The sequence below is a fragment of the Scomber japonicus genome, chromosome 11, assembly GCF_027409825.1.
Source record: "Scomber japonicus isolate fScoJap1 chromosome 11, fScoJap1.pri, whole genome shotgun sequence".
Classification (NCBI taxonomy): Eukaryota; Metazoa; Chordata; class Actinopteri; order Scombriformes; family Scombridae; genus Scomber; species Scomber japonicus.
The window spans coordinates 7,715,337-8,003,694 of record NC_070588.1 but is presented as its reverse complement, the minus strand read 5'-3'; the positions used below and the strand labels follow the sequence as shown (position 1 = coordinate 8,003,694).

General features: G+C 38.8%; 5 protein-coding genes and 2 non-coding genes across 8 annotated transcripts; all 7 read left to right on the top strand.

The window, feature by feature from the left end:
- Positions 1-84,338: 84,338 nt before the first annotated feature.
- On the top strand, positions 84,339-203,314 carry tmeff2a (transmembrane protein with EGF-like and two follistatin-like domains 2a). Of its 2 annotated transcripts, XM_053329213.1 has the most exons (10): positions 84,339-85,109; positions 96,168-96,277; positions 132,486-132,615; positions 147,380-147,406; positions 178,567-178,663; positions 189,027-189,175; positions 193,067-193,129; positions 194,181-194,307; positions 200,497-200,655; positions 202,959-203,314. In XM_053329213.1, the coding sequence occupies exons 1-10, from the start codon at positions 84,920-84,922 to the stop codon at positions 203,053-203,055; spliced, it is 1,149 nt and encodes a 382-aa protein (XP_053185188.1). In that variant the 5' UTR covers positions 84,339-84,919; the 3' UTR covers positions 203,056-203,314. The 2 variants fall into 2 exon arrangements, with proteins under 2 accessions (XP_053185188.1, XP_053185189.1); XM_053329214.1 differs by lacking the exon at positions 193,067-193,129 and having other exon boundaries at positions 84,341-85,109.
- Positions 203,315-205,558: 2,244 nt separating this feature from the next.
- On the top strand, positions 205,559-205,640 carry trnas-aga (transfer RNA serine (anticodon AGA)). Its single transcript has one exon. It is a non-coding gene; the product is annotated as a tRNA-Ser (tRNA).
- A 10,265-nt stretch (positions 205,641-215,905) lies between these two features.
- On the top strand, positions 215,906-234,945 carry cavin2a (caveolae associated protein 2a). The gene is made up of 2 exons (XM_053329210.1): positions 215,906-216,552; positions 231,159-234,945. Exons 1-2 carry the CDS (start codon positions 216,010-216,012, stop codon positions 232,035-232,037), a joined length of 1,422 nt encoding a protein of 473 aa, XP_053185185.1. The 5' UTR covers positions 215,906-216,009; the 3' UTR covers positions 232,038-234,945.
- Positions 234,946-236,320: 1,375 nt separating this feature from the next.
- On the top strand, positions 236,321-236,402 carry trnas-cga (transfer RNA serine (anticodon CGA)). Its single transcript has one exon. It is a non-coding gene; the product is annotated as a tRNA-Ser (tRNA).
- A 624-nt stretch (positions 236,403-237,026) lies between these two features.
- nabp1a (nucleic acid binding protein 1a) lies at positions 237,027-241,610 on the top strand. The gene is made up of 6 exons (XM_053329216.1): positions 237,027-237,996; positions 238,948-239,086; positions 239,285-239,356; positions 239,736-239,820; positions 240,061-240,130; positions 240,602-241,610. The coding sequence occupies exons 1-6, from the start codon at positions 237,903-237,905 to the stop codon at positions 240,805-240,807; spliced, it is 666 nt and encodes a 221-aa protein (XP_053185191.1). The 5' UTR covers positions 237,027-237,902; the 3' UTR covers positions 240,808-241,610.
- Positions 241,611-244,491: 2,881 nt separating this feature from the next.
- LOC128368323 (C-X-C chemokine receptor type 2-like) lies at positions 244,492-246,005 on the top strand. Its single transcript, XM_053329112.1, has 2 exons — positions 244,492-244,498; positions 244,916-246,005. Exons 1-2 carry the CDS (start codon positions 244,492-244,494, stop codon positions 245,983-245,985), a joined length of 1,077 nt encoding a protein of 358 aa, XP_053185087.1. The 3' UTR covers positions 245,986-246,005.
- Positions 246,006-251,212: 5,207 nt separating this feature from the next.
- spegb (striated muscle enriched protein kinase b) lies at positions 251,213-285,363 on the top strand. Its single transcript, XM_053329207.1, has 41 exons — positions 251,213-251,630; positions 262,849-262,935; positions 263,266-263,332; positions 263,492-265,044; positions 265,206-265,349; positions 265,459-265,641; positions 266,602-266,768; positions 267,050-267,138; positions 268,134-268,309; positions 268,516-268,776; positions 268,929-269,087; positions 269,249-269,438; positions 269,554-269,783; positions 270,124-270,243; positions 270,364-270,468; positions 270,943-271,149; positions 271,242-271,365; positions 272,005-272,177; positions 272,264-272,376; positions 272,589-272,757; positions 272,854-272,950; positions 273,161-273,361; positions 273,540-273,597; positions 273,731-273,808; positions 274,054-274,226; positions 274,330-274,356; positions 274,439-274,591; positions 275,325-275,367; positions 275,493-275,561; positions 275,671-278,425; positions 278,552-278,701; positions 279,363-279,479; positions 279,611-279,778; positions 279,887-280,009; positions 281,137-281,301; positions 281,619-282,399; positions 282,696-282,935; positions 283,099-283,322; positions 284,478-284,553; positions 284,844-284,993; positions 285,126-285,363. The coding sequence occupies exons 1-41, from the start codon at positions 251,213-251,215 to the stop codon at positions 285,361-285,363; spliced, it is 10,821 nt and encodes a 3,606-aa protein (XP_053185182.1).
- The last annotated feature ends 2,995 nt before the right edge of the window (positions 285,364-288,358 follow it).

Genomic DNA, 288,358 nt, shown 5'->3' with positions numbered 1-288,358 from the left:
AGCACAAATGCCCTAAATCCTCTTCCAGCTCTCCTGGTGGGTAAAAAGGCTTCTGGCATTCCACAATCTCTGTGAGATATTTTGAATAATAGCAACACCCTCCACCATCCTGTGGCCATCTGTTCACACAACCAAAGAAACAGGTTTCTCTCTGTCCGGGGGGTAAATGCCATTCAATATCAGTTATGATCAAAGAGTGGCAGGCTGATTCTGGGCCTCCTGGGTGACCATGTGCTGGTAATTACATGGAAAGTCCTGCCTAAGGGCTTATGGCAGGGTTATGAGGATCAGAGAGCAGAAAACAGACACACAAGACCCTCTGAAATTATGTGTCTGTCTCCAAAACTCATGTTATTATTAAAAAAACTGTCATGTTTATGTAACCTTGGTGCTTTTTGAGTTATGCAACATCACTTCAGGTATTGTAAATGTTATAATTTTTGAGTTGTAAGTTCAGTGATGGTTAAATGTTCCCTGCTGAGTTTTTGACCTCTAGTGTTTGTATGAATAATCCACTGTAGACTTGATGATTAGGACAAAAGTGCATGTGTGAGTGCACCTGAATGACACAACATACTGTCCTGCCAATGGTTTCATTTTACTCCAATGATCTGCAGGTGCAGGTGCAGGGGATCTGCATATCTACAGGTGGCTGCATTGTGCCAAGATACACATCAATGCACCAACAAAGTCAAGGAAGAAGACTGCAAGCTAGCAAATATAGAAACATCAATGCAGGGTTTTAATTCGTGTATGTAATTAAATATAATTTGCAATTACATCATTTGTTAAATTGTTCTATCAACACTGTAAAACCTCGAGGGGAGGGGTGGGCAGTGCTCTAACACATGTCACTGCTTTTTGCTAATGGCTGAGTGGGCGTTTCCATTTGAGCAACCCTGAAAAAAATGCAGATGAAGTCGTTCTTTAAGATGAACGTAATTAATTTATCATTCAGTTATGTCCTATGCATGAGTGTATCTAATCTAATAAAGTGTATCTAATCAGTTTATTACAGCTTTATTTATTAAACTGAGTACGCTTTTCGATTTTCTATTCATTCCTGCTGTTCATACTGACCCTTATGAGATCCCCTCACGATGGACTTTCAATGTAAGTGATGGGGCATAAAATCCTCAATCCTCATTCAGTGAAAACATTTATTTGAGGGTTTATGTGAAGCTAATATGTGGCGTCAGACACCCATATTAGTCAATTCAAGTTAGTATCTTTCAATGTTACAGTCTTTTCCGTGCCTGACTCCCACTTTTTATTCTGATCTTTCATTTCGATCCTTCCACTGCACCTGAAAAGGGAAAACACTGTCCATTGAGACACAAAGACGGAGTTTTTTAATAAAAAGAAAACAACTGCGGGGGATTTCCACTTTATTTGACTAACTCAGACAGCTGCCACCTCATGTTATCCTCAGATAAACTTTTATTTAAATACATTTTGACTGTGGATTTTGTTCCCAATCACTTACACTGTAAGCACATAAGAACACGAGCAATTATGACAGCAAGCATTGTTTATAGTGGTGCTTAACTATTGTTTTAAAAAACTTGTAGTGAATCTTAAACTTATATCTTTTAAGGCGACCCTTACATTTTATTTAGCTGAAAGTTTGCAGGCAAGCCAGAAATGATCCAAGCCATTTCCAATTTGAATTGAAATTATATTCAACTGGCACAGCCTTACAGCCTTCATCTGGTCTATGTTTCTCCATGCCGATAGAATATTCAGTTTCTCCACTTTTTAAAAGGCAAGTGATTTTCTCAACTGAATATGTCAGTCAGCAAAAGCATACAAATGTTAGACATCTGGTACCCATGTGAGGAGATGATAGGTAATTTGAATATTTTCTCTTGCACATCTCCCACTCAGAGCTCATAGTTTTGTCTTTTTCTTGGTTGGGAGAAGTAAACACAAGACTGGCAATTAGATGGACACCAGTATCACACTGTAACCCTCATGTTCCCCAATAGGACGCTGAGAAAAATATCCCTCTAACTCTCCACATGCATTAGGAGGTTCAGGAATATGAGTGCATAAGAGGACAAACATCTGATAAGATGCCGCTGAAGAGGACTCTTGTACAGTGGATCATTGATCCATTTCTTGGTTCCAGACCTGCATAATAAAACTAAGAGAGCAAGACAAGACTGATCTAGTTTTTGATAATATGATGTTGGTTTTGAATGAATATTCTGATATGTAAAGATAGAAACAGCAATGTATTACAGCAGTAACTAAAATCAGTTAAACAAGTGACAAGTGGATGAAGCAAAAATAATTGCTTACTATACAAATGGTATTGATGGGAGATTTTGAATCAAGGTACATCAGTCCTGAACAGCAGCAAGATATATCCCCCCCCATGGAGTACAGACACTGCTGGTGGTGGCGGCTGACTTCTGCTGTGACTGGTTGGACTGATGATGTTGATGAAGTGATGCACTGATGAATCTGTGAAGACTGGGCAGTGATGGGGAGATAGTGGGTCACATAAAAGAGCATCACAAAACCACTAAAGCAGAAATGAATGGAGAAAACATATTAATGAAGGTGTTTAACCGTGCTATTGGTTAGATGTGACCAGGTGATGTGAACAGCTGATGTCTTAATTGATGCCCCAGAATTGACAGCAAGGAAATTATGAGTGAGGTGAATGAGGGATAAGCGTGACAGAGGGTTTACGACAGACAGGTTGACTATAAAACTACAGATATGAGCATGCAAAGAGATGAACTATCGCTAAGCTTCATTAACAGCTGTAGTGCCAGTGTAACATCTGCTTCCATTGTGCTTCACATGGCATGTTTATCATCAATAACAGAAATCATAACATATTTTCCATCATAATTCACATGATATTTTATGTTTAAGTCATTGATCACTTCCCTGTACTTGATCTCCATCATTTGTATTAATCATTGCTCTTAAAGTGGTAATATTCAACTATGTTTTATAATCTCATTCTTTACTCTTAGACGTCTTTTTCCATAGCCAGAGAGAGGAGAAACACAAGAATAGCAACACAAGAATTGAGCAGACAAAGTGTTAAAACAAGTATTTAAAAGGAATAAACCCCAACCTGCAATCTTCCAGTGCAGATTAAGTGAATGAGTTGCTGAGGAAATGTTATGCCTCTGTTCAGCTGTTGAAACTGCTGGGAAAGAGTACAGCCTGGCAAGTCAAACAAGCTTGAGGGCAGGCATCATCGGGTACCTAACTGCCTTGATAATAATTACCAACACCAGGTTCCGCTCACCAAACTCAGTTTTTAAATCAGTTTTAAATAATTAAACACTACAGAAAAATCTCCTGTGTCAAATAGCGACCTCACAATTATTACAAATTCACCTGCGCTGTGGTGTAGTTTGGTTTGTTTGGCCTGGAGAGGTAGAGACAAAGAGTATTGGTAGAGATGGAAACAGAGAGCTGTTCCTTTCTTAATAATAAAAAAGTTGGCCCAAACCAAACAGCATCACTTCTGAAATTATTGTGTGGTGTTTTGCATGGCAACAGCATGCCTAAAGAATATGAATTTTATGTGAATGTTATTATCTTAACTGCAAAGCAAGATTAATATAGTGTTCTATAAATAACACTGTTCTGTTTTTAATTCTATAACATGTCCAATACATAATCTCGTATCTGACAATGCCAAATTGGAGTGTAAATATTATAAATAAATCAGCATTTACAACATATTGGTGTTGAGGTATGTCTTTTAATATCAGAATCCCTGAAGATCCAAAGAAAAGTAGCACCATGTCTTTATGAAAAATGATTCAGCCCTACTTGGTTGCATCACTTAAATTATGCAACGCCCGTGCTAAAAATCACCCTCACATTACAGTTTCAGTCATGTTTGGTCTGCACCAGTCTCTGTTGATAGATAGTGGGATTTTCAAACTTTTACATTGTAAGCGCTAATGCAGCCATGTTTTAGTCAGAAACTCATTCCAACACATTACACAGGACCAAGTGCTTCCAAAAGTTGTGTGCCTGTACTGTAAATGCCACATTGGTCACCTTTGTTCTATCATTGTGGTTACAGTGCACACAGTTTGTTTTTTTCATGATAAACCCTCAAAGTAATTAAACCCAAATTACCATGCATAATCACCCCTGAATCTCCCAAATGAATCATAGTAATCAGATTCTCCTCTTCTGTGATGCAAGCTTTTCTTTTCACTCATTGTGCCCTATGTAATTCATTTTGCCATGGTGTTTGTTTGTTAAATTCTCTTGGACATACCCTATTTCACTTGCAAATAATCATCTGAGTGCGAGACTGTGCTTGTAGTTTTCAAGAGAGGAAATACTGTCCTTTATTCCTCTCCAAAAAACATTCTTGCTTTGTGTGAGGATACTTTATGACCAAAATGGAGATGCGGCCTGCAACTTGCTTTGATGTATGTACCAAACTAAAATTGCTAGACCAGGCTCTTTCAGCATGGAACAAAACAAGTATGCCCAACTGGAGTGTTAACAATGGCCTGTTTTGGGCTTATGTTGTTACTCACTTGGCAAATGGACTCAAACTAATGAGCGGCCAAGTCATTACGATGGCTACTGGCACACTAATACTAATGATAGTCTAGAGAGAAACGCCATTTCTTGGTGATACTGTCAAGGCCAGAGCAGAAAAGTGTTATAGAAGGACGTAAAAGAGACAGGCAGATGTTGAGAAAAGTAATAATCTTCAGTATTTCACCACCTGAAAGAAATGTCATGTGGTGTACTATGACAGGTTTTTTTACTCAGAGATTAGTGCATCACCCCAGGGCAGGATACGTCCTCTCTGTCAGTCTGCTGGATGAGTTATGATATTGGAATCCACCCTGCATAGAAAATAACACAACTGAACGTGCTTGACACAGAGGTCAAAAATATTATGCATTTCACACAAAGGATGGCCAGCTAATGTTCTCACCTAAAGGGCTATTCATTGTAATGTGGACATTAGAAAAAACAATGTGACTTGAAGGATGATAGATTATGCCTCACTGAGCCATATGCTGTGTAATGTCGGTATAAAATGCAATTTCTGTTAATCACTTTTTATAAACCTATTAATACATTTAGAAATGAATTAAATTACACACTGACATCTGCTGCAGGTGTTCTCAGTTTACTCCTTTTTAACCACAAAATTCAGTGTGATTTCCAGTGCTTCATTTAATAGAGTTTCCTTTTTAAAATATCCTGTCACTATTTCCCAACAAAAAAGAAAACAAAATAGCACTATAAATGTCACTTCTATTCAGACTTTGATTAGATTTTTCACATTGCTGTATAACCCTGAACTCGGTCGCTCTGGGCTCAAACAGTGATGAGCTAAGGATGCATTCACCATTTACACTGTCGCTTTCCCAAACACCTTTAACTACTTTACACCCATTTATCTCCGAGCAACAAAAAACAGCTGAGAGTATTCATCTTCCAATTGGGTAATGCACTCTCCAAAAAGTGTCTCTCTTGTCCACCATTGAATTAATTTGCCAGTATCTCAAGACTGAAGGACCATTTAACAAATCCTCTTTTGATTCTAAGTAACTCCTTAATGCATTGGTCCCTTCTTGGTGCAGCCATTTCAATTAATCCTTTTGCATTATGCATGATTACATTAAACAATCCAATAAATTGATATGCAGTCTGTAGCTACGGAAGGACACTGTTAATGGATATAAAATAGAGTTACATCACTCCAGGATGAATTCATTATTTCACTTATTGTTCCAAAAGGTAATATACTAGGTCTGGGTGACGCTTTTCATCTTAGTTGAGCATTTCACGACACGCCTCTGCGTTTAGCCCATGTTTGTGTCCATTAAAACTCAATAGTGGAAATATATTACAGCATGGCTTAGTGCTGGATGAATTATATTAACACGCTCCATATTGATCAAGTCAAGTAGTTGTCCCCGTGTATGTACTTGCATTAAAAACAAATTAAACTGTGACATGACTGATATTTGTATTTCATTTTTCTATTCACAGTATTCTTTTCTCTACTGAGAGATAACAACTCGTCTAGATTGCTGATTCATCCATTTCACATTATCTGCACAAAGTCACATCACAGTTGCTAGGGCACAGCCAGGCACTGTATGAAGAATGGGAGGATGTACAATAGAGGACTGTGGCAGAATCTGATCCGAGAACAGCATGGGGCTTCTGATCCCATTGATGGAGGCTTAGACATTTCCCTATTACTGGACACTCTACAGCTATAATCAGTAGAGCTCAGTGGGGGCATGTCAGCTCAACCTTGGTGTACAGTTTTTGATGGACAAATGCTTTGTGAATACCTCCACAGTGCATTTTGTATTTCATTCAAAGTTAAAGGAATAGTTTGACATTTTGGGAAATCCATTTATTCTTGCTGAGAATGAAGTAACTTAATTGATAACAGTCACATATTTGTATATTAAATAGTCTAACATTGTAGTACATGATGGAGACAGCTGATTAGCTTCACTTAAAGTACACATAAAGTTTATTAACAGGCCCAAACAGCTACTGTGGTTTTGTCTAAAGGTAAAACAAACAGCACCTCTAAAATTCACCAGTTAACACACTTATATTTTGTTTGTTTGATCCCTAAAAAAACTAAGACAGTGTCTCAGCTGGTTGCCTGGCAACGATAATTCAGAAAGTCACTATTCCTGTCCAAGACAGAGTATGGCACATAAACCTGCTTAAAACCACAAACTGTCATTTTTATACTTCAGCTTTCTACAGATTAAATAAACAAGATAAAATGTGTTAATTAGCTTAAGAGATACCAGTTGGTGGATTTTGTAACTATTGAACAGACCCAGACTAGCTGCTTCCCACAGCATGTGTGCTAGGCTAATTAGTTTACTAACTGGTTGTAAGTTCATATTAAACAGATATATCAGATATATATAGATGATATCAATCATTTCATCTTACATTTGGCAAGAAAGTGAATTAGTGTTTTTCCCAAGATGATAAACTTCCATCAGAACTTTCAAGGTTATGGCAAGTATCTGTATTCTTCTTATTGCTAACAAAGCCAAACCAACAATGAATTGATCTTACTTCCAATTGTTTTGTGTGCATCTAAAGCATGATATATCTTATTCCTTGGTACTGTATACCTGTGTTGTCATCCAAACATGATTAAAACACATCAATGAGCCACACTGTTGCACTTGGAGACATCTTTCTTTGCCCTGTAGAGTTTGGGTTTGTTAGTTTGTTTAGATATCACATCTTTCATGCATACAATGAGTGAGTATATCAGGAAGATGCTGTCAGTGAACAATTGACTGTGTTTAAATATGGATGACGCATCTCCACTTCCTACCTCTATCAAAAGTGAAGACAACGTATGTAATCTCTGAGAGCTGCCATCTTGCTTGTGGGATGCCATTTGGAGCCAGAGTCTGAGCAGTAGAGTTGGGAAGCAGGTTGTCAGCCTGCAGGACACACAGCCTCAGGCCTCCCACCAGCTGACAGACGTGTGAGAGCAGCTGTCACACCTGTCAATCATTATGTCACACCCCTTTTTATATACATCATGAAATAACTAATTAAAACAGAACTTGTGAGAATGTGTGTTAAGGATTCTGAACCAATATTCCCATTGCGTACTCTGAAAAGAGAAAATTAGACAGCGAAAACACAGCTTTTAATCAAGAATGGACAGACTCTTAGGCTACTTCCTGCAGGCAGTTCAAAACCAGCATGTCTCATACAAACAGAAATCTTTTGAGCAAACATACTCAAACTCACTCAAATGATCCAAACTGAAGCCAGAGAAAATAAACAATCTAAGAGCCCAATATGATCGATCCACTTTATTTTAGGATGCACATTTTTTTCAAAAGCTCATTGTTATGTATTTATTTTTAAATGCAGCCCTAATTGTTCTATGCATTGAAGCAGCAATAACGAAGGCCAAGCAACAAGCACGTTCCCAACAGGCATGTTTTGAACAGCTGCTCCACCAGTTCTTACAATTCTTGTAATCATCTGATTTATTACTTCATGTCTTCTCTCCAACTGGTGACAGTACACATAGCATTTTTGTGTACAGTCACTATCATGATGTCAACAGCAAGATGCTGAGAAGGAAGGTAAAATACATAAAGCACGATGCAACAACTCTGCAGTGACTTGACTTCCACTTAGTGTCTCTTCTTGGGAGTCATCATGAGGACCCCTGCTGTCTCTCCTCTCATTATACTGCCCCTGTCTCTTGTCATAGCATTGTCGTTCCTCCTCCTTTGTTACTCATGGACTATTAGGGCTTCCAAACTGTCAAAAAACCTGTGGCTTGCCTAGAGCCATATACACAGCGGTACCCCTCATGGTGAATCTAACTCAGTTCCAGCTGCTCTGAAAATATACTGCAGGCTAAAATATTGAGGCAAAGTAAGTCAGATGATGCATAAATATGATGCAAGTGAAACTCAGCAGAAATGGAAAATTGCATTTTGCAAACTTGGGGGAGGGGGGTGGGGTTGTGAACTGTGAAAAACTTGAAAAATACATGAAAAGCAAAACATGAGAATCATTTGATTGATTTGGTCTCGCAAGTTATGTTGTTAGTCTCCAGGGTTATTTAAGTATCTTGGCGCATCAAGTGCACCACAGTGAGATGGTATGAACCCATGCCAGGATCATGATTGGTGGATACTGCATAGTCTGAATACAATTTAAATAATAATAAGTCCAAATTAAACTTTGGAGTCGCTGATTAAGAAGAACATGAAATATTCTCAGATGATAGTCTCTGATTTAAAGGTGCTCTACATCAGGAAAAACATACAGTTATAGAAAATGTCATAACTAGATGCTTTCAGAAGTTCTACATCCACTTCACATACTGACTTTTCTCCTTTTATTCACACCTCTCTTTTATGTCAAGCTAAACGGCTGTAGCTCATTTTTCTTTCTCTTGGTTTGCTTTATTATTCAATTAGCCAGCTGATCTTTGGTTTGAATCATCAATCAGTGAGCCTAATTAATCTCTATAATTTCTCTCATCCAACCATTGACCTGTGCACTCTATAAAGCAAAGCTGGTCTGTTTACTTGCAGTCATAACTACATGCCTCATATATAGTGGCACAGAGCATCACAATATATATATATATATATATATATATATATATATATAATTATATAATACATTTTATATATATATATTTTTTTGCAAAAGGTTAAAACCACAGCTGAAATGGCACTTTAGACTTTATAATATGTCATCAAAAACACAACTAGTTGGATGCTCTATAAATAATAATTGTCCAACAACCCACTCCTGGAGAGTAATTCACAGTTACAGGAGGTGAACAAATCAGAAATGTGCTTGTTGTAAAACAGAAGGTTGGATGGCTGCATACTTAATTAAGATTTTCAATTGTTCATACATGAAAATACACATTTGGGGTTGGCAGGGTTAAAATAAAGTGTCACCACTTAGTTTTAATGAAGTTCAGTTCAATGCAATTATTCAAAAAACACATTCTCAAGAGTACTCCAACCTTTAATAGTACTGAATATGTGCTCACTGTATGCACACATGTATAGTCAAGAGAGTATGTTTAAATTAAACTAACTCCAAACAAGCTGTTAACATTGCACAACTGAGACTCTGTAGCAGTTTGAGCTCAACTGTGGTTTACACCAGACAGGTAATTACAATGTTTTGGCATTAATGACATCCCTACTCCAAATTTGGAGTTCAAAATGATGATTGATTGTCTAGCTTTAACTGTAGAGGGCCCATTGTACAATATTCAAAATTTAACAGTACAGGTCTAAATTTCAGCTGGCAAAAACAACCAGGGGATCATTTAGAATTATTGTAGATGTCTTCTTTCTTGTGAGGGCGGGCTGAGCTGAGACAAGATCCTTGTAACCAATCTGCCCCATGTGAAATAACAAAGAAAAAAGAATTAAGATTTAAACATCTAGCAGTCTAGAAACCCTGAAATGTTTCTCAGGAGTAAGTGGACCAAACTCAGACTGAGAAGTGAGTAAATACTGAGTTCATGTTCTTCAGGTGGCGAGACAAGGAAGTCCAGAGATGTTGTGCTGTATCTATTTAATATCAAAGTTAATCATTTTGACTGCATTTTAACAATAAAAAATTGACAACAGCAACAGGGCATCCAAGTTATTTTTCTATAGTATAATTCAACCAGACACACAAACATGCAGACATGTATGTTTCACTTCTCCCTCTTAGTCTTGTTGCCCCTTAGTTTCTCTCGCCTTTTTCAATAAGCCATAAATAAATGAAAGAGTTGCAGTTGAACGAACAGAGTCTGGCTTTTACTGATATTCAAGTGTCACAGCTCAGCACAAGGTTCATGAGCTGGTCAACCACGGCAGGCCTGTCCTCTTGTTTTCATCATTTCACAGCATCTGCAGCTTCATCAAGAAATCATATCAATTGCATCAGTGCACATATGAAAAAGAGACTGTGCCAGATTTGCATTTAAGAAATGCAGGAAAGAACTCTGACTGACCTGGTTGTATATATCCAGTCTTTCTGTGAGATAATCAGAGAGATTCATTCAGATGTACAAAGTGAAGGTTTAATTTTGTTTATCTTGTCTGTCTTTATATCCAGTGATCTATCCATCTATCTATGGCTTTAATTGCCTGTCTGTGAATATTTAGTTAACCATCCATCTGGCAATGACACACCGTGACTCACGCATATTTGGTCTGATGCATAGCCATGAATATGAAAGAGCCTGTCCACGTCACTACTAGATTTCTGGTGATGGAGAAGCATCAGCAGCAGAGAAAATGAAACAAAGACTATTTTCAGATGTACATGTTTAAAGATAGAAAGTCAGATAGCCAGATAAGGTGAGAGAGAGAGAGAGAGCGAGAGCGCGAGAGAGAGAAAGAGAGCGCGCGCGAGAGAGAGAGAGAGAGAGAGAGAGAGAGAGAGAGAGAGAGAGAGAGAGAGAGAGAGAGAGAGAGAGAGAGAGAGAGAGAGAGAGAGAGAGAGCATCAGTTACTGCTATCTTCTGTCCCAAACTGTTTCAGGCTCATTTGGGAGTTTTGTGCATTGTGTATTTTGAATAAATAATGCCCAATCTTAGTGATGTAACACTTAAAAAAAGTGTTTTAGCCTTTTTTGTATCAGGTATGTTGAGGGCCTGCAGCCTGACAGCCTGTCTGAACATTTTTTCCTCATTAATTTTACACTAAGAGGTCACATGCCATAATTAAAAATGGTAGATGTTAGCCCCATGTGGTGCAACACTTAAGATACTTACATGACATATGCCCTCATGGGAGTAATCCTCACAAGATGACTTTATTACACTACTAATTATTAAGTCTAACAGGGACTATTTCCACTTAATTTCTGTGAATACTGTTTATTTCTTGTTGTATTCATTCAAATTCTAAGAAGCCCCACACTCTCTCCCTTTAGTTTTGCTTTCTCCACCTGTCCACCAGATGGCTCCAGACTTTCTTGCCTGGTTCCCAAACCTGTCTGCTCACCTGCTGCCACTCCCCAGTTATCTTTGGCTCCTGCTCATTGGCTGAATCTAAATGTCCTCCCTCCAGACTTGAGGACCGAGCTCTGGCAGACTTCAATTGTACATATGATTTTATTTTACATCATCACATTATAGCCAACTGCTATAGCCTTGATGAATTTTGGATTTGGGCAGCCCACTGTACTTGCAGACTTTACGGGAACGTGTCCACAAAGTCCGCAGGTCTGCAGGTGTGGTGAAGTCAGGACATTTGGATTCAAACATTATGTCATTAGCCCCAGTATATACTGGTCCTCTGCTATTTCCTGTCAGTTCATCAATGTTACCTGGTTTAGATCTGTTTGTGACCTGTCTGCCTTGACCCCTTGGACTTGTGTGCTTGTTACTTATAGATTACCTTTTTATTGCCATAGTTGCCGACCTGTAAACCTGATTTTTAACATCTGTTTAATAAAACCCTTTTCTTTCACATGCCCTGCCATAGCGACTGTGTTTGGATGCTCATCATACCCACACCCGTGACTCAACCCAACCCTGCCTCCCTGTTTATAGACTTCTAATTTTCAACAGCAAATATGTTTTATGGAAAATATAATGCTTGCCTTAATTAGAATGCTTTTAATTTGTGTATTTCCAAAGTTGCCAAATGCTGCATGTATTTCCAGAACACTCACTGTTGTATTTCATTTGTTTATCCTGTAATATCCTTACCTTGTAAAGGCAGCTGGATTTGTGAGATCACGACATCACAAGATCACGTGACAATCCATCTTGTCAGGCTTCAAATTCAAATGTGCTTGTGTGACATATTGGTGTCCTAAGAGGATTTTCTAGTCTGTGATCTCGCAAATCCAGCTGTAAGGTAAGATGAGTGATAGACAGTGATAGACAGATGGTTCATCCAATCACCTGCCAAGCATTGTTTGAAAGTGCCTGCCCTTTTCCAAACACTTTCCAAGGACGACTTCTCAGATGGTTCTGTGTAACAAACCATCTGGTGTGTCAGGTCAGCAAAGCAATTTCCATTCATACTAACTAAAGCCTGATCTTTCATTATTATTATAATTTTTTATGTTTTTTTTAGGCTGTCACAGCACTTGGATGGGGTTGGGGAAATATCGTTGTCTTGGTTACACACTGAAAAAGTCAACACTGACTTGAAGCATGAGACAAGACATGTTTATTAACTTTACCAAAGCGCTTTTCTACCTAAACCTAACCACAGGAGAGACGTGAACATCTCTCTCCTGTGTCAAAGTCCTGCAATTTGCAGCCAAATGTTTCAATCCATATACCCACCATCTGTCCTAACCGCCGCTTACATCTATAGTTTAAAAAAAAACAACATTTCCTTTCTTGGTTAATATAAAATGCAACTGAATAAAATCCAAACAGCAAAAATATTTCCTTCAAAATACATTTTATAAAACTAATTAGAAGTATGTAAATTCCTTAGAGATGGGGTTGACGAATCAGATCCTACAAAACTCCTGAATGTTAAATGTTGGTGGTAGTCAAACAAATGGTAACTGAAACATTCTCAGGTTAGTATGTTAGCATAATAACATCTGTGAGTTTTGCATACATCTTTGTACATTGTGCCTGTCTCCAAGGTTTCCTAGAGTTTCAGACAGAATTCTCTACGTCATCAAAACTCATCAGACTGGTTTCCATGTTGATGTTTGCATTGCATTGGGTCACTGCTCAGTGTGATAATGGTTGTGCTTTGATTATTTAATCAGATTAAGTTTGTCTTCTTAAGACTCAGAGACACAAAATCTGCATCCTATTTCACAAAAACATATTTTGTGCACACTGCAGATTTGGTGTATTTTTTCACAAAATATAGTTGCTCTCAAACTGTAGATATGTTTGCAATCCTGCAGGAAGCTTGCATGCTAATGTACTGTATGGGTTTCCACTGTTTATTTTCACAGGTCAAATGTTTCAAAATGAGTGAAAGGAAATGATAGCTGCAGCTTGCATGTTGCGGTTTTAGGGAAATGGGTCCATAGTTGCTATAAAATCACTGTGTACATCTATATGATGCTACTATATGCTGCTTAGATTACTGCATTAGCCGACAGTAATCAGGTTGCTGAAGTGGAAAAGCAGCATTGCCTGCAAAATGTGCATTGCAAACAAATTCCTCTTGGTGTAATGTTATTTATTAGCATGAAGATACTTTTGTCTTTTTGACAACATACTCTTCATTATGAGGATGGACGGGCTGTTTAATGTAATTGATACATTTTAAGAACATGTGGCTATAACTGGAATACAAACCAGTCATTTAAACTATATACTTGGGAGAATGGTTGGCAATGCAATGTGAATTGTTGGAAATGTGATTAAAAAACAAAACAAAAAAAAAACACTGTTGAGGTCTTTAAAGGTCATATTAATTACAAGAACAACCTAAGGGGAAAGATCCAGTGTCAGACATGCACACAAATTAACACACTCGCACACTGTCAAATCTGGCCAGTTGAGAAGTATTTCTGCATCATTAACCAGCTTCACTGTACTGTCAGGGGGTTAAACCATGTGCGATGTTCATATTTTTGTCACTCACCCAATATTCATGGGTCTGGTGAACCCAAAACATTATTGAGATTTTTAAAACCACTCAGCCATAAAAGTTTAAAATGTAAAAATACTTAACAGATGTTGACTTAATCTCAATTACAAGCAATATAGACAGCATATATGGTTAATATTAGCTTCTTACCTCTGCTGGATCACATTTATTAATACAAGTCCTATTTGTTTGTTGTGATAGCCTATTTGACAGTATTTATGGAAACTATAAATGTGCCCCACTGAACACATAGTAATACCAGTCTACAGTACACAGGAGGGACAGAGTTTTACTGTCTCTGTTGTGCAAACGTATTTCATAACCTAAAATTGCAAGATGAAAAAACTTGGTTCAGAAATATTACTAAAACCCATCTCTCTCTCTCTTTCTTTATATTATAGCAGGTCAACGTAGGAGACAAATACAGACATAGATTGGAGTCGTTGGGACATGTTACCTCAACCAGCTCCTCCAGAAACAGCCACTCCATGTTAGTGAATGAGTTATGATGACTACAACAAAAAAAGTAATTTTTATATATTTTTTTCTCCCAAAGATGTTTTTAAGTAGTATGTCATGACCCGCCCCCTGACTGACTCTGGCTCCAAAGTGCGTCCAAAGTGCGTCACTTCCGGAAAGGCTTCACGTTTGCGTAGTGGTAACAGGTGGAGACGCGTTGTCTCTACCGTCAATGGAAACAACCGGGAGAAACAAACAAGATGACCAACAGCCACACACGGACGTTATGACATGAATACTTCCTCTAAATGAAAGAAAAAAAAACGTCAGATAACGTGAGTCAGATACACCTCCCTCCTTCTGTCTCTTTGGTTGCTAATTTCTTGTCTGATGCAAAGCTCATATAATGTGCTGTTGGTAGTTTGTCTGGAAGCTGTTAAAGAGTCACATTGAGCTGCCTGGACTCACATGGAAAGAGTCTGATTCACTTGGCATTGATCCAGTTTTTAATTGAGTGGTTGCTCAGTAACCTGTTGATGTTGTGTGGTTTGTGAAGCAGGTCTGGCTGCTAGCTTGGGAGAATTTCTTCATTTTTTTCTCCCATTTTACTAAAATACAGACTATTTTTTGTAGGTCTTACATATAGATCAGAGTGTGTAAGTGATGTTTGATACATGCATTAATACTTTTTGATGTGAACCTTCACTTTTAGATCTGAATGTTTTTAGTGTTCAGTCTTTATAGTAGTCCACTTGTATCAGATTACAAGCTTTGTGGTATTTTATACATTTCTATACACCAAGAAAACACATAGCAACATGTGTAAGTCATGTGATATGTTGTCTGTTGTTGATGTTGGTTAAATGACACATAATTTGTTTAGACTGTAACATTGGGCTCAGGGTTTTAAAACAGGGGAAGGCTGTCCCCCCACTTGCCCCACATTGCCCTCACTCTTCATCTCCATCTTCCAAAGCTTCTTTCTCTTCTAAACTCATTCCTACGGCCCTCTGAACACAGAGAGTTTGATTGATTGTAATCAGGAGCCACACAGGCAAAGCTATTTATTTGTTGTGTCCTGGCCCCAATTTGCAGCTGTGATGGAGTGAAAGGAAATATAGAACGTTTTGAGCGCTTTGAAATAACATTGTGCAGGTTCCCACAAGACATTATGTGGTTTCACACACTACAGAGGGGAACGTGTGTGGAAATGTGTGGGAGCAGACAGGTTCTTGGTGCTTGAAATATCACAATGTTGCAACCTTGACTGTGTGTATGTGTGTGTGTGTATAGTTTCACACGCTATAGAGTGTAAAGAGTGCGGGATTGGAAAAGTTCCTGGTGCTATGTTGAAACTTGTATATTTGTGTGTGTGTGATTGGGCTTATTGATGGAAAGGGGGTAGGAGTCAGGGGTGGTGATGGGATTAAACTACTAAACTTGGGACATTTGGCAATATGCCTAAAGAATGGTGGTGTTCAATCAATGAAACATGTTGCAAAGGAACACACACACACACACACACACACACACACACACACACACACACACACACACACACACACACACACACACACACACACACACACAGACACACACAGACACAGAGGTGGATCTAGGAGTTGACAAGATCTGGGGTTAATACGAGAGCACCCAGAGCCAGGGCCAGTTTTTTTTTTGGATGGTTCACATGCATGCAATTTAATTTTACAGCATTGTTTGAGTAATAAACACATTTTGGTCTTTATTAACTATTTCCCAAAAAGAATGCACATAAAAATAACAAGGCATTAGATCAAAAGGAAAACCAAAAAATATTACACTAGAAAAAATACACTACACACTTTTACAAGTACTTTCACAATTCCTGCCTCGGTCCTGTTTATAAGACTATTTTTCACTCCATTCCTGTGAATACTGTTATTTATTTCTTGTTGTATTCATCCACATTCTAAGAAACATCTTCAACTTTTTATATTTGCTACCAATCCAGTCACAATTTCTGCCTCTATCCTTCTTTTTTTTAATCATTTCCTTTGCCCATTTCACTTATGTCCTTGCCTTCACCCTCCTAACTCTCTTTCCTTTGGTTTTGCCATTATCTGGCAGTCCACTAGATGCCCCTGTACTTTCTAGCCTGGTTTCCATATCCACCTGCTCACCAATTATCTCCACCTGCTGCTCATTACCTCATCAGTCCCTGTTGCTTATATAGGCCGACCGGCTCTCTGCTAACCATTCCCTGCTAGTTCATTAATGTTGCTTTTTGGTGTACATGCATTCCAGCCACCTGTTTTCTGTTCCTCTCTTAACCTGTGCTTTACACCTGCTGCTGGTTAGACCTGCCTGGTGTGTGCATTTAGGTCCTCCTCCTGTTTGCCCTGACACCTTGTACCCACACCCATGGTGGTAACAAAGTGCATTCACTTTATATTACGTGTAATACAGTTACAATATGTATTTTCCTTGAATACTATGCAATTATATTCTTCTACTCTATTCTTCATTGCCTTCTGTTCCAGAGAAAAACATTATATTTACTATTTTACTACACTGATATATCAGTGTGTTACCAGAAACTTTATATAGTCGATGTATTTTCTCCTCTTGTTATGTGTGGGATAGATTTAGCCTGGAGTTTAAGTTGGTATACTATGTGTGGTGGGTGGGTCTGTGTGAGCAGTTTACTCACTGATTTGTTTTGTGAAAAATCCAATAAAATACATGAATAACAGATAAAATATGATGCATTATATTAGATTCAATCATCCAGCAGTTGGCAGTTAAAATGAATTCTTCCTTGGAGGGTGCAGGACTTCATGAAAGACAACAGTGTGGTTTTAATTTGAATGTAGTTTAAAAAAAAATCTGAGTATGTCTTTGACCAATGCCAGAGAAAGGGTGGAAAAAACAGAGAAAGGCTCCCTAATTACTAAATCTCCCTATCCAAGAAGTCTAGTATGAGATACTCGCCATCTTTGAAAGGTCATGTCTTTTTTTAAGCACCTTTCCAAAAGCACAAGACCAATCTGTAGGGAATGGATTCAGTAGTGCATTTTTCTGTTGTAACAGAAGTTGTTAGTAAAGTGTTAGCATACCTGACTGACAAGCCTTATATAGTAGCATTACATTCGGAGACAAGAAGCATAATATTGGCTAACTACAGTTTTTCATTACACTGTGATACAAGAGCAATGTGGCTCCTTCTGTGAGGATTCTTGCTTGTCGAATTTAGCTTTGCCTCAATCTTATAGCATGGTATGATGTTTGTAGTCAATTTGGGCTCAGTCGAGTTTGCAGCTAAAGGTAGTAAGCAGTAAATAAACATGAGATACTTCCTGCCGCTGTTATCATTATGGCCCAACTGATAGTGGATTTTTAGGGCAGATACTGACATTCGCAATGATCCAAATGTGGTTGTGAAACACTTCTGACAAAGATATGTAGTAGAGGTATGATATTTTACAGTTTAGCAGTAAACTTTATTATATAATATGGCATCAGTGCAATGAAACAGCAAACTTAACGGGGAATTTAAGGATTATAAATGATTAAAAACAGAACAGAAAACACGTGTGTGTGTATATATGTTAAACTTGAATTAATAAAAAAGGTCAAATATACATAAAATACTGCCTGTATAACTGTTACATATTGAGGTCGAAAGTATACATTTTGTTTGTGCATATACACAGATGTCATTGTGTTATGGCAAGAAAGTTCACCAAAATAAATGTGTTGTGTTCTATCTTAAAATGTCTAAACTATGGCTAGAGCATCAGTCCACTCAGGGAGCTCTGGTGAGAAAATAACACATGCCAAAAGGGTGAATTAACATTTAAATTCAATGACACACAACATCACAGCAGCCTTCTACTTTAAGCATATTAATATTAGTGGTAATGTTGATAATGAAGTGAATTAAATGGGCCCTAAGGATCTGATTTTGATTGCATGTAATGAATTCTGTGGCGTTGAGGCTATTGTTCTGCTTAATGAAAAGAGAAATGACTGTGGATGGCCAGAAGTACAGCATAGATTAATAGATCACACAGAATTGAACTCAATTTTGAAAGTCATAATGAGCTGTCAGATTTCTGTCCAGCACCGTGTGATACGTGTTTCAACTTTTGCATGCGGCTGGAGTCGCGGTGGGTGAGAGAGAGATAGCAGGAAAAAAAACACAGTGACGGGAAAAGACAGAAAATGTCCATCTGGAGGTCAAGATCATTTAATGAGCACTATTGATGCAATAGTTAGAGCAGCAGCAGGCTAATGAAGTAATTAATCGGTGAATGTATTTTCACTTTGCCATTTAGAAGACATCTGTTAAGTTGCTTACTTAGTGATGGGGCTATTATCACAAACGATTTGTTGAAACCCAGAAAACAAAAGGCTTTAATTGTATGCAAGGGGCCCAAAATTAACAAGTGAAGTTGCAGTAAACTAATAGCTAAGCTTTTTATTGCTTTCACGCTGCCTTCTTTCTTATTTGTATATAAGGCATATGTGTGTGAGTGTGTGATTTTCCAGTATATATGGCTGCTATTGGGGGAACTATAATGCATCTTTATTTTTTCTATGCCTCGATATCAATAACAACAGTGATCAATAAAGTGGTTAAGGAGACTGATCAACTTCCAGGCTGGATACCGTTTCAGTAGTTCAGTTCATCCATCTCTGCGACCACAGTCTTCTTTAGCATAAGCACTGAGTGAAATAAAAAGCCACCCTCAGACAATGCCACTGGGCTAAGTACATCATTTATGTAATGTAATTTATCCCCGTCACATTCTAGGCTTGGCTAATTAAACCACATACCTTCCCTGCTGTTAGAAAAAAAAAAAAAAAAAAGGTCAAGGAGAACTATCAAGCCGCCCCAGAGGTGACGATTCAATATCACCATCTTCAATAAGCACAGCACCTCAATTCAACACATATCTCACTTATCCAATGCAATATACTTAACGCCTGTAGATCTACTAATTGATCATTCATGACACCTGCTGTGATAAAGTAGAAATAAGATGTTCACAGATGTCCTTTATGTTATTTTTTCATTGCTTATAAAACATTGGTTATTTTGATTATGTGATTATCTTTGTTAAATCATATATAATCATATGTTGGTGAATTCAGGTGTGTTCTTTAAGTGTATTTCTGATTGATTACATCATCCTGTGCAATGTTCCTGTTGTAAAGTCCCAGCTAATGCAAGACTTTGCTAGACTAAACTTTAAATAAGTAAATAAAGATAAAAACATGACTAAAAATAACACCTCATCTACATTGGCTGCATTGCAAAATCAGTACATTAGCAATGTGGCAGCAGCAGCAGTGTTAGTTCTGTGTCAGTTTTGGCAGCATTACAGCCAAATATCAAATCAGTGTAGTTAGACATGAAAGGAAATAGACTTGAAGCCCAAAGAGATGCTTCAAGTCACAGCTGGATGAATGAAGTGCGTGGCGAAACTTAAGCAGCATATCTGTTCTGTCATACCAACCACGTTTCTGTACAACTAACTTGTTTTCCAAGTTGTGTTGTGGTATTAAACATAGTCCATGGCTGGATTATGTTCACAGGCACTGATTTTGGAAAGGATAAAGCGCTACTTTTATGTACTGCACAGAATGGGGAGGTTGTCTGGGTGGTTGTTTGGCCTACTTAGTGCAGGAAACAGAATCTGGGGATCTCATTCCGAGTCCTGTGTAGGGTTCATTTTAGACAACAAACTGAACGTTGGTTAAGATTTATGACAGATTGAGGTTTTGGTGAAATGGTGATTGGTAATATTGTGCATTGTGGCTTTGTCTCTATTAAAATAAGACCACTATTTGTCCCTAACCATAAGCAAGTCTTGTGATTGCCTGAACATAACCATATTAATCTGCTGTCGCTACAAGCAGATATTTGTATGGGATATTTTGGTGAAAACCAGAGAAATACTGTATTGATACATCCAGCATGAGACTTCATATTGTTGACTATTGTTTTCCTCATTATTTTAATAGCAAAGGTAATCTGGACATAATTATTTCTCCCAAAACGTATTAGCTGGTACAGATTTGTTGTATATTGGTGAAACCACTGAAAAACATGTCTGATGGTTGTGTTAGATAAGTCACGGACAATACTTGAGAAGCTGTACATTTCATGCTCCTGGAGAGCTAGTGCCCTGCATGTTTTAAGTATCTCCCCACACTAACACACCTGATTCTAATAATTAACTAATTATCAAGCCCTTTGACAAGCTTCAGCTGCTGGATAACGAGTTAATAATTACTATAATAATCAGTTGTTTAAAAATGGGGAGATAACTAAAACATGCAGGGCAGTTGGCTGTCCCTCAGAATCAGAGGCTAGCAGGCTAGCAGCCTAGCTAACATTTTTAAGTATTATTGTTCCTCTTCCAATTGTTTATTTTTGGGTAGATTCATACAAATATATGCCACATTTTAAACATATTTCCCATGGTTCTTAGTGAATAGCATTTAATTATTTTATTGGTTACATAAATAATCTTAGCTCCAGGCTATTGAGCTAGGCCTCCCTCTTGCTGGCTTTACCTCAAGTTTAATACTAGTGAATTCATTTAGAGTGTCCAGTTATACTGTGCAGTTACAAAAAGTTAATCCACACATGTCAGCCAGTCAGATTCATAAATAAAATAAAATAACAGTTTAAACATAGCCCAAATATTGTAATTTTTTGCAAATATGAGATTATAAGTGTAGAGACATCACACATTATATAATGTATAATTGTATTTGTTTATGATGAGTGTGGTCGCTTCACATTGTCAAGGGGGCTTTACAGCCACATACAAGTAAATATTTATTAGAATATTTATTTATTCATGCATTTAATTTGTTTGTTTGTGAGATCTGGCCATGGTAGCAGCTGCAATCACAGCATAGTAAAATGAAACATATACAACACAATATAAAACAGTTCCCAATAAAAAAAGAAGCACAGCTGTTAAAACACTGTGACCTCTCAAGAAGAACGACTACATGCCTCCAACAACACATTCTTTATAACGCTCTTATATTCATCAGTGGATATGAATGTTTCTTTTTTTAGATCTTTTTGCAGATCTTTTTATGCCCATGGTGTATAGTAGGAAAATGCAGTATACCCAAATCTGTCATAACCTGAGTACATTAAAAAGCAACCACTTGGAGGAGCTGACACAGAGAAGGGTAAGCTTTAAGTTTCTCCAGTATCACTTTACAGATAAAAATATACCACTGCTGATGTCTGCAAGTGGTAAATGATGTCCAACCCACCAAATATAAAGGACGCACTGGCGAGTAAGGGACTTTACATTTTTAATGAAGCATAATAATGGAGATGCTTGAAAAAAAAAAGTCCCTAGCCAAAAGACTGTCTCAATAGTGGAGAAAAAGAAGTGTGTGGATGCTTTCCCTCTAATTATACATCTCAGCTGTAACTCCTCTGACAAGCCTACATTTGGGGGAACAGTGACTTTTAAATGTCCCACACTGTCAAAATGCTACAAATATGCAATATATGTTACTCACTCTGAATGATTTTTTGCTTTGGTAGACATTAAACCAGCTTGCAAACTAGATCTTGAGTTAATTAATGAAGGAATGAAACACAGTTCCTTCTCATTTTTCATTTGCAGCACTTTACTACAGTAATTAGTAACTCTTACATCCAGAACATTAGTGTACCAGCTGCTCTTTGCCATTCTGACAGCCTAATTGGAACTCACACCTCAAAGCATATTGTTCACAGACGCCCTGTAAAGAAATACACCTCTCCTGCTTGATGATTTTAGATTTTAATATCAAAATTTACATGTTGAAGGGAGTCGCTCTTAGAATTTGGACAGATAAAACTTTGAGTTTTATTTTTTATCTTGTTGAAAGCTGCTGTCTTAGCTTTATTTAGAATGCATTTTCAGAAATAATGGATGTTTAGCAATCCTAGGCTTTTTGCATTGATCTTTCTCTCAAGACATCTGTGGGTGGGTGTAAACTGTGCTCAGCGAGAGAACGGTGCTCTTTTGTGTTTACCGAGATCTGTAACCAAATGGACAATTAACAGGTTTTGGGGAGCAGATTAGTGTTTTTTTTTTGCAGGGGATTACTCGAGCTGATTTTTTTTTTTTTTTTTTGCTATTTGGCAGCTATTTAGGTTGTGGGGAAGGGCTTGTTCTTGTGAGCTTTTTGGATAATCCACTGGAAAATCTTGAAGGGTTGCCAAGGAACAAATTGAGCTATATGTCTTTTTTTTTCTTTCATTAGTCATGGGAGTTGGCAGTTTAGTGTTTTAATATTTCACTTTTAGCCTAAAATGGTAATATTATGCTTTATGTGACTTAAAATTCCCTTAATGCTGCTGTGTTTCTTGTTAATGTAACAGCAGCACTATCATATTATTTATTATACAGCTTTCAAGTATATATCTTTTGAAATTCAAGATAGTCATTGTCATAATTGAAGATAATGTGTATTAAGATATAATGTGTGTGACAAATTATGCCTGTATTATAATCATTTTTGATATTTAAATGATCCACTCACCGGGGTTCGTGTGATACATGTTCCTACATGACACATAGATGGTATTTTTCAGTGTATATGTAACAAGTGCATCACATTCCCACGGGCTTCTGAGTATGACTCAAAAGTTAGTGAGTGTCAAAGTCAAGCTTGAGCTGTCAGTGTTGCTGTGGGCATGGGCAAATCGCTGGCACAGCATCCCCCACACTGTCTCACTCTCTGTTTAATGTCCTCACTCAGACTCTTTTCCTTTAGCTTTACAGTAATTTTTTTTTTTTTTTTTACATCTGCGAAATTGTACTGAGAGTAAGCTTCTTTTTTGCAGGATCATCCTTATCACATTCACACAATTACACACATTCACACCTGGAAGCTGCCCAGTACAAAAGCAGACTCATCTGCTCGCCACTGACAGCAACAACAGTTGGGGTTAAGGGCCTTGCTCAAATGCAACTCAGCGGTGGTAATAAAGGCATTGCTTTTCTGCTCCCCCTTCCCAGACTTATCCTGGCGGTCGAGACCTGCTGACCTTCCAGTCACACACTCGCTTCTCTAACCTTTAAGCCACCACTGACAGTACAGTGCAGCTGTACAATAGAGTTCATCAAACATAACATGGAATATTTCCAAAGGCTGGGCACAGCTTCTATAAAGTATAAAGTGAAGTAAAGTAAAAATTGTAGGAAACGAGAGTGAGAAATATTTGCTGGAGTAGGTAGAAGTGTTAGGAAACAACAGCAAATAAGTACCAGTTGTGTCAGCTGATTGCCCCTGTTGTAGATCATCAGTTCTCAATATTGACAGCGTGACGCAAAAAACAGTTGCTTGGAAGTTTTAAACCAATGTTCAAAGAAGGTTTAAATCCATACAGCTGGATGTCCTTTTTTATTTTGACTAGTACAAGTTTTTGTATGCTGTCCATAAATAATCTGCAAAGTTGGAGACTATCCATAAAAAAGACAATCAATTCTGGTCTCTTGGTTATTTTCTTTCTTTGGGGCGACTGTGGCTCAGGAGGTAGAACGTGTTGGAAAATGAGTGATTCAATCCCTGGCTGCTCCAGTACACATCTAGTATTGAAGGCATGTGTGAATGAGTGAATGTTGACATGCTGTGTAAAGCACTTTGAGTTAGTGGATGACTAAAAAGGTGCTATTGAAATGCAGTCCACGTTTACCATTTACCATTCCCTAAACTTCAGGCCTCCCAAGTCAGGCCCCAGGGGGCAGAGATGACCAGGACATGTTAGGACAGTTGGGTAAAGGTCTGTTTGTTTGGAACTGAGGAAGAACTTTCTACTTAAGGGGGGACTTTGATGAGAGATTTAAAGTAAGACCAAAGTTTGAAACACCAAAATCAGCCTTTAGTAACTCTTACCCATAAATCTCCTCAAGGGTAAAAAAAAAAGTTTGTAGGAGTAAGAGCAGAGAACTCATGAACTGACTGCTATTAGGAAATGTGAATTGGTGTCATTTTAGGGGGGATTCTGACCACTATATTGAAAATGTCATTATTATATTGTATTTTATAAGTATTGATTAATAACTTATAGCAACTATAAATCATTGTAACAACTACATACACTGAGAAAGTATTGTTCAGAAAATAACTTTCTCCTGCACATGCATCAGGACAACATCATCTGCACCATACAACAGACTCAAACAAACACAATTGGGAACTCAATCATTTTTCCAAAGGGAAGTCTATGTTAGGGGCAGTGGTGTAGTAGTGCATAAAAAGCAAAGCAGAGGATAATCTTCCCAACCAGGCCTTTCAATCATTTTCTTACTTGCCTTTTTGAGAAATTAGAAAAGCTATAGTCTTGTTGGGCTACATATTAATAACCAATGATTAGCAAGTATGCTACTAGTCCCCATGTCATTATTTGTTTATGATACAATGAAAAAAATAAACAAGGTAGTGATTTATGGATGTAAAAATGTTCCATGCAACACTATCGACCAAGTTTTCATGTGATATGAGGGATTACGCAACGTCTTTCTACTTGTGTTCCCTTGCTTTCAATGTACTAAACCGTTTACATGCCCCTTTGTTGAATGAGAACATTCCTTACATAGTAGCTCTCTATTTTGAGATGTAGCCCGCTAGCATTGTGAGTGATAGCCAGCAGTAAACAAGTTCCATCCTCAGCCAGATAATAGTCTTCCCGGCTGTGTGGATCTTACAGCTTTTGGGGTACGAGTCTCTTCCTTGCTGTGCCAGTTGTGATATTTTGCCAGCTCTTTGCAGCTCAAACACTTCACAGAACCCCAACATTACTCCTTTCCCAAACACATCATTTACCCCCCAACATCCCTGTCCCATCAAACCCCAGTGGGTCTTTTATTCTGCTTACCCACCAGCACATGACTGAACATTCACGCAGTGTTCATGGCACAAATTATGCAAAAATAAGCTCCTCCAAAAATCCTACTTACATATGTCCATGTTCAAGTACACACACACACACACACACGCACACACACACGCACATCCCAAGACTAATGTCTTATGCTCAGCCATTGCTCTCCCTTTTCAGGATACATGGGCTCCGGGCTTCTGTGCCTTTTGAAAAAATAAAAGTGAAATGGAAGAGACAAAGCCATTATGCAGGAGGCAGTGGCATGCTGTGCTATCTCTCTCTCACTTGATATGAGAGAGGCATACTTGTGTTTATATTTGCTCCCTGCTCATTCAATTGCCCCGTGGACAACCATTCTTTGGGTTACTGCCATCCCAATTGCTTGGCTGTTTATTTATTCGTCTGGCCGCGGCCATATTCTCATCCATTTTCTAATGTTTATGCTTGCTTCTGATGAACTGATTTCCTAAAGACCCCAGACATGCCACATTAGCCCAATAGGCCACTAACTGCATTGTTAGTGTCCCCATGACGGTCGTGAAGAAAGCAGGATTGACAGTCATTCAACAAATTGTAAAAACAATGAAAAAAGAGGTTATTTATTCACAGCCAAACAAAAGTATAAAAGTATAGTTGACATTCACTGTTTATCAGTAATTACAATGTACTTGTGATTACATTATTTACAATTCATCCTTAGTTCATATTTAATCCCTGACATTTGAAGAAGGTACGTTCTCAGTCGCAGATGTCATCAGGAATGATTAGATACATCATTATTGCCATGTACACATTGGGAATGTTCACTGTAATTCACAAATCAAGACTGTTTATACTGGAGTAAATTTGACGGAGGCCTGCTTTATCCATTAGCTTCAGTCAGTGTGTCAGTTCAGGCAAATCACGCAACTGCTCACATATGACTGAATAAATTAAAGTTTAATTACGACACAACAAACCTGGGGGCGAGTAATAGCGACTGCAAAGACTGGAAGTATGGGAAACAGTGAGCCTGTCTCAGTCCAATATAACGTGCTACTAAGTTAGCGTGAGAAGTAGGTGCTTGCAGGCATTTTTTTTTTTTTTTTTTTTTTCAAACCTTTGCATAATTGTGGCAGTTTTTCATCCAAGTGTTTATACTGTGTTATTTCTGAAATGGTAATTTGGAATAGTGTTGGAAGGCACTGACAAAGGGTGTCACAGTGCCAATAGTAGCGTCAGATCAGAGAAGGCTCGAATATTGTTTTAAAAGGCAATGAGAAGCTGTGTATTGTGTTATTTCATTAACAAGTCGGGTTAATAAAAACACATTACACATTGATTATGAGAAAGTAAATCTATACATACAACTGCAATACATATGGCAATGTGTATTTTATTTCACTGTGTTTTGTTTATTTAGCTTTTATTTAGGCACTTCAAATCTTCCATATATTCCAGACGGTTAGGTGTGCAGACTAAAAGATATTACTGCCAATGTAAAACAAAAACACATGCTCAAAGAAATGAAAAAAAAAAACAAAAAGCATGTGTGCACTCTTGTGTAGGAGGTGCTGTTAAAAGGGTTACCCAGTGCCAACTTTAAATAGAATTTAATGGACCGCTTTGTGTTCGAAATGAGACTAAGCAGCATCTTTGTCGCAGCCTGATATGGCGAATGGAAGGAAAACTGAACAGAACAGAAACCTTATACAACATTTGCATATCAAAGCTCTTCATGTTTTGATATCATTACAGTGTTTGAAGTGGGCAAGTGTGGCAAGGATTATTTCATAAACAAATCATTGGGACTTTAAATCTGATGTCAGGTATTCCAGATTTCCTTTTGGTTTTAAGCGCTGGTTGGTTGCATTGTAAATTTGCATCACAATAGCATCACTCACAGACCTCAAACAAGCTGACTTATTAGAATTCCAGTGGCAAGAGCCAATTTAGTGGATGATCATGCGGGGAGACGCTCTTTAAACCCGTGAGAAAATCATCACTTCTTGCAGAATTCATAGGGCATTACTAAACCAGTTGAGTCAATATGATGGAATTCAATATTTTCCATATAGTGGATCAAAAACACTACATTGGGAATAGCATGTGTTTATGACAGCTGTACTATACAATGTGTATTACTGTATCTTTCACAATTGTTGTGTCACATGGACTTAGGGCTGCAATAATTGATGATCAATCCGGTGATTATAGTTTGATTATTTTGATTATTGTAAATCCAAACCACAGAGATTTAATTTCAGTTGTCTCACATGCCAAAATTCAATACTTTGACTTTGATTGATACACTGTTGAGATTGCTTGATTATGTGTGCTTTGTCACACCTTTGGTATTTTCTCTCAGGGTCTTAAAACTAGACCCGTTCAGTAATTATTAATCATTAATCACTTTCTCAGCTCAAGTTTATTTCAGGCTATGTTGGCTATGTCAAATCATGATCATGACTGGGAAAAATTTGGCAAAGGTTCCTCCTGGGTGTGGACTGAAATACAGAGGAAATTAAACTGTTTTTGAAGAATGTTATGTTTGATGTGGGAGAGTATATTTAATCATGTCAGTAGATAGTATGGGCGTACATTCCTTTGTGTTAGTATCATTGATTCTTACCTTGTGAAACTAGCACTCCCGTTTTTCAAAAGTTCCTCCCGTGTTTTCAGGACCATTTCCCAGCACTCTTCTGCTTTGTTGTTTCTCCTGGGAAACTCTTGTAATTTTCATGGCCCTCAATTTTTATTATGAATAATAGTCATACAGGGATCCATAAGTGTTTTATGTTTGTCTGATGCTACCCAAGTTGCCAGAATGCCTATGAAACACAATCTACACACAATCCACACACTACATACAATTTCAACCCATCTGTCACTGCACCCTGGCAACCCATAACCTGATTCTGTGCAGGCAGGCAAGCCAGCTAACTTATCTGTTATTTATTTATTTCTTATTCCCTTATTATTTATTGATGATTATCCAAGTCTTGCAGCGCCTGGTGTAAATATCCTTTAGGCAGGGTAGAATGTGGCCAAATCACTGCTTTAGGTTGTTGTTGTCCAACAATACCTACTAGGTTTGTAAGAGCCTAGGAACTCTCAAGGTTTAAACTCAAGGTTCCACAAGGGAGAACAGTATGTAGTGACCTAAGGACAGAGACCAGAGCAGACTTCTGGAAAACAGCAATTTATTTTTCCACAGAGTTCAACACTAACAGTAACAAAGGCAAAATACCATAAAAGCTAGATAACCTCTGATCTGACATCATCTGAAATGACATCATCCAGATCAGAGGTTAGTAGATCAACCTACAGACCCTGGATGTTGATAACATGCCACCACGGGCTCGGAGGGGAATAACACTAACGTATCATAACAAAATATTGGTGAAATGAACTAGTTTCGCGGTAGATAATGCGTTATGTAGAGGCTGCGCTTTGGTTCCCCGTGTACTTGCATTATACGGATATACGCGGCGCTCCAACGGAGCTAATTTGAGTATTTCATCCGAATGACTCCAAATGACACCAAAGTTGTCTGGGTGAGTAAATGATCGTATTTTATGCTAGAAATAAGGTCCAGGTTGTAAAAAACGGTAATTATCCTTTAAGGGGGTTTTAGTTCTTCTCTTGATTTTCATCTAAGTTCACTATCAGCTTCTTAGGGCGCTTTCACACCACTATTTCGATTATTTGGTCCACACCAGGCAATAAAATTGTTACTATGTAGCATACGGGCTGCAGTGTGATTTGCGTTCACACCTTCAAACGAATCAAGATTGGGCCGATTGAGGTTCCCTCATTTTCCGGTAGGTAGGCATTTGGTGAGGAGTCAAGCTGACCGAGACCACCTCTTTTTGGAGGTCTCGGTCCGCTTGACTTAGTGCACACCCGAGTGTGGGATTGATACTTTCACACCAACGAAAACGAACTGAACTAAGAACTTTTGGTCCGAATGGACTGTTTAGTGCGCACCAACTGCTGTTGGTGTGAAAGCGCCCTTAGTCTCGCTGACATTCAAGAGTAGGTAATTGTCCCAACACCTGCAGGTCAGGTCTTCTACATCCCTCAGGTAGGCCCATTCCTTGTTATGTACGATTTGGCCCACTACAGCTGTGTCATAAGCAAAGTTGAAAGTGGTTACATAGTTGTGTGTGCAGGAGGCTCAAAAGTCCTGAGCTGGAGGATGAGGGTAGAGAAGATGCATCCGCCTACCCTCACCACCTGGGGTCTGCCCATCAGGAGTCAAGGATCCACATGTACAGTGAGGTGTTTAATCCCAGACCCTTGAGCTTTGGGAACTATGGTGTTTAACGCTGAGCCGTAGTCAATGAACAGTAATCTCACATAACTCCTTTTCTGGTTCATATGAGGTGGGTTGGTGTGGAGGATGTGTGCTATGGCGTCTTCCATCGATTGGTTGCGACAGTAGGTGAACCGTAGTGGTTCCATTGTGCTGGGTAGTGAGGAGCAGATGTAATCCTTGACCAGCCATTTAAAGCACTTCATCACTATAGAGGTGAGTGTAGTCATTTAGGCAGGCTGGTCTTGTTTTCTTGGGGATAGGAATGATTTTGGGCTTCTTGAAGAAAGTGGGTATAACAGACTGAGTCAGAGACAGGTCAAACATCCCACTGATACCCTTTGGTCTCCCATTTTTCTTGAGATGACATGCTAAGAAAAGGTGTTAGGTGTGAAAGATTCACCCACCCATCCATTGACCTCTATTTCAGCTGTTTGATCAGATGCAACCTCAAATGTCTTGTTTTGTTTTGTCCTGACCAATGCTCCAAAATCCAAAAATATTCAATTGACTATGATAGAAACCCGCCCCCCCCAAAAAAAATAAAAATAAAACCAACAACAAACAAACAAAAAACCAAACAATTATATTTAAGAAGCTGGAACCAGAGAATTAAACATTTTCTTTCTTAAATAAAAAAAAAAAAGACTCAAAACATTTAATCGATTATCAAAGTAGTTCATGTTCTGTCTACCAACTAATCAATGAATCATTGCAGCCCTACAGTAAAGAGACAGACCAAGCACTTCAATAAAGAACTCAATCATTGAATCATTAGATCACACCCAAGAGTTTATTGTCCACTATTATCAAAACACCAAATGAGAGAATATTCTTTTTGAATATATAGTGTTCATGCTCAAGGAAAGTTCAGAGTCTGGGTGAATCCATGGCAAGTCACACTGAAGCTGTTCTGGAGGCTTGTGGAGGCCACATTACTTTAATGTGTTCGTCATCCATACATAGGCCTACACAAATTAATTAATAACATTGCTTTAAAGTATATGCATGTACTAAAGTGACTTAATAGAATAAATCAGTTTGGCACACCTTATTTGAAACAGTAATGCATCCATTATGTGTATCTATGTAATTAAATAGTCATAGCCATGGCACTGTACATTTGGTCCTGTGTATACAAAGCCTTTATTTCCAATTATTTCTTGATAAGAGTGTAGAGAGGCAGAGGGTACAGACAGTTAACTAGACAGGAGGAATGCATATGAGAAAATGTCTAATGGGAATATGTGTAAATAAACCTTGAATCCCCCCCTCCCCCCACCATGGCTGCAGTAAGTAATTTACCCCAGACAGATCTCCATAAACATGACAAATGAAGAAATTATGAGGAGTGATGTCTCTACCTGTATTAAAACCACTGAACTATATGTAGCCTCTCCATTTATCATCCTATTCTGATAAACACACAGAAAAATCTTATGCCAGACAGAAAGAGAGAGCTGTTGGTTGGTTTCAACATATTGAACAACACACAGCTGTAGGTTATTATTATTATTATTATTATTACATTAAGAATAACACCTAAAACAATACTTTCATGCCCTCAATTTATTAGTGAAATAAAAGATGGTCATAAAATATTAAACAAAAACCGACTGAACTGAATATTGGTCAAAATCCCCCAGAAAACTAATTCAATAAAATGTACTAAATATACTACATCATTTGAAATTTGATTTGAAGAAAATGTAATATCACCTGGATTCCATTTTTCTTGTTTGATCAGCATACGTTTGGAAACATTTTTTATTGTCTGCAAAGATGATAAATACTAATTTGAGTGTATCTGAAAAATGTTCACTGTCAATATTTGTTAACAAGGCATCATCAAGGCAACTTAAGTATTTTAAATGTTTTTGAGGTTAAATCCTTCTTCTGCTCAACAGCACCATATAAGAAAAGCACAGGTGTAACTAATTGAATTAATGAGGACTCAGTTCCATTAAATGTCCCAGTAGACAGTAAGCTCAATGCCACAGGCCTGGAGCTGGCTGAATAGTTATTATGAATCTCATGATAACGCTGTGTTTTTCCTATTATGACATTGTGACAACATATCTGTCAATAAAGAGATCTATTACAAACTCATCTCAGTTTAAAAGGGAGCTTCTGAATACTATTCAGTTGAATACTATTCAATAACTTGCAGTCAACTAGATAATATCTCTAGATAAAGACTTGCCTTTACAATTTTCTTTTTGTGGTGTTTCTTTATAAACGAAACCATCTTCAGTGTTTATTTTACATGCCAATTCAAATAAATCACATAAATAATTTACAGCTAAAAAAGCAGTTGGTAAACAGTCATCATTATAGCTGAAGGTCACAGACCAAAACTTTCTCTAATTAAGTTGAGTCATAGCTTAATTTAAATGACAGGTCTTGCAATTTCTAATTGTATATTAATACAAAGTGAATAATCATGAAGCATTAATCCAGACAGCAAATGTACTGTATTACCTCAAATAGTTTTGGCAAAACAACAGCATCTAACATACTTTTTAGGAAAAAGGGAAAGATTTAAGAAAGGTTTCAACCTTTGTAGCAACAATCAGAATTTTAGTTTCCAGTTTATCTAACCTGTGGTAGAAAGCAAAAGCAACCCAAATACAGGTTAAAGATTTTTTAAAATTGATTGTTTTCTTTTAATGTAATACTCAGGTTTAGCAGTGCTCTGGATCAAGAGGGGATATACTGGATTTTACTGTTGAGCTCTGGGAACTCTTGAACCCCCCCCCCCCCCCTCCTCTAACTGCTGTGCTGCAGCTAACAGAAGAGAACAGCAGGCCTGGGATCCTGGGATTTTGCTGATGTCTGAACCCAGCAGCACCCCAACAGAAGCGTGGTCCAGTAGCCTACCTCTGAGGGTCTCCCTTCAATTAACACCCAGCTGTTTTCTACAGCAGTGTGGGGATCAAGGCCACCTTGGCCCTCCTCTTCTACTACACTCTGCACCAGCACACCAGAAATGTGTTTGTGACTGTTGGGTTCAAAATTTAAAAAGGTAATATTTTATGTATTAGTCCTAACTCATTTCAAAGATTAATTTAATTCCCTTAGGGCTGTAATTAGTCACAATGTGTACACAATTGTATGCTTGAATTTTAACATTTATCAATCATTACTCATCACAATACTGAGGAAGTCTACACCACCCAGTGCCCAATAGGTAATGAGAAGAACCAAACAGTGAGGGAGACTGAATTACTTAGACAGCTTAGACAGATGGGACAGGCTGGATCACAGCCATGAAAGGCCATGTAGGTAAGGAGCTGCATGCCTGACGTGAGTGCAAAGGAGGGTCTGACCTAATTGACTGATTTAGTACAAATTTATATACCTAGTTGCCAAGCCTGGAAGCTCTCATGTCATCAAGGGAAATGACAAGCAGACATGGATCCAAATAAGAGGTGAAGATAAAAAAACTACCAAGGCTGAATTAACTTCTGGGAGAGTGGTCATGGCATCACTATTTAAGAGCCAAACGCATGGTTTCATGGGGATAATCGTTTTGCTTTAGTGGATATGGCAACTTGCAGCATTTTGCAAAAGAAAGCAAGGCTGGTTCAGCACTAAATACCAGTAATTGACACACAAGCAGCTTGGGTCTGCTCTACACTTTACTGAAGGACTTGTAATTTTGGATGTTTTCATTTGAGGAATTTAATTTCAGTAAACGTATAAGTTATACAGATGAGTTTGGGCTTTTAAATGATCTTTTAAAAAATACTCCACTGATATAGCATTGCTCTCCTGTAACATTTTAAGACTCATGATAATTTAATAAGGATCAAAATCAATGCAGCCAAACCAGACATATCAACATTATTATTCCACACATTCTTCTTCCTTTTCAAAACCTGGTTTCCTACATTACCCACAATGCAACTCGACTCGATTACTCAACTGTACAGATTCAGGTTTGCTATGCCAATAGCAGTTAATGTAGCTATAGTCTTACAAATAACTGGCTTTAAACCTGGAATAAAACATGTTTTGGCAACTTTAAGGTACGTAATTGACAGTGTGCTGCAAATGGACAGTGGGTTAGGGTTAGCTTTATTTACATAAAACAGGCAGGCTATTCCATTCATTTAAACACAGTTTTAATTCAACTGTTCAGACAGAACAGATCTGTGTCTCATGAACAGAAATGAATGAATCAATCAATCGATCTTTATTTATCGCAACAAAAGTCATCTTAAGGCACTTTACATATAGAGCAGGTCTAGACCATATTCTTTAATTTAATTTAAAGAGACCCAACATTCCCACATGAGCAAGCACTTGGCGACAGTGGCAAGGAAAAGCTCCTCTTTAACAGGAACATCAGGCAGAATCGGGTTCTAAGTGGGCGGCCATCTGCCTCGACGGGTGGGGAGAGAGAGAAAAGAGAGAGAGAGGGAGAAGGATAAATAAAGAGGGGAGAGAGAAGCAAATTGAAAATCAACATTGAAAACAGGAGGTCCAGGACAGGAATCTGTCATCCCGACGTCTACAACCCTAGGTCACCTGTGAGATGAGAGAGCACAGTTTAAGTTAGTGAATGCATTAATAGTACATGAATGTAAATGGATATAAATATGTGACAATTGAACGTCACTCTTTTGTTACAAAGCAGGCCCAACAGCTCGGCATTGGCAAATGAAAGTAAGACATTTCTCTCTCAGTTCATCTTTAAAACTCCTGATTTCACAAACCTTGCTTCTGTGTGGTTTTGAGAAAGACATTGTGCATGCTTGGCTTTGATGCTATCCTACAAGATGCCCGAGGAGTCCATTAAAACAGATCCCTTGAGCATGTCGTAGATTCACAAACACTGCTGGGCTGCATCTATATTCTAGTTTACAGCACCTGCCATGACTTGCTCTGAAACCATTGCAAGAGTCATTTAAACTGTGGACAATCGTTTTTCATTCCAATTTTAAATGAATTAAATAATAATCAAACAAACAGAACATATTAAACATACAAACAACAACTGGCTTCATCTTCACTGCATTTCTAAAATTATGGCTTATTGTGGAACCTAATTGGCGACCCCTGGCTTATGGTAATACTATACTTTAGAGTAGTGATTCTCAACAGGGTGTAGAACCCCCCCATTGGGTGTTCAGTGAACGTCAGGGGGCGCAGGAAGTCTGGCAGCAAAGAGGGGAGCGTTTAAATGATAATGGTGGGTGCTGATGAGGCTCAGGTGTGTGTTAAGTGGTTACGTGCCTGTGAATGCTCAGCCACCGTGCCTGAGAAAATAATGGTTAGGAACTGCTGCTTTAGGGGATGCTTTTTTCGGCAAAGCTACCTCTACAGTAGTAATCACAACAACCCTATTCAAAGAAAACTCTTTAAGAAGTGGTTATTAAGCAGTTGTCTAAAACAAAACTTAAAAGATCAAATTCTTTTTTTCCTCTTTGTTTGGTCTCTTCCTCTCTCACAGTTCATTTTATCTCATCTCGACAAGGATCAATAGGTGCTGCAACCGCATCCAAAATACACAGTGACAAATGTCTCATTGGTAATTTTTAGCACAGCTTGAAGATAAATGGGTGCTTGGTCTATCGCTGATGTCATCTGCAAACAGAAGATCATCCATCAGTGAGTTGTGCTGAGAGAATTTTGATTGACAGGTCTGCCCAGCAGGGGTTTGTCCTGGGGGCTGGATCTTTAATGTCTGCTCAGAATCTAGATTGTTCTTTATTCAGGTGCAGAGAGGAGGGAATAGTAGATAAAAAGGCTAAGCAAAGGGAGCGAGGTGTGCTCTGCATCTCTAAATCCCATTTCAACATTTTTCTTGACATAACTCTTCAAAAGAGATACCCTCATGTTTGACTCACAATTGTTCTTAGCCATCTTGGTTGAAGTGTTTATTTGAAAATCATTGCCCTGCAGCCGTCAAAACTGTGGTTAAGTCTGTTGTGCCTGTGTATGTTCTGGTTATCCAATCACTTGAGATTCTGCAAATTCACCAGTTAATCATACTTCTTGTCTTAAAATGCTATCTGTTTTAGTAAGCAATAGTAGTAAAAATGAAATATCAGGCAGGAAGACAGGCTGTCATTATTTTTCACTTTTCAAATCAAATACACCATTAAGCTCTGTCCACAGGCGATAACTTCAAACAGCTTTTGTCCTTTCAGTGTCCACAAGGAGACAGAGCCAAGTGATGCAGGGTCACAATAGAGAAGACAGCCACACTTTTCCTATTTTCTGCCTTTGCCTTTATATGCTCCATCGGAGAGCGGGGAGTCCTGCCACAGCTCCCATCCATCATTCTCTGATCATCATCCTCCATGCTTCCTTTAGTCCACTGTTCCCAATAGGAGACCCCACTTCCTCTTTTTCCACACTGATCTTCAACCCTTTCTGTTTTGATCTTCAACCATTTCCCGCTTTAACCTTGCTTCTTCTTTCTACAGACTTCTTAAACATTGTGCTCTATGTCTCTACTTGGCATTGCTTACAGTTTTAGCTCAAAATGTGTCAATAATCTTATCAGTTACATACAATAAACATCTACTCCTAAATAGTAGAGTACTAAAATTCTACATTATTGTAATGAAACAATACATTTTTAGAATTCTGTCTTTAGTCCAGTGTATACAAAAATAAGTATTAAGTGTATTTATTCAAGAGCAATATCAGTTATAAGGTCTCAACAAATCCCCTTAAACTCAAAGAGTAGAGGTTTAACTGCAATCAAAGATGATTTAAACATTTAAACTGTATTCCAATACTGTATTCTTCTTATTTGTTCACAGCAAATCGAGGAATAATTATTTGAGCTGTCCAGCCTTTTCTTCTCTTATTGTTCAGACTAAATGATTTCTCTTTGCTGTGAATGTGCAGAATTTATTGGCCAAGTCAAAAGTTGAGTTCACAGGACTTGGTTTTACAATCCCGCATTGTAATCGGCAATCGTTCCTTGAGTTGGTGGGCAGGGAGTAAATGCTTCACTGGGGTCATCAGGTGGGCACCCTCCTTCCTTGGTGTTTCACTGATAAGCCAACACAGCAACAGAACTTCAAGAGTATCAGTCGTGTCCAGGTTTCTACTGTCAATGATTTAATCCTGTTTATGTGGTCTGTAAACAGAAATTCATCTACAGAATTTCGTGAGGATCAGTCGCGTCCAGGTTTCTTCTGTCAGTGATTAAGTCCTGTTTATGCGGACTGTAAATCATAACCAGCGGAACCTCAGGAGGATCAGTTGAGTCCAGGTTTCTCATTTTAATGATTCATTCCTGTTTATGTGGACTGTAAATCATACCCAGCAGTGGGGGTTGAAGCTTCACTAGGGTCATCTGGTGGGCACCCTCCTTCCTAAGTATTCTGTTGTTAGGCCCACAACATCTCTATAGGTCTCAACGATGACACCTGAGGCTTGTACTACGAAGCTGGATTAACATACCCGGGATACCTCTCCGTTACCTGGGTTGACTTACCCAGACATTCGCAATCCTGATAAGCGTTACTACGAAGCTGGTTATCAATTCGGTAATTGAACCCAGGGTTTTCAAATCTGGATCTGTGCGTGCTCACATAAAGGGGAGGTGTTTGCAGCGTCTGACCAATCACAAACATGGAGAAACCCTGTAGAGCAGCCTACTTTACCATGGAGGAGCAGACAATTATTCTTAAAAAATATGAAGAATTCAAACACATCATCCAGGCCAAAAGCAACACTGTTGCTGCAGCAAAAGCCAGGAAGGAATGCTGGCAGAAAAGTGCCAACATTAAGTTATTCAACATTCATTTGACATTCAAAATAAAAACCTATTATGTGCCTCAACTATTTGAGTGAATGCTGTCAAACCAACTGTGTAACACACAGACTAATATCCCTCATGTGCCACAAGGTCAATTTTTACAATTAAACAATATAAATAATATTCAGCTTTTCTGCACTTTTGCAGTGATTACTCTCAAGATGTTCTTATTGAGACTTTTTGTCAGGTTTCCTGACACAAGTTCTGAAACTGGAGTGGTGGTATAAGGTTATTTATTTATTGTATATGTAAAAAATTGGCGAAAAGATATATTTGAAAAATAAGCCTTGTCAAGCCAGTTGGTTTGACATCATTCACTCAAATGGTTGAAGCACACAATAGGTTTGTATTTTGAATGAATGTTGAATATTAAACTAACTTAATGTGGCTTGAAAATCTGATCTGTACCTTTCGTATAGGATGTCATCGGGGACATCTAAAGGATTGCATCTCTCTATAAACTCTTTCTCTCCTAAGCGCTCCTCTCACGATCCGTGCACCAATGTCGTCAGCATCTTTTAATAATGGGCAGGCCATTTTCCAAGAGAACTGATTGGTCAGGAGGTGGTGTTTTTATACTCGTTGATCTCTTATCCAGAACATAACCTGCTCCGGACCAGTTTAGCCGTTCAGCATAAGTTACCATGGTGATTTACCCTGGTAAGAAGTGAACCAGCGTCATAGCACAGAAAAGGGTTAACCTTCAGGTTAACCCTGAAGTTACCTCGATAAGAGAAAATCCAGCTTTGTAGTACAGGCCTCTGGTGTTTGTGGCGCACCCCATCTACTTTTACCTGTCCTGCTGGCTGGTTGTCATTTTGCCACCCAGTTCTTGTACTTTCTTTTCAGCCAGAAACTGTTGCTGCTTCACTCAACTGCCTCTTGCAGTTATTTGGTAGCCCATAGGAGGGCCTGTCTTTGGACTCCCGTCCTTGACATGTCCACAAAAGCCCTGCAGCTGACCTCCACAGGGATCACCTGTGTTCAGTTGGAAGATCGGAGTACTTCAGCTTTTTGCGTTCTTGTGCTTCACCAGCTGCATCCATGATGACAAGGCCCACCTCATATTAAAAAAGTCTTACCAAAAATATAAGTTGAAGGCAATTGGTCTTTAAAAAAGTGTAAACTGGCTGCTTGAATGGTAGTCAGTTGTTTATTTTTACTCTGTTTATTTGTGGTGAATGATCTGTATGTCAGAGTTTTACAGTTTAGGGCTCCAGCCAAGAAAAGCTCTGTCAACCTCTGTGACAGAGATTTTGGAACAACTAAAAGGGCATTTACAGGAGATCATTGGGCTCATAGGACATTGAAAAAGAACACTATAGTGTATGTTTTGCAGTATAGTATTTTTCTGGCAGGAGGTGCAAGATCAACAGGCAGCTGACTCAGTGGTAGTCTCATTAATTTGTTCTTTTTATGTATCTTTTGCGGTATATATATATGGGAAGTTGCTTTTTCACTTCAAAGTTGTTTAAGGGAGACCAGGATTTAAGGCAGTGTAACTCATTACTGCTTTGCTTGCCAAGATTTAATAAGTGGCTTGTGTGGCAGTTAGTCGATGAGATAATATAGCCAATAGCTGCAGTGCATAAAACATTCAAAACGATGACTTTATTCATCCATATACTTTACAATAATTTTAGCCTAAAACTCCGAACATGGGGTTTTGAAAAAAACAAAACAAAAAAAAAACATTTAAAGTAACTCTTACTTGTGTTGCCAGTTTCAGTCACATCTCTTTAACTTTACTAAATGCATAATGCTACTCTATGCCAAACTCCTACTCAGGGGGATTTTGGACTCAGGTGTTTTTTTTTTTTTATTGCCGTATTTGGAAAAAGTACTAATTTTACCGTTGCAGGTCTAAGTGAGTAGCCACTTTCACAGATGTCAACAGAAAGCCAGCGGATTTGTTGCTAGTGAATATGTATTTAACACCCACCAGCTTGCATGGAACTTGGTCCAAATTTAATTATTCATTTATTTGGTTTTATTTAGAGCAAGAGGGAACATACTGGTCCAGTTTTCAGACATTAATCTGAAACTTCTCTCTTTTCATCTCAGTGATCAGAACACTCAGCTGGATTCTTATTGAATTAAGAAATGCTAATGCATGACTAACCTCTTTCCACTACATCCTGACAGAGCCCTTTTGTCCAAACTAACATGTTTTGGCTGACCTAGTTTAGAAACAACTTTTTTGAACTATTTCAGTTCTTAGTGTAAATTACTTTGTGTTGGTCTTAAGAAAAATTAATTTGCGTCTACTGTTCTGGCACCCCATAAATTATGGACTGCAGCAATACAGGCTATGCAAACTGACTGGGGGTGATAGAGTCTGTATTAGCACCCTACAAAGAATGGCATCAGACTATGACAGACTTTTAATACAAGGTCAGTATTATATTACCGCTCATCAAAAGGCGTTTAATAATAAGCAACTGGATGCTAGCACAGATGTTCAAAAAATCAAGACTTGCAAAATAAATCCACAGCAGGAAAAGTTAAGTGTCTCAAACAGAGGAGATACAGGCTGGATGTAGTATCAGGTGAGTCAGAGTTCCTCTCTGATTTTGCAGAGGCTGAGTTTTAGTTGTTATCTCAGAAAGGGGCTGAAACTCTCCAAAGATTACCCTGTGGCCAGGCAACAGTAATATATTGGCTACTCGTGAGGAAGCTGACTTCAGACAGAGAGAGTAAAAGAGCTGTCAGCTGAGGGAATGAAGGCCTGATTACACCGGCATACCCACACCTGAGCCCTTCTCAGCCTGATGTACACTATGTAATGCGGATAGATGCACAGACACTCACAATCACACACATGCAGGTATATCAGGGTGTCCATGAGCACGTTACCTATGATCCGGACATGCCAAAATACAATGTACATTTGTGCTTATTTTAATACGTGCAGGTAGACACACTAATTTGTATCTTTAAATAAGAAGTTACTGTTCACATACACACACAAATCTTACACACTTGCTTACACACATAACGGTGCAGCTGTGCAATAGGGTTGGTATTTTTTTGAGATGATGAAGATAATATCTGAAAAGTGTTTGTGTATCTGACACAGGCAGCAGTAACTCCATTTACTTGTCAATATCTATACTGAATATCCTATTCCTGTACCAGGTTGGTGTTAGCACAGTAGATTTGCCCATACCCAATTGTAGACATATCAAGGATGTAAGATAAGTTTGCTGTTTTCCCCAAGAGCAAATGCCCAATGTTTGGTTCCTAGGTTGCTGGGTTTTTTTGGTGTGGATTTAAAAGTGTTGTAAACATATCTATTGCTTGGGTTGCCAACGCTATCTGACTGCAATCCAAGATATTTTACAGCACGAGTTTTAAAGGATTGTGGCCTTATAAATCATTTGATTAATAGCTAGTATTAAAATTACAACTACATTATGGACAGTAACAATGTATGTTGCTGTAAATTACAATAGGAATACATTGTAACATTCATTTTTATGGGAATTCTGTGTTCAGCCTCACACGATCCCAAATCAAACCCAAGGACCCAAGGAATGCAAAATCTTTGTTTTCATGTTATTTGGTTTAATGCTGTACATCATTTGCTTTTTGCTAAAATTTTGTAGCTGTCAACAAAGTAATGTTTCTTGGCAGTCACAGACATAGAAGCAGGTCTGGACTAATGCATTATGAAAGTACCAGTCGTAGTACAGTATATCTTTTGAGCATGAATTTAGTTTTGTTTTTAGTGTTTATTTCTTTATAAGAGCAATCCATCCAATATTTGTCAGGACATTTCAGTCAAAACCACAAATGTCAACCTCATGGTGGCATTAAAGGAAAAGTCAGGGGTCAACAGAAATCATTGGGATTGTCCTCCCAAGAAAATCCATCTATAGTCTATAGAACAACACTACCAGCCTATGTGGCTAAACATGTGCAAGAAATACAGTTCATTGCACTTTCAACATCTAGATGTTTGATATTTTTATTTTTTAGCCAATATAAATAAGACCAGCAAAAAAATCTAATTGAGATGCAGGAACAAGCTTTCTGAAGAGGCAGAGAGTAACATTAATACTTTCAACACAGTTCATTTTTCACAAATTGAGGTTTCAGTGGAGTGCTCTAGTGAGCGAGGTACCTCAAGACTTTCCGGGTTTGTGTAATTGAGCAGGACAAGAGGAATCGAGTATGGCAGACATCAAGCATCTCTGAAACTCAGAAATGAGACAGTGAAATGCACACGCTTCTGTGTCAACACAGTTGGAGACAAGTTTTCTATTTTCAGACAGGATGTAGTAAAAGTTGGTGGAAAGGCTATTTTGACTGAGATTTGAAACTTAGGGGTCATTTGCAGATGAAGCTGTCTTTCAATATGAGAAACTGTTTGTAGGCATGAAGTAGGATATTGTTAGAAAACACTTCCAGCATTTCCAATATACAGAACATTACTCAACCCTAACCCTTACCCACATATGCAGACATGTACAAACTGAGTTGCAAGTTAGATATATCAACGAAAACATGTTTTGTAGAGAACCATCCACAAAGACATACAGTACAATATAATGCATTTACTTCTGAATGCATTCTCACACTGCAGCTTAAGAATGGAGTGATATTTATGTGAAACATAAACAAGTCTTGAGAAGTGTCAACTGCTAGAGGCAATTAAACATTCTCCAGCTACACATCACACCACTCTGGACACGCACACCACAGCCACCTTTCATAACACTTTCATATGCTTGCACTGAATTTATTGGTCAACATCAAGCAATGTTTCTTCTTCTACCATTTACCCACCATGCTGGGTGTGCATCCTTTATGTGCTTTCATAGCCGTTTCATGCATACCAGTGATTAGGCACCATAGAATTGTTCTACCATCACACTGCTTTGAAGCCTTGCCGTGCCTCCCACAGTTTCTCATTTACATAAAGGTACCTTCTCAAAGACTGTACACAGACTGGCACGCTTACAATTTATAGCATTAAAGGTAATGGTGAAATCCTTCCAAGAGACTGATACAGTTAGAATACTAAAAGAAAAGCACACTTAAATGATCCTCTAAGTGTAATGCCTTGTATAATGTCAGCAGACCTGTTAAACGCACACACACAAACACACACACACACACACACACACACAATTTCCCTTGCCCTACTACTATCTCTGCTGGTGTTCACAATTCCCGTGGAGTTTATGCTTCCGGAACCCAATTATGCCTCACTAGCAAATTAGCCACCATTAGCGGGGCACCAGCATGCATCACCAGGGGAGAAGGAGAGGCCTTTAGCTCATCTTATGGCCTGCTTTCTTGCTCACCAAAATACTGATTAGGTTATAATTCACACTAATGCAAAAGCAATTGCTTCACCTCATTATTTTTGTCATGGTGTTAGCGGCAGATGTGAAGATATTAGATAGCTTATACCAATACCCATAACTGTACTGTTCTTATCTTGAGCTTGTTTAGTATCCTTTCTCTGCTCTCTTATCACTGTATTTCAGTTGTTGTTGTTTTTTTTATTCTATGTTTTTTAAATGGCAGGCTACATTAACTATGCACAGTATGCATGATAAACACAGAGAGCTGAGGAAGCAGTGTATTGCTCCTGCAGGATACCATCCTGAGCCAGGAGTATATAAATGCAGAGGAAGGGAATAAACCACAGCACTGTCTGGGCACACGGCTGTAACTGTTGATTGCCTTTTGAAGTACATTTTACTGTGATACGTTTTAATTGTATCTTTTTGTCATCTCAAAGGGCTGTTAAAATCTAGTTTCCTTGTCGCCAGTGTTATCTGTGAAAGTACAGATTGTGTGAGACAGTGTCTGTTGCCAGTCGACTGCTTTAATGCAGATCCGTTATTAATTAACACATAGATAGCCTAATTGCACGTGTTGGATTATGTTGTGCATGTTCATTTATTCACAGTGTGTTTTTGAGCAAAGATTCTGACATCTAATTCAACGATGATAATTAGTGTCAGTGTACCTTCGACTGAATTGTACTAGACATGACATTTTCTATTGTCATATGAGAGCATAGATCATCAAGTTTTCGAAAAAGCAACTCAAACAAATTATCTCTCGTAAGACATGCAACAAATGGTTTGAACAAAATTCAAAGTGTCTATAATCACTATGTGTGAAAGGTGTCACTTGTAATGATGAACCCACAGATTATTTAATTATCAACCAACCCTGCATTCCCTTCAGATTTAATTAAGCAATATTACAGGATGATTACACAGTGATGTGGTCAGGAATGAGACACTTGCACTGAGTTCTATAAGCATCACTGGTTAGTGCCAATAATGATGGTAAAGCACACGCTCCAGTTTAATTTTGTGATTATCAAATGATTATCAAAATGTATTCATATTGGGCAAAATAAAACCAACAAACAAGAAAAACCCTTTTTGCTAGTGTTATCTCCACTTCCCTGGAAACACATCGGGCTGGGTAATACCTGGAAAACAATCAGTTACTATAGTGGACTCATTAGTAACGACCTAGCAACAGAGGCAATTTCCATTTCCTGTTGTGTCAGCCAGCTTTCTAGAGATCCTGGGATTTCGCAAACTGAATAAATACCACTCATTCATTTATCGACGGATTTAACTGCTACATCCTTGAGCTTTACATGCCTTTTTAAGCTAGTAGCGTCATGTCAGCGACTCATGGCAGATGGAGGATGCCGGAGTGCAAGATGAGATACTCTCAACTAAAGAGAGAATGGAAGTCTTGTTATGTATCGGGGTGCTGGGTAACAATGAAGAGTGGAGAAGGGTTCAGGTTTTTAAGAGCGTGTGATGCTAGCAAAGCAACACAGTATGTAAGATTAGCACAGGTCAGACAGGTATATATCTTCAAATGTCACACTTACGTTAAAGTTACTTTACAGTTATGACTGAAAAGAGGGTCCAATTTCACATAGCCTATCTCAGCAATTCAAATGAACCACCAGTTGTCCATTTGGAAGTGACAAATCAGATTGCTTTGTCAAAACTACTTGTTGTACAATGAGCATTTCAGCGCCCTCCTCTGAAACATGACTCTAAATGAATTTCATGTTGCTCTGTATGCTGAATGGTAAATATGCAAATGTTCTAACTTATTCACCATATGAACTGAAAAGGTGACATGTAAGAAGTCACTGTTGTGTTCACAGTGTGTTTCTGCTGCGCCCAAGTGGCCAAAAATGGGTTGATGCAGGTTTAATCATGAGCATCTGGAAATAGAGGTGTGTTCTCAAGCTTTTTGCCAAAAAAGGGTCAACTCCCTCAGTCAGTGACCCCATAACCAAACCTGTAAGTGGTTTGGTTGTGGATGTGGAACCATGTTTCATAAACCCGTCTGTCTGCTGTGTTTTAAACTGTAACAAGTTTGCATTGTGTTGGCGCCTTGATTTGTCTCGCCAATGGAGCAGCCCACCAGACACTGAACCAAGCTGACCTAGAGACCTAGAGACTCCCTCTACTCCTGTCTACGCAGTAAACCAGACTCCATTCAACTCATCCATCCACATGCTGCCATTGCCCTAGCAACCAAACATAACAGTTGCCACGTGAAGAGTGCAGGATCATCACAACTAGATGCCTTGTGACTCACCCTTTAACCGAATTTTCTGACCAAGGATTTCACTCACCTACGTGCTGGAGATTGGAATCTTTGGCACGCACTGAGCATCAAGCTCCTTGCAGCCAGCTCACCATAGTGGCCCCCTGCCTGAGCTCCAGAAGACCACCTACGGACCATGCAGATGTCCTGCTGTCACCCTTCACTGTATGTAGCCATAAGTATCCTTGCATTATGCAATGTTTATGGTTTAGCCCAAGGTCTTTTTATTATAAATAATAATTAAAACCTCTAAAAGTACTACTTTTTTGCCATTAGTTACCTTGACGCTCACCAAACCTAACAATCAGTGTCTTGCTATCTCCCCATATTGGATAGTGATAGATTATCCTTACTCATCTCTGTGTATAATGTGTACATAATAAATAAAAGTAAACAAACATATCTCACTTTTGCATGATTTGGTCTTTTAATATCTTATATCTCTTGAATTACCAAAAACTGGAAGAATTTATTTATCTGTAAATTCTTTTTCATACATTTCTAACCCATCATCTCTGCTAAATGTTTCTCTACAAGGTATTTTCATTAACAGTGAAAGGCTGTGGTATGAATGGTGTGCAAATGAGCTAATGCAGCCATTTCAGTAATGACATTTTATGATTTTTTTTTACAGTTATTTCTGAGATCTCTTTTCTTTTTCTCCACTGCCTAACATTACATTTCAAAACAACTCTCAAAGGAATACCCACAACTTGAAGTTATCTTCACTTTTATTCACTATTATTCACCCTCACATCAGTCAAACAAGTTGACACCAAATAACTACCTTTATTTAACTAATTTAATTGTGTCTCTTGGTGGACACTTACAATCAAGTCCCTCCAGAGTGGGTGGTTTTATTCTTCATAGAGAGCTGTAGCTGTGGTCCACTTGAATTATTTTTTGATAGACTGGATTCAGATGTTTTTACTGCAGAAAAATAATCAACACATTTATTAGAAACTGTTAAATCTACTCTTGAACTATCATTTCCTTGAAAAATATGCATGCTCAATAGCAGAATCTGTTTATTAGCTATGTATACAAGTAGACAAAGAATGTGTCTTGGCGTTCAAGCAAAGTCAACATAGAAGAATACAAATTGAACAAACACTGTTTTATACTGTTTGAGATAATTTAATTGTTGAAGTAAACAGTTGCAATGAATATCGTCTTGTTCAGTCTTTGTCAAATCTACCTTATCACTGAATAATAATTAATTGGAAGTGCTTTTTCATTATATACCACTGACTCATGGTGCATTTTTTTAGTGTTAGAGAAGACAGAATTGCATCAGCTAATTACTTTAATAATGCATAATATATTCACTTAAAAGAATGTCATTGACGAACCACACATCCATCCTAGTTTTTATCAGAATATAATTGTCAAATATTTCTGAAAGAAAGACAATCTTTACTTTGTGAGATTTTGATTTGGATAGTGTGCATACCTAATTGTTACAGTATTTATTCTGAAAGGCTGATGAATAAATGTCAGTTGAAGTATAAACCATTATAGTAGGTACTGTTCATCATTTTGGCATTCACACTCAGCATGAACACAAAACTGAGCTGAAGTAGTATACTATATATAGTATAATAGTATACTATTAACCTCCACTACTGTAGCCCACTAGCAAAATTACATACTTTTAAGGTTTTTTTCTGTACTGAGAATAAGTAGCAAAAGAAATGAATGCACTGAAACATCTACAGTAGCTGATGCAGACCAACCATTTGTAATCTACAATAATAACATATTTGAATTGTATACTTGACAACTAATTCAGTATTTATTCAGTCGTATTAAAGGCTTATCTTGTTATTTTATTCATTTATTATCAAATCTATTTAATTTGAATTCATTTTACTGTAAAGCCCTAATGTTTAATGTATACCTTGCCTCCAGCTTGATGTGAAGCACATTGTCTGCTTTATTAATGCAGAAGCATGCTATATAAAATCAGATTTTTAGCGTTTCTGTGTTTTTCTTTTTTTATCCTCTTGTCTCACAGAGGAAAGAAAAACAACTCTGCAAAGCTGAAAGTCTACTCCACTCCACACAAATATTTATACTGAATATCTTCCTGAAACACATCTGTCAGCAGATGCGGACAGCAGGAAATCTCCTTTGATCAAGTGTCACGTTGAATGGAACTCCCTGCAATATAAAAATGGAAAGAAAATTCAATTATCCTTAGCTTTGTTGTTGCATATTAATTATGCTTCAAAGTGGGAGCAGCAATGAATAGCGTGATGATGGATTTTAATAGATTTCAGGGCAACTGAGTGAGTGTATTAATGTGTCGACTAAGGGTGTTTGCACACTTGTTAAGAAAAGTGATGGTGTTACACTCATTTGTTTAACACAACTGTAAACACATTGTTTCCACATAATGGAGACAAACTACGGCAACTCCTGCAACTGATTTTTTTTCTAAACATAGGGATTATGGCGTAACTGCGATCGACCCTAGCTGGAAATGTAGTGTCCACACATTCTAATGCAGTAGTCAGGAGGCAAGCATGGCCTTTAGGATGGGGTGACACTGTAGACAGGTGCATTGTGCTGCTGGCCATCCTGGTGTGTAAACCTGACACAATTTGGCTTATGGCAGAAGTAATTTAAGGATGAGAATATGTGACTTGGATTGTCTGGTTTAAAACTGGAGGGGTAAAGAGAAAATAAAAGAAATGCTAGTCTCTCACAAAATATGTTGTTGAGGTGCATTTCAGCAAAGCAATCAACTGTTTCCACGGAGCTAGCGAGAGGAATGTGTTTGTGCTGGATAGTTCCCAGCTGTGATGTTGCGCTACCAGATGAATTTTCAGCAGGGTGTGGCTGACAAAGCAAACTCTGCACAAACTTTATTGGAATAAACTTTGAATAAAAGTTGTACAAATCAAGTTGTCAATTTTTGTATATTTTTATAGTCCCCATGTCGCTTAAAATACAGAAAAAGAGAGAAATAATGAAGACACAGTACTCATAGAAAAAATGTTGTTGTTCAAATTATTTTTCTAACTCTTAAAACAATTTATATTCTCAACAATCTGGTGGTTATGTCCTCTGTGGCTGTCCTCTCAGTAAGAAATGTGAAAGTAGTGTGTTTGCTACACCACCATAAAACTGGTAGTTGACCTTACAAAATGTGTTAGCGCAGACTGCATATAAAATGTTTTGTCATAGCCAGCGTGACATCACCCATTGGTGTGTGGACTCCTGTTTTGAAACCTCAAGTTTGGCATTTTGACCATTGACATCTTGGTTGTAGCCAGAAATGATGAGAAGTGACCCTGGTGTGGAATTGGGGAGGACCTCCCCAGGGTCAAAGTACAACACCTCAGGCACCATTGTAATAGAGACTTGTCAATCACAAGCTAGCCACACCCTAAAACATAACCTCCTTTATTACATATTTAACTCTAAACCATAATTTATTAAATTAACACAATGCATTATTGAAGAAGACTTTAAAACTAGCAACTGAGACCATAATCGTAAGACAAAACTGCTTATTGAGGTAATAAATCAAGTAGGAAGTGTGGAGCCCCCTGCTGGCTACTAGAAAAACTGCAAGTTTAAGGCTCTTCCGTATCGGTTTCACTTCTCAGACCTGGAACTTCCTGCTCGACTGTTACACTTGACAACACACTGAATGATTGGAGTACTGGCGGTTACATCCCTGCAAATCCGGTGAAAAAAATTGAGTGTTCTTGTTTCAAATCCACCATCTAGACCTCATGTATGCAATGCAGTTTACTCTGACAAGGCAAAAAAGGGAAGAAGTCCTTGATGGATATTGAATTCCTTGATGGAGAGACGTGGGTTATGGGGACTGTGTATATAGGTTTATGGTAGGCTATGCAGGTCTTCAATTGTATGCTGTAGAGTCATTCATTTGCCATATCTCAATCAGCTTTTTCTTTATTTCATAGTCCAATGCACTCCCATATTAAAAATATTACTGTACCGTTTCCCCCCTCTTGTGTTTATGTACTTGTATATCTCCCTCTAGTGACACACATGTGATGTCATCAGTCGCCAGTGTCAGTCACAACCATCAACCATGTACCATGTTTAGCTTTTTTTTTTTCTGTTTTTTTTTCTGTTAATGACTTTCAGTAAACTGGACACAACTGACCCAGACTGGAACATTGCAGGCCCAACTTGTCACAATCAGTCGTCAGAGCCAAATCATATTTTCCCTGGTATCTTTAGCCACAAACCCATATAAACACAGCTCTTGCAGATCTGAACCATTGCATTTATGTACATTAATTATGATACCAGATGGGAAAATGGTTCATATGAGTAATTTCTGGAATAATCATATTGCTTTGGAAGGCACTGATAAACTGTCTTATATATCAGGATTTGTTGAGAGAGAGAAACAGAGATAAAAATTCAATACATGTCAGCTAAAAATGCATTGGATAGCAAGATCCTGTCGTAAAACTGGAAACAACATTCTCAACAAGTCCACAATTAATGACATGGCCTTTGCAGATTTCTTTCTTTAACAGAACCCAAAATTCCCCATCTCATCCCTCAGATATTCATCACTGCTCTCAGACAGGAAATATGCAGCTCTTATCTGTTTCTTCATTTTGTTTTTACTTTAATGTTATAGTCATTTGAGCTTTAGTACTTAAACTTAATTGAAATAACCTGCTGTACAAGGGCATCAGGACAAATATATGGATTTCTAAGAACACTCTGTTTTGCCTTGACACAGCTGATATGCTGGTAATACTGACATCTGTCTTATTAATGTGAACAGGGATCAGCAACAGGAGCCGCTGACATAAATAACCAAAGGGTATATCTAGTTGAGCCGGCACCCTGAGGTCAGCGGGTTATCTTTGAGAGAAAACGCTTATCAGACATGCCTTTTCATGGCTTTTTCCATTCATATCTACAATTCACTGGTAGCTCATTGAAGGTCTGAGTGGCCTTTCCACCTCTTAGAGACCCACATAAAGAAAAAGAGATATTAGAGGCAGATCACTATTTTTCATCAATTGAAATGAGTTTTCTTTAAATAATATATCCTTGTAAAAATAATTATTTGCTGCAAGGCTGTAGAAATGGGCAAAGTACATGTAACTGCATGTTTTATTTTTCCGTTACCTTCAAAATACCTATAATATTGCCTTAAATTCATCAGATATGGTGGAAAGAGACTTGTTATCACCTTACAGTAATTCCACGAGTATTTACTGTTCACCTCAGGGCCTTTCATGAGCAATACACTAATCAATATCTGCTTCTATTCCCTCCCTCTCTGTGTAGATTTCAAGACAAGTTTAGGCTAAGGTGATATCAGGGTGGGAACAAAGTCACTTGAAAGTAATTCAGACTTTGCCGCAGGCGACTAAACTGTCTGACAACTGTGCTCTGTAAAAGAGACATTCTGCAAAGGAGGAGAGATATAAAGTTTCTCTTCAGGGTTAAAAAAAACCCTACATCCACACCTTTTGTAAGTTTTTCAGTGTCTGACTTTGCGTTTGAAGTGTGAATCATTCTGTGACTGCATCTGAACATTTTATCAGCACATTTTATGCTTGATGAAATCTCTCCCATAGACTTTTGAGTGTGTTTGACATTAGGGTGCTTTAGGGTAGTTGTTATTGCTGGTCCCACAGCTTGAAAGTTATAATTATAGACATCGTAATGCGACCAGACTTTTGCAAATTGCACTTAGCCACCTAATAGAACAGCAAACAGGTAGAACGGGTTGTCAAGGATTGAGGACTGAGACTGCTGTAGATAATGATGTAGACAGTTTTTTACCTCTGTGAGGCCTGGGAAGCAGTGAAATCACATGTCATCAAGTTAGTACACTTAAGATGTCTACCCACCTGATGAATGGGCTGATTAATTCTTTGGTGGACAGCTTACGTTTACATGCTGGAATGCACTTCTGATGTGCAACCCAGCCTGATCCATCTTTCAGATAAAGATCCTCACTGTCGTGGTGCCTTAGGCTTGGTTCCTGTGGAGGTCAGGCCTGGGCCTGCAGCTCTCAGGCTCCCAAGCCTCCTGAAAGTCTCAGACATGTGCCAAGAACAGAAAATGCTTTCTTTCCTCTTTTTTTTTTCTTCTGCAGTTTAATTCTTTTTTTTTCTTTCTCTCTAACATGGGTCTTATATGTCTCAGGTGATTTTTGCTATTACTTGAGGCACCCATTTAGGTTTAATTTAAACAAGAACATTCTTGCATTCTTTGCCTAACTTTGGTAGGGAGTCTTTTATGTCTTGGGGGCCCTTTTTATTTAATATATGATCATAATCATTCCAAGTCATCAACTGTGATGCTCACTTATCAAAGGGAGGTGGCTCTACAATTACTCTTAGGCCCTGTGGAAAAGAAAAGAATGCTTACATAACGCAAACTTACAAGGAAGTGCATTTGACTGGAAATGAAACCTCTGGACTGTGGAAAATGCATCCTATTAAATTATTTGATCACTGGCCAAGAAGTTTCAAATAGAACGGCGTCTTTCTGAAAAACTGATGAGAGTAAGTATGCAGCTTTGCTTGTGTATAAAGCAATGCACTGTTAGACAACACAGGCCAACAGACAGGCCAATTTGGACAATCATGTTTAATCTCATTGGACTGGGGAAGTCCTCTGAACATATTACATTTCCTTCTTGGTGAGATGCTATAAATTCATTAGACAAGCACATTGCAAGAAACGAAATCTGAATACATTTCCCTAAATAGAATCTTTTGAGTTGCGTTTTGTAACAGTTTTCCGTCATTTCATTGTGTTAAGCTCTAAACAAGTACTAAACTACTAAAGGACTAAACATATTTTTAAAGAGTAAAAAAAAAAGTCCTACTGCTCACTTAAATGGTTGTTTTACCTTCATGACATAAACATACTTAGTAGATTACTAAAGAGTGTCATGGTCATAAATGTTACAGTTAATTTCTAATGAAATGTATTTAATGACACATTTTATTTTTACAACAGAGATAATTATTTTGCCAAATAAATACAAGTTAAAGGGATAGTTTGGGTTTTTTGACATGACGTATGCATCCTCACCATCAGTGTCGTGTATCAACAGTGAAACAGCCGATGGAAAGGTGTGCAGCTGTCAACAGGCGGCAGTGTGCAGTGATACGAAGGGAGGGAAAATCGTGGCAGGTTATTGTGAGGTCTGACTTTCTTACAGACAACGATTTTGTGATGCAAATGTATTACTCTTTTGAGCGCATATTCTTTTTTGAAGCAAAACGCTTTATCTTTGTGACCCCAGAGACTAGCCGGAACTACTTACTTCAACACCAACTCTGCTCACAGGACGCAGTGGGGGAAAAGTCACTGCTGATGCACGACACTGATGGTGAGGATGTCATACAACTTCATGTCAAAAAACCCAAACTATCCCTTTAAGATAAAATTCCAATTCAATTATATTCTTTTTTATACTGGTCAGTGTGTTTCCTGTCAAGGTGGCAGAAGAGCAAAGAGGGTTAAACCAGTGTTCAAGACCTCTGACGGCATCTACATTCACCCTCGAATCACATGCTGTTTAGCCCAGGAACACTAATTAAATTTGGAATCCAATTATGGGAATGGTAATGAAATTTCCAAATGGGGAAACTCGTAATCTGCTCATTGAGGTGTTTAATTACAAGCGGGTCTGTGCATTGCAGATATGTTACACCTCTGAATTTGGCGGACTGAGACACGGACACTAGTTTGACGAAGTGAGTGTTAAGGAGTATTCGTCCAAAAGAGACACAATGTTTGTGTGTGTTTCTGGTCATTTGTTGCTATGTCCACACTTTTAATGTGTGCCTGTCTCTCACTGTAACATACAGTACTGTATGTGCCTGAGGCTCACATATCAGCCTTCATGTTCTGAGCATGGGAGTATTCTTTAATGAAAATGTATTGTATTCAGTGATATGTAATTTGGCTTTGGCAATAATGTATCGTTCACATTTGTTCCAAATACAGCTTATCAATTGGGAATTTGAGAGCGAGAGGCAGTCTGAATAATAAAAATGTGGCGTGATGCGGCTCTGCTCACAATTGTTGTCTGAGTGTATTCATGACTTGAACTCAGATAATGAGTGAAAATTATCTTCATGTGTGTGATGAAACCAGATTTACAAATTGATTAAAAGTCTCAGCCGAGTCATAATTGAAAAACCCTTTGCTGCTAACCCTTTGCCAAGTAAAACAAGCAGCAGGAACTCATGATGTGTATAACTAGAAGTTGGATGAAAACTGTGTTATATAAGTAAATAAAATCAGTCAAGTCAGTTTGTTGGCCATAGCATGAACAGGATATGGTTATCCCTAACTAAGTGTGATTTACTGGTCTGCCTACAAGTGTATGGAAACCAGAAAAATAGTTGAAATGAGTTGCTTGTTGAAATTAATTCAGTATGCTAATTAGTATCATCAGCCATAATTAAAAAGCCTACATCTTTTGAAATGATGAGGTGCAAGTCTTTGGAGTAAATGCTGTCTTTATCTCCACCCTATTGCCAGACAAGAATGTCAATATTGGACAATTCTGCAAAATGCAAAAATGTTCAGCGTTAACTTTATTTTTAAGCATCTAATGTCAATTCTTTCTGCAAATTCAATAGGATACTGGACAGTATTATGCCTTATTCATTATGTACGAAGATTCATGACAAAGTGGCTGTATGTACAATATTGTCTTTTTCGTAGCTTTCTAAGCCACTTCATATCTCTCTTTTCTTTGCCTGATCCTGGTTCCTTAGGTCTTAGTTTCTTTCTTCAGCCATGCAGATGTTCATCCTTGCTTGGGCCTCCAGCGTCTGTCGATTTGAGCCCAGTATTATTGAGCCTTTGCGCCTTGCAGATAGCTGATTTCTTCAATTCCCAGTCAGTTCACTTGGTTTTGATGGGGCTTTGATGAGGCTCCTTAGTGGTTCTTTCTGTCTCCCTCAAGTTTTCCTCCTGAGCAATTCTGCCTTTCTCTCCTGTGTCCCGGAGTGTCTTTGAGTGGTCTATTTCACAGTCATGCTTTCTTGAACTTGAGACACTTGCTATCAGATGCAGACCATTCTATGTCTTGAGGGAATTAGCATTTTTCATCCTGATCGCTGTATACATCCCTCATCCAGTTGAGGCTATGGCTGCCTCAGCAGCTATCTATGGTGATTTAAAACAACCCCTCCCCACCCCATACTCGAGAGTTTTGGTATGGGTAATTTTAACCACGTCAGCTTAAGAGGAGCATTGCTTAGAGAGAAAGTTTTTATAGCTACCAGGGTGAGAATATACGAGATTTTTTTGTGTTATTCCACTGCCATTTCAGACTGTAGCAAGAGCTCTCTTTAGAGAGTTGTAGCACTGTTTCTTTCATTCCCAAGTATCATCAGACGCTGAATACCATCAAACCCTGCAGGGGGACTGTTAGACAATGCAATGGATATGCCTTGATGGATATGCTGAGAGTCTGTTTTGCTACAACCGATTGAACTTTATTGAAGGAGCCAAATGATGATCTGGACTCTTTTGCTGAGGTCACATCAAATTTCTTGAAGATGTATGTGTGTCATCCAAGTCTTTAATGGTTGTCAGTAATAATAAGCCATGATTTATTAGATATATCAAAACATGGTGGAGACGGAATAATGTAGCTTTCATAAGACGTCTTTATAAGACATTTAAGAATGAATGTATAAGACAACTATGAATTTGAAAAGATGGTAATGACAGCTAAAACAGGTAAACAAGCTTAACTCTAAGGAGAGCAGAGGGCTGTAAGTGATAATTAGTAATAATTATAAAACAATCATGTCACTCAAGATACTGAACCTAACCTGCCTCATGAGTTGTATAACTTCTATTGCAGGTTTGATAGTGAAGTAGACCCACAGTGCTGTTCTGTCGATGTATCCAAGTCTGCTACTCCAGCATTTCTAATCAGGGAGCATGAGGGAAGAAACCTGCTGCGCAGGCAAAACAGTGGGGAGGCTGCAGGCCCCTATCTGGTATCATCTGCTACCCTGAAATGTTGTGCATATCTACTTGTCCATATTTTAACTGAGATTTCTTACTGATCCCTTGCACAGCAGAGAATCTCAGCATGTTTTAAGTCAGCTGTGATTGTGCCTGTGCCTAAGAAACCTAACCCAGGCTGTTGAATGACTACAGACCTGTTGCCCTGACATCTGTTATCATGTAAATCTTTGAATACCTGGTATGAAACCATCTCTCCAGTGTTGTCCGAGAGCCTTATCAGTTTGCATATAGAGCGAACAGGTCTGTTGAGGTTGTAGTTTCATTGTGCTTTAACACCTAGAGGCCTTTGGACGCCTGTGCAAAGGTTCTGTTGGTCGATTTTATTTCAGATTTCGACACTATTCTCTCATCCAGGTTGCATGACAAACTCTATCATATGGGAGTTGAACAGTCTCTGTGTCAATGAGTCCTTGACATTTTGTTGAAGAGGACACAGGTGGTCAAACTTAACAACAAATCTCTAAATCCTTAACCATTAACACCGGGGCAACACAGGGGTGTGTACCGCCCTCACTCTTGTGCTCATTGTACACAAATGGCTATAACAGTTGGACAGTTGGACAAAGTGGTGTGTACGACATCCAGAATTATTGGATGTGATCTCCCACCGCTAGTAGAAATCTATAAGGTTATTAGGTTACGAAAGAAGGGCCTTAAACTTCTAAAGGACCCCTCCCACTGAGTTGACAACCTTTATAATGTCCTTCCCTCTCAAAAAAGACAGAGAAGCATTAAGACCAGAACATCCAGGTTCAAGAATAGCACATATCCTGAAGCTATACGCCTCCTTAACACTCCAAACATAGCACTGCAGGCCACTTGGCAGGTTCAAATAATTGTGCAATAGGGCAGATGTTTTTAATGCATTTGAAGCACTTTATCCAGTGGGTCATTATATGTTGCTGCTAATTTCCTCACAGATGCTAGTGTTTTATCTGTAGTGTTCTTATGTGTTGGGTTTTATTTGACCCATTTGTTTTATGCTCTATAATTTTTTTTTTATTGGTTGGATATTACCTATCTATTTTATACTTTTTTTAATGTGCTATGTGCTTTATGGACATTCGCTGAAACGAGGAACATTTACTTTAAGAAGTTCAACTCTAAAATTTCAGATTTTAAAGAACTTAATGACCTCTCAAAATTGAAAAATACTCCTTGCAGAAGGAGACAGGAAATTTCTTGCTGTCCAATATGTATGGACATGCCACAACCTGACAGACTGTGAATGACCTACACACACACACACACACACACACACTTAGACACATACTGCATGTAGATTCTTTCTTTCTTTCTTTCTTTCTTTCTTTCTTTCTTTCTTTCTTTCTTTCTTTCTTTCTTTCTTTCTTTCTTTCTTTCTTTCTTTCTTTCTTTCTTTCTTTCTTTCTTTCTTTCTTTCTTTCTTTCTTTCTTTCTTTCGGCGCCCTTTGTCTCACAAATAATGTGTAAAATCTCAACTCAGTAATTCTGGGCAGTGTAATGCATATATAATACTGTATTTACTATACTAAAGTTATTACTTTCCCACCAGCAAAATGACCTTTTGCTATATTTCAAATGGCATATGTAGCTGCTACAACAATAGCTGGTAACTTGTAACTAAGAAATGTACTGAGCGGGACGTTATATAATTGAAAAATGAACTGGTCAGTGCCTTGTTGGACAAACTATGTAATGGTGGCTCTGTAACTAAATTACCTCAAACATGTCAATGCTACTGATGTGCACACAGTGTGTACTTAGGGCTGGAGGTGCTGGCAACTTTAAGATGAACACATAATCAGAAAAAAACAAGCCACAAGTGTTAGTGGTTACTTTAATTAGGGTCTGTGCTTTATCAGTGGTAAGACGCTCTTGTCAGTGTTAATAAAACATCCTTGATTATATTTGTATGGGTTCAGTTGGCAGTCTCACAGCACAAACACTTAAGGTTTGTTTCATATTTGTTTAATTTTTATACAGCGGCAGTTTCTGGTACTTCTTTTACATCTGTTCATCTTAGTATATGCCAGTATAACTGTATTTGGCTTTATGAACCAGAAATAAACAAAAACTATCCAGCATTCTTTTGTAATGGTCAGTTTCTGAACGGCATGCCAAACCACATCCTCTCAAAAAAATATGCCACTGAAAGCTGCATTAATGACATTTCTTTGGAGGAAATAATTTGTTTTGTCAAACACATGAGGGAAAGGTTGATAGAAAGGTTGGGGGGGGGGGGGTGAAGTCCCAGAGGAAAAGAGATGAGGAGGTGGCTGTGAAAAGTCAGTAGGCGGAGAGGCCCTGATGAGCAAGAGGTAAACGTCAAACTGAGGTTGGAACAAAATCATTTGTTCCTTTGTTTCTGTTTTTGTTTCCTGGCCCTATTAGAGCTCATTCCTTTGATCAGTGCCTCAAAGCTTGTAATAGTGCAAAGCACTGCATATGTCAGATTATTGTGGAAGGGCTGCAGGGGCATACCCAACTCCACTCTCCCACAGAGCCAGCCTCAAAGTCTTCAGCTTCCTCTTCGATAGAGCTAGTGTCAAATTTCAGCCCACTGATTTGCATCTTGATTTTTGGAGCCACTGATAGAATACGATTTGGTTAGAAGACATGCAGGGCCACGGATGAAGCTAAGTGCAAATAGAGTTTTAACATTTACCTCTACGGGGCATGGTTGAGGCGTGGTTGAGGCGTGGAGGGAATGCAGAATGTAGTTCATGTAAAGAGAGTATTCATTTCTAGCATTAAGGCTTGAACACCCTTTTAGATGGTCAGTAGTTGTTAAAAATACAAACTGTACAGAAATCCCCGATCTTCTTAGGGCTGTAAATGTTTTACTGCTAAAGCTGTGGATGGAGTAACATGAGAATGAAGAGCTCTTTTTCAGGAGCTGGACAGTGATTTTATACCTCTGGGTTTGAGCTTGGTGAGTTGGAAACATTCATCTCCACTTTACATCCTCACTAACAATAACAATTACTGCCTTGTATAAAGACAAATAACGGCTTCACTGGGTTGAAGCCGTATAATACTTCACACTTAATACTTCACCATACAGTATGTCATTTTGAATATTGAGCTAAACTACATTGTTTTGAATTCACAAATCCCCCTTGTCCTAATGCCTCTAAGCTCCAGTTCACAGAGCTACACGTCACGTCGCTCAACATCTCAAGATAACTTACTACAAAGCTAACTTACCTTTTACAGAGTAAGATTTTGAAGACTTTTCTCCTCAGATCTCCATTTGGTTTGGGAATATGCCTATTCTTGGTGAAGTTTAGATACATTTGATACAACTCTCATGTCTGTATGTTAAATGTAAAGCTAGGAGGGTGTTTGGAAGACTGGAAACAGGGGGAGCAACAGCTAGCCTGGGGCCTTTTTAACCAACGTTGCAACATACAAGATTACATTTCCAATTAGACATAATTTCCTCCCCTACTGATTTTGACACATCTAACTAATCAAATAGACTCCCACACTTGCTGACCATGCATAAAGATGAAAGAGGGCTGTCGGATTCACAAGTGTATCTGCAATTTGCAAGCAACAATCATTTGTGAAACAGGTCTTTGCCATAATTTACAATCTGTGTTTAAAACTACTTCCATGAAACAAAAAAACAAGATCCACCACCAAGTGTGTTTTCTGGAATGGCAGACTATTCCTTTAAGTGAAAGACATGTTAAAAAAGAGTGAAAAGCAACACTCTCTTTAAATAAAAACATTTGAACTACTGTAACTGTTGCAAAATACAATATTTACCCTAAATGTAATCTTTTAACATCATTACAACTTATGACCATTTGGCTTTGGAATAGTTTCTCTGCCCATTAAGCCAACCTGCCGTCACATTATGTGCCATCAGTCTCCTCCAAGCCATTTGTGAAAACTACATTTAATTCAAGTTTCTAATTACTCACTCGTCCTATCCCCAGTGGCTAGCCAAATCAGAGAGGAAGCCAAATGAACTCTGCCTAACCAATTAGCCGAGTGGGCTGCTTAAGCTAATGACATGAACAACAGTCTGTGGCTGCTTCATTGCTGCAGGAGGCCCTAAGGTCTGCAGGATCCCTCCCTCGCAGATGAGAAGATTTAAGAAGGATTTCAGTTCCTGAGCCAACTGCAACATTAATTACTTGAAGGGGCCTGGGAGAATGATGTAGCTCTCTGCCCTCTGGGGCCACAATTGAATTTTCTTCAATTGACCTGTACCAGAATATTTAAAGTAGGCTGTCTCTACCAAGAGCACTTCCTAAAGAGTTTTTTAAGTGACCATAAGGGTCAAAGAAAAATTATGAAGCTTTTGCATATGACTATAGAATGATGCAATTCAGACCTATAATAGCTGCAATTCAGACTTCTACTCAAGTACAAAGTAGCTGAGCGTATTTCTTTTTAATATGCAAGTCTTCTTATTATTCCTCTTGCTCTATTCTTCAGGTAGAAGTGGTCTCTACAAGCATCTACATTTTGGTGTGAAGGTCTTTGTAAAATCAGTTGTCATAAAATGTAATTTTCAGCATTGAAGTCAGCATACAGCTTTGGACTGCATTTTCTGAATAGCTTTGAAGCAAAAATGGGTCAGCATCTAGCTGTCGACAACATAAATGAGGTTCTTTTTCTTCTGTACATGTATTGTATAGTGTCTAAATTTGGGCATCTTATTTTAAAGGTGCAGTGTGTAGAATTTAGTGCCAACTAGCAGAGTGAACGTGGCAGATATGGAAAACAATAATCAAAAGTATGTTTTGATTAGTGAAAGAAATAGAAAATAAGATGAATGTGTTACCTTGATGAACCCTGTATATCCATGAAGCCCGCCATGTTGCACTGCCATGTTTCTACAGTAGCCCAGAACTGACAACCCAAACACTGGCTCTAGAGACAGGCTTTCATCTTTTTCACGACTTGTGTAGCCACTGTAAGTTCTGTTACATACTTGGAAGGTGAATGGGAGAGGTATTCAGTTTGTTGCAATCTGTAACCTAACCCCTAGATGCTATTAAAACCTACACACTGGACCTTTAAAAGTTTAGAAACTTCAAATTAAACATAGCTGAAAATTGGCCGTATTCCATTCCAAGTACGCTATCCTGTCAGCACATATGCTATCAAGAATAGAGAGATCCACTTATAGATTAATTATGACTAAGGAGAATTGCACTCAGTGACAATAGATCACTTTATTTACAAAAGACAAAACATTATTGGCTGTCTAGCCTTCATCAGTATCACAATTATGCAGTGCAGTAACCTTGTTAAGTAGCACACACACACACACACATACACACACACACACACTCACACAGGTGATTCCCCTGAAGGTAATTAGCATTGCACTTGGTAAGGTAATCAAATACATGACAAGCAGTGAGCATTCAGTATTCAAAGAAGGCATCCAATTTGCTGCAGGAAAATGTGGGATTCCTTAAATGGGTGCACCAATAACTTTTTTCAACATTAAATATTAAAAGACATTACATGTACGTGCAATAGAAATCAACAGTTTGAACCAATATCTTGTTTTATGGGTGGGGTGGTGGTGCAGTGGGTAGCACTGTCACCTCACAGCAATATGGTTCTGGGTTTGAATCCACTGCCTAACTGGGCGTTTCTGTGTGTGGAGTTCACATGTTCTCTCCAGGGACTCTGGCTTCCTCCCACAGACCAAAAACATGCAGGTAAGGTTACTTACTGACCCTAAATTGCCCGTAGGTTTGAGTGTGAATGGTTGTCTTTCTCTATACATGTTAGCTCTGTGATTGACTGGCGACCTGTCCAGGTTGTACCTTGCCTCTTGCCCAATGTTAACTGAGATTGGTTCCAGCTCCTCCACGACCCTCTAGAGGATAAGTAAGGAAAATAAATACATCTTCTTTTAATTGATGTAACAAAACTAAATCCTAACACATAAATGAAAAGAAAAAAAGTCAAAGACACACAGTGGATTTTCAACATAATGCCATAAAGTTAAATCCCATGACTAATCCATAACAGTAAAAGGGAAAAGAAGTAAATCCCTAATATAGGTCTATTGGAACAACATTAAGACAGACTGAACAGATCAGAAGCCCCAGTCATATATGATTCATTTTGCCCTTATGAATTTTGGCTGTATGCAAATAGAATATTGCAAAGTTTGACTTGTAGATGGAGGAGAGTACCCACTGCAGTTTGCTCCCAGGCGTATGTGGAGGTGGATGATGCCATCCTCTTCCTGCTCCACAGGGTCTATGCCCATTTTGAGAAAGCTCTGAACATGTGAGAATCCTGTTTAACAATTCAACGAAAACAATGTTTGCTATGTATTGACACATGAGAAAAATAGATCCACAAACATTTAATACATTAGTGTCTTATGACTGGATCTTGTAAACAAGTCACATTGAAACAGTAATATCTGCTTTTCCAGTTTCCCATATTCATGTAATCATGCTGAAAGTCACAAATTGTCTTTGAAAATGAGCATTTACTGGTATGTTTATGATTATTCAATCACAGATTGTAATCAAATAGCAGATGATTATCATTAAATGACAACTGTGGCCAATGAGCTGTAGCACTGCACATTGTATGGCAATGAATGTCAGGAGAATGCTATGAATAGGAAAGCATGGCATGGGCCTGCTGGGGGGTGGGGAGGGGGTTTGAGATAGTTTGAACAGTGTACTTCGGATTCATTTGAACTTGCTTTTGGGGGAAATGTGGCATCCCTAGTCTATGTGAGCTGGACTTAAAGAGCATCGAACACAATGGCTGCATGCCTACTTTACCTCTGCCTCAGCCTCTTCCATGGTCTTAGTTCTCACTGATGCCTCGTCCTTGCCTTCTCCCTTCATCTCATCTGCCAGATGTTACGCATCTGCATACACATACAAATAAAACTGCAGATGACAAGAGCTCAATTAGAGAGCACTCATGCACATTCAGAGTGGGAGGTGTCTGCCATAATAGTAAGATCTTCCTATCTGGATTCACATCCATAGGAAAGGACCACATACACACAGTGAACTTGTTGAAACACCTATGAAACTAATGGAATTAAGATGTATCGTTGAAGTAAGTCTGTCCATCGTGCAAAGTATTCTGAGTCGTGTGCAAGCCTCTCCTGTGGGTTAATCCTGAAAAGAAGGTTCATTTCTTAATGTGGAAGACATTAATCAAACCAAAAAATGTTATTTCATAGATTCACTATTTCAGGTTTATGCCAATGACAACACAAGACATGTCAGAATAATTTAGAATATCTGTTGAACCTCGAATACGAGAGTGGAAATAAAGACGTGTCAGGAACTGGCTATTTGGCGTTGATGCACTCTGGGGGTCAGTGTACTGTTTACTTATAAGTACTAAGTAAACAGTACAGTTACCGAAGGAACAGAAAAGTCATATAAGGCAACAAAGAAGTCAAGTAAGGTAACAAAGAAGTCAAGTAGGGTATCAAAGAAGTCAAGTAAGGTAACAAAGAAGTCAAGTAAGGTAACAAAGAAGGCAAGTAAGGTAACATAGAAGTCATCTAATGCAACAAAGAAGTCAAGTAGGGTAACAAAGAAGTCAAGTAAGGTAACAAAGAAGGCAAGTAAGGTAACAAAGAAGTCAAGTAAGGTAACATAGAAGTCATCTAAGGCAACAAAGAAGGCAAGTAAGGTAACATAAAACAGATAGCCTTCACTGTGGACATTATTTCAATCTTAGAAACATGCATTATGTATAATTAGGACTATAACTTGGCCTTGCGTCAAGAGACAATAGCAGTAACCTTAAATCTTCACTGCTTTTTTTCATAGAGTTTAGCACACACACACACACACACACACACACACACACACACATACACACACATACACACGCCTTGTTTTTATACAGTTCATCATGCCAGTAACTGCTCCCTTGCCTCTTTCCTTCACTTACACACTCTCCCCTCATCTACATGCAGAGAAAGACACACAAACACACTGAAGACATATGAGTGTTATTTTGGGCTTAGAGTAGACTCGTCTCATTTTGAATCTTCTGCACCTGCATCTGCACAATTCAACTATCTGCCCCTTGGTCATGCAAACCTGAGGTGTCACTCTGACTTCTTTCTACTTTATTATCAGCTGTTGTTAAATGAGTTAAAACCTGTTGCATACAAAACATAACTCTTTTATACGAATAACGTCAAAAGACCAAATCTTTGAACATGTCAAGCTGTGGTTATGACATGACTCAGTACTAGAGAGAGGGCCTTGCAACATGCCTATCTATGCACGGTGTAAATCTATACACAATGGAAGGGTGTAGATTATTAAAACAACAAAACAATAGCTGGGCTTGTTCATTTTAAGTCCCTACTCCAAATGTTTCCCGACTTAATCAAAAACACAGCACTAAAAATGACAAAATATATCCCAGCCACGCCACAGCAGGAGAGATGATAAGCGAGGGCGAAGAAGAGGCAACATTAGGAGCGTAAGGCTGTTAACAGTACTCTCAAGATATGTAGTCAGTCAAATCAGATTGTGTTTGTCCTATACCAAAACATGAGTCACTGCATCATCACCATCATGTCCAAACATTTGGTGATGAGTTTCTGCAATAGTTCAACAGAAACTCAGTGTAAGGCAAATTATGGAGATCTGCAGGACAGGAGGCGTTCACTGAAAATGGCAAAGATTAAAAGATCAAGTTTGGGATTTTAAGATTTGATTCAATTCAAATTAAATCATTTTCTATATTCCTGGCCCTAATTATCATCATCATCACTACTACTAACTACTAGCAGTATTCATTTCCTCAGCCAGTAGCATTAAGGGCAGTAATGGATAGGATCAAGGAGGTCTTCTATCTTGTATTTGTATTCATGGCCATAGGGGCACTAAAACGGAGGCCAGATGGTAACAACTTAAAAGTCTGAGTTAAGGGGATGAGCACATTTCGAGAGAGGATGGCTTTTGTTTTATTGAGCTTCTTCTTGCTAGTCAGTGTGGGAGCTGTGCTTTTGATAAAGTCATAAAATGTTGAGATTGTTGATTTTAGGAATGGATGTTTTTTGTGAAGAACATCTTATATCTAATCTGTTTCTCTGATGTAGTATCATACAAATTGTGAGCACAATGTACTCTCTCTGTCTGACTGTGTGTTTGAATGAACTGTCTGGGTAAATAACACTGAACTCAATGGTCATAAACAAACTGAATGTTATGGAACATGGGACAATAGATGACGTTTAAACTGTTTGTCTGCAGTACATCACAGCAAATACATCGATTGCTTACGTAACCGTCAGCATCATTAAGGCTGATTTATGCTTCTGCGTCGGAGTGACGCCGTTGCTACGCCGTCACTCCGATGCCGTCACTCCGATGCCGTCGTTGTCCTTTCGAAGTTCTGCGTCGAGGGAACGTGTTGCTAGGGGGTGCGCGTGTGTGTGTGTGTGTGTGTGTGTGTGGTTTCAGAGGAGTCTCTATTTGTATCCTGGTTTATCTTCCGGTCACAGTAGCATGTAGCATTGCACTATATGCGCTAATAACAGAAAACACATACCTTTTGTTCATTATTAATATAAAGCAACTTAAAGTTATTAATAAAGCAACTCCCGGAGTATCTTTGAAATTAGTAGTATAAATATTTACTATTTAGTGCCATCTCTCCCCTTTTCTATGGGTAGATCAAGCTCTGAGTTATTATTGCACATGTAGCATTAAGACATGAACATTAATTATAAACTAAATTAGTCACATCTTGTCAAACTGAACTGTTTGTGACTGTCGGGCATCATTTAATTATGAAAACTCTATCAGCAGGTGCCTGAGTAGGCTCTCAGGTGGCTTCTCAGATTTAGAAATTCAGGAGATGAATGAAAAAAAATACAGATCAAAGTTTTTGAGCTGATTTAAAGAGGATTGTGCGTCACTGTGGCTCTGTCATGAAACTGTTGAGTTGTGTTTTCCAAATTTACAAACTGAAAGAAGGAGCAACACATAACCTAGAGGTTTCTATATATATATATATTATTGTTAACTTTATTGTGACAGTCTATGAAATGTTGTTTTTAAATATCATAGATAAGTATGGTATTAAGTCTTAAGTATATCAAAAAATCAGAGAAAAGCTCATGATAGAAATCTGGTTTCAGGCAACTTAGCAAATATATATTCAGTTAAGTAAACATTTTTCAGGCTCTTTATGAGAGTATGTGTGGGCGCACTATGAAACAGAAAAGAGTGATAGAGAGCAAGTACACATTCACAATCATTTTTCATTTTTGCCACCTGACAAAAAATGTCCCTACTAAACCTCCGCCCTCGCATTTGGCTGCACTAAAAGGATCTTTACATGTTTTTTCCATCAATTGAGCTTCTCTTGCTTGGACCTGACCCAGAACACATCAGCATCACTTTGTGGTGGTCTTGGTGGCTTACACAATGCTCTTAACTGATAAAGAGTGATCTGTAAAGAGAGCTGTGATAGTGCACAGACGATTTATCTTTTGAGTTGCAATCCAAAACTAAATTCTAACCGAATACATCACGACCTTCATGCAAAGTATATTTAAAAATACCGTGGCTCCATCGGGCTTTCCCCCCTTTGAGTAATGTGCATCTCAGGGGTCTTCTGGATGTTGTTGAAGGAATTTGGTGTTGAAGGTCTGAGCCTGACTAAGAATTATGTTCAGTACGTCGCTGACCTTTTGAGCAAAACCTCCATACACTGGGTGTGTTGTCACTGAATAATTTGCTCCAGGCCTGGAAATCCCAACAGCTGGGGAGAGGTGTGGTGGACTGGAGTCTAATCTTTTTTTCACTCTAGTCACATATTGCAACTAAATCCAGTGTCATAGTTCAGAGGTTCTTGTTTAATTTTGGTTACATAAAAGTTCAGTTTATATCTCTATTCATGTGTAATACATTTTTTAGTTGTTTTATACCAAAGGGCTTTCCAGATGATACCTTAATCTTGTAGCAGATTATATTCAATACTACTATAACTGGTGTCTACATTGTGAAATTACAATGAATTTTGTGATTTAAAAAAAAATGCAAGTTCAGGACCCATATTAAAGGACCAAACACGATGATTTCCCATGTGCATCCCAGAGCAACATGTACAATAGGATGATTCTCTAATCTGGTGCCCCTATAGGCAAAAATCAGCAGGACATTATTTTTTTGTGTTTTCCAAAGATGTTACAAGTACCTGTTATGATGTGACAATGCTGTGGTTGCGGTTAGGCATGGGCTGGTATGAGATTCTGGAGGTATGATAACCATAAGAAAAAATATCATGGTTTCACAGTATGGCGGTATTGTGATTACAGCTCTAAAATGTTCCTAAAAGGAAGAAAAATAAAGACAGACAGCTGCACCACCTGAGGGATTTCTGAGCAGCACTTTCTGTCTTTGACCAGACAAAAAACAGCTCATACCTTAGGAACGGTATGACAGAAAATTTGGCGGTTTCGGTTATCGTGGCTTTTTCAAATCGCGGTGTCCCTTGAACACGGTTATCATCCCATGCCTAGTTGCGGTCCTGTTAAGTTTAGACACAAAACCTACCGGCCATAAAAACATTCATGGGGTTAACGTTAGAGAACGATTTTTAGAAGAAATAGGAAACAAACAGATGTCACCCATGAATTAGGAAACATGTTGACATATACGTCATCTGAGTTGTATCACTGCTCTGGGTCATAATTACAACGGCTGCTTAAAAGCAACTATAGGATGTTTTTGGCAGGTAGGAAGGTAGATAGGTGGCTACTTTGTTAATCCCCGGGAGGATAACACAAGGGCAATAATAACATAAGGCAAAAATAATCATAGCAATCGGTGACTGACAGTTCTCATTAGCTCTGCCGATGTTGAGTCCAAAATTTGTTATGAGATGACAATGACCCTTCAAGAAAAATGAGTTAGGGTCAATTAAAAAAAAAAAACTCAACCATGTCAAGTCAAAAAATAAAGATACAAGCTTGACTTAACATGTTCTGTCTCCGTCTGTCTGAGATGTAGCCTAGATAACACCTTCTCAATATAGTCCTTTTCTTTGCCATTGGCTATTGGACTAATTTCTCATGACTTCCTGCTGTCACTCATATCGTCTGTGCCCTACAAACCTTATTAGAGAATATGGTGCAGTGGCGACACGACTGCAGGAGCATTACTGTGGATCAAATATGTATTGTCTGTAATGTCCAATTCAATTATCATTTATTCAGTTATAATGAAACAAAATTACAAAACATGAAAATCACATTAAATTTTTAAATAACTACATTTCCAAATTATATTAGATGACTTTTGTTTAGGAACATTTCTTCCTCTATATAAAAACTTCTTAAGCTGTTCTTATCATTCCCCAATAAGCCTTTTTCCTTTCTTTTTTTTTTCATCTCACAGATACACTCACATTCTTACCCACGCTCCAAATAACTTTTTACATCACATCATCTCAAACCCTCAATAAGCCATAAATCCACAGACAGCCTTGTGATCGCAGCCTGTTGTGTTTGTGTTCATTCACTCACTGTCCTCGCTGACCTTTTCGGGGTTTTGGTTTCATGGCTGTGTTGAGCATTACAAAGTTATCTTGGTAGATAAGCAAATTAAAAGTACCAGAACTCAAAGGCAAATCCGCATTCTTCCAACTCAGTGTTTTACAGAGACTTAAATAGGGTTAAGAGAGGTTGAGGCCAGTTGAGTTGTAGCCATCATTTGGACAATAATCACATCTTCCACCAATACACTTGTACCTGTACCTTCACAAACACTATCACATCATTCCATCTTCCATGAGATTTTTTTGTTCCAGCCATATGGACCATTTTTTCATATATCATGTTTACTGTCAAAAACTGAAATACATTTTTCAGAGTTTCAGTAGCTATAATAATTGGTCTTTCTATCTCCACTTTGCGTGACCTTATCTCCTCAGCTCATGGAAACTACACATAATTATACCGCCAGGACAAATAATTTCAGTGTCACTTCACTTGCAGAAAGTCTTCCCATTTACAGAATAAACAACAACAGTGTTGCAATTCACACATAAAATGTATTTTGTGGATATGGAGTTATTGTGTTATTTTTGGAACAGCATAAATTGCGTGCACTGGAAAGAATTTCAGTTTGACCCAACAATCTCACAAAAGCAGGGTTGACGACCTCAGCGCCTTGCATGAAAGTTATTATAAAAATTGTTAACAGCTCCCACAGGACAGTAAAAATAAATAATTCATTAATGAGCTTAGCGAAGCCTCCAGAAATGTCAAAGGAAACCATTAGCTAACCTTTTGACAAGGAAAGGTCACTTAGTTCTCATTCCTTACAATTTATTGATGAAGGCAGTAATTACTCACCATTATGAAATCAGTAAGGAATGTAGTATTTTAATCCCTGCATACATTTGTTTCTTTCTTAAATTTTTCAACTTAGTGACACCCTTTCTCTCAGGAAAGTGCATTCATAGATGTAAAAAAAATCAACAGCAATCAATAACAAAGCAATATCTGTAATGTTTGGAGTCTTCTCAACTCAACATGCTGCACCAGAGCTCACGAGGCACTACTAGAAGCAATTCTAGTGTAGTGTAACATCTGGATTAGACAGTGCCTGCTCTCAGGTAAACTGTTAACAGCTGCTAACAGCATGTCTAATAATGTCCTGCAGTACAAATACACCTCCAAGGCCAAGGGGTAGCATAACATTGGCTAACGATAGTATTTTCCTTGTTACAGTATAACTGTCCCATTCAGGACTGAAACATTGACTGTGTAGTGGCTGGTTCTATACGTGGAGTTTATGTCAGCTTCAAAGTCCCATTCTTAGATGGAGATATATTTGAAAAACTCATGCGTTTGTAATTATCCTGGAAATATTCTCTTTTAAAATTGAATCTTAGTGTTAAAAATATTTCTTTCTACATATTTCTTTGCCATACTGGGGAACCAAACAGTCCAGTTTTATGCACATTTTTCCTTATACTGCTGCACCAGGGCTTACTAGCCAATTACTACAATTTCCATGTCTTTTTAGTGGCATTGGTGACAATGCTGGCTTTTAGCTTGAGGCAAGCACATTTTGCCCCATGTCTTTTTTTAATTGTTGTGGTGAGATTTACAGTAGCAAGATATGTTGTACTGTATTTCACCATTAAATGCATACTGGAGAGCCTTTTGCAAAGTTTAATATGTGCAATCCATTTAAAAACACATTGACTTATGTCTGCGTAAGACCAAATTAAAGAATGTCTATCAAAATGTCCTCTGATATGATGAGGAGACTCATAAAAAGTCTTCAAAGTCAATGGCAGATAAATGTATGTCTGTCCCAAGTGTCCACGTATGCAACAGCATCCCTATAGCATAACTCCCTTACCATGTCCATCTGCATTATTTACCTACAGTAGAATTAAGTTTGAATGACATTCACACATGTCCCTGCAGTATTAATGCAGTTAAGTATACTGTGCATGCACTTCTTCTTATTTCAGTACATTATTGTACATTTCCAATTGCCTATCATTCTCTCACTGAAGACATAAGCACTCTCTCTCTCCATCTCACACACATGCACACAGCAAATCAGTATTATTATCTGGATAATGGCTTTTTTAAAATGTGATTAATTGTCCTTTTATGCTTTTTAAAGTTTCATCAAGCATACATATAGCCTGGCTAACACCAGACTGTGTCTCATTCTCATGTGAGATTGAGGTAGGGTCTGGCGAGGAGCCATTCATTTCCTCATATTTAAGGCGGGATCAATGAATGTCGATCAAATGCTTCTGTACGCTACTGGACAAACTTACAGCCAATCATATCAACGATAGACGATAACGTATTAAGAGCACATCTTTTATGAAGGGAAAATCATGCAGCGCAAGTTTTGTTCTATTTTCAAAGTGAACTTGCCTTCCAATTTATTTAGCACACAATATACTGCTGCTTCGAACGGTTGCTGCACCTCCATGGCCGCCTCCCCATTCGCTGATTGGTTCCGTATCTCAGGTGAAAATTTTGTCTTGGTGGCCATGCTAACTTTCTGAGCGACGTAGAATCTCACTGGAATGAGAGCATGGGTATACCCAGGCTAGCATACATATAAAGGTAAAGAACACATTAGGAACTCTATCAGTAGAATGATCTGCTTCTTGGTGCTGATGCTACCGATGCCTCACTGAATTAATAGTCATATTTTATTATTGCATGGATCCATTTTGAGTAATAATGCGTGACATTTTTCTTTGTGACTATTGAGTTACTTGATACAATGATTCAATGATTCAACCTATAGCCAATCCATAAAGAAGTTGGCCTTTACAAATATAAGTGGACACCAGTTTCCAGTATAAATCTGTTGATGCATAGAAAGTGATGTATTTTATGTTTGTGGAATCATCGACTATGTTTGGATACTGGAACAAAAAAAGAGAGTACTTAGAGCAACAACAGCTGCTCCATTCATTTTAGATTCAGATATGCAGTGATACTGTAAATATATGAATGTGATAACCTAAATTGTGTAACATACAAACATAAAAACCATCTGTGCAGACAATGCTTGGTGTACTGGTTGAAAAACAACTCTGCATGCAGGGGTTTTTGAGCTATACTTTCAGCCCAATGGCATCATTGTTATGGGTTCATCACTAATGGCACACTACTGAAAGACCTCATCAGTGACTTCACAATATTACTGAAAAAGATAATGCTGCCAAACATGAAAATTTGCATTGAGGGAAAAATAATGACAATTTATGTCACTCCATTTTTCTTATTTTTTTATTTCTGTGTGTATTTCAGCAATATGCAATCATAATTTAACCATCTTAAATTTGTGTGGCGACTGGTTGTTATTCCAACAGGAGTCATTGTAATCAAACAGAAGGTGAAACGTTGATGGCACAATAAATCAGTGAAGAGGATGAATATTATGAGTTTTTCCTCCCTGTACTATCCGACTGACTGCAATCAGAAGAGACGAGCTGCTTAAAGGCTTTTGTCCCTCTGCCCAGCACCTGCTCATTAAAACCACTCTTCAGAGAGAGTGAGAGGTAACTGGTTTGCATTTAGGCAGGTGTGATTTTGTACACTTTATATGCAAGTTGCTGATGTGCAGAGCCAGTCATGCACATCTGTTCTTGTTTCATTACAGTATATGCACATTCACAAACATAGCAAGAAAGGCATGCCCCTGGTGTATACAGATGTATTTCTACTGTAAGTTGATATACATTTTGGTAACTACTTGATTGTATGCTTATGGGTTTAATTGCAGAATCATTATGACTAGTGGCAAGAAGAGTAGAAATACCTGTGAGCATAGTAGCATTGAAAGATTAATACAGTACAGATACCAGATCATTATTTTAATCATTTTATTACTAAATATAAACATAATAGTTCCAAATTTCAGATACAGATTAGACACTGAGATCTATCTACATGCATTTCATATTTTGAATCTTGATGCTGTGATACCCAAAAATGTAGGACAACTTGACTAGTTTTTTTTAGAGCGTGAAATCAGGTTTTACCATGGTGTTTTTGACATTGTAGAACTACTATGGTGAAGTGGGTGTTAAAGCCCTAAAAATATTTTTGCATTGAATATAAATAATTGAACTTTGACATAAATTAGTACTTTTGACCAGCAGCAAGCTATCCTGTCAGTGCTGAACTTTAAATGGACGGAGATCCAGAAGGTTCAGAATAGAAGAGGCTATCATAGTTTATTAGGTGTGCTTGCACCATCCACTTTTATTTAACCATCTTCAGTGGGAGTGTAAACTGCTTCACAAAAGAATTGGTTTGCAAGGCAAGGTAAGTTCATTTGTATAATTCCTTTCAACCACAAGGTTAGGCAAGGCATGAAGACACAATGTAGAAGAAACAAAGACATTACGCAAAAGACACATTTAAACAGATGAACAAGCTCAAATAAAAATAAGCTAAAATATAGAAGTGCAGCTACAGTGCAGTGCAAGATATGAATAAAAAGTCCCAAATTTATTTTAATGAAAGGCGTTGGCAAACAGAAAAGCCTTAAGCCTTGATTTAAAATAACTGAAACTTGGAAGAAGTTTTCTGAGAGTTTGTTACAGATTTGTGGTGCATATAAATCTCAATGCTGCTTTTCCATATTTAGTTTAGTCTCTGGTGACAGAAAGCATCCCAAATGACCTGACAGGTCTTGATGGTTTGTAGACAGTTATGAGACACAGGAAATAACGTCTTTTGATTAAATTGTGTGAACAAGGTGGCAGGAGAAGCTCACAGCTATTGTGACTGCTAGCACTAAGATGTTCCTGACAACCTAGTGTGCTAATGATAGTGTTAGTTAAGGATAGTTTTTAAAACAGTCCTTGTTTCACTGGATTCACTGGAAGGCAGCACAATATCAGAAAAATAGAAAAAAATAATCTGAAGTACTGTTTTCCTGAACTATGTGGGCCTCTCTAACTCTACTGATAGGTTGGCACTAATGTTGCCAGAATAATTCACTTGACTCCCACTGATGCCACCCACATTAAAAATATAAGGGATCCCCTTTTGTTGTGTCGCTCTAGGTGTAAGTATCCACCAAGTGGTATAGCTTGACTGTTACTACTGTGCTGCAGCTGCCTTTTCCTGTACCGCAGGCTATTACCCTCAGGCAAACTCTATTAGTTCCCATGAGGAGGAATGAGAAAAAGCTACTTCCTCATTCATTCCTTCAAGCATCCATCCAACTGAAAGCACACTGGGATATTTATGATGGATATTTCATGGACTGAATGGCTTTGTGTTAGGGATGGATGCACACTTTTCTATTTTTTTCCCTCTTTTTGTGTAAGTAGAGATCATACTTACTTAGTATCTTTGGTGTATTTACATGTTCTTTGCTGTACTTGTATGAACAACTAGAAACTTGTATTTAATGTCATTTATAGTATATTCATGCTTATACATAGTGACCAGTTAGTATCAGGGTTAAATTTAGACAGATTGTTTCCTGAAATGAGTAATTCATGCCCTTTAATTTGTAATATATGTCCTCAAATTACCAAACTGTGCTCTCTTTTACTCTACTGGCCCACTTCCATTTCCAGCCTATGCCTTTGCCAAAAGGTTGTCAAAGCTAACGTACTGACCCAGAGCTGAGGTAGGCTATATCCGCATTTCTTTGTTAAGATTTAAATGTAACTATTATGTTTCAACAGTCGGGTGGTAATGAATGTGCCAAAAGTACAAGTGACATGGACATAACTATGCTGTAACATTTTTTGGAATTAATTAAGTCATTTGGGGTCACTAATTACCCATTCAAGGCCACAAGTTTACTAATTGAAAGATGCAAACTCCTGACACACTCTGCACTGAGCTCTGTAACCAACCCTGTCTCCTGAAAGTTGTTACTACTAATTTGCTACAAGAATAAATATTGAAAGGGACTTATTTCTACCCAAATTATATTTTCTAGGAACATAATTAGGAAATGTTGTTAATTCAAATATTTAACAAGTTGTACTATGTTAATTAACAAATGTTCACTGACAGCATGTTTTATTTGTTTTTCCTATAATTTCCACTCCCACTGTGCCATATCTCCTCATTGTGACTAAAGCATGATTTACCGTCTGTGTTTATAGTCACTCACTGCACTTAGTTAAGATAAGGAAACATTGGTCATAGTGAACTTATTTTGAAAAACTCAAAGGTGATTAGAAGCATGAAGCACAACATGCTTTTTTCATTCACAACTGCACCAGAGTACATTGACTTCTGACCAGTGCCTATCACCACAGCACAGGAAGCTGAAGTACAAATACAATCCATAACCCAGTGAAAGCTGGACAGGTGCAGCAAAATATGGTTAATGGACTGCACTCACATTGCACTTTTCAACTAAGAACTGGACAAAGTGCCTCACTTTCACCCATGCACACGCGGATGGCAGTAGAATTGGAGCAATTTTGAGGCCAGTGTCTTGCTAAAAGGCTTGTGGAGCCAGGGGCAAACTACCAAATACACTTAATGGCCAATGTGCGCTTTTGGCCTACCAGTGCTGCCAGTGTGGCTCAGGTCGGTTAACAAATGAACACAAAATGAACTAATTAGGATAAAGTGCTCCAGATTGTGTACTACAATGCAGTGGTGAAAAATGCTTTTATAATTACTTATCATCCAGTAAAATGAATGCAATTCTTTGTATTCACATTAGGTAGGTGAGCATCTTGCATTTAATAGAAAGACAGATTAAGTTGGTCTCCATGTCCACCACAGAGGACATTAACTAAATAATAATGAAATGGCTGCACTTGTGTTGTGATTGACACACAGCTTCAAATGTGAACAGCCAGGTTGCTCTCTACATTGTATTACAGGTTTCACAGCGTAACCTATGTGGTTATTGGAATGCAGATGAGAGCCACATGTCTCCTGCTGGGGACAAAAATGCATTTCTATTTGTCAGGAGGAAATCTGGTTTGTAGAACACAGGGTTGCCTCGACAATGAGTTTCTTATGTCCAAGTAAGGTGTACCAGCTTATGGCATATGGTTTTGTATCTAGTTCTTTGTTGCATAACAATAATAATAATACTAACAATGATACTAGTAATAATTATAACATCTATGTTTGTAATAACATTTAAATGCTGTCTTTGGTACTGTACCATTGTCTCCTCAAGAAGCCAGAGTTAATCATAGTTTTAAAGTACGCAACCATATGCACACACGCACACACACACACACACACACACACACACACACAACACATCAACAACCAATCTTTCCAAATCAGGTAGTGATAATGCAACTTTGCAATCACCATAACATGAAGACACTTACATACCATATGCTTCCATATGCACTCTAACCTTTCAACTTTTGCCATGGGTAATATACACCAGCAAATGATTCCCATGACATTGTGAGCCCCGAGATTTACAAAAGAAATGGATGATTTATTAATACATTAGAGTAATTATGGGGTAAAAATCAATCATCAGATATCTGATATAGGGTTGAGTGTTATTCCAGAATGCTCTCTCAGGAGATGGTGTACATTTCAGCAAGTCAGAAATGTAATTAGCCTTTAGCCAGGGACTAGGCTGTCTTTAGGGCAACCTCCTCCTCACAACGCCTGCACTGATACCAGACCAAGTATTCAGTCAGACTTATTCAGAGATATGTGAGTCACAGACAGAAGAGGAAATGTGGAAATTACTGATTAGCTGCAGTGCAAAGTGTATCTGTGTCTGTTGCTGCCAGGTTAAAGCTTGAACTTGTGAAAACACCTGCAGCCAACACTTGGTCACACTACGGTCTTCTGTAGGACAAATCAAACAGAAACTCAACTATACTTTGACACGCATCTACTTTAGCTGCTGGAGTTGAGTAGGATGGCAGAGGGTGGTTGTCCTCCGGCCTTGAGGTAAAGCTAAGCAAAGCCAAGTGTTGTTCATTTTACAGCCTGGAAAACCATGTAGGTGAAATTTTAGACAAAGATAGGACTCAAGATTGGCTGCTCTGTAAGGATGCACCAACACAGACCAGGCTATGTTCTCTTGACCGCTTTCAGGAATGCTACACTGCAGATGATTACACACTACTGACATCTTAAAGAAAGTTCAAGGCAATGCATGCCTTGGACAGGATTGATTTGCAGTGGCTGACCCCTAAGGTGAATATCTACTCCCAGTGATTTCCCAAGCAATACAATACAGTACCTTTCAATTGTGGTGGGCATAGACAATAGTAAGCATACTAAATGTTCTATTGTTGTAGGACAAAAATGAGGGCCACCACAGAGCAGAATTTGTTACAAATTTACCCACCGTGTTGGTGTAATGATTAGATAGGGCTAGCTTGTTTAGGTTTGGCAGTAAACAGGATGGCGTATCGGTCAGGAAACAGGAATGAAGATGAGGAGATGCAATTTCTTCTCAGAACTGTATTGTGTTCCAGCAGTATTTATTGGCACAGTTCAACACTCAGTATTGTCATCAGTCTGGAACAAATAAATCACCATTAGGTACTGGCATCTTGACAGCAACAGGACATAAACTACTGTGAAGCATGAATAAACAAATGTCTATGAATGAGTCAAATGACTCATTCAAATATAAATATATCAACAAGCATTGCAATACCCATTATTAAAAGAAACAGTAACCTAGAGATAGATACAAATGAGAACATTACTCCACAGAGAAACAAACAAACTTCACATATGTATCATTGACAAGGTTATGTAAAGTACAATGGCAATAATATTTGGTTAGATGAGGATACATAATGGCAACCAAACACAACTGACACTTCCTCCCCACATGGAGACATTACTAACTTATTTATTAACATATGAAGGATCACAGTAACTAACTTAATGCTTGCTCCAGTCAATTACAGCATGATCCGTAACAATGTTAGAAATATTTCTTATCATGCAAGTCATATAAATATTGGTTACATTTATGAGATATAAACATAATAATGAAGACACTTTCTGTCATTGACTCAATACTGATCACAATATCACAATCTGGATGACTCAGGAAGAATACAAATAAAAAACAATATGGATGATAGCCATCACCCATACGTGAATCTTAACTACAATGTGGTGTATGCTTAACATGAGCACTCACATTTCCACACACAATGGCAAAATGTTTGCAAGGCACATGTGTCACCTCCTATATCCATAAATATGTGTATTAAATTGATAAGAACCCAGAAATGTCTAAGCCTTTCATACAGCATTCCCTAAATTTGCAGGCTTCAAATAAAATATTTACCAGTCAGACTCAGTGGTAAGTGGAGTTGGTAACATCATGAACCAAGCTACCAGTCGGTTTTACACGTCCTTTGATGTTCTCATCAGCTGACCTGATGCACCCATCATCACTGTGGTGAATGTTGATTACATGTCCAATGGTCCACAGGGCTCAAGGCAGCTACAGATCCACCAACATGACAACTGCCTTATCTAGGGGTGTGGGAGAAGAGTGCCATTTCTGTCTGGACTGAAAGCCAGAGAAGTACTCCCTGATGAATTTGGACCAGAATTAGTCAGCAAGAGTACCTCAATATGTCCAACATCTGCACTTCCGGATATCCTTCTCCAGATAGCGATCCATCAGGCTACCCCATAAATAGAATATTTGGTGTTACATGGTCAATATCTGAAATGTCAGAAGATACTTACCCCAATGATTTTGAGTTGAGAACAGCCTCAACTTCCAGGAACACTGTGAAAACCACTTCTTCATGAACTCTCCTACACTGCGTCAATGGGGCTGCTGGAGGATTAAACTGGAACTTAATCATTTAGCAGCTGAGTTGTTTCTGCAAGGTCGGCACCATGCTTGCAAAGGTCTATCTAAGTGTCCATTCCCCTTCTTTAAAATTGGTCCCTTGGGCCAACCAAAGCTCCACGGGGGTTCCTTTTCTGGCAACAAGGTAGGAGATGCTGCTGGCAGCCACAAAAACAACAGAAATCCTCTTTGCTATTCGTCCTGTAGCTCTAGCTACCTGTTCCTGCCTTTATTAGCTGGTAAAATCTTGTTTTAAGACATTAAATCAAGGTGTTAGCTCTACCGTTACTGAATCTGGTGGCTATTTTTGGGACATTACTGAAAGTGGCAAAATTGAGAACTTGTAATATTGATGTGACAGAAAAGAAAATGCTCATGTGGATCTCATTATTAATATGAATCTCCCTTATCACATTAACAATTACATTTTGATACACATACATTTGATGCACGCACAGAGTAGACTGGTGAAGTGACTGGTGAAAACTGCTTCTGTCCTAGCACTCACTTTGAAAGAAAACAGCGCCCAATCTGTGTAACCATTTGGTTGTTGCTCAACCATCCACCTAGCCTCAACAGTACTCCCAGAACCTCTTCAGTCAAGATACAACTCAATGCTGATGGGACAAAACTACACAGGCCAAGGGGCTAACGTCGCCTGCCAACAAGGTGGTTATTAACCCATTCATCATCGCTGTAGGAAAGGTTAGGGTACATGTCTCTCTAGAATGAACAATGCTCCCCTATAAAGAAGTAGACCCAAAATGGCTTTGTTTAGCAGCAGCCAGTACCAGCTGTTGCAAGAGCCACATTTATGTAAAAATACATGTGTGAGGAGCTAAACATCAGTATAGTATAGACTATCACATCTTTGACTCGACAATATATAAAAATGTAGTTGATTTGTTTATCATATTATAGTTGTATTGTATGTTTTAAATGACTAAATTACAACACATGTAATCCTGTCCTGGAGCATTGACTTATTGACACATGTCAGTTGATGCCCATTGTAGACACTAAATTTTATGGACAAAATATATCACAAAAAAAACCTCACAATGAAAATGAGACTAAAATGAAATGGAAAGTAACTTTTAAATACAAAAGCTATGATGATATGCATTATATGCATCTGTGTTGCACAAATCGCAGCTCCTGATAAGTACAGTAACAGTATCCTTTGCTACCCAAAGATGTCTCCTGTTCAGAGGTTGATTTAGCCTCTTGACCTATTGCACTACCATTAATAAAACGCATCTTGCTTAATCTACAATCCCACTGAGAATTTGACAAGCAGCAGCAAGAAAAGTACTGGGCCAAAAAACATGTAAGGCATGAAAACATTATATACTGCCAAGAGCTTATGTGTGTTGAAACTGGGAAATAAGATGGTGGCAAACACCATCAGTGTGTGGGCTTACATAAAAAAACAATAAGTGTGGCATTTTGAATTGCGTCATACACCACTGATGTGTGTTGACTTTAACCCATGTTCTTTAATTACATATTTGGTGATCATGAATTACAAATTTATCTTTCTCAAATTAGATGTACATTTTTGTTTCAGTTCGGGAGAAGCTCCTCCACCAGCCGTGTTTAACTTTTAAGATTTTAACATTTAATTTCTTTCAGTGCATTTGCTCTTACTCTCTCAGCAAGGAATCTAATCTAAGAGTTGTTGTCTTTTTCATTTTACATGATACATTATGTTATCTATAATATTTTTAAACATATTTTACAGGATAACATTTGATATTTCGTGAGCGTTGTTGATGTTCTGTGTCACCTACAACACAAGCTAAACAGCAGATGAACTACTAATTTGTGCATAACACACAGTAGTACACATGCATAACACACACACACATTATTTCAGAGCACAAATTACTAACAGAACCTGATACTGACCAAACTCCATTATGTGGCAACGTCAGTCTTGATGTTTTGTCCCAGTGGACAATAGTAATACAGACAAAAATGTAATTAAAAACACTCTTGACCCCTAAAGCACTTCCCTGTATACCACTGTTATGAAAGATGTGTAACTATTGATGGATCACCCTGAATGATCATTGTATTTATGTGTAAAGTGTTCTCAGAGCTTAGAAATGTATATTTAAAAGTAATGTGTATTTAAAATGACACATTCCTAGGTACAAACGTGGTAGAAACCAGCAGGAGCCAGACACTGACGCAAAAGGTCCTTTGAGTCAGACTTGAGAATTTTGACTCACCCTTACAGCCCACCCTCATTTCTAAGCGATACAGTGCTGCTTTGTTTAAACCCCCAGTCAGTAAAATAAAACCCTAAAAAGTGAACCAGTTCCTATCCACGCCTTTCTTTTTTATAAATCACAGTGTGGTAGCAACATGTTCTTGGTGAGCGGGAATTTATTTTTCTTTCTGTTTTTTATAACCTTAGAATTAAGAAGACTCATAATGGAGGTAAGTTTGGCAATTATGTTACAGGAGTCACTGCTGTAAGCAACATCAGAAGCTTCATTTCCATAGCTGTGTTATTGAAAGTCATACATTTCATACGACTCTATTTCTTCCAGAGCAATGACTTAATCAGTGTTTCAAATTCCATTATACTAGAATTCATATTTTACTTACTTTACCATGTCTTCTATTTTACTCCTATCTTACACACTAGATTAGACACAGTGTTGCCTGGAAAGCAGCAACGGCACATAATGAACTTGTCATTCAAATCAATTAAATTAAGTTTCCTTTTTAGTAATAAACCCAGTTTCTCCCCCCAGGCAACACTTGATTTCTTCAACTTTTTTACTTTTATTGGATTACAGCAATTTGCTCTTTCCAAACACACCTGACCCTTGTGCTTTACGTTTTATCACTGGCCGTGGCAATCACACCATTGTACTGTGTGGTACTGCTGCCGAGTGGCCACTGCTGTGTGTCTGCAGATTTTTGCATTGATTGGCTTTTATATTAATCTCTCCTTGGACTGGTTCTTCCTTATTTGGTGTACATACATGTGTAAAAGCTAATATCAATATGACCTGCACTCTCTCAGTACTCGACAGATGTTGGTCCTCGAGTTAGAACAGAACTTTTTAAATATTCTCCCTCTTCCTCCTGGAATAATGTACAGAAGGACTGGAAATTGTCAGAGCTGATTACTAAGGGGGAATGAAGTCCATTTTAAAGGATTGGGAAAATAATGTGAGTGCTCCTAAATGTTTGCAGAAATGGTTTTAGAGAATTGTACCTGCATTGTTTATGCATCATAACTGGATTTTTGTCCTTGACCTTGTATTGCATATTAACTGGATATTGTGTTCACTCATTTGTAGAGTGTGACAGTTGTATTTGTCTGTTCATGTTTACTGTTGTAACAATATTTGCTGTGCTCTCGGCCAGGTCACTCTTAAAAAAGAGATCTGAATTTCAATGAGATTTTTACCTGGTTAAATAAAGGTTATAATGCACAAATGTTTCAGTGTACAAATGAAAACTGTTGGATGCAAAGAGAGTAAAAAGACTTGCTTTGAAATCTGAATTAACGTCATTACAAAGGCAGCCTGGGGCTGACGTGCTACCGTTCTTCTATTTTCCTCTTCCATTCCACACTTTCATTCAACTTTTTCATTCAAGGCAACACATTTACACATTTTTCTATTCTAATTATTTGATTTGATTGAACATTATATTCATTGGACAGGCAATTTGTCTAAAGCAAGCTTAAGGACACTTCAACAAGTAGACAAGAGGAGGTGGGGATTAAAACCAATAACTGTATGATTAACAACCAGACTGCTCTACTACCCTGGGCTACAGATATCCTCCCACTGGTACCCATAATATACATATTTGTATCTTCATATGATATTCTTTGCACAAGGTTCACTTACTTTAATTTTTTTCCCTGCTGCTTACAGCCACTTATCATATGACCAAAATTCCATGCTTAGGTCACATGATAACATCTGGACCCTCTCCATAACAAATACATCCACTGATGAAAACCATGTGACGCAGCTGAAAGCACCATCAAATTTTAAAATAAGTCAACTTTTATTTTTTTGTCAAACTACTATTTCAAATGTCAGAAACAAACCTCTCCTTATTCCTCATTACTATTTATAATGTCTAAACTACAGTCACATACAACAAACAGATGGATAACACACACAAATACACATATCACAGCAAACTAGAGCTGTGCCCAAATCTGAATTTTCCAAGTCGACTATGAGCTGCCAGCTTTCATCGAGTGTTTTACTTTTCTGGAGGCGTCCGAGTTGATCTGGGAAATGAGGCTGCGTCAGTACTCATAACATATAAGGTATTCTTTCACACCAGCATCAGCAGGTTGTCTTGGCTCCTTATGTAGACAGACTAATGCAATCCGGAAATAACCTAACCATTCAGTCAGGCTTCTATTTATACAGCACAATGCCTGTATTGTTTTGCCTATTCTGAAAGCTGCTTTAATCATTTTTTCATTCAGTCGATCAATCAATATTTTTGCACTAACTTTGTATGTGACAAATTACAGCCCCCTCATCTCTCTATAGAGCATTTCAGGCATCTTTTAACCCTCCTGTTGTCCTCCAGTCAAGGAAGGAAGGGAGGAAGAAGGAAGGAAGGAGGGAAAGGAAGGAAGGAAGAGGAGGTAAAGGAAGGAAGGGAGGAAGAAGGAAAGAAAGGAGGGAAGGGAGGAAGAAGGAAGGAAAGGAGGGAGGGACGACGGAAGGAAAGGAGGGAGGGACGAAGGAAGGAAAGGAGGGAGGGAGGAAAGGAAAGGAGGAAGGTAGTAGGGAGGGAGGAAAGAAGGAAGGAGGGAGAGAGAGAGAAAGGAAAAGAGGAAGAGAGGAAAGAAGGATAGAGGAAAGAAGGAAGGTAATGGGGAGGAAAGAAAGAGACAAGGAGGGAGGGAGGGAGAAAGGAAGAAAGGACAGAAGGAAGGAAGAAAGGGGGATAGAGGAAGGAAAGAAGGAACAGTCAAAACAGATGGGGTCAATTTGACCCGGGAGGATGACACGAAGGTTAAAGGAAAAGGTTTTAAATATTCTATATTCTTTAATTGTCAACAAATTTCATATATGGAGATTCAATCCGACAGTGAATTGATCTGTTGCACTCGTTGACATTTTCCTTGACCCATAAGAGTTTGAGCATGTTTGTATAGAAATGGATCTGAAGACTAATTACAGCATCAGATTTTTATCATACAGAGAGTAGTTACAGTAAGGCAGACACCACTGTGCAAGCATGGGAATGTGGTTCATATTACAGTGCTTCTACTACTGCTGCTACTGTATATGTAAAATGAGGAAGGTGAAAATGTGATCTCTGTTAATTACTCTTTGAGGCTGTTTTTAGACTAACACATTTGTCCAAACTCTTTAGGGCGAAGGCACATCACGCAGTGCGACTCAATGATGTGTTTCTATAATTTTAATAAAACAACGGAGGTCTACAGTGGAGAAGTAAATACACAATTTCCACCAGGATGACACTGAGGAATGACTTGTACCAGGCTTTAGATTCACACACAGTATCTGTAAGTAGATTATTGTTGGTTTGTTTCTACGCATGAGATCTGTTGACAATATTGAAAATTACCAGCCACAAATCCTTGTTTAGTTTTTTTGATTGTTTTTGTTTCGTTTAGTTTTAAGTAAAACCAAATATATCACCATTGTTTTCAGATATCAGTAAGGCAAGGCAAGGCAAGGCAAGGCAGTTTTATTTATATAGCGCATTTCATACACAATGGCAACTCAATGTGCTTTACATCAAACAGAAAAACATGTAATTTGAGAAACATTAAAACATACAATTAACCCCCCCCCCCCCGCCCCCCCCCCCCCCCCACCTCCTCAATAATAAAAACAAAGTACAGAAAAAAAGTAGACATGATTATGATATTTTTTACGGCCATGAGAATAGTTTAAAAAAAGAGTGTTCAAATTAATATTCATTGTCTGCAACATCTTAGATAGGTCCTGGTCCTGTCCAGTCCCCTGTGTGTGTGTGTGTGTGTGTGTGTGTGGTGACAAGTTGCTATTGCAGCAGATAAAACGTGTGTAATAACCTCCGAATGAAAAGCTGTACAAGGTTAATTTGTTTACAGGCAGCTGCAGTTTTGCTTACTTAATATCATGAGGTCAAGTGTCTCGCTGTGACGGGCCTTAACAGCAACCCCTTTGTTTCCTCTATATAAATGCTTTTCCATGCGCATGGCTTCTAATTTCCTTGGTTCAAAGAGGGTTAGTGTTCACAACCTGATGTTAGACTTGACCTCTTTAACTCCGTCAGATGCTATACACTTTCTAGGGCTTTCATGGCCGAAAGCATGTCAATTACCGGACGCACCCTGCCCCGCGTGACAGCAGTCGGTTATGTCCAAAAATATATGAATAATATTGGGGTCTCTTTGGATTGCCCGGAGGCAGAGATGCAGGAATAGCATCAGTGTCGTTTCAAAAGCGGAGCAATTATCCCAGGCCAGGCTGGACAAATCGATTCCTGCAGACTTTTTAAATGCTCCTGGCCAATTATAAAGGCAGTGCATCCTCCCCTACACTGCCCATCCCTGGCACAGGCATCACCAACTAAAAGGACTAGGCCCGGAGCACTCTGTCTTCAGTGTCTTTATTCCTTATTTCCTTTTTCTTTTTTTTTCTTTTAAATCTTTCTCATTTTGCCTTTGTCCTTTGCGCTTACCCCACCAGTAAGATATTCCAATTAGCTATTACTAAGCCCCCCCCTCCACCACCACCGCCACCACCACCATACATTTCGCATCACACTCCACGTGATCATAACCAAGCTAGAAACCAGCTGCTGGTGGGAGAGAGAGAGAGAGCAAGGGAGAGAGAGAGTGATGGAGAGAGAGAGAGAGCGCCAAACACCGACTCACTGCGACTCAGAACGCGCCACACATACTAAGTAAACGGGGGATCGCTCCGCTCGTGCAGGAGAGCTGCTCGTCTCACCCGTGGTGGATACAATTACACAACTGCTGTCGTCTCCAAACCTTGTCCGTTGGATACTTTGGCTACGTCCTCTCAGTTTTACAGTTTTATTACCTGCTTTTTGTATCACCCCCTCCCCTGTTTCTTTCCCATCTTTCCTCCCCTCTCCTCATCCTTGAGCATCCTCCCCTTCTCCGCAAGTCTTCTTGCCTGCCTGGCTAACTTTTCCACCCGACTCCATCCCACACAACCTCCTCCATCGCTCACCAAACCCCTCAGTTTTTTAACCCCCCGTCCTCCTATTGCAGCAGCCTCCCCTGGAACGGGCGGAACCCATTTGGTCAGTCCACACGGGACACTACATGGGGCGCACGGTCTCGCTCGGAAAATGGTCTGCTGTCGGTGTCTAAGCGCCCCGCTGAACCTGCCGGGATTGGAGTTGTCAGTGCGCGTCTACATTTCTTTCCCACCTCGCCTGTGCTGTCGGGGCCAGTGAGATATGGGTCTGTCCGTGGCGGCGCAGGCACCACTCAAGGAGCCCCGACGCCTGCGCCAGTGGAGCGGGACGGCGGGAGGCTGGCTCAGGATCACCCTCGTCTCGTTTCTCGCCACTTTACCTGTGGAGCAGCTGCGCGCCTTCCCTTCCTCCCTCAGCGACTGCCAGACGCCGACCGGCTGGAACTGCTCCGGTGAGAGTCTTATCATAAAGGCAGAGTTGCAATCTCTCTCTAGGCTTGCGCTTTATCTAGATGTGCACCTTTTTGTCCAAGTTACGCATGTAAGACTTAACCATCAGGACTAAGAAACACACCAGGACCGAATCAAAGTTAAGAACAGCTCTAATAACAGTCAGCCTTCATGCTTTTTGTCTCTTATAAAGTGTTGCCTTTCATCCAGTAACCATGCCTAAAGGTTTCGTGTCGGTGCTGTGGAATATTTTGGCTGCAGATACTGGCGACTGCAAAGCCCCCGTGATGAGTGTGAGGATGCAGAGTTTGGGGTTGCTTGATGTTCATTTAGCCTTGTTTGAGTTTGAGTTTGTGTCCGGGCACGCCAAGCAAGGCACGCACAGCCGATCATGTCTGAATAATCACTTGCAGGCAAGAGATCGATGATTTCGATCGGGGCACAAAGTGAAAACAGCAACAGTCAGGATCATTTTAGTGGGGAATATATAGCAGGGAGTGATTGAGAGGATTGTCGCCAGAATAACACGATACGCCATAATAATATTACCAGTGCTTAAGAGGCTCAGATGTGAAACTTATAAATAGCCTTCACGTACTCCGGTCGGCTTGAGGGTTATTATTCCACATCTTTTGACATTTTGGTCAATCCGACTGGTTTTTAATCCCCAATTCGCACCCGAGAGATTATAAATCTGATTTCATTGGTTTTACTTGGCATCCCTACTTGTGCTTCATTTAGTGCTACTTTAAATACAAATGCAGTCGTTTCTTTTGTAGGCCACCAGCTGTAAACTTGTTTCCTCTCCGCGGTGCCCAGAGCGATAAAAGGAGCGGACCGGGTTGCAGAGCGCAGCGCCTCGCCATTTATTTCCCCTGTCGCCTGTCCAAGTCTGAACCCTTAAAATAGCTCCGAGCCTATTCCACACACTCATGGGCAGTAGCAGTATTGATATTATAGCTCATAACAGCCGCACATCAATATGGAGGCATGCCTTGCCGTTTTCAGCCTGAAACTTACTTCGGGGTCCTCTTGGTTAACGTCCTAATAAACAAAATGGGGAAATATGATCGCAAACATATCATAGAAATATATTACATATGGTGGCATACAGCTGCCAATAGATTAAAAAGATATTGACTCCACTGAAAATCCCCTGTCAGAATATAATAGGGATGTTATGTTATATCATAGTTGGGGGGGGGGGGGGGGGGGGTTAATTTGATTATGATAATAGACTATTAATTAGAAGATCAAAGGATAGGCTATATTATTGGGTTAAGATTGCTATTCAGTCGGCCTATATATGGGATATTGTTGTCCTAATAATAAGCTGCTTTTATTTATTTATTTTGAAAATTAAGATTTAAGTCTAGTTGTCGGTCTTCCTAATGCTCTGTGAAAGCAATTAGTTGAGAATAATTTTAGCCCTGATGTTTTAATTTTTCTAAGAATCTTGTATGTCAGTGGTGGTTGTATTTATTTACTTGACTATATTGCAGTATCATATGAATTGTTGTGTATTGAAAGCTTCTTTTGTGCTGCTTGTTGATGTTAGTAATGACTGATAATGGTACACATCCTGCCTAAATACACACTTGCCTGCCTCCCCACTTCCTGACACACTCATATGCATTTAGACGAAGGCTTTTATCCTACACGCCTTGAGGAGGCTTAAGTGCATACGCTGACAGCAATATACACACACACACACACACACACACATTTGCACCCTGCATCAATTAGAATGAACAGAATAGAGCAAGCCACACACGCTCCATTGTGAGAAAGATTATTTTATTTTATCTTTTTTTTTTAAACAAAACAAACTGTAATTGCACAGGGTTTAATTATGCCTTCTGTATATCTTGCAACACTAATATGTGACAGATTTCAGTTCAAGGGGAAAAAAACAAAGTTCAGATTAGTTCAGTGTCATTTTATTGAGATAATGGGCAGCAGTGTTATGAAAACGGTGTACCAGTCCCTGCAGTGTGTATTTGAACAAGTGTTGAATGAGATTCTGTTTAATGGAATGAAATAAAGAGGGAGAAAAAAACTTGCTTTGACAAAGATTGTCATTCTGTTAGGTTTGCATCTGTGGGCAGCTATGAACAACCGCTATTGAAGGCTTCACTGAAGCAGAACAGAGGATCCCAAAATGATCTTGACACTTAGTTAGTCCTTATTCTATTGTGAGTGCAGAGATAGACTTTGTCTCCAGATGCCTTCGGTGACAGAGTGTCATTGGGATAAATGTTATGTATAAAGCTGCACTAGGCAGCATTTTGAAAAGGTTTGCTTCAACAGAAATGAGCTCTTGTTCCCACTACTTGAGTTTTTGTGTGCTTTATAAATCATTTTTTTCTCTCTTGAAATAAAACCTGCATTGACTAAACCAGTATTTTGGCCACTTGGGGGCAGCAGAATCAAGCTATATTATCAACTTACAAAGTTATTACAGCTGACGTGTTAACAAACAGTTGCTCATTTATACTATACGAGCAACATTAACATTCATTTTGAGCTGTACTTCTGGTTGCCTGGGATACGTAAATCCAATATTCACATCTCGCAACTCCTGGGAAAAAAAAACTGCGAAATCCACTCCACTATGCTCAAAAGCTAGCTACTAACTTTGTCTAACTGCCACTTGGTACCAGTCATGTGGCGTAAAGTCAGTTTATTGAAACATTTTCACTCAGAATAGCTACCTAGTGCAGCTGGAATCAATGCTGGCGAGAGTGAAACAAAATTCCTGGGCTGGAAAAGACAACAATGAGCTGAAAAATGCTAAAATGCTTTTAAGACTTAAGAGGAACTACAAGCAAACCTTTTTACATAATCTTATTCATTTGATCCGTTATTAATGTAAAAAATATTGATTATTTATACTGTAATGCTCAAACATTTGTATGAATAAGCAAAGTGGTGGTTGATGGTTATGATGGTAATAGTGTTAGTATTAAGGGAAAGAGTGGTGCTCCATTATTTAAGATTATATACGGACAATGAACAATCAAGGCCAATTCTTTCTAAACAAACAACCGTTTTTCTTTCCTTTATATTCATCCAGCACAGTCTACTGTGTATTCAGTATTGTGTAATCATCACAGTTAAAACATAATGACATTTTTCCTGTAGTTTCTGGATTGTATCATTTTAAATAAATTAGTTAGCGTTATCTTCAGTGGATGCATTTTTTGCAGGCTTTTTCCAACAAGCAGCTCATGCCTTTTTGCCATTTCATTCATGCATATTAAAAGCAAGTCGATGCAAGTAATACAGTACACACTCCTTGTTGAATGCCTCTCTGAGTGCCAGTTTCAGTTTTATTCAGTTTTGCACAGACTCTGGTATCTGTTGAGTACAGGAATGTTTAGCTGTTACACACTGAATGATGTTTTAATGCATTGATTGTGTGTTGTGTGGACAAACTGGAAAACACTGAAGGCCTCAGCATTAACATATAATATAGTTGAATTATCAGGGACATTTTAATGTCTATGTTGATAAATGTTAAATATATCATTAAAAGAAAAACCTTGACAAGTTGACAGTGAGAAAAATACTTTCGGGTGGCTGATCCTCCGGTCAGCCAATGGCAAAGCTTTAAATTCTTAATTTCAAATTCAGTTAATCTCTGGGATTCTCTAAAGTCTACATTTTTTATTGGGAGAATGTCTTCAAACAGTTACATAAAATAACACGATGAACATAATGGATCAGGTAACTACACAATGCAACCACCATTGCAATGATAGATAACTAACAAATTATATACATTCAACGGATATTACAGGAATATAAATGAATGGACTGAATGTTAAATGGACTGAACTTATATAGCGCCTTTCTAGTCTTTACGATCACTCAAAGCGCTTTACATTACATGTCATTCACCCATTCACACACATTCATGCACTGATGGCAGGAGCTACCACGCAGGGTGCCAACCTGCTCACCAGGGGGGAATTTAACCATTCATTCTCACTCATACTCCATTGGCGCAGCAACAGGAGCAATGTGGGGTTAAGGACACATCGACATGTGGACGTCCAATTGGAGGACGACCGCACTACCTCCTAAGCCACAGCCACCCTGGAGAAATGCACATTTCTCACTAGAAATGTTATAAAAATGCATTTTGATACTTTAATCATAATAAAATGTTGCATTTTCCACTGAGAACAAGATGAATTTCACCCATTTACAGTAGTTTGTGTTCGACAAGAAACTTGACAGTCACATGATAACAGGCCTTCCAGACGGCTTACTGAGATAAATGGTTTATAACAGTCTGCTGAACCTACTAGTAGTAGGCCCCTATTAGTCCATATATTTGGGATAGATGTGTGAAGTTAACACATATTCAATAGGCTGATAAAAGTCAAATCGGGTGAACAGTATGACTGAAGACACAATCTATTTACATCTCCTGTGGGGGTATCTGTGTGCAGCGGCCACAATCCCTTCTTCACTGAATCCCACTGCTATTGTTAACTCTGAAAGGCTATGTGAGGCTTTGATTGTTAAAGTGACAAGGATAAGTGCAAAATATGCAAAGCCCCCTGTAAATCCCATCAAATGGAGTGAATTACCAGAAGTCTGGAGAAAATTGGCCATCTGCTTCCAAGATTTGTCAACACAGAGGTCAGAAGTACTTAACTTGCATGCAGATCCACACCTCGGACAGGAAGAGCACAGCAGAAAATGTTAAATATAAAACAAGGCAGTGTTAAAGATGAAAATTAAAAAGGGAGTCGTTGAACTGAAATATTTTATTTTTCCATGCGGAAAAACGCCTTTAAGGACGTGATGTAATTAGTAGCTCATTCCGATTATGATCTGGGAGCTTTTAGTGCTCAGAGTTATTGTACATTTTAACAACCTGGCAAAATGAGAGCTAAACTACCCCTCTATACCCACAATAAACATTTGAAAACCTGTTGCAAACTTACTGAAAAAAAGAGAAAAAAGCCCCCAGGCATAAGAGAGGTCAAGAAAGGATGTCTCACCACTGTGGTTGTTCAGCCTTCATTATTAATTCACTCTACTTAATTATTGATCAGTACAATGCTTAAAACGGGAGAAGGACTCCTCGTTGTCCTTAGTGTTGTGAAATTCCAGGTAGGTAGGAGGAGATGCATTTGGCTGGCAAGCTCTCTCCTTTAGACAAGTAAGTGCTTCTCTTGCCATCTTAATCGTTAGCATATAAACATTACCTTTTCAATATTTGATGTTTGCCAGCTTGTTTCTGGCAAACAGCCAGCTTGTTTCTCCTGGCAAACAGGGCAGGAGCAGCCAGGAGGAACGGCAGGGCAGGAGCAGGAAGTGTAAGTTTTCTTGGCCTCTGACACAGTGTCTTCGGCTGTGCACAGCACCTGTATCAACTAGCACCCGTGACATATTCTAAAAGACAGAATGAGAGGGGGAGATCTCACTCTTACGTGCAGCATGCGCACACAGACATTTTTTTTAAAAAAGTGCTGAGAACAGACAAAGACCATCCAGATGCACAGTAACCGATGACAGCTCAGATCCTCGTGAATATCACGTTGAATGTTATTACCTTAGGAATTCATTATCATGTGTGATCACTGTTGCAGCGGATAGTTGCTCCTTTCACTGTGACGATACTTTACTGGATCTGTCACCAGTGTCTCCTTGCAGTTATTTTTTGTAACTTTGATGATGTAGAAACTTGAGTCTATTCCTCCACTACATTCAACCTTATAGAAAGCAATTTGTAGGTGAATTCCTCTGTAAATTTATACTTTAGGTTGCCTGATGTTATACAGGCTACAGTCATCTTTAACCTAATCAGTGTCAAATTAAATCCTGCTCAGAGGCCCCAATTCTCAGTCCATGTTCAGTATTTAATAGTCATGATAATCCTGCAGCAGTTCAGGTCAATTATTGAACAAAGGTTCTGTCTGAGGATATTCTGATATACAATATAACTAAAACTTTGTCCATCAAAGAGTCTGAGCTCCCACACTAACAGTTAAAGTCTATTTATGTCTCCTGCACTTCGTAAACGCTCATTAAAAAAAAAAAAAAGGCTTATTAGTTGGATTCTGTTTTGACATGATTTAATGTTCTGGAAATCTAAGCACAGTACTGGAACTTTTATTCTTAAGTGAAGTGTTATGTAATGATGAAATGTTAAATTTGTTTTTTTCTGCACAGGCTCTGTACTTGTTTCAGTTGTTTTGTTTTAGACAGGCACACTATAGTTATCAAAACTGAGTTTCTACTCAAATATGGACCTCAGGTGAAGATTATAGTAAATGGGAACTTTAATTAGTGATGTGAATGTTACAACCAGCTGATTTGAAGAGTTTGTATCTTTTTTAAATGCTATTTTTTGGCCTAGTATTACTTTCAGAGTTATCACAGGGAGATGTGAAACGACATGCGGGGGGACTTAGTGGTTCGCGGTCGTCGTCTTACCCCCTAGGCCACGGGGGTCAACCCTTATCTTCACCGTCTCAACAAGCAGAGCCACTTTTGCTTAGATGCACCAAGAAGCTGACAAAGTAAATGTAGACGCTGACAAATGAATTACTGACAGAAAGACCACTCATTGTTTTCTCACTACAGTAAAGTTGTCCAAATTTCACAGCACTCCATTTTACACTCCTGACTTATTGTGTTTTAGTGGCATAGAGCAATTGCCCTATTACAACGACTCTGAAAAAAGGATTGCAGCAAGGGGCCAAATTTGTTTCATGTCAAAAAGACATACATCCCTAAGATAATGAAAAGTGACTTCTGTGCATGTCAGGGCGATTGTGTGTCATTTGTTACTGTGAAAGTAATGACATTTTTAAGAATATTGCATTCCCTAAGCTATCAGCTGACAAGTATGAGAAATTACCTCTCAGGTTTCAGTATTGTAGATCTATATTTATAGCCGCTGTTAGGCACTCATTGTCATATAACTAATTGAGATTTGTGCTGCGTTTTCTTTGAAGCCTAAACCCTGTTTGCTGTGATGTTTCTGAGGAGCGATCATCTGGGACATTTATTCTATTATGTTTTATACTTGTTTCATGCAGAGGCTTGACATCCATGACAAAAGCTGATGCGTCACTTACAGCCTTGTAAACTGTTCACAGAAACAATCTCTGTTGTGATTCCAGTTTAGACAAAGTGTCTTTTCTTTTGTCTACAAGTCTTGATTGCTGCTACTGCAGTAGTTGCTTACAAATGATACATGTATTGTTCTTGCTCACTGGATGCTGAAGATGTTCGTGCTGCACATCTGTTTCTTTGTAAAAAAAAAAAAAAGACGGTTTAATGGCATGAGGAGGAGCTGTATTCTCTCATTTTTCCTTTCATTTACAAAAAACAGGTTCTCTATTACCTGCTATCCAAGAACCTTGAAAAAAATGCCAAAATATCAAATTATAAAATAAATGGTTTTGGGTGATTTCAAACACACACACACACACACACACACACACACACACACACACACACACACACGCACACAACAATCCTATCTTACAGAGAATCCACCAGCTGGCCTGAAAAGGATCTTATATTTTCCAATCATTTGTAGACACCTAGCCAGTAGTTTGATTGTCACCATAACAATGCCCCCTCTCCAGTGAGTATCATCAATGTGCCAGTTGCCTAGGTGCCAAATTTTTTTATTTATTTATTTATTTTTCTGGCTTTCCAAATTACTTCGTATGGCCCTCTGTGGGATAAGGGCTTTGTTCCATCCATGCACTCCAAGCGTCGAGACCTCTCATGTCACTGTTCTTGGCTCAATGAGTGTATATTTGCACAGAGCTTGCACTTTATGGTCATTCAGGACCCTGGCAAATTGCAGGTTCATTTTAACACGGGCTTGACTTCCATGGGGTATTATTGCCAGCTACTTTGTTCCATGCCAAGGAGGGTTGGGAGAGGAAGTAGAAAAGGACATTGGATTATTTTAGTTCAGTTACAAAGGTGCCGAGTCTTATCAGAAACTGGCATTGAAAAATATCAGGTCCAAAACTGAGAATATTTTATTTTACACAGTATATATTTTATGTTATTGTTAACGTTTCTACAGAGGCAAAAAAAAGAAGCTTTTCACAGAGATATTTTTTTTAGACTTTCATTCAACCTTTTAAGTGAGCACTTTATGTGTACTTTGAATCAACGGTAGCCGGATCCCTCATGGAGATTAACCCTTAAACAGGCCTTACTAGTTATGTCATTTGCACCTAAAGTAAGTAAGGAAGGAAGGAAGGAAGGAAGGAAGGAAAGGAGGGAGGAAGGGAAGTAAGGGAGGAAGAAGGAAGGAAAGGAAGGAGGGAGGAAGAAGGAAGGAAAGGAGGAAGAAGGAAGGAAGGGAGGGAGGGAGGGAGGAAGGAAGGAAAGGAGGGAGGAAGAAAGGAAGGAAGGTAGGAAGGAAAGGAGGGAAGACGGGAGGGAGGAAGGAAGGAAGGAAGGAAGGAAGGAAGGAAGGAAGGAAGGAAGGAAGGCAGGAAGGAAGGAAAGATGAAGGAAGGACAGATGAAGGAAGGAATGACAGAGGAAGGAAGGAAGGACAGAGGAAGGACCCGGGAGGATGACAGGAAGGTTAAAGAGTGTGTGTCTCCTGGTGCACGTTGTCTGTTTAAGGGTTAAAAACATCAATGTGGAAATGTCATTTTTAACTGTAGATTTCAGTTTTACATTTTCAAAAGCTTTTGATTGTATATTTGCTTTTGTAGACTGGTTGATTTCTGTCGTTTTAATGTTTGAGTGATGGTAAATCCTTGGTCAAGACTGACTGAAACATAGAGTGTAGACCACTGTTGTAAAAAGACATGTTGCTGAAGTGTCCTTGAGCATGACAGTGATGTCTTACCTGCCCCAGGAGAGCTGTTAGCAAGCTGAACATGACATTTGTGCTCCCTGTAGAGGATGGCACGTCAAAAGAGAATATCTGTATGAGATCAGTTAAGCACTCAATTAGTAGATTTTTTGTTCTCTCTGCGTGTGCCTGGTTAAATAAGGTTAATTAAGATAACCTAATTGGAATTTTAACACATTTTTGTTTCTGTCTCGCCGTCTGGAAGAGCAGACACATTTTCTAAAGGTGCTTAAAGTGACACCACTTGTCACTAAAAATAGAAGACACATTAAACTATGAAGGGTTTAAATGTTCACAATATAACAACCATCAAAATGTTCACTACATTTTCACTAGATCTGAGTCACATAGGTAAAATTCTTTGCATGCATAGCTTTCAGTTTATTAAATGCATGTATTATCCATTTCCTCCATGCCGCAAAGCATGAACTGAGACAACTGCAGGAACAAACGCCACATTGTTAATCCTCAGCTTCAAATTCCAATTTTGTCACTTCTGGACTTCAGGCTCTTTTTGACTTTCAGTGTTTGTCTTATTTAATGCATCATTAAACATTTCAAAAGTAAAGCCTTTACATCAGGTTTCAGTTAATTACCCTAATCAGCAGGCACAATAACAACTGTTACATAAGTGAAGTATTGTGGAGTTATTCAAATAAGTAGTAACTTAAAGTGCATGAAATTCATTACATAAACGGGTCAAGACAGTCTGCATTGAGCTAACAGTGAACACTGGGCCTGACCAATGGATTTATAAGGCTGACACCATTTTTATTATTGATATTTGAAAGATGACTACATATATTTGTTTTGCATTAGCTGTAAACATTTTTTTTTCTTTTGGTTGGTGAGGATCCCTGAAATGTGAAAAAAACTAATATATATATCTAGACATGACTTATGAACATTAACGGTCAGATATAAAAAGCAGCCTAATACACACACACACACACACACACACACACACACACACACACACACATTGTGATGTTGTGCATATATGCCAATATTTTTGCATTGTCTGATACCTGTGATAAGCACTGATGTCAGCTGACATGAGTTGAGCTCTCATGGCTGGGCTGAGGTTTCTTAGATGCATTTGCATGATATTTACACTGTGCTTTCCAAATGACACAACTAACATATATTATATAACACATATTATTATTATTGGGACTACACAACATACTAAAATAGGGTGTATACTGAAATCCCTTCATGTTATCATAAAGCAGTTAGTCATTTATGATTAGGAAGTATGTTTCATTTCATAAAATATCACTCTCCAGAAGGATAATGCTACTGTAAATGTGTTGGACTTTGGGCTTTTAGTATTCCAGCTAGACTGATCCAGCAAAGTGGGAATAAAATGTCACCTTTAATTTGTTTTTAATGGGCTTGTGTAAACAGACAATACATCATATACTGCATACAATGCTTTCTGCTTTACAATACCAATAATATTTCTCACTCTGTGTCATCTGAAATGCATGCACTACAGAATACAGGAACTCTTATGGGGTGGCTGTTTGTGAACAATCAGTTCAGGTGGACTAATAGCCCCGAGCTAAGTCTACTGTCTCATGCCCACGTGACTCTTTGATTTGATTCAGGATGCTTTGTTGGAGTCATCTGAGATCCCTAACACAGCCTGAATCGGATCATGTCCCAGGTTTGCCTCTCCAGGACAACGCCCCTGGAGTCAGCCTCGTTGTACACAAACAAATATAAAAGAAAAGCCTGAACAAATGAGTAGATAGAATGACAAATGCAGATGCTTCCATGCGAGGTCACCGAATAATTTGATGAAAACCAAACATGTCAATGTCAAATCATATTCTGTGGCCTTCACAGTCACCAGATCTCTACTCAATTGAACACCTACGGGAGATCTTTGACTGAGGTTTAAGGTTTCTTTGTGGAATAAATTATGTTAAATGTCTACAGCCCAGAGACTAGTAGTTTTTTATATGTATTTTATCATGTTGGCAGGTAAGGACAAGTATGTGTGCTGGCATTGTCTTTTTTTAAAAGTGTACAGAGTACTGTTTAAAGAGTGCATGGTGCTGTGGGAGCCATGACTAATGGTAGACGGTCATTATGAACGACCCTGAAGGGGGTTTGGATTAGAGTTGCTTAAGGGCTGAACAGAGGAACACTTAGTCACTGATGTCTCTTGTTGGCTTTGGTCCTCCAGGTTTCGATGACCGAGACACAGACCTGTTCTTGTGCGACACCAACACATGCAAGTTTGATGGGGAGTGTCTACGACTTGGGAACATGGTGACGTGCATTTGCGATTTCAAGGTAAGACCTGTGATGTTTTTCTGTTGTACTGTTTTAATCGACTTTTCCCTGAAACTTAGTAAGAATGATACTCTGATACTCTGTACTGTAAGAATTTGACGGGTTTTGCATATTATTATTACATGTCCAAACACTAAACCCCCCCAAAAACGAAAAAACAACAGCTGATACAATGTGCTAGCTCTAGCTTTTCATCTCAGCTGGCAAAACGTGACGGTCACCAGCTTGAACTGAGAGACCTGCTTTTGTCTCTCTGTCTGGAAATCAGGGACCTATTGATTTTAAAATTACTAAGAAGTTCAAGTGGTTAATCTGACACAGTTATGATAAAAAGCATAAGTGATGCGCAAGAATGGATAGCGTAGCAACAGTAACTAAGGGGGGTCGAAGCTTAGTGAATGGTTAAGTGAATGAGCCTGCACAGTATGTGGGGTGTTACGTATTTAGTAGTATGAGACTTGGTGAATACTTCAAATCAACCTACGTTAGTCATATGATGTATACTAGATGAACAATAACACTTTGATAAGCATGTCCAGTATTTGGCATCATGTTGCTATGTCTACACAACTCGCAAGTTCTTCTGAAGATAAAGACACTCACTGTAGATGTCAAAATCGTCATTAACTATATAGCACGTTAATAGAGCCATATGTTGAGTTTAAATGTAACATATGTTTTAAATGAAACTATAGTAATCAACTTGATCGAAGTCCATTGTCCTGATTGGAGAGTATGAGTCCCGAGGGGAGGCGGTTGCATAGCATGAGCCCAGTTTATAGCACCTTGTGAAACCACCATGTCCTGGATCACTGTCCACTGTCCACATTCATAAACAACCCAGCCCCTCGTTAACGGCATAAATCTGAGAAATTATGCTGTTCTTGATAATGACTCATACTTAACTTTACAACCAGACCTATATTATAAAAGGAGCAAACCAGTCAGCTCACTATTGATTTTAGTATAATGTTTGCAAGCTTTGCAGACTGATATGCTATGCAGAGCTCGAGATAAATGAAGCCACTGAGATCTGAAGACATTGCACGTGTTCTCATCCGTCGCTTTTATCAGCACGTCATCAGCGCAACCAGGCACTAGGCAAGCTGACACTCGATTGGTCACCAGCTTTTATCTCAATTTTGTACTTCCCTGGGAGCAAACGTTAACAGAGGCCTGCAGATAAATGACATTACAGCTCCATTCCTCTTCAGGAGATCTCACACTGATACTGCTGCCGCTGTGCACCGAGGCACTCTCTATGCTCTCAGAAAAGAGCAGGTCATACCACAATTTCTGCCTTTAATACCACAGGACTGAGGTCAACTCAGCTCAGCTATGCATCCTGTGTTTGTCTTTATTTAATCAATCAAGGTAAATGTGACCGTCCTTGCTTAGCAACTGTTGCCGTGCCCTGAAATAATCAGTCACTCCCAATTAATGCCAAATAAATAGATCCAACATTTTTCTCCTGTCGACAGTTCATTCAAAAGCGACAGAGGAGGCATGAAAGTTGTATGGATTATCATCGAGGACTAATTGTCTTTTTTCTAACAGAATCTATAGGTGCGTGCACATAGTCTCACGCACATGCACACACACAAAAACCCAAGGAAGAGACGTGCAAGGGGCTCTGTGAGGAGGAAGTGAGTTTGATGTGGTGGAATCAATGGACACTATTCATTGCCAAGATGCATTAGATTCGCCTCACACTGACTCTTTCACTCACTAACTAATGTCAGGTCACAGTGCCGATTCCCAAAGGGGTCGTCCATTCTAAAAATATGTGCGCTCATGGAGCTGTGGAACATTTCAATTAAAACTTTGCACCAAAGGGTAAATAGCACATTTTATGACTTTTTTTTTAATGGTGCTCTGTATTTATTGCTACAGTTTTGGAGTTTTGAATTGTTTCTCATGACTTTATATCAGACATGTTGCTCCAATTTTCTGTTTACAGTTTTTAGCTCATAATGCCTAACATCCAACATTATAACAGCATATGAATGACAGAAAATGACAGAAAAAGTCATAATCCAAACAACAAAACATGTGACTCCAGTTGTCTTTTGAAAGAAAAGAATCATTAAAGTTAATTGCATTAATTTGACATGAATTAATAAAGTTTTAACATCTGATTAAATACAGTATATGCAAACACAACTTTTGATAGTCAGCAGGCAGAAAAAAAAAAGAGTCCAGATATACAGTGATTCTTTTTGACAGGCGTTCACGTAACAAAGGGCAGGGAGCTGGAAAGCACTGTGTGTAGTTGCAGGATAAATGCAGCAGCTTTGTTTACAAGCCTGATGTAATGTTGGAGCAGATTGTGTGTGGAACATCTGTAAAAGCTTCCAAGGTTTTTAAGGAGACTTTCCAGATGAATGGGAGACAGATGTCAACACAGCAGATGTAATTAATGTGATGGATAATTTATGTCGCAGTTTACATACAGCTCAATGCTGCTGACTAAAGGCCCGGGTCAAAAAATACTTTTAGTTTTCAAAATAGGTCGGTTTTAACAGATGTGTCAACAAGAAAGTTCAGCCAGAAACTGCTAATTATTTTCTGCGGCTGGCGCCAGCTCCTTCACACCGAATGTATTGTTTTGTAGTGCGGAGGTGTCTAGTAGTGTGTTTTGCAGAATAGGCAGGACAAATACTCCCAATTTTATGTGATGTTTGTTTTTCTGCCAGTTTTGGCTCATGGCCGTGTTGCCTGGTCTCCCCAGTCGTGCTTTAGGCTCGAGGCCTGTGTGGAGGATGCTTACAGCACAGTGGTCGGGGGCAACTAGCTTGTTAAGGATTTTCTTCAGTTCATGACCCCACCTTTGTTGTTATTATGTAGAAGAACTTAATCTTATTTTTATGTTTGATACAGAGCCAGGCAAATGAAACTGTGTCCACATGAATGAACACTGAAGACTTTATAACATTCCTAAAAACAGAATTACTGTATTGACGTCAGTAGCAAAGTTTAAACAACATTCAGTCAAAGTGCATAGGATGCAGTCAGATAGAAAACAAAGAGGCAATACAATCAATGTAACTTACAGAAGTGTATTTCTTGTCTGACTGCTTTGGAAACACAACATCTCTAAAGATTGTATATAACTCTCTTTAAATATTATGTTATGGATTCATTGTAAATTGACATCGCAGTCACAAAAAATGAACTTTAAATGTGCTCACCAGAAAAGTGACAGGACTCATTCATGCTCTGTGGTGGTCTGACTTTGATAATGCAGACAACTATTCACATTCCTTCTCCTGTCATCAGTTAATGTAGTTTTCTTTGAGCCATGTTGGTGTAGTTTTAGTTTTCTAAACTGTAGAGATGACAGGTGAGAAAACAGTCTTCTGTTGTCAAGATGGAGGACTTGTTGTACATTGTTAATTATAACATGACAGAGTTGTTTGTACCAGGATACAATACATCTCCCAGGATTAAACAGATACATATGGCTGTCAATTCAAATTATTTCATTTTCTGCAATATATAAAGTTATATAAATTAAATAGATTTTTATTAGTTCATCAACTAAAAATTAATTGCCAACAATTTCTAAGCAAAAATGCCACGAAAAAAGATCCCACACTCTGCTCTTGCTCATTATCACAATTAAAAATATGATATCACACTAAGATTTCGGTCCCTCTGGACCTTCATCAAGAGTATTTAAAAAAATAATTAAAAAATAATTAAATAGATAATACTCATTCTGTGAGTGTCTCTCAGTAATTGCCATTGACATGTATACAATCTGTCACATTATAGTTCACAAGTAATAAAAACAGGAACAAGTGAAACACTACGACACATACCTACGTCTGTTTACAAGAATATTTACAGACATTGCATATCTGATGAATAAAATCATTGGCTTTGCAGCTCAAAGTTGTGCAATCATGTGAAATACTTTTATCTTGAGTGCAACACAAATACATCTATTTAATCCCAAAGCTCCTTAGAGCATGACATGTCATGGAATTACAAAGTTTAAACCTTTTGGGGGATAAAGTTTGCAAATTAAATATCCAGTATAATTCTCATCTAAAGAATTTCATCACTAATACCACCTGGCTGGCAGAGTCACCTTGTCACTGTACTGGATCCTGAATGTTATCATCTAAAGCAGGGATGTCCAAACTATTCCATAAAAGGTCATAATGTGGCTGCAGGTTTTTATTGCTGCCAAGCAGGAGCTCACTCAGCTTGAGTCAATCAACAGATCTCAGTCTTCAGACAGTTGATTGGTCCAATTGTGTGCTCTTGATTGGTTGGAACAAAGAAAACGCAGGCACGGCCCTTTATGGAATAGTTTGGACATGTCTGATCTAAAGTCATGGTACTGCTGTTGGGTAATCTCTATTATTTCTCCTTATTGAGCCTTTGTGTTCACTTATTCACTCTCTAAATACATTACATGCAAAGTGGAATATGGCATCCTTCATTGTATAGTTTTTTATGAGGATTAATAAAGTATTTACATCTTACCACATTATTATATCGAGCACATCTTCTGTATTTGTAGCAACCTTTTGTCAGAGTGTTTTTATAAGGCCTGTGTGCTGTTTATGACTGATTTTACATTAGCATGTACGAGGCGTCCTCTTCCATGGGCTATTAATGGTGGTTCTTTCAAATCCATTAACATTGCTGGTGCTTATGATAATATGTGCCAATGTTTTTATTTTAATAGTAGAGGCCAGTACATGGCAAGAAAAAAATGCCAAACATCCCCAGTTCCAGCTTCTCAAATGTGAGAATTTGCTATTTTTCACCATCTTTCATTATGGTGAACTGAATATGGTTGTCAGACCAAAGAAGACATTTAATTACATCATCTTGGACTCTGGCAAACTGTGATGACTTTTTTTTTCTATTTCCTGTTATTTTGTAGATAAATTAATCACTTGATTAACTGAGAAAATGATGAGCAGATTCATTAAAAAAAATAATCATATAGATACAATAAATGTTGCAGACCTCATTAATTCACATTAATTGTCCCATCCACATTTAAGTTGCTGACATTCTCCAAAACAGATGTGTATGTAGACAGCAGGGTGAACTGCAGATGTGGTTCAGTTTACTAGAGCCATATCTAATGTTTATTTTTATAATCAATTATCCTGCTATTAGTTTCTCAATTAATTGATTAATCATTTTGTTTAAAGTGTTTATCATTTATTAGAGCTCATGGTGACATCTTTAGATCTGATTTGAAGAAAGTTGGTTTACTATCATTTATGACACATGCAAGTTTCAAATAATCACTTTTGATTATCAAAATAGTTGCAGATTAATTTCGTTGATTAACTAATCGGTTAATCGTTGCAGCTCTAGTTGATATTACATTAAGTATCTGCATACGTGGACATCCTCCAGGTCATCCATGCGGCTCCTCATGGATATGAGCAGATGAGTACATTTACCTAATGTGAACTGGCAAAGTGGAATTGGAGCCAACGTATCATTAGTTCACATAAAGGTGGCTTACAGTCATTCTTTCCTTACATCCTAATACGCATTCACCATCACGATTTGCATTCAGTCAGCGTAGCATATTTATTGACTTTATGTAAGAGAACTTAGGATAATGTTGACAGCACATTTGGTCTTCAATATGCGCCCTGCTGGTTGTTTGATGTGGCTACTATTCGCTCTAATGTCTGACCTCAAATTGCTCTCCCGCTTTTCACTGCCGGAAGCTGTCTAATGTTGGGTTGTGATGCCTGGACTGCTGAAGCTCGCAGCACTTCAAAGAGGGATGAGCGCTAATGTGGGTTCATATGCTGTTGATGGGTGGGTGTGGAAGGGCAGCGCATCCTTCATATTGCACTAAACAAGGACTAGTGAAAAGGAAAAGATGTACATACCTTTTCAAAACCACACAGACACTGCAACAAAAAAAAGAAAAAAACACATGCATTCACCTCAAAGTACAGAAACACAACTCTCCTACTCTCCATCTTCCTTCATCCTCCTCTCTCTAACTCTCCCCACACATGCACGTAAATACGCAGACATGTAATACAGAATGTAAACTAATGAAATAGCTACTTTTACACGCAGATTCACACAGACCCAGGTGGTACTGACACCAGCTTCTGATGCAGACCCCATTCCATATATTTGCATTAATTTATCATCCTTTTATCCAGGGCCATGTGAACAGACTGGGACCGAGTTTTTGAATAATGGTGAATTTATTTCCTTGTGCAGGCCCATATAAAAGGCCACACTTGGATGCTATAACAGCAGAGACCCTGACAAAGATGATGATAAGCATTCATCTGTGACTAAGGTGACAGAACGTAAAATGTCAGCCTGGTCTCAGGGCTACTTATCAGTCTGAATGCATCAAGCTGAATGCACCTTGCTTTTCACACTGAACAATATCAGTTACTGAAACTGATTGCAAATGGTAATAAGATCACTGTGGAGGGCTCTCCAGTTTATTTTGAAGTCACAGCTAAAGAGCAAAGATGGATGGATTTGCCCTACCTGCTGAAAACAAGTCATTTTTAAACAACCTTGATTTTGTGTGATTTGTTTTATGACCTAATTTACCTCCAAGGAAGTCTAACCTCTTAAATGAGATTACAGTGTTATAAAAAAAGTTATGAAAAGTTTCTTCCTAGCACGCAACACTCTTTAATTTAAGCTTAATTAACATTCACATCTATCTGCATGACCTCCACTTGCAAGTACAGTTTATTATGTCTCATCTGTTTGTCATTGGTGTATCATATCATATTATTTGCTTGATGCTGCTTCATGTGCTTGCTATGATTAGTCTTCTTGTCTGCTTTTGCCCACATATATTTTATGAGCATATCATGGTGCTTATATCCAGCTTGTAACTCTTGATGCATGTCATCCCTGCTTACTGTGGAATTGTTTTCCCACTGTGCTACATATGCTCAAATTTAAAGGCATATATTTAATTTTATTTGATGTTGTTCCGGCAAAAGCAAATTCATTTATTCCTCTATTAGAATAAGATTAGTAGTGGATTATTTCATCGTCCTTTATTTTGCATAACCAGACCTTCTTTCAACATTACCTGCTTCGCCTGCTGTCCTCACACTTCCTTCCATTACTTCTATCTCTCACTTGTCTTTTTTCGAACCATTTCTCTTATAAAATACACATATAGTCCCCTTGCTATTGTGTCGGTGCTTGTAAGAGAGTTATGAGTTCTTATGGTCGTCATCTGAGATTTGTGCTATCACTTTAAAGAGCCCTTTACTTTAAAGAACCAAAGTGGTGGTCCTTCTTTAAATCGCACTATGAGACACAACCACTGACAACTGATTTGAAGTTTTGTTGAATCAAGACGGTCTGAGGCAAAATGTTCACCGATTCTCACAATGTGAATGCTGCTAAGATCCACATCTACACCAACCAATCAATCAGAATATGGCACAAAATTACACAAAAATACAGCGGCCACTGTGACATTTTGTAAGAGCAGGATATTGAATTAAGTTTAGGAAGAAAACATTTATTCCATGTACAGTAATACATCCATGGCACACACACACATGCTAAAATGAAGGAGGTAAAGTGAAGAACAAGTTTTCAAAACATCAAAGCAGCTCAAATTTATGATGCAACCTAGTGATGTGTCTCTGCTCTCATGTGTATTTTTTTTTTCTATTTATCTATTTACAACATAGTACCACAATTCACCACACATTCAGTGCACCATCCAAAATGCCTCAAACCTATATTGAGCAGTCTGACATATTGTGACAAAGACTTAACTACAGTATGGGCGTCTAACAATGTGACATGCAGTAAACTTACATGGACATTGTTGTCTCACAGTTTGAAGGCAGTTGATGAGTGAATGTCATTTCATAGGTGCAAGTGTTTTGTGTCTGAATGCTTACAACTACTGTCTTCTACTGTAAATACTCCCAACTGCATGAATATAGCAGAATCAGGGAAAAGTTCAGGACTTATTTACTATGGAAAGATATGTTACTGAGTCTTTCAATGGTATATTTACAGTGATCTTAGTAGCATAAATAGAATTCTGTTTGCCTCCAATTTCAGTAAATCAATCATTTTTTCTTGCAGGTCTCCACAACCATGTCTTGTCTTTGCATGATAAATGTGCCAGTAGACGAGTTAGCACAGGAGGGAATTTTCTGAGACACATATCTGTGGTATAAATATGAGTGTGTGCATTTAAATCAAAGTCAATAGTCAATGTTAATGGAGTAATGCAGTTTATGATACATGCTGGTCTGCTTATGGAGTAAAGCCTGATGACATTATTAGGTAAAAAAATGTGATATAACTGTTATATATATATATATATATATATATATATATATATATATATATATATATATATATATATATATATATATATATGCTGTTTATTCATTTAGTTTTCTAAGCTGACAGACATAGACTGGTTTTAAAGAAGCTTGTAGAGGTTGTTCCTCTCCTCCTTGGTTCTGCCCGCTGCTGATAGCATCCCTCTCCTTACCCATCGCTTTGATGTGACAGGTTCTGCTATAATTTCAGGGCTGTAACTGGAGATATAAGAAGCATTATTGATTATATTCTCAACTAATCAATTAATTGTTTCGTCTATAAAAGGTCTATGGAAAATGTTGATCCGTCTCAGATTCCAAGGTGACATTTTCATGAATCTTGTTTTTTCCAACCATCAGGCCAAAACCCCAAAACCTCAAAGATATCCAGTTTACAATGATCTAAAACAGAGAAAAGCAGCAAATCCGCAGAAGACAGCAAATGCTTGGCATTTCTGCTTGAAAAGTGATCCAAATCATTTATCAATAATCATTTGATTCATTTTCTTTTGATCAGTTTCCAGCCTCACCACCCCCGAAAAACGTTCATTTTTTTGTTCCAGTGAAAAAGCTGTTTCATACTAAAATACAATGCTGGCCCCACTACTGACACTATTTACTAGTTTGTTGTTTACTTCTCACTGTAATTTCAACTATTTCACATGTGCCTGTATCTAAATGCAAAGCTAAAATGGATTAAGTGTTGGTTGACCTGCTGCTTACGAAACATAATGTCATCACACAAATTATTATTTAAGTTTTTAATCGAACATAGAAAGCTATGGGCATCTCACCCATGGTATTTTGTGGTCCCACACTGTACTTACATCCAGGTAACTACCATGTCTTCCAGTTGACGTGCTGCAGCTTGACGCCTCCTATTGGTGCTCGGGACGACACTTGACGCCATCATATAACATGCTGTGGTTGCATGCTTAAATGTACTCAGTGGATCATGCTCCTTTATACCTCAGCTCTGACACTGTACAGTGTGTGATACACATTCGTCAATGACAAAGTTAATTTCTACCACATTTGGGCTCTCAATGACCTATTACATTGACTTACTACACTTACTACATTACTTTGTGAAGGCGGAGAAGGGAGACTTCATGAGGAATTGTTTCGGGCGTCTCTCCTGAAAAACGGAGCATCTGTGTCAGCTCCTCTGTGGCTCTGGTTGGCCTGTCAGACACTATTACAGGGTAGCCTGTCTCCTGTGACTTGGCTGGGGAGACTCCGCAGGGACTTGCGGGCTAGGCCCTAATCAAGAGAAGACTGCCAAGCGGTTAAACAGCAGACTCACAAGCCAGCCACCTCCCAGTCTCCCTCCATATCTCTCCATCTTCCCGTTGTCACAGTAACTCCCGTCTCTTCCATTACTATCTGTCTGTCTTTTTCTCTCGCTCACTTGTCCAAATAGCTCACCATCCCTTGTCTCTATCCCCTGCTACTCTCTCTTTGTCTTCTCTTCTATTATAAGGACTTGACCACTGTTTGTAAACATGGCAAGGCATCATGGGAGAAGGGTTTTTCACTTACCCAGACAAGGCTACACAATCCTCTGTCCAGGGGGTGTCTGGAATACAACACAGTGTCAGGCAGGCATCAGACAGATTTGTCACTATGACTGCGCTCCTCAGGGATTTATTGTTATTTAATTTGTTGTTTTTTTGTTGTTGTGTTTTTTTTCCATTCCCTTTCTCTGACTAGGATTGCTTCTAACTGTCTGGTGTACTGTGGCATGGCCTTGCCAAAGTTTTTCTGCAAACTTGCGCTGAGACTTGGCTGCTTTGAAACACAGATTTTTTTTTTCCTTTCTTTTTTGGTTGATTCTCCCTGTGAAACCAAGTCAGATATAATTGGAAGTGAAAGGAAATTGACCCCAACTCTGTCGGTGACCATTATCTCTGACACACCAACCACACCACTCCTTTTGTTCCTTAGTGAGCCATCACCGGGGTTTTGGTTGGCCCTGATTCCCACATGAAAGAAGGTCAGTCCCCCAGCATGAGGCTAATAATCTGACAAACACGGGTGAACACAGTGACACAGGAGAAACAGGTTCATCTTAAAGGGCTAAATACGTTTTTATCCAATTCTGACTTTGTTCCCCTTATTCCATCTTATTTCAATATGAAAGGATGAATGTTTCTATTGGCAACAAGAATGTAATTGAATGCCTCTGACGATTTTTACCAAGCCGCCTGAATACACTGACATGCCTGGCATAGTCTTTCTCAAGGATGTTATGCTGAGCTTTACAATACTCCTGAAACAAGAGAAACAAGGGGACAGGTGAATTCTTAATAAGAACATTTATTGAAGGATGGATGAGATTAAAAGTCAAAGAAAAGCTAATTCTAAACAACTCCCTTGGTTAATCTGTAGCGCAATAACAGATTAATCATTAAACACTGTGAAATACAAAATGCATACAGTATTTGACAGCGTTAAATGATTCACATAGGTGGTTTTTGCAGCACAGCTGTACAGTATCTGAATCATAAAAAAATGAATATTGCTGTCACTCAAAATTGCTCCTGCTCTGCCTGTTAAGGATTCAATAAAAGAGCAAACAATGCCTCAATACTAAAAGCAAAAGAAAGAAAGAAAAAGAGATAATATCTGCAGCAGCTTGGGTGGAAGAAATGTTCTGTGCATACTGTTTTTATGCATATTTTTGATGAATATGCAGTAGATTGAGCTTTTTATGTTTTAATCTTTTTTAATTTGGTATTTCTTTGCTGTTAAAAGAGCAGAACAAAAACCAGCACGTACAAATGTGACTCAGTTCTGTTCCAGACCTGGATCTCATTGGAGAGTGACTCGAGGGATAACGTGCTACAGCAGTCTGGTGTAAATGGTTCAAACAGAATACACATTCATTATCATCAAACACAGTATTTGCGTGTTAAAAGTCCCACTCTCCCTCCTCTGCACCAGGTCATGTCACAGTGTTGCACCAGACATCAATCTCATGACGCAGGGCCAGCTGATGGAAAGAAACAGGGCGCATCAAAGACACAGAGGAATCTTGGGCGAGAGCGTCTGTCTCTTGTCATGAGCCACAGATGCTCTCTGCCACCACCATAAGCACTGAGACATCTCTGTCAGAGCTGATAACGCTGCAGCTTTGATAAGTACGAGAAAGCATAAGTAAAGATTGTGCCGGGGTCTCAGCAACTGAAGACAAGTCGTGTGGAAAGCAAATGCGGTGTACAGTACAGTACAGGCCGAGCACACAGAGGGTTTCATCAGAAGTAGAACGTGCTGGGCGGTGCCGTCTCCATCCTCTGAGGCTAGCCCTAGTTTTGTGAAGATGTTTATTATTGATAGAGGTGGATGATAGCCTTGGGATGAATTGCATAATCTAGAGCCGCCTCTAATGGATACAGGAAATGGATCAGGCTATCAGTCAGATCTCTGTGGATGAGGGAGGTTCCTTTGTTTGTATGTGCTTCTCTTTACATATGCATGCATGTGTGGGTTGTCAAGGCTGGGTAATAGTGTAGTGCTGCCAACTAACACATATATCCAATCCCTAATAGTGTATTTTGTCCTGATGTGATAATTGCAGCCTTTAAATACTCAAGGAGAAAAGAAAATTAAAAGAACACAGAAGGTTGTGGTGTTTACCCAGTGGGAGTCTATGGCACACGATACTGAAATGTAGACAGGCACACTGGAGAAACCCAGCAGTCTCAGAGGAATGGTGTGTGAAATGTCAGGTGTGTTTACACTACTTTATAAGCCAAGCTTGAAATAGATTTGATATCAGCTCGTGTTTTCTTCATATTCAAATAAAAAAGATAAAGTTGTATTTGTACAGTTGCGCTGAATACTGTTCAAGTATACATGGGTGTTGTCTTATGATACATATTATACTTACTGATAATATAAAAGTAATACCGTGCTTTTACCGTGATTATCATCTACTTAGTTTCACACTTTCTTTTACGGTCCACATTCACAGTCTTCAGCTTCAGCTTGGTTTGGTCTTTTTGTTTTGTGTTTATATAATTGTGCCTCATTTTTTCTAGATGTAGATACACATGCAATATGCAGAATGTTGCATGAACTGATTTTCTGCTGAGTTCAGTTTTGAACTGAAAAATAGTGTGTGCAACACGGGATGTAAATATGCAGTTTTGAGTTTCAGTGAAAAAAACTATTGATGAATTTTGAATGATGTGGGCATTGAATGTATTCTGTGCCAAGGCTGCAAAAAGTTATCTACAGTTTATTTCACATAAACTGATGTTGTGCTGACTGTGTTTCAAAAATGTCCAAGTTAAATAAGTAGATGATCTTTATGCTTGTGGGCCAATAAAGGGATTTCACCAACACTGAAAGGATATGGCTGGCCCTTAATGTCAACAAATCCCATATGCATAGCCAAACCAGCAATTAACTGATCATTTCAATCCACTTTTAATTATATAGCGCCAAATCACAACAAGTTATCTCATTGTGTGTGTATCCAAAGCCTGACATATCATAACCCTCTGTGCCATAGCCTACCATTGTTGTCTAAAAACTATTAAAATTACATAATATCAGTGAGCCTCACCATTTCACAGAGTGGACTGTTCCACCCTGAAGATAATGGTTACAGTGGTTTGTTTAGAATTGGCTCAGAAGACTAATAATAGCCATCACATTTTCAGTCTCAGGAGAGCAGTTCTTTGTACAGCAGACGTACAACCTTTATAGTGTAAATCTCTCAAAGAATTTCAGCACAAAGTCGTAGTGATATGCAGCACGACAAGTTGGTGAAGCTCCAAACAAACTGCGTTCCAGCACATGCACAATGATGTCATCCTTACACATAACTGCTCTCCTGAGACTGAAAACATGATGGCAGTTATTAGTCTTTGGAGCCATTTCTAAGCTACTGTAACCATTGTCTTTGAGGTGAAAAATATGTCGCCCAGTGCAGCAGTGTGGCTCATTGATGTGTTTTTAATAGGTTCTGGACAACAATAGAAGTCTACAGCACAGAGGAAGAAGGTATAACAGGCTTTGGATACACACACAGTACTTGTGAGTGGGTCAGTTTATTGCTTGTTTGGCTTTACACATGAGATTTGTTGTCAGTAAGAAAAATATAGAACATCTCCAGCCTTTTTTTGTAAGACTTTGTATTCACATGCATGTATTTTCACTTATTCAGGCTGATTAGATCTCTGCTCAGGTTAATGTTGGGTAGACATTACTGGGATTACAAACCAATTAATATATAAAGGTATAAATCTCTCACCCTAACAGGTGCAGCAAAACGAGCTTCCTATAGACATGTCAATCAAGCACAGTCAGTACACTCCCACGCAGTCTTCAGAAGAGGTCTAATCAGGCAGGATGAGTGAAAACATCTGTGTGGGTGGACTGTGCATGTGTGTTTGTAGGGCTCTTAAAAAATATGATAATGTTCTCATTGATAGTGGACAAATAAGAAAGTAAAAGCTTAGGTTATCTGTCCTCTGAGCAATTTATGCAGGTGTCATATGCTTAGCTAAGGGTCATAACATTGTGCTGTGCTAATGACATCACGTTGTTAAAACATTCACAGGGAAGATATAAAGTGACTGAGAAACACCAGAGGATATACACTATACCAAGCATATCTGAAATATATTGTATCCTTTATATATGACTGAAATTGTTATGTATTCTGTCAGAGAAACCAACCCAGTGGTCAGATATTCATGTTGAATGCTTGACATCTAAAAGAATATTTTTCTTCCTCTTTTTCTGAGTCTGCGTTAAATGTCAGACTACTAGTTATTCCAATACAAGCAGCCTGTCTGCTGTAATTAGCTATGTGACCTGACAGAAAGTATCATATTCTGACAGATATTATTTCCAACCACAAAGTTTATTTGATTAAAAACTTACTGTCATGAAACTGAACCTCTGAACCTGTTGCTTTTTTAAAGAGATTTCACATATGTATATTTTAATAGCAAAACTAGAAATAACATTAAAATATTCTTGCAAAAGGAGTAATAATAATTCAAAGTTATGTTCTTAGCTACTATCTTAGTTACAATTTTCTGCAATAGTAATATTAGTGAGATTGGCAACAATTGTGGTTATATATGGCATCAGTTGTATAAAGAAGCATTTTGTGTGAAGTTATAGATTTGATATTTACAAACCTTTATAAGAGTCAGGAGTTGGGGCAACGTACAATTAGATATGATCTCCCTTTGCTGAATGAATGCCACTGCTGCAGGTAATGATTGATTCTTTATAGACGCCATGATGGATCTCAAGTTTGGTTGTGATGCTTTTTCTTTTGGCTGCTTTTTTAACACTTAAATACAACTACCTTATCACAGGGATGTTTTAGCACATCATTTCGGTTTTGGCCTGAGTGGAACAACATTATATATGTATTTCCAAGGTTACTGTTGATAATAATGATCGTTTGGTGTACGATATTTCCAAAGTAGATAAGTGCCTCAAATGTGTATTCCAGTTCTTTGTGTTTTACCCTTTTCTTTGTGAAATACCAAGTAAAAAGTTGATATCACATACCAGGAGTGTTTCTATATTTAATGGATATTGAGAGCTTAGCCCAGAATCCAGTGGATTTATGGGTAAAGGGTCAGGGGACAGATAAATACTGCAAATGCAATACATCTTGAACAAAATACATGTAATACATACTGTGCTATGCCTTTAAAAAGCACCATTATTCTTGCAAACAGTTTATCAAGGTACTTGGCATTTAGGTTTTGTTCCTGCATCTTGGAGAAGTTGCTGCAGTCCTTCTGTGGATTTCCCAGCTGCTTTTGTAATCCCAGACTGAGTCCATGATGTTGAGATCAGGGCTCTGAAGGGGCCAAACCATCTGTTGTAAGACTCCTTGTTCATTTTGTTGCTGTGGTCTTTATGACTGGCTGTATATTTGGGGTCATTGTTGTGCTGCAGAATAAATATGTGAACAATCAGATGCCTCCCTAGTGGTAATGCATTATGGATAAAAATCTAAAGAGCCTAAAAAATTGTTTTGCACTGTACTGTGTGTAGTATAAATCTGCAAAGACTGCTTGAAAAAGGTTTCCCATAAGCCTGAACTCGAGATAACTAAATTATTTTTTCTGCATAAACATCACTGAAGCGATCAAGCGTTCTCCACAATAATTCCCACTATCATCACTATTCCACAAATAATTTAGTAGAAGTAATCTGCTTAAGAAGAAACTAGTAAGAAATGAATGACAATCAAAGAGTATAAAATACTGATGGAGTTTGATGCGAACACAACTTACCTCTCTTTTGTTAGCATTTTAAAATGTAGTTAATTGACTGTCGCTCTTGCTCTTTACGTTCCTGTGTATACATGGTTGTCTCTCGGCTTTTCGTCTCTCCTTCTCTGACCTCCTGTAGGTGATTTGATTATCTGTGTACACTCTTGTCTCGGTAAATCAGCAGCTGTAAGCAGCGAATTAGGGTTTGTTTTGATAGACTCTTAAACACCCTTGTGCTGTCACTGTACGGTTATCAGTTCAAGCATCATTGTCTCCTTTTAAAAGATGTAACAAATGGAACCAGTTTAAGCTTTAATGGAACATTTTGTACTCAACTCACCCCTCCTCTGATGTCTCTATATCAGCTGTCCTAATGTGTTACTGTCTAGATAGCTGGGCTGCAGCACTTGAGACTTTCGTCCGATAGCTACTGCACTGCAGACTTCTGAGGCACACAATGTTTTTTGCATTAACAAATGAGTCTTTCAAGTTTTAAGTAAAGGTGTCAGACACAGGGTTACTGAAAACGTTTTTTTCAGTCTGTATATTTGTCTTTTTGTTCAGAGACCCAATGCCACTAGATAGTAGTATACTATTACTCTCTCAAAAGGTATAATTTACACTCTTTATGTGTCGGTGTTCTTCAAATAATGACATTCATAGAGGCGGAAAAAAAACAATTAACCAACTGATTGATTGCTGTGAGTCATTATATGTTGTTGTATTGCACCGGTTACACTTCAAATTCTCAAAATGGGAAATGTCTAACTCTCTGTTTGAGCTTTGTCACCACATCCTAACCAGGTACCATAAGTCAAATGTGCGAAATACAGGTGTGACTAATAGCCAGACTGAAAAAGGACTTCCGTGTTGTGCAGTCTGTACACTGCTCTGCACACTGATTTCAACTTGCAGTGAAAGATTCACTCAAAGACGAGACTTGCTGCAAGGACTGAATTTTTCATTTCAAAGTTGTACTCAGTCTATCATCAGTCAACAAAGAAAGCAAGATTACTGCAGGAATAACTTTAAACTTTAAAGTATAACTTTAAAACAGTCAGAGAGGGCTTGTCATGTAGTGATGTTGAGAGACAGAAATACAAAGGCTTGTGGAAGCAAGCTGACAGACTCTGACTTTGTAGAAGATTTGACCTTGATAAAAGATGAAAGTCCTACGTAAGTTAAAAAGCTTGTCTCTTAAATTTAAACAGGGGATTGAATTAATACATTTGATCTCTGTGCCGCGCTACTCTCTGCATATTTATTAAGTCCAATAAATGAGAGCTTCTTCTTTTATTTATCTGGAGGAAAATATTTTAAAGGTTCTTAAACAGTCCTTAAATCAGAGAGCAAATAAATAAATAGGCCAGCAAAATAACCGAACATGTTCTTGTGCAGTTGCTCTGATATTGGCTGATGTATGCTTATAGTGTGTACTTGACCAGCTATACACTGTGTATGTGCAGAAACTTTAACTTAAACCGCCATGTATAACTGTTCAAGTAAAAAATAAGTGACACTTTCATCCATGAGGCAAACACAACTACTTGTTCACCCCTGGACAAATAATGTGTGTCAAAGTCCACATCAAAGTACGTGTAGTCCTCTAATAACATGGTTAGATATTGCTTTTTATAATGTAGTCTTGAAGTTGCTTGAAGCCCATGATTTATGATCTAGGAGGAAAGACTGACGAGGCAAATTGGGTGGGAGACTGAAGTTGATCTGGTTCACACCCATATCTCAGATTTGTTCAGTGATTCATATTCATTTTTGGTGAAAAGAAAAAAGCAATTCGGTCTTATTACCCGACTAGGCACAGGAGGCTGTAGAGGAGACTAGAAGAGTGAGAGTGTGGAGTTGAAAATCTAAAAGTCCTATTGACCTATAGCTTCCATAATCTCTGAGTGACTCGTGAAGGGTTTACGACTGGTGGAGGAAGAGGGCACCAACTCTCCTTCTTTAGGTGTACTTCACTGATGCACTGCTTCATATGTCTGTGTGCATCCCCATTCCGCTCAGATAACTCTTGATACACTCAGACATATCAAAGAAAGAATTTTGAAGGTAATAAACTGTTTTGTAGCACCTTAGCTCCGACCAAGGATCAGTGGATTCTATCCTCTTGAAACACTTCTCTGCGCCCCTAGAAAATGTCAGAGTTGTCATTGAAATTCATTCTATATGCCACACATGCTGATGAAGGGATAGCGGTGTAGTGAAGCATTTCATACCCCTGTTTTATGTTGTTGTACAGCCTGAGATTCTTGCACAGGAAGGTTCCCAAGAGTGTCCTTCAGCTGAATGAAATCCCTTTTCAGCAGTTCTGAGTCACTGACTGTATTAAGGAGGATAGTGAGCAGGACCACATGCACAGTGAAATCTCCTGAGATACGGGCATTCCAGTAAAAGTTGTTGAGTTCGCTTTGTTCGCTTTACTAGTATCATGGAGACAGAGGGTTTTCCTTTTTGTTGGCTTTATGCATATTTAATTATTTTTCTTCCCAAGGGTAGAAGGTCAAGAGTTGTAGGAAAAGCTTGAAAGATAGCATGATGCTGCAGTGCACCTTTATCACAGCAGACAATTTCATATATCCAAGCAGGAAAAGCAGACATGTGGTTAATAATATTAATAAAGTATGTATCCCATTTCATTTTTCAAAATCCATGACCCTGATATAGTACCTGCTGTAGTTTACCAGTGCAGCTTTCCACGAACGCTTGATTGAGCCATTGTTAGTGTTATCAGTTGCATCTGTGCTTTTCCTGCCATGACATGTAAAACTATCTGCTGTGATAAAGGTCTTTAGTGATATAATTTGTATGTAAGTTTGCAATATCCCTTAGGCTAACATTACATTATGCGGGGTTAGCATTAGTGGCCTGCACTTCTCTATAGGCTTAATCCAGTTTTGGCCGCTATACACCCTCATCCCACCCACTCCACCTGTGTTTGCATGCTTGAGTGGGTTTATTTTAGGGTGATGCTGTTATGATTCTGTTTGCAGTCTGAATATGTCCCTAGCTGATATTATCCACCAGTCAGTCCTCCAAATGCCCTCAGACTTTTTCCCCTTTTTTGTAAGACTGGACTGAGTGGGAAGAAGGACAGATAAGAGAGGTTGCAGATTATATTTAAGTACCACTTAAGAAACCTGCTTTCTGCTTTGAGTCTCGTTGGAACCAAGTGCCCAAGTGAACTATAACACTAGTTGTTTTATTCAGAGTTGCAGTTATCTTTTAGTTCAATTTATGTTGTTTCACGCAATCTTAATATGCAACCCTCTCCGCTTGGCAGACTGATGATTCATGTCAGTAGCATTAGTTTATTTAGCTGTGTGCTTGTTGTGCACTTCTTTTAGTTGCTTTCATGTGAGTTTTGGGGTGTTTTTTGCATGGTTATGTTCTGTTTTCAGGGGTTTTTGGTTTTCTGTTTGCTTCATGTTTTCCTGTGTGCCACACCTGCCCCACATCAGCCTCGTTAGTCCTGCCTGCAACCCGTGTCTTCCCAATCAGCTCCCAGTGCGCCCTTGTGTTTTGCTACCAGTTCTTTGTTGTTCCATTAGTTCAGTTTGTATCCAAGTCTTGAGTTTTCAGTTCTGTGTTGTTGGATCCTTTGTTCAGTTTTGTTCTGCTCTGCGTTGTTCAATTTCACCTTTTACCTGCCAACTTTGTTTTTGCCTACACAAGCCTAGAGTGAGAGAGTGAGTAAGTTAATTTTCAGCTTTCTGCCTGATATCTCCTGCGTTTAGGTCCACCGGTGCCGTACCACCAAACAGACACTCCTGATACTGATATTTGAAAGTTAAAAAAAATCTGATAAAATGTCTTGACAGATATTCATTATTTACCTTGAACACATAATTAATTAAATTTGATCAATATATCATGCAGTTTTTGAGTTTATTTTAAAAAAATAAACTCAAAAACACACCACTAATATCAGACTCAGTACACCATGTATATGGAGTGAACCTCGCTGGAAATGTCATTTGTTTCAACAATAAAAAAAATACACAAAACTACAGTCTATAAAACAAACTTGACAGCCTGTTCTGTAGGCCAATCCTCTTTTTGTATTTGGTGAAACATAATTTTGGTCATGCACGCTCTGCTTTAGTTTCCACAACAGCTGCAGGAGTAAGATATACAGCTTTTATGTTGGAAGTGTGGCAAGTGAGTCCTGCAGTTTATTTATACCTGGTTTTTATACCTCCTACATTAATACAGATGGCCCACCAGCTGTGAGTGTGACCTCTTATGAATGAACAGTATTGCTGTATCCTAGCATGCACTGCTCTCTTTAACCTAGTGTTGGTGGAATGATTGTAAAGTTTAGTGAATAGAATTGCTTTAGACTTTGTACCAATTTCTAAAAACAGGCATGTCATGGAGGTAGATGATTCTAGGTCAACATTAGTCTTGGGTGTGAGACACTGAGACTGGAGGCATTCAGCCTATAGCTGCAAGTCCATAGCAGTAGGCTGTCCCGAGACTTAAGAGTCGCTGACAGTAAGGCTGCCAGGGTAAGTCCATTTGAGTTAAGGCTTACTCAGGGAATATAGCAGCAGTCCCTAGCTGTGTTAGCATATCAACACTCTAAACAAGGCATATCATTAGCCTGTGATATGGTCTCTGTTAGTACTTGTGCAGCTGCTTTCTAAATTTGATGCAAAGTGGCTGGAAAATTGTCAGTCCCCTGTGTTTGAAGTGTTAAAAGTATCTTTTCAGGAACAGCAAGTGCCTGAAATCTCTCTTTGGTGATAATTGTTAAATTATTTACAACTTTACACATTTTGTCGTGTGAAGCATTTGATGTCTTGTTTGATGATTGTTGAGCCTTTTACATGGAGAATGAAAATTACAGTGGGATGGCATGATAACAATATAGGAACCCAAAGTGTTCGATATTAAATAAATACATCATGAAATGGAAGTTTGAGGCATATATTAATGAACTGACAATTGGTGAAATAATTGCAGACAATAAGTTATAATGTTAGTCCTTGTGTCGTCCTCCCGGATCAAATTGACCCTGTCTCTTTTTACTGTTCCTTCCTTCCTTCCTTCCTTCCTTCCTTCCTTCCTTCCTTCCTTCCTTCCTTCCTTCCTTCCTTCCTTCCTTCCTTCCTTCCTTCCTTCCTTCCTTCCTTCCTTCCTTCCTTCCTTCCTCCCTTCCTTCCTTCTTTACTTCCTCCCTTCCTTCTCTCCTAAATTCCTTCCTCTTTTCGTCCTTACTCATTTCCTTCCTTTCCTTCTTTCTTTCCTCCCTTCCATCTCTCCTTACTTCCTTTGTCTTTTCCTCCTTAAGTCCTTCCTTGACCTGAGGACAACAGGAGGGTTAGTCATCCAAAACCAACATGTACTTATGTTTTGAGTGATAGATTTAATCTCTTGGTCGTAGTAATTATGACCCTGAGCAGTGGCACAGATCAGATGATGTATCTAAAAGTGATGGTGTTGTTGGTCTGGTTGGTCTTTTCTTACTCTTCAGAGATATTTGTGTATTTCTCTTAGAACCATCTTTAGATTTAAAAATCTGCCAGAAGTAACTCTGAATTCACCAAGAAATGTTACCTGCTGCCACCTCTTTCACGGTCTCTTCACTTTAATGCTGACTAATGAACCAAGCTCACAAACCCGTGCAGTTAGCCAGCTAGAGAGGTAGCATGTGGAGTCTTGTTCGGCTAAATGAATAAAAGATGTTAGTTTCACTGTCTGTGTACTTTGTTGTCTTTGCAGCTGCAGCAGCCAAACAGTTGATTCAGAATTATTTTTGCATTATTGTTGCTCAAGCTATCTATAGGGTTTAATTGGCTAAATCTGGTATCAGACAGTTAAGGTGGCTTGCTTAAGAGGCAGGAGTTTGGGGGTTTGGTGACTGAAAAGTGAGATAGGGCGGGAACAACATCATCGTTTTTGAGTGACATTGTGAAAGTGTTTTGAAAAATATCTCTAGACTGAAATGCCTTTATTATATTATATAATACAATATTCTGAACACAGTATTAGATCACAGTGCACTTACAGCAATCCTATGATTCACACAGCGGCACTCAAGGGGTTTGACATTTTCTAAGGTTGAATTTTCAGTAATCTTTTAGTAGTCATAGTTATTCCTCCATTCATTTATTGACTGTGATGTCTGTGGGTATTAAATTCCATTGAAGTGAAATCCATTTCAAATGTTATTGAACCAAACTGTACACTATGGATTATACACAAACAAACATCCACAATCTCACATCGAGTGTCAGTAATCCCTTCCTCATTAAAGGTAGACATTGAAGTAACCACAAAGAATGAGGAATATGGTACCAAATCACAACAGAAGTTATCCCAGGGCATCTTTTCCTCACAGAGCAGGTCTAGACAGTACTCTTTAATTTACAGAGACCCAACATTCCCCCATGAGCAAGCACTTGGCGACAGCGGCAAGGAAAAATTCCCCTTTTTAATGAGAAGAAAGCTCGAGCAGAACAGGACTCTAGGTGGGCGGCCATCTGCCTTGACCGGTTGAGTTGAGAGATAAAGAGGAAGCGGGAGAGAGAGAAACAGAGAAGCCCAACAACAACATTAATAACAACAATCATTTTTATAATAGTAGAAATATGACTATTATTAATAATAGCAGGCATGAGTGTGAAGAAGGACCACAGCAGCACAGCGGCCGCAATCCATAACCAAGCGGGCCACAACCGTGATCCATTGAAACCTGTGTGACGAGAAAGCACAAAAACTCTGGGGAAGACGCCAAGTTGGTAACACACATTAATGGTACATGAATGCATACAGATGGGGAGGAGGAGGAGGGAAGAGTTCAATGCATCATGGGAATTCCTCTGGCAGTCTAGGCCTATTGCAGCATAACAAGGGGCTGGTCCAAGGCAAGCCTGGGCCAGCCCTAACTATAAGCAAAGAGGACATTTTTAAGCCTATTCTTAAAACATAGATAGGGTGTCTGCTTCACAGCCTCAAACTGGAAGATGGTTTCACAGGAAAGGAGCCTGATAGCTGATGGCTATTCTACTCCTATTCTCCTTTAGGAAGAATAGGAGGACTCTAGGAACCACACCTGCATTTGAGTTCTAGTGGGATAATAGGGTACTATGAGCTCTGTAAGGTATGATGCTGCCTGACCATTAAAGGCTTTGTTAGTGGGGAGCAGGATTTTAAATTCTACTCTAAATTTCACAGAGAGCCAGTCCAGGAGTAAAGCTGATAAAAAAAATATGATCTCTTTTTCTAGTTTTTGTCCGTATATATATGCAGCAGCGTTCTGGGTCGGCTGAAGAGTCTTTAGAGACTTGTTAGGGCAGCCTGATGATAAGGAATAAGCAATAACCCAGCCTACAAGTAACAAATGTGTTACTCTCATTTACTGCTCAGCAAACTTGTGTGAGTGTTTAGCCATCGATTATTAATCATTCATGTAGGAAGAATAGATGGCAGCTGATGAGTATATCAATGGCGATTGTTGCTTGTGGTCCTCTGCTGGGGGATTAACATGCACAGCTGAGAGTCAATGATGTTTGGTCTTCGCTCAGTCTTAGTAATTTGTAGAATGTATGCTAAAGGGTAAAAGCCCCTTGGTATAGATACTTAGGTCATGTCCTTTATTATCATTATTGCTTTTAATAGTTTCCTGTGGATACTTTATACTACACAGTGCCAGTTCTCTGTATGTTTCAGGCATTTATTAGTTGTGGCCTTTCATGCAAGCAAAACACAAACCACATTTTTTGTTGGGTTTGTGTCCTAAATGTCATTGAATTGGACATTATTCGCACCCCAGCTGTGCCTTGAAACTCTGTTCATAAATATCAATGATCTTTACGTACTATAACCCTTTTGATGACAGATGATCACAGGCTGAAACCTCCTACAGGGCACTCATCTTTATGTATCTCTGCACTGAAAATTAGCCATGAAAGTTGGGTTCTGCTTGAGTGTGTCGCTGCTGAGCTTCCTTGTGATTAGAATAGAGATCAGGAAGAGTACAAATAACATGCCTGCTGGCTAGGTTGAATGTGTAGATGCAGATTCCCCACAAGGGGCAGCTGTTATGTCATCAGCCCTCATAAAAAATGTCATTATCCTAAAACTCTTTCTGTGCAGTTTACTCAGATGCTCCAAGTTGAATAAAATAACTCTCTATATTGCTCGTGTTAGCCTGATGAATGTCACCTGTTCATGAGTAGATGCATGTCCATAAGCTTTGATCATTAGCACAATCAATGCCTATACAATTGCCATATAAGGCTGTATGTTTGTGAGCAGGCTTTGTTCATAAAAAATGAATAATTTCACACCACAGAGCTTCAAGTCCTGCTGTCAGGAGTCCACAGACAAACGCATAACAAATTTAGGAGTGTCAGTAGTTCTGAAACTGAAACAGATGAATATTAATATAGCTAACAAAGTCGTTTCTGTCAGAGCCATGCTGTACTGTGACAGAAATAAATAGAGAATATTTTGACATGAAGTTAAACTAAAAAACATCTTTATAAAGCAAAGCACTCCTAGACTAATGTAGATGTTGCTGTGCCAAAATAAGACCAAAAGAAAAGAATTTCATAAAATCTAAAAACCTTAAATGATCATAATACCAGCACATTATTTTAGCTTTATGTTTTTATTTTTGTTGATTTCAGTGCCATATTTAATCTCCAAATGCATGCATATTAAAACATAATTCTCAAACAAGCATTTCCCCCCTGTGTAAGAAAGGGGACACCATCCGTTTGTGTGATTGGTATCTCAGGTCTGGATCACTCATTTTGTTTAGCAGGAGAAAGTTGGTGAATGCTACAAATTTAAGAAGCATGTATCAAGTAATCACATGTGCATTCCTCCTCCATTCAAATATGTTTTTCTTGTTGCTCCAACAGTTAAATGTTTGGACTTCACTGTGCAGAATGATGTATGTGCAGAGTTTGACACTAGAAGGATATTTTCACATTCATCTAATGAAAGTGGGAAGTTAGTCTGTGCTTCATTCAAAACTTTACTTTTAAGGGTTGGGCCTACGAGTAGGATTTGTGACAACAGAAATAGTTTGGAGCCACTCCTGGTCCAGTATTAAAACTATATGAGTGTCATGTGGAAACTCTGAGCTGAGAATGGACTTTACAATGAAGTAGGAAACATCTTGTGTTTAACATCTGAAATTACATTTGAATTTCTAGAATTAGAATTAGTTTCAAAAGATAATTGAGCTATTTCTGTGGATAAAACTAATAATTAGTATTCGAAGTAGAGTATTTTATATACATCTTTAAACATGTCTGGAGGGGATATTTAAAAGCAGGTCTGTTCAATCTGTTCTGGTCTTGCATGAGGCCCAATGTCTGGTCATGTCAAACTGTGCCACCTCATACTAAGCATGCACTGTAGCTATGCAATTAAGAAAAAAAAAATACAATTAAATTTAAAAATCAGATCAGGCTTGTTAACAACAGATATTAATTCATAAGGTACTCAGAACACGATTGGGGGCAGTAATGTGTACCAGATATTAAAGGGAAGTCAGCTGGGCAGCATTAAACATATGACCCCTTCCCTGAATGAAAGGGCAGCATAGGTGCTGTGTCCACAATCTTTAAATTGGATGAAGGAGGGGAGTAGCCATACAGTAATCTAATGTACTATAAGGAAAGTGCTTTGTAATACCCATGTGTTTGTTGAATGCAGAATATACTATATACTGCAGTCACCTGGAGGCACAACAGAAGAAGCATATTTGCATTAAATACTGAATATCCCAGTACGCGGCATCAAGTGACTCCCTCACACCAACATTGTGTAAAGGTTGTTCAAAAGAGGAAGTACGGGGGCTGCGGAATTAGATTCAGATGCAAATCTTAGTGTATATATAGTACATTGAATTTCCATCCTATGTAACAATCTTTATCTTTAGTTTCCCTGTTGAATAGACAAATAAAAACTCTGTCAGTGTGGAGTGGGGCTGAATGTTTGTATTCAGATATTGTGTGGAAAGGCGAGTATTGTGGCGGTAAAACAAATGCTGAGATTGACTCCCAAATACATTCAGTGACTGCGGCAATGTGGGTGTCATAAAATTCACATTATTGAAACAGACACCCCAAGTAAATCGCCTAATCATCTGGAAGGTAGTTTCTTGGTATCACGGTTGGACTCATTATCAAGAAGGAGCCCAGTGATCTTGAAAGGACCTTGGTATCTGCTCCTCCACATTCACAAACATTGCTTAAGGCAGTTTAGGCACTTGGTAAAGTTATCCCCTTGGATGTCTTCCTTTGAAGGTATTTAAAGAAGAGTAACCTGGCATCAGACCCTCGGGGAAGACTGAGGCCACACTGCATCACTGCTTCAGTGTTCAGGGACTCCCAGCTGACTGAGAAGCATTTTTCCCTCATGATCCCCCATGAGGAACTTGGAAAGCTTTTTTGCAACCACCTGTGCTGCCACTTTATACTGACTTGATTGATAGACTATGAAGTAGGTTGTATCAAGTAACCTGCAGCTTCCAATTTGCGACATTGCAATTCTTCTCAGCGTCAGTCAAATATTAACACAGAGCGAGGAAATTATCTATTAATTGTTCGTTACACTCTCCAAGTTCCGTCTATGGGAATCATGGAAATATGCTCCTTTTTCTTACCAAGTTTTCCTTAGTATCAAATCTGCATGTAAATCCCTGGATCAGATATTCTTCTTTAGGCAAAAGCATACAGATAGCATTATTTTTAGCAGAAGCCCAACTTACTATGAAAATAACATCATAATAGATGATATATGGCTTGCCTGGCTTACACACATAGTGGCTCTGCTGTAAGTCTATAAATATAGACAGTGAACACGAACAATATTTGCACAGGGTAATACAGTCGAATGCTTAACTGAAATGTTGTCATTCGGTTCACAGAAGCAGATTCTTTATTAAGCTAACAAGTTGAAATGGTGTGCTTAACCATTACATGTATGTGTGTGTTTCCAGACGCTTAATCAGAGCAGCAGATCTTCCTCTAGTCTTTCATTAGTGCACTCTGTAGTCTGCATCATATTAGCACACTAATGGAAGTAATTCCAGTACACTCTAAGTGTGCTGATAAAAGTCAAGGGCTTAAATGTCTGTAACTTTATCCGCTCTTCACTATTAAAACTTTGAAATGCTTTTATCAGTCACATCTTTTGATGTAGGCTCACTCTTCTCTTGCTGTCTGATTATGTTGACCGTCTACTACAGTGACAATTATATTATTTTAACTTTAGATCAAGTCCATCAGGGATAAAGAAATCTAAGTCTATGTACTGGATCTGGCTCCACACATTACAGGTTTTACTGTTTTTCAATACAGGTATACTGACATGAGATTCCAGTGGAATCCACACTGTTCTCAAACATTAATCTAAGGCAGTAAAGAGTTTATGCACATTTCCAGATCTATACATATATATTTTTTACTATTCTTTCTACTGGAATACATTTTTTATAAAACCATATTTATCTTATAATAATGACTAGCCCCTTTATGAAGTCCCTCAGTTCAGCCTCTGTCTGAAACTGGCTGAAAGTATATAAAAATATATTTTTCATCCTATTTCAGCTCAATTAATATCAATGTAATCAATATTTAGTGATTCCTTACACATCATGGCTTACTTACTTACTTACTGTTCATTAATATATATATATTTTTGTTTTTTATCACACTAATTGAGTCATGAGCCTTAATTTAAACTTTTTAAAACTACTTTTTTAACTATTTATATTTTAACAAAGGTTACAACAGGAAACCTAAAAAAGAAATAAAATTGCTTGTGTGTGTGTTTTATGAAGCACTTGAGTGGCAGGATGTTACTGCATTTTTTGTTCAAATTAATTTTTTGCACCTTGAAGCATGTGGTGCTAGTCTTGCTGTCATTTTTGGGCTTGCAGACTCGACACCTTTCCTCCTCTTGTCCCCTAGCAGCAAACGATGAAGATGATAATTACTTTATCAGTTTGAAATGTATAGAAGTTTTTTGCACACCCTGCATACCCTGACTCTCACACTCTCACACACACACACACACACACACACACACACACACACACACACACACACACACACACACACCTGCTGCGTCCCCTTCCAGGACCGGTTGCAGTTCTTGGCAGGTGCGGCTTTCTCTCAATGTTGGATGTCACAAGTGCTCTACCTGATGAGAGATGTGTTCCAGAGCTTCATTATTCTGCTCTTATTGTTCATCTTTTCAACCTCGGAGAGAGTGCAGATGCATAATATTGGTCTGACTAAACGCAGGGACCCTTTTATATCTGTTGCCCATCTTCCTCGAGTGTGTGCTTGTGTTCGGGGGGACTGTAGAAGGCTTATAGAGCACATTGTCAAACATCAACATTGTATCTCATTTTTAAAGAAAGCAAAACAGTTTCTATCTAAATTTGATATTTTTACCCTTTTAGCCTCCATTCTCACTGCTGGCTGAAATTGACCTCAACAGTATGTGTGTAATATAAACATGTTAAATTAATAATTTTCCATGTACATGTTTATTATACTAATTAAGCCCAGCAGAAAAGATATTATGCTCAAATTAGTACTAAACATATTAAACTTTTAAACAGGTTAATTTGACCCACAATATAACATACTGGACAAAGCCAACAAGCTATGGAAGAAGCATAAACAACAATCTCAGCAACAAAGGGGGGTTGGGACGGCCATTTGTTGGCATAAGTGATTATCTGACAGTCTTCATGAAGAGGAAGTAGAGGTAAAAGTGTTCAGAGTTCTGGTGGTTTTTGACTTTCAGGGAACATTTCTTTCATACATTTCCATCAAGTTTTGGACCATTGACTAAGTTTAACATCGATATCCGACGCCATAACAGAACAAAGATAACATGAAAAATCACAAAAACCAAAAGAAGACCAGCAGTACGAATAAAGTTCAACTTGCTTATCAAATTGCCTTAAATTAAAATGCTTCTGTCAGGGAGCTGCATAGTTATCTGTTCCCACAAAATATTTCACTTTGTAGATTTCCTTTTGAGATATCACGCTTTGCTTCTTCAGATCTTGACTCATACTTCCATTTTTTTGCATCTAAACTTTTCATCTAAATTAATCATATCTAACATTCACTTTTAAATAAAGACGAGTGGATCTTTTTTACAATTTCGTAAGAACAAGTCTAAAAGTCTGCAGTATTCCACTTCAAACCCAGTTATCATCAGACTTTATTTTTTTTTACAGTTGATGTCTCACTTCAGAATGGCACCCTCTGTTCTTTGCACACATACCTCAGTGTGACTTCTATCTAAACAATTCACAGGATGTCTGACTAATTGTTGGTGGGAATGATTATTCTTTTTGTATATTTGGAGTTTGCAGGATTTGAGCGGAGTGGAGCTGTATTGGTTGGATGGATGAGTCATTTGTTTTCTCGCTTATTGATGCTGATATCTTGTCATGTTTGCTCTTGCTGCATTTCGCAGAGCTCTACCCCTCAAATTGGCATGCTCCTTCTCTCCGCTACATAGTCACGCACTGATGCGTGCACTTGCCTTCACTTTGCATCTCTCCTCTCCTTTGTCTCCCACTCATATGGATTCCTCTCGTGTGGCTTCTTTTGTGCATGGCTGTTCTCCAACATTGTTCTCCTCCTTCCTGCTGTTGCGATTGTCATATTGCCCCTCAACACTTAAACTTTTTTTCACATTTCAATCTCGTCCTTCTTACCTCCTCTACCTCTTCACCCTTAGCCCTCCCTGCATCTCCCTTCATCTGTCTTCCCTTCCTCCCTCATTGTACTCCTCCTCCTCCTCCTCATACCTGCTTTTTCATTCTGTTTTCCCTGTACTTTCCTCTCCCACCACCTGTCTTTGTTCCACCCCTGTCAGGCAGCAGCATTATGTCGGACACTCAGTGAAGTCAGCACTGGGTGCTGCTGTAGAGCCACAGAATGAATGATGATGGTTCTGCTTGTTTTGCTAGGTTGTTGTGTGTTGTGACCTCGTAAGGTGCGGCGCCTTTTTTGTACCGAAATGGTGGATGCATCGGTTGCATTATCCGTGTGTGTGTATGTGTGTGTGATGCACCGATCCCAGGCAGGCAGGTAGGGAGACAACAGGTCCTGGCTGCAGTCCCAAAGCTTAGTTTTTGGAACTCAGTTGAAGGGAGTTGAGGGTAGGCAGAACCACAGCAGCCCCTGCAGGAGGTTTGTGGAAACTATATTTCTTATGACAAAAAATCTAGTGACTGGGAAGGGATTTGAAATGGCTTGGATGGAGACTAGAAACTGGCTGAGTATTCTAAACATGCTGCTACTATAGAGCAGAAATCTATGGCCAGGTGCATCTGTACTTAAGTCTACCTGCATGAATATGCAGGCATTCTTCCTTTTATTTTTTTAATAACCCGGGACCATCAATAGCTCTGCCGTCGCTGTGTTCATGGTTAAGATACCACGCCACTGTCCAGATTTTGTCACAGCAGAGGTGCGGGGCAGTGTCTGCGACTTCTGCAAAGCCCGAGCCAGCGGGCACATAAGGCCGTGCCATATGGCCCTGGCCACTGGCCCCCACTTCCCTGTCTGCAGAGAGTTGTGGCGGATCAAATTCTCTCACCTTCTGTCTCATTCACCCCCCCACCCATTAACATAACGACTTATACTCCCAAATCTTTCTTCACATGAGAACTACCCTATCGCTCACACACATTTGTCCTTTTTCATTTACATTTAGCTGACAGTCATCTGCACTGACTCCCAGTAAAGTGCAACAATCTGACGAAGCTTAAATTTTTCAGAGTGCCAATATCACACGCTACTGGTTAGGAAGGGAAAAGATCAAAGCCTCAGCAGCCTGACAAAGGCTATAACAAGAACGCCTTTGTCTCTATTATGGTCATGTGCTGTGTAAAGAAGCGCTGTGTGAAGAAATACTAAGCTAGGAACAAGTTTTGAAATCCATAACCTCAACTCACTCTTTTCCTCACTCTCTTGTCACATTAAGAGTCCCAGATGAATAAATATGAGCTGTGCAGATAAGTGTCAACTTTATTTCAAGAAGACAGGTTGAGGATTGGTTGAAAAACGGAAGAAGAAAAGTCAGTCAAGATGTCACTCACTTTGGGTCTGCATCACCGAAAATATGAATAAAATATGAAAGGGACGCACACAGCATGTTTTAAGAGGCCCAGAAGACACTAGATCTTCCTTTGTACCTATGTGTGAGTATTTGTGGATGAGACTGTAATTTGTACACAGCTGCAGCATGTGTCTTGCACCTCCTCTCAGGGAGACGGAGGTTTTAAATCCCCCATCCTCTCATCATTTCTCTCCTTTCCGCAGGGTGAGAGCCAAATACTGGGGAAGATCAAGAGATGGGGGTGGGTGGGTGGGTGGGTGGGTGAGGGGGGTTTCACGGAAAAGAAGGCACTCTTAAAAGACACCCGCAGGGTTCTGCCGGGCAGCTTTCCCTTCCGTTGCATCATGCCTGGCATAAAGTGAGAGTCCCCAGGTTAAGAAAAGCCTGAGCCAGATGGGAGAGAGTGTCAGAGGGAGGGAGACAGAGGGAAGGATAGAGGATGGCAAAAAGCGCGGGCCCTGCAGTAAGCTATTCCAAGCGCCTTTGTGGGGTTGCCATTTTTTCATTCTCTCTCTCGCTCTCCTTTGAGGGGATTTTCTATCTCTCTCCCTCTTTCTGTCTGTGTCCCCATTTCTTCTTTTTCTTGTTCTTTTTTATTTTATGATGTTCTTTTTTCCCCCCTGTATGCTTCAGTTTCTTCAGGCACTGTGGTTCTTTCTTATCGTGCCAAGTTTGTTGAGCCAGGGCTCCCTCTCTCTCTTTCTCTCTCTTTCTCTCCCCTCCTGGCCCATCTACATCTGACTTCTATATTTTTCTTTTACTTTTACCACCCCTCAGTCTTCTGTCTCACTCTTGCCCATTTCCTCTGACTTCTCTCCCCTTATCACAATTTCACTCATCATGTTTGCCTTTAGTCTTCTATACAGCCTCTTTCCTTCCTGATTCTCAGTCCCTTTGATCAAGAGCCAGTGTGCAGTTTCTCTTTCCATCCTTTACTCCTCCCACTCCTTTTACTGTCCTTTGTGTCTATTCTGCTGTCTTTTCCTCCTCAGCTTAAAAGCAGTGTTCACACTTGATCGTTATGATGCTCCTGGGCTCTCGAATCAATGGTGTGGATGTTTTTTGCACTTCTCCTTGCAGCCATCAGACCATATGTGTGTGTGTGTTTGTGTGTGTGTGTGTAGCATCCACAACAAGACAGCTAAATGTAAAAAAGCAGCTTATGTGAAAATTATGTGTCCAAACTGGTGGTTTCGGGTCATTTTTTAAAATAAAGATCTCCATCCACACTGACATGCCTACATAACAAAATAGCTAGCAGCAAACAAAAACATTTACAACAATCTGGTGAGGAGCTGGACAGACAGTGCCTGGTCTCTCTGTTTAGTCTCAGCTGATTAAATCTGTCTTTTCTGTCCCCTCCTCTTCGGTCTTCTTTTCTTCTGTGATCACCTATACACTCAGCAACAGAACAAGCACAAAATAATGCTTCATCATGGCTCGTGAAGCTACCTGTTAACCAGGTAAAGAGTCATTGTTACACTGATGCACTGACCAAATCTCTATTTTATGAATGATAAGTTGTTGAAGATGTGAATTCATGGCATATTTAGCTATTTTTTTTCAGATTGAAAGAAATTAAAGTAAAGGTAATTTTATGAACAAATATGAAAATGTATGACCAGAATGACACATCACCATTAGGTTGATAAGCACAGTGTAAAACTTTGGGTGACTTTTTGACATTAAAGAGATTGTGTATAAAGGGAAGCTTTAGTCTATCCCATTTCAGACTGTAGACAATCATTATGTTATACTGCTCTCTGTTGTACTATTTAACATTTTGGATTTGACCTTTGTGGGATTTTTTTCTCTTAACCCAAATTGCTTGTTTATGAATTTACTCATTTAAATTAAATCTGTCTCACAAAATCAACATGAATATAAGTTGATGGTAATAGCCATGATGTGTGATCTGCTATACTGACATTTACAAAGATATGTTAGAGACAAAAAGCTGACTTCATACTTTCCTGACACATGGCTCCCCAACCAGTTTTCCAAAAGTTCTGTTTTCCCCATCCACACTAAAATATAAAGCTAGTGTTTTCAGACGTATCCACTCTGGAGACTAAAATAAAAAAGCTTAGTTTTTTAGGTGAGAAAAACACTGGCACACTGTAGGTATATCATGTGCCTGCACACATGCATATGTGCTAATATCTTACCATAGTCCCGTCCAATAGTGAGAGCCGTGTAGTGTTCTGTGAAGGCGCAGACAGATGATTTGGTCTGCAGAGAGCAGATTCCAGGTCAGGACATGAGAGACTTATAGCGAACCAGAAGAGGAGACAAAGAGCCATGAGCTCCTTAGCCTCGCTCCTGTGGGGACTCTCAAGCGAGCCTGTTGTCCTTGTGATGTCACACCCCGCAGAAACACATTTTCACACGTTGCCCATTTTTCAGCACTTTTAAATTTAATCAGGTTATGGGGCTGTGACTATGGAGCAGCCATTTTTCTGGACCTCTGATAACCGTTCCTTTCCCCTGCGGAATAGTGGAGAATATTTCTCAATTGAATAATGACATTTGTTATTCCTGTGGCGTGTCGTAGTCGAATCAATATCAAATCAAATGAATATATCTCCTCTGCCGCCAAAAAAAATTGAAACTAAGACTCAGTGCTATAGTACCATCAGTCATCTGAAAAATCTAGAGTTGCTCCGTAGCCAACAACCCATGTGGGGAAATGAATGAGTAATGTTCTTCTGTACTGTAGCAGCTATATTGCTCAGTGCCCTTGAGCAAGTCACTTAACCTCCTACTGCTTCAGTGGAACAACAACAGAGGAATGAGCAACAGTACATACTGGCCATTTTTCTGAAGATACGTGCAGTACAAATATGACCCTTTAATAAAAAGAAAATATGTGCTGCCAATCCTTGCAAAACATCAGAATTATTTCAGAAACTCAAGGGCTGAGCAATTTCCACAAGCTGTGCACTTTCTGTGTTGAATGAAATTAAAGCCTCTGAAAACTTCAAATCAAGGATTAATCTCTAACATGAAATATTCATGGATAAATAAGCAACATCAAAGTTAAAGAAAAGCAGTTTTAGGTATTATTTATTAAGCTTTAGGCTTACAAATTAAACTATTCTATTTCATCAGGACTTTGCTGGTGTGTTTTGATCAGGTTTAATTGACAAAGTCATCAACTGTCATCAGACCTTGATTTAAATATTGATAATTGGTGCACATACTGTACTTATGTGACACTGGCTTTTCCCCACTGAAACAGGTGATGTCACTTATGATGTCTCAGTTCAAATGAGTGAGAATAGCACAGCGAGAAAGTGTAGCTCTAACATAAGCAGAAATGAGTGTGTTTATGTAGGATCCCATCACTCATAGTTAGAAGATAATACTTTATCATGTGACATTTTCAGCTCATTGTGATGATATGTCACTTCTATTATTATACAGTGCTGATTAGTTACATTTTCTTCTGTTATTACATCTAAATGTGGATGTGTACACCCCTTGTTTTTTGACCATGTAGTGGACTTAAAGTTTTTTCAATTTCCAAACTAATTAATAAATCTGTCAAACTGCCAAATGTGATAAATTGTCCTTTATCTGTTATTTTCAACATATTGTAATTACTATGTACTTCTGCAGCAAAGCGTCTCCTTGGTATTTTTCATTTTAATTTACAACCTATTTTGCCGTTATTGTCTAATCATAATCTAATACAGTAGGTCCATATTTTACCAAGAATGAAAATATACATACAAATATGTAATAAATTTCATGCAAAAGATATGCTTAGCAGCTTATGCTATGCACAGCCTAGCAAGAAAAGCACATCAACTATCTGCACTCCCTTGATTTACCACGTATTTGTCTGCAGCTGTGCATGAAATAAGAATTTTTATTATATTGTGACTTTTGAGACTTTTTTTCTCTCTCTTTTTTGTAATATATGTAATAGATGTGGGGTTTTTTGCAGTTCAAAGTTTGAACCAGGCACAATTTTAAACCCCCATGAACCATTAAATTTGCACATGAAGGGCCTCCAGTGGTGTCTGTCAATGGGGACTTTGAACAACAGCTCTCTTTTAATGTATTTTCATGTGTCATTTATTTATGTATTACACAGCCATACCCCAAAAAATTGACAAATACAGCTTGAGTGACAGGATCTCTGTGAGTGAAGAGGGGGGAAAAGGAAGCTGTTTGATTTCAAACAAAAAGGTATTGCGTTATTGACACACAGAGCTCTGAAAGACTGAGAGAAGTTTTGTGTGTTTGAGTCGGAGTTGCATTTTTATTTTTATTTTCCTTTTTGTTAAGATTCAAGGTTCAGTTTTATTGTCAATACACATTATATGATTACACAATGAAATGAATATGTAGGCTAAGCATTGTATTTATTCACTATTGATTTCTTATTGATCTTACTTAATAAGATATTCCATATTTTCTAATTTTAATATTTGAAAAGGAAGCAAACAGGCAAACAAGTGGCATTAATGAACCAGAACCAGGTTTAACCCAAGTAGGTTTGTACATACAAGGGTGTTGTGATGAGTAACGGTCAAAAATATGCACACAATTAAATAATCCTAAATAATATATAAAAGAAACACGAATAAAGTGAAAAAATAATGACGAGTAATGTTTAAATCTTCAAATTGTAAACAGTATATTTAGTGTGCAATTAATAATAATGATGAAAGTAATAATTATAATGCACCGTGTTAGATCAAAAATCACAAATGTGCAAATGTAAGATAATGTGAAATGGAGTTAACCCTCATCTTACTAACATACAATGAATGATTAAATTGGAGGTATAAAGAGAACTGGATACAGCATCAGAGGCGGGGCCCCATTCATTCCTATGAAATTTACTCAGTGAAGCCAAAAAATCCACTTCCTGAAAACATTCTTCACACGCTCTGTGGGTCGAATGCGTCCACGGAGCATGCTCACTAGAGACTTCTGTGGGCTGAGACCGCTAACTTCCGGTTTAGCCCTCGGGCTAACTTTAATAGGAATAAGATTATTCAGTCATGCAGCTCTTCTAGACTTCCAGAATGTGATTCCACTGAATGGATCAAATTCTGATAGTGAAACGAATCATTTCACGGGGGTTGTGATACTCAAAAAAATCTATCTGCCGATTTACAGACGTCTCTTTCATCATTTTAAGTCTATTGGAAAAAGTCATTTTGGGCCCAATGGCATCACGTGATGTTGTAGTTAATCGGTTTGTCCGCTATGTCAAATTGGCTTCAAAGCCCAGCACTCTTCCTGGGGGCTTGGATTAAACACTTAGCAGTGTCAAGTTGTACTTACACTAAGACAATGGCATCTATTCAGAAAATGTGAATGTGGAACGAACACAAGTTTTATTTGTGGATATGAGATGAGTTGAATATGACCTCCTCTCCTTTTTGTATGCCCCAGTTTTTGTCTGTTCTCTTCTTTCTTCTAACATCCTCTTCTCTTTTCTCCCCTCTCCAGTGCAATAATGACTATGCCCCAGTGTGCGGCTCCAACAATCAGAACTACCAGAACGAGTGTTTCCTGCGCAGGGACGCCTGTAAGCAGCAGTCTGAAGTACTTATTATGTCAGAAGGCGCCTGTCCTGCCGGTATGTACATTTATACTAGGTGCAAAGATACACACACACATACACACACACGTAAAATTCCCTCTCACACACAGAGTAGCACTGATACAAACACACCCACAGTACTCACTCAGCATACACACATACACACAAACAGACTTGCGTGATGTAAAATACTCCAGAGAGGAGGTAACATTTACTATACAGACTGTAAACATGCAGACGATACAAAGCAAATGTAGAGCTTGCAGGCTAGATGTTAACCTAATTCATTTCAACACTGTAAATAGTGGTACACTTTTTATGCGTAAATATTATAATCATCAATATATGCAAATGCTTCCAATAGATGGTGTTCAGTAATTACCAAGTGAGGCATTACTTCAAAGGAATTAGAAAAAACACATGAACATTTTTCGCTAGAGGTGACAGACTGACGTAATTTTCCCAAGTTTAAAGCAACAAGCACGACTACAAGGAGAGTGACATGCATTCTCACTGAACAGATGAAGATTTCATCATAGCCATACAATGTCTTCACAAGAAATTGGAAACAGCATTTGGCCGAGGGGCCTGTTGAGCAACAAGTTAATTATACAGCTTTCTTTTTTTTTTTCTCTTTTTTTTTAAAAATATGATGGATTAAACAGAAATTAAAAGAAAACTTGACAGCTTTGACCTTTCATTATATAATGTTCAAATAAATGTCAAAATGCATAACATGTAAATAATTCTGCATGTGCCAAATTGTCATCGGGAGTTACTGTAACACTGTTGCCAAGAGGCATGCTCAGTAAAGCAGAAAATTGAATGACTGAATCACACATCATCTTGATGGCCACTTCATTTTTTTCGGGATTGTGTTGAAATTTATCCTTGTATCTTCTTCAAATGGTAATTGATTACGTAAACGATCCAGTGAAGCTCTTACTGTATGACTAATGCATTAGACCCATTACCTTTTTTCTCCCAAATTTAGCCAATTCTCACATTTACAGATTGGATATTAAATTTAAATATGCTTCTCGACAATTGAATTTCACTGAATATTTTGTATTTTTCTCAAGACCTATGTTTTGGTTGAGGTTCATTCAATCAATTCACTGACTGGAGAAACCTTACAGTGATAGCACAGTTGGTCGGTCAGTTGGTTGAAGACTAAAGTATGTCCTCAAATATTGCGTTCATGGACTGATCACCACCATCAGTTTTCTTCTTGTGCCATCATGAAAAAAAAATTGGGGTTTTGACCAAGTACTAATGACATGCTCATCCACCTCAACTTTCTATTTAGTTCCATTTAGCTAATATTAGCATGCTTACACTGTGTCGTAGCTGGATGCAATGTGAGCGAACTTCAACGACAAAAATACATCGATTGCTCTGTTTTCTACTGGAATGTCTTGAGTGCAGAACTTTTGTTGGACACCCTGTTTCCATTTACCTTCTGCCACTCGCGTTGAATGTGCATCATAGAGGGGAACAGCTGATTCATTTAATTGACACATGCTACGTTATCGCTATGATACATCCTCATTTCACTGTAAAAACCTAAATAAGTTAGCAGCTAGCTGGAGGGAGATCACCCTTTTCTGTTTTTCTGTTTAAAAAGTACAAACAGAAGTAGCAAGTATTCACCCATCTTTTATATGAATGGTTGTCTTCAGTCTGATCTTAGGTGCACAGCTAACCATAACCCTAACCCTTCATGATGTGTTAAATCAACCAGTTTGTACTCCACAGAGGCAGACTCCCTTCTGCTTCACATTAAGTGCTGATTATGTTCTGTATTGTGTTTTTCTTTTTCTTATATTTTTCAAGGACTCCATGTTTTCTTGAAGATTATACTTAATATGTAGGGAATACATCCATTTTTAAACAACCATTTTTTAAAGAAATTGTTTTCTTTTCATTTCATTGGTAGTATTGCCTATTTTTTCATCATTTCTTATGGCTGGTAAGGAAAAAGCACTTGGTATAATTATGTAACATAATTGGGATTACTGAATTCTGATATAGTTTGGTGTTTAAGCTGCTGAGTGGGCGTCTTTAGTCGGAAAAGGTCAGCCACTTCATTAGCTGTGTAGTGGAGACCAGTAGTGCCACTCAGAGTGTGCAGAATTATATAGTTAAAGATTCTAGCTCATAATAGGTTTGGGAATTGTTACAATAATTCAGTCTATATGCAGAAGTAGAACTACATTTGCATCTTGATGACTGAATATAAGCTGTGACTGTTTTAAAAAAGACATATCGTTGCCAGTGTACAACATCTGTTAACCATTTAACACCCAGTTTCTTGTATAGTGAGACTGAAAATGACCAAAATTAGTAAAAACACTATATTACACATAGTTGCTCTAAGCACATACGAAAGCACACATATCAGAACATCGATGAGTTCAACAAACCATTCCCTGACGCCCGTAAAGGAATTCTTTCTGAATCTCCCAATTATTGAGTCATGTTTTGAAGAACGTGCTTCGTTGTGAATGAACAAATCAGCTGGCAAGGCTGGATGTGTCCGAGGCATATGTGAGTCACTGCTTAAGCTAATAGCGTGGGCTTGATTTGAGCAGTAGCTGACTCACTTACCCCCCATGACAGGCAGCCGGTAGAAGTCCATTAAAAGGTCCCTGAATGGACACAGCCCAGCAGAGGGAACATGTATAAATTGAGGTGAAAATCTCACTGCAGTAACAGTCGTACTGTCTGTGTGCCAATGAGAGGTTTGCAGAGTCACATGAAATGTCCAGCCGTTCTCTAAATTGCTTGTTTGTGAGTTGTGTGTGAGGTCCTGTTCAAGACATGTGATAGTGTAAGCCAGTGTGTGTGATATGGATTTCGGTATCTTTTGAATTAGAAAAGGATAAAGACTCTTTTCTTCAATCCAACAAGCAAGACTTTTGAGAACTTAATGCATAGTTCAAACAAGGATGTTTTTGTGGTGCTGTATTCTGACAACCAGACCGTGACAGTGGCTCTATATGCTCTCCTCTGTCTCGTGTTACACTCAGATGTACTTTGGCATTTATCCAGAACAAGGACACAGTAAACAACTGTACTTCAGTGTGAATGTAATTCTGCAATGGCAGGATGCATTACATACCAGTGTGAGTTTACTCACTCGGTTTCTCGTAAAGTGGTGTTTATTTTGCATGCTGCATTTCAACACTTCCCTTAAATATGTAATTTTGTGTCTACAATTAACTCTAGTATGTACTTAAATTTCAGTGGGGAACAGTGATAATCAGTTATAGAGACATAGCATGCACAAAAAAAAAGCCTTCTTATTTTTTTATGCTGGCTCTTCATGCAGCCCCTCAGTTCAGCCTCTGTCTGAAACAGGCTGTTTTCATCTCCGGTCTGTTTAATGACCCATACACTCAGAAATATCGGAGAAGACACAGAAAACAAGCTTCTGTAACCAAATGACACAAAGGAAAGACCAATTCCATTCCAAAAAAGAAAGTTAAAAGGTATAAAATCATTAATGAGAGGTGCAAAGTGGTGTTATAAGCATCTATGATAGACTGTAAAGCTTGCATCAGAGCCAGTTTAAAGCCCAGAGTTGCTGCTTATGGTCTTTTCCATTTGAAGCCATGATCTTCCAAATAAGGTTTGCAGGGTTTTTCCTTTCACGCTCTGAAAACACTTCCCGCTAAATCAGACCAAAGCCTAACTTATCGGGTACACTGAGCAGTGGAGACTTATTCTATCAAAATAATACAATAGCTATCGTTGTCATAGTAACATTAAACTACTGAAGTATTGCAACAACAGTTCAACTCAGTGCAAGTCACAGAACCGGGAAGTGAACACTTATCAATTCTTCACTGCTGTCAATAAGCTATAAAGACTGTTGGTCTTCTTTTTAAAGGATCAATAATTTCCAAAAATACCACTAGTAGCCACTTTAGATGGCCTGAATTAGATCATAATGACTAGCTGAAAAATGTATTTATTTAATATTTTATAAGAGAAGTAGATGCTGTTTTAATGGGAGTCTATTGCAGCCAGGGAATTTTTGGAGCCATCATCTAGTGGCCGTCAGTGGTATTGCAATTTAACCCTTATATACTGTTCAGGGTCTAATTTTCCCCAGAAAAAAACATAAAGCTTTTCTTTAAGCCAGAAATTTGACGATATATCTTAATATGACCAAGAATATACAAAAATGGAAATATTTTACAACTTTCTAAACATGAAGGGACCAAAAGTCAATATAAAAATAATTTCAAGCCGTGGTTTTCGCAGCTTTTTTTTCTTTGAAGGATCATGACCTCACAGCAGAGTTGTTGCGCTAACTTCATCACACATACAGACACAAACAATAAGGTTTTGGTTCACCATGAGCCTCGAGAACACTTTCCGTGCTCCTTGGCATAAATTCAACAAGTATGTGGAACTCTACTTGAGGGATAAACAACTTATTCCAAAATATATTCATTTTTTTAAAGATGGTGGTAGAAATTATAACAAGTTGTCATAAACTCACTTGGGTTGAGATCCGGCACCACACACTGTAATAAAGAAAGTAAAGAATTGATCTATAATGTGTGGTAACATTCTCTGTGAATGAATGACTAATCAACAGTCATACTGTGAGCATTGTTGAGCTCTATTTTCAGTAGCTTCTGAAAGGCTAACTTCAGCCAGAAAATAGCTTTCCCAGGAGGAGGTGGATAAGTTCTCAGGTGAAAAAGTTTCAAATGCTTGTGTCTCATTTGGACGTTAAACAAACAAACTTGCTGTGTGGGAGCTTTCTTACATAACCGAGTGTTACACACAAACCTTTCATGTGGAGAAGCATGGCAGGCAGCTACTTTGGAAGTGTTTCCTCTCTGCTCTCTCACCACTTAGGCATTTAGTTGAGACTCTAAGCTAAGCTAACTTAAATTGAGCAGCAGTAGGAATATGCTAAAATTATCTTGAATACCAGCGATATGAGCATCTAACAGGAAGGAATGCAAGCGTCAAAGCCACTTTACTAAAGCCTGCAACATGTACAAAACCCCTGTCTCTCTCTCTCTCTCTCTCTCTCTCTCTCTCTCTCTCTCTCTCTCTCTCTCTCTCTCCCTCTCACTCTCACTCTCTTCTCCCTGTCCTCCTTTCCATTTCCATCTTCCAAAATCCCATTAGCAGCAACAGTACACAATGTAATGGATGTAGTGTATGTCAGCTTGACAGTGCCAATACTTGTTTCCCTTACTAGGGTGAACATTTTCATGAACAGACATGCCTAGGGGGAAACTTGGTGAAAGACACCATAATGTAACGTTGCTCATCTCATTTCATTGTTTTTCAGTGTTCAGAAAAGAATCCCACTGCAAGGTCCATTTAGTAGCTGTTCTGGACCTTAAGATCACATGACATGATCTTCATCAGCAGATAGTGTTTACCCAGTTGTCAAGGAGTTGTAGATGCTAAATTGAATTCTTGTCCGTGTTTTATTATATACACTCTCAGAACTACTGGAACATAAAATTGGAATTTGGACTTTTAAGACATTAATTTATTTTTTGGCCACACCTGCTTCTATGTCTAGCAAACACAAAGAAGCAGTAGTGTTCATTTGACACCATGTTTCTAGTAACCTAATGAAGCTCAGTCCACTATTCACTCTCGTTTTAGATATGTTTTAGGTGTCCACCAGCTTCTGAGAAAATTATCTGGCTCTTTAGCTGCTATATGCTATTATGTGTTCACTAGTTACTTACTTTGCTGTTGTGTGGGTCAGGTAATGTACAGTGCAGTTTATCTGAACTTCATCCCTGATGCGGAGAACTGTTCTGAGAGTGAAATAAGAGAGTTAAAGTTGCAGGCAGTAAAAACAAAAACAATATATATGTTAAAATGCTCCATAGGGTTGAGGGAAATGCCAGAGTCAAATGATATGATGCTCTGTGGGTTTGTCACTACCTGATGCCTTTCAGATAACACTTAGTCATTTGATCAATATTTAATATAAAAAATATTGGCCAGAGGAGCTTTATGAATACTTTAAACTCAGCTTATAAATCAACATTGATGATAATTCTGTTAACTGCTTAAAAAATGGAAATTTGAATGTTCAAATCGATTCAGTTCAAATTTAATTGAATAGCATATATATAATATACAATACAATACCATCTCAGACAAAAGCAGTTCAGGGTTATGTACATAAAAAAATAAACATAAATAACATTCATGCATACATACACATAAAAACACATACATACAGACATACTGCACAATATGGTGTATTCATTTAAGAAAATACTTGAGTGAAAAACAAGGTCTTTAGTTTGGTTTTGAAAGAATAGCAAACATAAATACTGAATGCCATCCACCAGACATTGAAAGTGCTCTATAGATACTGGAGAATATTTCCTGCTTGTGACCTCAGAGATCTGCTGGGGTTATACACTATAACAGCATGTCTGAGATGTACTGTGGAGCCAGACCAGCAAGTGCTTTCTAAACTTAAAGGAAGATTTTCAATTATGTCCTCAGAACAACAGTTAGCCAGTGAAGGTTATGAAGGACTTAAGTTTTATGGTCTGATCTTTTTGCCCTTGTAAGAACTTCAGATGAGTTCTGGATAAGTTGTAATCTATTGATTGTTTGTTTGGAAGACCCATAAACAAAACTGTAATGATCCAGCCTGCTCCTAACAAATGAATGCATGAGTTTCTGAGTCAGATCGGGAATGAAAGTCTCTGATTCTGGAAATATTTCTGAGTTGGAAAAAGGCAATGTCAGTGATGCCGTTGATATCAATCTTAGAGCTGTGTTCACAATCTATGGTTAGTACTAGGTTATTATAGTCACTTGTTTTTAGTGATTTAGTGGCTTTAGTACCTTCATCCAAAATCTCTATAAAGTAACTAAGAAGCATATAGGTTGAACAGGGGACGACCCAGAGTGGAGCCCCGTGGGACGCCGCACACTCATTTTCGTCTATTGGAGTAAAAATCCCCAAGTGTGACAATGAAATCTCAATTGTGCAAATAGGAGTCAAACCACTGGAGAACTGTGCCAGACAGGCCCACCTACTTTCTTAGTCTTTGCAGAAGAATTCCATGATCCACTGTGTCAAATGCAGAGCTTAGGTCTAGGAGTATTTGAGCTGAGAGTTTTTCTATTCTCACTGTTGATCCTCATGTCATTGACAACTTCTAAAAGTGCAGAAGATAGCCTGGAATATATTATCAGTAAGCTAACAGTTAAGTTGCTGATATACAACCTTCTCAAAGATCTTACTCGGGAAGGTGAGGTTAAACATGGGCCTGTAGTTGCTAAGTACATTTTAGGTTGAGGTTGGTCTGAAGTGGTCTAATAGCAGCAGTTTCCATGCAACTGGGAAATATACTAGTCTGAAGAGAACAGTTTATGATTGTCATCTGTTAAAAAATAAAACTGGTTTAAAAAAGGATGCTGGAAGTGGATCAAAAGAGTTGGTAAAGAACTTAAGACAATTTATAGCATCAGTGAGATCTACAGTGAAGAAACACTTAAGGCCATTTGAGCGTGCAGTGGTAGAGGTATGTCAAGGTAGTGCAGATGGTAATTAGGATATTGTGCCTGATGTTGAGAATTGTGTTAAACAATTATGCAAATGTATTGCATTTGCCATTTGAGAAAGTATCAGAAGAAACAGCTGGGTGGAGGCTAATGGGTTTGTAAATGGTTGAGAAAAGGTGTTTTCGATTGTTTTTGTGGCTTTTGATAATAGTTGAGAAATATAATTTTCTGGCCTGTTTCAAACTTCTGTTCTTATTCCTGAGGGTGTTTTTGAAAATGTCCCCGTCAACATTCAGTTTTGATTTTCTCAACCACCTCTCAGTTTTTCGGCACTCTCTTCTGAGCCGCTTTATGATCTCTGCATTTCTCCATGGACCTTTTTACATTTGCTATAGATTTTTTTAAATCTTAGTGGCGCAGCATTATTGATACTGTCTAACAGAAGAGAATTAAAGCAGTTGTCCAGACCATCACAACTGCTGCTCTCAGTACAAAGTCATCCTTGTTGCCTTTATCTAAGACTGTGAGTTTGAAAAGACTGAAGTGATGTTTCATTGAAGCATTATTTCTTTGATGTTTACTGATGATAGTTTGATCAGCAGAAAGCAATGTAATGGTCAGACAATGCAACATCATTCACAGCACTTATTCTGATATGTCTGTTTTGATGAGTTGGCTTCTTAACATGTTGGGTCAAATCAAACAACTGCACTAACCCATTAAAACAGACTGTGCTGGATGCTGCAGAATTATCAATGTAATGTAGTATCACTTTATATTGATATTTGATAGCAGCTCTGCAAAATCACTCATGAAGTCAAGCCGGTCTGACATGTCACATTGTAGAATGACAGCAAGATATTTAAAGATCTGGTACTCTCCAAGTGAAACCTGAAGACAGTTTAAAGAGTAAGAGGAAATGGCTGCTACTCCCCTACCTCATTTGCCCTGCCTTGCATTATGCAGAAAGTTATAATTGGGGGATGGTGCCTCACGCAATGTGAAGAAATGATTTGTATCTACCCATGTTTCAGTATTAAAGAGCATCAAGGTCATTATCCTCAGTAAGTTTGCTCATCATAAATGACTTATTGGTCAGGGAGAGGACATTCAATAAAACCAAACTAGGAGCATGTGAGGTAAGCCTGTGGTGTGAGGCAGTATGATTGAGAATAATGAGGATGAGGTTATGAACATTAGTTTTAGAAATATTTTAGTGGACTTATCAGAAATACAGACAGGAATAGCAATAACCTACAAATAAGTTTTTGTTTGTTTGTTTGCCTGTTATTTAACTAAATTAATCTGGGTATTACAGTGAGTGTCAATCATATGTATAGGGCAAGCTATACATTGCTAGTTTGTTGCGTTGATGAAGACATTTACTATCTGCCAAGGAGACACACCAGTAAAGTAGACCATACAGGATGTTGTTGTCAGCACATGTGACCCTCTTGCACTGTGGCGCAGACCATCTTTTGTAAAAAACATTGTCATGATTCCAGAAGAAGTTGTCATATTTGGCTCAGATTGAGGACAACATAGTGTGAATACACAGCAGCCTACTGAAGCACTCTGCTGCAGCAAAACACAAGAGTGGGACCGGAAATGAAGACCTGACCAGCATGGGATGTACAAATAACAAAGTCAGCCTTCAGCACTTCAGATTGCAGACATAAGATATCATTCGCTCCAGCATGAATGATGAGTCACTTCACAGTAGAGTGTCTTTTAAGGATAGATGGCACCTTTTGTGCTGTATCCAGAAACATCAGCATCTGCAATTCCATGACAACTGGGCCTCAGATGAGTTATATAGCCAGAGAAGCCCCAGAGCAAATACTAAATGAACCATGTAATGACATTGTTTTCTTAACTGCTGACCTCACTTTGATAATGTTTTATGCACAATGCAAAAATTGGACAATGGGGAGCTTTCTTCTCAAAAACAATCTTATTTTTCTCTTAACAGAAAATGTAATGGTTGATTTACATATCATATATGATTTCACTTGTTGACTAGCATAGCCAGAAGTGTTGACACCCTTTTCTAGCAACTCCCATGACTGCTTTGGTATTTCCGACAGATGGCTCTTTTTCATTTGCGTTCACATAAAGCTGTGTTGTAGCCACTTTTGCCAGCTAGTACTGAACTGGACTGGGGTAACTGGGGATGATTATTTATACATTTCTATCCATATTTAAAATATTTACATACATATGTCACACATCTCTTCACATTACCTGAATGCTTTGTGTGTGTACATGACAGACAAGTAGGATCCTGCTCTGTTTACCAAACCCAGCACCCACCAATTTCATGTGCCCTCATTAACCCTCTTGGATGCTGCTGAGGCCAAGAGGCCAGACGTTAGTCTGCTGTCATTCCAAACAATAAACAGGAGGCCTGCTGAGTTGCCAGTTTCATGCTAAGTGACAGCACTGAGGGATATAGACAAACAGGATTTAATACCCTATAGCCTTCTAGTGGAAAACCATTGTGTAGGAGATGAAGAAGCGAATTTACACTTTTATTCAGGCTAACTCTCGGTCTTTATTACATTCATATTCAGATAAGAAAATTCAGATTCAGAAGTCAATAACAGGAAAAGATCTCAGTGGTAAAATGCCAATCAAAGCTTATTAGCACAGGATGACGCCACTTTTCTATCACATCAAGTGTTCGACCTGCATCGGGAGGAGCAGTTAAACATTAGCTTAGTGAAGCAGAACAAACCACGGAGTCTATTTTACCCAAAGGAGAGAGTTCAGCTAAGGCAAGCACTAACATAGCATTTTTAAACTTCCAGGAAGTAATTAAATGGGAAGGCAGGAGAAGCTTTAATTGACACATTGATAAAATGTTGATGACATATTTAATCACTGTGGTGTGGGCATGCCTGAGCACTAACAGATGACATGTGCCATATGTTTGGCAGACATACTACACTCAGACCAGAAGCTGAATGAGAGTCAGTATAATTGCATTAAATGTATTATAAGACAGGTGCTTTGCAGAAATCCATCATGGTGACATTAATGCACTTTAAAACGCGTAGAGTTTTACATGTGGCTCGACAGGATCTCACATATAGTACAGGTGTCATCAATATGCCACTCAGTCTGTGTGTACAAAAAAAAAGAAATCTATGCCTTGTCTTTACGAATTTGTTGCAAATTCTGCCTGAATTCAAATTAAGTACTTTAAGTAATGATAATCTAATACGTTATTGATTACTGTAGAAAGATCTTTCTGCTTGCTTTTCTCTAGGGAGGTCAGAGGTCAAGATGAGCTGTACAGCAGCGCTCCAATAGAGATTTAACAGCTTTTTCAAGGACATTTTCATGTTCAGGGTCAATTTTATTCATCTAGCACTACCATTTTTTCTTAGAAAGAAATTATCTGCATTGGCGATACACTTGAGCTGCAATATCTGCATCTGTCAAGTATGTTATAGTTAAGGCTAGATAAAAATTGGGTTGTATAAATATATGGTTACGGTATTATTGTTAAGTCTATTTTTTAACAATAATGACATTCACATATATACAATTTATCCCAGGAAATAGGTACAAACTGGTACTTTACATTAAAAAGATTATTGGTTGCTTTAATTATTCTTTATGTCCATGTACTGACAGCAAATAGACCCTAAAGCTATAAAGTAATGTTGGACAACTCTCACAGTCCTTGCTCTGTGCAGAAATCAGTTCAAAAGTTCAGCTGAAGATACTCCAGGAGGCTGAGTTAGATAAATCAAGTTGGTATATGTCAAAGTTTCAATACGTAGTGTGAAATACCCTCTTTGTGCATAATGCCTCCAAGGTCAGCATTACTTGGCTGATGGTAAAGTGGGGAATTGATCATATAAAAAATCTAACTTTGGAAAATACTAATTTGATTGGTTTGTATGCAAATGATTTATATTAGCATCAGCTAACGTTAACCACCTCCCTACTTTCTACCTCTCTACATACTGTATAATGCATGCTAATTTATGCATTGACACTAAACATGTGTCTTGTTTTGTCCAACCACTAACCCAAAATCTAAAAAAGTATTCAATTTAATATCTAAACCAACAACTATTCACATTTGAGAAGCCGGGACAGTTGCTGATTATTCTTATTCGTTTCTGCTCTAGATATAAATCATGACATGCAAAAACTTATCTAATACGTATATGGACCTAATTTCTAGTTATGCTGAGCTGTCACTTTAGAGCTATTTGATTATTATGACACAAAAGTTCTTGCTGACTCGTGCTTTCCACCAACCCCTGAGGTCAGTAGATTAAAAACCCATGTGTTCTGCCGAATTGAAAATGCACTTGTCAAGTTATACTTTAATGGAACATTAAAGGTGGTAACTCGCAGTGCATCATGCCAGACAGATACTGCAGCCTTGAACGAAATCAGATTTAGATTTGAATAAATAAACACATAACCTGCCTGTTGTTGCTTCAAGTTTTTGGACAAAGATTGAATTTTACAACTGCAGCCATATGTCCTTCGAAAGACCGACTTCCAAGCCTCATTCAAGCTGATAGTGGAATGTGTGTGTGTGTGTGTGTGTGTGTGTGTGTGTGTGTGTGTGTGTGTACAGTACCCTATGAATGCATTGCAGTATAGCCTCTGGCGTAAGCAGCACAGTAAGGTTAATAACATTTCCACCAGAGAGTTTTTCCCCTGAATCCTCCTCACTGCTTTTTCTCATCCTTTAATCAATTGCTCCAAAACACCTCAATCATCTATTGTCCACCTCTCATCATCCATTCTCATCTCTCTCATTTGCTCTTCAGAGCCTCTACGAAAATAAAATTTAGTTGATCCTTCATTTGACAAACAGGCAGGCAGAAAACTACGCTTGTGCCCATCTCCCTTGCCTTTTTGTTCTCTTCTCTGTTCCCGTTCCCTCCTCAAACCTCTGGCCTAGAACAGATACAAAAGGTTTTTATTGATCTCCCATGAACCCCTCCTGACTTCAGTCTGATCCCTCAAACTAAGCCTTTTCATGAAACACTGCACATTTAGTGTCCCACATGTCCCAAGGTCACTGAAATACTGCAGACTTTAACACAGTAGAAAGGCAGCAAACGGCAGCGTGGTAGAACAGTAGAACAGTAGAACATTAAATATGTTGTCAAAAAATTTCTGTTTGCGATGAAACACTTTTTATTATTTATTCTTTTTCTATAAAGAATAAAAAAATAATATATAAAGAACCGCCGCGCTGGACTAGACGTGCTGAAAGCCATTAAAAGTCAGGAAAAATAAGCAGGGACCTCTGAAGGACATGGAAAGGTAAAGCTGGGTGAAAAACAACAGGTTGCTGCATTGCTCCTCTTTTGTGTTGTGTGTGTTTTATGCTGAGCTCTGAGCTCCGGTAGAGTAACTTTATAATGAAATTTTACTTTTTGTTGTCTTTCCTATAGTCTTTCTTCCTCTGTGTGGGTCAAAATAATAACAGAGCCACATATTGTACACCTATTTCAGACACAGGTTCTTCTGCTGCAGTGGTCAGTCTGCAGTCATAAATCAAATGCAGAGGCTATTTGTATGAATGTCCATTCTCTTCCCCCAATATTTTGGACCTCTTAAGGGGAACATCTTGAAATACATATTGCATGAGACCAAACACACAATTCTGGTCTTTTTTCGTTTCATTGGTGCAAAACCTCAGTGTGATCCTCAAGTAAATAAAATTTTTAAAGATCACACTGACTTCTCTATAAAGTCTCCCTCCATGCATGTTTTAAGATGCATATCAAATATTTAGGTTGAATACTGATTGGTGTCTCATATGGTTTTTCCCACAAAGATAATTCAATTCTTGAGTTTAAATCACTAAAATGACAAATAGTACTCTTTCTCTCATCGTCCTGCACCGTAAAGCTCAAACATCCAAGTGAAGTTACAATAATTACATTTTTGAGTGAAAGGGGGACTTTAAATAAATAAGAAGCACACAGAGGTTTGCCTGTTTAGTGTGAAATAGAAGGGCTGCATGGATTCATTGTTGCAACTAACATCTCGATATGTTGACTTAAACCTTCATTTAATTCATTTTTAAAAAGACAAACTGAATAAAGTGCCACATTGTTTTGCTAAGCCTACTGTATTTATCCTTATTAAGACGTATCTATGAAGTAAACATATCATTACATTAACAAGAGGTCTTTCAAGTGCTGAGTATCTATACAAATGTTTTTTTTACAAAATAGAAACAACTGCACTAGTAAAATGACTTATGAATTATTCCATTACCATTTTGTCATTAATAATAATATTTAAAAAAGAAGTCAGACAATACAATTAGAATTTCAAAATACCGGTCCAAAAATATACCCTGTTTTTGGAGACAGACCCACCTCACTTCTGATTATATTCAGAGTTTGAAAGGTTGTTTTTTCCCATTGGCACAGCCGACCATCTGCTGCACTGACCTCCAAGAATCAGCACACTGGAGACATGTTTTTGTCCTGCCAGTAAAGTATTTTATTGAATGAAAGTTCATGTCATTAAAGCATCAGTAGAAGGCACAGCTTGTTGGTCAGACTCCACACGCTTTAGAGCTGCAATGGCTCCGGATACTCTGCACCTCTTCATACAATATAAACCCTTTCCATATAGATATTTACATGGAGCTGAGATATTATCCCCCCTTTTTCAGTCCTCTGAGAGCCCACAGTGTCCGTGTGGGCTCTGGCCTAGCTGATTTTAACAGATCGCTTTATGCCGTGGCTCAAGTTACACGTGTCTGTTCTCCGAAGTGCTCATCAGTATCCGTTTCACAGCCATATTGCTAAACAATCGTCTAATCTCAACGTGTTTGAGGGAAGTTTACGCAGATTTAATAGGAAAGCCACAGAGAAGGAATAGCTGGAACACAAACGCATTGGCATCTGGCAACAGAGTGCCTTCTCATAGGTCTGTAGTTGCTGGTTTTATTAGAGATATACTGCAGCAGTATGGAGAAGATGCATTATGCTACAGGCCTTAAGGCATCTTCTATCTCACTATTGTCCTCTTTTCTGTTTAGCTGCACTTTTTCTTCTTTTTAAATCTAAATCTCTCCGTATGACTTTCTGCACCGTCTTCAGAGACATCATCTTTTCCTCCAACACACACACACACACACATACACACACACACAAGCAGATATTCAACATAGGCTGAAACATACACTTACATATGCAGACACACACGCTTATTCAGCTAATGTCTGTGGCCGTGCGAGCTTCTGCTTAATAACCGTGTTTGTTTTCCTCCACAGATGCCGGCTCAGGATCAGGAGATGATGGTAAGATTACTCATCTCCTCCTCCTCCTTCCTCCTCCTCCTCCTCCTCCTCCTCCTCCTTCTTTTCTGCTGTAACTCCACAAATGCAGTGCTTTTTAATGTGTTTCTCTGTACTTGTTATCACCCACTGATGCTATGTTTCATTGTAGGATTGCACAGTCATGCAACCCAGCAGCATAAGTACACAAGTGTGAGTTTATGAGTCCAGAGTTCAGTTTACTTAAATTAATATAAGCAGCTCTAACTCATTGTTACTACTCATGAGGTTGCTACTTTTCTATTTGATTGCATTTATTTAATTTGTTTATTTATTAAAAGCCACTGATCAATATTTCTACATTAAAAAATGATTACATGACTACTTGGAACTACTAGGTGAAAGTGCTGACTCTTACTGAGGAACCGACAGATAATTATCACCTGACTTTACTGTTTTGGTTCACTCTCACCACTCTCGTCAGTGCTGTTACCAGACGCAGCAGGCAGCTGTTTGCACCAAACAGCAGACAGACAGACAGTTAGTGACTAGCTGGGGAGCTTAGCGGAGCAGTTAGCAGCTGAAGAGCCAGAGAGACTGTTTGCTTACATGTTGGCTGCAGGAAGGTGATAATAAATGTTAATGTTATGTTTACAGCTTGTTTGGTCCGCCCCCTAGTAGCCATTTACTTCACCCAGATACAAGATCCACACAAGATCAGCCTTTTGAGATAGCTTTTTTTAGCTTTTCAATTTGAATCAATACACGTCATTGCTTTTATCATTATTATTATTTTAAGTTATTGCATCAGGAAGTGTTTACAAAGTTAAGAAAAATTCATGTTGAAGTGGCCTTGATTGCAACATTTTTGTATCTCAAACAATTGTTTAGTCTTTGAAAGCTGAATTTCAGGGAAACTTTGGTCATCATTTAGACAATGGTGCGTGCAAACTTTTGTGTGCAGTTATGCAATTTGTAGCTGAAGATTTGGACTCTAACATGCAACATTTTGTCAAGGAACTTAATAATTTCAGATCTTTTTATTTGTTGTACAAAAGGAATAATACAAATGAACTTATACTGTATACGTGCACTGCAGTGAGAAGGCCTAATTTCAAAAGATGTAAGTAAAATGACTCTAACATTGTTAATAAATGCTGTAGTTGTAACAAGATTCATGCTAAAAGTGGGTAGTACTGTAAGTGTGAGACTTTATTATAATAAGATGGAGGAGAGCTCTGGGCTGTCACTTACTTTATTAATAACTTTTTTTTGTGAGTAACTAATCATGTAAAACCTGCCGCTGGTTAATAATGTGTCATTCAACTAAAGGCTTTGATTTGCTGGCTAATTTACTTAAAAGATCCAGTTCTACTGTTAGCGAAGGCAGTACACAGTCAGTAGTCAAGCCCATCTGTGCGTGCATGTTTGTACATGTGCACATATTTACTCTAGTCCATCTCTGTCCTCCTGTCTGTTTACCCATGCAGTTCCTTCATTAACTCTCAGAGAACATATATGAGACAGAGATTGGAAAAGAGATTAGTACCACCAAAAAAAGATGGCGGACAGACGAATGAATAAGCGGAAATGAAACTGGTGCTAGGTCAACCATAGAAAGAGAGAGAGAGAGATATAGAAAGAGAGAGAAAGGTATAGAGTGTTGTGGCCAAAGAAACAGCCTGAGGAAAGTCACAAAATAGATAACAAAACTGAGGAAACAGAATGCGAGAGAGATGGAGAGATGGAGGAGGAGAAGGGGGGGCAGACAGGGATAAGAAACAAGAGGCAGGAGGAACGAGATGAAACATACATTTGCATATACAGTATGCCCTCTGAACACAGTATGGGGAACATTTGTTATTATTTACCTAATTAGCCGAGACACAGCAGGCTAAGAAGCGTACCATGAACTTGCATTGTGTGTCACATGTGGATTGTGAAAAAGAGTTCCTCTGCACTGTGCTTTGTTTCTTTTTTCCTGTTATTGCATCTGGTAATGTCATGCATATGTATTGGATCTAATTCTTTCAGCATTTTATTGCAAGACATCAGAATAACTTCTCTGCAATTGAAGAGAAACAAAGCATTGACAGGGTCTTTCTTGAATGAATCACCCAGTGCCTTAGTAGGGAATGAAAAGATGAAGGAAAAGAGCGTGATATGCACTGATTGAACAAAAAAAGGATAAATTCTTTGTTCTTAAAACAAAGAAATGAATAAAATAAATTCTTTCTGGATAATTATAACAACAAAATATAGCCACAAGCAGTAAAGATCAGGTTCCAAGCAGATTGGGAGCATTTGGATGCTTGTTTCTTATTTAATTGTTAATGAAATGTGGTTTTTCGTGAATGCAAGCTGAGATGATCAGACACAGTCAGCATGAGAACTTGGAAGATTTAAGACCAGGTGAAGTAAGGCAAGGCAGGGTTTGAACTCTCAACATTTAGACTGAGAATAAACTCCTAATCACTGAGTTACTTGTAAAGTCAATGTTGAGTGTGTACAGAAACAGAACATAACAAAATGTCAAAGCATGCAATACCAAGTTTTTGACACACAGGAATCTTGGGTCCGTTGTATACTTAAGCACAATTTGATATACTTATCTTAAAATGAGGTACCTTAAAAAACGCTGTCTATTTTGGGCGGTGTCAGGCTTTTTTTATTAAAGACTGGTTCATTTGAAGCATAATTAAAACACACATATTACACCTGAAACAGTATGTTGGGTTAATAGTTAATGGTCCAATAATGATTTGCTTAACTAAACTGGACAGGTATATTAACTCAGACCAGGTTCGGATTAGACTCACTGTAAATTAAACCTTTTAAGAGAACACATAACAGTAACTTTACAAATGTGATACAGTGTGTACCTGTGTGCTTACTCCAGCTCACCAAGCACACTGTCACAGCTCAATAAAAGCTGCTCATCTGTGCGCTTTTACATATTGTGCTTCAACATCAGCTGCTGTCAGTTGGGTCAGTTTGGTCTGAAACATCACAGCAACTAGTGTCTGAAGTCATTCTGATCAATACACTGATTCAGCTCCTGCCGGTGAAGCCGCCTGTTTTTCCTTTTTTTCGTTTTCCATACAACATACAGCAGTAACGGATCAGTAGCTGCCGAAACAGCTTCAACCTCTTGCTGCATTTTACTGGTATATAGGACACACTGGTGTATAAGACGCACCCCCACTTTTTTGTTTAAGATGTGTCTTATACACCGGTTTTCACGGTAAATAGATTCAGTGAATACTCAGTACTCCATTCATTCATTCATTCTAAAAATAGCCTTGCACAAACTCTCATTCCTGGAACTGACCATCTGCTAAACCCGTCCACCAAACGATGGGAGTCCAGTCATTCCTCAGCAAATTAGCAAACAGTCAGTTGACTCAAAAAATGCTTCATGCTAGCCAACAGTAGACTCTAGCAGAGTTATGCACAAAATCAAGTCTAGCCCCAAAAACAAACAAAGAAACAAAAACATAAAGATACACTATCAGTACCTTCACTTTACTCTTATTTACCCACCATCATATATATAGAGCAAAAACACAGAATATAAAGATAGGGAAGAAAATGTCTTCGGATGGGAAAGATGAGAAGGAAAAGAGGAGGTAAATTTAGTGGAAGTGCAGCACATAGTGTACAGTATGGAAAGTAAAAAAAAAGTGTGAATCTTCCTGTTAAAGCACATCCTCTGTAACCCTGTGTCCTAGTAATCACATGCATATGACTAAATGAATTAACATATTTGGCAAGTTTGGCAAGTTTCCCAGTAACATATCCAATCTTACAGTGTAATATATTTAACTTTTTATTGGTATGCTTAAACACTGGCTTGAAAAAAATGTTTTTATTTAAATGTGAACAAAATCACAATCTTTCACTAACCATAACCAAAGTGCTTTTGATGCCAGAGTTATGTGTCTTGTATGCAGTCCATTCACCCTGACCACCAATATCAGTCAGATTTATAAATGTAGCGCTTAATTCATTTACAGAAACGTTGCCTCTGAACATAATCCAAGCAGTTATTGTGTTTTCCAAAACAACATAATTGGGGAAAACAATTTACATAAACATAAATTATAGGAAACAGGCCTGTTTTCTTTTATAGTAAAGTGGACGAATTCTATAATATACAAAATATACAATACCATGTTCATAATGGGGCGCAACAGTGCATAACAACACATAGAATAATCGCCATAAAATGACTGTATCATCATAAAGAAACAAGAGTGACACAGTAAAAGCAAGCATGGAAAGGCTGTGGAGCTATTAAAATAGACTGCCGTCCTCTAAAAACAAATGAGAAACATTCTCTCTAAATATCTCCACGACTGCTCATTATGAATGTTCACCTTCGAAGACCCCTGGGTTGTTTTAAAGTAGAAGCTTTAGAACTGTCCTTATTCTCAAACTGTCAGATAAATTTGACGAATCGATCATTCAGGGGGAAAAGAGACAATTAAGAAAAAAATACCTCGGGGGTAGAGAATGTATTTCTGCAGCAGAGGAGTGAGAGGGGAAAGAAGAGGGCAAGGACAGGAGGAGGAGAAACACAAACACACCCTATAAAGATAGAATCAGAGTGGAGGTCAAAATAGAGAGATACAATAGAAGAGACGGAAAGGAAGGAGGAAGGGGAGCTGGCAGAGGTGGAGAAGGAGGAGAGCTGCTGGTCTTTTATGAGCATGAGAGAAGGTTAAAGAAAGTGGTTGTAAAAAGCAGGTTGGATTCCTATTCAGGAGACCTGCAGTCCTGGTAAAAAATCAAATGTATTTTAATGATCAATGATAAATCTACACACTTAAAGCTCCGGTCATCTGGGGAGTAGCCAGTTTTATCAGCTGTGTATGTGTGAATGTGTGTTTGTGTCTGCGTGTGTGTGTGTGTGTGTGTGCAAGCTTGCATGGATGCACACATGTGTGTGTTCATGCTTGTGAGAATCTGTGCTCTTGTGTGTTTGTGTTTTTTTTTCATCTGATAAGTAAGAACACAAGTCAACTGTGCAGGGAAATGCCCTTAGGACATGAGTCTGGTCACATGGACCCTTTAGTCAGAATCAGACATTTGTCCAAATCAAATTGTACAGTGGGCAAATTGAATTGCACTCACATGATCATGAAAGAACAAAGGAAGACCAAAGCTTTAAACCTAAAAGATGTTTGTTGGTCTCAGTAATCCCTGTCCAAGTATATTTTTGAACAAGACTCCATGGCCGCTCCAGCAGCTCTTCGAAGCTGTAACGCTCATTGTAAAGAACTAAAGATATAAAAGCTGTGATTTAGATCTTAAGCAGTTATAGAGAAATGAATGTAATAATTGCCCAGAGGTTTTTGAAGAATAAGAACAAAGGTTGGGTTTATCCTCTTGTGAGCATTAAAGCATAACGTGGAAACATCAAGGAATCCCTAAAATGATTGGCGTACAGCATCTGGACATCATGGATGTCAGAACAGAATTTAATAGCAGTCTATCTAGTAGTCATTAAAATATTTCAGTCTTGGCCAAAGTGGTGAATTGACCGATTGACCGATTGACCGACAGACTGACAACACCATGTCTACAGCTAAAAACTGTGCATGGAGTCAATCACTGAATATCTCTTAAATATCTTTCTATAAAGGATCCAAACTGTTACAGAGTATCATGCACATTTCCAGGTGTATATTTTAACTATAGGTCTCCACTGGAATATCTTTGCATGCCTTACCTTTCTATTTCACTTCAGTTTATGAAGCGTCTCAGTTCAGCATCTATCTGAAACAAGCTAGCTGTCTCTTTAAAGGACCAGTGTGTAGAATTTAGTGGCATCTAGTGACACAGACTTGGCAAACATGGAATATACTATTCATAAATATGTTTTAATTAGTGTATAGTCACATAAAAATAAGAATCATTGTGTTTTAATTGCCTTAAAATGAGCCTGTTATATCTACATAGGGAGTGGGTCCCCTACTGCAGGGAGCCATATTTCTACAGTAGCCCAGAACAGACAAACCAAATACTGACTCTAAAGGGGGCCTTTCACAGCCACTGTAGATTCTCCTATGCTTGTACGAGGACTTTATAATCTACAGCCTCACCTCTAGATGCCACTAAATCTAACACACTGATCCTCCCTTCCCAATGAGCCCCACTCTGCTCATATTGGCCAGATGTCCCTCGGCAGACTTCCAGCAGTTCTAGAGGCTACCTAAACACACGGTCAATTCAAAATTATTCAATTTAATATTGATTTATTATCTCAGTATATTATTATTATCATAGCATCTACTTTTTTGAAAATCCTCTACAAGACCTAATTTAGTCTCAAATAGAACCAGCTAGAACCCTGGTGACGAGCCAACAGGACACTGCTGCCTCAAGCTCCAAAGTCAAAGGTTTAAACTCTGTTATGCTCTGTGGGCTGCTGGCATTAAAGTGACCTCATTTCACTGCAGTTTCGAGGGTAACTCTTATCTAAATGAAGTGCTTTGTCAAGGTCAAACAGTGTCCCATAACTTATCAGAGCCATTTTTTCAGTTTGAATGGTTTAAAAAAAAAAGAAAGAAAAAGAAAAGACGATTCTATTATGAGTCCTTAGCAGCGGGGATAGAGCACCAGGGCTGTCTGCAGTCTAATTACCAGTATTTATTGGGCATTCTTCTCAGTGCCTCTCTGAGTCTTTTCAGCTACCTGATTCATTTTGTGTTTTTCTCTAATTATTTGCTGAGGTCTGTTTAAGCTGAGAGTGTTTAAGTAATAGTAAAAAACAATAAGGTAGATCAATATCTCTAGATAGATGGCGATAATAGATTTGTATATGTATTAGTAAATCTCTGCCCTGTATCCATTATTTTATTTATATATTTTTATTTGTTTTACAGTTACTTTTCTAAGTGTCGACTAATGAAAAGATAAACACTGTGCTTGGTTTAATTGAAATACAATAGCATGAATGGGGTAATTAATCTAATGATCAGACCCCTAACACTATGGATTTGCAAGCACTTCATTAATTTGAATTAATTAGCTGTGGTGCAATTATGAATTCAATTTCACTTGATCTCCCATGGTCAGCATACTGTACAGCAATGCAGGAAAATGATTATAAGTACAGAGTAGAAGTCCACACTTTTTTTTCTCAAAATGTTTATTGACTAATAATCAGACTTCTTGTGAAGATTCTTCATGTAGCTGCACTAAACTCCAGTATAAGACCTACCATTAAAAAGTAATGAAGAAAAATCTCTGCTTTAATTATATTCAATCTCAATCTTTCTGGTATTTAAGGAATGAAGGTTGAATCACTGTGAGGCGATGACTTTGAAAACTATTGAAACCTAAACTAGACTCAACTAAACTAGACTAGACTAGAATAAAGTAGACTAGACTAGACTAGAATAGAATAGAATAGACTGACTGGTCTGCTTTTTCCCTGGAATTTTTTTTATCCGTCCATTCCTGCTTCAACAGCCTCCACAATGACGAGCTGCTGCCCCAGTCACACTGCTATTGCTATGGTAACCAAGTTAGAGGTTTAGGGAAGTGAGTAATCTAATCTTCCCACTTTGTGGCATAGCGATAAGGTTCGCCACAGCCAGCCCACCCGTGTGCGTGTGTGTGTGCTCATGTGTGTCCTATTTGGTCATTCTGTGCTGCATGTCTTACTCACACACACACACACACACACACACACACACACACACACACACACACACACACACACACCTCACTCCTCTCTCTCTCTCTCTCTCTCTCTCTCTCTCTCTCTCTCTCTCTCTCTCTCTCTCTCTCTCTCTCTCTCTCTCTCTCACACACACACACACCCACACACACATACACAAAACCTATCTAGCCAATATGTTCCACCCTAATAGGCAGGTGAAAGCCGAAGGGCAGATAGGCTTCCAGCCTTGTTGAGAAGTCTGAACCTTACTGAAGTTGACATTCAGCACCAATATCCTCAAGATTAAAGGAGAGTTACGCAGTTTTTTATTGGATAGGTTTGGTGAGTTTTTGACTCTTAACGTAGAAGTTTGACTTGTTTTTAACTGATCTATGAAGTCATCATTGAAATCATTGCAGTGATGGTGAGATGAATGTCAAATTGACCAAGCCCCCTGGAAACAGAAAGGCAATTATGTCATGTGGACCTACAGGTCAAATAATGTTCTTGGTCCAAAAAATACTATATCCCATACATCTTAACAAAAGATAAGACAATGAAGACATTATTTGAGCATTACACCAATGACGTCTTTGTCATAAAATTTTAACCTTATTAATTTTGCCATTAAAGTGTGCAGGGAATCGACTGGCTCGGGTTCATAATGTGCAGGTATTAAAACATAGAAGCCTGAATAACTCTTTCAACACACAGTATATGCACAGTGAGCAACTATTAAAGCATCTTTTAACACATTATCCATCTCTCTTAGCTTATTCTTATTGTTGATTTGGCACAGTTTAGCAATCATTTGATTTATTTTTAAATTCAAGACACCAGTTATCACTCACTTTGCTCACTCAAGTCTCACAGCATCATATTTCCCAGTATCACAGTTCCACATTGCACGATTTAGAACCAACATCAAAATCCAATGCTAATGTGGGAAGTAGTGTGTGGGAGGTATAGTGCCCTTTATGTATGAAGGTTAATGTGAACATCTACCCTTTATGCATAGCACCAGAGTTCATATCTCCCACTTTAAATATGTATATATTGTAGAAAAAATACATATTTCAAATTGTTGACATTATTCTAGAAAAAGAAAAATATTTCCGAACCTGATTCTGAACCTGATTTGGGGTTTTATGGTGGGTTTTCTAGTAGACTGTGTTTCTGTTGGTTGTTACCCTCTTGTCTAACAGTGATCTTACATTCATTCAGTCTAGTGGTTTTATTGGCTCAATTTTTCTCTTAAATCTATTATCCCAAATTCTAAATTTACATACAGCTTAAGCAGAACAATCTTTCAAAGCCTATAAATGTGAGAACAGTATATCTCACAATGTAGATCTCACAAGAAAGCTATAAACTACTTTACATCTCATCTCACATTTAAATCTCATCAACTACAATGCATGATCCAATATATATACTTAACCTCAGATACCCACTAATCTTACATCCCCACTGATCTTAGCAGAACTGGTTTCAGGTACAATGAACCTTTTAAACGGAACAAACTTCAAACTGCTTTTAAACTAGATTATTTCATTCCCCTCAGGGTTTTTAAAAACTTTATTATCTGATGTTTCTTGTGACTCATGTAGCTGTTTTTATTATTTATTGTTGATTGCGGCTGTCTGGCCTTAGCTGTGTTGGTGTTCTGTTTGCTGATTGTGTGCTTGTCTGATTATGAATGCTTTTTTTTGTTTCCCGATCTCTCTTGGAAAAAGGACCTCAGTCTCAGCACTGATTAAGCCACCTGATTAAACAGAGTTTAAATAAATAAACAAGAAATAAACTAACATTTACCAAACAGTAAAATATGAATCTTGAACATGTACTGTAAAAGTTTTCCAGGACAACAAACCATTAGCAAAGAAAATCGGTTAAAAAAAATAGCTTAGGTTATAACTTCATTGTAACTTTGTGGTCTACTTAGATTTCAGGACATGGTAATTGAATAGGACTCTGTTTTCTCCAGTTATTTTGCAGTTAAACCAATGATTCACAATGGAAACATGCTAAGATGAGCTTGAGGCAGACCTGTAATGTGATAATATAATACATAACTTACTGTGGTTGTGGTTGTGCTAGAAATGACTTATGGTACTAATAAAAGCTAGTTAGTATAATATCAGCATTAACAATAGAGGCTGTGGTTCAACAAGATTTCATACAATAGTTTTATGTAATTGAAAAAAAGAAGAAGAAACAAACAAAAAAAGTAAGAGAGAGAATAATATCACAATTCTGCACAGTTTATCAAAAATAATTTGCTTAGGATATATAATTTAAAAGATTAATCCTCAGTAGCTTTTCTTTACACACATAAAAAGTAGTAAAGTGTGATATTCTCAGTAGTGCTACAGTATGGTAAGAAAAAATGTGTTCTGGTACATAAGTCCCTTTGGATAAACATCTACCAAACACCAGCATAATGTATATACTCCATTTATATTCTGATCCAAGCTAGTGATGGTGAAATAAAGAGGAAAGGCTTTTGGATTGTGTTCAGGTAAACACGGTGCATGCACAAACAGCCTCATTCCTCAGAGTGAAGCACACAAAAAAAGAAGGGGGCATATGAGGATTTTTTTTTTTTTCTCCGATCAAGATAGTCCTCACGTTAAACCGATCCTTCTCACAGAGCATACGTTCAGGCGGTGCACATGAGAAAGGCTTGGCCGATAAGCCTATATTTTGGCACGAGGATAACGTCGTAATCTAGACCGAGGGGGAAAGGATCTGCAAATGAGATAGAAGCAAAGTCATTAGATCCCTTCATCCACACACAGTCTCTCTCTCTCACTCTCTCTCACTCTCTCACTCTCTCTCTTTTCTATCTCTCACCTTTGCAGCTTTTGCTTTTCCTTCATCTCTCTACGGGAACGTATCCAATCATACCACTCTGAAATTATTATTAAAATTCCCTTTGCCTGTGTGTGTGTGTGTGTGTGTATGTGTATATGTGTGTGTGTGTGCACAGCAGGTGCTCTGAAAGAGATGAATTGGGGCGGTGGTGGCAGCAGTGGTTCAGACAGTATCTGGTGTGAGAAGGGAATGTAAGTGGCGAGTGGCAGCCGCCGTGTGTCAGAGCTATCAGTGGAGGTGGGTGAAAAGTGGGACAGAGTCTGATGAGAATAGTGGGGTCACCTTTAGGCCAGCCCTCGCTCTCACCAGGCATTAGGGATTTTATTGTCATATATTTTTTTCCCATCCTGAAAATAATGGAACAGCGCTCAGACAGAGTGAGGTGTGGGCAAGGGGAGAAAGATTTAGCCAAATTGGGGGGGGGGGGGGGGGGGGGAGAGTGAGGGATGGACAGATATTGGAAGAGAGAGATGGGAGGATTTGACTTTTTTCTGTAATAGCAGGATTTCACCGGGATTAAGAGTGGGAACAGGGGAATCAGGTGGGCACTTTAGGAAAGAATTTGAGCAGTGTTGTGTGTGTAAAAGTGTGTGAGAGAGGATGTGTGTTTTTCCAAGACGGATTTCAAATGTCCACTGTTGTGAACTGCCCCTTTAAACGCTTAGTGTAAACTAACGGTCAACAGTATCTGACTTGAGAAAAACTGACTGCAAAAGTGTGCACATAGGGCAGCACTTTCTCATAATGTCAAAACATACAGTGGATAATAAAACAAATGCCAGATTGCGTCTCCATCTTGCAGGAAAAGCTGGCGTACTATATATGGTGATTTTCAGCTATATTTTGCAATAACCATCTGCTGTATGCACAATCTTGGAGTATAACTGTCATGCCTATAAAGACTGCACTCAGGAAAAAAACAGATAGGATGTCCCGGATAAATGAAGGCTGATAATCCTTCATGTAGCAGCAGTAGAGACATCATCTCACCCTTTCTCGCCCCTGTCCCGAGGATTTCAGGTCATGCCTTCTTATGTAATCGTGATAAAAAAATCATTTGCAATGGTAGAATGCAATTATAGTTTCAATTTTAAAAAATATACTATTATTATCAACATTATAACCGTTATTATTTAAAAAATGCCCAGTTTATTCAACACATCAAAGGTTTGTAGTTGCCATGGTGACATGCACGTGAGATGTGTTTCACTCCTTTCCTTTTCTATACAGTGGACTCCAGCTAATTAATTTTCTTTTTTAGAGTTTCTCCTTCCCCAGATCATTTTCCATAAGTTACAGTTTGGTCAAGTCCCAGATTTCTGTAATCACGCCAGCTGTCATTTTCCTTTGTCACCAGCGAGCTAGCGCAGCTCATTAGAGACTGTGTGTGCCTGGATGACACTAGCGAAGCAATTTTAGCTTCGGGCTTACGGAGATATTTTGGCTTCAATTCCAGGTGTGTAGAAAAAAAAGAGGGGGAGAATTAGAGACAGAAGGAACGGAAGAAAAAAGGAGGAAAAAGAAATATTATTGTGGAGCCTCATTATTAGTTTCTCTTGTGGGTCGTTCTAGCAGGGAGAAGAACATTTTCTCATTTGCTTGAAGATAATTGCAGCCATTATTATGCTGCTGATGCTCAGTTAAGCAGTAACCCAGAACAGGTCATTTTGTATGGGAGTTATATTCACAGATAAGGTGTAATGTCTGCTGGACATCTTGTAGCTATTTATTTATTTCGGGTTTTTCCCCAATTCTACTGTTTACAGGAGCCCTTAGTATTAGATGATTACATTACAATGGTTACTAAGAAAACCCCATTTATTTGGCAGTAGCAATTAACTAATCACATCATGACAAATGCAAAGATAACCCAGAGCAACATCACTTATTTCACATATAATCCTACAATAATGCTACATAAATAAAAACATAATAGCAAAAATATAAAAGTAATATGTTCCTTTGCTTCTGTTTGTGTAATATTTTTCCGCTTCATCTAAATAAGCCTGAATAACTGAATCATCATAAACAAACGTTCATTTCTAATTCTTCTCATTGACAGTGCAAATGAGCTTTTTCTCTCACTCTTTAGAGGCCTTCCACAGTGTAAACATCTGAAGGCTGTTTATTTGTTGATTTTAACACTCACTGGAGGAGAGGCGGGCAAATCTCTCGTGGCACAAAGTTGGCGAGGGTGGGGGGGAGTGAGGTGGTGGAAGGGTGGAGGGTGGGGGGAGGGGGGGGGGGACTTATGCTAAAGGATTTATGTTTTGAGTACAGAACTTATGCGTCGTGTTTTGGGAATGCCCGGCGTGACTCGTAAATTTGTTTACATCCGAGAAGCAGATCATTTGCGGGAGTTGAGACAATGGATTGGCAGTAGACGGAGAGTCGACGTGTTTGTTTATTCTCTGAAATCTGTGAAGAACTATGAAGAGATGCATGATAAAGTGAAAAAGACTAGCAAAGAAAAATATTTATTCAGTTGTTAAGCAAAAACCAAAAGAAAGTCTAAAGTAAGGACTAGCTTTGAAAACCTAATTTGAAAAAATATTAGCCATACTTACTGATATCCAGTTACATACCTTTTGAGACAGTACTCCCAAGATAATATAGGCTTTTTATTTTAAGTTTAAGAGGACATCTCTAATGATTGTAGTAATTGTAATGGGAGCAAAAGAGGAAATCACGTAGTGTTAATATTAGAGCTGCAATCTCAGAACTCTTGTGTCCGACAGTGATTTAGCCTCTAAAAAGCTAAATCATTGTCAAGTCACTATCCAAAGTTGCATTCTGCTTCGTTTGTTCTCTACTTAGACCTTTTACGTGCATGCAACCTAGGCCCGCTCAAATGTAATTAGACAATGCTATTCAGACTACAAACAGAAACCAGAATGCTTCCAGTTACCAAACTCTTGTTACACCCTTTCATGGCTTGATGCTTCCTCTCTATTCTCAGGCTCTTTTCCTCTAGCTCTTTTCCTCTCTTCTGGTCTGGTCCGCAATCCCTTATCCTATGTAGCTTTCTCTTTAGCCCTGGCCAATCCTCTCTTGTGGTCTTGTGCACACAGGATTAGCCATTAGCTCTTAGTTTTCTCTTCCTCCATCACCCTCGAGAGCAAACCCTGACACCACTCATCCACCATCCGGCTGTCCAAGGCTCCTCTCCAACACTCAGTGGTGTGAGATTGGCCCCACAGGCTGATGGTGAGATAAGACATGGCACGGCGGTGCTCAGCGGGCAGCCAGATGACACCAGTGGAGTTGGTGCAGAGTAGTCGCAGGCTGGAAGCTGACATTTCCTGAGATTTTATGTCACTGATGCATAATGGAGCAAGCAGGTGATAGGGACAGAAGGGGCATTACTGTGCCAAGATCACCAATGTGTGTGTTTGCCCAAGGAGAAAGAGGTCATTGCATAGGGAGCGTCAAGGGAGTGTCTGCTCAAAGAGGTGTGTGTGCAGGTGTCAAACCTTGTTTTAGCACAAGATATTCTATCTTGATAATTTTTTATTCCAGATGACAACAATACATTATTTCAAGCATATATTTTTGTTGGTCTTAAAGCTTATCCTTAAGTTTAATGGAGAGGTAAAATAATGCATTTTAAAGTTAATATGAAGCTTCAACGGTCTGTTTCTGATCAAGTTGGTTTATTTCAAATGTATTTTCTTTTTAGGATAAAAACTCTGAGTTTGACACGACATGTTTTGTTGTTCTTGTAGAAACATATATCTTCACAGCCAGTACAGACAGGAGGGATGATAACGCTGACTAATAACTCTCAATATGGCATTTGAGGTTTTTATGTGAGCCAAACCTGTCCTTCAAGATTTGCTTGCAGTAGTTTGGATCCATGGTGTAAAAATCCATCAAAGTTGCATGGACTACAAACAGAAAATCAAATGTTTTGTGCAAAATGAAACAAAAATCTGAAATCTTATCCATATAAATCCATGCAAACGTCCTTTTGTGTAATATTTGCATATCATATTAGGTCAGCTACTTTAATAAGCTTGAGTTGGTCTGTAATGTCACTGTTATTTTTATATTCTCTCCTCATTGCAGGAGATTGGATTGTAATCTTCTGCTATGTGAAACTATATGCACTCTATGAACTTCAGGTTATAAAAGCTGTTTACAGTTGATGGTAGAGACTTTGCAGACTTTTCATATCTGCTTTATATCAGACTTCTTAAAGCCACGCCACTGACATCTTATTGCCATCTTATATTAGAATCATTTATTGCATTCAAGAATGTTATGGGTTTGAGCTTTCACTTTCTTTGTAATGACGGGAGTTTTCCTGATCTTTTTCTCTGTCTGGCTTTTGATACCAAGACAATGCAGGGGATATCACTACCTTTGCATTTATAAAAGTCATGAACTCTGAATACAGGGATCTTCAGCTCTGTTGTAAAGGAAACTTTGAGATAAATGGAGATATTTATTGAACTGGAGAGTTATCAGTTGTGTAGTAGGTATGAGAGACCTGATAAACATATGCGATGACTACCTGAGGAGCAGTGAGTCAAATCAACAGTATAACAGCTCAAGCTTGAAGTTACAAATTATGAAATTCAGCAAGTCGATGAATATTACTTACTTCTCACAGAGGATGGAGTTCAGAGTGCTCTTCATTTCGGCTTTTCTAATTTTGATTCTTAACTCATGACTCTAGATTTTAAAGGTTTCACCTCCAAATCTTCTGAATCACATCTTCAGACTTGCAAAGAGCAAGTAATCCACCAGCATGGCAAAAAGCAAGACAGCTAAAAAAAAAGCCTGGTTACTCAGATAAGAGATTATTTCAAAGTTTTTGGTCAACCCGCCCAGAAGATGCATCCAGGCCAATCAGATATGGGGGGCTCAGAGTCAGTCCCCTTCTGTCCATGGACAGGCGGGTCCAACTTCTTTTCATCAACATTTTTAGTCTTATAACAAAGGCATGATTTCTAATTTTGTTTGATAGTAGCTTCAATGTGTTCAGAAACATGCAGCGTGGTATTAAACATGATGAGATGGTGGAATTATGTCAATTGTACACTTCTTAGCTTAAAGGCAGTTGAATAAAAGTCCTACTAAAACACACACCTACGGTTATATACACACACACACACATACTAATACATTTTATTAATTAGACAAAATCTAAACTACATTTTCAGAGTTCATGCTCTTACATTGGCTATGCTGGAGTCCTGGAAATCAGAGTTCACAGTAGGATTAAAGTTAGTGCCAGCTTGGGTGTGTGGGTGACTGGCTGTTAGAGGTGACTTATGATAGCCAAAGGTGGGGGGATGTTTATCCAGGTTTTGCTAGCAGCTCACACCAGGGGTGGCGAATTGGTCTTTCCGTCATGCTGGTTGTTGGAGATCTCATAGGGTCAAAGGTGGTGGGTCAGCCTTCTGGTTTGGTGGCCACACAAGAGGAAAGGTGTCGTCTTATCTCAATCGTTGCTGTTTGCAGGATGTTGTAAATCTCACTGATGTCTCGTTGGCCAGCATTCCTGGAGGGATGAAGAAAGAACTGGCCCTGTCTTTGAGGATTTTACTGTCTGTATTTGAAAAACATGCAAGGACAACAATCATATTATATTTGGATGGTGGGCTCCCCGTTCTCAAAGGACTGCCATGTGGACGGGTATGAATGGTGTTGCACTTCTGTTACTTGGATCAGTATGAAACTCTCCCAGTTACAACATCATTGCAAGAGATGAACAATTGTGTAAGAAAGTATGTGGTTCCTTTGTATAAAAATTGAAGACTGAGTAAATAATAAATATTAGGGGGTAGAGGTTAACCTCACGAGTTACATTTTGTGAAGAAAGAGCTTATTATTCTGTTACATGTGCCACTGCCGGTGGGTGTAAGCTAAAGTTAACGGTGTTGAAAGTCCAGGTGAGTACAACAGTTTTTTAATGGTAGCCTCGTGCAGTAGAGCCTTTTCCTTTTTCCTAGATTTTCCTGATGTATGTTCCAGTGTGCTTGAAAACAATGTTTGAGCAACGTCGGCTTGAAATTTTATTCCCAAGATAATATTCAAGCCTCGAGTCATGCCTGTATGGAGTCAAAGCAAACATGTTTTAATTTGCAAATGAGTGGGTGTTAGAAAAGTTTGTTTTTTTAAGTCAGCTAAGGTCAGAAAAGGCTTCAGCAAACCCCACTATTATTGCCAAAGTGCCCTAAAGCATTGCATCAAACTCCAACCTGCTCTTGGTGCTCTGGCAACCTTTGCCTGACATTTACATAAAAAATAAACATAGTATATGACTATAATAAAATTAAATGTTTCATTTAGGAGGCAATATCTTATTTGATCAATTTCCTTGGACCCCATGATGATGATGATGGAGGTCATGTGGCTGAAGTCCTTTCCTGTTCTGATGGTACCTACAAGCTGCTTAGCATCCTCTTCATCACATTCTTCATATATGTTATAAATACATTATAATTTTGTCATCCTATCCATGCTTTATTTCTTATCTTATTTATTCTTTCTTTCTTGTTCTGGTCTACTCTGTACACACATCTATGGCAGGGATTGAAGGATCCTTCTTTCTTCCATTTATTTTTTTATTTTTAAAAGGCTTTTTCTTTTTATTTAGGGAGCTTTTCCTCATTTGAAACAAGGGTCTAAAGACTGAAGATGTTGTATTACTGTAGGGAACAGAAAGCCCCCCCCAAGACAAATGTGTGATTTTTGATATTGAGCTATACAAATAAAATTGACATGACATTACTTTTCAAAAGTGGATAATAAAATAATCTGTTTATCTGTATTTTCCTCATGTGAGTTTTCATCTTAGGTTGTAAACTAATGTATGCATGTGCAGTACATGTATACAGTGCATGAATATAATCTTTGAGTCTTTATCTCCATGAGCATGCATGCACACACAGAGACTCAGGCACATGCAAGAAGGCACAAACATCCTGTTTTGGTATCAGTTTACTTGTGAGTATTATCATTTTTAGCCTCATCGTCATAATCCCTGCCATATCATTCACCCTGATGTCAGGATTATTGCATTCCTTAACTGTCCTCATTTTATATACTTGTGAGGACATTTTGGTTCACACAAAAACAAATATGTAAACTCAGTCTCTCTCTGTCTTTCTTTCTCTCCTCATTTCTTCTCTCCTTTTCTTTCTCTGTCTTCATTATCTCTCCATTCTGGGATATGCACAGATGGACAGATTTAAAGGGATATTTTGTGACTTTTTTAAACTAAAATTAATCTGATAATGCTTTTTTGGGGGAAGTATGGATGTGAAAAATGCCACTGAGCTAAATGAGTTAAATGTCTGACAGCTGTCATCTGTGCTGCTATAATTGAGCTCAGGTCCTATGGCTAATCAGATGCAGAACTTCAATATATCCAAGAATATTTTTTTAATATTTACTATAACAGCTTGTCATTGCATACATATCCAAATTAGCTCGGATGGCTAGCTAATATTAGCAACTATGCCATCTTTAGCAGCTACAGCTACAGCAATTGACACAGTATGCAATTATGTTGCTGGTCAAATGTAGCATTATCTTAGAGAACATTAATCAGCTACAGTCTTTGTTCGTTTGCCATGTGTTCTCACCATCTGCCAGAAGAAGAGTCAGGGACTGGAGTGTTGCCAGCTGTAGGACCCGGATGAGCGGCAAGATATGGATGAATTTGTTCCAGGCTCCAGTCCAGTTGGGGCTGGACTGTAGAGATGACAGAAACCTCAAGTTCAGTCAAATTCCTTGTCTAGCTTATGCATGAGTTCAAGTGTGTGTGAGTGTTTTTTTGCGTGAAGTCTATTTAAAGGAACAGTTGAAGGTTAGATGAGACCGTCATTCTCTGACTGTTTTGTCCTTCTTTATTTTGCTGCTAAATACGTAATTAATACCCATATATGACAGTGGTAACAATCTTCACCAGTTCAGCTGACACCATAAGTGTGATGTTGAACTGTTCCTTTGAGTTGCATTAACACCGTCTTGTATTCTGACAAGTGGAAAAATATTTCATTTATTTATTTATTTATAAGGACAGCACACATTAGGATGAGACACATTAATTAACATTCCTGAAAATGTGCCAGTGTTAGTTGCTATTTTTTAACTGCAGTTCTTTGGCATTATTTTCTGGAAATTTTCAACAAAGTGATGGTTAAAAATTACAGACAGAAGGCAACAACATGCCTTAAAAACAATAGCATCAAAATGACCTTTGTCAAGAAATGCAGAGACATAGGAAACAATAAAAATATGAATGCAATAATACAGCAACAATATCTGCTACTCTTTACAAACAATACTCATTTTTTGATACCTGCAGAGCAAAAATAAGCTATAAGACTTAAATAAAATCTAATGACCATGATGTTAATCCTGAGAAAAAAAGAAGAAAAAATGCTATTATAACTTAGTAAAAAGGTCATCCACCTAACACAGCCACAAGCCAAGCAGAGTTGTAAGACACAATAATAGAAGATCATACCACAATTTAAAAAAAAACACAAGTAGACACATCAAACATACCTAAGCCAAGCAAAGCTGACCATCTGGTAACAGGGAGAAGATGTGGGACAAGTTAAAAATGATAAGAATATTAGGGATTTAAACAACTGAGACTTTTTCTAGTTAGCACAAAAAATGACCCATAGTGTCTGCATTTATTAGCTCACTTAAAGGTTGTACTCCCATGGCTCAGCCCATATGTTTCCACTTATTTGCCTCATTAGACTTTTCCTCAGAACTGTGTTGCCTGCCTACAGATTGTACTTGGCTGATATATTTCTAACTCTTGTGTTAGTTTTATCGTCACCTGTTAGGGCAGGACATTCAACATTGTTATTAGTGTATTGAATTTGAAGGACGTAATGTATTTCCTGGCCATAGCTCTGCCCAAGATCAACACAATAGCATATGGACGACTAGAAACACATTCAAGCAACATGGGAGGGTATTTTTTGCAGAAGGGCCACTCGACAAACAAGAGTGCATCACAATTTTCCACAGGGGTGGATAGAGAAAGAGAGGATGTTTGTTACTCCCCGCCAGCTCATTCCTGCATATTCTCCACATTGTGCAGGGGATTGGAGAGTAAATATGCCAAGGTTAGAGAGGCCTAGCTGCTAGTGCAAGCTGAGAGGGAAATTAATTGAATTTCCAACAAGCATGCTGATGTGAGATATGGATAGGAAATTCAAAATCCTTGTGTACTGTGTGTATGAGGACAAATAATGGCGTAATGGAGGGAAGGAGATATAGATAAAAAAAAGAAAAATGTTGCTCAAATAATGGTGATCAGTTACATTTTGATGCTTGCTGGTACTATCTGTGAAATTCATATAGAATTGGATACTTTGATATACAGAAATCATATATTCATATTCACAGACAGAGAGTGCTATGGGCCAGAGCTGTAGCTTTGTCATAATGCATTAGTAAAATCAAACTCAAAATAGATGGGTGTCCTCTTTAAGGAAGAATAGCCTGCATTGCTTTCTGTCTGTGTTATTTGAAGTCCAATGTGACTTGCTTCAGGCTAGTTCAGCGTATTTCCGGATTAAAACAGAAATCTTGTCTGGGACACTACACACGAAAGGGCTGTTAAAAAAAAAAGAGACCATAGCAAATATGGAGGATGAAAGGCACAAAAGCTGATTCCACACCCTGTTGTTGGTAAAGCAATGCACTGTGAAATGCTTTTTCACATGTATTTGGCTGTTCAGAGTTTCCAATATTCAAAACATACTTTGTAAATTCTGTGATTTATATTTCTCTTGTAAAGGGCACATGACTAATTGAGGCACTATGTGAAGGCACAAACCCAGTTACCCATGTGAGGGCAAGAAAACAGGAAGACACTGTGGGTTTTTTGTATGACTTTTGATGTGTGTGTGTGTTCCCAAAATGATCAAAATAAACACATGCCAGATTTGTCAAACTGTCAAGTAGCAAAAGTTCACTTTAAATTATATGATCAGATTCTTGTTATTTTGTTTATCTCTGATATTTCCTCATTTACATTATAATTGTGCTAATTTTAGATGGTAGTATTCATTTTTCTGTCCGTCAGTCTTGGGAGCTCAGAGGCTGTTTTTACTTCTTTATTTTAAATTGTATCACTACCAGAGGATCCGCTGCTGGCAAATATTTTTCTCACTGTCAATTTTAATTTTATTCTCAACATTTCTTAACACAATACAATCAGTTAATATCAAGGGCATCAGTTTTTTAGTCTAAGAAGTTTTTGATAGCAGACGACTAGAGAAGAGCATTGTATTGTGGGCGTTCAACTATTGTTTTCAGTTGTCTGCCTCTATTTCAAACTGCCACCGGTTGGCCGCAACCTGAATCCAAACGCCTCCGTTTCTGTTAAGAAAAGGCATTTTAAAACTTGTTACTGTGAAAAGTGAAGTTGCTCATTTAACTGTATATTATGGGTATGGCTTCTGTACTCCAGAGTCTGACTCGTGATGCAGACTTTAAACATACCTCCAACTGACAACATTAGTTTAAAAGTTTGTGGTAGTGTCAAGGAAAAAAAGGAAGTTTTTTGTCCATGTACACAAGTCTGTAGATAAACTTCCTCCAGTCTTTATGCTAAGCTAAGCTAGTCTCTTGGTTGCATACTGTAGAGGTAACACAAAGACATGACAGTGGTATTTATGTTCCCATTGAACTCAGCAAGAATGCACATAAGCATATATAAGAAACACCAACCAGGACACCATCTAAAAATGTATAATACATAATTGACATACATATAATATACCAATATATCAACAGTCAAGAATTAGGTCAGGTCATAGTTTGTCTCACTTACTTTTAAGGAAAAAATAAAGAAAATAGGAGGTGTAAAAATGCCACTTTTCTGTCAAACAAAAATTTGAGCAATCGGCAGAGCTCTGGCTGACAGCAGATGTAGGTGACCCAACTGAAAGACAGTCACCGAGCCATTCAGCCGAGAGGAGAACAGAATGCAGGGACTAATCCTCTCAAAGCTGGGAAAGATGAAGTTTTTAAAGCCATAATTCCTCCTTTTAATCCATTCAGAAAGGCTCTGACCCAGTTGGGGACCTTGTTCATGGATTCGTTAACACGGTCACTGCCAGTGGTTGTTGCACCTGGCTACAGCTGTACCTAGCTATTGTGGGATTTGCGGCGGTGAGTCGGAGGTCATTGTGTATTCATTGTGCTGAGGGTTTGAATTTTAATCAACCACTGAGTTTATTGTTTTGTTTGTACTTGAGGCGGGATGGATTTTAGACCATTCAGAGACACATTTAAACCAAAGTTTCCCTGATTGCCATTTATTTTGATCCACATCCCTCAGACCTGTCACACAGAGACCATCCAAGTATCTGTAATCACCTGCCATACGTAATAGGTAATTGTTATTTCCCTGACTGCCAGGCTGCTTTCATATGTATATATGTGGGATTAACTGGTTACATTTTCAAAAGGCTAGGCCTCCTGGTTGTCCAAACATAGGAAGGATACTGTGTACAAAATTCATACTGTTTTCAGTCAGAAAATCAGTCCTGAAGTCAGTGATTAAAGAGTCCCACTGAGTTTGCTACCTGGTCTCTTATTGAGCGATGAACCAGGCAAGCATACAATACAACCAAATATTCCCAAAGTGTCTTATAGCCAATTGCGTCCTTACTTTGGCAGGAGGTTCTTATTTGCTGAAGTAGAACAGGGTTTTCTGGCACAACTTCATGCTTGCTCTGTTGTCATACTGATGCATTTCAGCTTGTGGCCTTTGTTCGTGCCATCAGTCATCATAGCAGAATCAAATTATTAATAAGTTGCTCGGAAACCAAATTAATCCTCCTTTTTTGTCAGTGGGAGTGATCCATTGAGGCTGTAAGATGCTGTTAGTCTTTGACAAAAAGCGGGTCAAGGGTAGAAAGGGAGAAAACAACTCTGTAGGACAATGTCAGCCCCCCTGCATCAATCTCCACATAGAAAGAAAGAAATGAGAACTGAACATATGTTGTGTCAGTAAAGCAGCAGGGTTACATGTGAATCGTCTCTTCAGGACTCAATTATAAGGGATAGCTGTCATGTCTGATGGGGTCATGCTAAAACATGAGAGCAAGCCAGTAATAAATCCAAAGATTCACTAGCATGCTTGCAAAATGCGATTACTGCAGCCAAGAGGCATCTCTGCTTGCAGTATTGTTTTTGGGCAGTTAACAAACAAGGAAATTAACAATTAATATCTCCTGAATGAAAGATCAATCCAACCCCCTCTCCCAAATTGGCTGGACATCAGAGCTGATCTAAGTTTATTTATTAAGCCTGTATAAATTCAATCAGATTGAACCATGTAGAAATAAATAGAAAGCACATTTTGGTCTGAACACAGGTTCAGTGAAGTAAATCAATGCCAGCAGTCAACATTTAATGTTTTTTTTGTTTGTGGGATGTAAATTAAAAAGTTCTTTATGTCCACTTTCCTTACCCTCTAAAATTTGGCTTTGACTGTAATGTTGCTTACAGTAGTATCACCACATGGAGTGTACTTTGTGTTTCCCTGCCAAAGCCCACCAAACATTTTCATGGTATCATTATTTCTATCACAGTCATTATTGCTCAGTTCCTTGATTCATTTTGTCATTTGCGTCAGTGGAACAACCGCCCTTGGCTTACTTTTTGGAGGAGGCTGTCTTCTACTCATCGGCCTTATAGCTGACAAATGACTTTGTGAAAAGCGATATGGTCTCCTACAGGAAAAAAAAAGAGAATAGAAATTGAATCCTGGCCTCTGTCGGCTGTCTCATCTGTCATCTTTTCAATATTGATGTCCATTATGTTTATGGATTATTTGGCTGTCTTCTGTTCTCTGGCCCGGCTTGCCCTGTCAGATCGGCCACTTGGGACAGTGGCCCGTTGATAATGTCATTTTGATTGATGGGTTTCATAGTTTAATTGTCAGCGCAGTCTTCTATTAATGGAGCTCCCCACACAACCGAAAGATTACATCTTAGATGAGTCAGGGTTCAAACTGCGTGCACTGGTTGCAATGTGATGCAGATACATTGTGACTGTAACACAGATTCTGTATCATCATCCTGGGCCATTATCAGCTATTTGGCTCATGTTTATTGCTTCCTGTATCACCTTTCATGGATCACATGTCGGTTTACTGGAAGAAAACAGCGTCGGGCATGATTCATCACACCTGCCAATAGGCATGGTACAATTAGTTTGTGGCCTGTGTACACATTTTGTGGAACACTTAATGCTCTTGACTGGTGAATATATAAGGAATAACACACTCAGCTGCCAGTTTATTAGGTGCACTAATCTAATACAGCAGCCCTGCATTAAATCCTACCTTCATGAAGGTTACGATCAGTTTCTGTTGACTCTGTTTTAGAGAGCTGTTCATTCAACTTTTCTGGACATTTTGTAGTAAATGGTGCCGTAGACTCATATTGTGTTATACTGAGGTGTTCAACTCATTTGTATCAATGAGGGTAGACAGTTGTATATATGATAGTGCATGGCCATCACACTTTCAAACAAATCAATATAAAATGCTCCAGGGAGTTCGAATTTAAACCAATTTAAACATGTTTGCTATTTGGTGGAGTAATAGCGAGCCGTGTGGGGTTTACACTGCCTTTGTCCCAGCGACCACACACAACTACAGGATGTATCAGCCCGTGTGTCTCTCTCATCCCTCTCATCTCCTCTCCTCTCCTCTCTTCTCCGTCTCTCCCCAGTGTGTTTGCAACCAAGGTCGTAGTGGTCTTGCTCTGTTTTTCAGGGGTGTGTGGGCTTCATTCATCATCCGTATGATAGCTGCATGCTAGAGTGCCCTAAATCTCCTGTCTGTGTTTGGGTGTGTGTCCTTACGAGTGCATGCGAGTGTGTGTGTGTATGTGTGTATGCTCACTCAAAGAAACAGTCTCTCACTCTCATTCAAATGAATGATCTCTATTTCTCTCTTGCTCTCTCTGTTCTCTCTTGAACTCCTTTTTATGTTCCACTGATGTATCTGCACGCAGGATTACACAAACTCGCTGTGTCTGAGTCGCTTGTACATACATCTAAGTTTATATGTCAATTTAAAAAATATGCTAATACAACTCTGGTGAGGAAGAAAGAAAGACAATAGCAAAACACATGAAGTCTCAACCCCTCAAATCAATATGCAGTAGTGGAAAGGACATAAGTACATTTACTCAAGTACTATATGAAGTACAGTTCAGATTTGAAGTACCATTCCATGATACTTTATACCACTTCCTTTAAAGGGAAATGTACTGATTGGTAAATATTAGCATAATAACAATACAATAAGATGGTGAACATGGTGACATTATACCAGCTAAATATCAGCATGGTGGCATCCTTGTTAGCTTGTTAGTTAGCATTGCGGTACATTCTTTGTCTTGTTATTTACTGTTTCATTTACAGTGGATTTGACCATATAAGCTAATGTCAAAAGGATACATGCTTATATATTGAGCTGCAATGATTAGTTGATGAAATGATGAGTTTCCAATTACTAAATTAATTAGACAGCTATTTTAATCATTAATTAATGGTTTTGTCCTTTTTTATAAGAAGAGAAATCTGATTCCAGCTTCTCAAATGTGAATATTTTCTAGTTTCTTTAGTCTTGTATGACAGTAAACTGAACATCTTTGGCTTGTGAACAGTTGGACAGAACAAAAAAAGACATTTAAGACATTATCTTAGGCTCTGGGAACCAATGATTGACATTTTTTTACCACTCTCTGACATGTTATAGCTGTTGTTATGTCTTTACATGTCAGGCCATTTTTCTCTTGTATGCCACGCACAGTAGTGGTACCTGGTTCGATTTCACAAGTTACAACGGCTGAACTAATCGACCAATGCTTGTTCTCAACAGAGCGAGCGACTTAGCCGCAGCTAAATGAGCTCAGAGCTTGTCAGACTTTCCTCCCTCACAGTAAACATTCCCAGATTTCCCAATTTCTGCAGCCTGGTGAGTGAATAGCTAGCTGGTTAAAGCCATGGTGTTGAATTCCTCCAGTTGGCACTACAGAATTCGTGTGCATACATGCGTGTGTAGTGTTTACAGCGTGGCTATGCTCCAGAAACCAGTGAGGGGATTAAAGACGCTCTTTAACCCCCAGAGGTAGCCCCACAGCACCTCTGAGACTGATCCACCATTTTATCTCTTATCCGGCTCATCTCCCCGTTAACTCATCATGTCACTCTAATCCCCTCTTCTCTTCTTAGAAACTTGATCTTAATGTTTTTCTTGCCGTTGCCATTTTTCATCTTCTTTCTCTTTCCTTGATGTGTTAAAGGTGCACAAAAGCTGAACTTTCTTACAGCGCACATTGAAATAATTGTGTTTATTAAACGGAATTGATTGTTACTACAAGACAAAGAAAAGATGAAGGTGACACTTGGACAGTAGTCACAGAGGAGGCCAGTCGACCGATCTTGTCCAGGCATGGATCAATACTGGGGGATGTAGGAGCTTGTGTGTGTGTGGGGGGGGGGGGGTGATTGCGGAGGTAGTAGAAGGGCTAATCATTTCAGTCATTACCCAGCATGTCTCCTGATTCCAAGGATTAGCAGACATAGAAACAGGGGAGATGTTGTGTGAGTGCTACAGGAGACTCTATCAGGGATTTGAAGAGTGGAAAACACTGCTTGTCCCTAGTCGCCATCAGTAATTGTGCCTGCAGTACCATGTACGGGGATCTTGGGAGGAGTGAGCATGAGTGTGTGCATCCAAGATGGGTTAGCTGTAGCATAAGGAAGGAAAGGGGGAAAAAATAAGAGGGAAAGGACAAAATGTTGGCATTTGCGTCATGCATGCATCTGCACACATGTAAGAAACACGATGAGGCATAACTGAACCGTGTATGAGCTCTCTGGCTGTCTCTGCTTCTCTATGTCGTGCGATTGTGGGAGAGGAGAGTCGTGGGAGAGCTTACATGCCTGCCTGCCCACAAGGCTTCATGTGGAGCTGATCATTTGACAGAGTACAGAGGCAAGAGACGCTGGCTGGCTCCACTGCCTGCGAGAGCCCTGTGAAAATTTCACACACCACAACATACACAACAGGTGGAAATAAGGGAAATTAAACGTCACTGGTCAAAGAGTCTCAACTGACTAATTCAATCAGCTGCAGTCCCAGCATCAACAGTACCTTACACTGTGATGTGAGACAAAAAAACAGTCCCACATAATTGAACTGTCATGCACAGGTGAACACTTGAGAACAACCCTTTGAACATGCCTTGAATGGATTAAAAGACATGGATTAGCAAGCAATGCTTACATCTGTGAGTTATAAAAGGGAACTTTGCCGATTTTGCACATCAAGATCAGTTTACTAGTCATGGGGACTAAGCCTGTTTATAATGTCATCTGTGGTTAAGTGTCTTTCTAAAGCCTATGAAAACAAACCTGATGCTGCCATCATGGCTTGCTTCAAATTTATTACAGAAAGCCTGAATTATAAACTGGGGCCAGGCAAGGAGGGTCTAACAAAAAGATGGTAGCAAAGCTGCATTATAGGAAGTGTAGGATTCAAGGTTTATTGAGCTTGATCCATGTGGAACTAAAAGTCTATATTTCATGGCTTCCTCTGCTTAGATTTTGACTGTCTTTCTCATTTCCTCTCTCACAATTCCCCCAACTTTATGGAAGTGAAATGAAGCTGGAGCTGCTGGAGAAAATCTCACAGCTGTGCACTCTGACAAAAGTAAAAAATAGACCCCTGTAGTGACAAAAGTCAGCTTTAACAAACCAGTTCAAGATAAACTCGCAGGATATAAGAGATAACACCTGACAAGCACACCATCTTCTATTACAGTCATGTAATGTACAAACTTTGGAGGGTATTAACCCGCATATACCAGAGCCACTTGCCAACAAAATGTCATATGTCATCAAATTAAAATTTGTACATACGTACTATCTTAACATATATTTTCTGTGCTAGAGAATTCTTGCCATTTTCTTTTGCTGGGCAGCATCTAGGTAAACTGCAAGAGGTTCACAAGGTTGCCTTTATTAGAGTATTGAAAATCCTGACAAGTTTTGAAATCGGAGATAGAGTTCTCAAATGTTGAACATACTCAACCTATTAGAGCAGAGAATCTCTCTCTCTCTGCATCCTGCTACACAATATTATTAAGACACTGTCACACACACAGTCTGCCTCTCTCCCCTCTTCCCTGTCACAGGCACTCAGACATGTTAGCGCTCGCTGTCTTTCTTTTCCTCTCTCACTTCTACCTACGACTCTCCTCATCTTTTTTTTCCAGTTTTGGTTGCATGTCCTGTCTGGTCTTCTCACAGCTGTCCATCAGACCAGCAGACTGCAGATACACCACAGCTAACATTATTTAAAAAGTCCTCGCTTTCCTTCTCCTACTGTTAGTTCTTTTGGACTTCACATTCACACAAATATCCAACATGTTTGAAATTAAATTTTGATTCTCTAAGAGACGATGTGGTTGGTGGTTAGTAAGTATACAAATAACCCTACCTCCCTAACCCTCTAGCTCGAGCTTCACTGTTGCTGTCCTTGCCTGCAGTTCAATACTCATGCATTATCTCAGAATTGCAAACAAACACATGTCACCATGTGTCATTTGTCAAGGGTCAGACTTCAAGGTTAATTTTATTGTCTCCCACAGGAGAAAATTGGCCCGGTTTACAAGAATTGATGCAACATCAACATGAACACAGTCAAAACACAATAAACAGGAAAGCATATGCAGACACTGGCTTGAGATACAATAACTAAACACATTAATACAAAACCTTTCACTCTGTAAAAAACTAGAAAACAAACACACACACCTTAGTAAATGGTTTGCACAATTTTATTGGCCAATTAAAAGTTAACCTGCACCTTCCAGCCAATCAAAATCCCGAATTGTCAGTTGCCATGGCAGGTTGCGTGTGGTGATGGGTGTGTGATCTCTCCGTGAGGTCCCTGAACTGTGTGTACAGACATGCTGCTCTAAAAATATGATGCTGATACATAAAAGAAAAGTATAAGTAAGTCACTGTTGAATAGTCTCAAAAGAATGAATGTTAATGATGTGATAAATTAAAATTTAAGATAAAGGATGAATGTTGATGAGACCACAGGATCAATGCAATAGTGATGACAAAAAAACAATGGAGATATTTTAGAATATTAATAGTGAAGGTAAAAAATTTCATACAACAATCAAGGTACAATATGTAAAGTTAAATGTAAAGTAATAAACCCTATCAGAATATTTTCTCTAGGAATATTCAAAAAAGGGCTTGAAATGGTAAAGAAAGTGAACTATTGCTCTGGATGTCTTTGTTTGTCTTTGTTTGTCTCAGTGTTTGTTGATAACATGTCCCTACTATTAATACTGAACCGTACTGAATAATAAAACAAATGTGCCTTCACAAAATATAATATGTTTTTAATATATCAATATATTATATATGATAAATGTCACCTTTCACATTTAAGCATGTTATTTGTACACACTCACATGGAAGCTGAATTGGTTAAATAACCCACTTAATTAAATGGTATAACACAGCAGACACGTTTTGTTGAGGGTGACAGATCCTCACATTTGTGTAAGGAGCTGCAGGTTTATGTGTGTAGTTGCACAGCTGTGCAGTGAGCTAATCACACTTCCAATAAAGGTGGAAGACAGCAGATTGCCTTGGGAGTTTTTACTGGAAGCTGTTGTCAAACTGTGAAAACAATATTGGACAACAAATTCAAATGATGGTGGTTAAAAATGAGAAAAAGATACCATAAGCATATTGTAATTTGTATTTACTCAAGTAAACAGCCTACACAGAGTGCACAAGAGTAAAAGTGAAAAAAGTAAAATGCTTAACAGTTAATTGAACATTGTTACTTTTATTTTTTAATCTACTAAATGACAAAACAACAATCACAAAACAACTGTTATAAAAAAGACAGATAATGCTCCAACAACGGCATCTGAGGAGTAGATAAAAGATGTCATTTCTCATACCACACCACAGAGAAACTACAACTACAATTTGATACACTCACCATCACTCAATCATTTATTTTTAATATATTTTCATCAAACGAGTATAACTTATCTGAAGAAAACTTTAAGACCACTCTGGAAACAAATTAAGCTGCAATGAAACCAATTATGAATACATTTGAATATGAAAAGATGTTATGAAATGCTTTTTGAAGTGCACACCAACATTATTTGGCATTCAGTCTCCATTGGTGGGCTGCGTTACCAACAAAGCTGTACACCTTGTAGTCTGTCCAGCCCTGCGACCTGACGGTAAAGCAAAGCAATGATGTGAATACAGAATGTACATCTTGCCACCTGACTGCGAATGTTCAGCATTCAGAGGACACGCTGCCTCACCACCACTGCTGCCTTCCAACACCTGCAGCTTCAGACGCAGCTTCAAAAGGAAAAACATTGAAAGCAAAGGCAGAATGTTTGAAAGGAGCTTAACATCCTCAGTAAAGGAAATTTTCACTCTTGTAGGCTGCATTGTGTTTTTGGACACAGTCAAAAGAGACGGATGAAGCTGTTGGGATAATCTGACCCAACAGCAGCAAAATCCAAACTGAGAGTTATGCAGCAGGCATATCACATGCTAACGAGATTCAACACGCAGCGGAAGAAAGCAAAGGAAAGTTAACTGACTTTGACCTTAAAATAAGAGTCAAACCCAACTTAAGTTTGACGGCGGAAAATCAGGTTACACCACTCCGCCGGAGTTCTTTCCAATTCATCCAGTGTGTCGCGAGGGATCACAAGAAATAACAAAAGTTTCAGAAGGGAAAATGAAAGAGGCGACACTAGGGAGCAATCCATGATGGCACCGATGTGGGCGTCTGTGCATGTGTGTGTGTCAGGGAGATTAAAGATATGACATGGGGAAGTGATGCCAAATTCCACCTCTTCATCTTCTTTTACGAAGTTGTCCTCATGGGCCCTAGTAAGTTTAAAAATAGAGCTTGTCTAATGGAGAAGAGGGCCGAGGGGAAAGAGAAGAAGAGCGAAAGCGTGCAGAGACTACAGGAGCCCTCTATGGTAGGGGAATGCAATTTGAGATTGGCCAGATTGCTTTTTTTCTCGCGTCCTCCCCACCCGCCCCCCCTTCTCCCCCATGGCCGCTCATGAGGCGTGATGAAGCCACCATAAGCCTGACGCCAGTACCCACACTACCGCCGCCAAGGAGTCGTCACACTCACAGCGCAAGAAAATCAGCACGATGGAATAAAAGAGGGACTCCAAAAAGATCAGCAGGGATTTGAGAGTGATAGATGAGAGCGAGGCAAGGGGAGTTGGGGAGGGAGTAGAAGAGGGTGGAGAATAGGCTGTAAGATTGAATGGATGAAGAAGATCGCTTCAGTCGGATTATGGCGGGATATGGCCGAATGTAAATGCACTCAGGTTGTGCGAGTCTGATTTCTCACGGTCATTTTGCTTTGTGAGAGGTGCATTGTTACGGGGCTTTGCTCCAGGTTTGCACACCCTCTGAATGAACTGTATGGGTTTTAGACAAATACACAGTAGTTACATACAGGAGTCAGTCTCAGCTTGTTTTAAAAAGCCATTAAATGCTTTCTCTCTCTGTCTTTTTCTGTCACTTTTAGGTGGAGAGGGCTCAGCTGAGGCAGGGCAGAAAGAAACGTCCACCTGCGACATTTGCCAGTTCGGGGCTGAGTGCGATGTGGACGCAGAAGATGTTTGGTGAGTTTGCATAAACACAAAAAAAAAAGTCTATCAGCATGTTTGAAACTGTTGTCAAAACCTTATGACACCAGTTGACTTACACAGCTGGACTCCTTTCTAACATTTCCATTGAAAAAATGCCCCCTGTATTTGTAATTTGAAGCATTTTAGTTAGTTTGAACACTCAGAATTCAGATTAGAAATCTTCTTTATACTGCACACACCCACCGCTCAACACCCACTGAGGTTTAGTGCATGGTTGACCATTTCATTTAACCTCAATTACTAGAGCGGAGCACAGAGAGAAAGGAGATTTTCGCTTATTCTGGAAATCCAATTACTATCCTTACAGGACTTGGCAATGTCAGGCCAAAAATGACTTCAACTCACACAAGGAAAACTAGTTCAGAGAGGAAATAACGTTTGTCATGAATTTAACCATTTCTTGCAGATGAGATGGATGCAGGTTATAAGCTCCTCCGCTCACATTAGCAAAGAGGCAGCACTAAAAACATCCTCGGGGGTACATAATAAACATGTGGGTCCAAAGCTCAATTAGATGGAACTGATGAACTGTTTTCCAGCAGCAGACAATATTGCAGCAATGTATTTGCACTCTACAGAATGAATTAATCTTAAATGAACCAACATTACTGTGGATTAGGGATGGTTGGATTCACCAATTTGCATCTGTGCACCAGCATAAAGGTCCACAATATGTGATTGACCTGATTAAAAAAGTGTGCACCGGAAACAATTTAGGATGAACTCATTATGCATTGTTTCTAACATCTTGGCATCAGTAAGATCCAGTATAACTTATTAGTAGAGACCCTATGCCTTTTTTTATTTAGAAATGTGGCCAATGATTTGATATTTAGATTGATTCCTCCCATCTAAAGGGTGCCACCCTCTTTCACCTCCAATGGATTTCATGAGCATGCTACATGCTACAGCTAAGTAGTGGTACAACTCCAAAATGTTTCAGGTGGAACTCTATATTCATTGTTCTGCACATCAAAGTAAGTGGATTATTGAACTCGGAGCATAGGCATGTAAACTGGAGACAGAGAACACTACAATATAAATGACTTGTGAAAAGACCTGTTTGTGAAAGATCCAAGTGTTTCTTTTTAGAGGTCAAAAGAGAAACAGCATAACTGAGATGTTTAAAGAGTTGCAGCACTAGAGAAACAAATATGTAACGTAAAAAAGACATTTATTTAGTTGATTTATGATTTGATGTTTGCTTAAGAAATAAAATAGCATCATTATTCGAAGCAACAAATCGAATCAAGTCAAATCATACCACATCGCAATAGGGTTGAATCGCATCATATCGCATTGGTAGTTGCTTCATACCTATCATTAATGAATCAGTGGCAATACACCATGTTGCATCAGCCTCAGTGATGGAGATGCACATCCCTACTGCAGATTAGAGCAAAAACCAGGATCCGCTCATATCAGCAAAAGGAAGGAATACTTCTAATAAATCCCAGCAGCACCAGTAGAAATTAGAATTGTCCTGAGAGAGTATGACTCCATCTAACTGCTTGATGTAATGGAAAGATAATGTACCCTGGTGTGCAATAACCGTAATGCCAAAGAGCGGCTTCGTGATGCATTTCTGAGTATTGTTCCAAATACCAAACAGCTGGAGTCCACTTCTACTGATGCCACCCACCCATTCAAATGCACCTTAATATTCTACTACAACCCAGAAATGGTTTTAATGGTAATTCTTTAATCCCCCAAAGAGAGAATTCATAAGGTCATAATAGCACAATATACCATCAAAGTCCTGTTACATGTAAAACTAGAAAAACAAAAAAAAAAAAAGAAAATGGAAGCTCGAACATATGTAGCACAACCTGGAAGAAAGACAGTCACGCACATTTTCCACCCCACAATAAGAAGACAATGGACAAGAGAGAGAAGAGGCCATCTCAGTCAATAATGCATCTCGTTAAAAAAGCACATGACAAAAACAGACATATGAATATTTCAGTGCGCCTCATTGTAAAAACGGAAACTACAAGTACTCTTTAATCTTTCAAAAGCCCCAAGGTGTTTTGATAAGAATGTTTCTGTTGAATAATCAGACAGGTAATTGCAACCCAACAGCAGGTAATTTTCATCAAACAGCAGCCAACCTCTGGTGTGGCGTACAGAAGGATCATGTTGATTAAAATGACAAGTTATTCCAATCAGGCAGCAGCTTATTTTAATCAAACAAACCGTCAGTCAATGAGCGGGGGAGAGATGACTATAATCAAAGACCAGGTGAAAGTGATGTGTTTATAATCATTCAATATTCATATTTTCATACAAATAATACAAAGCAATAAATAATTATGTTATTGTGTAAATTAGTAATCTCTCTATCTCTCTCTCTCTTATGATGCTTTAGGATGTGTGGAGCTAGTAGCCTGGTAGTCAAATTAGACTGAAATATTATTTAGTTTTTTAATCATTATTTGATCACACATTTTGTTTGTGTTAGCTGTGATCTGCTGTTGTTTTTTTTCATTTCGCCATAACTAACCAGCGGCAAGTGATATATTAACGTTTGTCAAAGAAAATAATCATTTTAAGACTATTTTTGGAAACAGGCTTTTCTGATATGAACCTTCCATCTATTCCTGAAAGACAGTGTAGAGGCAGATATGTGTGCAAGCCGACCTCCAAATGTCAAAGTGACAGAGTGTTACTGGAATCAGAAATTGTAATGTAATAACTGAGCTTCAAACAGTAATCCTTTACGCTACTCATCACTGAAAACTCATTATTGTGCCACATTATAAAGCAATATGATACTGCCCAACACTGTAGCTTAGCATATACACTGTAAATAGCAACCCAAAATCACCACTTGATGTTTTTTACACTTTGGTTTGTGTATGAATTAAACAAAAAAGATATAATGTGTCAATTGGTGAATCTAAGAGGTGCTGTTTGGTCCAATTTGTTACCTTTAGACAGAGCTAAGCCAGCTGTTTTATTCTCTTTCCAGTCTTTTGTGCTAACCTAAGCTAATCAACTCCTGGCTCGAGCTTTATATTTAAAGTACAGACATGAGAGACAATTCAATCTATTCATCTAACTCCAAGTATATAAACTATCCCCTTAAGTGTAGGTGTTTCTTTCAGGATCAGACTACATGATCATTTTGCCTTTTGAAAGAGTCATTTGTTAGATTAGGCGATTATCATCAGAGCCATAAAGTCTTGCTGTAGCCTAGCCAACAGAGAGACTACGTTTTGGAACTCAAACAATCAGAGCTTGCTGTTTTTTTTCATTGGGAGCATACTGTAGGTGATTAGTTAGCCGCTAGAGAGTGACTTCACCGTTCCCCCTGACAGCACCAATAACACCATTTCTCTTTGGCTTTGGCGTGTTTATAGCTGTGGGCGTAAGAGTGTTCTTTGCTGCTAAGGGTCAACGTTACAGAAGATGTTGGAGAAGTTGTCAAACTAAGGGGGAAAGAATGCAAAAAAAAAAAATCTTTCGTGCAAATGTTTCTGTTATTGTGTCCGCGTCCCAGAAGTTGTCCTCCACTGTGACACATGGGATAAAACAAGCAATCGGTTCAATTACCCAATGCATATTTGTGCCCCCCTCCCTCCCCCTCATCCACCACATCTGTCAGATTGGGCCATTACCAGGCTGATATTTTGTATTCCTCTCCCAGCATAAGTCCTTCTTGCAACACGTCTCTGTTTTCACGCTCAGGCAAAAGAAGATGATGTCCCTTTTTCTTGATCCTCCTCACAAAGCTCTAATTAGCGCAGTTGTTTTTCCCTCGAGGGAGAACAGCCGTCAGTGACCCAGGCACCAGCTGTATTTGAATCGCTGAAAAATCAGTCCAATTTAGAGGTACATGCGAGACTCAAAGAACACCACGATGCAACGAATTAATTACTTGTGAAAAATGTAAACAAATCTGTAAGGCATCTGTAACTCCCGGTGGCAGCGACGATATCCCTTTCTGCCTCGTTGAAGAATAATCCATTAGTTTGTTCTTCAGCACAATTATGACGAGACATTTTTAGATGCGATGATTTATATTTTGATTCAATTTGACAACTTAGACGAATGCACGGCAGTTATGATGAAGGGTTATTGTCATAATGTGCTTTGAAATGAGACTCTGACTTTCACTGAGCAGCTTGGTCAGGAGAAAATTGCTATCAAAGCATACCCCCCCCCACACCCTCCACCCCCACCCGAAAACACCACAGCCCTTTGAGTCTATACGCCATCATTTATGATTCACCATCTGGATTCAAATAAGGGGGACAATGTGCTCAGTGATGTAATCAAAATACTGTATGTTAGTTGAATCTATTTTGGTTGCATTATACTTCATTTGACCCTTCTGTGGCAGAGAGCCTCGCTATCCTTACACCACCCCTCTGAAGCTCCTTGTCCTCCGGAGGCAGGCGGCAGGCAAAAAGACCAATTTACCCCTCAAGGATCAATAGAGTGTCACGAAAACCCATTTAGATCCATTTGTGGTGTAAAACTGTAATTACCCACAAAAACCCATGCTTTCAAACCCATCAATAGCATCCATCGGCGTTGATAGAATTAAGGCAGATAGTGAGCTAGTCATAGAGAGGTGCTGTAGGACACTTGCTGAGCTAACGCTGGATTTTAGACTTCCCGAGAATAGAGCGAGGGGCTTTTCAATGCCGCCACTTGTGTCCTTATTGAAGCCTGTTCTGTGGAGAGCAAAAGGGAAATTCAATGAAAGGCCAGACAGAGGAGAAGTCACAAGGTAACATGTAGGAGGGTGCCACAAGTCAACAGGAAGCCCACCACAAGCCTGGAGTGTGTGTGTGTGTGTGTGTGTGTGTGTGTGTGTGTGTGTGTGTGTGTTTGTATGTGTGTATGTGTGTGTGTGTGTGTGTGTGTGTGTGTGTGTGCATTACTATGGCTCTCTCTGCCTCTCTATTCTCTCTTCTCTTTCTCCCTTTTCCTTCTGCTTTAAAGGGGACATGCTTATACTCATATTCATACTCATACTTTACTCATACCAGATACATAGATTTTCTGTTATTTTTTCTACTATTATGATATCAGACATCTCAAAGGTCCAAAATTTGAGGTGAACATATGTTTAAATGCTGCCTGAAAATCAAAAGCCTCAATGCATCATTCCACTTCCACTTCATTATTGTGATGACATCAGATTGTTTGTCCATAAAGAGAAAAAAAATGAGGAAAACAAGTGAAATCCTACTACTGTTTGTTTATGCAGACTCTCGAGCCACAGGAAGTCTGCCAAGAAGAAGCTTCCAGGAGCTAAGCAATCAGTATGGGCTCATTGGGAAGGATACCTTAAAGAGACAGGAGCTATTACGACCTGTTTCAGACAGAGGCCGAATTGAGGGGCCGCATAAAGAGCCAGTATAAGTTTTCTAGATTGTGAATCATGCAAAGACATTGCAGCAGTAGAGCCCCAGACCTGGAAATGTTCATGACACGTCCCCTTTAACGTTGCTGATTTGTTCTCGCTGTCACTGCCTGTTTCTGTCTCTCTTCCTCTGTCTGTCTGTTTGCCTCTGCCTCTCAGTTTTTTTTTTCAAAAGGATTACAGTGAAATTTGAGGCTAAGGATTATGAAAATCAATGCTATGTTCAGTTGCAATAAGTTTGCTGCTAGGGATTTGTATACAACATGTGGCAGTCAGTGGATATGGTGGCCTCAGCTGTTGTGTTTGTGTGTGTGTGTGTGTGTGTGAGAGAGAGTGGCCTTTTCAGTTGGGAGACAGCAGACAGTCTGGGGGGAGCAAGGGGCTTTGAGGGAAATAATCGCAGTGAGCTAATCAATACGACACATCCTGCTAAGAAAGTACGCACCTCACTCACACATGTCATACACACTCAGACGTGTACACACCTTCTCACACACAATGCTACATTGAATGTAACATTACTTAATCCCTCTGTACCTCTCAGTAGAGTGTGTGAAGGAATGATTTGGCCGGTGAGATAGAAAACGGGGGAACAGAGGAGGTTCGTCACATGACACTCGCTGTCTCTTGCATGTATATGACTGTGCACGCCTGTCTGCGGGTGTCCGGGTGTGTGTGCGAGTAGCATTAGGATGTGTTGACGCACTGCAGTCTAGTGGTATAGTGCCTATTGTGGAGAAAGTGAGAGGCCTCATTAAAAATGTATAGAGCCCAGACATCAGCCAGCGACCAACAGTGGCCTCTCGGGAGGGCTGAGACTCTGAAAGCTCCTCTGCAATGGGAGAACTGAGGAGGAGTAGAGTGCATGTATACATTTACCGTACATGTGTGCAGTGTTTCCTTTTTTTTTTTTGTGCAGTAATTTCCTTTTTAGCTCAGAAGCTCTGAAGATTTCGCTTTGATTAGTTTTACAGAGTTTTACTTGCTGCCTCCTTTCATCCTTAAACTATTCATTTAGATACTTTTTATGATAATGCACACACTCTAATTGCAAGTCCTAATCTTGTCTTGAGGGGAGCTTTTGAAAAATGATAGTCTGTTTTATCATTTTTAAAGGAATATATAAAATATATTCCAGATATCACGGTATCTATTCGTGCAGATAATTTAGCTTTTATCTGCTTTTTGAGACGTGTACTTGTCTAATATCTGGCTTCACCCCGATAGAATTATTTGTATCCTTCTCAGACAATTTCACACTCATGAAGATCTATGATCTGATGTAAGAACAACAAAGGTAAATTTATAACACTGTGGTACACTTCGATTTGTCTGTGATTCAATAGGATTTGATGTTATCTCTCATTCAAGAATTATGTGTAGTTGTGACTGTAAGTAGCTAAAACACCAACATTTACTATCACATGCAGGGAAACATAACCCAAGTGGGATGCATTTTTAATTGAAACTTTTTTTTTTATTTCCAGGACAGTGTTAACCATCCAAATATATGGTAATTTAAACAATACTATACAGGAGATAAACTTCAATAATTGGAACCAACCGGGAGAAGTTAGGGGCCGATGTGGAGTAGCATTAGCTGCTGTCAGCGCACATTAAATGAGGAGAAAGATGTTTATTGCTGGAAATTTTGCAGTCTACAGATTTAATGTGAATATGTCAGGCAGTGTTGTACATGAGTCTTAAATTTCTGTCAGTGTAGGAAAGCGTAGCCAGCACGAGACACACGCCAGAGACACAATAGCTCAGAGACAGTGCTTGTGTGTGTGTCTGTGTGTGTGTCTTTGTGTGTGATAAAAAAGATCAGTTATTGAGAGCTATATCAACTATTGCCACAAAGAATTATGTCACAAAGAGTGTGTCAGATATGTGGTCGAGCATCTGTGACTCTTATATCTTGTCTTAAATTTTACACCCCTAAGTGGAAGAAGGTGGAACTTCATTCATGGTGCACACAGCATTGAAAAATGAAACACTATCCTCATCACTCTGGATGATACACAGAAGACACTGTCGACAGTTTGCTTAAGGATATTTTCTGCATTTCCAAATGAAAACTGTTGACAGTGAAGTCTCTAGGTGGATATCTTAACTTAAAACTCTTCAACTCAATCTCAATACCTACAGATTGTTTACAGGTTATACTGAGAAAATGATTTCTTTTCATTCAAAAATAACAAACTGACCCTTTAAATCAGGGTGTTGCAGTTTCATTATGTAAACCTCTGCAGTGGCAAGCCATTCATACCTTCAGTGCCATATGGGATTTCTGATACTGCGCTCCGTTTTACAGCTGAATCTCTAATGCATAACGAAGCCTTTCTTCACATCACTTTTATTTTGCTGATCCATCATTACAACAGTAGCTGTTACTGCCAAGCTTTCTTCTCAGCAGTACGAATCATCACGGCTGATTGTGAAGGTGTCTGCCTGAGTATGTGTGTGTCTCGGTCTGTGTGTGTGTGTGTGTGTGTGTGTGTGTGTTTCAGGGAGGGGGCATGGGCATATGTGTTGGCGGGTGCTCAGACTGTAAGACAGCTGAATGCCTGTGCTTTACAGGGAGGTTGGCACTAGGGGAAGATGAAAAGACCGGGAGAATAATGACAGATTTATAATTACAGAATCTAGCGTTCAGTGCTACTCAGCAGCGACTGTCTTGGGGAAGGCAATCTGGGTATAATTTCTGCTGATCAGGCCTGCCACACACTTGATCACACACACTACACGTATACCCAGATACACACATACATACTTATGTGCACATGCACTCAGGTGCTCTCTGTCTCTCGCCCCCGTTTGTGGAGATTTCACACATGCAAAAGGAGCCATAGCAGACACACACACACAAACACTGAATGTCTCACACTCAGATTTCATCAAAACTGTGGTGCAATAGCAAATTGCTCTGTTAATTGGCTCAAGCTAAAAGCATCAAGGAAGTGTCTGATTCACAGAGAAATGAATGCATAATGGTCACACCATAAATATCAGCTTCATGGAAGGAAGTAACTGATTCAATATACAGAGAACACAAAGACTCATTTAAAAGTATTATGGATGTTGTAAAGTTCCAAAGTCAAACTCAACAAAGTAATATTTTAATTTTTTAGTGAGGCTTATTGAACTTCAGTGGTGCATGTTTTTCTCTCCGATACTCCAGCTATATCCGAGCTCTAATAGGTTTGTGATTTTTCCAAACACACTGCGACAGTGAACCAAGAGCGACCCCTAAAGGATGAAATAAAACACTATCAAATTACAACATGGGAAACGTAACATGACTTATAAATCATAAACATTACAGATGTAAGCGACAAAATACAGCACAGAAAAGCTTTTAATTTACCTTTCATTTGAACAAACTGAACTTAACGTAATCATCTGTTGTAAGGAGTAAATGCATCAATTCTAAGATAATCGGACTATTACTGATAAAAACTTATAGGAATAACCGAATCACTGCAGTTTACACTTTTTTGCTTAAATGTGACAGTGATACATTAGACAAGACTCTGAACTCGAAGTCAATGCTCTGCAGTTGTGCTCACATTTATCAAAATAATTGTTTTGTATTTTTTTATTTTTCAGCTGACTGGGTTTCTTTGAAGGACTTTAGATTATAGCCCACAGTGTACAGCGTAATTACTCCAGATTTATTCTATTGTACGGGTGAGGGTTAGGGATACCAGCACCAGTACCAGTACCAGTACCAGTACAGTATGTACCAAAACATATATATAGCTAGGTAGAGGGTAACAATTTGGGAACTTCCAAAAAACTCACACTGTAGTTACCAGGTACCTATTCTATTATTACAGCTTGTGTGCATTCTACTGAGCCATAACCTGGAAGTTTGGGAGGAATATACAGTATGGAGAACTTATATTGTAGTTATTTTTAAGAAAGGGATGCTATTATTACAGGTTACAGTATGACTATAAAACTGTTCTGTATGAGATCTGTGTGTTTCAGAGAAGATGGAGTGATGTCTTAAATCTGATGTGATTTTATTTCAAAATGATCTTTTTACCAACATATTACCAGCAAACAGGCAAACTACATTGTTCCTTTATCATTTTGAGTTGACTTAAATAACAATGCAGATATCTGTGCATTTACTTTAAAAACAAAGGTCCAGGCGAAAGTTTGTTGTCATGGATACTGTCAGCCTGTCTCAGCTGTCATTCACCTCACCAGCAAACTTCATTACTGGATGCTCATTTATGGCCTCATCAGCTGCGGAAGTCATCACATCATTTTTCCTGAATGGTCCAGATTTTTTGCTTAGCAGAACCTGTTCTATTAGGAACCGGTTACCCGTATAATCTACATTGACTTTTTTTCTGCAGTGTGTTTCAGCATCCACTGCAATAAGAAAAGCTTATAAGTTACTATTTTTCCATTTGAGTTATTTCATTGTTATCTTAAAAAAATATATTCATATCTCGGGACTTCAGAGTGTTGGATGTTTGTGCTACAATTTCCTCTGCAACACTAAAATGTACAGCTTTGTTATCTACAATTCTTTCATTAGTAATTGCTTCCTGCCATTGTAATGGTACATAATTTGTCAATCAAGCCCTCTGTGCAGTCTGTCTCTTTTTGCAAAGTTAAATCTATTTGCTATTGTGACAAATTGAATGTGCCAAAACCCAATTTGAACAGGATTACTATGCATGGTCCAACATCCTGGCTGAGTGCAAGCTTGACTGTTTTTTTTTATTGTTTGTTTGTTTTGTCTCATTTTTAATCCCTGAATGAATTTGGGTCTGTGTCTCCTGCAGTCAAACACACAGTTTATTTTGCTTATAAAGATGCTGTCATTTTCCTAAATATTTCCAAACTCCATTTATTTTACAATTTGACACAGGTAAGAAATAAAGTGTTAGGAGGTTTATTTTCATAGAAAGAACTATAATATGACATCTTGTTTTGCAGGTGTGTTTGCAACATTGACTGTTCACACATCAGCTTCAACCCAGTGTGTGCCTCAGATGGCCGTTCCTATGACAACCCCTGCCAAGTGAAGGAGGCATCCTGTCAGAAGCAGGAACGCATCGAGGTCAAGTACCTGGGCCACTGCCAAGGTTAGACACAAGTCAAACAATATATATCACATTATCACATATTATATTCTTATCCTGTGAGCTTTGGTAGTTGAAGTGCTCCAGGTCAGATTAAACAAACTCTCTTAACTGCACAAACTTGACATAAACCTTGAGCCTGATGAATGCCATCTGTTCATGAGTATGTGTGAGATTTGATCTATTTCTGTAATCGGTGCCCTTTAATATTGTCATATAAGTTGACATGTTCTTCTCCATTTGTGGACAAGTTTAATTCACAGAAATGTTAACAAAGAGTAAAAAGAAGAATTTCAGTCCTACTGTCAGAAATCAGCATAGAAAAACATCACAAATTAAGTAGTGTCAGTCGTAGGGGACCTGAAACAATTTTGAAAATAATAGAGCTGCCAACGGCATGTCATCATAGTAGCACTGTACTGTGACCGAAATAAAGAGGGAATGCTTTGACACGAACTTCGATGATGATGGGAGGTGCTCAGGGAGAATATTATCACCTATAGGTGAAGTTACTGTACAGTTACAACAGAAGATAATACTGGACCTGCAGCAATACCCTGAGGCAGCGGTCAGTGTGGGAGTTATTTTGTAGCAGCTACTGAAATGACAACAAAGTCTAAAACTCCAAATGCATCCCAATCATGTCATTATAATTATTGATTCAAAGTGTGAGGAAATTTAGGCAGACTGTCTGTTCATGACTCTATAGAACCCTTTCCTAGATTTATTTTGTGCTAAAGAGCAATTTCTAAGTAGTTGGTGAATGTATGTATTTAAGGTCAATACCTAGTTGGACAGTGTATGAAACGCTACAGTAAGTACACTGGGTTTAACTGAAGCCAATTTTACTGACAGCCTCTCTCAGTACCAAGTACACAAACTTGGACTTGGCAAGGTGGACACAAAACAAACATCTGAGGACGACAGGACGTCAGCTGCAGCAGCTGCATTCTTGCTGACAACAGCATCTTCAACACACCTACCTGACTATACTGCGACCAAATAATCTCAACTCCAAGCTCCACTAACACAAAAAATAACCTCATTAACAGAGATATGCAGTAAATGGTGTTATTCAGTCTGTTATATAGCTTAATAAAATCAAACAATGTAGACTGATCTGTTCATTTTAATACATTTATATTAATTGAAATGTGATGATATCTGTACATATAGAACCCCAGAGGCAGCGCTGTTATTCTGTTCATTAAAAATAATGAAGCTTCATTTTAAATTCAAACTAATATAGCAGCTCATTGTTAGATTTAATCTGTGAGACCAACATTTATCTTCCAAAAGTATCAAATATTTAAAATATCAAAATGCTACAGAGATATTAGAGCTGGATGTAAATCACCAAAGAGCTGCACAGATCAGTTCATCAGATCATGTTCTTCGCTAGATGATGACGGGTGTTGATCATCATGGTCAAAAGCCGGACTGCAAGCAGGTGAGATGAGCAGCCGGTCTCATTCAGCGAGCAGCTCTGAAACATCTCCAAAAATGCTGGAGCAAATATCCAAATAGGTGTTATTTAGATAAACTGACCACATATTGAGAATTCAAATGGTTTATTAAAACTTAATAAAACGACACATTAACAGTTCTATAATGAAAATTACGACAGCATTTGGCCTGACTCAAAATCTCCACCATCACTGCCAGTTGGTGCAACATGCATTCCAGGATACTTGGCAGTTTCAAGCACAGCCTTCATCCGACCAATGATGCAGCATCATCACTCAGTCAGTGAATCAGTCATTCAATCAGTCAGTCAGTCAGTCAGTCACGGACATTCACATGTATAGCGCCATTGTTGCGGTCCAGCCAAAAACAAATGTGTTCATACAAGTGGTTTTTGCATGAGGCTTATGAACTGTGAAAGACACAGAAACACCTTCACATGCACAGCGGAAACTGTCAATCTCTCTGTCTGGGCAGGTGTTCACTTCAAGGTGAAGTGAGGCCATGAGGGAAAATGAGGCAGCTTGTGGAGCTAAATACAGACAACATGAATTCATGTGTCGCTCCAGCTCCAGCTCCAACCACATTTCGTAATTGCAGATATTTTTACTATAATCATATTTTGGCATTGTGTGCAAAGATAATCCTCAAACTCCCACATAGCCTTCCCTGCTATGTATATTGATAATTTTACTGAATGGTAATCCCTTCTTTTTAGTGTAGTATCTATTATTTGGGTTCAGTATTTGTTTCTTACTGTTCCAGGGATAAAGTTGTTTTATTAATCTGTGTGGTTAAGTCCCTAAAGTGAGTCATTATTAATCCATGTGGGAGAAGACAAAGTCACTTAATAATTCTCCTTTTGAATGTTTTTATATTTTATTTTCTTTGTGGTATGATCCAACGACATTTTAATTTGTCCTCGTGTTGATTCGCTTTAGCTTTGGCGTTACCAAACTGGTACTGCTAAATCTGACTGAAACTGCCACTGGGTGGAAATAAAGGCAAAAAAAACTTTTCCACATTCAGAGTTCAGACAGGAGCTCAAATCTCAATTGTTAGCAGCTTTTATTGTGTGTGAGTACATTTGCAAGCATTTCGACTGGTTCTGTATCCTCTGGGGACAATTGGGGGCAATTGATTGAGATGTGAGAACCAAGATGAAGGCTTTGAGAAGTGATGCAGGGTAAAGCAATCAGGGGGGCTAACCAGCTCTGCAGCACAAATAGAAATCTGTATTCCCCCATGTTACACCCCTTTGGGTCAGAATACCCTGATCGATCTGATCAAGCTTCCATTTCAAGTAGTGAGAGAAACAAATGTCATGAATTGTGTCATGAAACTGGGGGATTTACACCTCTGGAAAAAGTAAAACTCATATTAGCAAGGATTCAAAGTGACACCTTGACATTTAGATTGCTGGTTTATAATATTTCCCCCACGTATCATCTGTCATATTATTACAAAACAGCTCTACATTTATTTCTTCTTCTTCTTTTTTTATAAAATATTCTGCTTGCTACAGTCACTCATACCAGTCTCAAGCAATAAAAATTACTGATAACCTTCATATATTGATTGGTTGTTTTTTTTTCATTTATTTCACCAGCTCCTCCACTTAACCACATATAAATCAATGTTGTATAATTGAAACCTGAAGTTATCATCAATGTGTGTGGAGCTAGAAAAACGTCAAAAGAAAAAAAGAAAGAAAAAGGAAATATTTTCATTGTATTACTCTGTTTCTTTTTTTTGTGGTATTTTCCCTCTAAGCACAAGCACAATTAATTTAATCTTTTTATTAGATTGTTCTTAAGTGGATGCCATAAACATACACTGAAATGCTGCTTTGTGTTTTTTTTTCTTCTTTTATTGTGCCTCTGGTATTCTAAGAGTAAATAAACAAATTAAATAAGTAAAAAAATAAAAAAATAAATGAAAAATCCCAGATGCCAGCACATTTCTTGCCACAGTTCTTGCATCGTGACCGTGTACTTCCACAGACTCCATCCATTTGAGGGAGTAAAATTCATGGACCACTGAAATACTTGAATTTAATAATTGTTATAATAAAAATACAATGACTAGAAAGACATTTTGTCTCCAGCATTGTGAAAACAGAATTCAATGCAACAGTAAGGTGAGCAAAAATGTATTATTCCCTCTGATCTTTTCTCCTCGACTCTCCTCTTTTCTAACTTATCTTCAGTATAATACATTATGGAAGATGGGTTCGTGACGTTGGAAGAGAGTTGTTCACATTTTGTACGCATTTACTAGACAAGAGCACTACACCCTTTGTTGAAACGATAATTCATACCCGCTCTGGCATCAGCTTGACTGTGTAACTCCTCATGGAGAGGGTTACAGCTTTTGGAAAGGCTTTACTGACCTGACATCAGTTTTAATGTGTCTATGTGGCCTTTCCAGGCGACATCATATCCGGGAACAAAGGCGGAGGAGATGGACACTTTGCACGGACCGACATCACAGGTGATTGCATGTGTGCTGGTGGCGGATTGACGAATGAAGTTTAGCGAAAGATCAGACAGGAAGACCATCTTTTTTTGCACACTCACGTTTATAGTTTTATTTCTCATCCCTCAGTCATTCCGATCCTTCTCACCGCTCATACTGATCTCTCTCACAGCTCATGATTTCCTTGCTGTCATTTCTCGGGCATCAATTAAGACGTCAGCTGTTCACATCACCTGGTCACATCTAACCATTAGCACCATGACACTGTCTTTTTAAATGTTTTCTCCCTCTCTGCTTAGTGCTTTCTTGATGCTGTTTTGCGCATCCCACCACCTCCCCATCACCGCCCAGTCTTCACAGATTCATCAGTGCATCACTTCATCAACCTCATCATCCCGATCAGTCTCAGCAAAAAGTCAGATTGAAGTCGATTGTCGTCAACCCAACCGGTCAAGGCAGATGGCCGCCCACTTAGAGCCCGGTTCTGCCTGAGGTTTCTTCCCGTTAAAGGGGAGTTTTTCCTTGCCGCTGTCGCCAAGAGCTTGCTCATGTGGGAATGTTGGGATTCTTTAACTTAAATGAAAGAGTATGGTCTAGAGATGGTCTGTGTAAAAAGTGCCTTGAGATGACTTTTGTTGTGTTTGGCGCTATATAAAGATTGCTGTTCAGGATTGACATCCTTCGATTCAAATCGCCAAGCGCCAAAGACTTTTTACAATACTAATCATCAATATCATCTGTATAATAAACAACTCTTTTCACTTTATTCTCTGGTCTCTTCTGATTATAATAACCTGTGCCAGCACTCAAATATGAGTGGTGGCACAGCTGTGACTCAATTCTGTTCAGTTCTTATTGTCTATCGCTCTCAGACCTTTCCTCTCTCCGCATCCATTTCCATCCTGCATTTTTTTTTGTTGTTGTACCTTTTAGTATCCATCGTGCCCTCTCTTATCCAGTCTGCATCGTTATTTTACTATACATATATACACAGGCGACCATGAGCATGTGTGCATTCATGCGTATTTACGGGTTTTGTGTATCTGTGTGTGTTTATCTTTTGTAGAGGACACAGATGACCCGAGGAATGGGTTGGCCCGCGGCCTGTACATCCCCTGTCCAGAACACTACAAAAACTACTGCGTCCATGGAGAGTGTCAATACCCCAGTATTCTGGCCCAGCCCTCCTGCAGGTACACACACACACACACACATTCCAGTATTACTACATTTGTGAGGACCAGTGGTGGCTGGTTATTTGCTTGAGTGAAGCTACAGGGACTGAGGGCTTTCTGCTTTCAGCAGCTTTTCTCTGGAAAACACTTTTAAATTCATTCAAACATTAAAAATTCAACATTAATCCTGAATTTAAATGAATGTCTTTATTTCATAAGCATAATGCAAATATTGTCTTAACTTGTTGATGATATTCTGCTTAAAAGTTGATCGCTCTTGTGACAGTTAAGCAATGCAAATATGATAAGTGTGTATCATGTCATCTTGCTATTTACAACTCCCTTTTTGTCACATTGTCACCATCTGCTAGACTGGCACAGTGAAGCTAATAATGGCTAATATTGTGTTAATGGCTATATGTAGGCACAGTGCCAGTCAAAAGCTTGGACACACTTTCTCAATCAGGAGAATTTGAAGGCCGTAAAACACTGTATGTGTCCTACGGCCGCCGCACTACAGATATAAAGTAAGTAGTAAACAGGAAGAAGCTGACTAAAGTCAGACCTCAAATTTCCAGAATGTTTCCCCCTCATTTGATAATACAAATATCAGACTGAACGTAATACAGTATTTCATCCACTGAGTGGAATAAATTGGCTAAGTGGCTGAAATTCTATGCTTCTCTTACAATATAATCAGCAATTGTTGATAGCACCAATTATTCTTGAATCCTATTATTTTAGTTTAGGGCACTGTCTTCTGCGTGTTGAACTGTGTATTTTGTGGCTAGGAGGACCCCCATTAGGAAAGAGAATAGAAAGTAGATTCATTTGTGTGATTAATTTCAGTAATATCAAAATGCTTGAAAAATAAAAACTCCTTCATATGCTCAAATATTTAATGGTTATTTATTAAGCTCGCTGACTCTGAAATAAGCTTTCTGGCTGGTATGACATTGCACATGCCGTCCGCCACTGGTGAGGCCTTTGGCGATATAGCGAGAACATTTTAACATAATTTAACAATCAACACCACAATATTGGAGGACAAGGGATGACATTCCACCTTACAGTTAGATAACTAAACCCGGTTTCTAACTATGTAATATTTACATATAAATACACTGCCAAATTGAATTATTGATTATTAAATCATAAGAAATTGAATGGATTTTAAATAGCCAGCAATCAATAAGAGCATTTTAATATCAGCTATTTATGGGCTACAGTGCATTGATTCTTCTCTAACAATAAATTCAAATGTATTTATGAGCTATTATTGGCTGCAGTGTTTTCAGTAACTGACTGCTTTATGGGTATACACACAGCCTGCCTAAAGCAAATGGATTCAGACTACTTCTGTCTTTTCATGACAAATTTTAATGATATCCTCCCTCCCTCTGCATCTTTAATCTGTGGACACCAAACGAAAGTGGTGTAATGTAAGATGGCTAATCAGTTGTAAAATTTAGCAATTGCTAGGCGAGTGCTGGAGCCCATTTATTTTGTAATCAGGCTTGTTTATCTTGTGTAATCTTGTGCTGAGAAAGGGGAAGTGTTTGAGATCCCTGCTGCTGCTATTGACCAGTCAAATATGCTGCGCTGCTTCAAATTAATCCCATGTTGGATTTCTCACTTCTTAATGAGGATGTTGGTTTTTCCTTCCCCGCAAATTATGATCTTGTTTTACAAAATACAATTTGATTTGGTGGTGATCGCATCTTAAGAACCCACACTTTGTAGCTCTCTGATGTGCCTGCCAGTTACAGTGCTTGGCTGTAAACAATCAAATGAGCTGTTGTGAACATAATTGATGATTGATACCTTTGAGGGTGTCATCAGTGGCTTCCCAGAAGCTATGGCAGTTCAGCAGCCAAATGAGAGTGTGTAACTCCAAAAACACTATAATTTGTAAGCTAACAAGCATGTGCAATTCCCTGTTGAGGATCTTCAAGAATGCCAAATCCCTTAACACTAACCTTAAAGTTTCTGGTGAGGATATTTTTAATATGGATCAAATGACCGTACAGTTCAGTGTGAAAGGGATCACTGTTAGTGGTAAACTCACAGAGAGACATTTACCAATACTCCTCTTCAACTCTCTTATTATCTTCTGTTTTCATGTTCAGCAAATGTGCTGTTCAGGCTGACTCTCACAACTCTCACCAGCATCATTTCCAGTCACAGCAGGTGGCTGCTTTCAGCAACAAAGACTAAAATATCTGATAAACTCACTGTTAGCTACCTGCCTAGCACCAAACTGCAGACAAAGTTAGGAACTAGCTGAACAAAGTGGATAATTTAGGAGCTAAATGTTGGTGGAGACCAAAACAGAGCTACTTCCTGTGGCCAGAAACACAACTCAAAATAAATGCTAACATGTCTCTGTGTCTGCAGGATGTGTAAATAGACAAGAACTAACATATTAGTGGTATCAACTTTGTAAACAAATGTTGTGTCTGCGTTGTGCTTAAAGTTTGTTGCACTGCCCCAATTAGCCAAAAGCATTTCACCAAACCTTGACCTTTATTTAAACCTCACAGGTTTTCAATCTATTACAACTTGAATCTATTTTTTCAGGTTTTCAGCATCATTTCAGTAACAATAACTTTTAGTTCTCACCAAGTTAAGTACTGAGATCTGGGAACACTGCAGCATATCTCCAATGTAGTTCAACAGGGCAAGAGGGGAGAACCTTTAGCTATCCAAACCATTTACTGGTGGTAACATCTTAAAATGAATCAGCAAATCTGAAATAATAACCCACAATAATGCCTCACTACACTAAAAGAACTGTGTGCTCTTGAATTGAACCTGGAAGTTGGTCTGTAAACTGTAGTTTGGATAATTATTTTCTCTTCTCGCTTGTGTTTTCTCTTTCAAATATGTCTGGCTAACTTTTGGCTTTGTTTCTTACCCAGTCCAACATTTGTTTGGGTTTTCTTTTTCAATTTCTTTAGTTATATCCCTGCATTCCTATATCCACCCATTATTTTTGTGAGTCTGATAGTATCCAAACTGAAAGAAAGGATAACCAAAACCATGAAAATACTTATCCTCAATAGCATAAAAATCTTATTCTTTTTTACAGCCTTTATTTGTTAGTCCCCTTACGGCAAGAGGAAAAAGGAAAGAAGGAAACCGGTAACAGCAATAGCAACATTAAGACATTTGATTAAGTAATTAAATAACAAAGGATAGATTTGGCCTAGGGAAAGGTATACATTTTTTATTATATAATCTTTTTGTATCCTCTCTATGTCTTCTTATTTGAGCATATAGTCATATCTGGGCCTCATAAGTACACATAGCAAATGCAGACACAATTCACACACACATTTGCACACACTCACAGGACAGCAGTCACACAGGTGCAAATGACAGCACACAAGCAGTGCACATACATTATTCACATAAGCACCATTCACATAAAATACACTTGAACACAGGGAGCAGAAACAGGCGTTTACATAAAGGCGCATTGAGAAATGGTATTAAACCCCCCTCTGACCGCCACCAACCACCATCATCTCCACCCCACTCTCACACACACAGTAAATGTACATGTGTGCCGCTGCCATCTTTTACAGACTGATAGTGTAGCAGCCAGGGGGTCTTGGTATCTCTCGCCCCCCCACCTCCTATCTCTCTCCTTTCTCTCTAACCTCCTTGCTCTTCTCAGCTTGCCCAGCCAGACATTCTTCATGCATACAGAGTAGTGCTTAGCAGAGAGGTAGTGTTGAAGGTCTCTGCTGCCCCCAACTGGTTATAAGAATTGAAGGTTGGATCACACTGTGGTCTCTACAGGAGTGGTGTATGACTGCATGCATGTGTGTGTGTGTGTGTGTGGAAACAGAGCACAAACCCTAACCGGAACAAGGTTGCAATGTTCATCTCACAAATTTGGGATAGAGAATATAAAAGAGACTCTGTGTGAGTTTGAACGTGTGTGTGTGTGTGTGTGTGTGTGTGTGTGTGGGTGTGTGTGATCCAAACAAGGATATGCAGGTGTTGGTGGGTAACAACCTCCCCAGAGATGGGAAAAGCAGGTAAAGAAGAGGGGATGGAGGGAGACAGAGAGAGAGGGAGAGAGAGAGAGAGAGAGATTAAAAGGGGGACCATTTTAGCTCGTCTCTGAGGACAAAGATCATCTCCATTAGTCTCTCGCTCTCTCTCTGTCTGTGTCTGTCTGGCTTTCACAGACTATATCCACCCTAAGCAGGCTAAATCTGAAAACCCTATTAAAATGTGAAGAAAATATACATTTTCTTGTCATGCTAGAGTCCCTCAAAAATCATTCTTCATCTTCTTTCGGTCACCAAACAACAAAATTGTTGACCTCAGCCAACATCTGGTAAGGAGCGAGTGAGGCAAAAACCATCACATTAACATATTTTTCTCTTTCTATTGTCAGACGGCTGAGCAAACATAAAATAGTGATGTGCTTGTGCCTCATAAATGCTACCAGTTAATCAGGCAATCAGTAAACATCTGGGCCACTGAGCTTATGACGATGGAATCATTATTTTATGATTACAAATCTGTCATCTGTCAAAATCAATATGGCCTGATGACAGCACCTATATTGTGTGATTGGCGACATGCTTAAAATGAATGATCACAGAGGTTCCAGCCCTGTCTGGTTAGGCTTATATCATGATTTTCCAAAAGCTCTGTTTCTCCCGTTTAAAATGTTAGACTTGCATTTTCAGATAATGGCCACTAGGAGTAATCAGTGACACAAAATTTGCTTCCAATCTGAAATCAAGACTTACCCCGGCCAGAATCCAGATTCTAATGTAAAACTGTTCCTGTACTGTCATGGAGGGGAGAGGAGTGTGTCATAATTAGTGTTTTACCTTTTACTGAATTGCCAAATTTTAGACTTTTTTTTGTATTTTCTGTTGATTTTATAATCAAATAGTCGTATTAAGACATATTTAGATTGTAAATACCAAATGTTAATTGTTTTAACTTAACGAATCAAAAGGACACGCACCAGGACTAAAGGCTCGGTGTGCTTCATCAGAACCTCTTGTCGGATGGTCAAACAGCTTCACAAACCTCCGTCCCCGACACTTTACAACAGATATTAGAAGTGACAGAGCTAACTTTCCGAAACAGACAATCCAACATTCCCACCTACTTCACACAGTGATTGGCAAGCTGTGAGAGTCTGAACTTCTGACTCCAGCTCTCTTTATTCATTTGTTGCTAAATTCAGTTCAACGTGATGGATGACTTCAAGGAGAGACTGTTGGAAAATATTCACCTTTATCCCCACATTTATAGATTTGAAGACTTTTCACTCTGAATTCAATTGTTGCCATTCTGAACCGCTATCGACACTTTTACTTTCAGATGATGTTGACCATTATGTTGTATGACCTGGTTATTTTCCACCATAACCCAGCCTTTAACACTGGTATCTTTGCCAGCCCCTCAGTTTTAAAATGTAGCACAGTGGTGGATTTCACAGCACCACTGCAAAAGTCGAAAGATGGATTATGCATGATCAGACCGTGTCCTACTTTTATTATATGCCCCACAGTGTATGATAGAGAGTGACGTACTTATTAGTCACATAATTATTACATTGAAGTAAATTATATTTTGCCTCGTCTACTATACATGACTACTGCTGTGCAATCCCTGTTATGGAGACGGATCACAGTGGAAATGGCTTGGATAAAAAATGGTGGTACCAAAAAATAAAGAGACAACTGAGCCTTTTTTGTCAGTTTCCCTAATGTTGTACTCATTATCAAGAACCTCCAGCGACATTAGAAACTTGCAGGAGAAAACACAAGTAGCCTACAGTGTAGCTTCAGCAGCTACTAAGCGTGTGCCTTTAGCATATTAATGCAGCTTTGGTTTGGACTGTGGGCCAAAACAAAGAGAAAATTATGTGTTTTCAAATGTAGACACTAAATGTGAATACACTTGTACTCTCTCTTTCTCTCTCTCTCCCTTTACTCACTGCTAGCCCCATCAGTCATGTTCATCTAGACAGCCACAGCAAAGAAAAAGCATTTGCTACACTGTCACAAAAAAGCATTGTTTAAGTGCAGCGTCTTCATAAGACAGGTGCAGCATTCAATTAGAGACACAAAAATTAACCTGCCTGTCAGTGCAAAAAGAATGACTCTTTCTCTCTCTTTCTTCTTACTTGTGCGTGCGTGCGTGTGTGTGTGTGTGTGATCCCAGCTGTCACTCGGGTTTCAGCGGCCCCCAGTGTGACACCAAAGAGTACAACGTGCTCTATGTGGTGCCAGGCTCCGGCAAACTGCACTACGTCCTCATCGCCTCTATCATTGGAGCACTCCAGGTGGTCATTATCTGTGTGGTGGTGCTCTGCATCACCAGGTGAGTCATGCCCTAACAGACACACACACACACGCGCACACACACATACATACGTACAAACCCAGCTTACTAATGAGCCCCCGAGCAGTATTTTCCATGTTGAGTGTATTTGGGAAGTCACAAGGGTGGGTTTGGTGCTCCTGAGCCTGGAGGAAACAGCTAAAAGGTCACCTTGCTTTTGCACCACAGAGACAAAGTACTGTCACTTTCCCTGTGGGCACAGACACACACATAGACGACAACAGGGCAGCATGTGTGTACAAGCCCAGGTACACAGTAATGTCTGTGTAGGCAAGCATACCTACTCGATTTTGAGCAGGCGATTTGTATTCACAGTACAAACCCGCCCACACACCCACACACATATATAGCCTGCAGCTTGTCTGCCTCCAGCTGACCTAAGCAATTTATGACATTTAATAAAAGATTTTTGGGCCGAGACAAAACTGCTCCTCTGAGCAAAGAATGCGAGCGGGAGAGACAAAATGAGAGAGAGAGTAGTTGTAAAGAGGCAAGGTGAGAGGGTAAGGAGAGACGATAAAGAAGAAGAGAGAGAATTATAACACTGAATACAGTCACAGTGCCATTGATGTGTCCTGCTGCTCAGCGATATCCTTATCCTTATAAGCAAAAAGAATATGTAGAAATACTCATCCTTGTTAAAGTCATTTTACCTGTTTGAGTGGAGTCTAGACAATGAAGAAATGTATAACCTGAAAGAATGAATCTGCACAGTGACTCACCCACCTATCTGTGTTGACCAGACTCAACTATGATTCATGTATTGTGTTTTATGAATGTTGCTGGAGTTTCATGTGATGTCCACTAATCATAAAGCTGTGCCATTCACCAAAAGGACAAACAGGTGGGAGTGTAAAAGGTCATCTCTATGTTTTGTCTCCCGTACGTAGCATTCTGTCATATCTTGGAAAAGGTCTGCTCAAAGGCGGTCACTGCAAGATACCATGTTATTGCCACATTATTCTATATTTCTCCCACTTTCACCAGATGCTATTATATAAAAAAAAGACCAAAACCAACAATGTGTCAGCTTATCTCTCAAAACTTTGGGATCCCATTGGTTCCTACTGAAGGCATAAATCCTTAAAAAACGATCACAAATATATTATTTAGGAAATACACCAACATAAGGGCGTACTTTTCAAAATCCTGTCCTCTTATCATCTAGTTGCATAAATCTACATGAGAGAAAAGAGAAGTTCATAAAAGAGTCACCTTCAGTTAATACTTTATTAGCTTTATGAGCAGCAGTGAGTGCTGCAGTGACGGTTTTTGTCTCTCAGGCTTAATTCAGGTTGACCTATAGTCTGAGAGGAAGACTGCAAATGCTTCTCAGGGCTAAATAAGTACATTAACCTTCTCTGAGCAGTATATTTATTTAATTTACATTTAATTTATTTACTTTCACAAATTGTACATCAACCAAAGACAAGGCAATCAAGGACAGTTCTCTTTTTTTGGTAAAGATTCAAACACAAAGATCTCTATTAATGAAACCAAAATTATTTGTTTTTTTAAAAAAAAATTCATATGGTACCATTAATTATGAAAGCACAATGACCAATTTCATCATAATTTTATATTTGCTAGATTGATAGAAACGTGCTTAAATGCAGAAAAGAGCATTTACATATTCTCAAACAACAGTACATTTTAAACAATTTGGGGGACTATTTTTCACATACACATTTGGTGCGCTAGTGAGTATTTTAATCAGTACAACCATGTATGTAGGATTGTCAACAGTGTCTATGTTTGTTGTAATTTAAAGAAACATGTCACAAGTGTGACTCATTAACGAATAGGTTCACAATCCTTTTTTAAATCTGTCAGACGTCCAAATGAACATTGAAACACAACAGTTTTTGTTCGCTGTAATCATTTTTCCTTTTCATACCAGTTATTACAAGATCCGTTCCTAACACTGGGGACCAAATTCTCATTCCTCACTGTGCAAAATTAAATTCCAAAGTTTGAGTATCAAAGTTACAGTCTTTGTGGTATGAAAGTTCCTCTTTGTCTTCCCCAGATAGCATTTCTACGCTGAGCTGCTGGCAAGGAATCATGACAAAAGAGGGAATTTTGCACTAAAAAGACTTCGGAAACTTTGGATAATGCTCACTTGATTTGTCTAATTCAGGCTGCTGAAGCCTCATATTAACTTCAGATAATTTTGGAGTGGAACTTATTGGATTCTATTGAAACATCAGAATTGCGTCACAATGAGCTTTCACAGCTGCAGTGCCTAACATGTATCTTCTTTCCCCTTCCGCTCCATACAGGAAGTGTCCACGGACCAACAGGATCAACCGGCAGAAGCAGAACAATGTCCACTTCAGTTCAGAGAACACCATGCGCGCCTCCACTCGACTTATCTGAGCCCAGACACACGGGACAGAATCCCCTCTCCACTTTATGGAGCGCTGTGGCGTTAAATGTTCTCCCCTTGTAGGCCAACCCCGAAAATTAGGATCTGCTTCCCCTCACTCCTCCTCGCCCTCTCTCCCAGTATGAACTTCAAGGATGCCCAGGGAGAATGGTGGCAAAGCAAAGACAGAGCTGGCACACCGGTCAGAGTGAGACTCACACGTGGATAATGTCGTCATCAGTCGCCAGTTGCCGATATGGCACTTTTGAAACTTGTCACTTACGCCCGGGGGTTTTTCTGAGAAACTGAACCATGAGGGGAGGGGGGCAGGCGCTGAGGATACTGAATGTGAGTATGTGTGTGTGTGAGTGTGTATTAGATGTGTGAGCTTTGGTAGAGGCGGGCTAGCCGATGTCTGTCATTTGTAGTCGAGGGGTAAAAGCAAACCGGGGTTAGTGCAAAGCAGGGTAACGGGCTTTAAATGAGGTGTGTTTTGTTCAATCTGGGAAGAGGGTGGGGGTGGGGGGTTTGGGGCTACACGTGATGCCTTGCACCTTGTGTTATAGGAGACCTTTGACAGAGGGCACAATGTTATTATAGAGCTCTCCGTTCGGTTGTGACGATGAGGTCAGCTACTGTATCTTGGGTTCTATTTCCAATAGTTATTACTACGTTGTCTTGATGGGGTCATTTTTCTGTAAATGTAAATAAATAATTTATATCACGAAATGTAACACGCTGTCTCTGTGTCTGTTTTGGTTGCGTAAATATTCATTACTGTCACATGCCCTGTTCTTAGAGATACAGACATCTACACTGAATTTATGTATTATACTTTAAGTTTAAGTTAAGTGCATTTTTTAAATATTCTTGTAAAGAGTGACATCTACTGTAAATGATTGACGGTCATGTACAGTAGGTGTCACTCCTCAAATGACACATCCATTAGGCACTGTGCAAAAACTTTAGCCACTAAATGTAAAGCGAGGATGCAAAATTAATGCAATGGATGTTTTTTATTCATCAATCAACATCACAGAAAAGTGCAGTAAACAGAAAAAAAATCTATATTAAGTCAGTATTTGGTGTGAGCAGCTTTTCCCAAGCACCAGTTCAGGTACTTGGCAGGTCAGTGATTCAATTGGTTTTTTGTTCAAATTCAAGTACTTCTGTGGATTTCGGTGTCTCTTCATGTAATCCCAGAATGACTCGATGATGTTGAGTTCAGAGCTCTGTGGGGGCAAAACCATCTGCTGCCAGACTCCTTGTTCTTCTTATGAATGAAGATAGCCTATTTATGACTCTGGATTTATCTTTGGGGTCATGGTCGTGCTGCAGAATAAATTTGGGACCCATGAGGCACCTACCTGGTGGCATTGCATTATGGATAAGAATCTAAACATCTGAAGTGCCTAGAATGTTATCACAATAAACTGTATATGGAAAACTCCTATTGGGCTCCAAGTTTATGAGCTAGATTTTGTTGGTTATTTGGTCGACAAATCCACACATACAGGCCATTTAGTTCTGTATTCTCCTGGTCAGCCATACACAGTGTTGGGTAGTAACTACATACATCTAGCGTTACGTAATTTAATTATTAAATAGGTGTAACCTTAATCCATTACAGTTACTGGGAAAAAATGTGTCATTAAATTACAGTTACTTATGAAAATATTAATGATTACAAAGGGGGTAAGATTTTGCTCAGGAGGAGGGTTTTTTCCATATATTGCTGTCTTTAATTCTTTGAAATCAATTTTTTTAATATGTTGTAAATAAATCATGACGTAGGCTTATTTGGAGCACACATGGGCTTAAATGGTGTCACGATACCAATTAATCCCATGCCAGACTTGACTTTCTTCATCAAATAACTTTATTTTATATTCCAAAATCTACATGAACTAATGAATACATTTATCATATGAGAGATAAATCTTGCTTTATAAGATAATTATTGGTGCTTAATCTTACCCTAACAGCAGAAAAGATTTGTTAGAAAATTAGAAAAGTAAACAAATGCAATAAATCATATTACTTTGATTAAGTAATTGACATAGTAACATTACTTATCACATTTTAAATAGTGAAAGTAATCTTCACAATCTTGGCCATACAGAACCAAACACAACGCTGATCATAAAATATATCACAATCAGCACATGCACAGTTTAATCTCACACATATTCTAGTAGGCCTGTGCATAACCTATATTTATTTCTCTTCACATATTTATATCATTGTTCACTGTTGTACTTTGTCTTTGAATGCAATAATTACGCCCTCCAAGTAATATCCATTAAGTCTTAACTTCAGTGGCAGCTACAGGTGTCCTCCGCCACAAGATGGTGCTGTGTCCACCACAGTCTGGATACGCCTACCGACCCTCGTGTCGAGATTGAAAAGAGTCTGGATTGATTGTACCGCTGCGTTTAATACCACACATTCACTTTGAAACCAAAATTAATTTCTTTGTTGGAAATTTATCCCTGAATATACTCACGGCAGAAAGTTGTCGTGGCCGAGTGGTTAAGGCGATGGACTAGAAATCCATTGGGGTCTCCCCGCGCAGGTTCGAATCCTGCCGACAACGCAACATTTATTTTCATATTTATTAAATGCAGAATTCAATGCCGTTGTTTACCCATAATTCAACACTAGTATGAATGTTAAATAAACAATCTTACGTCCTACTGTCTTACGTCGCCACTGCAGCCACATTTACTTTCTGTTTCACGGTTAAGTTTCTGTTGTGTGGGTGATAGTCAGACGTAGTTTATTACTATGGCAATTCGATTGCCAATCGAGTGCAATGGTGATGTGAATTTAAGATTTTAAGATCCACTTTGTCATTTCACAGAGTATTTGCATACACAGAATGAAACGAAAGACTCTCACCAGGTCCTGTCAGTGCATTTAAAAGACAGTAATAAATATAGGTCCTAACAATGATAACCCCTAAATAAAAAACAAACAAATATTTCAGACCCACAATTAGTAGTTGTGCTAACAAAACATATTAAAAACACAGTTTAGCAGGAGTTCATAGTTGAGAAAAGCTTGGTACAGTAAAGTGCTATAGCATAACCTATCTACTTACTACATCATAAGATACATGGGATATATGTCAGTAACAGAGATGTATGAAATCTATAGATGAAATCAGACAAAGCTTGATGGTGATCTATCCTAAGCAATGACATCTTGCTTTATTTTCAGGTAGATTTAGAGTAAATCTTCCTCCTCAGCTGCTCGCCCGGTTCTAATATTTTGCATCCTCAGTTGAAATTTGAATAATAAATAAGAGACGGTTCTGCAACAGCTGTGCACAGTAGATACCATATTTATTTATATCAATACAGACTAATTTACTGACTTTCCTGTTTTAAACATATTAAACTTTATTGTCTGTGGTGATGTTGGTTGGAGAGTGTTTAACTGAAATAAATTATTTTCTCTTTGAACATTCAGGTTTTACATATATAACAAAATGCAATCACATAAGATATGATACTTTCTAATGCATCCAACCAAGTAGCCCTTGTTAACAATAGCTTCAACTCTACCACTTTTGCAAATGCTACTTACCTATAATACATCAGTAAAAATAACCTAATAGTAATACATACATGGCCTTTGGGTTTATTTTACAAAAAACTGAATCCTTTTAGTTGAGTAGAGTGGAGTCCTTCATTCCCAGATTGAGTGGATGCAGGCAATATCACAGTGCTTTTGAAAAACATCAAAGTCTCACTGTTATTATGAAGGACAAGACTACACTAATAGGTTTCATAGTTCAAAAACATGAAGTTCTCAGGTGGAATTGGGCTCAGGTTCACTCCTGGATCACTCTGGCTGACTCAAAGATTCCCCAGTCTGGTTTTTAATGTACCTGTAGGATACAGCACAGGTATATGTTTCTATGAGGGTAATAAAACACATGAGGTCAGAAGTTAGCTCAACCTTGCCAAGTTCATCCTTGAAAACTGAGACAATTATACAGTCATGCTAATATTGATTACACAGAAATGCGCACTTTTGTATGCAATGTGAGGTGATAGCATTGTACTTGACCTCTATTAACCAATTAAGGAGACTCTGTGAGGCCAGGTTTACATTCAATTCCCCAAAGGAGAATGTCTAGTGTCCCCAACCCCTCCTTCAAATTAAAAAAAATAAAAAGTCACAGTCCCCTGTACTTTAACCCCTGGGCACACCCCTGTTTGTGTACATCTGTGTGTCTGCACAGTACCCAGCAGACCCAGTCAGTGTAATCCTGTCAGTTTCCTGTCCTCTGCTGGTTTCGGCTCAGATCCAGTGGGCCTGAGGCCAGGGAGGAGCAGGAAGGAAGTTTCTGAGAGTGTCTGAGTATCTGCTCTCATCTGAGGTTCAGGAATGTGGTGGATACCATCATTAATGGACAACAAGATCAGCCCACAGTGGAATTAGCTTTCACTTCAAAAAAGTTTAACCCACTATACAGTCTGTAGTAACATACTCTGGTAAGCTACTAAAATTATACTACATTATATATCATCAACTAGGTTGTTATCTGACCAAAAAAGGAAAATGTCACCTTGTTTCCAGGAATGAAAGAAGTCACGTGCGGATCTGTGGTGTGATTTTATGTCAGCATCCGATGATGTACTCTACCATTCACTGTTGTTACCTGGATTTGCATAATCATGGTAAAATAGAGCAAAGGGTATGTTGACTGAGCACAAACCAGTAACACACTTTACTAGTGTCACTCACTGGATGCTACATGAAACTTAATGTAACTCTTTTAGGGTTATATTTCTATATCAAAGTGTCGCTAATAGTAGTGTCCATTTTACCGTGTACCTGCTGTCACAAGTCTCTCAGATTTTAATCTCAGAACTGATAATACAATAGCAAATAGTTTTATTTATTTTCACTGTTAATTTAAATTATTTTCATTGATTATGAGAAGGAAACAGTATTGTGACTTCTATGTAAAAAACTGGCTTTTAATGAGATAAAATCCCATCTGTAAGAAAGCAGCAAATAAAGTGGTAATATTAATTATTACTTTAACTGTTTTATGAAGATGTCTCTCAGTAACATTTGCTTTTTAATATTGGCAAGGTGTGGAGAGAATGAATAAGCTCCCAAGTACAAAATGTAATGAAATGTTTGAAATGTTATTTTTCACAGAAGACATTTTCACCTTTCAAAACAGGAAAATCACAGGTTTGAATACTGACATTACTATAATTATCACAGTAAGTAAAGTTAGTGAGTGGACTGGGTACACACAGTACCAGAACCTGGGACTAAAGCTTAGCAAATACAACACAGCCATTGTTAATCGTTAACCAGTGTTTTTCCTGCTTTGACAAGTCAAAAAAGGTCTGCCATGTCCAAAGCTGCTCCTAGTGGGGAGGCCAGCACCTTGCGAAGCAGCTCAACTGCCATCAGTGTGTGAATGAGAGGCAAAATGTAAGAAAAGCTCAATAAACATTTCACATACAGTTTATATCAATTTTTATTACCCTGATTTTATAAGGCTTCTCCAACAGGATGCAATCATTTGTACAAACACCTAACATCAACCAGCTTGGATTTAAAGTATGTAATATAGCACAGTATATTTCCTTCACATATGACATGCTAAGAATAGTTGTTTGCTTTGCTAGTTAAATAAAGTGGGGAAAGACAGCAAAAGGAAGTAGAGACTACTCTCTCCCCTGTCAGGTCACACATCTGTAGCTTAACCCTCTTCAATATTCCACAAATCAAAACTGAAAAGACATTAAGAAACTTTTCAATGTTTTTATTTCCTTATCATATGGATCATGTTTTTTTTATAACTCAAGTGAAGTCCTGGAGTGTAAAAGAAGACAGAAATGTGTTTTTACAGGACCACATGCATTTTGAATCTGTATTGCTTACTTTTATATCCTGTTTTATTATTCAATTAAATGATTCAGTGACATAAAGATGATAAAAAAAAGTATGTTCTTAACAACAGAGAGGAGGAAAGGATGTCTCCTGAGATAAGAAATGTATCAACAAGTCTGATCTTGACCGTATTACTTTAGTCCTCACACACACACACACACACACACACACACACACACACACACATGCAATGACTATACATGAATTAGTCTTGTGGGAAATATCGGATGGCCTTGGGACTTTAAGGTTAAATACACACAACTTTCCACAAACAACAACCAGTCCATACAGTAATACTTCCTGATATGCAGATTCCCAACAAAACACACCTACTGAACCTAACACCTACTCAGAAATGGAAACCGACATTTATCTAAGAAATGCATAACTTCTCATCTGGGCGTGTCTGAGCATGCAGGTTTGTTTTCCAAAGCATTCAAATGTAAATGATGCACAAACCCCTGAATAATACAATATCCTCCTTTTATAGCTCAGTCCTGGAAAAACACCAATAGTGGGGAGAGAAGTACAGATGATTAATAAAATTACAGCAAAATCAAACCTTTTTGCAGGGAGGAACATGGCTGTCTTTCAGGAATCCACACTTTGGGAACCATCAGCCTGAATTGCTGGCCAGGCAAGCCTTCCACATTGATTTTACAATCAACAAACCGCACCTCAACTCCTGTGGCAGGCAGGAATTGGCCCATTGGTTTGAAAATTGATGGTGTTGGACACATGAAAACATATACTCTCACAGGAACAAACAAGTGCACACTGTCATAAACAAGGCATTTCCTCACATTCTGAGTGTACACGTGTGGAGCTTTACACCTCAAAAATTGGTCCATTAGCTTTAGGATTGATAGCATCAAATCACACACCACAGAAAATACACACACCCCCACACAACCCCCCACACACACGCTCCCTCTATTAACGCACAAGGCCACCTTTAAGTGAGTGTATGTCTAACACACACTGGTCTGTGAAAAAGGGTCATTTAAAGATCCATCGCCATCTGTTTTGGTCCCAGCGTGCCATTTTCCCCTCTGTGGGGGCCTTTGATTTAGCGACAAAAGGGTAGCATTGCTTCCTTCCTTCCCACTGTGCGACCAGACATCCAGTCTGAGTTGGTTATACAAATCAAATACTACCAAGCATCCATCGTACCATCATAGGTATGACCACCTGTGTGGGACGGCTGTTGGTAATCACAAGCATTAGGGGTCCCATTTAAACACTGACCAGGGAACTGAACCTGCTTGCTGTTTCTCTTGCAGATACACAACCAGGAATGAACAAAACTGAAAAAAGTATGAGGAAGCAGTCATATGGTTATTATGAAATACTACCTGTAGTTAAGAAGAAAAAAACAACTCTCTTGTGGTTTCAAACAACAACGCCTATCTGCACCTATAATTATATTTTCTAGATATGGATCATCAACTTTGGAAGAAAGAAAAACCCTTGCAGCAAATGTTACTCCTTCCTCATATAAATTAGTGTAGAGGCATGCGTCAATACTCATCTCAGCCTCAGCTTCCCACTTTTCATCAACATCAACCTATTTCACATTTTCAATTCATGACTCTCAAAGATATTGTTTAGGTTTGTACTTCATCACAGAAATGTTAACGCTCTCTTATCAGTTGAGTTGAAAGTCTAATAATGGCAAAAATACAAAATATAATCTTAAATTTAATCATCCCTCCCACAATTAAAATTAACGATGACATGCAAATATATTTGTAATAGTTTGTATGATTGAAACAAAGAAACAAAGAAAAAAGGTCTTGAAGGAAATATGAGATATTCTCCTTTCTGTTTGATTGACAGCTGGTGGTGTGCTGCCAGTAAACAGAGCAAAGTAAACAAACGATTGTAACTACAGAAGACCAAACCAGCATTCAACAGGACAAAAGTCTCATTTTCAGATATGCATGCTGTTTAATGTGTGGGACGACAAAATCAGCATTTAACATTTGCAAGTATATATTTACATGCTGTACAGTTATCTAGCTGCAATCTGACATTAGTGGGGCAGTGCAGGTGTAGACACAGGCTATTTTTTCATTCACTACCATATATAAAGGAAGGGATCACTTTAACAATTGAATGTTGAATATATTTTAAGGTTTTATTTAAACATTGGACATTTTGAATGTTGGTTATATTTGTGTGGGTGTGGGTCGTTGTTGAGAGTCTGTGGCTCTTGTATTGTGCAGCAGGATGCTATCAGTCTAAATGCAACCATCTGCTCTGCCTCAAAATAATATCTCCATCTGACTTACATAGGTGAGGTGGAGAAGAGTATTTCATTAAATTAATGCTAAAGTAGGGGGCGACATCATGAAATCAAAGAATTTAAAGCATTATTACAATTATTACCCACATCTGCAGTTGCCCTCTGCTCTACAGAGATTTTTAGCTCAATGTTTTATTTTTTGACTATCTCAGCTCATCAACTTTGTTTGCAGATGCAGCAGGAAGCCGTTTTCAGCTAAAAAAGCCCTGATTAACCCACTGTGCACCACAGGTATCTGCCCAACATCAAATGGGAAACAAAGTCAGCAACTAGCTGGTGAACATGATGGAAAATTTAGCAGATAAGGAGCAACGTATTTCCCCCGGGAGTTTGTGGAGATCAAAACCAGTGCTTCAGTAAGAGGAGCGTTAATATTGGAGTCACCAGTATAAAAAAAAGTATAAAAGCAAGTAAACCTGCAGAGGCCACTCTTCCTTGTAAGTGCATCCTCCTCTAATATAGAGTATAACATCTTGTGTGTGAGAGAGAAGCCATCATTAAAGCCTCCATGAATCCTGCCTCAAGGTGTTTCAGTTGCATTCTTGTGTCCACATCAAGCAGCCACTTACACACCACACAGAGGAAGATGGAGACCATATAACACACTTTACAAGACAAGGAATGCAGTTTGCAGCAGTAAGGACTATAAAGCATGAGATAGAAAAAACAGAGGGAAACAACACTGAGATATCTGCAGAAGATTCATTGTTTGTGTGTGTGAAGCTGCTCACACTCCAAAAAACAAAATGTTAAAGTGAAACCACCTACAACTTGTTGCTTCAAGTAAATCTCAATCTGGCTGTTTCATAGTCAAAGATGAAAACTTGTTCTTCAACCGTTCTACGCATGTAATTTGTCATAAGCCAACCGTTTCAGCTGTGCCACTCCCGCAGGGCTGAAGTATCTGACACAACTCCAAGAATACAATGCTCAATGGATCAATACAACTTGTAGTGGCATGTTTGTTGAAATTATGTTGCTGTTGCAGTATCTTCACCTGACTAAAGAAGAAATGTGGCTGTTACTTTCAATAAAAGAAAAAGGTAATCAAAGAGTCTATTATAATCACGTCTTACAGAATATAAAGGAATGACTCATGATTTCAAAAAATATTCCTCTTGGCTATAGCTCTGTTTTTTTCTACAGTGTAATTCATGTACATCACTGTACAGACAGAATTAGGTCATGCACTTGCATTTCTTTGCCTCCAGAGGGCAAATACATTAATTTCCTCATACAGGCTTGTAAAGATGCCCCACCACCAGCTCTTTTTAACTCATTCTCAAACTATTTGAGTGCATGACATAATTGTTTTGAGAGTATACTGTGTTAAATGTAACAGCAAAAAGAGCCCTTAGATAAATAGATAGTGATTTTTATAAAATAGGCAAAGGAAGGACAACATTCCTTGACACAACACTAGGAATGTGTGGAACATGTACCAGACCATCACAAGCACTGGAGGAATTCAGGAAAGCGGACGATAAGTTATAGAGAGGAAGAAAAGGGGAAAGGGAGGGATGGAGAAAAGGGAAAGGAAAGGACAGTTGGAAGAATGACAGGATGGGAGCGTCATTCTCTCCACTCTTTCCCTGGGGAGAAAGTGGGAAAAGTCAGGGTTCAAGTGCTAGGACCGGGAGGTCACACTTTCATGTTGACAGAAGAGTGTCTCCAAAGAGAAGTCGTGACATAGAGAGGGTTAGAAACACTAGGTTTTTGAGTCAGAAGAGGAAGGAAATTTGCTTGGACGAGTGTATGCCTATAGCACGTCCACTCCACCTGACAAGCTTTGAAGCTTGTGAGAGACTAACCTCAAGAAGAGGTGTTAGCCTTGGATGTTGACATGGGAGAATCTGTGAAGGACATTTCTGACTACATGAGGAGGCTGGTGAAAAGACTGAGCTGTTACAGAAAAATGACCAGCTATGGCTCTCATATCTATACAGGTACTAGTCCAGGTAAAAGTCTTTGATGTCCACATACCAAATTTCACCACATCAAAGGTCCAACAAAGGGCGCAGTGCATAATATTTTCTTCACCTGCTTTGTGTCACCAAGTCCTTAAACTTGGGTATAAAATGGTGATACTGGTTGGTTCATTAGTTAGTCTGCTGTGGTAGGAGCTCTTTACTGTATTCATCGTTGGAAATATTCTACTATGCTTGAAGCTTGATATGATTACTTCAGTAGGGGTTTTTGGTATAGTTTTGTTCAAAATGGGCATGTTTGGTCTTGCAGTGGTTTTTTACATTACCACTCATCACTATGCCCACTGTTTAATTGCAAATCAAACACACATGTCTACCCTCAGGCAAAATGAACACGTATTTCTCAGTTCAGGCACTCTTATTCACACTCTTCCCAGTGTCAACCTTCATCAGGTAGCTTTAAACAAGCCATTTAATGGTTTCAACCCAAGCTGCTACATCCAACAATAACCTTACTAACTGTGGTGGCTGAATGAAGACAGGTGAGGTGATGGTATACCTGGTCAGGTTACAGTGAAATTTTGCTCAGATTAAATTGCTATTCAGTCTGGAATCTAGACCAGAATCCACCTATCAAGTGTGTAAGTCTAGTCACTTTTTAAAGACATAGTTTCACACTTATTTCCTTTCTTGCCAAGTGTTAGATCAGAGGGTCGATACCGTTTTAGTATCTGTCTGTCAAATAAGAAGGTTCAGCCAGCAGTCAGTTAGCGTAGCTTAGCACAAAGACTGCAAACAGACAGAAACTGCTAGCCTGCTCATCCCAAAGATAACAAAATCTTCCTACCAGCACCTCTAAAACTCACTCACTTTGTTTTTTATTGTGTGTTTAATCCATAGGAAAAAAAGTGTAAAAGCTTCTGTTGGTTGCCAGGCAACAACAACAAGGGAGTTACTGTGCCCATTCAGAAAATCAGCTCTACATTTTACCACAAAGCATTACTTTTACACCTTTTGCATGAATTAAACAAAGGAGATATACAGTAAATGTGCGTCAGTACAGTGTTGTCAGAAATCAGTGAGCTTTAGAGGAGCTGGGAGGAGGATCTTTGTATAGAGTAAGGCTAGCTGTTCTCCCATGCTGCCAGTTTTTGTGCTAAAATAAGCGAACCTGCTGCTCACAGTAGCTTCATATTCACTGTACAGACAGCCGGAAAACATTTAATAATCACTAGAGCTCAACCAACACAATGAAATAACAACACAGTATAAAAATAGGTGGCCTTTTCGACATTGTTTGGATCTGCAGAAGACTGTGGACTCTGCCATCGTATTTTAATTTATTTATTTATGAGGTGTGTCTTTTGTGACTGTGCATACCAATAGAGTTCAATTACACAAAGCCTAATCTTATGTTAGGGGTGTGAATACTTTATATTGATCTTAGAGCAGATGGTGGCTAACCAAGCCTTACCATATCACGCAGAATCCAATAAAGCAAGGTGTGACCTTAAATGCTTTCCACTGTCTTTTCAGGGCATTTTTTTGGAAAGGAATCGATCACAAAGATAAAGTTGCATATTTCTCTCCCTTCATGAAAGTGTGCAAACATCCCGGTACTCTTGTTTAAAGGTTATAGATGCAACACACTGACACATTACTGTTGAATACCATGTAATGTTTATCACAATACATGATTGGGTTACTGTGAATAGAAGATTTACAGTGATAGTGACAGATAGAAACATTGAGAGAGGGGCCTAGGCACCATGCCAGGGCACAGATGAGCTCATTGTTGAAACAGGGATTTCCACATTTCCATGCGAGTGTGCCCCATGCCATGACACAGTGCTCGAAAACAAGAGGGGGAGAGGAAAGGGGTCGTGCATATGTCACGCACACCCAGCAGTACACTAACATATCTGTAGGCACAGTGAAAAAGAGGCATACACCAGACTTTGACATGAAGAAAACAACATCCATGATTTATATCTGACTGTGTGTCTGGAAAAAATCAGCTAGGTTCCTGAAAAAAACAAAAAGAAATTGGTTTAATTGATTCAGATCATGGGTTTATCTTTGCTGTATTGTTTAATGTGACTCAGACAAGAACACACACACACCTACACACACTCACACTCACACACACACACCCTACACACACAGACACACACCTACAGACACACACACACACACACACACATTAGATTACTCGATTACAATGCAATCCAGTACAAGTTGGCACAATGCAATAACACAGAAGCGAGTGCAGTAAACAAAAGTAGCCTTCACACATATTTTGCAAATGCAGCCAGGCATGCACACAGTGGAATGGTTGGCAATCACAAAGAGGGACAGACACATACACACACAAACTCACACACACAGACACACACACACACAAACTCTCTCTCTCTCTCACACACACACACACACACACACAACACACACACACACACACACACACACACACACACACACACACACACACACACACAGACAGAAACCCTACCTCTATTCTGTCAGCAGGGCTAGGCCTATTTCTATAGCAACCAAGCCCCTCCCTTTGGCTTGCAGGGGAGGTGTTTTGAAAGTTCACAGTGTGTGTGTGAGTTTGTGGAGAGAGGCAGAAAGGGGCGTGGATGCAAAGTCAACTTCAAGCAGTAAAACACCCAAAGTTTAGTTTTCTGCAGGGCCAGCTGGCAGCAGCATCAGAGCGCCGGTGTAATCACTGCCAGACTTTTTTTGTGACTTAAGTGATTTACTCCTCCAGAAGCGGGACATTTGACCACCTGTGAACCATGGAGGATGACGCGTCCCACGCCGAGCCCAGCAGCGTCCCAGGCAGCTCCCATAGCAGCCCGCAGCAGCCGCCCGAAGCCAAGGAGATCCTCATCCCGAGCTTCAGCGCATCGTCCGCCCCGTCCTCCCCCACCCCAACCAGCACCCTCTCCCGGCTGGGTTTTAAAAGTCCGACCAGCCCGACTGCAGCTGCGCCGGGCAGCCCGACCAGCCAGGTGAGTGCCATCACAGTGGTGGCACTCCTGGACAAGCTGGTCAACATGCTGGAGGCGGTGCAGGGAAACCAGCAGCGGATGGAGCAGCGGCAGGCCGACCTGGAGGGCGCCGTGCGGGTCGTGCAAGGGGACGTGACCCGTCTGTCCAAGACCCACGTCGGGACCTCCAACTGCGTCAGTAAGCTGCTGGAGCGCTCCCGGAAAATGAGCGGGCAACTGAAGGACGTGAAGGAGCGCATGGACAAACAGGCGGTCCAGGTGAAGAGGCTGGAGGCAAACCACAGCCACCTGCTGAAGAGGAACCACTTTAAAGTGCTCATCTTCCAGGTGAGGGAACATGGTTTAGAACAGAGGAGGAAACTTAAATATTTAAAGGATGCTTTCATATTATAACCACAGCAAATGTATTTTAATAATGTGGGAATATTGTGGTTTTACGCACATCATTTATTAACATTGTGAACTCATGATAAGGACATGCTCCAGATGTGTACGTGTGCCAGTCAGGAAGTCACATTTGCATTCACATTTGACTGTTGTGTGGTGGGTGTGTTTGAGTCATGTGTGCACATTTTTGGTGAGCCTGGTTGACACTGACACGTGACGTGATGCAGGTGAACAGCAATTTAAAACAGTATGAACATCTAAACAAACTTGTTAGACTAGAGCTCAACAACCTGTAGAGCCCACATCATAAATAATGTGGAGAGCAGTTGTTTAAAGCACACCTCGACTATCAGAATTGTGTAAAAATGTTGAATATAAGGTAGTTACTTTACCTGAGGGTGAATTAATTCATGTTGTATCAATATCTTTCTTCTCCTGTCCTGTGAGCATTGATATGTGTGTGTGTGTGTGTGTGTGTGTGTGTGTGTGTGTGTGTGTGTGTGTGTGTGTGTGTGTGAAGAAGGGTGTGCCTGGGAATGGAGCAGTAGAGGATAATAGTGGAGAGCTCTGAGGCTGACTGGCTAGATCTGTTTACACCCCACAGTCATAATTCAGACAGACAGATGGCTTTTAAAAGGATTTGCCATTTCAACTGGCATATCACACCTGTGAGGTTAAAACTCTAGACTGGCCCTGAAATAATGATAAACTTTTCCAATTCCCCCCAGGAAATTGCAAATGTAAAGTATGAGGAATAACCTTATGTAACCTTATCTCTCACTAGTCACTAGTCTGAGTTTATTTTGTCAAGTATTTGCCATGCAAGATGAAAGCTGTTACATTTTTGACGGACGCATTTCCACTTAAGCAAAGAAACATGATCTAGGCATGATCTCCAAATATGCTGTGTGCATGAATAAGTGCCCAGTTTTTCCTCCATTAAATGTGTGTGTGTGTGTGTGTGTGTGTGTGTGTGTGTGTGTGTGTGGTTTGGGGTGCGTCTGATCATGTATGTACAAGTGTGTGCCCAGGCAGTGTAAAGCAGGGGAAAGGTGGGGGCCATATTGACACAGCCAGAGCTACTGAGAGCTCTTAACGGCCGTTGTTATCTGGTTTCCCAGGTACTGAGGCTCTGTTGTTCAAATGCAACAGGTGCCAAGACCTTACCTTGGAAGTGTATGTGCGTGTGTGTGTGTGTGTGTGTGTGTTTGTGTGTGGGAGAGGCAGTGACCATGGATCGATGTGACTGTATCCCTGGTCAAGTTTTATGTGCTGGAAAGGAGTGACCTGCTGCTTTTTTAGAGATAGCGAGGTTGGACGGTGCTGCTTGCTTTCAGTGCTTTGTCAAATTCCACGTGTCCTGAGGATTTTTCAACTTTTTTACTGTGTTTTTCTTTCTGGCTGCAAATATCTACACATATTTGTTTCCCTCCTACAGAGCATGTGAATAAATTTCACGTGTATTTAGCACTTGATATATTACTCACATGGGCGTACTGCCTCTTTAATGACTACATCGCTGAGTGTACAGTTTTAAGTGCTAGTCTGTCTTGTGCTGATGTGACCCCCCCCCCCCCCCCCCTTCAATTTCGAGTCAAACTAAGAGCGAAGCATTTGTAGATGGGCGTAGCAAGGCCAGGTATGACCCCAAGGGCGTGTGTGCATGTGTATGCGTGCAGGTTTCCTATTGAAAGTTAAGCTGATGTGTTGGGTCAGGGGTATGCAGTTACACAGTTACAGAGTACACATTTCTGTTTCTATCACTTTATTCTTCACCTCATTTTTATCTCTAGTATTGTGCCTTTTTTTCTCTCCAACTGGTGCCAATTCATCTTTTCTGTTTAAATATCCAACTATCTTTTTCTTTCTCGAATTTCTCGTTCTCTCTCTCTCTCTCTCTCCCTCTGTTCCTTCATCTTTTTATACAAACTCCAACTTGTATGAGACCACTTTTTTCATCTTTTGGCTAAGCCACCTGTCCTGGTTCCCTGAGACTGCACGAAAGCACATGCTACTCTTTGATAACGCATATTTTTGCTGCACGCCAAAGGGCAAAACTCCCTATACCAGCACTGTAGCATTTGGCTGAGGGGCCCTCCCTCCCCACTCAACAAAATTGATCCAGAACACTCATCACCCTGTACGTGCCAGCTGAGGTGGAAACACAGAGGGCCTCTGGGTAAACGCCCACTGTTGTATGGAGCAGGGGTCTACCAGCTGCAGCCTTTGGCCACAGTTGGTCCAAAATGACAGGGCTATCTGCTGCTCCGTTGCGTTCCTGTGCATAACAAGGACTAATGAGGACTTAATTACCCCTGCTTGGGCCTTGTTTGTTTGTTTTTGTGCACCAGTGCTTTTCCTGTCTCCACATGGCCCTCCCCTCTTTAGGCTTTTTTCTGCAACACACACATATTGAAAGTCACATGGAAAACACACACGATTCCCAGCCATCTGAACTTCTCACTGTGTACAGTCTAGAAACTGTTTTGGTAATTACTGTTTGGAAAGGTAAAGGGTTTTGTGTTGGATTGCAGATATTTTCTATTATTTGCTCCACAGATTAATTTCAAAGACTCATTACCTGAGTGTTTAAATATCAACAGTCACCCTGGAGGCCCACAATCTCATATTTGCATCACTTTGGCATGCTTCTAGCACGGTGTATTAGGAATTTAATTTCCTGCGACAGAAGTCATTTATTTCTGAGTAGATCTGTATCTCTCCGTCTCTGTTTATTTCACAGTGGACTTTCATCACAACAAACAAGTCAACCATAACGGCAAATTGAATTTGAGTGCTGTGAGAATTTCATTTGTTTGCTCGCTTTGCACATGTGGGCCAGCGTCAGAGAGTTTTTGTGAGATAGTGAGCACAGAGAGGGGAGTTGCGTAGCTCTCTCTGTGGGATGGGAAGAAAAGAGTTTGGTGCTTGTCTGTGTATCCGGGATCCCTAATCGTAGAGCAGCAGGGAGTGACAACAGTCAGAGCTCTCACACACTATCAAAGAACGTTCATATCGCATTGCAAGCAAAGAGAAACATACTTCACTGCCAAACTAAACACAATGACAGCAGCAATGCTTTTTGTTGGTTGGTAGGTGTGGTGTAGGAATGAGGAATGACAAACATGTGAAAAAAAGTCTAGTTTTGTTTCTCATAAGATTATTCAATTATTTTTAGTCACTCAACACATTTTGACACGTCACTCAGGACAGAAGATGCTTACACAGGTTTTGAGTGATTGGCTCAACTTCAGTCATTGTCATTTTGTTTACTTTGTGACCAGTAATCACAGGGCTTTTGTGTACTGACACTTGGCCAAAGGTTTCTTGCTTTGCTTTCACCAGAAGGAAGTAAAGTCTATTTTTTCCATGACCCGAACACTGTAAGATGGAGGACAAACTGGTAATTCGGATCCCAGCCTCACCCTGATCTCTTACCTTAAAGAGTTCCTGTGAGTGAAAGTGAAATGTTGATGTGAAACCCTTCAGACCTTTGAAAGGCTCAATAAGAGAGAGAGAGCGAGAGAGAGAGGGAGAGAGAAAGAGAGAGCAATCTATTTACACCTATTCAGCTAGTATCATCTCGAGCAGGATATGTTCAGGCGTAATTAGATATTTGAGTGTAACTGAAGTGCACATTGAGTGTGTTCAGAGTAAAATCTTCCATTATAAAATCGTATCTATTTCCACAGGTTGGAGCAGGCCACTGGCTGTAGGCTACACCTGAGATTTCTCAAGTGAGCCCCTCTAGCAGGTGATATATTACACAAGCTCATTGCCCAAAGCAACACATTCAGACATACTGAGCCAATACCAGTATGTTAACAAGCTTTAACTTAATTAAAGGGCTAGTAACATATGTGCAAAATGACTCCCTATTTACTTTATAATGCACTATATTTACTGTGCATACATACTATTTTATTTGACTGGCCACTGTTAATGCCCCACTAATAACATTTATCTGTTTTAAGTATCCCAGTAACCCTTGGCAGTGATTCAGCATGCACAGTACAGGGACCCTGAAACCCCAGCTGCCAAACAGAATTCAGCCATCATTAATTGAATTATTTACACACATGAATTTCCTGCTGTGACAAGTCAGAATGTCCAATGTGAAAAATGACTATTGAATAAACCATTGAATAGGCTGGAGAGCGAGTAGAGAATGAGTTTATGAGGGAGTGGTTTTGGACACAGACTTAAAGTAACAGGATAGCCTCCTGTAACTAAACAGCTACTGCTACAGTGAACAAAAGCAGTGACTGAAACATAACAGAAACAGAAAATCCACATATATTAAATTACCAAACAAATGCAGAGCAAATTTACCCAAAGTTTCAGGAGAATGGTGTTTAATTTATGTGCATTTCCATCCACTGGTCTTTTGCAAATATTAATCATCAAGCACATCAAAGTAAACAGTTGCGCTGATTCAGATCCTGATGAACGACAGTCAATGCTTGAGTGATGGAAAAAAGAGGAAGGCATATGCTTCCTGTACATCTTTGTGTTATATATTTGTTAAATCTGTTTCCATTGCACATTGTCACTTTTTGCTTTTATCAACTTTTCTACCTCATCAAAGTGTAAAAATACATTTTATGATACTTTCCCTATTGTTTAACTCACGTTTTTTCATATGCATATTGAAAAAGTGCATAAAAATGTTCATATGTACACTAAACATTTGACCCGGTAAGTCTCAAGCACACATATTTATCATATCTTCAGTCTAGTGAATGATGTCCAAGTGACATGCATTTAATTGGGATGTAACTGAACATCCCTAATTAATAATGTATTGAATTATTAAATGCCTATACTAAAATGTGACTGCAGAAAGCCAATTTAGTTAGCTGTTTGCTAATTAACGTGAATTCAGTGAGTTGGCTAAACTACAAAATCAAACTCTCAGCTGATATTTGCTAGTTAGCAGCCAAAGATGTTTTTTTGAGAAAGAAACACCACTGATGAAAGGATAGAGAGTTGAAGTCTTTTTCAGTAGATAAACTCTTTAGCATTTGCTAGCTTGTTAGCTGTGGATTGACTGACAGCTAGTGAAAGGTGAACAGCAGTAAGAATTCCCAGTTAAACTTGGATGAAATTAGTAATAGACATTTTTATTGACAGACATTTTGAGATGATATAGTAGACACAAAAGACAGCTGTAGCCATTTAATAGCATCAATTACAACTCTATTTAGCCTGTTCAAAGGTTTGATAGTAAGGACTTCCTCACAGGAGTGGCTCATTGGGACACATAATAGAGCTGAGGCGTCATTAACAGAATTAATTACATCAGTGCTTTTCCTGCCACAACAAGTGAAAACGTCTGTGGTAAAAAGGCCTATTATGGTAAATGAACTGCATTTGTGTAGCGCCTTTCTACTCTGCTGACCGCTCAAAGCGCCTTTTACACGGCAGGCCACATTCACCCATTCAAACACACATTCATACACTGATGGCGGGCTGACATGCAAGGTGCCTACTCATCAGGAAGCGCTAACCATTCACACACACGGCACAGCCTTCAGGGGCAATTTGGAGCTCAGTATTTTGTCAAAAGAAACTTTGACATGAAAACTGGAGGAAGTGGAAATCAAACCACTGATCTTCCAATTAGTGGATGACCTGCTTTACCTCCTGAGCCATAGCCACCCCTATTATGTTTGGTACAAAGCTTATTAGACCACATCCAAACCTGAACTTTATAGAGAATATTGCAATTTAAATAATAGTCAGAAATATTGCAGTTTTACATTCAGTGAGCACCATTACAAAACTTTCATACAATTTGTTTTTCACAAATTAAGAGTTGTGGGTGATTTTTTAAGTGTTTCATTGAGATGCTTTTGGATGTAAAGACTCTTAAGAAAAAGTAAAACTGGTGTGACTGTTGATAGTCTAACTTTGCCATGCAGCCTGTCAGGCATGCTTTCTAAATGATCGATGAGGTTGTTTCCTGACTTTGTTATCATTCTTATTTTCCCTTTGGGGTTCATTCAGAAAACAGAAAGTAAAGATGGAAAAAGAGAGAATAACAGATAAAGATAGACAGAAAAAACAATATGCTGAAGGAAAACTGTTTGTTAACTTATTACAATTATGTGACAATAAGAGTGAGTTTGGATAAGAGATTAAGTTTGAATAGTCTAGTCCGTTGAAAAGAAACATACATTAGTCTAATCTTAAGTCTTTGCTCTTCACCTGTTGTCACATTCAGGTTTGACAAGTCTGTACCACTGTTTCAGTCTCTAAGGATAAGATGAGTCAGTGGTGTAAAATTCTCATATTAATGGCTGTTACCACATCAAAACATGATGAAATCAAAGAGACAGAGCCTCCACAACAGATAAATTACAAATCTTTGGACAAGCTCATTAAACTGCTCAAGTATGTAATTTTTATTTGCTGAGGACTACATGTTGATATAAAGGACAATACAAGACAAAAACGCTCTAAATTGCAGGGTTACAGTAACAAGCACAATGCAACAAAGCTGAGAATAAAAAGGTAAATGAAGGTGACAGACGTTTAGCCTCCCAGCATATCCCACGTTGCAGTGCACTTCTTTGTCTTTGGAACTACCAAAAGCACATATTTAATATATTTTTCACCATACAGGAGGTAGTAATAAGGTTGCCATCCTCGCCTAACTCTTTCTGTCACCTCCCTACATCTCTGTCATTAGACTTCAGGGGGCCAGATGTAAGCTGTGTACATAATAAAATCAGCTTTTATTTACAAAAGCAGAACATACTTCAGACCAGGCAGACACATGTTCTTCCAAAGTATTACAGGTAATATAATGAGATGGAGATAGAAACATAAAGTGAGAGGTGGAATCTAAATAATAAAATATTTGTTTGTTCACGCTATTACGGTAACCTGCTGCGCTGATTATGTGATTTTTATGCAGTCTAGACAGACATTCATGAAATTCATATTGATTCATGAATTTTGAGTTTTGTCACTGTTTTGATTTAAATAGCAGATATCATTTTATTTCCCAGTTATTGTGTTTCGATATGATTTCTACATGTAACGTTCAATAATGATGATTGAGATATCACTGCTGATGATGTTTTGCAGGTCATTGTGATGAATTAATAATGTGGGCTCTATAAATAGCCACAGTCATGGAGAAAAGGTTGACAGCTGCTGTTGGAAAATCATACAGATGCAACATAGTCAGTGAAACTGCACTATTTCTTTCCTGTTTGTGAAACATCTGTAAGGACTGTTGGAGCAGATAACAACATTCATATGCAAATAGATGATTAAGAGTGTCTACATCCATTTGTGGCTAATTGTGGAAGCACGTGCCTGGTTCCACAATAATTAAGATTTATAAAAAAACAACTTTATAATCTGCATAGTTTTATGATCTGCATGCTTTCCTCCTTCATGACTTTTCAAACCTTAGTATCTTTCCAATCGCCTTGCCAAGACCATAACATCCATGGCAGGAAAAGAGAAAACAATAGCCATTTTGGTTCTCACAGCTCTTATTTCTGTACTCTTAAATAAAGCAAGTAAATACAACTTGTCTTGAGATAACACAATGACTTCCCTTCTTCTCAGCAGAGACTCTTACAGTTTGAGCTCAAACTGGAGCGAAACATTGTGACAATCTCTGGTGGCCTTATCAAAAAATGCTCATGCTATCTCTGCAACTGCTCCTATCAAACAATGGTATTGATATGCACGGTTTGGGATTGTGCTGAAGCAATGACTAAAGCAGGATCTTAGGAGAATCAAACAAAAGAGCCAGAGGAGATTACCATGGCCGTCGAAACTGTAGCAACAAAAACTGTATTTACCTCATTAGTCATACATGCAGAGAGATGTTGCAAGACAAACAGTGAAATTGCAGGTTTTGCAATGTAATCTGATTTATACCAATTAATTATGAGAACTGGACAGGCTATTATATATGAATATGAGCCATATCATCATCTGAAAGGCACAGAGAATGGTAGCCATTGCTATCCTGTAAATTAGAGGTTGAGTGAACAGTTTTCTTCCAGACGTCCAACATTGCCGTCGTCATCATTTGTGTCAACGGGAATAATGGTGGCCTCTGTTGATTGCCATGATCTTCTTTCCACCAGCACGTCAGCATGGCTTTGCGCCTGAACTGGTTATTGTGCTGTGTGATTACACAAGCTTGCAAGGCCAGTAAACATGCTGTGCTTTCTTTTAGTGAGGCAGATGTGGGAGGGGTTAGGTTGGGAAACAATGCCCGAACCTGTCATGCATTGATTTATGGGTATTAAGACAAGAAGCATGGTTCACAATTAACATTTGGTTGACAAGATATTTATGATATTTGGAAACGTAATGTATGTCGCTATGTGACCTTATTTGATGTGGTGTCGGGCTAAGATGCTAACAGTTGTTATTTGTGTATGTTTAGAGTATTTGTATGTACTTTAGACTTTTGGTATGTATGCTCTGATACACTGTGTACAGTGCATTTAGAGTTTATCGTGTTTTCTGGTCACCCAGCCCCTTGACAAATAGCAGAATTCCATTTCCTTTCCTTCCTTTCCTCCTTCCTTCCTGTGTCCACAGATGGCTCTTCATGAACATTGGGGTGGAGGTGGAGGAGGGTGGGAGGTCGTGAAGTTACGTAACAAGTGGGTTGGGGGTGACCTTGAAAAAAACTCACTGCACTGAAATGTGAAGGGATGTAATCAAAACATATGCAGATGAAGGCAAATTTGTACAATCGTGCAAGTTTCAGGTGTACACTGTACCGTGATTGTTGGAGTTTTCAATGAGTGGATGAAGCTGTTTGTGAGAAAGTTCAGGGGATGAAGTAACAGATAATGTTTTGTTTGGACATCTTGAATGAAGGTAGGTTGTATTACAGATGAAGCGGATAGGCAAAAAGAGAACGAAGGGAAAGTGGGAGGAAATTAAGAAAGGAAAATGTTCAAAACCAGTTTTATCTGTAGCCCTTTTGTTTAAAATTTGAAATACGCTTCACAAAATAGACTGATGATAATTAAGAAAAGCACCTGAAGCTGCATTCAGTTTTTCTGTAATGTCTCTTTTCTTCCCGTCTTTCTCATTTTGTAAAAAGATAATTGCAGGAGCCTGACAATAGCAGTTGTGTGCACACATGTATTTCTATTTAAATGTGTGTGTGTGTGTGTGTGTGTGTGTGTGCATGGTGATTGTGTACCCACTCACTGACACAATCCCCCGGAGGCACCTGACTCACTGTGCCAACACACCTGTACCAACCTCGCCTGTTAGGATTAAGAAAACCTGAAGCGCCAAGAAAACACACCTGTTCAAATTGCCGACAAACGCATATAAACACCGCCTATATGCGAATCGGCAATATAAAGAATAGAAGATACAGTATAACGGTTGAAAAGGGGCGATTAAACAAATGTAGCGTCACAAATACTACTATCAAATTTGAAATAACGCAAGCAAATTATACTTTAAAAGTAGGAGAACACATCATTTTGTTGTTAAGAGTGGATACTATTTTCTTGATAAACTCACATTGATTATTTGATGTGATTTTTTTTTTTTTTTACGTATAACTGTATGCAGAATGTACTGATTTCAACCATATCGCCTGGCTTAAGCTGTCATAATACAGTATGTCATTGCAAATACCTGTATACAAACACACACATGTACTGTATACACAATGAGAAGACAACACATGCAAAAGAAACAGTATAAGGTATCGTTAGGACATAAAATATAAACAGGCACACACACACTCACAAAGTAACCGGAGCCCATCTGAACCCTTTGAATCAGTCCTGCCCCGCCCGGATCGCTCTGTTTGAATAGGGCAAGAGACTCAGAGAGAATTGACTTACATAAGCTTGGGCTCAATAACACGTTGCATGACTTGCTTATTAGTATAGATGGAGATTCTAATATGCAACTGTTAAACAAAGTCCTGATCTCCATTACATAACAGTGTATGCCCTTTAATGTACAATAAACTTGCTGTCACACTAAATTATCATTGTTATTTGGTTCACTTCGACTTTATTCAAATTTTCTTTCATCTAGCTCACTGAAACATTTTTTTTAAAACAATGGCTGATGCCCTACATGAAAGTGCGTCCAAACTTTTGACTGGGACCGTATCACATTATGAGTAGCTAATGAGTGCTTGCTTAGAGAGTACATTAATTACTGGAGTTCCCAAGAGAAGAGTGCCAGAATGTGAAGGCCGCGCACACACACACACACACACACACACATACACATACACATACACATACAGGACAGCCCTGGGTCAAATGGTATTTAGGAAAATTTTGTTTGTTGTAGATCACTTGCCAAGATATTTGGGGGTTAAACTGGGGACACACTGTTTTCACGCTGTTTTCCTATTTGGGATACCCTGCACATAACTTGCATTTTTACCAGTCAAATCAAATAAAAGATGGTGGGAAATAACAGCTGGTTGACGTTGTGGCTAAAGGAGGTTTTGTTCATTTTCTAGAGCAAACAGTGACTGCTTGATTCCTACTATTGTTTGTGAGTGTGTGTTTGAGATCAGAATTGATAAGTGAGGCATCAATTGTTGTTTTATCGCTGTTAAACTGTCTTCAAACTGTGTTATTGCAGCAGGTCTTGTACAGTATGTTGCAGGATATCTCAGCTCTCATTTAAGGGTGTTTGTCACTGCCTCCCACATACTGCACCGCACACAGTGATTATATCAAACATGTTTGAGCCAATTCACAAAGTCTATGGCAGGCCCAGACTGGAGCAAAGGTGTCAAGATTGAATCTTTGCTTACCTTAACAGCTTCAAACAGTCAGGGAAGATTAGTGTTTATTGTCAGGGAATGCTTCACGAATGGTTTGGAAGGGATATATTGCCTCTGATTTTTCTAATCATGACTAGCTAGGTTTAGGTGGGTGCTTATCGTATACTTGATGCTGTCTTTTTGAGACTATTTGACCCTACTTGACTTGAAATGTACTCTCAGAAAAGAGAGATGCAGTAATACCCTCCTCCTATAAGCCAAGTTTCTGGTATTTCTCAATATCGTGTAATTTGTTCTAATACAGGAGCTGTCAGCCACATAGTTACTGGCTTTCTGATTTTATTCTGCATGAACATGTTCAGATCCACACAGTCACTATGGGTGTGGTCCACTATCAGACCATCAGCAAAACAGAGCATTCAGATACTCATCCTTCAATCACAATAGAAGAATACTACAGAGAACTACTACTACAGAAAACCAAACTGAAATGGAGGGATTTAATTGAAACCAAACATACGTAAAACTGTTCCCCAGTGTGCTGTCTTTGTCCTTTTTGGATGTCAAGTTACATATCTGCAGTGTATCTAGGGTGATGACATATCCTTAGTGGTTGTTGGTGGTTAAAAAAACAACCATCTGTTCAAACACAGTACAAAGGAAAGCAATTCCTGTAGTTTATCAGGCATATTAGCAGACCTATCTACAACTGACACCACAGTAAGTGATTTCTATAAAGCAGTCTTACTCTATTATAGCTGTATATTCTAAAGTTATAAAAACCTCTATAGTTTCTCTTCCTCTTCATCCACAAAACATAGTCCTGTTCTTAAGCTAGATGCTGTGCCTTTAACAACACACTTGCAGATAGATTTATGACCATTAAATGGGAGATACCACACATGCTTGGCACCCACCTGAACTGTGAATCATGCCTGCATGTTTGAGATCAAGGCAAGAGGTGTCAGGTGTCTGCAAGATGAAAAGCAGGAGGGTTTTTGCATGGCGTTCCACTTCTCAAGAGCAGTCTGTACACTATGAAATTGTTTCGGTGTCTGAGTGGAGTGCTCTGAGCTGTAGTGGATCAGGCTGAAACAAAACAGAAAGTAATGTTAAAGTTCTATGAGTGATCTGTGAAAGAAATATACCTCAAACCACCATACAAAATATCATAATTACAGTCTCATTGTGCCCTTTTTATATTATCTTCAATATCAGATTGATACAGGAACTGTATAATGTAATCTCACAAATATGTAAAAATTGTCTTAACCTTGCTGACACTGAGGTTGTCAGGTATCGGTAGGTGTAATACTCTTGTCTCTTTCAGAAAAAAACATAGTAACAGTGTTGAGTGAAGAATTGGCAGCTGCCAAAACTCTTCCAAACCATCTGGTTGACCCGGTCCTTAAGTATGTGTTAATGATACCCCAGGAAAGATGCATTGCGCAGTCATTTAGCAACTTATAGTGTCCTGTCACTGCAAGCGCTCCTGAAATGTCATGAGAGCTGCCATGCATTCTTTGTAATGCCGTCATACTTTAACACTCATATATACATGGTACACAGAGGTGACAAGCAATGTGAGCATGACAGATATTTTACAATGTATCTATTCATTGTAAGGTGTTAGTCACAAGACACATCTGTATTTGTCTTTTTGCTCAATGACACATTTATTAGTCACTTGAACCAGAAAGTCCTAATTTTGGCAAAGTCTAGAAAGCTTGGTTGGAAATTTGGTGGGTTAAGCCGTTAGTAATCACCATGCCTGATTTTGATATACTGGGTCAGTTGTCAATTGTAAATCGAAAACTCAAGTTATATTTCCTTAAAAGCCTTTTTAGCATATCCCTGGAACAAGGAGACAAGACACATATTAGGAGTGTGCTAGTAGCTCTGTGAGACTGTACTTAATCACAGTGGTACTTAGAGCTAAATGCTAATGTCAGCATGCAAACATGCTCACAATGACGATGTATGAGGTATGATGTTAACACACTGATTTTTTGCAGGTGTAACGTTTACCACATTCATCATCTTTTCTTAGCATGCTGGGGATGTCATTACTTTTGCATGTAATTGGTTACAAATCAAAGCTTGGAATAAATTACAATTTTGAACTACTGGAAGCACTTCAAAGTCAGGGCATGATCCTATGGGCACCATGGATATCTGTACCATATTTATAACAATAGTCAAATCATGTCACTAAAAAACAAAAAAATGTGAACTGTATACAATTTTAAATTACACATTTTAGCAACAGAGCTCACATATTCTGAGGTAAACACCCACTAAAACTACAAACAGTCTATCTTTTATATCCTGCTGATAAGGACTGGAATAGTAGCTCAGTCGGAAAATGGATTCTCAAAAAACATCAGCACTGTAGGGTGTGTGAAGGCCTTAAATCAGCTCAATCAACTGTTCCTGGATTCGATTTGTGTTGGGCAATTGAAAGTATTTTAGCTGCCCATACATAGGCATAGCTTATACTATGTACTTTTAAAGCATAAAAATGTGCTGTAGAGTGTGCTACAGTAAGTCACCTCAAAGCCAAAGTATGCACTGGTGAAACTATAAGCTGATGCTATTGAAAGGGATTGTTTATGAGCATTTCAAATGTGTAGTGGAGTATGTCAACCACTGAAGCCTTCACTCCTCACTCACCCTTGGGTGTAAAAGGATGGGGGCAATGGGGGGTGGGAACCCCAGCTTATAAATTGTTAGTCGAGTGGAACATTGTATGTGTGTGCCTGCATGTGTGTGATTGTGCACAGATGGATAGGCAGCAAGTCAAAGGGAGCAAAGGAGGAACTGAGACAGAGAAAAAGAGGAGAAAGTTAAGCAAATTGAAACTCCAGACGTTATTGCTCACTATGTTTATATTCATCAGTGTGTTCATGGATGTGGGTTTTAAAAAAGAGGGAAAATTCAGATAAGTGTCTGACTCCTGCTGAGGAAACAGGTGGAATTTCTCAGATGTCTCGGGGAGAAAACCAGGGGGGCATGCAGAGACTGGTTTCCATAGTCCTCAGCAGGCAGACAAACTGAAAAAGTCAGAGTACATTAAGACATAAACACAGATGATCATTTGCAATGGGAAAAACATGGCCAGATATTAACATGTTTCATGAGGAATGTGGTTGGAAGTACACCAGGAATACCTTGACTTTGATCATCATGGTCAAATGTAGTTTCCTAAAGTCTAACCCTGATTTTTGCTTATCAAGCAAAAGAAAAGCAAAGACTGACTCAGGTGTGTGTCACTAGATAAATAGTCTTAGTTGCTCCCATGGGTGTGACTACTACAGGATTAGTGTACATATCCTAGACAGACCATGCTGATGATTCCTCATGCTGGTTAGTAAGACCTCTGTTGGATTCTGGGACTATACAATTTTCAGTCTATTCCTGCTACCTTACTTTCTTTCTTTTGACAAGAAAGATGTGTTTGCATGTGTTTGCATGTGTTTTACACAGTGATTGCCTGAAGTCTAATTCTGACCATAACTATTTAAAATAAAGATTCAATAAAGACTGTGTACTGAAATGCATAGGTTGAATAATTGCATTCTTGTTCTGTAGAGCACTAAGGATTACCACATTATCTTTCAGACTTTTACTACAATTTACATCAAGTAAGATACATCAGTGTTCTGTTGGAATTCTATATCCCATGTCAAACTAAATCCCGGTTGAAGCAAGTATTCTTATTCAGAACTAATACAAATGATCCTCTTAACCCTTGTGTTTCTGTCCTTGTGTTTCCCAATAGGAAGACAATGAGATCCCCTCCAGTGTGTTTGTCAAAGACTCCCTCAAGACCCCACAACCAAGCCAGTGTGATGCAGAGTCCACTCATCCTACTCCATCTGTTACTGGATCTGTTGATGGCTTCCGTGGGTCTGAGGGTCTCCAGACCATTAGCCTGTCCTCAGATGAGGATGATGATCTTGCAATACACCAAGAAGAGGAAGATATGCTGGAGGGCGAGGCTGCAATGGGTTTGGGCACTTCACACACATTTGAGAGAAGGGCTGACAAGTTCAAGCGCTCTAGCCTGAAGAAGGTTGATAGCCTCAAGAAGGCCTTCTCACGCCAGAGCATTGAGAAGAAGATGACCCAGATCACCACCAAGATTGTGCCACCAGAGAAGCGTGAGAAAATCAAGAAGAGCCTCACTCCTAACCATCCCAAGAGCCCAACTGCCAAAAGCTCCTCATTCAAGGTGTCTCCCATGACCTTCAATGTCAAGAAGGTCAGAGACGGGGAGACCCCAACACCAGAGTTGGGCTCACCCATGGAAGAAGCCCATGTGGAGATTCTTCCTCTAGGAAGCTTAGATGGAGAGATCCCCTTGGCAGAGGTGCATACCCAGGAAGGCGTTGTGGAGGAGATTCGAGAGATGCTAAGCCCCTCCACCCCAGACAGCGTGAAAGCACAGCTGGCAATGAATGGAGAACGACCAAGCATTGAGTGCGAGGTAAATGGTAGTCACTCTGCTGGCCTGGCAGTCCCAGAGCATGATGACGATATTGGCGAGGATGATGAAGAAGAGGAGGAAGAAGAAGAAGAGCAACAGAAAAGCCCAGCTGAAACAGCAGCTGATGCCCAGATTCCCACAGCAACAATTGCTGTGGAGCAAGTGTCTTAATATGATTAGATTTTATTGACCACCAGTTCTAGTTTCCCATTCTTTGTATTCATCCTCACGTTTCTACATTTACCGAAGACCCAGCAGGCATAACAACATCCCTCCATTGTAAACAATGTTGTGTTCTTGTCACAAATACTCATACTCAAACACACAAGAAACATACTGTTGAAACTCTCCCTCCAATAGTCGTTGGACCATCCCTGCAACACTACCCTTGTATATCACGTTAAGTTACTGCATAAGTGACTATGTTATCAACAACACCCCACAGAGCATATCAGAAAGTGTTCTGATTGAAGCATCCAGTTCAAGTGCTTCCTTAAACCCTCCAGTCAGCTTGTCCAAAGAAAGCAACAATGCACCACATCTCACTTCCATCAACTGGTGCCCACCACTTCAATAGCAGCACATCTCCAGGGCGCTGGGCCAACTATCTCTCTCTTGCTGTTTTTGTCTGCCTCTGGACCTCTCCTCCTCGCTGACAAATAGCCTCTTTGTTCTTTGTGCTTTTGTGAAAAATAGTAAATCTTTGGCAACAGTGGTACTGCCCAAAGCCTGTTGAGGTAGCGTGTTGCCAGGTTGTGCAAGGGTTGGAATGGGGAGTTTCTGGCTTTTCACTAAAACGGTCCTGGGGTGTTTTGTAGTGAACTAGAGGTTGTTTACTAAAAATTCTTTGGACCTGTGCTGAATGAGACCTGATCTTAACTAACAGGTGACTATATTTCAGTTGTCCAAGTGGCTTTGTCATGCCTCCTGTTCCTTTTCAACGGAAGTAACATTTTACGACCTACAGTCATAACATGTTACTTCCGTTAGTGAGATCCGATTCATAATCTCTGACCTTATCATTGATGACCTGCCTGGAATACCATATAAATTGCATGTGGTACATCAAAATATTATAGTAATTTGTGATTTCCAGTTTGGTAATAGTTAAGCTTCCAGTAGTCAAAATGCTCTTGCAGATCACACCTGTTTGGTTTTCTTAGAAATATAAAAGAAAAACATTTATTAAAAATACTAGTCAAAAGGACATCATTGCAGAATAGAAGGTCCTTTAAATGGAGAGGAACATTTTTGCAACTCAAAGGAACCTATAGCTTTTAACACTGATATACTAAATTTCCCTCTTACAGCCCTTTGTCTTCTTGCAGGGCAGCTTTGTATGTTTATGTACAGGAATTATTTTCTCTATGTGAGGCACACTACTCTCTTGGTATTTAGAGTTCCTACACCATAAACTATTAACTTTATGAGAACTGCCTTTTGTGTGTGTACTTTATACAGTAAATGTGTCTGTGAATTCTTTTTGAGTGATTACATAATACTTGGGTCTTAAAAACAATTCCTGTTTTCTTTCAGGCATCCATAATTTGCATGGTGAAATGTTTACTTGGTTGCATATGTTTCTGACATAAACAGTTATGACAGTTATCTTATACATTTTCCATGGAACTATCACTCAAGCCCCTCCTCTCAGATACATGCACGTACGTACTCCTACAGTGCCTTTATCTTGCACAAGCTATGAGTAATTGCACTCCTGAAGGGATGGATTCCTATGGTTTTGTAGATAAAGGTGATACTAAAACATGCCTTAAGATTTTTTCTCTTCTTAGGAATTCCTTGCAGCTATCACTGTGTGGGACGTAGTCAGTGTTTGATAGCAGCTACACAGAAACAGAGAAAAGCTTAAATTTGAAGGAGGGTGCAAATGTATGAATCAGTCAGTGTCATGTTTTGAAAGTCATGCCTGAGAGTTTCTGTGAAGTGACCTTCCTCTTGTTGCACATTGTTAGCCACCTTAGTTACAGATGTTGAATGCCTTGACTTTCTAAAAATAATATAGCAAATGATACCAGGTGCCAAGGATCCAAGTTACAAGAGAGGTCACAGGAGTGGATAAAGGCAGAGGACAGCATTCCTTGGTTTGACGAATGACTCTTGCTCAGCCCATTTTTCATGCTCTTGGCCTCCTTGTTGAGAGAGTGCAAAGAAAGGAAAGAGGTTGTCTGGAGCCACAGGTGTTCTGCCCCTGTTGAGGCTCCTGGGCATGAGTTCGTAAGTGGAAGGGGGACAGGTGTGGGTGTGGGGAAGTTGTTGGATAGGATTTTAAATTTTAGATGGGGATATGCATGCGTACAGCTTGACGGAAATGTTAGATTCTGAAATGCTTTAGACAATGGGGTCTATATGACACTTTCGGGGGTGAATAAATAGCTGGCAGTGCAGGATCAATCCTTTCAAGTGTTTCATATGTTACACATTTTAACATATAAGTTTCCGCAGTTGACATTGTAGGGAGAAAGTAAAGTTAGACAAATGATTTTTAAACAGTTTGCTACCTGTTTATATTGAATAGGCTTCTTCTTTGTATAAATCACATTACTGAAAAAGGATTAAACACTAGGTTTATGTACATTCTGTGTACTGTAGAGGTTAAAATGTGATTGGCTCAGAGGTATTTTCTGCTTCTTATTATTGCAAATGTCTTACTTTGGTGATATTTCTTTGTGCTAATGTTAAAAATTAAATATGTAGAATTGTTTATGTGCGTAAAAGTCTGTTTTTATTTGTTTTGAAATCAAACCATCTAATCATCATCATCATCATCATCATCATCATCATCATCTTCTGTTAGAAAAAAGAAACAGATACCTAATACAGCATTGTCCGGATAGTGATATTGTGTTTACTATCATATTTGTTCATATAAGGGTCTTTATATCCTGTTCATTTAGTAAACCACTTAAACCAAAGACATTTCCTTCACAGCAGAGGATTCTTGCCACTTGTGTGTTAACTCAAATGTATTCCTCCTGACACTTATTTCTAACATCTTGTGAACATGCAGGAATTTCCTTTTAAACCTTAGTATTGTATACATCAATAAAAATTTTATAACTTTCAATGTTTGTTTGTGTTCTTTCTTTGCAACCCTCAAGGGAAAAGCTGACAAGTAAATGTCAATTTTCATATTGTTAATATCATCCCAGGACAGATGATTAAATACTAAATTGGAGGATTTGCTGTTAGAAAAATGTGCACTGTAGTTAATGTCCTGTGTGACCTTCATAGCATTATCCCATTTACTCATGTTTGACCTATAGTCACCAAAAAACATGTAGTTAAGCTTACTGTTGCGTAGGCCATTGTGAGTTTGTAAATGACTGCGTGTCATAGAGTTGTAATCTAATAAATCTAGGTGTAGTGTAGTGGAGCATTGATTTCAGTGGAGGGAGTGGTACGACTGCTCAACCTTTGTTTACATAGCACAGGCCATGGATTCCATATAAAATCAAGATTAGACAGGTGTTGGGGTCAGAGCCGCAATAACGGGTGGTTTAACCCAAACTGTGAAATATTATTTTACTTAACCTAACCTTACAAGGAGCTTTAGTGTTATTTGCCCAGGATCTGAAATACCTGCTTTCATTTCACACAGGGCTCAAAGCACTGGAAAATACAGATTTAAAAAGTCAATAGCAACCCATCTATCCAGAAACTGACATAAAGCTCCTCTGGAAAATAATCCGAACCCACTGCAAGCAGTTTTCATTAGAAGTAATTTCTACTGAAGATATACCCCGTTAAAACTATTAGTGGTGTGCTCTGTGAATTAAACAAATATTTGCAATTGAATTATTTACATCATTTTTTTTCATTATGAGTACCATGACCTCTAACATAGTGGGTAGCCTAATTGTTTTTTTAAAAAAGGATATTGATTGGCATATTCCACAAGAGAAGTATTTTTTTGTAATTTGGGTGAATAATTTGGAACCACTGGAAGTGTGTGCAAATAGGTTAATAACATACAAAAGTGAACACACAATAATGAAGAAAATTGAAGTCAAAATTCAGATGTCCTCCAATTCAAGAATGTGTAAATTAGTCCTAGATGAGCAAAAACACGTGGTTGAAAACAAGTGCAAAACTGTTTGAAAAGTGTGTTATGTTTAAGTTATTTATGACAGAATAAACAGTGCAACAATGATATAGTGTCCTGGTTTTAAACTACTCAACGTGTGTTGACTACTCTGTGACGGTGTTTTGTCTCCCTCTTGTGTTCATATCACGCCAACACCCCTTATGCTTCTTCTGCTGCACTGGCCTATCCATTTGTCATTATCGATAGCATACGGTTATACAGCAAGCATATACATCTTCTAAAATGACTATTTTCGGGGCAGCTTCTGCAACTTGAGATCGCAAACTATGAAAATTAAAAATGACCTTCTATAGTTAAAATGACTTCGGGAGGCGCGATATAGCGAGCAGTCACGGTGGCCGAGAGGTTAAGGCGTTGGACTCGAAATCCAATGGGGTTTCCCCGCACAGGTTCGAATCCTGTTCGTGACGTTTCGCTTTTGCATTTCAGTCAACATACATCTTGTAATACAAAGAGAAGCCGCCTGTCTATATATCCAGTTATATGCCAAACGGTCATTTGACGTTATGTGTTGCGATATTCACATACGACTAACTATACTTTCCTGTTGAGACGCGTTGTACTCTCAAATTGTGATGAGGCCGGTGGGGTTATAATGTACTGCTTGATAAGTAAAGTGACGATTAGCCGTGATGGTGTAGAAATAATGAGCAATGCCATTTTACTTTAAAAAAAACGAAAAAAAAACCGACGTTTGTCTTCATCGTTGACACTGAATTTATACACGTGTGTTCTCATATTCTCGCGTTGTTTGTGAATGGAACTGATTTGGAACAAACCGGGTATTTTATTTTTCTAATAAACGGGGTCAGCAACATGGTCTCTGCTTGCATTGGTGACTGCATCGCTTTTTTTGTACAATAAAAATAAACGTGTGGTACGTGTCAGTATGTGTCGACTCTGCTGTAAGAGCGCACAAAAAAGAAATTTCTACTCGTGTACCCCCCTTCCCCATGTGGAACAATGGAAGCGGCCGAAATGTATAAAAGCGACCGGCGGCTCCCACTGACGTAGTTTTTGGGGGGCATTGTTGAAGTGTGTAGTTAAACGCTTGTACAGATTTTTAAATAGCCGTTTTTTTTGGGACAGGGAGGGTGCACAAGTTTTGTTTAGGTATATATAACGAACAACTTACAGGGGCCACCGCTATATGTAGAGACACATTAGTTTTGTAACAAAGCATTTAGCCAGCCTGCGCGCTAACAAAAGCTGTTTCCTTTTCTACCAAAGAGAGAAAAAAAGGCACACAAAGGAAATGCGGCCGATTGGTTTGATAGTATTAACGGTAGCTGGAGTTGTCTAAACAGTCGAGGAGGGATACATGTTTAAAAATGCTCGTAACACCCAAGTTACCATAGCAACCTTAACTTCTTGGTACCTGTTTTAACTGATTTCGACATCTTTTTTTCTTTTTTTGGCCAACTGTAATGCCAAAACGTTGACGACTTTCTATCTTACTTACTTTCCTTTTATATAAATTACATTACAGGGTTGTTTTTTCTTTGTGTGCACTTTAACGTTATGTGAGGAATCATGCTGGTTACTATGGCGATAACCGTTAAAAGAAAAAAATGAGTCCTATCCTGAAGACTAGCAAGGAGGAAGCTAACTACGAGCTAACCGTAGCATTTTTAGCTGCTAGTGTTGCTTAGCGACTATCTTTCAGCTTCTTTTTTAAGTGTCACAAAACGTGTATGACTTAGTCGACTCTCTTAAGGAGCTCGTCATTGTGTGTGTGTGTGTGTGTTTTGAAACAGTTCGCAACGAAACAGCTTTAATGTTTTGTTAGCATTTTGCTAATTAGCTTAGCCAGGCTATCGACAGCTACAGTAGTTATAGCTACTGAAGTGATACAGGAAGGGAAGGGAAGTGAACATAAAGAGGGTGGTGGTGGTTATATCTAACTAACAATGGCAACCCCTACAAACGAGTCCTTGTTCTTGATAAAGGATGTGAAGCCTGGGTCGAAAAATCTGAATATTGTGTTCATCGTGTTGGAAATAGGTAAGTGAGTAGTATGTCCCCAATTCCATCAACTCGTGTCTGTTACCTTAAAGGGGTAACGATACCACTTTACTGCAAAGTAACATTTAACACTAACAAGACACTGTTTATTTTATGTATTAATCATCTCATTGCATTGTAGTGTATATGTTATTAATCTAACCCTGATTAGAGATGTATACAGCAGATAAGATAGGTTTCATTTTATGTTGGTTTAATGAAATATGACAAATCAGGTCAAAAATCTACACACAGCATATGAAAGAAAAGCAGTGTACCTTCAAAAATTGGTGGCTAGAGGGCTCTAAAATGTTATGCAACTTGAGATGAGATTGTAATTTAACTTCCCTTCAGTGATGATGATTCATTAGTTAACAATATCAACTGCGAAAGTAAATGGATTGTGCTGTACTTACATAGCGCTCCTAGGTGTTATCACCACTCAAAGCACTTTTTACATTGTGTCTCATTCACACACTGATGGTAGGGGCTACCACGCAGGATGCCAACATGCTCACCAGGAGGAAACTAATCATTCATACACCTTTGAGAGCAATTTGGGGTTTAGTGTCTTGCCCAAGGACACATGAGGAGCTGGGTATTCAACCACCAATATTCCAATTGGTGAACGACTGCTCTACCTCCTGAACCACAGCCGCTTGTAACAAGTAGGGCTTGTTATGTTGAGCCACTAATGTCACACAGAGAAAGTCCAAAGTGCTCATACACAAGTCACCTGGTTCCATCTTACTGATGCTGGGACTTTACGATGTAACTTGGGTATTTATGTTTTGAGAAGAGACACAATGAATGTGTTAAAGAAACTACATAACAGGAACTTGGATTGTTTTTAATGATTTCATGTTGTCAAAAGGTGCATTCAGTAGGTTAAATGTTTTGTCAAATCTAACTTACCCTTGTTTTTTTCTTTTCTCTCTTTCTCTCTATTAGGACGAGTAACCAAAACGAAAGATGGACACGAGGTGCGCTCCTGCAAAGTTGCAGACAAGAGTGGGAGCATTGCCATCTCTGTTTGGGATGAACTCGGCAGCCTTATTCAGCCAGGAGACATCATCAAGCTTACTAGAGGGTAGGGGATTGTTCGCATGCTTGGAAACTGATGACATGCACAGAACTAACAGAGCTGTTTCAAAAAATTGTTGATGTGCAATCCCCCAATGATCTGAGCTATAGTCCAGGAAAACGCCAATACTTGTGTTTGACTGTTGGTTATATACTCGAGGATTAAATTCTAGGAATGAGTCTAACATGTGATTTCTGTGTTAAGCTATGCATCCATATGGAAAGGCTGCCTGACCCTATACACTGGAAGAGGAGGGGATCTACAGAAGATCGGAGAGTGAGTAGGAAGCCACAAGTCTATTTATAATTCACTATATTAGACTCATTGGCATTCTGGTGGTCATATATTCCTGCACAAGCATCATAAAAGGCCAGGATATTCTGTGTCTGGTTTAAGAGTTTCAATTTTTATTATAATTGAAGTGCAATAAAAATTCTGTTTTATATTTTGTTTCTCTACAAAAACAAGACATGTTTCCACTACAGTCTGACTCACTTTTACTATCTATGTAGCCCTCCATGGAGAAGAGTTTCAGTTCATTTTTCTTTTCTTTTTTTGAAAGATTTCATATCTATAAATGGATATCCTTTGTATTAGGCTGACATTGACCGTTTCAAACTTTCACTGCAACCAAACATGTGACTTTGTCTTCCAGGTTTTGCATGGTGTATTCAGAAGTGCCCAACTTCAGTGAGCCAAATGCAGAGCTGCTAAGCCAAACAAACCAGCAAAACAAGTCTGTGAGTAGCTTTGCACCCACTCCCAACTTGTCACGCCTGGATCCAAATTTACTAGAAAATCTGTCCCAACTATCACACCTGTCTGCAATACAATAACAAGGATCACTTGTAGAAATACCTCTTATTACAGTTATTTTTTTATTTTACATGAGAAATTTGCTTGTTGACCAGTAGGTACACACTGCAGCCTAACACCAATATTTGTAGGGTGTTAAAGGTGATATTCTCTTCCACCCACAGGGTAAACCAGACCAGAATCAGAGGGGAAACTCTCCGCCCAATCAGAATTCAGGTACACCTGCCCCACCAGGTCAGTTGAAATGTATTTTCATTTGTGCAAAAAGTGTATTTATGTTACCTCAACCTCAGTGTGGTAGCATATTAAAAGTTTCTCAACCTTTTTTTGTAGTTTATGAATAAACATCAAAGGCAGTCTAGTGCTATGATTAACTTGTATATTGGAAATTAAATATGAAGTAAGACATCTCTTGACATACTAAATGTATTCATATGACATGAGGCACAATAGACCTTTCACAGCAGACATGTTGACTTGCCATAGTAGGAAAAGCACAGGTGTTGCTGTCCTAGTCAGCAGTCAGCTAGCATAACACTAGCACTCAGAAACTTATTTTTTTACTTTTACTTCCTGTGACTTGTGAAAATGTGCAAAGTGCTTTAAAATGAAGAAGTGAAGAAAAAGGAAGCCGCAAATAAACGAACATCCATGCATACATTTTTTTTCTCCATTGAGGACTTATTTGTATTTTTCAACCCACAGGTAACGGTGCCATGCCACCATTTAACAACAATAACAACCCACCATCCGGTGCACCCCGTGATTCTGCATTTGGGAGTGTCGGGCGACCCAATGGTCGGTCACCTGGCAATGGAGCGCCTCCAGCTACTGTTGCTGGACCCCAGACAGCCGCAAAGTCTTCAGTTACCATTAGCAATGGCAGGGACCCACGGCGTGCCAAAAGATGAAAGTGGGGTTAGGGGGATCATGTAGGGAAATCATGTATGTCCCCATTTCCCCCTACCCCCACCCCCCCTTTTTTTCTTTAAAAAAAATCAAATCTTTCTGCCTCTTCCCCATCTCACCCACATTGGCTTTCAAAATAATGAAATAAATTTAGAGTACTTGCATAATTTTTATACAGGCTAACATAGTCGAATGTGTTGTTTGTCATGTGTAAGTAGTGCTCTGTTAGCATCACACTATGATTGTGATCTGCCACTTGATGCACTAGCGGGATTTTTGAACAGTCAGGCCTTTTGATGGTTGAGTTGTGGTCAGCCTTCTCAGTCTACACCCATGTCCTCTAAATCTCACTGCAAATTGCCAGTTCTGTGCCAGTGTTATCTCCTCCACGCACTAGCCTAACCCCCCCTCCCCCTGTCATGTTTCAAACTATACACCCTACTTGAACACTTGATGCACTTTCTTCTCTTAATTTATGGCGGGAAAACCTGGCTGTCATTTAAATCAGGAATCTGCTTCTGCTCTCCAGTGGAAAAGGCCTTAAGTTGGTGAAAATGAATTCTTGGACTGAATGCACAAGCAAAATTCTTCAAAGGGTCTTTCCTCTCTAACCAAACTGTATCTGAAGTGACTCTGTGAAAGGAAAGGTGTTAGTTTGGGATTTTTAATGATGGGAAGGTAGAGTATTAAACTGTTTTTTTTCATAAGACTTTTTCTTTTTTTCTTGTTTGCCATCAGTTGTACCTTCATCGAGGTGGGACCACTTTAATACCAGCGAAACGGTTCACCGAATAAATTTTACAGCGACTCTGCTCCAACATTTGGTTTTCTGTAGTCTGTTTGAGAGTTGAACACCAGCTACAGTTAATGTTAATAAAAATGTTCTGTCTCTTTGGTCATGCTGCACTGCAAGAACATCTTAATTGTCACCCTTGACATGCAAAGGACCTTCAGTGAAGATTTTTTTTTCTCCCCCCCCCCCCCCCTTCTCCATGTCCACCACAAATTAACTACACATTTCCACTTTCACATTCAAGCTAGCATTACTGAAAAATGTTTCCAAACTACATTTGCATAATTGTGTAAAGGCTGTTCAAGCCCTCTAAGTGACCCCTATATAATTATGATAGTTTAAACTGTCACTGCCATCCTTAGAGCCCCTTGTTTTACCAGGTAAAAAAAGTGCTCCCATCAAATGTCATGCAATGTTTTGAATCTACAGCACCATCTAGTGCCTGCAAAGGTGAACTATATTTGTTTTGGAGGTGGTCCATGCTGTTAACTATATTGAGAAAATAGGTGGTTTTCTTTTTTGTTTTGAGCATACATGGCAGTTTTTATATATTTCTTGTTTAAACAGGTTTTTGGGTTATTTTGTAAGAATGTATTGCACATGACTAACCCCCCCCCCGTGCCCCATTTTCTTCATATCCTTTGTTGCACCAAGCACCCTAATGTTATGACTCCTGGGTTTTTATGTTGCCCCATTTCAGTTTTGACGCACTTGCACTTTCTTGCTCTGTGTGTCCTAAAGGTTTGAGTGACGCAAATCAAGGTTAGTTAATATATGGCACAGATTTCAGGTGCCACAAAAGAGACTGTACGTATCAGTGGCCACAAAAGGGAAATCGATGTTCTAAATAACATTAGTTACAGTAAAAAAAAAAAACACCTGTCCTATTGTTTCATCTGTGTGACTGAAGTAGGGATACATCTCTCAAGAAGTCCAGTCCTATTATTCTGTAGCCCAGTCATTTATTTTTTTTACATCCCCACATGGACTTTAAACTCATATGTTCAAAACATGTTTAGGTAATTTTACTGCCCCTTATGATAAAATCACACAACTTGTGACACTGGAAGTTGAAACACATGAGAAGTGCGGCAGGAAATATGCTTGGCACTCGTGTCAACACAAGCATGAGCATGTGATGACCTGGGAACTTCCTCAGCAGCAATGACCAGTCAGAAATGTCGCTTGCTTCATGTTGCTTACGGGAAATTTAACTGCATGCTGATGAGGCCCAGATAGAGGTTTTAACTCTTTGCACATTGCAATCTTTCAAATTACTGTAACTTAATATTTGCAAAATGTATGCAAGAATAGATTTGCATACACTTGTAAGGCATGTTAATGTTGTGGTGCCTTAACTTTATTGATGTTTGTAGGTGTTTTCTGTGACAATGATTTCCACATGTTTTTTTTTGTCACAAAAATGATTTCTTTTATACATTTTATGTCGGTTTTCTGAAAATATAAAATCAGATGTATCAAAAATTTACACACATAGTCTTAAAGCCTTGTACTCTCAATATTGGGGCCATAAAGGTTCTGAAATGTTACGTAGCTTCATTTAAAACAAATTCCCTTTAGACATATAATACAAACAACACACAGAAGTGTGTCACTGATTATGATTTATCTCAGTTGGTAATGTCTCCATATCTGTATAAGTAGGGTTTGTTTTACTGTGTGCACTATATTGAGGCACAGACAACATAATGAAAAAATCTAGAGAACTCAACACAGATATGAGAAAGCATTTAAAAGTCGCCAGTCACCATCTCAGTGATGATCTTGGGACTTTCCACCTTGGTGTTTGAGCAGGTCAAGTTTCCCCTTAAACTAACATTAAAAATCATTTTGGGATAACTAAATGAAGCTAGAATTAATCTGTGTTGAAAATACAGTGTATGAACTGCTCTGAAAAAGTCCATGAAATAGAGATTGGACTAATTCTGCCAAGACAAGTGGTCAAACATCCAAACAAAATTCTGCCCAAAGCTTCCCAAAAATAGCTGATTGAGATAAAGGAAGAGATAAAGGGACATGTAACCAAATACAAATTGTGTTGATGAATACTAATGTATATTTCTTACACATTAGGTTTTGTTTTATTTTCAGAAGACATACAATGGATGTGGTAAAGAAGCTCATTATTGAGTAATTATGACCCCCAAACGGCTGTAGTATACATCCTCTAAAAGTTCATGTAAACTTTTGAGTGCAAGCAACAGGATATGAGGGGTTTTGCAACAGCACAGGGTCACAAAGAATAGAAATAACAATGCCACTAAAACATTTCTGATACACTGCATCTCCTGATGATGATGAATTGATTATTTATCCAGTGTTTACTTGGATCCAAAACCTTACATTGTTTCTCTTTCAGTTTTATGTACAGTGTGATAGCCTATCTCATGACACAAATGATTCAGATAGTGTGATGCTGGGTTTTGGGGGAAGCACTGCGGTTTAAGAATACCCAAACAGGGATAACTGATTATTGTCAGAACTGGTGTATGAATTATTATTGACAAGTAGAAACAAGTAGCCGGTAATTTCAAGAAAAATAGAAAGAAAAACTTGAATATGAATAAGCACAAGCTAAAAGGTGTGTTTGGTAGTATAGACCACTACTTAATTGAAAATAGGATTGTACATCTAATGTGTCCGCCCACTATGATTATTGAGTAGGCTATACTGTATAAATTTGATTTCATGTATGAATATGTGAAATCATTCCTTCCTTTTTGAGACCTTGAGAAAATCAAAATCTGTGGATTGAGCAAAAAGGCCAATGGTTAGGTTGAGGGGAGGGGAGAGGAGGAGTGCATAGAAATGCAGTGCTTGTTCCTCAACTGTTTGTGTTATACTCTGAGCCTTCCACAAAGAACACATCACCATGGATGGTAAGTGCTTCTGATCCTTATGTATTTTGTTACCTCGCTAAAACAGATAAAAGTAAATTGGGCAAGGGGACATTTATAATTCAAGATGTTGGAAATGTGACTACTACTTTAAATCCTAATTTCTTTAAAGTAAAAAGTAAAGTAAATGTGATGTTTTTTCTTGGTTAGAATAGAAAATGCTTTGCACATTATTAAGTCTTGTACTTTAAGTATCATGTTGCTATTCATTACAGGATGTGTTAGTAACAACACATTATCACAACATATTGTGTATTTGAACAGCATACAGTATTTGTTTAAGCAGTGATGAGTTGGGACATGATTCATGTATCCAATGTGACTGTTGTATGCTTATTTCCATTTGACTCATGTCATCAGATCTATAATAATTTGGTGTTCTTTGATTTTTATCCTCAGGACTAAGCCTATCTGCTTCTATCGATGACTTCTCGTCAATCTATTACGAGCTCAACTTAAGTTATAATTACACAGACTTTGTTTTAAACCCTGAAACGCAGCCTTGCAATGTCTTCCCAAACCCAGAGGCAGTGATGATTGTTGTCAGTGTGTTTTATATCATCATCTTTCTGTTGGCGATTCCTGGAAATCTGATAGTGGGGTTGGTGATGTGCCTCAACAAGCAAGCTCTGCCGCCCTCTGACCTCTACCTCCTCCACCTGGTTCTTGCCGACCTCCTGCTGGCTTTTACGCTCCCATTCTGGGCTACCACTCTTACAAGGGGATGGGTGTTTGGAGATGCCATGTGCAAAATTATCTCTATCTTCCAAGAGTTAAGCTTCTACTCAAGCATCCTTTTCCTGACTTGCATCAGTATGGATCGTTACATGGTGATCGTGCGAGCTATGGAGGCCCGCAGGGCAAACCGACAGCTGGTCAGCTGGGGAGTTTGTGCTGCTGTCTGGGCTGTTGGAGGACTTCTGTCTTTGCCAGGGTTGTTAAATTCTGCTTTTGTCTCTAACGGCCACATGGTGTGTAGTGAATATTATGATCCCAACACTGCTGATGAGTGGCGGCTGTTCACCAGAATTCTTCGCCACACTTTGGGTTTTGTTGTCCCCTTGGCCATCATGCTGCCCTGTTATGGAGTTACCATGAAGCGCCTCCTTCACGTCCGTGGGGGGTTACAGCGGCAACGAGCCATGAGAGTGATTGTGATCGTAGTAGTGGTCTTCCTGCTTTGTTGGGCACCGTACCACGTAGCAGTGATGGCAGACACATTTTTCAGGACCAAGATAGTGTCATACACTTGTGCAGAAAGGACAGCAGTGGACAAGGCTCTGTTTGCCACCCAGACTCTGGCCCTGCTACACAGCTGTGTCAACCCGGTGCTGTATGCTTTCGTGGGTGAAAAGTTCAGAAGGAGGCTGCAGCAGAAAATGAAGAAGATGGGTGTTCTAGAGAGAACATCAGGGTCAAGATCCAGCAAGTCTTCAGTAACATCAGAACTCACATCTGCGTTCATGTGAGAACACCAAAAAGGATGCTTATGTGGGTATTATAAAGTCCTCAGATGAGTTGATCACATACATGGTTTTAGGTGTTGGTGTTACCTACATTTCATTGCTTTAAGATACATGCACCATTAATCTATTTACCAAACTTCATATAGTGAATCATTAAAGGAAAAAAAAAATCAAAAACATTTTCCTGCTTTGTTCTATTTGTTTTATTCTTATTTATCTAGGATATGTTTTCAATCCAGTATAAGCAAGAGAGATGTTGCTTAAAGCTAAGCTGTTAACATTGGGGGATTTTTTTGTGGTTAAGCACTGAAATATCCTCTCTTTCCTCAGTTTTACGTAGATTTTAAGGGAAATGTATGTCTCAAGTTTCAATTTCAAGAGTGAATATACTGCAATGCAATAACATCAAGCCGAAACATTTACTGATGAACAGTTGAAAGCTCCGTAAAAGGAAAAAGTTTCCTGTCTTAAATGTGAATATGTGATTTTCTTTGATTTCCAGGCCAGTAGTGCTCTCCTTTAAAAGAGCATTAAGTTCCAGCTTAAGGTGTAACTGCATCAACTGGAGCAGAAAAAGAAAAATATCTTGTACAGTATTATATAACTCAATATATGTTTATATGGTGATGTTATCGAAATGTTGTGTAAGTGGGACTGCATTTGAGTTTGTATGTATATCTAGTTAAAGATAGCAAAGCTGCAATTTACTTGCAAAACAATTTACAGTGTTTGTGTATTTGAAATTGAATATTAAAGTTTTAAACATTTTACACTGCTGTCTGTTTGTGATTTATATAACATTAGTGAGTCATCTCATATGTCACAAAACCTTTTACATCTGACATGATGTTGATAGAAAATATATTCAAAGACTAATCTAACAAGTTGTATTTTTTGTGATTATTTGGAGAAAATAGAAGTTGTGACAGTCTATAGGAAAAAAAAGATAACACACACATCTTATAAAAAAGCAGAAGAAAATGTTTTTGTGCTTATTAACCAGTCTTTCAACATGATCTGGGTTTAATCACGTTCACTAAACCAAATCAGCACATCGTCAGGTTAAATTAAGAACGTTTTTATGCTTTACAGCACGAGTGTGGAACAACGTTTTTTTTTATTTTTTTAGCTTGAGAACTACCAATAACACTTAATTTGTCACACCTGATAGCATCATCTGTTACAAGAAACAATTTTAGAGACACAAAGTATAAAACACTGTCTATGAAAAAGTAAAATCACATTAATTTTCTCACCTGCTATGCAAACTATTAGCCCATAGAGAGAGATTTCTGCTGGTACCAGAATACATACTGAATTTTGATTGTTGTGGATTTAAAATGACATTTTATAATAAAAAGTGTTGCAGTTACTCTGGGTAAACCATAGACTTTGCTTCAAATCATGAGGAATTCTAAATAATATAATTACCATATATTAAACTGCTATAATATAATAATAGGCTATTGTCAAGAATGGTTATATACAGTATATTTATCCTGTCATAAAACTCTCTAAGTTGTTGTCATTAGATTTTAAATTTCACTTTTGATCTATTTCAGGTGATATTATGAGGCCTATTGTTATCATTTCCAGGCCCCTAATCCTCATAATTGGCTTGCTATATCTGTAGCATTAAGCTAAGTTAGCATTTGCATGGATTTTAAACTGCTGTGAGTTGTTAAAAGTCAGTGGACCTCTTCAAAAGTATTTTCTCACTTACTATGTAAACTATTATATACGGCACAAAAGTTGTAGGTTTTAACTGGGCAAGTTTTGAGATACTGTTGAGATGTACCACTAACCCTAATCTAAATACAAAAGGTATGAAGGGGTTTTTGTTTACGGAAGCGTATTGCATTCACTTGAATACATTTTTTTTCAAATCAGTTTTTTTTGAGTAATTTTTTCTCTCCTGTTTTTCTGACTAATCTTTTTTCCTGTTTTTCTGGCTATTTTTTCCCCTGAATTATCGAGATACTTCTAAATCTCGCGAGAACATCCAACCTGCAAGTGACTCCCATCTATGGTGACTCCTGCTCCGCACTTTCTACCTTACCAGGTCAATTAAAGGTAGAATATGTAGAATGAGCAGAACAACGCCATCTAATGTCTCGAGATCGTAGTCGCAACAACCAAAAAGTAATTCCAGCAGTCGGGTTGCCAGGTCCGGTGCCGGATTTTATTCTAGCTCTAACTCTGTAAATATACCACTTTATCCACATGTCTAACCTTTTTAGGCGAGAAAGTAGCCCTTTAGATCCACAATGTGACGCTAATTTGTCCAAATAACATCTGCTTAAAGTTTTGTTCCTGCGAATTCGGAGCCACTCAAGTTAGCCGTAGCGAGTAACGCACTTCCGGTCATTTTCACAAAATAAAACACCCGTTGCCTTTTATTATTAAGAAAACCATAACGATAGAGTTGGTGCTTTTATTTTGAAAACAGGAAGCGAACATACCCTCGCTGTAACTGACTTGAAACCACCGAGGTACATTACATTGTAACGCCAGTGGGAGTAGCAGCAATGTCTCTGCATGTACTCATAGACATACATACGTATATATGTCTATGCATGTACTGCCTAATCCTAAACACCGATTGGCTTGTGTGTGGTGTCGTCAGAAGCAGAAGAGGCTATGGTCGTAAACATCTAGTCACGTGTAGTCTGAGATGGACGCGCAGGTCAGGAAATGACGTAAACGCACCGTATATGGTTTGTTATTTGTGTTATTACATTACGTGTTGGACTAAATTCATGGACATATTGAGGAAAATATTCCGGTTTTATGAAAACGGATTTCATATTTCACAAGAATGGATACTTGGCGAGCTGTACAGAAAGTCCTGGGTCATAAGATGATCGTTGTGGATAAAGGGAAGACTTTGAAGGTATGTAGGCATTATAGCTTTTCTCACTTAGCTGAGTGGCTAGCCGAGCTAATCGGTAATACTATTACGGCTGTGAGCAACCATATAAGTCGTGAGTGGTCTTGAATGAATCAGAACAATCTAAGCTTTCCAACAATGTACGGCATGAGTACATATGTTTAAGGGTTGGTGTTTAAAACATTCAGAAGACCGTGTGGCTACCTCCTAACATCCGTCCCGTCCCGTGAACGGAACAGCGTGCGTTAAGAGGTTAATGATCAAATATCAAAATCCGAATAGCGTCAGAAAGTCAACCCACTCTCCACATTTCCATTGCTACCGTTTTGATACTTCATGGTACACAAACAAATAGCATCTCATATGAAAGCTAAGACCCTGGCGAGTTCAACAGTACCACTATTATTGCGCTAAAAACTCAGTGAACCAGCAGCATACAAAGGTAAACAACCACTTATTTACAGTGACTAACAGATATTCTGTCTTACCTTCGAAGTTTTGTGATGAAAAGTTGTACTTGAGAGCAAAAAACGCTGGTTTTAGTGAGTCCAACACGGCCGTGTTTGTTTACAACTCCATTTCACCCAGTGCCAGCCTACAGTAGCTGCACCGGAACAACAGACAACCCTGGCAACCCGCAATTCCGGCCGTTAATTGGCTGGTACAATGTACACAGAACGTGTCAGAACGTCATTGTCGAACCGTCAAAAAATGTTAAAAATATTAATTCAGGATAAATATTTTTTTTTATGGAAAAGCAATACTTTCATTCTGTACCCCTCAAAACGCCCAGTGGCTGTATTATTTTAAAAAATATATAGCTTTTAATAAATATTCTACATATTCAACCTTTAAGGTAAGGCATGTGATTAGTTACACACAGGGTATGATACTCTTGTTATGTTTTAGACTTTATCCTTCTATTGTAAGCCTATTGCTCAATGTAGCAGGGAAGGAAGGACCATAGACTGTATAGAAAAGAAGAATAGACCAACTTGTCTATGGGCATGATTTTAGTTTAATTAAGCTAATTAAAGCTAATTAAGCTAACCGTTTCGTTTCCATCATGCTGGACATTGTTTCTTTTATCAAAAATGAATCTCCTTTCTTTCATTATATTGGCTTGGCACAAATAAAACAAGCCCTTCGTCATAATGTTAGGTTATATGCTAATCGTATATGCTAACATTTTCATTTGGTTTTCTTTGTGTGTATGTGTGTGTTTTTAGGTGTTTTACAACCGATAATGAATACTGATATTCAGGAGACAGAACTACTGTTAATCTTTACATCCTTTATATACTTCCTGTGTGTCTATGCTGCCTCAAGATATTTCAATAAATGTAAAAGATAGCTTCATTAATACAGTGATAATATTTCCTTTTTCCATGATATTTGACCACCTTGACACAATTGGGAGGCCAACGTCAGCCTTTACATTTGACCTACAAATTAAATATCTGTCCCATACCCACCAACCCCTCCGCTCTGCCAAGTGTTGCACCGTCTCACATGTTCTACTGACCTCAGGTTGGCTAAAAATGACAAGGGGGCGGGAGCCTAGTAGTGAGTGGGCAGACAGATCACCATGCAGCTGTCATCGTAAGGCTTGCTGTGCTGTGACTGTCATTTCCCCCTTCGGACTGACTGGCAGAGGTAGGGGGAGATCATGAGTGGGGTGGATTAGTTCATGGGACATGGAAGGGGGGCACTGTGCAACTTTCTGGACAGGACTTAATGCTTGCATTCAATCCGAAGCAAAAACAAGAACAGATCTGATGACTGCGGGGAATAAAGAGGGAATTCAGTGAAGATTCATAGACCTTGATCTGCAGAGAAGTTACACACCACGGGGGACAAGCCATAAAGGCCTAAAAAGTCAAGAACATCAGGAAAAGGAGGGCAAAAAGCTGGGCCGTCACTTCCAAGAGACAAGTCAAGAGAGCTGTTAATGCAACATGATCCACTGGGTCTTGCCCTAAAAATACCTCTGGGCAGGAGAGTAGCAGCTATATCTATCTTCTTAATTACCTGGTAATCAACTATTTCTTTCTCCTTTTGGACAACAACCCAGGTCAGAGAACAGCAATTTGAAGATAATTTGTCGCTGACAGATATGTTACCAAATATTTTAATTAGTTTTTTATAGTAACAGAAGAGATACAAGAGATCAGAAATGTGATAATCATGTTAACTGTAATTTGTAAAGCCTCTTCATAGATTCTAATGTCCAGACTGGATTTTGATTCAGAATACAAAAAGAGGGCAGAGTCATTGTCATAGTTGTACAATCCAGGTAGACACCTACAAAACTGGAGAATCTACAAAATTAGCTCAACCATGAAAAAAGCTGAGGCACAAATGACCCTCAAAAAGGGGGCAGATGAGGCTATGGCGCCCCCTAGCCCCATCATCCCCCCAAAACGGTCCAAAGCAAGCCCTGAACAAATTGTCCCGGAAACTCGAGGATCTGCTCATCCTATACCAACTCCACCAGTTTTTACACGTAAAATGAGGAACGCAGCCGTAGGTACAGGCTGTGACATCCGTCTCAAAGTGACTGTGGCTGGAGACCCTCAGCCCTCCTTGTACTGGTATCACAATGAGGAACTCCTCAACATGGACAACCAGGAATATGGAGGACTCTGGATTAGGGATTGCAAACCCAGTGATGCTGGCCTCTACACCTGCATCGCCAATAATCACCTGGGAGAAGCTCGGAGCAGCGCTGTACTTGCTGTCTTGGATCTCGGTGAAGGTAATATAAAACATATCCTCTACTAAAGATGATTTAATTGTTTTTAGATTACAGGTCGAGCTACTACATACTGCTTAAAAAACATTTAATAATAAACTCAATCTAATGCAAAACATGAAATATCTAAGACAATCAAGCAGGTAAACTTAAAGGTAGACTTCTAAAACTCCTACAGTCATCTCTTAGAGACCCCTTTATGATATCTGATGATTATTCAGCCACTGTAGTGTCTGATGAACTCTCTCATGTCATATAGAATATCAGTAACTATCTTTGTAAGGCTAAATGTAACCATTAGGTTTAAACTAAGCAGCCATTTTTAAATACTGTCACATAAATTACCCAGCATGCCACAGTAATCCAAGGCCCAGCCCTCTTACTAGAAAGAAAAACTAACTAGTAATCATAACGTAAGCAAGTCGAACTTCCTGTTGCTTTTGCTGCAATATGAAATGATAATCTGGACTGACACAACCCAGACAAGACTACTATCTGTAGACGCATCGTCATATTTCACTGTTCATTGAGGTTGCTATAGTGATATAGGTTTCTAATAATTCAAATCTTTATTGTCATTTGCACAGAGAAGAGACAATTGCACTGTAGAGTTGATTTCTTACTTTGCACCCTATTCTGGCTGCCATAGACAATGACATACAGATGAGGATTAAATGTAAGATTATGAAATTAATACAAACTTAATACAAACTATCAGAAACTTATTTAACTATCAGAAAATGCAGATCACTATTTTATTTCTTCAGACTTTTGGTCTCCAGTCATTTAAAAAAAGAAACATGCAAGTACAAATCATGCTACAAATCATCAAATCATTTAACTCCATTTATAGTATTCTACTCCAAATAGAGGGACAAGAGTGGAAATGCAAAAATATACAGTACATGGCCATGAATACCCACAGTCAAGTTGACAAGTTTATTTCTATATTTACATGCAGTATGTACATTATAGTGTATGTGTATATAAATACATGTACAGTGTTGGAAGTATTATATGCAGTTAATTAATCTCCAAAAACAATTGCAGATTTTCCACAAAGAATCTGGAAAGCCTTGGAATAATTTAAAGTGCACATATCACACATATCACTGTGAACAGGAGCTATATCTAATAACCTGTCGTCTATCATATGAGATGTGATCTAAGAATTACCTCTCATGGAACAAGTTTTATTATTGCATTAGTGGACATTTTATATACAGTTTGACCTTACAGGTATTTTTATCTAAAATGTGTTGTGCATTTTGATTGTCAGTTCATCCTTATACTGTGCAGAGATGATAGAAGTTTATCTTTTATCGGTTTCTCAAAGGAGACCTTGGATACTTTGCATTAATTATTCATTTTTCATTTGTGGATAACATTGACAGCTAAATCATATTTACTTTCAAGGACCATGCATGCAGGGATACTAAAAATGAATTATTCTTGAACTACAGCTCTTGACAGATTTGGTCAAAATGAGCCCTGGGAGTATATTGCAGTGAGACTCCTCTGTAAAAACATTTGTATTCTCATCAACAAAACATCTTTTAATGCATTTTTTGATATCTGGTACTGATCTAAATTCTGCTCTTTGACCATCTCTGCTACTTTGAAAAATTATATTACCTCCACAAATATGTCCTTCATATATCAGCTCGAGCACTTTGTCATTGTTCTGCAGTGCTCAGCATGAGCCTGTAAAGGAAACTCACTCTTCAATTTAGAGCTGCTTTTTCTTGCTGATAAAGTGAATGTGACATACATTTGCATGCACGAAAATGTCAAGACTCATAAATGCTTTAATTTTAAGATTTGGCAAATTATCATAATCTCTGATGCTGTAGAAAAAGAGGACTGGATGCTTATATAATGATCTCAGCTGGTTTCAAGCTATGGCAAGATGCTTTATGCAAGCCTAGAAAAAGAATTGGGTAGTAAAAGAGTGTTGGTGTCTGCAGAGTGGGCAATGTGATGACAAGGATTGTTTTTAATGTGGGCAGCAAGAAACCACATCGTGTTGTATTTCTTTTACTGTATAAATATGGTATGCTTGGACAGTACACTGAAAATATAGAAATATATATCAATTGAGAGAAGTTAAAAATTATGACAAGAAAATGCTGGCCTGGTTTACGTAAAAGATGCTGGAAATAAATCATGTTTGTGTCCCCATTTCTTTGAGAGTCTTGGAAAATGAATTGAGCTTTTCTCCTCTGTTTCAACTTAATATAAATCAGTAGGACTGTTACTGCAAAGCAGATAGAATACAAATGTATTATACCATCAGTTTCTTTCAGTGAATGCTCATTAACTGGCCACTTCACACACTATATTACAGGAAACATATATTGCTTTTGCTTTTGAGTTCTGTCACTGTGTCAACACCTAATGTATAACATACTTCACATGGGAAGCCACTATATTTGGAAATACAAGTTAACAGAGAAGTAAGATTCGGTAGAAGCGCTATTTCAACACAACCAAGACAAGTAACAGAAATGATACTAGCACAGGTCAAGGTAGACGTGACAAATAAAGGTTTTACGTAAGAAGACAACTCACTATGTCACGTAGACATAGTTCAGTTTTACGTAAGACTATGAGAACATGCTACTGTGCTCCTAGACATATTGTGTTGTGGTATCCTCAAAATGGCATCAGACTAGAGTTTATGCAACATAGGTAATGCAAGGGTTGAAAACAAGATCTTAGTTCAGAAGTTTTCCTTTGACTCTCCATTTTAACCTTCAGTTTGATACAGCTCTGTATATTGGTTTGCCATGTGCGTCGTCTACAGCTGTCCCATCACTCAATGATCCTGCTTAAACCCTTTCTCTCTCTCTCCCTCTTTGAAAATGTCTCTCTGGCCCGCCCCCCTCATCCACCAACTCTCCCTAGTTATTTATACAGTGGAATGTGCCAGGCCTTAGATTTTTCTGATGTTAGCAGGCCAACATCTCTCCTGTTACACAGGAAGACATCACTGCTAATTTTAGCCCGGCTCTGTACAACTTTTTTCCCCCGTCTACTGATCACTGGGGAAGGGTTGATTTTGAATCCACAACATCTAAATACCCATGAGCATAGAGACCCACCTGGTGTGACGTCATGTGTCTTCTGTGATCCTATTGAGAGCAGAGGAATACAACACTGATATATTATCACATTTTGTGTTAAGGTGAACTAGATAGAACATTTGCCAGCAGATATGGAGCAACATTATCATTCATTTGGAGATTTGTTCCTGTACGTCCAATATTAACTCTCCTTTTAGCTCTATTTTGGTCTCCACCAAGCCCCGAGGGAAATAATAAATTAGCTCTTTAGCTGCTCAATTAGCAGGTTAGCTAGTCACCAACTTTTTCTGTCTGCAGTAGGGTGCTGGGCAAGTAGCTTCAGTGTGTTTTGCTGAAAACAACTGAATGCTGTGGCCAGAAACTAGGTTGTTGAAAGCAGTGAGAATGAATAAAACAGTAAAGCTGCAGGCCTTAAAACCAAAACAATGAGAGAAAAATGCTGAATGTGATTTTAATTAGAAAACTATTTTTCTTGTTTAAAGATGATACTGTTCTGTGAGCCCTAATGGGAACCTTAGATGTTGCCACTGAGTGTGACCCGTGGCCCCTTTCCAATGTATTTGGATGCTGTTCTCACCACGTTGTCTTCCTCCTGGGCCATGGATCTGAGTGAACAGGTGGAGCCACAGTTACAATGTGGAAATCCCCCCCACAGTGCCATGTAGCTGTTATAAGCAGGGTTAGGGTTAGGGTTAGGGGTTTTTTTAATGGACACAAAAGCCTGAAGGATAATTAAGGGGTTTTATTAGAAGTGTTAAACTACTTGGAGTAGTAAAGCAAATTTATTTGTATAGCATATTTCAACAACAAGGCAATGCAAGGTGTTTGTAGGCTCAGTTTCAACAGTCTCCTATTGTTGGAATTGATTATAAGTGGGTATATACTGCTATTCTACTACATTAGGCTTGGTTCTGCGTCTAGTAAAGCATTCCTTTCCTTTATCAGGGTTAGTGAGGTCTTATTTGAGACATTTTTACAGGTGTTCCACCTGTTTATATCCTGACCTTAATTTAAATAAGCTCTCAACTCATAAATATTTATACTCCTTTTCTTGTTGCAGGTCATATTGATATTGGGCTGGAGTCATCAGTCACTCTGAGCAGGATTTTGGGGGATAGGAATTTGCAGTTTCCATGCTCAAATTTGTACTACATAACATGAATAACAGCTCATGAAAAATAGAGAAGGACAGTGACGAGTCAATGTGATTGAATTACTGAAATCTGTCCTTGCTTTTGAATAATATGACTGAGAGTCGGACTGAAATAGTAGAACTGAAAAGTAACTGATCTTATATCGGCTCTTATATAATATGGCCTTTACTACACAGTTATGTGCAGCCTGTGCAGTCACATGTAATTATGAAGCTACATTCAAAATTGTTTTATTATCCTCCTCACACTTACCTTAATTGATTTACAGCAACGTCTCCCTGGAAAAAACAAACTACAAAATATTTAATTTGCAATGTTGGTTGTTGCAGTTGATTTCAATAATAACACTTTTTATGATTTTTATTTAAATATGATATTATGTCATCAGCAAAACATGAGGGATATCTCTTACTTTTGAATTGCTCACAGTCTTAAGCTTTGTACCAGTAATTAGATGTATCTGGATATACAGTGAATGCAAAAGAAAGAGAAAATAGCAATCATTTGCAGTAAAGACAAACAAAGGTTCTTCCTCTTTATTAAAAACCAAACCAAAACTACAACAAATGAGTTTAAAGAGGCTAACAGGCTAGAGCTAACAGGGACTGCAGGGTTACATGATAATTCTAATTCATGTTAGCAATTATTATGATGCATTACTATTTCAAAGGTGCAGTGTTTAGCATTTTAGCATCAGCCATTCAAACGCTGGAATTTTAGACAGTAACCATAAAACAACTGTGACTGGCTGCTTGTGTGTTTGTGTGGCAGCAGTGGTGTTAATGACACAATGCACAGACAAACTAATATTTATACATCTATAGTGAGAGACCATAATTAGTACAGGTTATTATTTGTATAAGTAGCCTGTGCTTGTGTTATTTTTGTCACAGGACTGAGAAGGATGACAGAATTCCCCTCTGTTAAATTAATGTTGAATCTACACATGAAAAACAAACCAAAGAAAAAAGGTTCACGTAAAGTGCAGCTGCCAAGGAAACAGCAAGCACTCTCCACGAGCAGACCATGTAATTAAGCCTGCTGTAGGTATGTGCAATAATTAAAGTGAACTATATTTCCTTCACAGTGTGCATTGTGCTTGCAATCATTAGATATTTAGTGCGAATTATTATTAATAAGCATTTATAAGGAGACATTATCAGACATTGTCATATTGTCTGGGTTTTTTTTATGTAGGTTGGTTTAAAAATGTGCAGTTACTTCAAGGATTTTTTTTTGTGTGTAGCTATTTCAGTCTCCTGATTGATAGGCAGTGATGCTTTTCCTTTACCCATCATGGAAACTGAGGCAATCAAAATACATCATGTAATGCCACTTGCAGAATATTCAAGAATTGTTACATCAAACACAAAAGGTTATGAAACATCAGCAATACAACAGCTGCACTATATTTTTAAGCAGCAAGTGTTGCAATTTAATTTCATATCCTTTGTAAACAGGATTGCTTATTGTAGTCTGTGTAAGCAGTCAGTAACACATCTGCTGTGTTCGAGCAATGCAGAGGAGTGAGGAGGTCCCTTTAGCTGTTGCAGTGATTCTCCCATTCTCTGCCGGCAACACAACATCGGCTCATTACACCAGTTGAGGAATAAGACACAGACACATGGGGAAGAAGGAGAAAATGAAAAATGTCAACCAATGCTGTAGAACACTGATCTCAAGAGGGCTGGATCACTCCCACTGGTTTTTCTGCCTATCGGTGTGCGCTGCCTGTGGGGTGGAACACAGCGGGGGAAGATGCTTACACTGTCGCTGGCTATTGTGTGGACAGGGGGGCTCCCTCAGAGTGGATGATATGCATTCAAAAGACGTTTCCACCTGCGGATGGAGGGCTATAATCTATGCTTTTCAGAGACGGATTATCTCAGAAGAACTGCTGAGACTCTGAGGTGCAACTTGTTATATAACGGACAAAGTGCCTTCTAACCATTTTTATTTGAATTTGAATGAGAAGATTTGTATCTGCATGTCAGCAGACTTACATTATATAACAAGTTGGATCTTTCAAATGCAAGTTAGGTATTACCTGTTGATGTCTTCATAGAAAATATCCTGATTTAGGCGTGTAGTAATGGCTCGGAACCCCCAGTGTATCTCGGGGAATACCCTGCTGCTGAATGTAAGCCAAGACAAAAAATACCTGTCGCGGACATACCAAGAGTGGCTATAAAAAAAATCCAAACCAAAGAAAAGATCAGGCAAGTGCAATTTCGATTTATATTTGTCAATTATTAGTCAATTATTTATTTGAATTATGTGCTGATTTAACCAGTTAGTATACATGGAGTATACAACACTGCAAATGATTTAATTTGAAATGTTTACAGAAACAAGTCATTAAAATGAACACAAATGTTCTCTAAACTGAGAATGTTAGATGTAATGAGGATAATTAAAGGAGATTCAATATATTCTATAGAATCTTAATTGAAAAGGAAACCATATTTCAGCAGTGTAATTGTAGACTATATTTGCTGTGGCCATTAATAACCAGCATTAAAACTCGGAAATCACCAAGCTCAAGGAAGCTCCATAGCTTTGAACTAACTTCAAAGAATAACACAAGACTTTCAGAGTTGCATTGAAATGCAGTGTATGCAATAATGTTTCTCAGATCAATATTGTTCATATGAGGGCAGAAATGTCTTATACTGTAACAATTATGGGCTTCGTTCTTTTTAGATATTCTTTTTAGAAACCGTTGAGGATATCCCTACCCACACACCAATTATACTGTGAATCTTAAATTAGCCAAATTAAAAATGTAATCAAGAACATAATTTAAATATGAGAGTTATCTCCCTTTTTCCCTCTTAAAATGTTACAACATAGAGGGAAAATATAAAACGTGGAGGCAGTACTCTTCAAAGTATGAATCTAGATTTGGTTGTTTTGGTGGTTTTCTGTGGAGTGAAAACCAGTATTTTCTGGGACTATAGTTGAGTAGTATTTCATGTATTCCCTCACAATGCAACCACCTGACATGCCTTACTAATCAAGCTAGGGGATGTCTACGAGAAGATGCACCTTCAACTAACTTATTCAAGTTGTGTGGAATAATAAGAAAACATTACTTTTAATGTAAATTTTAAAAGTTTAGCAAATGATGTTTGGGGCAGCTGTTCAAAGTCGTGGCCATACGTTATGCCTACTGGGGTCTGGCTAGTCCAGGGGTCTCCAGAAGCAACAGATGGATACTGAAGGGCCAAAAGGGCAGCAACTGCAAGGTGGTTGCTGAAGCAAAAACATAGGTGTGGAGGGAGTTCAGGAGGCCATGGAGAAGGACTGGCAAACTGTCAGACTCAGGAAGGGGAAGCAGGGCTTAGTCTAGGCTGTTTTTATTAGGGGTGGGGAACTGCTGACGTTGACTGGGGACATTGTTGGACGGTAGACCAACATGGCCTCAATGGAGGAGGCAGAGTTGGACATCTTGGGAGAAGCCTCACTCATATCCTTGGCAGAAGTGTCTGAGGTAGTCAAAAGCTTCTCAATGGCAAGGAACTGGGTGTGGATGAAATTCACCCAGAGATGCTCAAGGCTCTGGACATTATGGGGCCATCGTAGTTGGCATGCCTCATCAGTGTTGCATGAAGATCCGGCACAGTGCCTGTTGACTGACAAACTGGAGTGATTTTCACAAAAGGGTGCAAGGTGTGCTCCAAGCATCGCACTACTCAGCCTTCTGGGGAAGGCTCATGCTGGAAAGTGCTCAAAAGGAGGCTCCAGCTTATTGTTGAACCTTATATTCAGGAGGAACAATGAGGATTCTGTCCTGGCTGTGCAAATGTGGATGAGCTCTTCATGCTTGAAAGGATACTTAAGGGTTCATGAGAGTCCACAATCCAGTCTACTTGTGCATTGTGGACCTGGAGAAAGCTTACCACCGTAACCCTCAGGCCACTTTGTCTGTGGCGCGGCAAGAGTATGGTGTACCTGGACCATTTCTGTGAGCAATCTGGTCCTTATATAACTGCACTGAGAGCTGTGCTGGCAGTAAAGCAGACCTGTTCTCAGTGGGTGTTAGGCCCTGCCCGGGTTGTCCCTTCTAACCAATTTAGTTTGTGATTTTCATGGACAGAAGCTTAACACGCAGCCTGGGGGAGGAGATTGTCCGGTTTGGGGACCTCAGGATTGCTTGCTTTTTGTAGATGATGTGGCTTCAACACACCCTGACCTCTGAGGCCATGGTGCTCTGACAGACAATGTTGGACTGTTCCCTTTGGGTTGTGAGTGAGGTTGTGAATTTGTAGGAGATCAGGTATCTCATGGTCTTGTTCCTAAGGTTGACAGCTGGATCAGTGCAGCATCAACAGTAATGCAGGTTCTGTAGCAGACCATTGTGGGGAAGAAAGAGCTGAGCCACAAGGTTAAGCTCTCAATATCCCATATAACATCCCAAACTTCACCTGTGGTCACTCACTTTAGTGACTGAAGAATGAGTTCACAGGTATTAGTGGCTGAAATAAGTTTTCTAAGGGGAGTGTCTAGGCTTTCATTTAAATGAACCAGTTGAGTTGGTTTGGACCTGGTTAGGATGCCATGTTCAGTACCTCCCAAAATCTAGCCTTTAAATTATAATAACCAATCTCTTGAGGAGCAACATATTTGACTGGTAGTCTTAAACTCTTGAACAATTTTGTGTTATATAACTAGCTATACAAATGACAGCTTAATAGGGGTGTGACGAGATCTCGCGAGACTAGAACGTGGCGATATTTCTCGTTGAAGTGAATGTTGTCTCGCGAAGCTATAATTAAAGGGCGCACCAAAAAAAAAAAAAGAAAAGACGATCGGTTTTCTATCGCTCATTTGCACGTTGTGTCTTCTTTTTATAATGTCACGCGTGGATCATTAACCTTGTTACAGCTTCTACCTGCTGAGATGAGGAGAGGAGCAGCGGTAGGTTGACCTCAGGTCTCTACACTGAGAGACTGAGGTAGGAGGAGCAAGGAAGCTAGCTGAGCTATGGAAGCCTAATGATGCAAAAAGTAAAATGAGTCACACTACCAAATTATAACACAATTCATATTTTGTTCTACTTGTGTATTTATGTGATACAGGATTTATGCAATTTACTTTTATTTCTGTTTTTTTTATTAGCAATATGTTATAATTTGTGATAATTGGATTCTTTATTTAATTTATATTTATATATTAGAATTTTGTTCTACTCTTTATAATTTACTTTTTTGTATTTGTGATTGTATCTAACTTGTATTTATGGTTGTTATTTCCATTAATATCAAAATTATCCATCTATAAAATATCTATATGGGAAAACCTTTTACAGTGCTGCATACTGCATATGATCATTATATATTTAGAAAGTAGAACTGAAGTGATTCATTACAAGATGATTAGTTAAAACATTTAAAAATGCATCTGCATTATTTCCATTTTGTGAATTTCAAATAAAAGAACAGTCATATATTTATTTCCTCATTGAAGTTTTCTTAGTTAAAATCTCATCTTGTCTTGATCTCGTGAACCCAATATCGTATCTCGTCTCGTGACTTGAGTGTATCGTCACACCCCTACTGCTTAATCATTAGACCTTTTTGATTATTTCTTGTCAGATTTTACTGAAGGCTAGATTGATATGCATTAGTGTTGTTAGTTGGGGCCACACAAGCATTGATTCAGCAAACATTTAGACTAACTGTTTTGGTGCTTATGAATGCTTTGGTGAAATACATCTACTGTACCAAACAATATGTTCAATAGACTAATTCTGCACTGCTCTGTCAGTAAGATTGCATTGCAAAGATCCAATGAAGCTTTATTTTGAAATATGTTCCCTAAATGTGCAATGTAACTTGCTATGAATGCTGGTTTAGTAGTAACATCATGAGCTTACTACACACATACATACACACACACACACACACACACACACACACACACACACACACACACACACACACACACACACGCACCATATTCAATATCACCAATATGACATATGCTATTGTGTTGTTCTACTGCAAGAGAACAACAGATAGCCCCTGTTTTTATAAGTAATTCCACCTACTGTGAAGCAAACACCTCATGAGAGCTGCTGGGATGCCAATGACTCAGTAGTGCTTTCTATTTTGAGTTCCACCAATGACTGAATTCTCTCTCACTCTGAGAAAATAGTCATATCTTTCAGAAGGTACAGCTGGATCACATTTTTTGCTGAAGAGTAACAAAATGGAAACAAGTTGGCCTTCTGAAAAATACTAAAGCATATTTTCTCATAAATTGTATTCCCTTCCATCTATTAACTTGCAGGTGCTGATGGGATAATTATGGATTATAAAGAGTCAGCAACAATTCAGTTGCAGTTAATATAGCACACTCAGCTTAGCAATGCTAATGAGATTTGAGGTTTGAGGAGCCCTGAGGGTTACATTTAAAAAAAGAGAGTGACAAAGCTCAAAGTGCATTCAGTTGTCATTAACAGACAAAACAGAAGTTTAAAAAAGTCAAATGCAATGGAAAAAAATTGTTTTAGTATTGGTTGGCAGCTTTTCACTTAACAGACTAATACACCTGTTTGTTTCCATACCTGGGATTCAGTTCTAAAAGGTAAAGCACATCAATGTTTGAAATCACAAACTGTTTTCTCAGTAATCTAAATAAAATGTTTCACCTTCAGCATCAATTTGCACTGTGAATTGTCATTTGACTTTTACTTAACACCATCAAACAGTCAACTGAACTGGATAAAGTAGTGTATTGGTTCCTATAGTAACAGTGTGTTCTTCCTGCTGCCTCTGCCGCCACTATGGAAACATAATTTTCCACTTAAGCAGAAATATAAAACAAAAAAGAATAATCTGTCATTTGAATGTGGTTTTATATTCTCACTTATTCTCTTTGCAATTAATGTGCACCATTTTCTCAACCAATTATGTTTTTTGTGAACTATTCCAATTCAAACTCAGTTCAGTTGTTTTACTATATATATCTTTTCAGATTCTGAGACAACAGAGGATGAAGGTGGAGACCAATTTGAGACCAAAGAAGATAGTGGGGATCTTGAGGACCAGGCTGGGCATACAGGTATCCACCATGATTTCAGCTTTTCTGTAGATATTTTTGAATTTTTTTTAATTTCTTGATGAATGTAAATCCAACATTCACTCTTCTGTTAGCAGGGAAGTTGTTAAAAAAAACAACAACTCCCCTTCTAAATGCTCCACCAGCCAGCTGCTAAATTGTCTACTGTTTGATTTTTGACAGTTTTATTACACATTTCACACTCTGCTGGTTTGTCATTATGACTGAACTCTTCACAATTAGTTTTTTGATCTAATGTTTATATGAAAAATATTGATTTAATGTTGATGCAAATACTTGATTATCATGTCTCCTCTTTTACATGAAATGCAGTGATGGACAAATATGCAGATGATGACAGTAGAACACATGGACATGAGGATCACTCTAATGCAACCAGGCAAGAGAGAAAGATGCAAATAATCTAGGTTTTTTTTTTTTAAAGGACCAATGTGCTGATTGTATTATTGTTCTCACACTTCTCATTAAAATACAATACATGCATACTGTGAATTAGTAACAACCTACACTTTTTGCATGAAATTATCTATTTCAGGAGGCAGTCAGACGATTATAGAAGAGAATCTCCTCCACAAGACCTCCCACCTCCATCTCCAAGACTTGTCAAACGCCCCTCCACCTCTCCAATGCCAAGTCGCTCTGGTTCAACTACACCTCTCAGCTTGCGGAAGAAAGCGATTGTGCCAACAGAATACCAAGACACAGTGCCTGCGGAGTATGAAGAAAAGGTTAAGCAGCCAAAATCTATGTCCCAAAGTAACACCCAGGATTCCCGACCACAAACTCCACTGAGTGAGTACTCCCGGAAAGAATTTACCCCCAGACCATCCCCAAAGCTTACCAGAGCAAGTTCAAAAGTTTTTGAGAAGGTCCGTGGTCTAGAAGAGCGGAGGCGAAGCCTTGATCTTCCAGAAGGTTCCATCTCGGGGAGATCCTGGGCAGGGTTTAATCATGCTGGATCTGTTGATTCAGATGATGGAGGAAGTCGGTTGGGCATCTCTAGAGAAAGTTCAAGGGAAGATCTAAGAGAGGCTCTCAAAGAAGATGCTGCTGAACGGAGATCTATGTTTAGACAAAGAGCTGCTTCGCTAGAGGACAAACCTCGCTACTCCCAAAAAGTTCAGGACATTGAGAACAAGTTCACTGAGGAACTCCAGCGTATTAAAAAACTTGTTGGAAAACCTCATCTGAAGAAATCTTTTTCGACTGAGCAGCTCACCCTGAAGGCCAAGCAGCGCCAGCCATTCAGGAAAATTGAACCTATTCCTCCACAAGTCCTTCAAAAACTTCAAGAAAGGGAACGAGCTCAGTCGGAAAAGGAACAGAGAGAAAAGGAACTAGATCAGCAACAAATGCAGCGAGGACAGCAAACACAACAAGAACTGCATTTTTACCAACCCCAAAAGAGAGCAAGCAGTGGTACAACAACTGTAACAGTCAGCAGATTTGGAGAGGTTGCAGGCACCCCAGAGTCAATGCAGTTATCAGACTTACCAGGACAACGATCAATTAGAGAATTAAGTAGAGTCAGTCCAGTTACAGAAATCATTCAGAGATCATCATCACCAGCATTATACCATCAGCAAAGGGAAGAGTCGCCAAGCAGAAATGTGGCTGACATCACATTACGCAAAGTTGAGCGAAGACCCCCAAGTCCGCTTGTACAAAGGGTATCACGGATGCAAGAATCCCCGCATATCCCTGAATCTCTTGCGCAAACATTGCAAAAAGATGATACGTCAGGAAGAAAGACACCAATAGAAGCAGTATTAAGAAAAATCGAAAACAGACCAGAAAGTCCACTGGTACAAAAAAGAGCTGTCATTGTGCAAGATGTCCACCTTCAAGCTCCTGCAAAACACCCAAGGATGACACCACTTACTCCAAAAGAGGAAAAAATGGAGGTGGAGCTCCCCAAACAGGCATCTGCCATAAGAATCCCCACAATTGTTGTTGAAGATGAAAAAATGAAGAAGGATGTTCCTGTGAAGACAAGTGAACCTCAGCAGGTTACTGTAAGTGGTAGAGAGGGTCAACAGCAGAAGACCAAAGGAAGGAACCGTCGCTCTCGACCTTTGTCTCCAGAGTTAGGTTAGATATGTTGTGATTCTTTGATTTAGCTTTCTGTGGTGTAGCGTGAAGTTCCAATCTGCTTGTTTTTCATATTATTTAATTAACCAAATACTCTTCTTTCCAGTTATCTAATCATGGGAAAGAAATGACTTGGGTTTGTCTTTTGTAAAACTGTGCAGATTCTTCGGATGATTCATATGTGTCTGCTGAAGAGGACCCAATGGAGGCACCTATGTTTGAGTTTCCCCTTCAGGACACCGTTGCATCTGCTGGTGCAGATGTACTACTAAGATGCATAATTGCTGGCACCCCAACTCCTGAAGGTACCAAGTTGTTCTTTATGTGTGTTTTTATAACAAAATCCTCAAAGATGATTTTGAAATATACATTTAAACAATAAACTAATGGATGTATTTTTCCTCTCTGTTGAAGTTACCTGGACGAAAGACAACAAAGAAATCACCAGCATTGCAAACTATGTTGTCAAAGTGGAGGGTGAACGACATAGTCTGCTCATAAAATCAGCTGAACTACATAATGGTGGAAAATACTGCGTGACTGCTGTTAATCCAGAGGGCAGAGCGTCCAGCAGTGCCAGCCTTACAATTAAAGCAGGTAAGTTTTAATTTTCAGATATCAAATTAAATTAAATTTAGTGACTATATTCACTATTCCTTTGTTGGGTTTTATATTTAAGTTTGACTATATAACTTAGAACCTCTTTAATTAATAGATCAGGATTGTTATGCAAAGCTAGTATTATTAATTGCCTGGTTAGGAAAATGAATCTATGCTGCCAACTTTTAATTGTGTCCACCAAAACATCAGGTGCTTATTATAAATTAGAACCAGAAATAAATTTGGTAATGAGCATGAAAAAGAATTCATTGACATCTATACTGACATATGTATATGTGTATTATTATTATTATTATTATTATTATTTTTGTTATTATTATATTATCATTGTTATTATTATTATAGTCTGTCAAAAATGGATAGGGCACCTTTTTTTTAGCGTTGGATTAGTATTGAAATCAAGCACATTAAATGACAGGCCAAAGTACTTGATAATATTCTTCATGCGTGGTACGGATTTTAAATGTACCATCTTTATAAGTACTTCAAAACATCTTTTGTTTTCTTCCCACATTGGCATTATGTTTAGCTTATTTCTCTCCAGCTCCTTTGTCATTATCTCTCTCAGCAAATTGTATGTGCCATATATTCCAGCTGAACAACCTCACTTATAGTTACCATAGCAACTAAGCGGCAAAACTGAACCTATAAATTGCCCACTGAGCTTACTGGCTCCACTCACTGTGAATCAACTATTGTTTGGAAATCACATCTGACATTTCAAATTGTTTTAAGGGGAGCTTAAAATAATCTGGAATGCTTTGTTGCTGTTTTTTTAAAGACATGAACTCCTTAAACGCCTACATTCTGATTGAGCAATGCTCTCAGTGATGAAAACATGTATTTATAGAGGCAAATGAAAGATAGGGCTTGCTTGTTAACTGGGGTGTATTGAGCAACGACATGAAACATAATTTAACCTTATGGCTTTTGCAGTGTCTATTCAGGAGCCAAAGGGGATCCTAGCTGTACCTATGGACATCAGCAGCCCTATTACATCTGATGAGGAGTATCTCAGTCCCCTGGAGGAAGGCATGGATTTTGGAGTGCCAGAGCCAAGGAGGATCCTCGACATACGTTTCAAGAATCCCCCTGCTTTCCTGGTGAGACAGGTCATATCTTGGCCTGAACACATACCTCACTCACTCTCCTTTTTAGAGTACTGTATGAGATCTGTATGTTTAGCATTGACACTTAATCAACTGCACTTTTGAATTCTGCATGACAATGTGTTATGTACATGGTGTCTGTGATTCTATGAATATTGATTTACTGTATCAAAGTGTGTGTCTATTGTATGGTCATTCCATCAACACATCTATCAAATAAAACCTACAGGTGAAATGCATCTCTCACCTTCTAACGTGCATTACATTTCAAACAGGTAACAATGAGTGATCAAGCTGTCATTGAGGGACAGGAAGTCACCATGTCTGTCCGAATAAGTGGACAACCCAAACCCATGCTGTATTGGTAGGTCCCCTCACTTCATCAAACTATGTAGACTCATAGCTTGCATGGGACATGGAAAAGGCTTTCTGGGTATCATAAACTATGAGCAAGCTTGCTTGATTGCATAGTTGTTTTTCTGGAGCACGCTGCTTTGATGTATCTGTTAAAGGAAGTGGAAGTGCAAAGTTTATTGAGCGTGCCCATTTCCCCATTTACCACAAAGCTCATATATGCCCAGAGACACAAATGCCTGGTTAGACTGATCAGCTCTTAGGCAACGTCTAAATTTCACATGCAATGTTGAGTTTGTCAACAAGTACAGCCATATCTGACTGCACTTCCTCAAAAGGGTCAGGTCCTTCAGGTTTACAGAACACTTCTTCATATGTTCTATGAGACAGTAATAGTTGATTGTTGTTGTATTGAGGACAATAGCTTCAAAAGAGAAGGGTGACAATATCAAAAATGTCATATTTTCAATAAATCCCATGAAAAGCTCAAACCATCACTCTCACCAAATGTGTATTAATTCATGTCTGAAATAGCCCCCAAAATACTCTATATACTCCTGTTTGGAGTTACTTTCAATTCCTTTATTTATTTATTTATTTATTTTTAACAAACCACATTTATTCCCCTTTTTCACAGAGTTATATCATCAGTAGAAGACATTGGGTCGGAGGTTGAGTGTCATAGACGAACTAACACATTGTTGGTTTTAGTCTTTTCATGGGATTTGCTGGTGATGAGAGAAACACAGAATAATACCAGCCTTACACTTTAGTACAGGAGACAATGATAAGCTGAATCATTTTGTCTGGAGTTAGTCATGAGTCCTAAGACAATAGCAGAAAAGAGAATGCACTACATAATATTGTCAGTCTTGGACAATCCACCCCCTTCATAACTCAGCCAGAAAAGCTTGATATTGAAAAACTGTTCATTTGATCAGCCTTCATTGCATAAATAATATTCATATGATTCATGTTGGCCTTTAATTCTACTCTTTTTTGTAGGCTGAGGGACAGAGTTACGGTAAAAACAGGCCCACGTCACATTGTCCGTGAGACAGAAGAGGGCACTTTTGAAATGACCATCAAGTCAGCAGTGAAAGCAGACTCTGGGATATACACCTGTAAGATCATTAATGAGTATGGGACAAAGCAGTGCGAAGGGAAGCTGGAGGTAAAAGGTATGCTCTGTTGTCCTTCTTTTGTTTGAGAATATACAAATCCATATTTGACTCATTCTTTTGTTGATAATTTGCTACATTATGACTCAGTTTTACCATCTGACTTGTTGTTACTCAGCATTTCCAACATTGATGCCATAAGTGAATAAACCTTCCATGTATCACTTAACAACACCCTCAAGGACATTTTTTTAATTTTCTCCCAGTACCACCAGTTGAGCCAGGTCTGGCTGTCATCCGCCCTGTCAAGGACATCACTGCCAATGCTGGAGAGACCGTTTTGTTTGAGTGTCAAGTCATTGGACCGAAGGACACCGATGTAGACTGGCTTGCAGATGGGAAATTGATCCAGCCGGCATTACTCAACTGTAAGATGCACTTTGATGGAAGAAAGTGCCGGTTGCTGCTCAACTCAGTACATGAGGATGATAGTGGGACATACACGTGTAAGCTCAGCACAGCTAAAGGTATCTCTCACTCTGGGTACACCAGCATGTTGTTTGAACCATAAAACACAGTATTTACATACAATGAATACAAATATCTAAAATTAAAATTGTGTTACTAATTGTCCTGTCTCTGCCTCTGCTGTGTCTCAATGATATTCTTTGCACTTCAGAGGAAGTGACTTCATGTGGCAAACTCAAAGTCATCCCCTCCATTGATCCTCTCTTCACTCGTAAGCTGGATGTTCTGGAAGTGATTGAGGGGCGTAATGCTCGATTCGACTGCAAAGTCAGTGGAACGCCATCTCCTAAAGTCATCTGGAGCCACTTTGGTAGGATTGTGCAACTCTCAATTGGCTATTCTAAAAAATGATTTAAAAAATGGGTGACTGAACACATTTATATTTCTCATCTTTTTTGAGATTTTCTGTTGAGTTTATGATTTATACAACACTTTGTCTGATGTATTAATATAGACTTTCTTTCTCAATAGACCATCAGCTCACAGAAAGTGAGGACGTTCGTATTCTGCAGGAGGGCGGCCGCCATTCTCTGATCATCTCTCATGTGACCAATGATGATGAGGGTTTCTATACTGTCATAGCCCGTAACAGTCATGGCGATGCAGAGACCTCTGCTGAACTTTACATACAGGAACCACGGCCAGCCATCTCCTCACAGATGTAGGAGCATATTATTTCTCTTTTCTGTCTACTTGTGGACTTTTCAAGATTATTGATTAAAAAAAAAGTTTTTCCTACTCTGTGTCACCGATCACTGTCTTTACTTGTCCTTTAGGGCTAAACTAGAGAAGATGCCATCAATCCCAGAGGAGCCAGAGGTCCCAGAGAATGAGGTGGAGCGTTTCACCATGCCTGACTTCATCAAACCTCTTTATGACCTGGATGTGATTGAGGGAAAGGAAGCTGTGCTCAAATGTAAAGTGGCTGGATTCCCATACCCCACCATTGTCTGGTTCCATAATGGCAAAAGGATTGATAGCACTGAGGACAGAAAGATGACACAATGTAAGTGTTTAAAATTGTATTAAAATTGACCCAGTATTCAACCCTAAAACTCTAGTCTTAACAAAGCAACTAGGCCCTGGGTAGTTTATTTCAGGTTTAGTAAAAAGAATATTTCAGTAAAACTCAAATACACAAAATAACATTAGAAATTATGTGAAGCATAACTTTTTTTTAAATCAAAAAAATTGCCTTAGTGTAAAGCCATTATTATCAACTCCAACCTAAATGTGGGTTATCTGGCCCAGAGAATGAGACGCTACAGGTTCCTTCTGTACTTGCCTGCATAGGACTTCATCCTTCATCCTGCTCTTTTCACTACTTATTCTCGGTTTCTCTGTAGTGCGAGACGTCCACAACCTGGTGATCCGCTCTGTGCGCCATGCCCACGGTGGTGTCTACAAGAGTGTCATCTCTAACAAAGTAGGAAAGGCTACCTGCTATGCTCATCTCTATGTTACAGGTGATTTTCATTTATTTTACCTCAACATACCTCAACAAAAGCATATTTTTCCTCACATAATTGTCAGAAAAAATTCATGGACCTGGACCTGGACCCTATTTCTATTGTTGTCATTTTCAGATATCCTGCCTGACCCTCCTGATGGGACTCCAGTGATAGAATCAATCACTGGTAAAACCATCACCTTAAGCTGGAAGAAACCCAGGAGGCTAGACCCTTCAATTGGTATGACAGTCAGAATCGAGGAATATATATTTTAGATATGCAACCTCTCTATGTACTGCATATATTAAAAATATACAAATATATTACATATATAACATACAAAATAGTAATAATTTGAATAATATATGTTAAAGAAGGCAAACAGGAATTATTTTGTTATTTTATTACTTGAGGGTGGTTGCTGATCGACTGTATTTGTGCCAGCAAGAAATATATCTAACTATTTTCATAAATCTGGGCCTACTTATGGCAGGGGCATATTTGTGATACACTAGACCATTTGGATAACATTTTGATTAATTTACAAAGAATAGGATTAAACATGGATCATATGTGTAAAAGCCAATACTCAATATTACGATCTCCAGACAGAACAATATTATAAGCTTGTAAATTGTTATTGTTTTTAAGGACAAAATAAGGAAGTTTCAACATTGTGGTGTAGCATTATGCAACAAAACCTTTTAATTTCAGAGCCAAGTTCCTTGATGTATGCCATTCAACAACAAGCCCTGGGCTCCATCCAGTGGACCATCATAGCTTCTGGCCTTAAGGAGACCATTTACACCATCACCACCCTCTCCAAAAGTGTGCGCTATGCTTTCAGAGTTCTGACCATCACCTCCAAAGCCTTTAGCAAGCCCTCAATTGCCACTGACCCAGTGCAGCTCCTCGACCGAGGTACATTCAGGTTTTTTTTAGTTTCTATCCACTCATCTGTGTGTACTACTGGCTCATTAAATATAATTTGTGTGTGCATTTTCATTTTAAAGGTCCCTATCTTCAGGAGGCTCCAGTGATAACTGATAAGCCAGACATTGTGTTTGTGATGGAAAACCAGTCGGTCACCATCCCGATCACACTTAATCATGTCAACGCTGCCGTCATGTGGAAAAGGTATCTGTTTCCTTGTTGCAGTTTCTGTACATGTCCCTTTACTTTTTAGAAAATGAATTTCTCAAGAAAATATAAATAAATAAAAACAATAAATATCTATCTATCCAATACTGTATACCAAAACTACAAAGAAAACAGACATTTTGCATGAATGCATTTGATTTATACTTGCATTTTCATCCAGCATTTACAACATATCTATCCAATATACTGTATACAATAATTATGTTAATTTTATTCTAACTAAATTAAAAATATATTTATATGTTGTTAAAAGTTGCCAATCATTTTAGCATTGTTATGGCATTTTCGTATTTCACCCAATATCATTTTCAATATGAAATCAACAATTTGTTAGTTAGTGTGGGATCTGATGGTAAAGTTGTCAACCTTGTAGATTCCTTTTCTCTTCATATATCTCATAGGATAGACAGAGTGTAGATATGCTGACAAAAGTTCACTGTAATAACTCTTTCAGTACAACCAGCAGTTTAATTCTAAGTGATTACAGAGCGGAAACATGAAAATGGTCTATTATAGTGACCTGACTTACACTTACATGCCAAATAAAACCACTGACAGTCCACTGCTCTGTTACCTGTAATGAACCCTGATTTAAATAGAAACACTTTTCCCCAGGAGGGGAGTTGTTCTAGCCAGCAGGCCAGGCCAGTACGAGATGACAATGCCAGATGATGACCAGCACATGCTGAAGATGGTAAAAGTGAGGAGTGCTGACAGTGGAGAGATGACATTTCTGGCCTCCAACAAGTATGGCAGCGACAGCTGTACCTTTAATGTGGAGATGGCAGGTACGCAGCACCACAATCCTTCCATTTATCGACTAATCTATAAATCTATTGATTGATCTTATTATCTAATGTAACTCTGTCCACAGCGCCACCAACATTTGAAACCATAATGGAGGATTTGGACGTTTGCGCTGGGGAGACTCCTCGCTTTGCTGTGGTTGTGGAAGGAAAACCCATTCCTGACATCCTCTGGTTCAAGGTTTTTATCCATATTTAACAGTTTATCTTAAGGAATCTCTAAGTCATTTAATGAGTTTGAATGACTTACATTTCTCTGAGTGTAATCACAAGTAAAGGATAAAGTATTCAAAATGAAATGTGAATTTACCAAAAAAAAACCAAAACCAAAAACTGAAATTAAAAATAAATCATAGCAGAGCCATCGCTGAAACTCACTATACTTACTTTCAGAATGATACCCTGCTGTCCGAGAGCAGTCATTTCACATTTGTGTATGACGATAATGAATGTTCCTTGGTGATCCTCAACGCTTGTTCGGAGGACTCTGGGGTGTACACCTGCACTGCTAGGAACTTGGCTGGATCTGTGTCCTGTAAAGCTGAACTCACAGTTCACGAAGGTAAGGAGTTAATCCATCAGAGCCATAAAAAATATATTAAACCCTTGATAGCTTAAAATGTATTAGTTCTAATAATAAAATTACCGATTAATGTAGCTAAACGCATGGCGGATCCAATGGAAGATGAGGAGACTATTCTAAGGAAAATGCGCAGACTAACTGACCACTATGACATCCACAAGGAAATTGGAAGGTAAGTAATTTTTTATATATTTAAAATCTCATACTTTTATACAATGTAGTGCTACTGTATAGAAGCTCTGCCTGCACTGGAACCAGTTATACTGAATTATCTAAATAAGGCTGTATTTCTTGTCTGAACAGTAATATAGCTGTTTTGTGTGGGCTTAGAATTAACCTGGATTTTTAGTTATATACTGTATGAAATTGTTTTGTGTTTCAGAGGTGCATTTTCCTATGTGAAACGTGTGACCCAAAAGGCAGGCAAAATGGAGTATGCTGCAAAGTTTATCTCCACACAAGCCAAGAAGAAGGCCTCCGCAGTTAGAGAGATGAAGCTGCTCTCCAAGATGGATCATGAGAGAGTACTTTTCTTTCATGATGCCTTTGAGAAAAAGAATGCAGTCATCATTGTCACTGAACTGTATCCTTATTACAATAAAAACATAAAGTTTGTGAGAGTATATACTTTGCAAAGTGAGTTGAAAGAAGAATACTGATATGATATGAGTAAGATGATACTGTAATTGTACATATTGTGTTGCATCTATGTAAAATTCATCTAAAGTCCCAGAGAGATTAGCCTTAATTAATCTGCAAAGATGCCACGAGGAGCTTCTTGATAGATTTGCACGGAAATCTACATTCATGGAGTCTGATGTAAGTCCCATATTTTGTGACTGCCCAGCAAATCTTAACCAGTGCTTCAATATTAGTTTCAATTTCATTATCAATATTATGTTAATTATTTGTTTAAGAGCAATATTGATACTTTTATGTTTTGGAACACCAGGTACGTTCAAGCATAAGACAGTTGCTTGAGGGAGTGGACTACCTTCACCACAATGACATTATACACCTGGATATTAAGGTAGATATTCCATGAATCCTCATTGCATCATCTTATTTTAAATTCAAAAGCCTTTGTGTTGGAAAGAAAACAAACACTCTAGTATAAGTGATGGACCCTGAACAGGATTTGGATGTTGTTTTCTTTCTGAGTTAATTATGTTTTATCCCACACACCTGAATTTTACGTTTGTAAGAACTTGCAACCTGGGGATAAAACATTTTTTTTTCGTAACACAAAAACTAATTTTCATGCTCTTCCCTCAGCCTGAGAACATCCTCATGGCAGACCCACATGGAGATCAGATCAGAATCTGTGACTTCGGCAATGCAGTGGAGATCACACCTGATGAGGCTCAATACTGCAAATATGGCACACCTGAATTTGTTGCACCAGAAATCGTCAATCAGACCCCTGTGTCAAAAGCAACAGATATCTGGTATCTCTGACATTTACAACAAAATATTTTGTTTTAGGATTTTTTTTTGTCCTGATATTGTTAACACACCACTCTCTTCTAATATTCATCTTTCCTTTCCTAGGTCTATTGGAGTTATTGCATATCTATGGTGAGTCAAATTTAGTTTGTAGTAAATATGTTCTGGTCTACCCATGGGGTTGTCATTAAATTTGTGTTGTTTCTGTTATTAGTCTGACAGGCGTTTCTCCATTTGCTGGGGAAAATGACCGCAGTTCTGTACTGAACATCAGAAACTATAATGTGGCCTTCGAGGAGCGCATGTTTGCTGACCTTTGTCGAGAAGCTAAAGGTTTCATCATAAAACTGCTGGTGGCAGACAGGCTGTGAGTAACTCCATGTGATCTCTGTTGTTTTTTTTGTTGTTGTTTTGTTTTTTTACAATTTTATAAAATGTATGATAGCAAATGTAGTAGGTCTAACAGCACACACCCTGTGTTTCTTGAACGCAATATTAGACTATACCAAACAGATTATGTAGGTAAAGGGGATATATCAAACTGAGCAAACTGGTGAGAAATCTTGGTCCAATAAATGTTATCAGTAAACTCAAGATAATGTGTTAAAACATCAAAATACAAACTAACTTTATGTCTACTAACAATAAGATGATGACCTGACATATGCACTGCTTGTCATTTTTTAAATATAATTTTCATTTAATAATTCCCAATGTTATTTAATATTCAATATAAGTTTTCATTCAGCATTCTTAAATTTCCACATTTTCCTTCAATATTCAGAGGATTTTACTCAGTATGTCAAGATGATTTTTTATTTAGTGTCTGCGTTCTTTTTCATGTAATATTTTCTGGTTTCTCTTCAATTTCAATATTTTCAGAAATTTGTTTGATATTCATTCCATAAATCACCTTTCACATATCACTTTTTTAAGTTTTTATATCACTTGTTAATCGTTAGAGCTGTTTAAACCAATCCAAAAAAATGTATCACTGTCAGAAAAGTCAACACAATCACAGTTACCTCTGTGCCATTTATAATCATTCACAGCAAATGTGCAAAGAAGAGAAAACTGAAATATCTCTATCTGTTTTTTAGGAGACCTGATACTCAAGAATGTCTGCGACATCCCTGGTTCAAGGTAAGACTAGGCCAGTGGCACTGGTTACAGCAAAAGTAAATGATCCACAACAACTTAAAAAGAGCAACATCCATTTCCCAATTCATTCTAATTTCGTTTCTATTTAATCTCTGTTTATTGTACAGATCCTAAGCAAGGGGACAGCTATAAGTACAGAGGCCCTGAAGAAATTTGTGTCTCGTAGAAAATGGCAGGTGAGGGATGTTGTATTGTCTCATTCTGCATTTTTACATTGCTCCACACTCAAAAATTATCAAATTATCTTAATTGTTTTGCTTACTGTGTCATTTTCCCCTTTTTTAGCGCTCTCTGATCAACTATAAATCAAAAATGGTCATGAGGTCTATACCTGAGCTACTGAATGATTCCTCCAATCATATCTCCATCGCCGTCCCTAAGCACCTTAAAGAGGGTTCACCTTTGCCATCATCGTCCTCAGATTCTGATGAAGACATTGATGAACTACCTTTTATTCCAATGCCACTTAACATGGAATTCTCTGGATCGAGAAAGTCACTAAATGACATCCAGACCACTGAGAAGGAGCCAGAGAAGCAGAATGGAACAAGTAAATGGTCTGGGTCCCCTGTTCAAGCCCAGGAAGCAATGGAGCGTAGCCCTAAAGAAATGGATAAAGGAGGGGTTGAGTCAACAGGAAAAAGCCGCCAGCGGAAAAGAGCATCACAAGACAATAACACCGGTTCCTCAGATGAGGACACACCTGCTGAATTACCGCAAAAGTCAGAAAAGTCTAGAAAACCTCTGCGAAGGGGTTCTAGCATGGAGTCAGACAAGCCAGAGGGTGGACGACGAAGAGGAGAGCTAAGACGAGGGGGCTCAGCTGACAGTGCATTGCTGCTCCGGATTACACCTGAGGAAGGAGCTGGAGAGGCAAACCCAGAGGATGGCAGGAGAGTTCTCAAGAAAGCTGTCTCTATGGAACTACCAAGGAGGAGCACCAGCCCAGGAACTGCCAAGATGAGTCAAGAAGATTATGCTCTTAAGCTGGAGATGATGAGACAGCGACTACTTCGTGGTGGCTCTGCGGACAACAAGATGAGTGGACTGAGAGGACCTCTGTTGGAAACATTAGGAATGGGAGATGAAAAATTAGCAATATCCTCAGATCGGTATTCTCGTACTGCCCGTATAGGCCCACCTCCACTAATTAGAGCTTCATCCACTGAATCCCCAAGGGACGAAGATCCTAAACCCAAAGTTCTGCGCAAAAGTCAGTCTTTCAGTCAAGGTGATTCAGAGCCTATACCTTTACACAGACGGTCAGGAGCTCCTCTGGAGATTCCTCTGGCACAGGTAGAAGAGAGAAGACTTAAGGAAGCAATATCCATGTCATCTCTCACTGAACAAACCAAGCTAGACTCCCGTCCAGTGACGCCTAGGGTCCCTTCTCCAAAACCGCCAACTCCAGAGTCTGTTGTGCAAGAGAGTCCCACCAAAACAGAAAGTGAGGAGTCATTCATGGAGAGAGAGACAAAGCCTGATGAAACTATAAATGAAAAGATGGATGGGCTGACTACAGATAGTAATTTTGATGAGAGATCGAGCACGAGTGGGTTCTCTGAGAAAGACATGAGCATATCAGAAGAACCAATGAATGAGTCAGAGTATATGGGCCAAAGAGTTCCTACTCCCCCTCTTGTGGTCCCAAGCTCTAGAGAAGAGAAAATGGAAGAAGAAGTAGAGGTGAAAGAGCAAGAAGAAAAAGAGGAGATGATGAAAGAAGAAGAGGAAAGAATTGACAGTGTTGATGAGTCAAGTACTAAAGAAAATGTAGACGTTCCTGAAGAAAAGGTAGAAGAGAAGGTAAATGTGCCTTCTAAATCTTCTGAGATGATAATAACCTCAAGCTCAATTATGGTGAGACCAACACAAGAATATAACTTCGCTCCAGCAAATGTTGTGACAACTTCTGCAGCACCATCGCTTCCTGCTCGAGTTGTTCTTCCAGACGGTAGCACTTCAGCATATGCTAGTATTATGCAGACCATCATGGTCCCTGCACTTCATCCCCTTGATGACCCACCTTTAGGCCCCTCTACACCTATTACGGTTCCAGTCACCTCACCATCTTCAATATCAACTGAAATAGTTGTACCCACATCATCACCTTCCAGCATACCTTTTGCTTTACCTAGTCCATCAAAGCCAGTCATCTTGGCAACCACTGAGCACCCTGCTGTGTACTCAAGGGTAGCATCACCAGAAATGATGACAAAAGAGCCCACTCCACCAAAGACTACCACACATTCCTCCTCCCAGCAAGAACTGTCAGCAGGAGCTGCCATTCGGGACATATCCTCTGAAGAGGTCTTTGAGGCCCGGTTCAAAAAACGTGAGTCTTCCCTTACAAGAAGCCTAAAATTTCTGTCCCGGTCTAAGAATGAGGACAAACCACAAGCAACCGTATTAGACCCTACAGAGTCTGGTGAGGAGATATACAGACACGGGCCAATAGGTGCACCATTGGAACTAGCAGCAAGGAGGCTTGAGGAGAGGTCAAAGTCAGTTCAGGATCTTCGTGAAGCTCAAAAGGACCAAGGCTTTATGAAAAGGCTCTCTATGCGCCTGAAGAGAACTCCATCAACTGAGCGCAAAGAGGAAATGACCAAAGAAGAGGACTCAGCTCCCTCAAGACGTAGGCTTTCTTGGACTCTTGGTCGAAGAGGATCACAGGAGAGGAAGGAGGTAGAGACGACGCACATGGATGGCGGAGGAGATACCTTGGCGGAACAAGATGAGAAGGAGATTAAGAAGCCTAACGAATCCCCAGTCTTGACAATGCGCCGGAAGATTGAGTCAACAGTAGCTGGCATCTCCACTAGGATTCGTAGCTTCTCAGAGGAAAGGAGAGCATCATCAGAAGACAAGGAGTCAAAGAGGACACCCATTCTCTCCATGCTTCGTCGTGCAACATCAGAGAGCCGTGCAACGAAGGTTCCCAGTATTCCTCAGAACCAGCTGGCATCTCAGGCTAGTAATGGTGCCTCCTCAGAGTCTATCGACTCTATGTCCAGCCTAAAGTCAGACACATCAAAGGGTATGAGGCAATAACTTCTTCAACTTATTGAAAACTCTACTTCACGTTCATTAATAGTGCTGTTAATTACACTTTTGTGATAGACAGATTCATCGTTTATTTATTTATTTTTTAAATCTTGGACAGGTGTTGAGGTTGAGCGAAGATCCCGCTGGGATCGATGGGGCCTGACCAGAGGGAGGCGAGACAAGACGGTATCACAGCCTGATATACCAACAGCAATCTCCAGAGATAATAGTTCCTTACGTACACGCCAGTACTCCAAACTGGCTTCTGGTAAGCTGGACCTGAGTGTTACATTAATTAGAATTAATTAGAAAGGTAATTATTTCTTAAAGTTGTCATTTGGAGTAAACAACCAAAACACATATTAAGTTCCAGGCTTTCTCACTAAAACTCATTGTGTGTATCACTGAGATTCCTCATAGCACATTAAATATAAATGCAGTGTTTTTAATAATTTTAAGTCCTGCATGTTTTACATGAATAGTTGGCTAGCTAACAGTCTTCTTCTTCCTTTCTTTTGTTGGCACATTGCTACATTTCTTTACTTATAACCACCACTATCTATTAATCAGTGAAATAGTTTGAAACTGGTAGTCTAACCCTAATCCTTTCTTAAATATTTTATGTTACATAGTTTAAAAGCAATAACACATAGATTGTATGTCAGTGAAAACTATAACATTTAATTACATGGTCTTGTATATCCCATAGAGTATACCTCTCTACACAATAACATATAATTTTTACATTGGCATAACAAAAGAGTAGGAGTAAGAGTAGGAACAACACAAGAACAGAGGTTCTATCCTGTCCAGTTCCAGTTCCAGTGATTCTTAACCATCACTGGGTACAGTAATTTATGACTTTAAAATTGACTTGTCAATATAAAGTATGGATATGATTTAAGAGGTCTTATGTCTTTGCCTGCCAGATTTCGCTCCAGTGTTCCACATCAAGCTGAGAGATCATGTTCTGCTCGAGGGGGACCCAGTCACACTCAGCTGTCTACCAGCAGGCAGCCCCCACCCAAAAATCAGCTGGATGAAAGGTAAGATCCCAACTGTAGATAAAGGAGAATTACCTAATGATGGCATTATAGATGGATGGCCAGAGTTACTTAACTTTACATGTCTTATCTCCGAACAAAAGATAATTTTTATGCATGAATGTTTTCTACAGATAAGAAGCCCCTGGAGATCGATGCCAGGATGAACAATATTTCCTGCCCCGATGGCCGACAGCTATTGATGATCATGCAGACCACCAAAAAGGATGCAGGGGTCTATGAATGTGTCGCAACAAACCCCCTGGCCGCTGTGTCCAGCTCTTGCACTATCTCACTTGCTCGTAAGGCCAGATACATACTTCACTACATCGCTGACTAGTAACAGTAGTATTGGATCATTTATGGATATATGATTAGATATAATTGATAGATATGATTTGTTTTTCTAGGTCTGCCCAATCGTCCCGGGACGCCTGAAATCCCTCAGAAGTATAACAACACAGCCTTGGTGGTGTGGAGACCCTCAGACAACATGGCCCCCTGTACATACTCTCTGGAGAGGAAAGCAGAGGGTCAGTATTTCATAACAATGATTGTTTCATTGTCAGATTCAGCCTCAAGGATGATTATCAGTCCTTATTGCAGGGCAAGTGCATTGCATTTGTTACGGTTGTCCTTAAAGCTACAGCTAAACAGATGACGAATACATTTATCCCCCAAATCAGACGACATATATGTACAAATACTTGTTGTAGTGCAAAACATCTAAAGTTATGTCAACAGTCAATAAAAAAACTATCTCAAAAGTACCACATAAATAAGGTTGCTATGGTAACGTGTGGGCTATGGCATACAGTGTTGAAGGGGGTGAACTATACATAGTACATAAGACAAAACCTGTGTGCTAGTTCTTCAGTGAAATGTGTTGTGTTTGTATTTAAGATAAACGGGATAAAGGCCAAAATCAGCAAAAGAATCACCTGATTTGTTGATCTTCAGTATACATGTATTTGCCCTTTATAGGCTGAAAAATGATGAGTGGTGAGCTACGTGTTTCAGGTAGATGCTTTTAACAGTCTGAAATATTAATACAGCATAGCGATCTTGTCACACTCAAACCAACATGTAATTGAGTGAAAGTGTCTTTTTGTGCTCAACACTGTGCAGAAGTATCAATATGTCAATAGCCCTAAGAGATTAGACTGGTTTATGAATAGGGAAACAAGGTCTGTGTTTCATTGTGTGTGTGTTTCAGACAGATGTATACAGATACATTTATTTAGCAAAGGCAATAACCTGGTTCACAGCTATAGGATGAAACTAAATTATGTGTAGGTAACACATTTATTTAATTACAATTGTAGCAATTCATATATTTTATTTCCAATAGCTGCTGGCAAGGGCACTTCAAGGAACACCTATTTACTTACCACTGATATTTACTAAGTTTAAGTTTGAGTTTCTTGTAGCTTTAAGTTTTAAACCAATTTCAAAGATAAACACACTTCCAACTAGCAAGAGAGATACTCTGCTGGAATAAGCCATCCTCCATTGTGGCATATACTTTAAAAACCTAGATGTACACTTTCAGTTCAGTTAAAAATGTAATTGCATTTAGATGGTTAAAAACTGTCTCCTAATAATACTGTGAAATGTCTCTGGCAATGACAGGGATATAACTTTTTTTTTTTCTCTCCAGGGGACACCAACTGGCTGATTGTGGCGACAGGGGTTGCAGACTGTTATTACAATGTGGTTGACCTGCCAGCAGGGGGCTCCTTCAGGTTCAGGGTGGCTTGTGTCAACAAAGCTGGCCAAGGCCCCTACAGCAACCTCTCAGGAGTAGTAAGCATGGAGGCTTTAGGTATGTATTAACTCAGATCAAATCAAGTGGAGCAGTCAAATATACATTAAGGTGTTTCTTTGGTAAACCCACCAAATTGATTTATTTCTTTAAAAATATAAATATTCATAAGATTAAGCTGTATAGTTGGTTTTATTTTGTCATACTAAGGACAGGTTGTTATGTTTTTCTGTGTATGCTGATGATATATTTAACCTGTGTTTAACCTCATTGGACAGCATGTTAAAAATGACACGTCTTACCTTGCATCTATTGATTTCATCATATATCAAATCCCATTTTTGAGATGTATCCTCCCTCTCCTTGTCTCTCATCAGAACCAGCTAAATCTAGTGCTACTGTGGTGGTCAGGACTGTTCCTGCCACCTCTCCTCCACCCCCTGTTGTGATGATGTCATCCATGAAAGTGCCTCCCATTAAACCACCTCCAATTAAATCCACGACACTGACACCTGCCCAACCTGTACCACCCTCAACTTCAGCTCCTTCTCCATCTATGGCTAAATCTGCTTCTCCAATAACCATCAAATCTACTGTGCAAGTTGATGCTAGCCGTCCTGCTGCAACACCGCCCGTTAGTACAGCTGCTCCTAAACCAGCTCCAGTTCAAACCACCACAACTATCCAAACCACACCAGCCAAAGCCAAGACCACACTTAGCATCAGCGTAAGCAAACCCCAAACAAAGCTGGCGGTGCCCCCTGCTGTCCCGCCCAAACCTAAGAGTCCTATAAGCGCAGTCCCCCCAATGACCAACACCCCTCCCTCTCCTGTACCACAAACTGCCCCTGCCATAGGTAAACCTATTTCATCTGTGCCGATGTACCGTGTTACGCCGCCCGCTCAATCTGGTGCCACTCCGACAACCAGCACCCCGACTGTCACTCCGACAATAATCTCCCCACCTGTTGTGGTGGTGCAGAGCTTGACACCTGTGGTACAGGCAGGGGACAGTCGCGCTACCCCATCAGGACGGGTTACCCCATCAGGACGGGCCACACCTTTGGGACGCAGGACGCCACTGGGGAAGCCTGGAGAGGGATCTCTCCGCCAAGGAGTTCCCCAGAAACCTTATACGTTCATGGATGAGAAAGCAAGGTATTAACCTATGTACAAACCAATGAAGCAAAACTAACTGAACTGAGAACGTGGCAACTACATGTCTAAAAACAAGACTTTTAAGTGTTCTGGTACTTTCTGAGAATATAGTAAGGCTTTGTAAAAAATAAATTTGCATTGTGAAGCAAAGAAAACTTGGTTCAGAATTTTCAAGAAATGTTCATAAATGTTCATGTATTTGGAAATTTTAACCACAAATCAAAGCATTTGATATATTCAAGGTTTTAAATCAGTTGCTCTAAATGAATTTATGACTCTCATTCTTCATGACACAGGGGTCGTTTTGGTGTGATCCGCGAGTGTCGGGAGAACGCCACAGGCAACCTCTTCATGGCCAAAATTGTTCCATATGAGGGCGACAACAAGCAATCAGTGCTGCAGGAATATGACATCCTCAAGTCACTTCATCATGACAGGGTCATGGCTCTGCATGAAGCTTATGTCACGCCACGCTACTTAGTTCTTATCTCTGAGTACTGCAGTGGGAAGGAGCTGCTCTACAGCCTCATAGACAGGTGAAGCCTAATAGCTGTGCTTGTAGTGTGAAATTGGTTGCTTGTCTGATATGAAAGCATTACTTTCCTGTTATATTAAATAAGTAGATACACTTTTTTTATTACATGTGCAAATTATTTAGAAATGCATCAATGAGCAACTGCCTAACATGTTGTCTGTCAGGTATCGTTACTCAGAGGACGACGTGGTGACCTATATCGTGCAGATCCTCCAGGGGTTGGACTACCTCCACACTCGGCGCATTCTCCACCTGGACATCAAGCCAGAGAACGTCATCGTCACCTACATGAATGTCGTCAAGATCATTGACTTTGGCAGCGCTCAAAGCTTCAACCCTCTCTTCCTCAAACAGTTCAGCCCTCCTATTGGAACACTGGAGTACATGTGTAAGAGTCCTATTTTTCACAGATCTCAGGGAATCTAAAATTAAAGCTGCAATATTTGTATATTAAAAATTGATCTGATTACTTGTGATGAGAAAGAAGTTGCTCGTAGTCACAAAGCGAAAATTACCATTCAAGCTCTACGGGGTATTTTACTGCCTTTCCTTTTGAGCTCATTATTTTGGTTTTAAGGCCCCAAGCTTTACTATTATGATTCAGTCTCACCAATGCTGTCATCAGCATTGTTGTAAGTTACTGCAGGCAGCTGTTTTCATTAAAAATATATAAACCCAGCATCAAACAACAGACAGAGTGAAGTTGACTAGCTGATGATCGTAGTGGAACATTTTAGCAGCTAAGAGTGAATATTGGACTTATACTTGACAAATGGTCAGAAACACAACTCCAAATTATTATTGAATGTTTTAATTGTTGATGTCTTTACTATTTGTTTTACTAAGGAAGTCACATTTAGATCAAGATCCGAGATCTATTTTACATGAGAGAAATTTGGGACAAAGCACATACACACATATCATGACCATGTTGACATATCACGACGATGTTCACACAAAGTGGAAATTGCGTACACACTGGTGTAAACAATAAGAAAAATATAGTCATTTTAAATATCAGTCTCTCAGAGAAGTGAATAGCCCTAACATTAAGTTATGCTTCACTTTATTCCAGTTGTGAGGTGTATAGTAAGGAAAACTGCTCTTGAAAAACAGTATTGCAGTTATTTTGTGCATCAGGGTGGTAAAAAAAAGTGTATTATGATTTGTACTGTATTCATTTATTAGGGAAAAGGTGAAAAATACAATTGAAATATAAAGTAAAATTGAATATAAGCTATAAAAACGTACTTTGTTGAGTTTGATTATTTGATTATTACTTTGGTGATATTGATACTGATCTTCTGTAATTAGTGTTGGTGTGGACTGTTTACGTAACTGTTGTAAGTGGGCGTGCACTGGCTCTGACAACAAAAGAGGATTATAAACTAGCAAAAACTGCATTCACACAGTCATTTCAAAAAGCTACACAGACCCCATCAAGTTATTACATGTACATGTACAGTATCAGAGACAGATGTAATTAAAGCTCTGTGTAAAATAATGAAGGCTGTACTTTTTTTTTCCTTTCCTCCCCTAACAGCTCCAGAGATGTTGAAAGGGGATGTGGTGGGGGCTCCAGCTGACATCTGGAGTGTGGGCGTACTGACTTTTATCATGTGAGTACTGCTTTCGCAGCTTCCACCCAGCAAGTCCTCCTTAAATAGAAATGTAATTGTGTGTTTGTATATGAAACTGAGTTTATTATGTAAGATTTGTCTGCTGCATTTGGAAAGATTTCAAATCTTTATATAAATAAAAAAAATTACATAATGTCATCTTGCTGTTGTCTGAGCAATAAAAAAGTTTGTAGTTTTTAAAAGTATTCAATCATAACTGATGAAATGATCAATCTTGAATTTTAGTGTGTATGATGCATGTTTGTGAAAACTTCCTCCTTATTTTCCAGGTTGAGTGGTAGATCGCCTTTCCTGGAAATTGATCCTCAGCAGACTGAAGCCAGGATCCAGGCGGCAAAGTTCGACCTCTCCAAACTCTACCAGAATGTGTCCCAAAGTGCCTCTCTGTTTCTTAAAAAGATCCTCTGTAGCTACCCTTGGTAAGCTGAACTGAAGTCCCGTGTGTAACCTGTTGAGAACTCATTTTACAGAAAAAAAACTACTTACAAATATTGCTGCATGTTTAAAAAATAAAATCTCAGTCTAATGTATTACTATCTTGTTTTCACCAGGGCCCGTCCCTCCATTAAGGACTGCTTCAATAATTCCTGGCTTCAAGATGCCTACCTGATGCGCCTCCGTAGGCAGACTCTCACCTTTACAACCACTTGTCTCAAGGAATTTTTGGCCGAACAGCAACGCAGGCGCGAGGCGACGGCCACCAAGCACAAAGTTCTCCTGCGGTCCTACCAGAGCTCACCGCAAAGCCCAAATGTGCCAACTTCACCTGCAACACATGTCACTCAGTGAAAACAGGCTTCCAAACATCAGTTGGCAGGACTTAAAGAAGCGAGGATCCACAGAGCGAGACCAGACTTTGGGTCGTGAGGTGGACTAACCACTTCACGACTGAGCTGTTGAACTTTGGTTGGTAGAAGACAAAAAAAAAATCCAGTAACCAGCAGTGGCTGTGATCTACAGAGACATTACTTCTTTTCCTTTCTGGAAAAGAAGATTAAATAAATACTTTCACATCTGAAGAAACTCTTACACAGTTACAAGAGCCTGAATTTTTTTATATGGTGGACCTTGTTCTTACTGTACAAGGCAGGATGTTTATCTTGAAGTTAGTACCTCAAGGTTTGTAACTTTGGATACATTTTTGGATGAATGACTTCCTTTCTTACCGTAAACTCTACATTGATTAGTGGGGACATTGTTGTAAGACACCATGAAAGGCGAGTTTTGACGTTAGAAAACATTGTTTCATTTAAGAAAAGTACAACTGACTAATGAGATCCTAAAATAACGAATGCTCAATTAGCACAATTTCCAAACAAGGAGTATTCAAAAGATTGATGCCTTTGCCATAGCAACACCTCTACTATCTCAGTCCATCTCTTATTCAAATGTTTTCTGACCAGCCAAATGACCAGAATTTCATTTTATGATGTCTAATTCTGTATAAATCTTTGATTAAGGATGACCTACAATGCTAAATATTGTTATCCGTAAACTTAATCTATAACTTAAGTGTAACTTGTGCTACCTGAGTTTTTATACTGCTGTAGCACCTTAATGATTGTCAAGATTGTAGCAGTTTTAGAAAGGACTTCATTTGGAGTTTTTAAAATGTACAGTTTATTGAGTTCAGACAATGAATTGGTGGATTATCTACAAGGGCTAATAGAATAGGACTCTTTAATCGAGCAAATTTCTCCCATAATGTCATTAAATGGAAGAGTAATGATCCTCACATCCTCAAAAGCAGAATTAACTTTTTTAATTTCATATAAAACCATCATCCATGAGCTTCCAGCCAAAGTTATGATGTTACGGACAGTATTAGTGGCTCCTTACAGACTGCCAGGCATTGGTTCCTTTATCACATACTGTATAAGCTAACAGCCACCTCCTTGGCTAAACTCTTGCACTCAGCCCGGTGTTAAGAGTCCAGTTTAATCTGTCTACACTCAGCCCTTCAGTTTACCAAAGGTTTACGAGTTTGCTGAGTCAGATTATTCTTTTTATTTATTTTTCTGAAATGACTGTACCATCAGATATGAGATCAGAACATTGAATATGATCAGGGGTTTAATGGTAAACTGAATCACATTAGAAACCCACTGGTGTTATTGGGGTGCATATAAGTGCCCTTAAAGACTTCAAAAATAACCTCTAAAATTGTTGAAAAAGGATGTAGATTAAGACATTTCTGTGTTTATTAGTTCCTATTTTAGCTGCAGTTTTCATTTAACAGCTACTGATTTGAAAAGAAAGAGTTTGGTTTATTTGGTTTTTATAAGTTACAGTTTTTAAATAGCAGAACCTTTTATAAATAACACAAAGTGAGACTTGAAGTGAGAAATGAAATGGTGAAGATTAGCATTGCATTTGATAGAAAAGCACAGGTTTATTTCTTAGTCATCCTCTTGGTTTTCAGACCATACAAGCTTAAAAGACAGTACACACACAATGACTGAAACATAAATCAATGTGTTGTATACAGTATGTGCATACGTACAGTATATTCACATTGCAGCCCAATCATAAATGTTAAATTCTGAGACAATCTATACATCTCTAGTAAATATTAAATTAATTTGTAAATAAATAACACTTCCTCTTATTCCATGCTCTATATAGTCTTTGACCAAGAGAATGCAAATTAGAGTATACATGCTAAACATGTTTATTCTCAAACCATTACGACATTGTAATGGTTTGGTAAAGTTAATCTCCCTTTTTCTCTTTAGTATAAGTCCCATAACTGCAATACAGCACATAACTTGCCGTTTCCAGGGACGATATTGGATCTACCAGTTCATTTAAATAGCCAAAAAATGAAACCAGGCTCAAACTGACACCTGGCCCTTAGTTAGATTGTCAAGTAGCATTATGATTCAGCTGTATACTGGTGTTTAAAATGTTATATTTGGACATTACTAAGGTATCACTGTAATTATTGAACAACTGACAGTATTGGATTTAACATCACAGTTATAATTTTAACCTCACCTTTTGCCCAAAATTAATCAAATGCGAGTCTGTTTCACTTTCACAGCACAATTATTACAATGATTAATATCCTCATTATTTTAAGGTAATTAAATGGCTTAAGTTGTATTGTTTCTTTCACATTTGCAAAGGAGGCCCATGTGATTTTCAGATCAGCATGAGAAACATTTGCAGAGACCTTGATCATGTTGCTGTCACGTGTGTCCATCTGCTCACTTGACACCCAAAGTGTAAGTGCTATGACAGCTGTGATTAATGTTAAAGACTGTGACAAGCAAACAGCAGCAGAGTGTAAAGTCTTTTAAGGTGATATCACATAACGCTGTGTCGTACATTTAGCAAAATCATGAGTTGTTTTAATTTGTCTATTGACTAACAGAGGTTGCTGGTAATTCTATGAGATGATTTCACTGGTTCTATATATATTCTAATGCTACTGCAAGATAAATACTGCCCTTTTTTGCAGCTCTTTGTCTCTTTTTGGCTCAGTCCTATGCAGAGTAGAAGCTAATCACAGAGCTGTTTTAAACCTCATTGAAAACAGGCAAGATCAGCATTTCATTCTAACCTGATCTGTGCAATATATTGATTGTGTTCTTCTGTCATATCAAATGATATGATAAGTATTTGTAAGCAGACAACAGGGTTTTCAAAAACATGATAGAGCCTCCACATTTTGTATTAAATCCTACACTGTATTTTGTGGAATGTGTTGCAGTGCCTCGTGATGGATGTTAGACCCACAGAGAAAATAGTTTGTTAAATCAATGACTAGTTCTATATTTTG

What these genes read in the sequence shown, in the direction of transcription:
- tmeff2a (XM_053329213.1), top strand. Translation starts at nt 84,920, where the DNA reads ATGGGTCTGTCCGTGGCGGCGCAGGCACCACTCAAGGAGCCCCGACGC. An exon ending in CGTGCATTTGCGATTTCAAG is followed by an intron (nt 96,278 to 132,485) that starts GTAAGACCTGTG and finishes TCCCCTCTCCAG; the next exon opens with TGCAATAATGACTATGCCCC. An exon ending in GTGGACGCAGAAGATGTTTG is followed by an intron (nt 178,664 to 189,026) that starts GTGAGTTTGCAT and finishes CTTGTTTTGCAG; the next exon opens with GTGTGTTTGCAACATTGACT.
- nabp1a (XM_053329216.1), top strand. Translation starts at nt 237,903, where the DNA reads ATGGCAACCCCTACAAACGAGTCCTTGTTCTTGATAAAGGATGTGAAG. An exon ending in GATCTACAGAAGATCGGAGA is followed by an intron (nt 239,357 to 239,735) that starts GTGAGTAGGAAG and finishes TTTGTCTTCCAG; the next exon opens with GTTTTGCATGGTGTATTCAG. An exon ending in CAAACCAGCAAAACAAGTCT is followed by an intron (nt 239,821 to 240,060) that starts GTGAGTAGCTTT and finishes TTCCACCCACAG; the next exon opens with GGTAAACCAGACCAGAATCA.
- spegb (XM_053329207.1), top strand. Translation starts at nt 251,213, where the DNA reads ATGAAAAAAGCTGAGGCACAAATGACCCTCAAAAAGGGGGCAGATGAG. An exon ending in TCTGGAGAGGAAAGCAGAGG is followed by an intron (nt 280,010 to 281,136) that starts GTCAGTATTTCA and finishes TTTTCTCTCCAG; the next exon opens with GGGACACCAACTGGCTGATT. An exon ending in AGTAAGCATGGAGGCTTTAG is followed by an intron (nt 281,302 to 281,618) that starts GTATGTATTAAC and finishes GTCTCTCATCAG; the next exon opens with AACCAGCTAAATCTAGTGCT.
- cavin2a (XM_053329210.1), top strand. Translation starts at nt 216,010, where the DNA reads ATGGAGGATGACGCGTCCCACGCCGAGCCCAGCAGCGTCCCAGGCAGC. An exon ending in TTAAAGTGCTCATCTTCCAG is followed by an intron (nt 216,553 to 231,158) that starts GTGAGGGAACAT and finishes GTTTCCCAATAG; the next exon opens with GAAGACAATGAGATCCCCTC.